Source organism: Antechinus flavipes, chromosome 6 (genome assembly GCF_016432865.1).
Source record: "Antechinus flavipes isolate AdamAnt ecotype Samford, QLD, Australia chromosome 6, AdamAnt_v2, whole genome shotgun sequence".
Taxonomy (NCBI): domain Eukaryota; kingdom Metazoa; phylum Chordata; class Mammalia; order Dasyuromorphia; family Dasyuridae; genus Antechinus; species Antechinus flavipes.
The window spans coordinates 253,892,802-254,135,526 of NC_067403.1; the positions used below are offsets into that span (position 1 = coordinate 253,892,802).

The 242,725-nt window shown below is 56.3% G+C and overlaps 28 protein-coding genes, 4 long non-coding RNA genes and 8 other non-coding genes across 57 annotated transcripts; 13 read left to right on the forward strand and 27 right to left on the reverse strand.

Moving 5' to 3' along the window:
• Window positions 1-4,143: 4,143 nt before the first annotated feature.
• On the reverse strand, window positions 4,144-12,241 carry TUT1 (terminal uridylyl transferase 1, U6 snRNA-specific). The gene is made up of 9 exons (XM_051966529.1): window positions 12,123-12,241; window positions 8,013-8,203; window positions 7,520-7,835; window positions 7,274-7,374; window positions 6,540-6,994; window positions 6,043-6,152; window positions 5,775-5,885; window positions 5,502-5,594; window positions 4,144-5,343 (listed from the first exon to the last, which is right to left on the reverse strand). Exons 1-9 carry the CDS (start codon window positions 12,202-12,204, stop codon window positions 4,178-4,180), a joined length of 2,625 nt encoding a protein of 874 aa, XP_051822489.1. The 5' UTR covers window positions 12,205-12,241; the 3' UTR covers window positions 4,144-4,177.
• Window positions 12,242-13,280: 1,039 nt separating this feature from the next.
• Window positions 13,281-21,972, reverse strand: MTA2 (metastasis associated 1 family member 2). Its single transcript, XM_051966530.1, has 18 exons — window positions 21,867-21,972; window positions 20,486-20,553; window positions 19,814-19,907; window positions 18,261-18,378; window positions 18,060-18,123; window positions 17,116-17,233; window positions 16,825-16,927; window positions 16,573-16,672; window positions 16,291-16,479; window positions 16,102-16,176; window positions 15,930-15,988; window positions 15,670-15,767; window positions 15,426-15,565; window positions 14,999-15,227; window positions 14,819-14,908; window positions 14,605-14,723; window positions 14,085-14,221; window positions 13,281-13,987 (listed from the first exon to the last, which is right to left on the reverse strand). The coding sequence occupies exons 1-18, from the start codon at window positions 21,892-21,894 to the stop codon at window positions 13,822-13,824; spliced, it is 1,995 nt and encodes a 664-aa protein (XP_051822490.1). The 5' UTR covers window positions 21,895-21,972; the 3' UTR covers window positions 13,281-13,821.
• Window positions 21,973-22,628: 656 nt separating this feature from the next.
• On the reverse strand, window positions 22,629-34,401 carry EML3 (EMAP like 3). Its single transcript, XM_051966528.1, has 22 exons — window positions 33,974-34,401; window positions 33,438-33,627; window positions 33,131-33,352; window positions 32,883-32,996; window positions 31,706-31,773; window positions 30,487-30,610; window positions 29,721-29,891; window positions 29,374-29,443; window positions 29,172-29,282; window positions 28,849-28,944; window positions 27,623-27,778; window positions 27,252-27,393; window positions 26,171-26,322; window positions 25,946-26,071; window positions 25,735-25,866; window positions 25,499-25,566; window positions 25,317-25,405; window positions 24,972-25,069; window positions 24,737-24,824; window positions 24,144-24,242; window positions 23,880-24,010; window positions 22,629-23,079 (listed from the first exon to the last, which is right to left on the reverse strand). The coding sequence occupies exons 1-22, from the start codon at window positions 33,993-33,995 to the stop codon at window positions 22,876-22,878; spliced, it is 2,673 nt and encodes an 890-aa protein (XP_051822488.1). The 5' UTR covers window positions 33,996-34,401; the 3' UTR covers window positions 22,629-22,875.
• Window positions 27,785-28,831, reverse strand: LOC127541273 (uncharacterized). Of its 3 annotated transcripts, none has more exons than XR_007948416.1 (3): window positions 28,311-28,831; window positions 28,079-28,223; window positions 27,785-27,991 (listed from the first exon to the last, which is right to left on the reverse strand). It is a non-coding gene; the product is annotated as an uncharacterized LOC127541273 (long non-coding RNA). The 3 variants fall into 3 exon arrangements; XR_007948415.1 differs by having other exon boundaries at window positions 27,785-27,962; window positions 28,050-28,223; XR_007948414.1 differs by having other exon boundaries at window positions 27,785-27,962; window positions 28,021-28,223.
• A 279-nt stretch (window positions 34,402-34,680) lies between the features above and the next one.
• On the forward strand, window positions 34,681-36,437 carry ROM1 (retinal outer segment membrane protein 1). Its single transcript, XM_051965520.1, has 3 exons — window positions 34,681-35,451; window positions 35,603-35,849; window positions 35,949-36,437. The coding sequence occupies exons 1-3, from the start codon at window positions 34,862-34,864 to the stop codon at window positions 36,180-36,182; spliced, it is 1,071 nt and encodes a 356-aa protein (XP_051821480.1). The 5' UTR covers window positions 34,681-34,861; the 3' UTR covers window positions 36,183-36,437.
• Window positions 36,438-36,557: 120 nt separating this feature from the next.
• Window positions 36,558-39,527, reverse strand: B3GAT3 (beta-1,3-glucuronyltransferase 3). The gene is made up of 6 exons (XM_051965521.1): window positions 39,411-39,527; window positions 39,000-39,099; window positions 38,420-38,594; window positions 37,708-38,068; window positions 37,314-37,604; window positions 36,558-37,058 (listed from the first exon to the last, which is right to left on the reverse strand). Exons 2-6 carry the CDS (start codon window positions 39,079-39,081, stop codon window positions 36,960-36,962), a joined length of 1,008 nt encoding a protein of 335 aa, XP_051821481.1. The 5' UTR covers window positions 39,082-39,099; window positions 39,411-39,527; the 3' UTR covers window positions 36,558-36,959.
• On the forward strand, window positions 37,794-60,676 carry CSKMT (citrate synthase lysine methyltransferase). The gene is given in 3 exon segments (XM_051965524.1): window positions 37,794-37,798; window positions 59,794-59,958; window positions 59,961-60,676. Coding segments are annotated over 2 exon segments (813 nt in total). The 5' UTR covers window positions 37,794-37,798; window positions 59,794-59,841; the 3' UTR covers window positions 60,657-60,676.
• GANAB (glucosidase II alpha subunit) lies at window positions 39,947-49,199 on the reverse strand. The gene is given in 26 exon segments (XM_051965518.1): window positions 39,947-40,802; window positions 40,914-40,937; window positions 40,940-41,013; window positions 41,102-41,214; window positions 41,299-41,412; window positions 41,512-41,586; window positions 41,730-41,806; window positions 41,936-42,000; window positions 42,187-42,430; window positions 42,556-42,657; window positions 42,843-42,939; window positions 43,032-43,175; window positions 43,728-43,807; window positions 43,919-44,045; window positions 44,128-44,363; window positions 44,769-44,922; window positions 45,145-45,325; window positions 45,507-45,603; window positions 45,691-45,775; window positions 45,892-45,961; window positions 46,640-46,705; window positions 47,102-47,281; window positions 47,372-47,499; window positions 47,640-47,748; window positions 47,886-47,990; window positions 49,098-49,199. Coding segments are annotated over 26 exon segments (2,886 nt in total). The 5' UTR covers window positions 49,127-49,199; the 3' UTR covers window positions 39,947-40,692.
• Window positions 49,429-54,127, reverse strand: INTS5 (integrator complex subunit 5). 2 transcript variants are annotated; one of them, XM_051965516.1, is made up of 2 exons: window positions 53,971-54,127; window positions 49,429-52,552 (listed from the first exon to the last, which is right to left on the reverse strand). In XM_051965516.1, the coding sequence occupies exons 1-2, from the start codon at window positions 54,120-54,122 to the stop codon at window positions 49,567-49,569; spliced, it is 3,138 nt and encodes a 1,045-aa protein (XP_051821476.1). In that variant the 5' UTR covers window positions 54,123-54,127; the 3' UTR covers window positions 49,429-49,566. The 2 variants fall into 2 exon arrangements, with proteins under 2 accessions (XP_051821476.1, XP_051821477.1); XM_051965517.1 differs by lacking the exon at window positions 53,971-54,127 and adding an exon at window positions 53,613-53,959.
• LOC127540705 (uncharacterized protein C11orf98-like) lies at window positions 57,432-62,461 on the reverse strand. Of its 2 annotated transcripts, XM_051965525.1 has the most exons (6): window positions 61,494-62,461; window positions 61,237-61,396; window positions 60,802-60,921; window positions 58,698-58,822; window positions 58,062-58,159; window positions 57,832-57,948 (listed from the first exon to the last, which is right to left on the reverse strand). In XM_051965525.1, the coding sequence occupies exons 1-6, from the start codon at window positions 61,620-61,622 to the stop codon at window positions 57,915-57,917; spliced, it is 666 nt and encodes a 221-aa protein (XP_051821485.1). In that variant the 5' UTR covers window positions 61,623-62,461; the 3' UTR covers window positions 57,832-57,914. The 2 variants fall into 2 exon arrangements, with proteins under 2 accessions (XP_051821486.1, XP_051821485.1); XM_051965526.1 differs by lacking the exons at window positions 60,802-60,921; window positions 61,237-61,396; window positions 61,494-62,461 and adding an exon at window positions 59,016-59,131 and having other exon boundaries at window positions 57,432-57,948.
• Window positions 59,366-59,514, forward strand: LOC127542226 (small nucleolar RNA SNORA57). Its single transcript, XR_007948610.1, has one exon. It is a non-coding gene; the product is annotated as a small nucleolar RNA SNORA57 (small nucleolar RNA).
• An 824-nt stretch (window positions 62,462-63,285) lies between the features above and the next one.
• LOC127540706 (ubiquinol-cytochrome-c reductase complex assembly factor 3) lies at window positions 63,286-64,001 on the forward strand. The gene is made up of 2 exons (XM_051965527.1): window positions 63,286-63,495; window positions 63,688-64,001. Exons 1-2 carry the CDS (start codon window positions 63,376-63,378, stop codon window positions 63,811-63,813), a joined length of 246 nt encoding a protein of 81 aa, XP_051821487.1. The 5' UTR covers window positions 63,286-63,375; the 3' UTR covers window positions 63,814-64,001.
• A 495-nt stretch (window positions 64,002-64,496) lies between these two features.
• Window positions 64,497-68,054, reverse strand: UBXN1 (UBX domain protein 1). The gene is made up of 10 exons (XM_051965522.1): window positions 67,941-68,054; window positions 67,435-67,519; window positions 67,054-67,107; window positions 66,804-66,910; window positions 66,616-66,685; window positions 66,094-66,285; window positions 65,945-65,996; window positions 65,665-65,778; window positions 64,742-64,934; window positions 64,497-64,640 (listed from the first exon to the last, which is right to left on the reverse strand). Exons 2-10 carry the CDS (start codon window positions 67,491-67,493, stop codon window positions 64,591-64,593), a joined length of 891 nt encoding a protein of 296 aa, XP_051821482.1. The 5' UTR covers window positions 67,494-67,519; window positions 67,941-68,054; the 3' UTR covers window positions 64,497-64,590.
• Window positions 68,055-72,279: 4,225 nt separating this feature from the next.
• Window positions 72,280-78,161, reverse strand: LRRN4CL (LRRN4 C-terminal like). The gene is given in 3 exon segments (XM_051965523.1): window positions 72,280-72,876; window positions 72,879-73,340; window positions 77,835-78,161. Coding segments are annotated over 2 exon segments (852 nt in total). The 5' UTR covers window positions 73,336-73,340; window positions 77,835-78,161; the 3' UTR covers window positions 72,280-72,481.
• A 432-nt stretch (window positions 78,162-78,593) lies between these two features.
• Window positions 78,594-86,814, reverse strand: BSCL2 (BSCL2 lipid droplet biogenesis associated, seipin). 3 transcript variants are annotated; one of them, XM_051964431.1, is made up of 11 exons: window positions 86,724-86,814; window positions 85,081-85,408; window positions 84,201-84,282; window positions 81,522-81,665; window positions 80,623-80,757; window positions 80,323-80,420; window positions 79,811-79,952; window positions 79,658-79,724; window positions 79,127-79,213; window positions 78,941-79,018; window positions 78,594-78,832 (listed from the first exon to the last, which is right to left on the reverse strand). In XM_051964431.1, the coding sequence occupies exons 2-11, from the start codon at window positions 85,287-85,289 to the stop codon at window positions 78,684-78,686; spliced, it is 1,191 nt and encodes a 396-aa protein (XP_051820391.1). In that variant the 5' UTR covers window positions 85,290-85,408; window positions 86,724-86,814; the 3' UTR covers window positions 78,594-78,683. The 3 variants fall into 3 exon arrangements, with proteins under 3 accessions (XP_051820391.1, XP_051820388.1, XP_051820390.1); XM_051964428.1 differs by having other exon boundaries at window positions 86,649-86,754; XM_051964430.1 differs by lacking the exon at window positions 86,724-86,814 and adding an exon at window positions 86,239-86,338.
• On the forward strand, window positions 86,384-87,351 carry LOC127539956 (uncharacterized). Its single transcript, XR_007948063.1, has 2 exons — window positions 86,384-86,481; window positions 87,160-87,351. It is a non-coding gene; the product is annotated as an uncharacterized LOC127539956 (long non-coding RNA).
• Window positions 87,352-89,998: 2,647 nt separating this feature from the next.
• Window positions 89,999-91,685, forward strand: GNG3 (G protein subunit gamma 3). The gene is made up of 3 exons (XM_051964432.1): window positions 89,999-90,254; window positions 90,966-91,071; window positions 91,353-91,685. Exons 2-3 carry the CDS (start codon window positions 90,973-90,975, stop codon window positions 91,479-91,481), a joined length of 228 nt encoding a protein of 75 aa, XP_051820392.1. The 5' UTR covers window positions 89,999-90,254; window positions 90,966-90,972; the 3' UTR covers window positions 91,482-91,685.
• A 2,732-nt stretch (window positions 91,686-94,417) lies between these two features.
• Window positions 94,418-102,818, reverse strand: HNRNPUL2 (heterogeneous nuclear ribonucleoprotein U like 2). The gene is made up of 14 exons (XM_051967004.1): window positions 102,118-102,818; window positions 99,609-99,741; window positions 99,328-99,404; window positions 99,027-99,166; window positions 98,759-98,849; window positions 98,540-98,652; window positions 97,995-98,258; window positions 97,722-97,844; window positions 97,452-97,580; window positions 97,085-97,253; window positions 95,812-96,012; window positions 95,329-95,402; window positions 95,002-95,109; window positions 94,418-94,918 (listed from the first exon to the last, which is right to left on the reverse strand). Exons 1-14 carry the CDS (start codon window positions 102,791-102,793, stop codon window positions 94,847-94,849), a joined length of 2,370 nt encoding a protein of 789 aa, XP_051822964.1. The 5' UTR covers window positions 102,794-102,818; the 3' UTR covers window positions 94,418-94,846.
• Window positions 102,819-102,943: 125 nt separating this feature from the next.
• On the forward strand, window positions 102,944-110,975 carry TTC9C (tetratricopeptide repeat domain 9C). Of its 2 annotated transcripts, none has more exons than XM_051967007.1 (4): window positions 102,944-103,748; window positions 104,289-104,542; window positions 108,111-108,293; window positions 109,443-110,975. In XM_051967007.1, the coding sequence occupies exons 2-4, from the start codon at window positions 104,305-104,307 to the stop codon at window positions 109,535-109,537; spliced, it is 516 nt and encodes a 171-aa protein (XP_051822967.1). In that variant the 5' UTR covers window positions 102,944-103,748; window positions 104,289-104,304; the 3' UTR covers window positions 109,538-110,975. The 2 variants fall into 2 exon arrangements, with proteins under 2 accessions (XP_051822967.1, XP_051822966.1); XM_051967006.1 differs by lacking the exon at window positions 102,944-103,748 and adding an exon at window positions 103,757-103,910.
• A 2,262-nt stretch (window positions 110,976-113,237) lies between these two features.
• On the reverse strand, window positions 113,238-115,565 carry ZBTB3 (zinc finger and BTB domain containing 3). Its single transcript, XM_051967005.1, has 2 exons — window positions 115,541-115,565; window positions 113,238-115,121 (listed from the first exon to the last, which is right to left on the reverse strand). The coding sequence occupies exon 2, from the start codon at window positions 115,092-115,094 to the stop codon at window positions 113,688-113,690; it is 1,407 nt and encodes a 468-aa protein (XP_051822965.1). The 5' UTR covers window positions 115,095-115,121; window positions 115,541-115,565; the 3' UTR covers window positions 113,238-113,687.
• Window positions 115,148-131,080, forward strand: LOC127541699 (5'-3' exonuclease PLD3-like). Its single transcript, XM_051966916.1, has 12 exons — window positions 115,148-115,602; window positions 117,659-117,797; window positions 120,622-120,720; window positions 122,863-123,020; window positions 124,020-124,203; window positions 125,515-125,629; window positions 125,709-125,836; window positions 125,946-126,146; window positions 128,133-128,272; window positions 128,508-128,673; window positions 130,156-130,255; window positions 130,455-131,080. Exons 1-12 carry the CDS (start codon window positions 115,148-115,150, stop codon window positions 130,652-130,654), a joined length of 2,085 nt encoding a protein of 694 aa, XP_051822876.1. The 3' UTR covers window positions 130,655-131,080.
• A 667-nt stretch (window positions 131,081-131,747) lies between these two features.
• Window positions 131,748-134,785, forward strand: POLR2G (RNA polymerase II subunit G). Its single transcript, XM_051964933.1, has 8 exons — window positions 131,748-131,863; window positions 131,968-132,077; window positions 133,297-133,456; window positions 133,581-133,631; window positions 133,724-133,789; window positions 134,107-134,178; window positions 134,371-134,404; window positions 134,541-134,785. The coding sequence occupies exons 1-8, from the start codon at window positions 131,852-131,854 to the stop codon at window positions 134,552-134,554; spliced, it is 519 nt and encodes a 172-aa protein (XP_051820893.1). The 5' UTR covers window positions 131,748-131,851; the 3' UTR covers window positions 134,555-134,785.
• Window positions 134,786-136,087: 1,302 nt separating this feature from the next.
• Window positions 136,088-140,665, reverse strand: LOC127540299 (uncharacterized). Its single transcript, XR_007948117.1, has 2 exons — window positions 139,137-140,665; window positions 136,088-136,555 (listed from the first exon to the last, which is right to left on the reverse strand). It is a non-coding gene; the product is annotated as an uncharacterized LOC127540299 (long non-coding RNA).
• A 1,145-nt stretch (window positions 140,666-141,810) lies between these two features.
• Window positions 141,811-154,812, forward strand: TAF6L (TATA-box binding protein associated factor 6 like). 3 transcript variants are annotated; one of them, XM_051967707.1, is made up of 12 exons: window positions 141,811-142,655; window positions 145,556-145,637; window positions 145,758-145,971; window positions 146,064-146,150; window positions 146,656-146,806; window positions 146,904-146,954; window positions 147,566-147,660; window positions 148,739-148,813; window positions 149,276-149,496; window positions 149,668-149,800; window positions 150,029-150,157; window positions 150,289-151,673. In XM_051967707.1, the coding sequence occupies exons 3-12, from the start codon at window positions 145,825-145,827 to the stop codon at window positions 151,054-151,056; spliced, it is 1,857 nt and encodes a 618-aa protein (XP_051823667.1). In that variant the 5' UTR covers window positions 141,811-142,655; window positions 145,556-145,637; window positions 145,758-145,824; the 3' UTR covers window positions 151,057-151,673. The 3 variants fall into 3 exon arrangements, 2 of the variants coding, with proteins under 2 accessions (XP_051823667.1, XP_051823666.1); XR_007948552.1 differs by lacking the exon at window positions 141,811-142,655 and adding an exon at window positions 154,714-154,812 and having other exon boundaries at window positions 144,823-145,637; window positions 150,289-151,589; XM_051967706.1 differs by lacking the exon at window positions 141,811-142,655 and having other exon boundaries at window positions 144,823-145,637.
• Window positions 151,737-155,856, forward strand: TMEM179B (transmembrane protein 179B). 2 transcript variants are annotated; one of them, XM_051967708.1, is made up of 5 exons: window positions 151,737-151,865; window positions 154,714-154,898; window positions 154,977-155,111; window positions 155,370-155,448; window positions 155,532-155,856. In XM_051967708.1, exons 1-5 carry the CDS (start codon window positions 151,770-151,772, stop codon window positions 155,691-155,693), a joined length of 657 nt encoding a protein of 218 aa, XP_051823668.1. In that variant the 5' UTR covers window positions 151,737-151,769; the 3' UTR covers window positions 155,694-155,856. The 2 variants fall into 2 exon arrangements, with proteins under 2 accessions (XP_051823668.1, XP_051823669.1); XM_051967709.1 differs by lacking the exon at window positions 151,737-151,865 and adding an exon at window positions 152,311-152,470.
• TMEM223 (transmembrane protein 223) lies at window positions 155,852-156,824 on the reverse strand. The gene is made up of 2 exons (XM_051967710.1): window positions 156,482-156,824; window positions 155,852-156,201 (listed from the first exon to the last, which is right to left on the reverse strand). The coding sequence occupies exons 1-2, from the start codon at window positions 156,807-156,809 to the stop codon at window positions 155,909-155,911; spliced, it is 621 nt and encodes a 206-aa protein (XP_051823670.1). The 5' UTR covers window positions 156,810-156,824; the 3' UTR covers window positions 155,852-155,908.
• Window positions 156,825-158,402: 1,578 nt separating this feature from the next.
• Window positions 158,403-171,817, reverse strand: NXF1 (nuclear RNA export factor 1). 4 transcript variants are annotated; one of them, XM_051966123.1, is made up of 21 exons: window positions 171,700-171,817; window positions 164,662-164,854; window positions 164,212-164,371; window positions 163,885-163,968; window positions 163,420-163,524; window positions 163,197-163,277; window positions 162,981-163,050; window positions 162,803-162,891; window positions 162,591-162,698; window positions 162,386-162,495; window positions 160,884-160,920; window positions 160,613-160,681; window positions 160,463-160,518; window positions 160,273-160,380; window positions 160,128-160,186; window positions 159,923-160,038; window positions 159,759-159,801; window positions 159,587-159,662; window positions 159,310-159,492; window positions 159,126-159,186; window positions 158,403-158,986 (listed from the first exon to the last, which is right to left on the reverse strand). In XM_051966123.1, the coding sequence occupies exons 1-21, from the start codon at window positions 171,725-171,727 to the stop codon at window positions 158,948-158,950; spliced, it is 1,875 nt and encodes a 624-aa protein (XP_051822083.1). In that variant the 5' UTR covers window positions 171,728-171,817; the 3' UTR covers window positions 158,403-158,947. The 4 variants fall into 4 exon arrangements, with proteins under 4 accessions (XP_051822083.1, XP_051822082.1, XP_051822080.1 ...); XM_051966122.1 differs by having other exon boundaries at window positions 160,613-160,723; XM_051966120.1 differs by lacking the exon at window positions 171,700-171,817 and adding an exon at window positions 170,860-171,209 and having other exon boundaries at window positions 160,613-160,723.
• A 2,838-nt stretch (window positions 171,818-174,655) lies between these two features.
• On the reverse strand, window positions 174,656-184,841 carry STX5 (syntaxin 5). 3 transcript variants are annotated; one of them, XM_051966126.1, is made up of 12 exons: window positions 184,701-184,841; window positions 183,030-183,126; window positions 182,148-182,391; window positions 181,280-181,353; window positions 181,101-181,156; window positions 179,950-180,020; window positions 179,403-179,519; window positions 179,267-179,323; window positions 179,079-179,160; window positions 178,276-178,382; window positions 177,733-177,854; window positions 174,656-176,256 (listed from the first exon to the last, which is right to left on the reverse strand). In XM_051966126.1, the coding sequence occupies exons 3-12, from the start codon at window positions 182,370-182,372 to the stop codon at window positions 176,097-176,099; spliced, it is 1,071 nt and encodes a 356-aa protein (XP_051822086.1). In that variant the 5' UTR covers window positions 182,373-182,391; window positions 183,030-183,126; window positions 184,701-184,841; the 3' UTR covers window positions 174,656-176,096. The 3 variants fall into 3 exon arrangements, with proteins under 3 accessions (XP_051822086.1, XP_051822088.1, XP_051822085.1); XM_051966128.1 differs by lacking the exon at window positions 183,030-183,126; XM_051966125.1 differs by having other exon boundaries at window positions 182,148-183,126.
• A 345-nt stretch (window positions 184,842-185,186) lies between these two features.
• TEX54 (testis expressed 54) lies at window positions 185,187-186,135 on the reverse strand. The gene is made up of 2 exons (XM_051966129.1): window positions 185,954-186,135; window positions 185,187-185,515 (listed from the first exon to the last, which is right to left on the reverse strand). The coding sequence occupies exons 1-2, from the start codon at window positions 186,015-186,017 to the stop codon at window positions 185,253-185,255; spliced, it is 327 nt and encodes a 108-aa protein (XP_051822089.1). The 5' UTR covers window positions 186,018-186,135; the 3' UTR covers window positions 185,187-185,252.
• A 74-nt stretch (window positions 186,136-186,209) lies between these two features.
• On the reverse strand, window positions 186,210-196,525 carry WDR74 (WD repeat domain 74). The gene is made up of 11 exons (XM_051966124.1): window positions 195,969-196,525; window positions 195,777-195,886; window positions 193,359-193,480; window positions 192,926-192,989; window positions 191,428-191,577; window positions 191,213-191,314; window positions 187,289-187,389; window positions 187,125-187,180; window positions 186,874-187,019; window positions 186,731-186,787; window positions 186,210-186,407 (listed from the first exon to the last, which is right to left on the reverse strand). Exons 1-11 carry the CDS (start codon window positions 196,027-196,029, stop codon window positions 186,231-186,233), a joined length of 1,146 nt encoding a protein of 381 aa, XP_051822084.1. The 5' UTR covers window positions 196,030-196,525; the 3' UTR covers window positions 186,210-186,230.
• A 7,551-nt stretch (window positions 196,526-204,076) lies between these two features.
• On the reverse strand, window positions 204,077-206,077 carry LOC127541819 (uncharacterized). 2 transcript variants are annotated; one of them, XM_051967069.1, is made up of 2 exons: window positions 205,643-206,077; window positions 204,077-204,636 (listed from the first exon to the last, which is right to left on the reverse strand). In XM_051967069.1, exons 1-2 carry the CDS (start codon window positions 205,866-205,868, stop codon window positions 204,200-204,202), a joined length of 663 nt encoding a protein of 220 aa, XP_051823029.1. In that variant the 5' UTR covers window positions 205,869-206,077; the 3' UTR covers window positions 204,077-204,199. The 2 variants fall into 2 exon arrangements, with proteins under 2 accessions (XP_051823029.1, XP_051823030.1); XM_051967070.1 differs by having other exon boundaries at window positions 205,734-206,069.
• Window positions 206,078-206,492: 415 nt separating this feature from the next.
• LOC127542225 (small nucleolar RNA SNORD22) lies at window positions 206,493-206,619 on the reverse strand. The gene has a single exon (XR_007948609.1). It is a non-coding gene; the product is annotated as a small nucleolar RNA SNORD22 (small nucleolar RNA).
• A 172-nt stretch (window positions 206,620-206,791) lies between these two features.
• On the reverse strand, window positions 206,792-206,858 carry LOC127542222 (small nucleolar RNA SNORD31). The gene has a single exon (XR_007948606.1). It is a non-coding gene; the product is annotated as a small nucleolar RNA SNORD31 (small nucleolar RNA).
• A 451-nt stretch (window positions 206,859-207,309) lies between these two features.
• Window positions 207,310-207,378, reverse strand: LOC127542214 (small nucleolar RNA SNORD29). The gene has a single exon (XR_007948599.1). It is a non-coding gene; the product is annotated as a small nucleolar RNA SNORD29 (small nucleolar RNA).
• A 234-nt stretch (window positions 207,379-207,612) lies between these two features.
• Window positions 207,613-207,739, reverse strand: LOC127542224 (small nucleolar RNA SNORD22). The gene has a single exon (XR_007948608.1). It is a non-coding gene; the product is annotated as a small nucleolar RNA SNORD22 (small nucleolar RNA).
• Window positions 207,740-208,158: 419 nt separating this feature from the next.
• LOC127542219 (small nucleolar RNA SNORD28) lies at window positions 208,159-208,235 on the reverse strand. The gene has a single exon (XR_007948603.1). It is a non-coding gene; the product is annotated as a small nucleolar RNA SNORD28 (small nucleolar RNA).
• A 201-nt stretch (window positions 208,236-208,436) lies between these two features.
• On the reverse strand, window positions 208,437-208,506 carry LOC127542220 (small nucleolar RNA SNORD27). Its single transcript, XR_007948604.1, has one exon. It is a non-coding gene; the product is annotated as a small nucleolar RNA SNORD27 (small nucleolar RNA).
• Window positions 208,507-208,712: 206 nt separating this feature from the next.
• LOC127542221 (small nucleolar RNA SNORD26) lies at window positions 208,713-208,786 on the reverse strand. The gene has a single exon (XR_007948605.1). It is a non-coding gene; the product is annotated as a small nucleolar RNA SNORD26 (small nucleolar RNA).
• A 989-nt stretch (window positions 208,787-209,775) lies between these two features.
• On the forward strand, window positions 209,776-213,629 carry LOC127541820 (uncharacterized). The gene is made up of 2 exons (XR_007948477.1): window positions 209,776-209,874; window positions 213,292-213,629. It is a non-coding gene; the product is annotated as an uncharacterized LOC127541820 (long non-coding RNA).
• An 11,804-nt stretch (window positions 213,630-225,433) lies between these two features.
• Window positions 225,434-230,402, forward strand: SLC3A2 (solute carrier family 3 member 2). Of its 2 annotated transcripts, none has more exons than XM_051967067.1 (10): window positions 225,434-225,532; window positions 225,628-226,107; window positions 226,521-226,694; window positions 227,144-227,238; window positions 228,538-228,606; window positions 228,695-228,753; window positions 228,895-229,078; window positions 229,449-229,592; window positions 229,736-229,813; window positions 229,911-230,402. In XM_051967067.1, the coding sequence occupies exons 2-10, from the start codon at window positions 225,672-225,674 to the stop codon at window positions 230,271-230,273; spliced, it is 1,602 nt and encodes a 533-aa protein (XP_051823027.1). In that variant the 5' UTR covers window positions 225,434-225,532; window positions 225,628-225,671; the 3' UTR covers window positions 230,274-230,402. The 2 variants fall into 2 exon arrangements, with proteins under 2 accessions (XP_051823027.1, XP_051823028.1); XM_051967068.1 differs by having other exon boundaries at window positions 225,450-225,532; window positions 225,634-226,107.
• Window positions 230,403-242,725: the final 12,323 nt, after the last annotated feature.

The following is a 242,725-nucleotide window of genomic DNA, read 5'->3' on the forward strand; positions in this document are numbered from 1 at the left end:
TTACAGTATATCCTAGATACAATATATGTGTGCGGAACCAAACAGTTTTCTTGTTGCACAGGGAGAATTGGATTCAGAAGGTAAAAATAACCCGGGAAGAAAAACAAAAATGCAAACTGTTTATATTCATTTCCCAGTGTTCTTTCTTTGGGTGTAGCTGCTTTTGTCCGTCATTTATCAATTGAAACTCAGGTCTCTTTGTCAAAGAAATCCCCTTCCATCAAAATATGTCCTCATACAATATCGTTGTCGAAGTGTATAATGATCTCCTGGTCCTGCTCGTTTCACTCAGCATCAGTTCATGTAAGTCTCTCCAGGCCTCTCTGAAATCATCCTGCTGGTCATTTCTTACAGAACAATAATATTCCATAACATTCATATACCACAATTTACCCAGCCATTCTCCAATGAATGGGCATCCATTCATTTTCCAGCTTCTAGCCACTACAAAAAGTGCTGCCACAAACATTTTGGCACATACAGGTCCCTTTCCCTTCTTTAGTATCTCTTTGGGGTATAAGCCCAGTAGAAACACTGCTGGATCAAAGGGGATGCACATTTTGATAACTTTCTGGGCATAGTTCCAGATTGCTCTCCAGAATGGTTGGATTCGTTCACAACTCCACCAACAATGCATCAGTGTCCCAGTTTTCCCACATCCCCTCCAACATTCGTCATTATTTTTTCCTATCATCTTAGCCAATCTGACAGGTGTGCAATGGTATCTCAGAGTTGATCAATAGTGATTTGGAACACTCTTTCATATGAGCAGTAATAGTTTCAATTTCATCATCTGAAAATTGTCTGTTCGTATCCTTTGACCATTTAACACTAATGCATTGTTAGTGGAGTTGAGAAATGAGCCAATCATTCCACAGAGCCATCTGCAACTATGCCCAAAGGGCTGCCAAATTGAGCCTACCCTTTGACCCAGCAGGGCCATTTCTGGGTCTATATCCCAAGGAATTCATAAAGGAGGGGGAAAGGACCCATATGGCCAAAAATGTTTGTTATGGCCCTTTTGGGGAAGAATTGAAAAATGAACAGATGCCCATCAATTAGGGAATGGCTGAATAAAATATGGTATATGAAAGTAATGAATGTTAATATTCTATTTAAAAAAAAAAAAAAGAATAAGCTGATTTTAGAAAGACCTGGAAAGATTTACACGAACTGATGCTGAGAGAAACGAGCAGAACCAGCATACATGGTAACAGCAAGAATTATAGCAGACTTGGTTCTTCTGAGTGGTTCAGTGAGCCAAAGCAATCCCAATAAACTTTGGACAGAAAACACCATCTGCATCCCCAGAGGAAACTATGGAGACTGAATGTAAACCAGTACATGCTCTATTCCCTTTTTTTTTTCCTCATGGTTTTTCTGTTTTGTTCTGATTTTTCTCTCCCAATGTGATTCATAAAGAAATGTGTCAAAAATAAAGTGAATGGACATGGTTAACTAAGAAAAAAACCTAAAATTTAAAAAAGTTCCAGTCTGTGATCAGAATTTATCAGTTCTTTCTAGAGACGGAGGCATTCTCGTCAGCGATCCTTCTGAGTCGTCTTGGAACACTGTGTTGCCGAGAAGAGCTAAGTCAATGGCGATCAATGCTCAGTGTTGCTCTTAATCTGTATTCTCCAGGTTCTGTTTGTTTCACTTTGCATCAGTTCAAACCCGGCTTTTCTGGATCCATCCCCTCAGTGTCTTATAGACAGCGACTTTCCAACACACTTACGTGTCACAACTGATGGAGGGGCATCCTCTCAGTTTCCAGTTCTCCCCCACCCTTATGGGCCAGAACTTGAAACCTGGTGCTAAGTCAGTGGGATTGATAGAGACAATAATTATCTAATGTAGCCTGGCGCTTAACAGTTCTCCAGTTCAATACATGTACTTAGTACTTACTAAGTACTACAAGATTCACACCTTTGATAAAAGACCATATAAGCTCAAATTCAGTCAGAATCAGAACTGGAAGACAGGCGGTTCTCCTGCCTCCCCCACAGAAACCAAGACACATTCAGGAGGACCCCGAGAAACCGGCAGAGGCAGAGAACACAAAGGACTGGTGGCAGGAGCTCAAACTCTGGGACCCAAGGAGAGAGAGAGGCCTCTAAGAAAGCTAACCAATGAATACAGAGAGGACTGGAGAGACTTACATGAACTGATGCTAAGTGAAATGAGCAGAACCAGATCATTATATACCTCAATAACGATACCGAATGAGGATGGATTCTAATGGAAGTGGATTTCTTCAACAAAGAGATTTAACTCAGTTCCAACTGATCAAAGATGGACAGAAGCAGCTACACCCAGAGAAAGAACACTGGGAAATGAATGTAAACTGCTCACCCTCTGTGCAACAAGAAAACTGTTCGGTTCTGCACACATATATTGTATCTAGGATATACTGTGACCTATTTAACATGTCAAGGACTGCTTGCCATCTGGGGGAAGGGGTGGAGGGAGGGAGGGGAAAAATCAGAACAGAAGCGAGTGCAAGGGATAATGCTGTAAAAAATTACCCTAGCATGGGTTCTGTCGATAAAAAGTTATTATAATAAAAAAAAAAAAAAAAAAAAAAAAGCTAACCAGGCCCAGGAAAGGAGACAAGACTTGGAAAGAGACAGTAAAGGATTTGGACTTTAATACCTGGCTGCATTTGGGGTGAATACTGAACCGAAATGAAGGCTGCCTCCAGAGACCCCAAGGAAACCCCAACAAGAGAATATTACATTTTAGAGAAGAATATCACACGCCACCACAGAAAAGAGCTGCTATAAACATTTTTATCAAATAAATTCCATTCCCTTTTCTGTTTTCTCTGGGATACGGACCTACAGGTACCATGGTTAATTCCAAGGATATGCGTTTTTATAGAAATCATTCTCCAGAAAGGCTGGACCAGTTTACAACTCTAGCGACATAGTATTAAAGTCCCTTCTTTTCCACATCACCTCCAGCATGTCATTTTCCTTTTTTGTCACCTTTGTCAATCGGATAAGTGAGAGGTAGTATCTCAGAATTATTTTAATTTGCATTTTCCTAATTAGTGACTTGACTATAGAAAGCTTTTCTTTCTTTTAAAAATTGCCTGTTCTTATCTTTTGACCATTTATCAAGCAGGGGATGCCTCTTTTATGTATACACTTGGCAAAATTCCCTTCTCTGTTTGAGAAATTGAGGCTTTTAGCAGAGAAACTTGCTGTAAATTCTTTACCCCCCTCCCCCCCATCATCCAGTGGTTTTTTTCTTTTGACTTTTGGCTAATCTATTCATTTGGTCTGTGCAAAATCTCTTTGGTTTCATAGAATCAAAATGATCCATCTCAAGTCCCACGATCCTTTCTCTGGTTTAATCAAAGTCCTTCATCCATATATCTGACAAATCCATTTTTCCATATTGCCGTCATTTATTTATATTACCCTTTATGTCTAAATCATTTATCGATTCTGATCTCGTCTTGGTTTACATCATGAGATATTGGCCTATGCCTAGTTTTTACCAATTCTTTTCCAGTTTTCCCAGCAGTTTTGTCGAATTTTGAGCTCGTCTCAAAAGGCCGGACCTTTAGATTTATCCAAGACCAGATTACTCTAGTCGTGTCCTATTCCCCCAATTCTCCCCCACTCTATTTCTCTCAGCCAGTAGCAGATTCTTTCATCACCATCTTGTAACATAACTGGAAATCTGGTGCGGCGAGGCCGACTTCATCTCGTCTCCCCGGATTTCCCCTTAATATTCTTGGCCTTTTGTTCTAAATTTTTTGAGCTCTACAAACTAATTCTGATAATACTGGTTGTTTTCCTGATATTTCTGCCTTCTGAATCCTACCTAGTCTCAGCCCATGATTTTTGTGATCTTTTGCTCTGTTTGTATTTTAAATGATTTGCCCTGACGACTGAGAGTGGCTGTTAGCTTTATCTGTAGAGTCTTTTAAAGTGGATATAAAGGGTAGGATTATGGAGAAAACCTTGCAAGTAAGTGAAAGTAAAGATGCCATTTTCCCCCAAAGGTCACATCCCTCCATGAAACCCCCAACTACAAATTCCTGGCTCGGCCCCAAAGCTGATAGCTTACTCAGGTTTGGCATTTCTCAGCCTCGCCCCAGGGCAGCGCCCCAAAGAAGGATCGGACACGAAGTTCATACAAAAGCCCTTTATTGTCCCCTCGTCCTTCAGTCACCTTTCTCACACCCGAGGACGGCCCGGACAGTTCGAGGTAGAAAGCCATGTAAAAAATGATGGAGGTCAGGGAACAGACCGTGAGGATCCTGGAGCTGGGTGAGCGTGAGAAAGGGGCCGGAGGGGCTGGTGGCTGCGGCGAAGGTGAGGAGGGGCCGCGGCGGCTCTGGCTCTGGGCGCTGCTTCCTGCTTTCCTGTGCTATCAGCTCCTGGGTCACCAGAGCCTCTGCCTGCAGCCAGCTCATTTCCCCTTTGGCTTGCTGCTGCAACTGCCTCCGGACCCTGCGCCGCCCGAGCCATACCCGGTGCCAGAGCGTACAGAGCCAGGTCCGTGCCGCCCCTGACCCCGTCTCCTCCCCCTGGACTGCTCCTACCTCTTCAGTCCCCGGGTTTTCCAAGGGCTTTACTTCCCTTTCCACCAAAGGCTGTCCAAGCCTGTGCAGCTGCTCCCCTGATGACCCAGGCTGGCCCTTCTCTCCCCCAGCCTCCAGTGCCAGCTCCTTCTCCCTCCCAGCCTCCAGGGCCAGCTCCTTCTCCCCCCCAGCCTCCAATGCCAGCTCCTCCTCCCCCGCAGCCTCCAGGGCTGGCTCTTCCACCCTGGCCTCTCCTTGGCGCCCCTCAGGTGTCTGTCCTTTCTCCCTCTCCAATCGTGGCCTTTTCCTCGGCGTCCCCCGGAGATGTGCATCCCCATCGCCGTCTCCTGGGCTCTGCCTCTTGCTGTTCCGCTCGACCTGGCAGCCCAGGGTTTCCTCTAACACCTGGCTGATAGCAGCGCAGAGCTGGGGGAAGGGGGCCGGGGGAAGGGGGATGGGAGTAACAGACAGCAGAGAGCTGGCAGAGCTGGGCTGCAGGAGAGGAAGCAGACCCCAGTCCCGGCCCCGGGGAGAACGACGCTGGAACTGGAGGCTTCGGCAGTAATTAGCCGATTCCCGACAACAGTTCTGGAGGCGACCGGCTACCCGGCTCGTCACGTTGGCTGCCACATTGTGACTCAGGTCAAAAGGGTCCTGTAGGTTCAGAGGGCCGAGACGCAGGCCCCCCCAGAGACCGGGGGGCAGGCCGTCAGCTACGGGCAGCGGCAGACCTTCCCTCAGAGACAGCAGTGAGCCTCGGAGCTCCCAGCTGGAGACACAGTCAAAGAACTGGGCCAGAAGGGAGGCTGTGAGGAGGCCAGATGAAAGTCACATGAAGGTGGGCTGTCCACCAAGGCCTTCCCAGGGGACAAGCTGGAGAGATGGGCTGCCCAGCCCTCCCGGCCCCTGGGCTCCCACCCGGCCCAGCCCCAACCAATCTCTTGGACTATCTCTGGGCACTTACGCAGGGACTCGGTGTTCGCGCTGGGCTCCAGGTGGGAGGCCTCCCCGGGGAAGCTGCAGTCCCAGCCATCCACCTCAACCCGTTCCTCCTCACCTGGGGACATGGGAGAGAAAGGGCAGCTCTAGCAAAGGTAGGAAAGAGGGAAAAGGGCCAGGAGGCAGATCTCCCCAGAGAAGTCACAATCACTAAAGACAGGACGAAGGCCTGTCCGCTGGGCAGATGGTGATATGGGCAGGGTGCGGGCATCCGAACCTCTGGCCAGGGAGCTCATACCTGCCATATGGGTGAGCCTTGTGAGGGAAGGCAGCACAGGAGGGTCCCGGGTTTGAAGAAAGTAGATCACCAAGAGAGTCAACGCATAATTGTTCAGAAGGGGGCCGCTCCCTGGGCAGAAAACCAAGACTCAGCGGGAGCCACGGAGAGCCTCCGAGGGCCCTCCCAGTCACAGCCCAGCCTGAAGCCCGCGGCCTGCAGCTCTACCAGTCCCTGCCTCTAGCTTGCCACGGAGCGAGGAACCGCTCACTTCCACCACCTTCCTTACCCGTCAGCCCTCGGCCCTGAGCCCAGCAGCGCAGGGTATAGACCAGGGGCCGCACCCGCCTGTCCAGGGCACAGCAGAGATTCAGGAACCGCGAGTTGTACAGTGCCAGCCTGAGACAGAGAGACCATGGAGATTCAGCAGGGGAACCTGGGCCTCCGATCCACACGCTTCTAGGCCTCTGCTGGCTTACAGGCTTCCCAGCCCCCAGAAAACTGCCCCATCCCCATTTCCCTCCCTGGGGCCAAGGCACCTTTGTTTGCATCTGTGCCCCTGGGATCCGGGACCCTGCTTTCAATGCAGTCGATGCCAAATTGACCCCGCAATGGAGCGCGAAGGCTACAAGTGAGGCCCTGGGCAGCAAGATGGCACGGGACGGGTCCAGAAGACCCAGAGCAGTGACAGGAAGGGCAGAAGAGGCCGGGAAAATGAGGGCCCAGAGAGGGTCCACAAGCTCCTGCTCCCCGAGGGACACGCTCTCAGCGAGGCCCCCAACGCACCTGTTACTGAGGGAGATGTCACCGTGAAGACCAGAGGGCCGGTGGCAGAATTTGACCACGGGGCGTCGAGCCGAGGGCACGGTCCAGACGCTGTGCACGCCGGGGACGCAGCCTCGGAGGACGGAGCCCACGAGTTCCAGCATGGCCTCTCCCTCCCCCTCCTCCCTCTTCAGGGATCCTCCAAGTTCCCAGGTCTTCCCCAAGTCCCTTTCTCCCACCTCCTCCTGGACAGGTGACATGGGGGGCAAGGACTGGGGAGAGGCCAGCGCCTCAGAGGCCAGAGCCGAGTCAGGGGTTGGAGGGGCTAGGGAGGAGGCGGGAGTTTCAGAGTCCTGGGGAGAAGCTGGGGCCGGAGAGTCTACAGGGGAAGCTGGGGAGGAGGCCAAGGCTTGAGGATCCAGTGGAGAAGCAAGGGCCGAGTCCAACGCCGGAGAGGCCGGGGCCTTCGGGTCCCGCTGTGGGGGAGAGTCAGGTTGGGCTGACCACCACCTCTCCCTCCACTCCCCCGAGCCCGCGTGCTACAGACCGAGCTACTCAGCAGCCCCGGCAAAGCAGGGACGTCGCCTCCCACCTCCAAAAGACAAGCTGCCTGCCTTAGAACCTACTTATCCTTTCTGTAAAGAGAGCACCGGGCCCAAACCCGAGAGAGCCGGGCTCCCACCCCATGGCTGACACAACCCTTGGGCCGCTCAGCCTCTTCCCCACCCACGGTACCTGGCTCTCAGATGCCTCACCTGGGGCCCCTCCAAATCCCCCAGATCCAGGAAGAGGTCAAGGTCACAGCCATGAACGTCAAAGCCGTTTGTCGAGGAGCCAAAGGGACGGACGACACAGCCTGGGTGGTGAGCAGAGCAGCGAGATCAGGGGACGCTCAGAGAGACGCCGGCTGTACAACTGAAGGGGCAGGACAGGCGCTCACAATGGAGGCACTGGGGAGCGGCTCCAGAGGCGGGGCGGTCCGAGGGCTGGGCAAGCCTTACCGGGGAAGAACTCTGTGAAGACCTCCTGCATCAGCGTCACCACAAGGCCGCGCAGCTGCCGCTCGGCCTCGGAAAGCTCCCGGAGGCCCACCAGCCTCAGCATCTGGGCCTCCACGTCTGGAGCCTCTGCCAGCCCCTGCATCAGCTGCTGGTCATCCGGGGGCGCCCCCCTGGGGGCCTTGGGAGCTGGAGTCTGGAATTCCTTCTGCTGCCGAGGCCGGACACGTAGCCGATGGCCACCGAGAGCGTGCTGGGGCTGGGACAAGACGGCGTCCCGGGCCCCGGTGTCCCCCATTTCAACGATAGCAAACACACCCTGTCGGGCCACAGCAGAGAACGGTCTTCAGCACCTTTTCCAGGCCAGGCCCAGCCGCCTCAGGCTCACCCATCCTGCCCCCCAGAGTCTCTCTTTCCCTGGATCTTACTCCCTTCCCCATCCACCACTGTCCCTAAACTTGGAAGTCCTGAGGCTTTTGCCAGGTCACTTCCCTACCTTGTCCTTGTCCATGACGATGCTGGCCACGGGCCCAAAGGCCTGGAAGTATTCAGAGAGCTGGGCCGGATCCAGGCCGCGGGGAAAGCCGCTGACAAACACACTCCGGAGGCCCTGGGCCCGGCGGGTAGCTCGAAGCTCTTCAAGGCGGCGATGCTTCTTGCCTGCCAGGTGGGCATCCAGGCTGGGCCCTGCAAGGTACACTCATTAAACACAGGTTGCTTCCCATCATGCAAATGAGTTTCAATCTGCATAGGGGAGAGAGCCAAAGTGCTTCAAGGAACAAGTGAACATTCAAACATTTTAACTGGGGAAATCTCAAAGGGACCTAGAACTCCCCCACCCCACCTCAGTCCTTTTACAGTTGAGGAAACTGAGGACTGGAGAACCTAGTGACTTGCAGAGGCTCACTTAGGGAGGAAGTGAGAGGGACACATCTGAAAGCAGGCTGTCTCCCTCCAAACAGAGTAGGCACAATTCTGGCAGTCCTGGCGGCGTGATGGAGGAAGGAGGGAGAGGAGAGACTAGGAGGGGTGAGGAGGAAGAGAAGGGACCCAAAATATTTGTGACTGGGCTGGGAGGCGAGAGCCTGGATGAGGAAAATGGCAGCTTTCCACCAACAGAAAGAGGGAGATTGGGAGATGAGGCCAGTTGGGCCAGGAGAATCATGGACTCTGCCCTGAACATGCTGAGATTGAACAGGAGAGATCCAGGGAAAGGGTCCTGCAGGAAGTCAGACGAGGAAGGAAGGACTAGTGCTCAAGGGACAGAAGCACATCAGAATGGGAATCTGGAACAATCTGCAGAGAGGAAATGATGGAAGCAGAACGTCCCAAAGAGAGCATTTAGAGAGAAGGGGGACATAGCCTCAAGATGTCCCCGCTCAGGGGAAGGGGAGGAGCTGCAAGATTCACACCCAGCCCCAGCTCAGCAGAGCTAACCCAGCAGTGACTGCGAGTGGGGCCCAGCAAGAAAAGGAATCGCCACCAAAATGTTCAAGAGCAGGTTCTAGGCAGACTGGAGTGTCTGTGGTAAACTGCACCCGGACAGGTTTTCAAGAAAGAACAATGAGAAAAGGCCATCGGGGACCCCTGGGAGAGCAACTTTGTAAACTGGTGGCCTCAGAAAGAACATGAACAGACAAATTTCAGATGAAGAAATTAAAGCCATTTCTAGTCATGTGAAAAAATGTTCCAAATCACTGATTAGAGAAATACAAATTATCTTAATAATTAAATCTTAATTAAGATAATTCTGAAGTACCACCTCACACATCAGGTTGGTTAAGATGACAGGAAAACAGGTTATTTTTACCTTCTGAATCCAGTTCTCCCTGTGCAACAAGAGAAGTGTTCGGTTCTGCACACATATATTGGATCTAGAATGTACTTTAGCATATTTAACATGTATAGGACGGCTTGCCATCTAGGGGAGGGGGTGAAGGGAGGGAACGGAAAAGTTGGAACAGAAGTGAGTGCAAGTCATAATGTAAAAAAATTTACCCAGGCATGGGTTCTGTCAATAAAAAGTTACAAAAAAAAAAAAAAAGATGATAGGAAAAGATAATATTTAATGTTGGAGGGGATGTGCGAAAACTGGAACATTAATACATTGTTGGTGGAGTTGTGAAAAGATCCAGTCACTCTGGAGAGCCATTGGAACGATGGCCAAAGGATTACCCTTTGATCCAGCAGTCTGTCTACTGGGTCTGTATCCCAAAGCGATCATAAAAAAGGGAAAAGACCCACATGTACAAAAAATGTTTGTGGCAGCCCTTTTTGTGGTGGCAAAGAGTAGATGGCCACCAATTGGGGAATGGCTGAATAAGCTGAGGTACACGAAGGTGATGGAATATTATTATTATTATTTTTTAAATAACTTTATATTGACAGAATCCATGCCAGGGTAATTTTTTACAGCATTATCCCTTGCACTCACTTCTGTTCTGATTTTTCCCCTCCCTCCCTCTCTCCACCCCCTCCCCAAGATGGCAAGCAGTCCTATACATGTTAAATAGGTGACAGTATATCCTAGATACAATATATGTTTGCAGAACCGAACAGTTGTCTTGTTGCACAGGGAGAATTGGATTCAGAAGGTAGAAATAACCCGGGAAGAAAAACAAAAATGCAAGCAGTTTCTATTCATTTCCCGGTGTTCTTTCTTTGGGTGTAGCTGCTTCTGTCCATCCTTGATCAATTGAAACTGAGTTAGCTCTCTTTAACAAAGAGATCCACTTCCATCAGAATACATCCTCATACAGTATTATTGTTGTATATAATGATCTCCTGGTTCTGCTCGTTTCACTCAGTATCAGTTCATGTCAGTCTCTCCAGTCCTCTCTGTATTCATCCCACTGCTCATTCCTTACAGAACAATAATATGGAATGTTATTGTTTTATAAAAATGATGAGGAGGCCGATTTTAGAAAGGCCCAAACTGATGCTGAAACAAGCAGGACCGGGAATCCATCGCACACAGTAACAGCAAGAACGAGGAATGATCAACTAGAACAACTTAGTTCTTCTCAGCGGTTCAGTGATCCGAGGCAATCCCAAGAGACTGGATGGAAAATACCATCTACCTCCAGAGAGAACCATGGAGACGGAACGTAAATCAACACATGCTGTGGTCACTTTTTTTCCCTTTTTCTCCTAGTTTTTTCTCTCTAGTGGTTTTTTCCTTTTGCTCTGATTTTTCTCTCCCTACATGAAATACATAAAAAATTGAATGAACATGTATAACAAAGGTTTTACCTATAATTGGGGAAAATTAAAAAAAAAAACAAGCTATATCGAGCTGGAATGTGAGGTGAAATGTGAATGAAAGAGAGGAAGACACAGAATGTCAGCTCAGGACAAGTCTTCAGGCTGGGGGAGGGTGAGGGGGGGCTCCCCAAGGAGCCGGGAGGAGGCAGCTGGGGGCACAGGCAGAGCCCCGGCCACAGAGGCCAGAGAAAAGACGAGGCTGCAGAAAGGTCTGGAGATGAGAGAGCTCAGGACAGAGCAGCTCAATGGGAGATCTCAAGCGGGAATCCGCCAGCCATGTCACAGGGTCTGTGAGCGATTCATAGCCGGACTGCCCTGCAGCAGCAAGAGCCCGGCCCAGACCAACTGACATGAAGCCGGGGCTTGCCGCCTGCGTGGGTCTGTGGTTTCTTTGAGCACAGTTCAGGGGCATAAAACAGGAGCGGAGCTGCCTGGGGGGGGGGGGCGGGGCAAGGCCGGGCATGGGCAGGGAGGGACAGGACAAGAGGTCACGTGTTCAAGTTTTATTTTAAGATCCAGGTTTTCTCTGGCTGCCCCTCCCCCCTGAGAAGACACATTCCCTGTTAGACTCGTGGCCACAGCGGGATGGCCGGAGGCGGACGGGCGCCTGTGGGGTATAGATCCAAACGCACTCCTGCAGGAGCCCTTCTGGGCTCAGGCCCTCTTCTTTATGGGGCCGAGGTCAGGGTTTGGGGGCTTGGCCGGGGCCGCCTAACCTGCCAGGGGGTCAGTGAGGTCCCTGGGACATGGGGGAAGGCCTGGGTCGGGGGGCAGACGGCCGGACCAGAACCCGAGCTGGCTGACTTGGATGTGGTCGCCTTGGGGGAAGGGCCGGCTGACCTCGATGCCAACTGACGGACCACCTGGCCCCATTTGCTGATGAGGGCACACCAGTAACTCGGGGATCCAGTGCTTCCCTCCCCAGCCTCGGTTTGCACCTCTGAACTCAGAGGGCTCCGCTGGGAGCTAACCGGCAGGCCACCCTGCACGTGGGGGCCGGAGGGCCCGAGTTCAAATCCAGGCTCGTCACTCTGAATAAGCCTTTTCCCCAAGTGCCTCAGTTCCCCCCTTGTAAAAGGAAGGATCGGGGCCAGCCGAGCCTCCGCACCCCAGCCGGGTCTCCGCCTTGGCCTGGACCCCTGACCTCGCGAGGGAGCGTGGCCCGGGAGCCTGTTAGGTAGGCGCCGCTTCGAATCCTATCTCAGAGCTAACTCCCCCGAGCCCTGGGTTTGCCGGCGGGGGCAATCAGGAGAGGCCCCGGGAGGCCGCGGGCAGGAGGCCCAAGCCCACTCCGCCCAGCCCGGGGGCTCCGTGACCCAGGCCCGCCACTCCGCCCCCTTACGATTAGCTGTGTTCACGTGGCAGAGGCAGCATCTGAAGCCCCCGCGCGGTAAAGCCTCCACATCCGGCTCAGTCGCCGCCATGGTTCCCGCTTCAAAACGGGACTGGACGCGACTTCCGCCACTACCGGAAGTGGGTCCCCGGACACCGCGAAATAAGAAGGCACTTCCGCCACTCTCGGGGAGCGGGAGGCTCGTTCGGCGGCATCCCTGACTGAAGCAGCGCACGCGGGGTCTCAGCCCCACCCCTCCCGGCTCATCTGCATACGGCAACGGGATTGGCTAGTTCTGAGGGGCGCCTGGCGTTGATTGGCCAAGGCCGAATATGAATATTCAAGAGCAACGGCCGAGCGGTCAGGATCTCGAACTGCCCGGGACTCCCGGCTCTGCGGGCCCCCATCCACCCCACCCCTCCATAGGCGACCCCGGCGGTCACCGGCTGGACCCCACGTGAGGGGAGGGCCACACCCCTGTCTCCGAGTCCCCGTGGGACGCCGCCACCGGGCAGCCGAGCCTGTTTGGCAGCTTCCGGCGGATGCCCCACCTCCGGACCCCCGTCCTGCCCGGAGCCCGAGAGGTGCCAGAGTGCCCCTCTGCCCCTCGGGCACTGGCGGTGGAACGGAGCCCCACGGGCCCGTGACCCGCTCGTGGGCTTCCCTTTTTCTCCTCAGCGGGCGGGATCCTAATCCTGCTGGTGAGGCAGCACGCCCACGCGAGACCCCGACCTCCAGGTGAGCGCCTGCTCGAGCCCGGGCCGCTCCCGCGCCAGGGCGTCACGTGGGGGAGTCCAGAAGGCCCCGGCTGCAGCTGCCCTCAATTGTTCACCAGAAAAATGGGCCCACGTGGGGGCAAAGCAGCTGCCGGGAGAGCAGAGCTCTTCCATCCCTCTTGCTCCTGGGCCAGACCTGGAGTCAGAGCCGGGGCATGGGGCCTCCCCAAGGATTCCTCCCCACCTCTAGCAGCCTCAGACTCGGCTTTCTCGGTCCCCCCACCCACCCACCCCCAAGGGTCGCTGGTCCATCCCATAGCGATCTCCAGCCCCAGTCCAGGGCCACGTGATGTGCCAAGGCCATGAGCAGGAAACCTTTCCTGGGGAGAAGCCCCCTGCTCCCCCCCTGCCCCTCCAGTCCCCCTCAGAGAGCAGCAGAGCCGGGAGGGGCTGAAGAAAAACAGCTTTTTATTTCTGTCGCTCTAAGAACGGATTACAGATTCCAAGGTTAAAAAACGGACAAAGGGTCTTTATTTCTGAGTTGGTGTACAAAAGGCGGGGCGTGGGGGAAGGGCAGGGGCGTGGGAGGGCCCGAGCCCACCTCCAAGCCCACCTGCGGGCAGCAAACCCGGAATTGGAAGAGAAACAAGACTGGAGACATGGCAGTGCCTGCCCCGCCCCTGCAGGGACCAGCTGGCACCCTCCTCTCCCCTCCCACACTCCCCAACAAGGAGAGGAAAAATTAAAAAAGTTTTAAAAAACCCTCCCCCCAAAAAACCTGCCCCAGGACTGAGTCCTCTGCACCCCCCAAACTGGCTATACCGTGGATTTCCCCAGGACCCGGAGAAGGTCAAGGAAGAGGCAGACTTGGTGTCTGAAGCTGGGGCGAGCACTGCGATCCCCTCCCAGGGGAGGCGGATGCCCCCGGCCCTGGCACGGCAGGGGGGCCGGGGGCCACCCTCCCATCTGCTCCTCCCTTCCCCCAAGGACGCTTAATCCTCCAGGACAATAGGCTCATTGGTGCTGGCAGGGTGTGGGGGTAAAGGGGGAGGAATCGGGGCCCGGACCGGAGGCAGTGGCGGCTTCACCTTCAAGGGCAAGTTGGGCCTGCGTGCGGCCCGCCGCATTTCCAGGTGAGTCAAGGCCTTCCGTAATGCCCTGGTGGGGGAAGAGGAGGGCAGAGGCTCAGAGACCGCAGGTGCCGTCCCCTCCCCATGGGCCACCCCGCGTCCCACACTGCCCAACTGCCCACTACCTGGTATCTTTTGTGGCCACAAATACCACCGGGTTGGGGGCATCTGCGGGGTTCAGCTTCTGCCGCTTGGCTGCCGGCTGTGTGCTTGATCGAATCCCTGAGGTGAGGGGCCTCCCGTTGGCTGAAAATGGAACCACCTAGAAAAGGGGAAGGGGAGTTTTCCAGAACTCGGCCAGGACCCTCAGCTGGACTCCACACCCGGCCCATGGCCTCCCAACTCCTCTTCTGAGTGAGCCAAGGGTCAGGGAGCACTGCCTTACGAGAGCTGAAAGCCAGGAGGTACAGGGTAAAAACACGGCCTGAAGTCAAGGAGACCCTAGTGCAAATCCAGCCTCTGACATGCGCTGTGTGACCCTGGACAAGTCCCTGAACTGTCTGTCTCAGTTTCCCCTCAGTGGGACTGCTGCTGCTTCCAAGACCTCGGAGGCCCGGCGCACCAAGGAGAAAGACGAGGCTCTGGAAAGCTCCCCCCTCTCCCCACCCCCATCTGTGGGCAGCCTGAGTCTGGGTCCCCACTCACACTCTCATAGGCACGTTTCACCACAATGCCCCCCAAGCTCCGGTTCTGGGTCATTTGGTTCCTATTGATCGGTGTCTTTGTGCCTCGTGGCGTTTTTGGTTTCAGAGGAGCCTGAGCCGCTGCAGGGGAGAGAGAAGGAGGCAGGCCTTCTTGAAGCCCCAGGGCCCTCACCGGTCCCTGCCCCACCTTGTCTTATCGTCCCCCTGCCCCGTACCGAGGTCTTTGACGATGGTGGCCAGGGGCAATCGCACCAGGGGGTGAATCTTGAGAGGTGTCTTGGCTGCCTTGGGGAGCCGGATGGAACCTACAACACAAAAGAGTTTCCCGGTGTGGGTGACCGCCCGCCCCAGCCTGGCAGGGCCCAGCCACCTTAGGGCACCGCCCCCAGGCTCACATTCGGCCTTGATGGCGTTGGCGTTGATGGGGGCATAGGGTCGGCGGGCGGCCCTCCTCGGCTGCAGCAGATCCCTGCACATGCGCCGGGCGAGACGGGTCAGCTTGGTCGTCTGCAGCAGAAACGTCTGCCTGTTCTTGGCCAGCAGCTTGGCCCGGTTGGCGCTGGTTGTGTACGGAGAAAGGCTCTGGGCCTCGGGGCGAGATAAGTGGCCCCGGGAATGCGGCTCCTGGTGGAAGGAGGAAACACAGCATCAACGGTGAGCTCCGCCGCCCCGGCCTTCTGGGCCAGGCCCGCCCCCACCTGCCGTATCCGCCAACCCAGGGGAACAGGCCCAAAGCTGCCGGGCATCCGCGTGGGCCGGCAGCTTGCTCGAGCTCTTGTCTTCTCGGCCCATTCCGTAAAGCCCCAAACCCGAGCTCCTTACGGTAGTACCCCGTGCCGCCCCCTCCAGCTGCGTCGGCGTCTTCAGCCCCCCGTACTTCTTCCAGTAGATCCAACAAGAGGCACAGAGGCGGCACTGCATGTTGGGGGGGCCCCACGCATACCACTGGGCCGACTGGGTGGCTGGAGAACACAAATGGGTCAGCTGGGAGGTGGTGTTCAGAAGGGATGAGCCCGGCTCCCCATGGCTCGGAGGCAGCGCAGCCCCCGCCGGCCCCGACACTCACTGTGGCAGCTCTCGCAGGTCAGCCCCTTCTGGAATCCGGCCCCATTCATGCCAGGCTTGGACCCCACAGAGATGATCTGGTTCGGATTCGGCTTAGTGCTGGGGGCACAGAGGATGGGAGAATGGAGGCACAGGATGCTTCCCGCCACCAGGGGTGGACAGCTTTTCACCCCTCCCAGCCCAAGACGGTTCTGGTCCGCTCCAGATCAGACAAGGAAAGGAAGGTGCCCACTCCCCTGGTGCCCACCCGCCGCCACTTACTAGGTAGGGATGTAGACCTGTTTCAGTTTACTGTCGGCTTCAGCTGCTTTTAACCTTTTCTGTGGGTGAGAGAAGGGAGACACCAGTGTGGGGATGGTCCTAGGCTTGGGGCTCCCCGCCCCCACCAGCGGCTGTGGGCCCCCCTTCCAGGCTCCCCAGCCCAATTCTTCACCTGCTGGATGTAGCGGTCAGTGGTTTTCCACATGTAATAGAACTGGACGATACTGGCGAGAGACTTCCAGGGGAGCTGGGGAGGTGATGCAGAGTGAGCTGGCGCCCTCGCCCGAGGACCCCGAGCCCCTCGCTGCTGCGGCGGCGGCGGCTGCGGCCTAACCTAGCCCGTCTCAGCCTCACTACTCACAAAGTCCTGACGGATATCATTGAAATCCTTGCCATATTTCTCCAGCGCCTCCTCGAAGAGCATGGCCTCTGAGGCCGACCACTCCTCCATCTCGTCCCGACACAGCACGGGGCCGCCCTGGGGCACCAGCGTGGACATGGCTTTGGCCAGGTCGTAGCCATTGCGCTGGAGAGTGTCCATGGCGTGGAACTGCAATGGGGGCAACATCACGTCAGGCCCCTGGGGCACAGCCCGGGCCCCGGCCTCCCCCTGCCCTCACCAACCCAGCCAGCAGCCGCTCACCAGAGTGATGTCTCGGGAGGCAGCTGCTGCACTCATGTGCAGACTCGGCTGCCGAATGGAGCTGCTGCAGTCCAGGGCCCTGGCGAAGGTGCCCACGGCACTAGGGGAGGAACAGCGGGTCACTGAGGCAGGAGGAGGCTTTGAGGAAAGGGGAAGAGAAGGAGGGAAACCGCCCAGCCTCCAGGATGCCAACCGGGACCAAGAGAGGGTCCACCTCCCCCCACCTCGCCCAGTCACCCACCCAGCCCTCACCGGGCCACAACGAGGAACTGGTCGATCTGCCGGTCGGTCAAGGGGTTGTCTGGATCCCAGACTTTCATTTCCATCTTCTGCTGATTTCGATTATCAGACTCGCCTGGAAACAAGAAGAAAGCGGTCAACACAAGAGAGAAAGGGGGAGGGGGCACTCTGGCTTCCCCATCCTTGCTGAGCAGTGCCCCCTTGCCCACATTCTGCTCAACCACTCCGAGATCTCTGGCTTTTCTTCCCCCTCCCCATGGACTGGGCCTCTCTGTCCCTCCGACCTCGACAGTCAGGTCTCACCTTCGGCCAGCCGCTCGGGGATCTCCGCTTGGTACTTGCAGCCCACCCGGATCTCGCCCTGGTCGGCCAGAAGCGTTTTTTGCACGGGGTCAAACACCAAGGAGTAGAAGAAGCAGTCCTGGAGCAGAGGATGGTGGGAAGTGGCTAAAGTGAGCCTTCCCCTCCCTCTCCCCTGCCCAGCTGATCCCCGGGTCAGACTGAAGCACCAGCCACTCCCAGAGTCCTCGAGCTCCCCAACTGCCGCCCCCTCACTCCTATAGCCATTGCCACCTTTCAGCATCTCCTCCCCGCTTCTGTCTCCTCTCCCAGCCACAGGCTGGCTCAGGCCGTCAGCACCCTTCCCTCGACCACTGCACTGGCCTCCTTGTTAACCTCTCTGTCTCTCCAACCCAGCCTCCACAGAGCCATCAAGCTTCTTTTCTTAAGAAAAAAATCCCCAGCTTTTCCATGTCGCCCAAATTCAACTGATTTCCCAACAACTTTAGGATGAAATGTGAACTGTCTATTTGGCGCTTGAGCTCCTAAACTTGCCTTTCCAACTTTACTCTCTCTCCCTTCCCCATCCTGCATTGCCTGGCTCGGCCCAATCTGCTGCCCCGCTGTTCCTTCATGTGTATCTCAGGATGTCTGCCCCCTCAGCACTGGCACTGCCCCAGCCGGGCACTCTCTCGCCTCTCAGAATCCCACGTTTCCTTACGACCCAGCCCAAGTAACAGTTCCTAAATCAAGTATTTCCAGAGCCTCCAATCACCACAAACATAAATCGGCTTTAGCCATTTTGCCTGAATCTCATCATACACGTGTGTGCTTTGATGTCACCCGAGCAGCCCCACCCCGGTGGCCACCTGTCGACCCCTCCACACCTGTCCGCTCTGTGTTGGTTCTCCCCCCACAGTGGTACTCCCCAGGCCCCTCCCTTCTGCCCACACGGCCCTCTCGGTCACCTCCTTCTCCAGGTACTGGCTCAGGATGTCCGTTTCATTCAGTAGCGTCACACTGCATTTCCCACTGCAAGAAGGGAAAGAGGTCCACAATCCCCACATTTTATCCTCCATGAGGCTCCCCGCCCTTGCCTTTTCCCATCTAAAGTGAAGGAGTAGGAGCAGGAAAGAAACCTGGAGAAATCCCTGTGCCCTGTCCCCTACCGTATGTGGGTGGCTGGCAACGATTCAAACTGTCTAGAAAGGAAAAGCTCCCGGTGCTTCAGCTGGTGCCTCTGCTGCTCCGAGACTCCGGGCTGCTTGGACTCCTCCTCAAATTCCCCTGGGAAAGGAAAGAGAATCAAGGGCAGCTGGGGAGGGGAAGCGAGGGGGGGCCCCTTATGTCTGTCTCTCGTTCCTGCCTGCCTCCCTCCTACCTTCCCTCCATTACACGCTTGCCCCAATGCGGCTTCAGCCCCAATGCTCGGGATTCCAAGCTGTTACGGTCCCGGATCTCCCCTCTCCCCCCTAAGGTAACTTCAGAAGCTCCTCCCAGAACCTAGAGTTGATGCTAAGACAGAAGCAACCTCTGTTCTACTTCAGTTGCCAACAGGAATAAAAAGCCAGAGAAGTGATACCGAGCTACCCCTGCCCAGACTCGAGGCAGACTCCCGATGCCCACACCAGCATGGCCACAAGCCTCGCTTGCTCTTTGTCTGGCTCGCAGCCATTGCCTTACAGGGAGAAGCTTCCACCCCAATATCTCACTATCCCTCCCCCACCCAAAGCCCTAGGCTGGCCAAGAAGCCCAGTTGTAAAGGGTTAACACGGATGGGCGCCAAGCAAAGGAGAAAGGGGTAGGATAGCAACAAGCCCAGGCCCATTGGCCATTGTTCCAACTACCAGGGAAAAGGGGGGTGCGGGAGGAGTTCGCAGCTGACTCCTCCCCTTGCCTCCCTGCTCCGGAAACCATGGCTAAGGCAGGGGGACCACACCCCCCAAACCCCTTCTGATTGGACAAAGCCAAGGTCAGCCCCTGCCAGATGGGGCAGTAAACCCCAAGGGGCTATGAAACTTGGAGAGCCTTGTTCCCCATTAACCCTTTAGCGCTAGAACCTTGGTCTAAGAGGTTGAAAATAGAAACATCATCTGTCAATAAAAAGTTATAATTATTAAAAAAAAATAGAAACATCAATGGAGGGGGGGGCAAAGAGCTCAAAAAGGAAAAGGGGGAAGAATGCTAGAGATGAACAGTTAATGGAAAGCGGAGGGAGGAAAAAAGGGAAGCAAGGGATGGAGAAAATGGCAAAGAAAGAGGGAGGAGAACCAACAGAAGGAAGATGAAAAAGGGAAAGAGAAAGTTCTTCCTCTTGCCAAAACTACCCTTATGACCTGCACAGTCAAATGCTTCAGTATTTAAACAAACCACCTCCCTTACTTGCCAAGGCAGGACACATTGGGGGTTTTGATCCTTCCTTTCCTCTTCACTTCCCCAAAACATTCAGTCCATAACTCTACTTCATTCAAAATTTATTTTCAAGTCCCTATTTCTTCATGACTAGGTTCATTGTTTGCGCTCCCCCCACAACCTCTCATAGCTCCCAGCTATTATCTTCCCCACCTCATCTTGGCTCTTATCACATTCCTCTTCTGAGCTACTTTTCTGACACAGGAGACAAAACCCAACCCCCCTCCCCACCTTGGTCACAAAACCCAAGGAAACACCTAGAGACTGGCCAAGGCCCAAGAATATGAAGGGAGGGGGAGAAAAGACTTACTGGCATTGCTGTCAGCCAAGCTATTGAGGCTGCTAGAGATATCCCGTCTCCGGAAAAGGCAGACGACCTTCGCCTCCACATTCCCATTTGCAGTCTAGAAAGAAAAGGCAAAGTGGTGGAAATGTGTTAGAGGAAAATAGAACTGTCTAAGGAAGAAGAGCCCGTCACAGGAAACGTATTTTCTAAGCGCTCACTAGTATAACCTCAAGAAATTGTGAATCTAAGCACGAGGAGGGGTCTCCCAAGTCCCCTCTCACCAAGGACTTCAGCACTAGGCCAGGGTCAAAATAAACCCAGCCAGGACACTACAGGATGCCTGAGACAGCAACACGAGGGGAAGAGGCGCAAGGTCCTCCCTTCCAACCACCAGAGAATGAGCCAATATTGTCTAAAAGGGATCAGCTGGAGGCGCCAGTATGGAGAAAGTGGCTATTTCCTGAGGTGGCCCTTGTTACTCCTGGACAGCTCTAGGAACCAGAGCTGCTTATTAAGAAGCTGGTCCTCACAGTGAGCTCAAATACACCTTTCCCTAATTTCTGTCCTTCCAGGCCAGGCCGAGCACAAAAGAAGCCCATGTGTTCCTAGACTAATGTTCAGCTCGAGGTCTCCTAGGCCCATTGATCCCCCCCTTCCCCCCCCTCCCACTCACTTATTCCACTTATTCTCTCTCACCTTATTGAGCTCCTCAATCCTTCTCACCAGGTAAGGATTGCTCGAAGAGTTCTCAAAATAGACGTAATCTGCAGTGGGGAAGAGCCAAAGCCCTGAGTTGGAGGAAGTTCCTTAAGCTCGAGGGAATTGAATGAGGGAGAGGGGATGCAAGATGAAAAAAGGAAAAGGGGGGGGGGGGTAAAAATCCCTTGAAAAGGAGGGGAAGAAGCGGGAATGATGAAGGAAAAACTTGGAACTGAACTCAAGTAAAAGCAGCAGCCAGGAGAGCCCTCGCATCCCTCCCTGTGACTCAACCAACCAATCAGCACTCGCTGTGTCCTAAACACCGAAGATACAAAGAGAAAACCAGCTAATCCCTACTCTCAGCCCAAAGACCCCAAGTATCTTTGCAAAGACAAGAAGGGACGGTTGACCAAAAATGAGGGGACACCAGTGGGGGTCCACGGGCACCTGAAGCTGTCTCTCAAGCACGGAGGGGCTCCAGCCCTGGCCAGCCCCACTTCTCCATGTTCCCGGAGGACAACCCCCCCCCCCCATCCCCGCTTTCCCTTCCCACAGAGGCCGGGCCTGGGTTAGCGCTTTGGGGACAGGGGCTGGGTGTCCCTGGGACCCCAGCGCGGGGGAGGGCGGGGGGGCGGTGGATAAGGCGAGGGCACGGTTTAGAGCCGGAAATACAGACTTCAAAGAGAACCCCGACACAAACAGAAAGAGACCCGGGGCCCGGAGAAAGTTCTTGGGCTGCGCCAGAGGAAAGGGGCCCCGAGTTCCCTTCGCGGGTAAACTCACAGCTCTGCTCCCCACCCCCACCCCCACCGAAACTCCGCTGGGCCCCACTCCAGCCCGGGGCGGCACTATCGCCACGGAAGATCAGCACGAGCTCCGCCTGGGGCGCTATCTCCAAAGGGGATCTGGGGCAAGGAGTGCCTGGGGGGCGCATCCCTAGCACCATGGAGGGGGTGCTGTTGGGACGTTGTCCAACACTAAAGGTGCTACACCAGTCCAGGCAAAGCGTGCGAGCGCTGATAGTTACTCAGTCGCTGCCCAACATCTCGGAGTCCCGAGCGCGTGGAGGGAAGGGGGCCTTCACCCCGGGCCCCCAGCAGCGGCTCTAGCGGTCAAGTTCATCCCTCGAGGTCTCACCGCCCTGCCCAGTTCCCGCTTGGGACCCCTGAGACCCAACGGGGGGTGGGGGGCGCGCATGCGCCCTCTCCTACCGGGACCCCCAACAAGGCTCCCCATATGCGCATGCGCCCTCTCATGTCGAGTCCCCCCCCACCCGCGGTCTACGAGTCCCCCCCCCCACCTCGATCTCCCATTCCCTCGGCCCGGTCCCGGGAACTCGGTTCCGGTTCCGGCGGGACCGCGGGTGCGCGGTACTCACCCCCCACCCGGTACATGTTGGCCGCCATGGCCGCTCGATGGGGCCCGTGGGCACCCGGCTCGGCCGCAGGGAGGCCCCGGCGCTGCTCGGCCCTGTTCGGCGCCCCGGCCCCGGCCCCGGCCCCGCCGCCTCCTCAGCCCCGGCTCATCCCGCGCCGCCTCTTCCGTCGTCGCCGCCGCCGCCTCCCGCCCAGGACGCGCCGAGGCCGGCGCCGGGCCCCCGCGGCTGCTTCCGGCCACCTGGCTCCGCGTCCCGGGTCCCGCGCGGTTCGGTTCGTCCCGACTGAGCCCTGCCTCAGCGCCGAGCCCTTCCGGAACCCTTCCGGCTGCGCCCGAAGGACGGGCGCCCGCGCTTCGGCCACTTCCGGAGGCGCTTCGGCTTTTTCCGGCCTGGGGCCTCTGGCGCTCGGGCATTTCCGCCAGCCCCGGCCGAGAGGGGCGGGGCCAGGAGGGAGGGGAGGGGCGGGGCCCGGGCTTTAACCCTTTCCTCGCCTTTGCCTCTGCACCCGGCACGTGGCCACGGGAAGGATCTTGGGGCCAGATATTTGCATGGCCTTTGCTTTTCATTTGCATGGGCCGGCTCTCCTCTTCCTCTTAGGTCTAGCCTCGGCCCTGGGACCGCTGCTCCCCGCCCCCGGGTCCGTTAGGGAGGGAGCATGGTGTCCAAGCCCTCTCCTAGGACCCAGGAGGACGAGCCCGAGGACGCATCCGTGCCCCGCCCCCCGCCCCCCACTCGCCGAAGGACGGAGCCAGGCTCCCGAGAGACTTTGCATTGGTTTTATTGCCTCCGCTCTGCTGCGGGGTCTGGGAGGGGGCGGGGCTGCTCGGCTCAGCCTGCGGTTCTGTACAGTGTTGGGGGGTCCCAACGCCCCTCCCCGGCCGGGAGAAGGCACGGAATGTAACGAAGTTGGAAGAGAAGGCTCCTGGTCCTTGGTGGGGGGAGGGGGGCGACGGAGGTGGGGCAAGAAGCGACCTCTACACACCCCCCCCCCCATCTAGTCCCGGTGGGGTCAGGCATCCAGCGAGGAGGCGGGGGACAGGGAAGGGGTGCGGGAGGGCGTGGCGGGGGCTGCTCCAGAGCCCCCGCCCCCCAGCATGCGCCACTGGAAAATGCTCGCATCCTTTCCTCCCAGTGAGATGAGGTGAGAATCGTCATGAGTGAACCGGACACTGGTGACGTGGCTGCCGTGGCCTCCGTACTTTCGGCTGGGAGCCTGGGGGGAGGGCGGCAGGGAAGACATCTCAGAATGGGAATAACTGGGCGGAATCTGAGCCAGCTTACTCAGGACTGGGAAGCCTGGATACCGGCACTTAACAAACAAGGCAACTGAGTCAAAGAGGGAGGAGCCCAACATCCCTCGGCCAGCTACTAAATTCCCCTCCTTCTTTGAACAAACGTTCTTTGTTTTGAGCCGGAATGCGGCGTCGGCAGCTCTACACTGCCTCGTCTCATCCCCTCCTCTCCTCCCCCTCCTGCAGCTCGGACCCGTCTCGCACCCTCTTCCCCTCCCCCTCCTGCAGCTCGGACCCGTCTCGCACCCTCTTCCCCTCCCCCTCCTGCAGCTCGGACCCGCCTTGCACCCTCTTCCCCTCCCCCTCCTGCAGCTCGGACCCCCTCACACCCTCTTCCCCTCCCCCTCCTGCAGCTCGGACCCCGGTCTCGCACCCTCTTCCCCTCCCCCTCCTGCAGCTCGGACCCCGTCTGGCACCCTCTCCCCCTCCCCCTCCTGCAGCTCGGACCCCGTCTCGCACCCTCTCCCCCTCCCCCTCCCCCTCCCCCTCCTGCAGCTCGGACCCGTCTCGCACCCTCTCCCCCTCCCCCTCCCCCTCCTGCAGCTCGGACCCCAGTCTCGCACCCTCTTCCCCTCCCCCTCCTGCAGCTGGGACCCCCTCACACCCTCTTCCCCTCCCCCTCCTGCAGCTCGGACCCCGGTCTCTCACCCTCTCCCCCTCCCCCTCCTGCAGCTCGGACCCGTCTCGCACCCTCTTCCCCTCCCAGCCTCCGGGCCCTCACCTTGGCCCGGGCACAGGGGTACAGAAACAGGTGCACCTTGCAGAAGTCATCGGCCACGGCCACCACCCGCTCGTTGTGGGAGCGGCACAGAGAGTTGATATCGGTCCCGTCGGAGCCGTCCGGCCACACGCCTACCGGGGGAGCCCTCCTCATTCCTGTCTCCTCCACATTCCCGGCCACCCCCGGGCCCAGCGTCCCCTTGTCCCGGACATTCCCGGACCAGCCCCGCCCTCCCCGGGCTGTCTTCCCGGGCCTGGGGCTCACCATACACGTGGAACCCCAGGACACAGGTATAGGTGGCCCACTCTCGGTCCCGGCTCTCATAGCGATTTCTCAGCAGCTTGCAGCCCCCTGCCACGTCCCCTGGGAGGAAGGGAAGGAAGGAAGCCCAGCTTAGGTTCAGCAGAAAGAAAACGAGAAGCCGGACAACTCGGGCCCCCCAAATTCCTGGCCGATGGGCACTTTTTAAGTCTCCCCTTGCCCGATGCCCCTTTTTCCATCAGGGCGTTTGTTTAGCACGTTTTCCATGGGTTGAGTTTGTGAGATTGTAGGATTTGAAGCCAGAAAGAGCTTTAGAAAATAAAAATGTCAAATGGCACAGCAGGAAGGGGCCCTGGGGCCAGCGGTCGGAGGGACCCTAAAAGCCAGGATGTTGGAGGCTGGAGGGAGCGTCCCCTTAGGTCGCCAGAGCCGGGGCAGAGGATGAAGTGGAGGTGACTTGCTGAAGGCCCCCCAGAGCTGGCTCCTCTGCCCCTAAGTCCCCTCCCCCCACCCTAGCTCTGAGCCATGGTGGGGGGGCACAGGGGGTCCCGGCAGCTCTTTCTTTTCTGGACCCACCCCTGTGAACCCCTCCTCACAGTAGAGGATCTCGTAGTCCCCAGAATTGGACATGATGAAGCTCCCATCCTTGGACCAGTCGAGATGGGTGATGAAGCTGGAGTGCCCCTGGGGGAAAGAGAGGGGGGTCAAAATGGGAGCCCCCAGTTCCCCAGCCAGTCCTGGGCCATTCCCTGGAATCCATACGCCCTCACACCCTTCCCGACTGGGTCCCCTCCCCACACATCGGCCCCCTCCCCATCTCGGCCCCCTCACCACACATCGGCCAAAGCGGTTGCACTTGGCCCCGTCGCTGGAGACGCTGTAGATGTAGATCATGTTGTCATGGGAACCGATGGCCAGGTACATCCCATCTGAAGGAAGCAGGCAGTCAGTCAACAAGCACTTGTTTGCTAAGGGCTTCCTCTGGGCCGTCCCGGGCTGAGAGCGGGGGAGAGGGAGCAGCCGGAGCACAAGCGCCCCTGCTCCCGGGCTCACCTTCGGGGACAGGAGACCGGGGGCCGAATAGCTGAAAGGTGACGTCAGCGGAAGGGGGATGGGGGAGGCAGGTCAGAGAGAGAGAGAGGCCTCTGGGTGGGGCAGGGGGGGAGAGGCTCTCACCTGGACTATACCTGACAACTGAGAGCTGCTCATTACCGTCCGTGACATCGGATACGAGCTCTCGAGTCTCTGTGTCCAGAACCAGCCACCTGGGTCAGGGGAGGGGGCGGGGCCGGTCACCAACCCCAGCTCGGCCTTCCCTCCCTCCTGCCCTCCCGGCCCTGGGTCCCCCCCACTCTCACCTCCCAGTGTTTAGTCCCACAGCCACGACCTTCCCACTGGGGTGGAAATCAGCACAGAGACCCGTCTCCTGGGGGGTCAGACATGGAAGGCTGGGGTTGGGATTCAAGGAGACACTTTTCTCACGGGGGGAACCCACGGCTCATCCCGACCCGCTCCCATGGGGGCCTCTGGAAGGGGAGGAGAGTCCGCTCCGGGCGGGGCCCCCAGACAGGGGGGAGGCTCGTGGCGAGAGTACCTTGAGATCAAGGCTCCAGGCCAAGGCGTGGGACTCCCCGTCCCACAGACAGAGCTGCCGGTCGTGGCCACAGGTGAGGAAGCGGTTCAGGGAGGGGTGAGTGCAGAGACCCCAGAGCTCATCGGTGTGACCCTGTGGGACACGGGGCTGGATGCTGCGGCCGGCTCTCCCGGCCGCCCGGCCCCCACCCCTCCGGCCCCCCAAACCTAACCTGGATCACAGGGGAAAAGCCCTGAGTCAGGTCTCCCCTGAGCAGCGCGTTCTTGGTGGTGCCCACCAGCAGCTCCGAGCCGAGCCCTTCGGCGATGGCGCGGACAGCTCCAAACTGTTCTGGGATCTGGAGGGGGCCGGCCACGGGTCAGCCACAAACAGCCCCGGCCCCGCACTCCGGGGTCCCTCCTTCCCTTCGGCCCCTCCCGTCCCCAGCCTCGCTTACCTCGGCCTCCTGGAGGGCCATGAGCCCCGGCCCCCACTGGACCAGCCGGCGATCCCGCCCACCCCCGCTCAGCACAGTCCCGTCCCTCAGCAGACACAGAGCGAAGATGGAGCCCTCGTGGGCTCGGGTCTGGGCTACGATCCCAAAGGTCTCTGTGTGGGGGAAGAGGGTCAGTGTGGGTGGGACGGAGGTCACTGCAAGGGGCTGATGGCCAAGTCAGGGAAGAGGAATCCCCTAGAGCCTAGAACGTCAGCACTGGCAAGGACCTTACAATATGGCAGCTCAGTGCTCGGAGGGGCCTTAGAACCTAGGATGTCGGAGCTGGAAGGGCCTTAGAACCTAGGATGTCGGAGCTGGAAGGGCCTTAGAACCTAGGATGTTGGAGCTGGAGGGGGCCTTAGAACCTAGGATGTCGGAGCTGGAGGGGGCCTTAGAACCTAGGATGTCGGAGCTGGAAGGGCCTTAGAACCTAGGATGTCGGAGCTGGAGGGGGCCTTAGAACCTAAGATGTCGGAGCTGGAAGGGCCTTAGAACCTAGGATGTCGGAGCTGGAGGGGGCCTTAGAACCTAAGATGTCGGAGCTGGAAGGGCCTTAGAACCTAGGATGTCGGAGCTGGAAGGGCCTTAGAACCTAGGATGTCAGAGCTGGAAGGGCCTTAGCAAACACCCAGACCCAAGGGTCTTCGCTTTGCACCCAGTGAGACCTAATATCACAGTGGGTTGTTTGTTGCCTGCATTAATACTCGAAGGAAATGCTAAATTCCTCTTAGCATTTAGCGGACATTGCAAGATGTCACTCACTCTCCCCGCCTGGTTTATGGACCTGCTAGGACCTATCCATCACGCAGGGCAAGGATCCGTGATCGAGACCAGCCCCCTCATTCCACGGATGAGGAACTTGAGGTCCAGACGAGGAAACCACTTTCCTAAGACAGGTTCCGGCCCACCTCCAGGACCGTGGGTACTTCCTTCTAAGGTGCTTCTTCTTCCTCTCAATTCCCTCCCCTCCCCTCCATTGTGGCTCTAATTTCACGTGGTGGTCGGTCCTGACCAGCCTTGGGGGGTGGGGGAGATCATGTACCTTTAGTCCCACCCCTGCCTGGGGTCCTGGAGTCAGGCGGGCTCCGCCCCCAGGTGAGGATGGTCCCTTCTGAGTCCCCAGTGAGGATGTCTCCATCCGGAAGGAACACAAAGCAGGGAACAAATTTGGGCTTCTTGTATTTCTGGGAGGGGGCAGAGGGCAAAGGTTAAAGGCGAGCCATGAGACCATCAGAGCGGTCAAAGGAGAAGTTGGCACTTTTGCAAGTCAGTAGCAAGGAGGTCGCAAAAAAGCTGGGTGTCAGAGGTCAGGGACCAAATCTAGGATCTGTATGAGGGGAAGGCTGGGGGGCCAAAACCCACTTTTCATCCATACCTCCACATTCCCCCCCATCGAGCCCCTTCAGACCTCACCCCAAAGACACCCTGTTTCCGTGTGAGACCCCCATTGCCCTGAGCTCCTCCTCCAATAGACCAGTTCCAGAAGTGGACGTGGGACTTCCCGCTGGTGACGATACAACTGCTGTCTCGGGGATTGAAGCCGACGGCCAGGACGGAGTCGTTGGTGCTCTGGAGGGAAGGAGACCTGGCAGCTAGATGACCAGCCAGCAGCCCCGATGCTCTGAGCCAGAACAGCCCGGGGAGCCCCCTCCCCACCCTGCCCCTTCCGTAGGAATCTATATTTAGGGAGTCCTGGGCCATGGGGACACAGAGCTGAAAGGGACCTAGGAGATCACACAGAGCTGAAAGGGACCTAGGAGATCACACGGAGCTGAAAGGGACCTTGGAGATCACACAGAGCTGAAAGGGACCTAGGAGATCACACGGAGCTGAAAGGGACCTAGGAGATCACACAGAGCTGAAAGGGACCTTGGAGATCACACGGAGCTGAAAGGGACCTAGGAGATCACACGGAGCTGAAAGGGACCTAGGAGATCACACGGAGCTGAAAGGGACCTAGGAGATCACACGGAGCTGAAAGGGACCTTGGAGATCACACGGAGCTGAAAGGGACCTAGGAGATCACAAGGAGCTGAAAGGGACCTAGGAGATCACACGGAGCTGAAAGGGACCTTGGAGATCACACGGAGCTGAAACGGACCTAGGAGATCACACGGAGCTGAAAGGGACCTAGGAGATCACACGGAGCTGAAAGGGACCTAGGAGATCACACGGAGCTGAAAGGGACCTAGGAGATCACACGGAGCTGAAAGGGACCTTGGAGATCACACAGAGCTGAAAGGGATCTAGGAGATCACAGAGCTGAAAGAGACCTAGGAGATCACACAGAGCTGAAAGGGACCTTGGAGACGAAAGGGACCTAGGAGATCACACAGAGCTGAAAGGGACCTAGGAGATCACACAGAGCTGAAAGAGACCTTGGAGACCATTAGTGTTTTTCAGGAGAAACCGAGGTCCAGAAAGAAGGGCCTTGCTCAGTCAGAAAAGGAGGAAGAGGCAATGGCGGGGTGGGAGCCCGGCTGCATTTCCCACTGCCAATTCTTCCCAAGGGGGAGGCACCCCGAGACTCCGAGCCAGCCCCGGCTTCTGTGCCCGGACCACCGGAAGACTTCGCTGTGACCTTGACCAACCCGAAGCCCCGAGAGCTTCCTTCCCATCCCCTCCCCCGGGACCCTCACCTTGATTTCCACCAGCTTGGCGCCTCGGTTCCAGTCCCAGACGGACAGCATGTGCTCATTGGAGTCATCCACCACACACAGGAAGCTGCCCTGATCCTGGGGATGAGGGCACGCCGGGACTCAGGGGGGCCTGGGTCTCGGGTCAGGTCACGGACGGCCCAGGAAGGGCTAAGACGTGCCCCAGTCACGGGGGCTGGGAAGAAGGGGCAGGCGCTGGGCTAAGGCAGGAAGGGCTGGGGGCTGCCTAGTTTCTCTAGGAGCAGAGGCCACAAAGTCCCCGCGAGGATCGGGACCGTTTCAAAGGTGGGGAGGGGCCGGCTCACCGAGACCGAGAAGGCGAGGGCCCCAACTCCTCTCTCAAACACCCCAAGTCCGATCTCCTGTAGCTTGTGGAGCTTCTCTGAATCCCAGATGTGAACTACTGGCTGAAGGGGCTGAGGGGAAAGAGAAGGCCCAGGCCAGGGGAAGTCACAAAACGGGGGTTGGCGGGCTGCCCTTCCCTCCCCGCCACGACTATGACGGTACCTTCCCATCCTTGTCGACCCCGGCCGTCTGCCCAGAAGCTACCCGGACCCCGTCGGGATGGACGGCAAGACTGAAAGGTAGAGAAGGGGACGTGGCACTGGGGGAGGGCTCTCCGGGCCCCCACACCCCAGCACGTGGAGCAGCCGCCCAGCACGCGATCAAAGACCGCCCGGTCCGACAAGAACCCCAAGAGGACTGGCTCGGTCAGCCCAGAGTGACGGGCGACGAGCCCTCCGCCGCCTTCCTCGAGCCACCGCTTCGGCCGTCCCTTGCTGACGCAGCCCGCTCTCGAACCGCTCCTCCTCCTCCCCGGCCTCTCGCCCCGTCCCCCCGCCGGCGGTCCTCACCAGCGGACGCAGTCTGTGTGCCCCAAGTAGTGCCTCTGGCCGCCACCCCCGGGGCCTCCCGGGCCCCCTCCCGGGCGATACAGCACCACCACGCAGGCGATGAAGTAAACGACTTCCCCGGATCGCAGCACAAACAAGTTGGAGCGCGAGTCTCGGCCCCTGTACCCGTAACTGGGGGTGAGGAGGAAGGTCAAGGAAAAGAGCCCTCGGAAATCCGGAACCCTGGCGGCCCCCGGTCCTCCACCGACCAGCTTGCCCGCTCCCTCTGCTCCCCTCCGAGCCATCGGCCCCTTCTGGGCCTCCTCGGCGCCGGAGGGACCCCCAGAGCCCCCCACTTTCCCCTCTCGGATCTCTCGTGGGGGCTGCTGCCAACGGCATCTCAAGGCGCCCCTCTGCCCGGCTCCGGGCACCTTTGACACCACGTGCTGCTCTCAGACTTGCCCTGTCACCTCTGACCTCTGCCTGGGACAATCCCCCTTTCTAGCCTTGGACAGCTTGCTTTGCTCTTCTCCTTCCCTGAATATTCTTGTAGAACTTCATACCCCTGGCCCTCCCACCTCAACTGAAGGCTCCTCGAGGCCGGGTGAAGGGGCAAAGGCTTAATAAAGGCCTCCAGGTCAGAACTGTGAAGCTCCTCTGGGATGGATGGGGGTCAGAAGTCAAGGGTTAATAGAGGGCGGGGCACGGAGGAGAAGGATGAGGATCCTGGGACATCCTGAGGGGAACTCCTGGGGGAGCAGGGGGTAAAGGGACCCAGGGAGGATACACCCAGTCAAGGCTGAGGTTCTCGGGGGGCGGGCCGCTGGGCAGCTCCTCGGGACTTCGGACGCCCGACGGGATGTACATGGTGATGGGCCGGCCTCGAAGGAACATCTTCACAGAGATGCCCTCTGTGGGGGAGATGGGGAGAGCCGTTACCCCGTAGCCTGCCCTGTGCCCCTGCCCCAGAGGGACTCAATGGGGAGGACAAATGGGGGAGGAACTGCGTGCTCGGGGCCCCATCGCCCAAATCCACGCCTGACCCCAGCTGTCCAACAGCTAACAAGCAGTCGCCCGGGCACTGCCGGAGACCACCCGGGAGGAGCAGTCCTTCTCTGGGCACTGCCGGAGACCGCCCAGACACTGCCGGAGACCGCCGGGCGCTGCCGGAGACTGCCCGGACACTGCCAGAGACCGCCAGGGCACTGCCGGAGACTGCCCAGGAGGAGCAGTCCTTCTCTGGGCACTGCTGGAGACCGCTGGACACTGCCAGAGACGGCCCAGGCACTGCCGGAGACCACCGGGCACTGCCGGAGACCACCAGACACTGCCAGAGACAGCCCGGGCACTGCCGGAGACCACTGGACACTGCCAGAGACGGCCCAGGCACTGCCGGAGACCACTGGACACTGCCAGAGACAGCCCGGGCACTGCCAGAGACAGCCCAGACACTGCCGGAGACAGCCCAGACACTGCTGGAGACCGCCCGGGAGGAGCAGTCCTTCTCTGGGCACTGCCGGAGACAGCCCAGGCACTGCCGGAGACAGCCCAGGCACTGCCGGAGACAGCCCAGGCACTGCCGGAGACGGTCCAGGCACTGCCGGAGACTGCCGGGCACTGCCGGAGACCGCCGGGCACTGCCGGAGACCGCCGGGCACTGCCAGAGACAGCCCGGGCACTGCCAGAGACCACCCGGGAGGAGCAGTCCTTCTCTGGGCACTGCCGGAGACCGCCGGACACTGCCAGAGACCGCCGGACACTGCCGGACACTGCCGGGGACCGCCCAGACACTGCCGGAGACCACCGGACACTGCCAGAGACAGCCCGGGCACTGCCGGAGACTGCCAGACACTGCCGGAGACCACCGGACACTGCCGGAGACCACCCGGGAGGAGCAGTCCTTCTCTGGGCACTGCCGGAGACCGCCGGGCACTGCCGGAGACCGCCCGGGAGGAGCAGTCCTCCTCACCTGCCCTGCCTCCCTGTTGCCCCACATCCGCCCTTACCCAGGTTATAATTGCTCCTCCGAGAACCGGGGCCCCCGGGGCTGGAGACTGGATCCTTCCCCCCTCGGCTGTGGAGAGAGGGAAAAAAAACAACAAAAAACCAGAGTGAGGATGCCCCGGAGCGAGCGCGGGGAGGGGAGTCGGGAGCAGCTTTGGTGACGTCCCCTCACAGCCGCTGGTGCTTCAGGGTCCTCGAAGCACTTTTACCACAGGACCTCGTTTAGTGCTAATTACTCCCCATTTCACAGAGGAGGAAACTGAGGCAAACCGGAAGGAAGCCAGAGCCTGAGGCCAATTCAAACTCAGGTCTTCCTGACTCCAAGCTGTGGCACCTCCCAGCCGCCCCTGGGCCCCTCGGGCATGGCTGGGAACAGGCCCCACAACATCAGCGAGAGCCCGAGGCGCCCGAGGGTCCCCAGCCTGTCTCAGACTCTCTCCCCCAGCCACCTGTGGCCCCCGGGGCTGGTGGGTGAGAGAGAATCCCCCCCCAGGCCCCGGCCCCCAGATGGGAACAGCGCCCCCGCCTGGCTACAGCGCCCCCTCGGGGCCTCCATGAGGGCAGAGGCTGAGGGCTCCGGCTGGACGGGCCTCTGCTGCCCAGGCCCCGGCCCCTGGCTGAGCACCCACGGGCCGGGCAGAAGCCACAGCTCGGCCAGAGGCCTCTGGGGGCAGCCCCTGTAGCTGGGGGGGGGGGGGGGAGGGGCAGAGACCCACCTCAAGGCCTCACTGAAACGTGTGGGAGCCGGGCAGGCCCCTGGGGAGCACAGAGGGCGAGGCGCTGGGGAGGAGGGCCGGGGGCACAGTAGGGAGACGGCCGGACAGGGAGGCGGCCCAGGTCGGCTCCCTTTGGGGAATATGGCTCCCAGGGAAGCGCAGGGGGAGCGACCTCTGCCGGCCCTGACTAAGATCCCAGGACAGCTTGGCTGCCTCAGCGTCCAGCCTGGGATGGGGGAGGGGCGGGGCAGCATCTGGACTCAAAACCCCCTCATTTGAAAGCGGCCTCAGCCTTTGGCCTTTTAATCCTTCAGAGCCTCCATTTCTTTATCTGTAAAATGGGCGGATAATGGCGGCGAGGTCAGTAGCGGGAAGGAATACAAGGGATGAGGGAAGGTCCGGGCCGGGGGAGGGGCAGGAGGCCCTAGGGAAGGCTGCTGGGGGGCAGGGAGGCACCGCCCACCTTTCCGAGCTGCCCGAGCGCAGCAGCAGGTTGGCGGAAGAGGCAGCTTTTCGGGAGAGCTTCTGTCGAGGCCGTTCTGCCGGGGAGGCTGACGAGGAGGAATTCCTGCGGGGCCTGAAGCGGGGAAGGGGGGGGGGTAGGGGGGCAGCCGAGGTTACACACGGAGCCTCCTTCCCCCCTCTCCTCCCCAGAAGGGAAAGCCCTCAGGCCGGGGTCCCTCGGACACCCCACACACCCAGGAGACTCACGTGTCCCCCCGCTGAGGGAGCGGCAAGGGCCGAAGCACCCCGGGGGAGCCCCCACCGCCGCCTTCCGGGTGGGCGCCCCCCGGCTCCTCTTCTCCCCGCCCAGGAGGGGCTGGGGGCCCGTTGCTCAAGGCGGCCTTGGCCTCGGTCTCCGAGTCTGTCTGGGTGCCCCGGCTCACCAGCGCAGGGCCTGGAGGCGGCGGCAGTCCCGGAGGGGCCGGAGGGCTGCAGCGGGAGAGGGAGGGAGTGAGCCGGCGGGGGCAGGGAGCCGCGGAGGAAAGAGGAAGGGGGCCCGAGGGCAGCCGGCTACCTGTCACTGAGCGGGGGGGCCGGGCCCGCTGAGCCTCCCGGGGGCCCCTCCTGCAGCCTGAGTCTCCGCAGAACCTCGGCCAAGGCGGCTTTCACCAGCTCCATCTCCTCCTCTTGAACCCGGAGCCTCCGGCTCAAGGAGCCCAGGCTGGGGCAGCCGGGAGACTCCCAGCCTCCAGCCCGTCCCTCACCTACACCGGGAGACGGGAGGATCACGGCCCGCCCCTCGGCCCTCCGCGGGCGGAACAGAGGGTCGGGGGTCCCGAGCTCCCGGCCTCTCCGCAGTCCCCCGGGGGGCCCAGCCTCGGGAGGGAGCCGGGAGCCGCGCACAGGCTGGGGAGGGGGGGAGGAAGAGCGCTCCTTCCCGGACGCCCACTCCTCCCTCCCGGCCCGGGCGCCCTGGCGGGCCCCTTCCTGCCCGATCTCCTCCCGAGCCGAGAGCAACGTGGAGTAGGGCAGAGGGGACGGTGACAGGCGGCTGGCGGGCAGCGCCGGGGACCCCCGCGGAGACTCCCCGCCCCCGGAGCCCGAACTCACCCGGCCCCGCGGCCCCGTCCATTCTGCCCCCCGGGGCGCTGGAGCGGCCGCCGCGTCTAAGGCTGGGGCGATGCCAGGGCCATGGCCCGCCCGCGGAGGGCACTGGGCGAGCGGGCGGGGAGCGGCCGCCCGGGGGAGCCCCCGTCGGGGTGCAGGAGGGATCTGGCCCCGGGAGGGGCAGGGGAGCAGCGCGGGGGCCCCGACTCCGCGGCGCAAACAGCCGCCGGACGCCGAGCAGCCAGGAAGCACTGGGGGGGAGGGCACTGGGGGGGCGGGCCGCCTGGTAACCCCTCCCTGCCCGGGCCCGGCTCTACTCCCACGGGGGCGGAAGGGAGGGCGGGGCAAAGGGCCCGAGACCTCCCGTGACCCGCGGGCCCCCTCCCGGCCCCCGGGCCTCCCCCCGCCCCCCCACTAGCCCCCAGTTCTCCGTGCTCGCCCCCACGCATTTCCCCCTCTATTCCCAGGGGACCAGAGAGGGGGGAGCTCCGACGCCCCAAAGGCTCCCTAGCTCAGCGCCCTCCCGCCCCCTCGGATGGACTTGGGCCAAGTGTGTGTTGGGGGTACAGAGAGGCCAGACTGGGCAGGTGGGGGGCGGGGGTGGGGGTAGAACAGGAGCAGGGGGCGTGGCCACACGACTGTCTGTCTTCTCAGTAGGGGAGGGGCAGGCAGAGCAGGGGGCGGAGCTAGGAAAATCAGTGTCGGGACTGGGGCTGGCTCGGGGAGAGGGCAGGGCAGAAGGTTCTTAGGGCTTAGGGGTGGGACCCCGGGGTATTGGGGTCAGGTTGGCATTAGCCCAGCGCTGAGCCGAGCCGGGCTGAGTCAGCGCCCCCGACCCCACCTGGATCCCCTGCAGGCCCTTGGGCACTCCCCCCCGGGCAGAGATGGGAGATGGCTGCCATCCTGCCCCTTCCCCTGGCTCTCCAGGCCCGCGTCCGCCTGGCCCAGGGGCTCTGGCTCCTCTCCTGGCTGCTGGCACTGGTAGGCGGGCTCACCCTCCTCTCTAGCGGCCACCTCCTGGTCCAGCTCCGGCTCCTCAGCCCTTTCTTGGACCCCGCCTGCTCGCTTCCCGCCCTCCCCAAGGCGGCTTTGGCTGCGGGGGCAGCCGCCCTGGGCCTGGGGGTCCTAGGGGCCGGAGCCACCAGAGCGGCCTTGGACGCCGCCCGCTACCCGCCCTGGCGAGGGGTGCTGGGGCCCATCCTGTTGGCCGGGACCGTGGGGGGTGGGGGCCTCCTGGCCTTGGCGGCTGGGCTGGCCCTGGCGTTGCCGCAGGGCCTGGATGCGGCTCTAGAGAAGGGTCTGGGGGCGGCCTTGGATCACTACAAGGACACGGAGGTGCCCGGGCACTGCAACGCCAAGCGGCAGGTGGACGAGCTGCAGCTGGGCTACCAGTGCTGTGGGCGGCACGGCCCCAGGGACTGGTTCGCCGTCCAGTGGATCAGCAGCCGCTATCTGGACCCCACTGACCAGGACGTGATGGAGTAAGTCACTGAGGCTTCTTGGGTGGGCCTGCTGCAGCCCCGCCCCCTTCCCCTCCCCGCCTCCAGCAGGATCCATCAGTGCCCTTCTCAGGGCCTCCCCCAGGAGCTGTCGGGGGTCCCCCTGCTGACAGCTCCTGTGCTTCTTTGGCAGCCAGATCCAGAGCAACGTGGAAGGCCGCTACCTAATCGACGGGGTGCCCTTCTCCTGCTGTAACCCCCACTCCCCTTGGCCCTGTCTGCAGAGGCAGCTCTCCAGCGCGCAGGCCCGGCCCCTGTCTGACCCTCGGCAGCTCGGCCTCAACCTCTGGGAACGGGGCTGCCACGGGGTGCTGCTGGGGCACCTGCGGGCGCTGGCCGGCACTCTGGGCACCCTGCTGGGCGTGACCTTCTTCCTGCAGGTAACCTGCCGCTGGGGGGCTCCGCCACTGGGGGGCGGAGGTCAGAGGCCCCGACCCTCCGCAAGCCTCTTCCCGACCTCTCCTCCTTTGCCCTCACAGGTGCTGCTGCTCCTGGGACTCCGGTACCTGCAGACGGCTCTGGAGGGCCTGGGGGGGGCCATCGATGGGGAGGGAGAGACGCAAGGCTACCTGTTCCCTGGGGGGCTCAAAGAGATGCTGAAAAGCATTTCCCAGCAGGGTCTGTGCGCCCAGAGGCCCCGGCCTGAGGAGGCCCCGGCCGAGGAGGCCCCGGATGAGGAGGCCCCGGCCGAGGAGGCCGCCGCAGAAGCCTAACGCCCCCGAGGAGGGCAGCGCTGCAGAGGGCCACGAAGGGGCATCAGCGGTGCCCGGGGAGGAAAGGAAGGGAACTAGATTAGGGGCCACAGCCAGAAGACATGGCGGAGGACGTTAGCTAGAAGGATAGGCCCAGGATCCCGCCCCCCCCCCCCATGGGCAGCCACAAGGTGCCCGTCCCCCAGCAGATGGCAAAATTCTCCACATGCACAAAATCAATAAAGTCAGTCTCCGGATGCTGTCTTTCCTTTGTGTGGGGAAGGGGAGGGGGCCGCTTCTCGGCCTGGGTCTATCCCTGGCTCAGGAGGGGCTCTGGGGTCTGGGGGGTGAAGAGGCTCCCCCATAGGCACCACGGCGCCGAGCAAAGAGCAGGAGTCAGAGGCTTGACGTACTTTATTCTGGAGGTAGGAATGGGGGAACATGCTTACTGTGGGGAGGGACCCCGCAGCCCCCCGATCGGGCCCCTGCGATGCATGCCCATGCCCACGAGTAACTGGACAGCACCCCCCATCCAGCAGTCACGGCTGCACTTCCAGTCGGGGCCACCGGCCCGGGGCTGACCCGGCTCGACACCACTGTCCACTTGATCTCTCTGGCGAGCTCCACGTGGCAATCGGGGGGAGGAGCAGCCCTGGAAATGGTCCCGGCATCCCCTAGGCCCAGGGGGCAGACCCGGCATCTGGAGGGTCGCGACCTTGGGAGCCTGCGCGGTCCTTGGAAGGTGAGGGAACGAGGTCCTCTAGCACGGCTACGTCCCATGGACTGGGCGGCGCGGGCTCACACCTCGACGCTGGGGTCCGAGCCGCGGCCCTGCCGCTGCAGCTGCTCCTCCTGCTTCATCTTGGGCTTCTCCGTCCTCGTGTGCCACACCAGCACCTGCAGGCGGCACCAGCCCCCGGTCGGAGAAGGGCCCTGGGGGACGAGGGGGCAAACCCTGCGCCGCCTGGGGCTCCCGTCCCGAAGTGCGGATCCCTCTGGGGTCCCCCACCCCGGCATCGGCGCCTCCATTTAACGGGCAGTTCTCTACGATGCCTAAAGGATGAGCTCGCCGGGACGGGCGCAGGCTCGTGCCCCCGAAAGCGCCCCCGACTCCACCCTCCCTGCTGCCCACCCTGGGGCGCGAGCCTTTACCCGCGTGCAGTTCGCAGCTCGGGGCTCCAGATCCTTGGGGTCGACGAGATGGCTGAGGAGGCTGCTCTCCAGGTGGCCGCGGGGGGCCGTGGGGTCAAACTGGGCGCCAGGCCGGGACAGGAGGAGGGGCAGCGAGACGGCAAAGCCGGCCATGTCCAGAGGGAAGGGCCGCTCGGGCTCCCAGGCTGTGTGAAAGCCAACCACCTGGCCCCCCTGCACCTGGGGGCCCTCGAAGCGCAGACCACCGACCAGCCCGACCGGCCACACGGAGACGCCGCGGGTTCCCCTCATCTTGGGGACGGGACAGATGGAGAAAGGCGAGACGGAGTTCCCGAGACACACGGGTGACCCCCCGCAGCCCCCAGACCCCCCGCGTCCTCCCGCCCCCTCTCACCTCCTCAAAGAGCTCCCGGCTGTAGGTGTTGTCGTCATCAGCAAAGTAGACGACCCCCCGCGCCCCCGGAGGCGGCGGCTCCCTGTCCCCGCCGACCGCGGCCTCCTTCCCCCGCAGCCAAGCCAGGGCCCGGTTCCTCTGCTCCACGCCCCGGGGCCGGACCCAGCCGGGCTCCCCTTCCCGAAGCCTCTGCGCCTTCGGGGTCAGGGCCACCAGGTGAGTGAAGTGGAGGCCGGAGGCGGCCAGCAGCCCCGAGACCAGCGGGGTGGGGCCCTCGGAGTCCTCCACCAGCAGCCAGTGCAGCCTGGGCACCAAGGACAGCGTCTGGGACAGGCGGACCAGCTCCGCCTTCTGCACCAGCCTGAGGGGGGAGACCGGGTCACGGGAGAAAGGACCAGCAGCTCTGGCCCACCCAGGATCGGCCGCCCCCTCCTGCTGGGACGGGCAAGTCCCGAACCCTTCAAGGCCGGTCACGGTGGGAACCAAACGGACAAAATAAGGAAGGAGGCCGGCCTCTGTCTGCGTCGCCCCTGGCCAAGGGCCCGCGGGGTCCCAGGGAGCCACCCTGCTCTACGGAGACCTCGTCGTCCCCCGCCCGGTCAAAGAAGCCCCCGGGGGCCTCTGCAGCCCCAGGCCCCACCCCGGCCAATCACATGCCCTCAATCCCGCTGCTCGTGTTTTTAAAAAACCGGGCGCCCGACGGGGCGCGTACCTGGCATAGGTCGGGGTCACGACGTAGATGATGGGCAGAGCCTCGGGTTCGGGGGGCTGGGCAGGAGCAGGGGGCGGCCGGCCGAGCTCGGCCTGCAGCTGGGAGATCTTCAGGTCTTTCCTGCGCAGGTGCTCGGCCGCAGCTCGGAGGTGTGGGGAGCAGTCGCAGGGCTGGCCTGGGGGGCACGAAAGGGGGGAGAAGCGGGTGGAGGAGAGAAGCGGGCCCAGGAGAGCAGGCAGGGAAGGGGCGGAGAGGAGAGGGCAGAGGAGAGGAGCGGGCAACGTTTCTGCTTGACATCCACAGGGAATGACCTCCATCTTCCAGACCAAGGCAGCCTCTAGCCCCTCTAGGAAAAATTGAGGTGGGGGGGATCCCAAGGGGCAGCCCTCCTCCCCTGAACCAGGGACTCGGCCCCCCATCCTTAGGCACTGTGGGCACCGTGGGCATTCTCGCTCCAGCTCCTCCCTCGGGGAGCTGCAGGGATAAGAGCAGCCCCCGGCCCCCTAGAGACTCTAACCCCCGTCCCGGGGCAGAGAGCCAGGACCCCCGCCGCCGGCCCTCCCCGCCCCCGGGGCCTCACCCAGCTGCAGGAGCGCATAGAGGAGGCCGGAGAGGGACACCAGGAAATAGACCAGGAAGACGTTCTTCAGCTTCAGTTTCATGGCTGGACCTGGGGGACCCTGCGGAAGCCGAGCCGGGGCTAAGGCGGGCAGAGAGGCCGGAGCTGCTCGGGCCACCGAACGAGGAGGGAGGCCATGGGCCAGCCGGGGAGGGGCTGGGTTGACAACTCCAGCAGTGGGGAGTCACCTGGGAGGGGTCAGCGTCTGGGAGACTTCAGGGCCAGGGCAAGGGGATGACAGGTTGGGGATGGAGGCTGTGGAGGCGGAGCAACAGAGAGAAGGGGCGGAGACGAGATTGTGCAGCGAGGACAGGAGGGTCCGGGATGGGGCGGGGCGGTAAAGGGGGAAATCAGAGGCGACCCCAGCCTCACCCTCTACGGGTCCGGGATGAGAAGCTCCCGCCTCCTCCCCCTTCTCCCTTTCCTTCCGGGCCGGTTGGCAAAGGTTCGCTTCCGGTCACTTATCCTAGTCCCATCCCCAACTTCCGGGGCAAATCTCTTCTTGGTCCCACCCCTCAGATTTCCCGCGCCGTTCACTTCCGGGAGCGCCGGGAGCAGTGACGTCACGCCCAGGCCACGCACCTGACGCGGTGCGGAGCCACACGGGTCGAAGGCGCCTGGGAGTCACATGGGCCCAGTCCTTACATGATTTTCCGCGCAGCGCCCGAAGCCGAGAGAAGGCTAAAGGCCAGGCCAGAGGCAGGAGGAGCCGGCCAGCGCCACACCGTGGAGGCTTCCCAAAATATTTAAGCCCTGGAGGAGGGTCATCCGGTTCTCAAGGACCGGCCCCACTCTTCAGGCTCCCACTCGAGGAGAGGGGAGCTTGCTTGCCAGCAACGGAGAACGCATGGCGCGTGCGCAGGGCGCCGTTTCTGGCCCTTCCCCCGCCCCCTATTCATGGACGCGTCTTCCAAGAGTTTCGGTTCTTTTATTGTTTTTCCGTTTATCAAAACCTATCCCTGCTCGGCCGTGGGGAAGTAGAAAACGTCCACCAAGATGCCCCTTCCCCGTTCCTCAGGCCTCAGAGCCCCCAACCCTGGGCACACATGATCCATTGCCCCCTCGGCCAGCAATAAATACGCGGGGCGTGATGGGATGGGACGAGCCCCGGGCTCATGCGTGGGCACGCAACCCGGGGGGGAAGAGGCCCGCGCGGGCTGCTTTCTGCTAAGGGGAGGGGGGGGCTGCCTTCCCCAAGGGCGGGAGAGATGAATGGCCCCCACAACCTTCTTTCTCTCCACGCGGCCCCCCCACTAGGTGGGGGGTGGTCCCAGTGTATCCGTGGGATAGGAAAAGGTTGGGGGGGGAGTCTCCGCGAGACTCCTTCCCTCCGCTTTTGGAAAGGAGAGGGAGGGGAGGGGTCACAGTAGGGACTAGTGACCGTGGCTCACGGGATCCAGGGCCTGAAATCGAGGCTTGAATGGGAAGTCTCGGGAAAGAGTGGGGCTGGGGTGCCGTGGTGGGTGTGTGCGGGACTTCCCGCACCCCGAGGGGGGAAGGTATCTGGGAAGCAGAGGGGGAGGGGGGGTCCCAGCCCCTGCCCAGCCCATGGCCAGCAAATCCTGGGGCCACCAACAGAGCTCTGAAAAGGGATGTGACCTCCGGGCGGAGGGATGGGTCACTCTGGGTCACGTGGGAGGGGCCGACCCTCGGGCTATCGCAAATGAATACTCCAGTCCACAGACACAGGCACACCAGGCTTGCGCAGGGTGAGCACGGAGGTCTCCGCATTATGATGGAAGGTCAGCACGCTTTCCGGCAGGCCTACAGGCATCCCACCGAGTCAGGAGTGGGCAGCACGGGCCTCTCCCCCCTCCCCCCGGCCCCGCCCTCCCTCCAGATCCACCTCCCTCCGTCAGGTTCCAGCCCACTCACCCTCCGACCGCAGCAGCACCGAGGCGGCTTCCCGGCCCCCAGGATCACCACCCGCTCAATCCAGATGGGCGTCTCCAAGTGGCCTCGAGGATCAGCTGAGCTGAAGGGGCACAGAGGAACTCCCAGTAAGAGGAATGGCAAGAAAACCGTGGGAGGGAGAGAGGGGGGCGCCACGGCGCTGCACTCACCTGGAGGTCAGAGTGTTTCCCGAGAAGGTGAATTTCCTCAGCAGGTACTCGTTCTGGGTCTGATAGTTGAAGGTGTGACCGTCATCCAAATAAAGCTCCCCTTCGGCCGTGCCCTGTGTGGAAGGGATCAGAGTTGAACGTTAGCAACTGGACTTACAGGGTCTGGGGAGGAAACTGGGCTGGGGGGGCAGGCTCACCTGGGGGCTGATTGCCACGTAGAGAGTGATTGGGTCGTCCTTCATGCAGTCTGAGGAGCGCCGCACCCGCTCCCACCGAGGGATTATGGTCCCCCCACGCTGGAACACTGGGATCTAGGGACAGAACAACCTGGATCAAGGCCTCCCTGCTCACCGCGCGCCCCGGCCCACCCCGCGAGGTCACAACCTTCTGTCCTCCCAAGGAGCACTCACGCTGCTAAGAGTGACCGGGAGGTATAAAGTCTGGGGGCCATGATGCTTCTGGTAGCTCTGCACGTCGTACCACACCTGAGGAGGAGCAGGAATGGGAGCAGTTTCCTTTTTCTGTCCACACGACTCCCCCCAACTCTAAACATTCACAGTCACACTCACTCTCTCCCTCGCTCTCTCTTTGGTCCCTTCTCAGACCCCCCTGCCCTCCATGACCTCACCTCTCCTTGGCCAGGCAGGTACACCTGGACTCCCCGGGCCCCAGGCTCTGCCACAGGATGAACCAAAAGAGAGTCTCCTGAAACAGAGAAACAGGGTGCGGTCACCCCCAGAGCAGGAGGGCCCGGCTTCCCACCCGCGTGCCAGGGTCTCCATTTCTGCTGGCTCCTCCAGACCACAGATGTTAGTCCCTTCCCAGTGTTCTCACCTAGCATGAACTGATCATCTTGGCTAAAGGTGGTCACATCCTTGGGATACTGCACCCACAGGGGCCTAAGGAAGAAGAGAAAGGGGGATTCAAGTCCTGAGTAGGGTCTGTTGCTTTTGTTTTGTTGTCATTTACCCCAGCCTCCCTCACCCCAACACCCACCATGAGTAAGGATTGAGCTGCCCCTGCATCCCCATCATTCTGCCAACCCCAATTGTATTCCCCTTCCCCATTGGCACTGCCCTTCTCACCTCATGACAGGATGCCCATCCCGGTGAGCACGGTAGAAAAGGGTGTACCAGAAGGGGAGCAGGGCATAACGCTGGCGCAAGGCGTCTCGGACAGGCCCCAGATACTCGGGGGGCAGCAGCCAGGGCTCTCGCCGGCCTGTATCCATGTGGGAGTGGGCCCTGTAGAACGGCTGGTACGCGCCCATCTGGTACCAACGCAGAAGCAGTTCTGGATCAGGATTCTTGAAGAAGCCGCCCACGTCGGCTAGGAGGCAGAAGAGGAGATGGAGGGAAAGGTTCCAGAAGGTACACCCTCCCTCCGGTCCCAGGTGATTCCCTGCCAGTGACCCTCCCTGGAGCTCCTCTTCCATCCAGGCCCACACTGCTCACCCCCACAGAAAGAGAGTCCCACCAGCCCCAGGCTGAGGCACATGGGGATGGTGATTTTCAGATGATCCCATTCTGCTGTGTTGTCCCCTGTCCAGACAGCTCCTGGGAGAAGGGAGAGGACACCATGAATGGCAGAGAAGCCCCCCAGCTCCCTCTGCAGTCTGTCTTAGCAGTCCCCCTTCCCCTGCCAGCAGGCTCTCCTACCCATCAAAGCTTTGGATTGCCATGGGGTGGGTGGGGTCCCTGCCAGTGCCCACCCTCCCCCCCCAACCTTCTGCAGATCTCACCAAAACGCTGTGAGCCAGCAAAGAAGGCCCTAGAGAGCACAAAGGGACGCTCCACCCCTCCAGAGCGCTGGATGAGTCCCTGGGCTGTGGCCATGTGCTGGGGAGCAAAGAGAAAGCTGGGGTCAGGGGCGGGGATTCCACAGGCCCGGACCAACCCTCTCCACGGCTCGAGGCCGTCAGGGCCCTCACCACATAGAGGCCGTAAATGTTGTGGACGTCCCGGTGCTCCCAGCCCCCGTGGTGCCGGGCATCCTTGAGCATGGTGACCTCCGGACCGTTGAACACTGATGGTTCGTTCATATCGTTCCAGACGTAGAGGTTTGACGCTGAACCCTAGAAAGAAAAGGTAGAAAACCAAAGTTCGAGGAAGCCAGGGAAGGAAGGAATGATGCATCTAAGAAACAAGAGCCCTGAGACCCAGAGAAAGCAAGCCGCACGGCTACGGACTGATGCAGAGGGAACTTTCTAAAAAAGCCAAGTACACCCTGAGCACAGACTTCAGAGCGCCCCGCGGCGGCTGACGATCGTGCCCTGGTCATCACTCGGTAGAGTTGAGACACATTCGCTTTCCAACATGGTCAAGCAAGGTCTGATAGAAGGAAATAAGGGAAGGAAAAGGAATACAAATAGCCAGCAGACACCCCAAAAAGATCGCAAGCCAAGTCCCGTATGTTACTGATGCGAAGTGAGCACCCTCCCCCCACCCCCTCCACTGGCTCGGGAGCCGGACTCGCCAAGCCGGCGTGTTCAATCAGCTGTGAGAAGGCCCGAGCTTGGAACTTTGCCCAGGGGCTCAACCAGACCCATACAGGTTAAGGCAAAGGGAGGGAGTCACTGCTTGGGCCTGGAGGATCAGGGGGAGAGGGCACCCCATCCTTGCCCTACCTCATACTTGTCAAAGTTGAACATGTTTGCCCACCAGTCTCTCATCTTGACGTTTGTGAAGTCGGGATAGCCAACGGAGCCTGGGGGAGTTTGAAATCAAAGGTCACCCATAGGGCCAGTGGCCAGCGCCACACCCACGTCCTTCTGCCTCCGGTCAGCTCTCTCATCCCAGCTGGGCCTTCCCACCTGACCTGGCCAACACCATCCCTCGTAGTCAGAACCATCTCGGGTCTTGACGTACAATCCCAGCGATCGTAATTCCTCGTGTACCCGGTATCCTGAGTCCACCTTGATGTGGGGGTCCACAATGGCCACCAGCTGGGAAAAGGGAACACCAAACGGTCAGCGGCTCCCCAGGCACTCCGAACCCCTTTCCCTCGCGGCTGGCCGGCTCTCTCACCTTCCGTCTTTTGCCAGCCAGGTGTCCTAGCATGGCAAGGGGCTGGGGAAAACGGCTCGAGTCCCAGGTGAAGTAGCGTTTGCCATCAGCATGTTCAATGTCCAGCCAGATGACATCACAGGGAAGGTCATGGTTATCAAAACCCTGGTCGACGTCAATCACATCGGCCTCATCTCGATAATTCCAGCGGCTCTGGTGGTAGCCGAGGGAGAAGAGTGGAGGAAGAGCCTGGGTCCCTGTGGGAGCAGGGACGGGTTGGGGAGCCACAAATCAGGCCAAACCCAAAGAGTGGCTGGGGCCAAGAGCCAAGGGGTCAAGCCGGAGATCGGCCCTGGCTCAGCGATTCAAAACCCAGACACTTGGCCAGGGAGGGGCCCGCCTTCCCCCTTCCCTCTTGGCAGGACCAGACCAAGAACAGACGTGAAACGAGGCTCAGGGGCTGCCCGGACACAGGAACAGCCAGTGGGACTAACAGCCGGTCACTATTCCTTGTCATAAGGGACGGCTCGTAGTCAGGAAAGAGAGGGATCCCATGGGTGGCAAGTATCAAAAAAGCAAAAGATGCCAAGCCAAAACTCAACTGACATCAAAGAACAAGCCGAGGGGCTGGGTACGGGTGCCAAAGCCCAGCAGGAGCCCACCTGTGAGACTGGCATACTGGCGGAAGACGTCTGAGGCTGTGGGCCCAAGGAGCAAGAACACATCGATGATCCCGCTCTCGGACATCCAGCGCACATCGGTCTGAGGGGTCTCCCCGCCACCTTGCAGGTAATCCAGCATCTTCCCAAACAGGGTCTGTTTCAAGAGGACCAGAAATTAGAGACTCCCTAACAATTCCCACCAGGGGAATGGCCCCCCTCAGGGTCTCTGGACCAGACAGTGGACTTCCTCTTCCCATCAGGAATCACAAGGCTCGGTTGCTTTCCTTGGAGCCAAACGGGTCATCCCCTTTTTATGGGCATATTCATCCCGAGCTCCTTCAGATCACACGGCCCCCCGGCCTCGTCTCCCCCTCACCTTTCCTGCGGTATTTGAAGAGATGTCAACCCAAGTCTCGGCCGCATTGAGCCAGAAGATGCCGAGGTCTCGGTGGACATTGTGCGCCAAGAGCACAGGCACCGAGCCGTACAAGGCCATGGGGTTATACAGCTCGTACTGGAACACGTCGAGGTTGTACAGGCGGTACGGCTCCCCACCCCTGCAAAGGCCTCGGTGTCAGGGCTGCCCCAGAGCAAGCTGGCAGGCAAGGCCCCGGGGGCCATTCCGCTGAGCCCCCCTGGGGAGAAGCCAACCAGGACGAAGCCCCTTGGGAAAGCCCTTCCGGCCATGCAACCCTCCTCCCCAGCCGGCCCTGCTCCCCTTTCTCGGGCGTGACTCACTCAGTGACCTTCAGTCTCAAGCTGTCCGCGTGTTCTGGGATTCCATACACGTGCTCCATCCCAGGCAAAGAAAAATCCAGACCCACCGATGTGGGGCCTGTGGGAGGCAGGGGGGTCAGGAGTTGAGGGGAGCCCATCCATTTAATGCCTCCCTCTCCCTCCAAAAATCCCTTTGTGTCCTCACCAAAAGGTTTGCTGTCTGAGTGGGTTTTGAACATCTCTTCCCAGGCCCCTGGTTCATCGTTGTCCTTTTCGCTGTTCTCCTCTGGCTGCAGGAGGAAGAAAGGGGATTGCACCCCCAATCTGGCAGCCCCAACACTGGCCAGGCCCCTCAGTCTAGGCTGGCCCTCCCCCTGGCCTCCTTTCCCTCCATTCTCCCCCTCACCTTGTCTGCTTTCCCAGCAGCCTCCTCTTCTGGGGTTCCATCCCCCTCAGCCGGCTCCTTTGTTCCCTCCCTGGAAGGTAGGAGAGCGGTCTGATCCAGTCCAAGGAGAAGGGATGAAGGGTTCTGCTTTGGATGATTTTTGCTTGGGGGGTGGGGAGAGCATGGGGACGAGGAGGATAAAGCCTGAGCTCCAGCCAATCGTGGAGTGCATCCCCAGGGAAGAGATCCTCCTCCCAAGGCCGGGCTGGGAGTGTGCCGAGAAGTGAAAATGAGGGAAGGAGGGAGGGAGGAAGGAGGGAGGGAGGAAGGTAATGATCAAGGGAACCAAGTCGTATGTTTTTGACATGTCCACACACGCCACCGAAGAGCATCGGGAAGGAGGGAGTCAGAGCAACTCAGGGGATCTGGCGCGAGTCTGGCTGTCGTGGACGCCCCTCCCAGTCGAGCCCCCTCCCCAGGCCTCACTCTAGGACTGACCAACTCCTGCTCCACCTGGCCGGGAGCAGAGAGAACGAGATTCCTGGCATCCACCTTCCTAGCCCCACGGAGGAGCAAGCAGGCTCCCCGTGCTGCCCAGCCCTCCTGGGACAGCAGCCTTTTAGCTGAGGGGGCAGAGATGGGGAGTGTGAGGGTGAGCGTGAGTGTGAGCGTGTGTGCCAGTGTGCCTACGTGGGCCGCAGGGCAGAGAAGGCAGGGACGGAGGAGCAGGGGGCGAGGAACAGATACAGTACCAGTGGCGTGGATTTACCTAGAGAAAAGGTTCTTGATCTTATCCCAAATGCTACCGAACGTGAGACTAACTTTATCCGAGAAACTGGGGCAGGAGGAGAGGGGAAAGGAAGGGGAGGGCAAAGGGGCAGGGGAAGGAGGCACAAAACCAACACAAAAACAGAAACACAAAAGTGAGTTTCAGTCGACGAACATCCAGAGACGGAAAAACCAACCAAACAAAAATTTATTTAAAAAAAAGGGGGGGGGATAAATCTGGGAAACAAGACGGCTCCAAGAGAAGGTGAAGTGGCGGCCGAGGAGGGAGGCCCAGGAAGGGCTCCCCGCCCCAGGGCAGGGGCACGGTCTCCCGGCCAGCACACACTGACCACCCCCTCCCGGTCTCCCTGTCTCCTCCACCCCTCCCCAGAAAGCCCAGGGACCCAGACTCTGAGAGGCCTCCTCGAAGCCCTTCCTGGCAGCTTCCCATCCCTTTACTCACGAATTCCTGGGGAGTCTCTGGTGCTCAAAGACCATGAGTCCCCGAGCATTCACACTGAGCACAAGGCTGCGGTTCTCCAGCAGGTCCAGCCGGAAGGGCCTTCCCGTCAGGATGATCTTGTAAGGCCCCTCGGCCATGGTCAGCTCCACGCTGTTCTCGTCACGGCCAGAGATGGACAACCTAACAACAGCACGAGGAGGGAGGAATTAGGGAGGACCAATGAGAAGGGGAGGCCCCGGAGGCCCCGGGGAGGCAGAGCAGCGGATTTACCGGGCTGTGGGGGGGTCGGCCACCAGGACATCTGGCACCCGGTAGCGTGGCCGGAGGGGCTTGAGTTCATCGATCCGAATCCGCGTCATGTTCCCCTGGAGTCCTTGCAGTTCCAACAGTAACACCACCTGCACGGGACAGAAGTGAGCCCAGTCCCACCCATGTTCCCTCCCGGGTCTCTTTGCCCGTCCCCCCACAAGTGCCCAGCACACTCAAGGTCTCCATCCCGCTCCCCCGCCCTGACCCCTCCCTTCACACCACCGCGGACCTTGGTGACCTCGTTGACAAGGTGGACGGTGAGGGCGTCGGGGCCCAGTTCCACAGAGTCCAGGAGGGCCCGGTAGGGGGAAGAGCCGGGCTGAACGCTGCGCTGTCGCCTGGGTGGAAACGGCAGGCTCAGTGTGGGAGAAGCCGCACTTCCCCGGGCTTCCACATCTCCTCGGCCCCGGGGGACAGAACCCGCCCAAGGGCCCTCGGCCGTATGTCCCCGCCCAGCCCCCCCAGAGCTCCGTACTTGCAGAAGGAACTCTGGTCGCAGGTCTTGAAGTTGCTTCTGTCCACGGCCCAGGCTGTGGAGAGGCAGAGGCCCAGCCAAGCCAGGACCAAGTCTGCCCAGGCCCTGGGAAAGGAAGGCGGGCGCTCAGGTCCCCGGCAGGGGCCTGCCACTTTGTACCAGGGCTGCAGTAGCCGCCGATCCCTCTCTACTTCCTGCTTAGCGCCTGGGGGACGGACTCCCCGAGCACCCCAGGAGGGGGCAGCCCAAGGGGTTCTGGCGCTGGCTCAGCTCGCATCGGTCTCTGGGGGATGGAGCCCGGCGGCGTGCCCCAGGGGCGCCCCAGGGAGAAGTGCGGCTCTGCAGCCTGAAGGGCCCGGGCCGGGTCTCTGGCCCCCCCACTTCTGGCTGCTGGATTCAAAGCCAGGCTGTTCCACCTCCCCAAACACCAACCTCCTCCCCTCTTAAACTGCATGGAAGGAGCAGCCTCGCAGCTCGGCAGCAGGAGCACAACGGGGTCCTCGGGCCTGAGGTGAGGCCCCCGGACCCCGACGGCCTGCGACACCAGGCAGCAGGTGCACAAAGGCTCCTGGGACACGGGGTCGGGTCCGGGCAGCACCCCCGGGGGGCGCCACAGCCCGGCTCCCCGCACCCCCTTTCACCAAACCCAGGGGGACGTTAGCTCCGTGCCTTGGGCTCCCTGCCGCCCGTTCTACAGATTAGGCGGCTGAGGGCCCCAAGGAGAACCGCGGAACCTGCAGGCAGAAAACCTGGGTTCAAATCTAGCCGCGGACACGTCCTAACAGGGCTGGCCTGGCGAGTCTTCAGGTTCCGTGACTGAACCTAGCTGTGCCTCAGTTTCTCATCTGCAACTGCTCCGGGAGGCGGGGAGAACAAGGGGAAGGGGTGTCTGCGCTAGCCGGTTCTTGCCGATGCTCTCGGGCCGGCCGAGAAAGCGCAGGATGCTCCCAGATCCGTACCCCCCCCAAGCGGGCATCGGCCCTGAGGTTCCCCGGCTCGGGGGTCTCAAACCCGTCCCCCGGCCCCGGCCCCACCCCCACCCCTGGATCGGCCTGGGGCCGACTCTCTTCCTCTTCCCCCCGCCCGGGGCCATTCCTGGCGGGGGGAGCAATTCCCCGAAGTGTTAAGCGGGGAGCTGGGGGCCGCCGGGACAGCCCAGGCGCCGGGGAGGGGCCGCCGGGACGCGATAGCACTCTTCCCCTGTCTCCTCACCGCCTCCGAGGCGCCGCCGCCGCCGCCATCTTGTGCCGGGTTCGATCCTTGACCCCGGCTCTCCCCTCCTCTCGTCGCCAGTCACGCTGGAACACGTGGCCCCGCGCGCCCTCCCATCCCGGAAGGCGATTGGCCACCCGAGAGCAGGGAGCCAGGCCGGCCTATGAGAGAAACACAGGCCCTGACGGACGTGGACCCGGAGGCGGGAAGGAGCAGCAAGCGGCCTTTGATAGGAGGGTTCCCAACTTGCTGCGCTACCATTGGCCCATTTCTTCTGCCCCGGCCCGCCCTCTCTTTCCCCACCCCTGCAGGATAGCCACACAAGTCCGGCTCATTGCAAACTGGGCAACCTTTATTTAGCGGGGAAGAAAGAACCGGTGGAGGGGAGAGCACAGGCTCAGAGGCGGAGGCGGGGCGCCCAGGCTTCGGGCCAGGCCTCCCCAAGGCCCAGGCCAGGGGCAGGGGCAGCTCAAGGGGCCGGCCTCTGCGGGGGGGCCGAGGCGGAGGGGGGCCAGGCCTGGAAGCGGCCCGAGAAGAGGCCGAGGCGGTCAATGTTCCTGTGCAGGACGCTGTGCAGCACGGCCAGGTGGGGGCCCCCGGCGCCCCCCCCCTCCCGAGAGAAGTCCCGGGCGAAGCGGCCCTTCTCCGGCTGGAAAGCAAACTTCTGGGGCAGGGGCCCGTGCTCCCGAAGGAAGCCCCAGACGCTGAGCAGCAGCAGCCGCACCTCGAAGGGCGCCAGCTGGCTGAACACCTCGTGCATGTTGCCTAGGGTGGGGGGCAGCAGGCTCCCCTCGGCCATGACGGCCACCAGAGTACAGGAGGCCTCCAGCTGCCAGGGGGACTGCGAGGTGTCCAGGTGGCGGGAGGCCTCCCAGTGCCCCAGGAGGGCCGCCAGGAGCCCCCGGAGCAGCACCGAGCAGTAGCACAGGGCCGGGGGCGCCGCGGCCACCAGCTTCAGCAGCTCGAAGAGCAGCGGGTGCTCCCGGAACCGGCGACCGATGCGGAGATCCCGCTCGACCGTGGTTCTGGCGTGGTCCTCGGGGGGCCAGGTCAGCTCTGCCCCGGCGGCGTCCGGGCACACGCTCTCCACCAAGGTCACGGCCACGGCTTTGGCCGCCTCGGGGCTCAGCGCCGGGGCCGCCCAGCAGTCGCCGACCGCGTTCCCGCTCGAGACGCTACAGCAGTGCACCAGCAGGCGGAGCAGGCTCTGGGTGTTGTAGATCACTTCCTGGGCGCTCCGGGACTGGGCCGACCTGGGAGGTTTCAGGCCCCGGCCAATCACTCCGGCGTGAAACACTGACCAGACGCCCCCGGGGCCCGGCACGGCCGCCGTGTGCCGCCTGTTGGTCTCCAGCAGGTAAGCGGAGGCCGAGCTGGAGGCCGTAGCCGACGCGTTCTCGTTTCCCGCCTCCCCTTCCCCCCCGAACAGCTCGGCGTTGCCCCGATGCAAAGCTCCCTCTACCAGAAGCTGGAGGACGGCTTTGAGGCCGGCCGAGGAGGCCTGGGAGAGCCGTATGAGCAGCTGGGAAGCCGAGGAGACCCCCGGGGGCCCGTGGAGCCTCAGGGAGGCGAAGAACCGGGACACCCCAGCCCTCACCAGGCTCAGGAGCTGGGCAGGGAGCAGGGCTCCCTGAGGGAAGGGGCAGATGGCCAGCAGGGACGAAGCCGCTTCGGCGACCTCCTCTTCCGGGTGCAGCAGGAGGGGAGCCAGGTCTGGAAGTTGGGCAGAGACAGCCTCGCCAACACGGGCCCCCAGGGCGGTGGGCCCCTCCCCACCCTGCTGCTCCCACCCCACCAGCAGAGTCAGGTTGCGGAGAAGCCTGGCCGTGAAGGGGGGGAGCAGCGTCCCCGCGTGGACCCGCGCCAGACAACTGCATAAGGTCAAGGGCAGCAAGCCAGAGAGACTGACCACCAGCCCAGCAAAAAGCTGCGTGGCCAGGCTCAACTCTTCTGGCGTTCGGGCCCGGCTCAAGAGATGGCCCAAGGCTTCCGGTCCGCAGCTGGGCCGGGTGTAGACGGACAGCAGGCCCAGGAGCTGGTGCTGCCAAAGGAAGCGCTTCCGCTCCAGCCTCAAGGTCTCCCCACACAGCTCTCCAACGTGGCTCCGCAGGGCATCGAGGAAGGGCACCGGGCGGGGCGGGGGAGGAGGACCCAGTAGCCCGTCCCCGGGGGACCCTCCCCGATTGTGCACGAGCTTCTGTAAGTGCAGCAGCAGCAACTGGATGAGCCGGTCACAGGCCTCGCGGACGGCATCGGGGACGGCCAGGCCGGGGGGCGTGATGACGGAAGCCGGCATGGCCGTGTCCACCAAGAACTGGAGGAGGCGGTAAGCCCCAGCCCCGGACGCCTGGCTGACCAGGTGGACCGCGAGGCTCAGCATGTTGTCCAGCTCCTCTCGGCTAAAGACCTGCAGGTGCTGCTGAAGCTGGCTCAGGACCGACGGGGGCTTTAGGCAGTCCACCAGCTCCCCGGAGACGGTGCCCAGCAGGGCCGGCGACATGACTGCCAGCTGCAGCAAGAAGGGCACTGTAGCCTGAAGGGAGGGGTCGCTTCCACGCACCCCAGAGCCTGCGGCCAAGCTCTCGTGGAACATCCGGAGGAGCTCGCGGCGGATGCTGTCCCCGTGGCGAGAGGCCAGATGCCCCAGGATCCCCACCACGGAAGCAATCTTGGGCACACGCTTCTCTCCGGGGACGGCAGGGACTGAGGGGAAGGCATCTGCCGAAGGGGTCGGAGGGGGACCGCCCGCTCCTCCGCTTCCCCCTCCGGCCCCACCATGGACGCAGAAGTCCTTGAGTCCACAAGACAGCACCCGAGAGATGATGGTGCCGGGGAAGGAGGAGCCGATGTGGGCCACGACCCAGTCGAAATGCGGCGAATGCTGGACCGACGTGTCCAAGAGGGCGTCCACGCAGGCGTCGGGACAGCTCCCGATGAGGGCCGACAGGCACTGCACGTAAATGTCCATCAGGGTGCGGGTGGCGCGGCAGCCCATCCACAGCTGCAGCAGCTCGTTCAGGGAGCCGGCGGCGTGAGGCACCCGCTGGTGCCGCCCAGAGTACTTGCTGCTGAGCTGTCCCATCAGGTCAATGGACCAGGCGCTGACCACCGGGGCCCAGGCCTTGGGATTGGCCCGGATGAACTCCGAGAGCACCTGCTGCACCTCCTGGATGACGTCCTCCAGGCCAGGGCCCCCCGAAGGGACGTGGGAAGGGAGCGGTGGGCGCAGGTGCTGTGGGCCCGGGCTGGCAACGTCATCCAGAGTGGCCAGGTGCGTGCGCACGCTCTCGTCAAAGACGCCTCTCAGGTGGTCCAGGACGGCGGCCCGGGCAGGGGGCAGGGAGCGGAGCAGCAGGAGGCCGCAGCGTGCGTGGTCCCGCGTCGAGAGCTGGTGGCCCAGGACGGGGTCGACCCCGGTTAGAAAGGCCTTGATCTCCTGAGCCAGCTCCTGGGCACTGGGAAGAAGGGAGAGAAAGGGCAATCAGGCAGAACTGAGAGGCTCCCGGCGGGCACGACGCCCACAGCTGAACGGCAGCCAGGCCTCCCGCTAGAGCGTGCCCAGCAACGGCCAGCCCTCCCCGGCCTGAGGAACCCTCCCCTGCCCTCCCCTCCCGGCCGCCCTCTGCCGCTGGCGGGCTCTCGGGGCCACTTCCTTGTACCCAGCTGACTCCCCTCCCTGCTCCTGGCTCTTAAGATTACTTGGAGGGGGCGGTGGGGATCCTCCCTCCTGGCACCAAGCCACACGTGGCCTCCTCCCCCAATCATGTGCACTCCTCCTAACCCGGGACTCCCAGAACCAAACGGGGGCTGCAGACAGAACCGCCGCAGGGCCCTCGCGGGCCGGGGGAAGCTGAGGCCCATAAACGAGAGGAGCTGAAGCCCACGGAGCCGCCCCCGTCACCAACACCAGAGTCAAGCTGAGAGCCCGACACCCCCTTGTTCCATTTTACAAATGAGGACGGGCCTGGAAAGGGAACAAAGGCCTTGGCGCAGGCCCTCAATCCTCTGGCAGCGTCGGGGGGAGGCTCCCTCCGCAGCCCCTCTGGAGCCTGCCTCGGTTTCCTCCAAGCCTGGCACAAGATGGGGGCCGTAACCCCCGGGGGTCCTGCCTTCCTCCGCAGCCCCCGTCTCTGGACCTGTGACTCGGAGCCACTGAAACTTCTTCCAGGACACCTCCCCTCCCAGACCTGGGGAGGCCCCGGGCTGCTGCTCCTCCCCCACCCATGCTCTCAGGTGCAGCCCCTCTCCTCCCGCTGGGGGGGGGGGGGCAGGCCTCACCCAGGGGCTCCCAGCCTTGCTAACCACGCCTGTGCCGGGCCCCGGGGACTACGAACCGCGCCCCCTCCCCCGGCGATCGCCGGGTCTCTCCCCTAGTCCGGACTCGGCTCCTCTCTGTTGGACAACTGCCGCTTCCCCAGCGGCCTGGCCACGACACGCCCCCCACTCAAAGCCGCTCCGGGGCTCCCTAGTGCCGCTCCCCCTCCACCTCTGCCACCTTCCCCCACTACCCTTTACCCAAGGGGCAACACAGCTCCAGCGGCCGGGCCCTCGGGCCTCGGAGCCTGGGCCCAGACCATCCCGAGTTCTGCTGCACCTTCCAGGCAGGAGCATCTGCTGGGGAAAGGGTGGGAGGAGGAGTTCGGGGGAGGAGTACGGGGGAGGTGCCCCAGGGCCCAGACCTAGGCTCCACCCTCCCCTTCTTCTTCCCTCCAGGGACCTCAGTTTCGCCGGCGATAAAACGAGGAGGCCGAACAGGCCGCCCCCGGGCTTCCGCCCAGACCCTTGGCCTCAGTTTCCTCATCTGTACAATGGGGAGGGATGGACGATTTCTAAGAGCTGACCCCGGGATGGAGCGATGCCGGCGCCCACGCACCTGAGCGGGGACGCGGGCCCGTGGGCGGCGGGCGCGGGTGGGGCCGGAGGCCCGGAGGGATCACACAGAGCCGACATCCCGGGCCCGGAGCCGGCAGCGGCAGCGGCTGGAGGGGCGGCGGGGGCGGGAGCGGCGGAGCGCGGCTGGCGCATGCGCGCTGGGAGGACAGCGAGCGGCGGAACCTGCCAGGGAGAGTGGCACGCAAGAAAGTCCGGCGCCGTCTGGAACCGCTGAAAGAGCGTTCCGCGCCCATCCGGGGCCCAGCAAGGGGCGGGGAAGAGGCGGGGCCCAGGAGGGGAGGGTCCGATCCGTGAATGTCCCAGCCGGAAGTCCAACGCCTTCATTGCACAGGTGGGGAAACTGAGACGCCGACCCCCTACTGCGGACGAGTTCTACCGGCGTCTCCACACTGCTAGAGCCGGCCCTAGTTCCCCAGCAGTGCAGCCCCGGGAAAGGAGGCTCCCGTTGGCATAGCGAAGTCCTGTAAAATGGGCTGATGACAAGCGCCTAGCTCCGAGGAGGAAGGGGGTGGGGCACAAGGAGAGACACCGAGGGAGAGAGAGAGGGAGTGTGCGTGTGTGTTTTAGGGGAGAGATGAATTTATTGGGGGGAGCCATGGCGCCTCCCCAAACTGAAGGGAGGGGTCGCTTCCACGCACCCCAGAGCCTGCGGCCCTCCAAGATCCACCCAAAGATCCTCCGCTTCTTTTAACATGTTTTGCTTTTGACAACTTAGCAAATAGAGAACTACAACCCAATCGGCTCGATTGCTTTTCAAATGCACATGAAACAAAACTTGTTCAATCTGTAACATCAGCTTCAGGAGCAGGTACCACAAAGAGGTGAAAATATGAATCAATTCGCTGTTAAGGAGGGAAGGAGAAGGAAGAAAAGAACTGAGAACAAGGTCAAGACCGAGTCTGACATTTAGACACCAAGTCACCTGATCGATCTCTCGGTCTCAACATCTTCATCTGTAAAATGAGTGGAAAACAGCACCTATCTCAGAAGATATTAAGTGGCCTGAGGGTAGGAGCTGAAGACTGAGGCTGGTAAACCGCCCCTTTTCACTGCTTCTTTTCTTGGGACTCCAGTCTTCTGGATCAATTGTCCAGGGTGACAAATACTGGATTAACTCCTCACTCTTTACTCTCCTGGAGCTTTTAGAAATCCAATCACTTAACAAAAGCATCTGGAAACAAGCTGAGAAAGTACCCTTTTGTTGAAGAGATGAGGCTGATTACACACTCAGAACAAGTGAAAATAGAATGGGATGGGATAGGGAGGGTGAGATAAAAGAATGGGGATGTATTAAGAACCTACTAAGTACTTGCCTTGTGCTAACTACTCAGCAAATTCATCTCATTTGATTTTCCTAGGGACCCATCGGATATGTATAATAGGTATCGGATTGCTTGCTGTCTTGGGGAGTTAAGGGAGGGAGGAGGAAAAATGTTGGAACTCCAAATCTTGCAAAAACGAACACTGAAAACTATCTTTACATATAATTGGAAAAATAAAATACAATCAATTTCATTAGTGATATGTGGGGCAAATTATAAGCAAGCAGAGCAAAGGTTCATGAGGAGTAACTAGTGGTGCAGTGGTAGAGCACAGACACTGGAGTCGGGAAGACTTGAGTAGTTTGACCTCAGACACTTAACTAGCTATGAAACCTTGGACAATTTACTAGCTGTGTGACCCTGGACAAGTCACTTAACCTCAACTGCCTCACCCCACCCCACCCCCCCAAAAATTAATTTTTTGGTTCATGAGGTTTAGAAGTAGTGGGGCTGTGAGGTTGGGTATAATATGTAATCCTGAGTTAGAATGATTTACCCTGAGTGATAGAACTTTGTCTTTTACTTCCCAAAGCATTCCGTTTAATAGTACTTAGCATCCATACATCTGTTTAAGGAACCACACGATAGATATTATCTCAATTTATTCTTATAATAACCTCATGAGATCGAGGCTATTATTATCCAGGTAATTGGAAGGAGATGAGTAAATGACTTGCCCCGTGTTACTACAAATATTAGGGAAATTTTCACCTTGGGTCTTCCTGACTCCAGATTACCTGACTTTTTTTACTCCTACTACTTTGAATGGAGCAACTGCAATGAGGAAGCAGAGAGTTTACAGATAAGAACACTGGGAAAGGACAAACCGACACGTTTTTGCACTTCTTGTTAGACAGCACAGTAAGCAAATTGACCCACATGTGCAAAAATGCCCCTTTTTGTAGGGGCAAGGAACTGGAAATTAAGTGGATGCCCATCCGTTGGAGAATGGCTGAGTTACAGTAGAATGAATGTAATGAAATATTGTTGTTTTACAAGAAATGATCATTTACATGAACAGATGCTGAGCGAAACAAACGGAACCAGAATATTGTACACAATAACAGCAAGAATGTTCGATGATCAACTAAGAAAGACTTGGTTCTTCTCATTGGTTTCAGTGATTCAAAGCAATCCCCACAGACTTGGACAGAAAATGCCATCTGCATCCAGAAAAAGAACTAAGAAGATCATAAATCAACACATACTTTTTTTTTCTAATCTATCCCTTGGTTTTTGTCCTTTGCTCCGATCTCTCCCCCAACATAATGCATAAAGCAATGTGTGTTAAAATAAACAAATAAAAAGAAATGGGTGATAAAAAACAAAGTATTATCAATAATTTTTTAAAAATAAAATCAAGTTTTACTACTATAAAGGCTCTATTGCATCGCTTCAGGCTTTTAATTCTGTGAAATGAGCCATTCTACATATTTTGCCTCTTTGGCCTTTAGCCATTTCATAAAGTACATTTGTAAGAAATGCTAAAAATTCTGTTTATATTAACCAAAAAAATGTTATCTATAAGGGTTAAAAAAAATGCTGGAAAGACTTATATGAACTGATGCTAAGTGAAGTGAGGAGAGCCAAGAGGACATTGTACACAAGACTATGTGATGATCAGCTATGATGGATATGGCTCTTTTTCAACAATGAGGTGATTCAGACCAGTTCCGTAAGACGTGTGATGGAGAAAGTCGTGGGCATCCAGACAGAGAACTATGGGGACTGAATGTGAATCACAACATAGTATTTTCACCTTTTTTGTTGTTTGCTTGATTTTTTTTTTCTTTTTTTCTCCTTTTGACCCGATTTTTCTTGTGCAGCACAATAAATGTGGAAACTAGAGAAGAATTGCACATTTAACATGTATTGGATTACTTGCTATCTAGGAGAGGGAGAAAAATGTGAAACACAAAGGTTGCGCAAAGGTGAATGTTGAAAATTATCTTTGCATATAGTTGGAAAATAAAAGGTTATTATTAAATAGAATCCTCAGTCTTGGGGGCAGGATTATCTCCCCAGAGCCTGCTCACTATCAATATTCAGCTCATGCCCCTGGCTTGGCTCCCCAGCCTTTTTACTCTATCCTCATCCTTCCACAGAGACTCACAAATGCTCCAACCAGAACTCAAACAACTTTATTAAACTGTTATCACTAGTGAGTCACGGACCTCCCTTCTTTCCTCCCCAGGAAGCAAAGCAAACGGTATCTGAAGCTCCCCTCTCAAAGCAGAGGGACTTGAATGAGACATAGGAGGGGAGGGGAGGGAAAGGTCAGGGCCATGTCCTTTTAGAAGCCTATGGTGGGAGGGGGACACCTGGGAGGCAAAATGGATAGTGTCTCGGCCCCAGAGTTTGACTCCAGCTTCAGATACCTACTAGCTGTGTGACCCTGGCCAAATCACACAATCTTGACTGCTTCCAAAAATTAAAAGAATGAGCAGCAGCTGCCTATGGGTGGGGGGCTCTGCCTCCTTGTCCTAACTGAAGGAATGGCCTCTTGGAGATCATGGGGGCTCAGCTGCCAGCTTCCAGGTCTTCCATCTCCACATCCTGGATAACTCCAGCTTTCCTTTTCTTCTGCCGTCTGGGCTGCGCCTCAGTGGTCCTGCCTGGCTTCGGGGGAGCTTCCACTGGGAGGAGTGGGGGGAAGGAGTAAAGTGAATTAGCAGAATGCCCTCTTGACTTAACCTTTGCCCTCCAACCTGTTTCCTTTCTCTGCTGGAACCCTCCCAAGCCTCCTCACCCTCCATGGCAGCCTTCTCCTTCTGGGCATGCCTGATCTGTTGCAAAAGTTTCCTCCGCTTCTTCCCAGACAGGGTGATGTTGGCTCGGGTACTCGACCTAAAGGAAAGGGGCAGAGGTCCAGTCTGGGCAGCTCCCGAGTGCCGGGGGAAACCACGGGCCGTTCCCCAAGGGTTTGAATTTCCTCGGATGTACACACATTACCCGCCACCCTCCCAGACGGGAAGCTCCTCGAGGGCAGGGCTCTTTCCTATTTGCCTGTGTCTCCTGGCACCTGGCACACAGGAGGCAATAAGAGCTACTTCCTGATTATTGCTTGAATTCTCATAGAGCTTCCAGGTTTCTGGAAGGAGGGAGAATGGGGGGGAGGATAAGAATGTGACTCTCTAGTAGAAAGTGCAGCAAAGTCCAAGCGGGAAAATGTGCTTGATTTCACAGGACAGCTCGCTTCCGAGGGGCGGGAGGTGACGGCAGCATCCGGGCACTTACGCTGCCGGAGACCCCGTCAGCGAAACCCCTTCTAGAGCTTATACACATGCCCCCCCCCCACCTGCCCTCGCTTTCGGCCCCCGCCGCCCCTTCTGCCTCTGGTGAGCGGGTCACGGGAGGCCGTCTAAGGAGCCCAGGGAGGACTCACGCGCGCTTCTTGAGATGATGGCGAGTGATGAGCCCCTCGTCCACCACCGCCCCGACCACCTGGTGCCGCCGCCGCCGCTCCCGTCTCAGCAGCCGGCGCCGCTTGAACAGCTTCTTTTTCAGCTCCTGGCAAGGGAAGGACCAGGCGGCAGAGTTAGGGGGCGGAGGTGCGCCCGGCTATCTCCGCCCCCCCACCCCGGGAGGAACCCGCGTGGACGGCCCTGGGTGGGCAGCAGGGCCAGGAGGCCGCCTCGGGCTGGGGGCAGAGGGCAGGGAAGGAGGCCGGGAAAGGGGCATCGGCGGGGTCGCACGCAGTCACCGTCCGCGGCCGGTTGATCTTCCCCCCGGGAGCCCCCATGGTCCAGGCGCCGAGGTCAGCGTCGCAGCGGCGGCGACGCGGCGGCTTCCGACGTTCCTAGTGCCGCTCTCGGCGCGCCGCGCCCCGCCCCTTCGGGAGGGAGGCACCTCCCCTTCAGAGAGCGACCAATCAGGGGGAAGGGGCGGTGCGACACGCCTGCCTATAAAGGAGCGCCGGGCGCAAGCGCAGTCCCTTTCCTGCCGGAGAGCCGGTAAGTTCCCCCGCTTCCCCTCCTGCGGAGGGTGCTATGGAGGGCGTCAGAGCGGGCTCGGGGCTTTCGGAGGCTCTGCCGTGTGCTTGTCCACGTCCCGCCTCCATTTCTTGGCGGGGGCCGGGTGCTCGGTCCCGGCCCCCGTTATGTACGGAGGCAGAGCAAGGGGACCCTGGTTCCCCCGGCGTCATGTCTTCGGTGCCGGCGGCTCCCCATCCGCCGGTTCTATCCTCACTCGCCGGGACATCGTCCTTTTTGCAGGGCTGAGAAAGGGCCACGGGATCCCGCCGATTGCCCCCCGCTTTTTTCGTTGCTCATCCGTTGTGCTTCTATTTCAGGGCCTTGATCGTCGCCGCCACTGGACATGGAACGACCGGATCCCTTCTCTCGCCCCTTTTCTAACTCGTTCAATAAAGTCCACTCCCTGAGAACAGTCTGGCTCTGACCTTTGCTCCTCATTCTTTCGGCGCAGGGGGAGGGGGAAGGGGAGCGGGGCGTGCAGTTTGGCTCCGTTGGCCGTCCCCTGTCCCACGCGGGGCCTCCTTCCACCGAGACCTGACCCTGGAGACCTTCCCCATGGCGCTACTGCACAGACTTCTCCAGGAGGTGACCAGGGCGAAGCGCTCCTGGGCCGGTAGGGATTTGGGGGTAGGGAATGCGGGGGGGCCAGGGGGGGTGCCCAGTGCACACCCTTAACGACTGCCCTGTCCCGACCCTGTGCAGGCTCCCTGGCCGGCAGCTGCCTGTCGGATCCCAGGCTCTGGGACCGGCTCCACGCCCAGGCGTTGCCCGGAAGGCCCCCTAACTTCGACTGGTTTTTTGGCTACGAAGAGGTTCAGGGGCTTCTCTTGCCGCTGCTGCAGAAAGGGGCTCCCCAGGGGCCAGCGGTGGCCCCCCTCAGGGTGCTGGACGTGGGCTGTGGAACCTCGGATTTGTGCCCTGGACTCTACACCAAGTGCCCCCTGCCCTTGACCGTGCTAGGGGTGGACTTTTCTCCAGTGGCTGTGCACCGCATGAAGCGCTTGCTGGAAGGGCACGGAGACCACCCTGGGCTGCGCCCGGCGCACCCCGATTCCCAGCTGCGGTTCCTGCAGGCTGACGCCCGAGACCTGGGCTCTGTCTGCCCTTCTGGGTCCTTCCAACTGGTGCTAGACAAGGGCACCTGGGATGCTGTGGCCAGGGGTGGCCAAGAGGGGGCAGAGCAGCTGCTGTCCGAGTGTCTGCGGGTGCTTGCCCCCCAGGGCACCCTGGTGCAGTTCTCCGATGAGGACCCCGATGTCCGTTTGCCCTGCTTGGAGCGGGGAGCTGGCAGCAGACTGGTGAAAATACATGAACTGGGGCCCTTCAAGGGGCTCACTTACTTTGCTTACTTGGTCCAGGCCGCTCAATAAAAGCAATCTTCCCCGTTTTATTTGTGTGTCAAGTTTGGGGATGGGTGATAACCCTTCTGGCTGGGGATGGGAAACATACGTTCTTGTGGGGGAGGGGGGAGGAGCATGATTCAGGAAACAAGGGAAGAATCTTAATCTCACTCACCAGAAATCCAGGAAGTTTCACTCTCCTCCCAGGTTTCTTCCTCTTCCTCCTGCTCCCAGTCAGATCCAGGATTGAGGGTTCTTAGAGACGACCTGGGATCTAGGGGGCACCAAGCCCAGCCTGGGGTAGGAAAATAATGTTGCCACCACTAGGATAGTTCCCCAAAAAAGCCCTTTACGCTCTGACTCAATTGATCTCATTTTACAGTTGGGGAAACTGGCTCACATTAAGCCAAGAATCGGGGTATAAGTTTTTGAGGCAAGATTTGAATCATGTCTTGCTCTACTCTGCCCCTGGGTCAGTTAAAAGGAAATCCATCCATCTTCCTCGTTACCCTTAGGATTTTCCTCTTCCCCCTAAACAACGGCTTCCTGCCTATTTCCACTTCTTCCCCCTTTTCCATCTCTAGGACTCTGAGACCAAGACTTTCCTCACCTGACTCTTCATCCTGGTCCTGGAAAAAGGCTTCCTCTTCCTCTTCACTGTCGGATAAGAGCAAATCCTCAGGAGGCCACCTGAGCTCCCCACTTTCCACCTCATTTGTATCGGTGGCTTCCACGGTGATGGAGGGCGGCCGGGGCTTTTGAGAAGAAACCTGAGGCAGAGCACAAACTGACTGAGAATCCGACAAGCCGAGGCAGGGACGTGGAGGAGCTTCTGCACTGGGTGGGAAGAGGGCTGGGAGCACGTACCTGAACGTCCTGCTCATCCCACAAGTTCTTGACCTGATTTGGAGACTCTGGTTTCCAGGGAGAACCTGGACTGTTGCTGGGCCAAGAAACTTCCTCCTCCTCCTCGCTGCTTCTAGGCAGGAAGGCCATTGTAACAGGGTGAGCAGCCGCACTTGCTCCACTTATCTTCCCCGATGCTGGTGTCTGCTCTGTCCCCAGACCCTTTATGGCCAGACTCCCACAGAAGGGGAGACTGATCTTGCCCCTGTAATCTCCTTTGGAAACTGGCCCCTTAATCGCATCTGAGGAAAGGAGGCTGACAAGCAGCAGGGAGATTATAAGAGTCCCCGAGGGGGGAGGAAAAATGGTGGAAGAGGTTTGGCCCTGGGAGGGGAAGAGAAAAAGCTGAAAGCTTTTTTTCCCTTTACCCCCTCGAACACGTTGCTCAGGATCCTGCTTGTGAGACCTTTTACCACAAAATGGGCCAGCTCCTTGGGTCTTGTTCCACAGGGTATGGGGGGAGGGCCGGGATCTGAGGTCATGTTTTTATACTTAAGCCCAATCAGACCCTTGCAGAGACGAGATAGAGCTGCCCTAGACATGATTAGGCGGGAGGATTTGGCCAAATCCCTCTACCTTTGTAAGCCAGTGTCCTTACACACAGACTGGTTGTGGGAATACTTCATACTTCACAGGGTGGCTCGGAGGCCAAATATCCCGCAAATTTACAGAGCTGGAAGGACCTTAAGGACTACTCCAATCCGTTTAATTAGTAGACAAGAGAATCACAGGAACAGCCCCAAGCGGATCCCAGATCTGCCAATTCCCGTCCGGGGATATTTGGAATCATGTTTGACAGCTGAAAAAGGGCCTTGAGCGCAAACCGCTCCTTAGAAACCAGTCGGCTGCCTTCCGGGAGGCAACAAGGATTCGGGAGAACCAAAGCCACCATCCCCTCCTTGCAGACTCGGATAAAGTCCAGAATCCTGAACCCAGAGCCTGGAAAACAGCCGCGCTTTCCAGCCAGAGGCGACTCCTGAGCCCAAAGGAAGTTTTTACCACCGAATTATTCCAACATCAAAAATGGTTCTGTCAGTAGTTGGTGGGCCCTCCCTGTCCCTTGTTTCTCACCCACTAGAATAGGAGTTTTGAGAGCAAGAACTGGGACTTTCTATTTGTAACCACCACGATGCGGGGCTTTGCACCCACCAAGCGTTTAACAGCTTTTCCCCTAAAAGGCCTTTATACAGTCCTGTTTGCAAAGTGCTGCCGGCCCCTTCAGCCTCATTACAGCGCCGAGCCGCAGGTGCTATTGTTCCTCCCATTTCTAAGAGGAGACTTGGAGGGATGCGTGAGAATGGGAAAGTGCGGCACCTCCGGAGTGGGCGCGGACCACCGACGCGTGTTACTGGGCGCCCAAGCGCTTTACACACATAATCTCCTCTCACAGCGCCCTACGTGGGCATCGGAGGGACGTCCGCATGACAGGCTGGATCCTCCCAGGCCTGACGAGTTTTTCAAGCGAAGCTAAGCGCATGTGCACGGCCGGCTCCGCGGGCGAGCGCTCTGCAGACCCCAGACCCGCAGGCACATCGGGGAGGATTCTGGGACCTCCGCTTGGGGGCGCCGTAGCCACGAGCACTTTTCCTGCTCGATCCCGCCCCAGCTCTGAGCAGTCGGAGGAGGAAGAGAAAAACTCTCTAATGCATTTCACCCCCTCCCGCTCCGCCCCCTTTAAAGTCCTCGACTTCCGGCCTCGCTCCATCCCGTCTCTATGGCCCCGCGTCGGCCTCTCTAGGCCGGTGTCCCCGCCCGCGGAGGACTGCGTTTCTCATCTCTATGGCGCGGCCTCTCTAAGCGGCCAAGGGGGCGGGGCTCCGTTCTTCGGTGGGCGGTCGACGACATGGGGTCGCTGCGCAAGGCGCTGAAGGTGGCGGTGGCGCTGGGCTCGGGCGGAGGCTTAGGACTCTTTCTCTTCTTGCTGGTGACTCCGGGGGAGCAGCGGACACGGGAGTTGCTCAAGGTGGGTCGTACGCCGCCCGGAGAGCATGGAGGAGGTGCGGCTGATTGCCCCGAGCGCACGGCCGGCCCTACCCTCCGGTAGCTTCCATTTGTCCTCGGGTGCTGGCTAGGAGAGGCGGCGGGGAGGGTTGGGGGAGGCCGCAGGGACCTGGCTCCCGGGCCCTGATCTGTCTCCCTCCTTGGTCCCGCGCAGGAAATCCCGGAGGGGACCAAGACTAAGATGCTGTTGCTGGACACGCTGCGGGAGGCCACCGAGACGCACGAGAACGTGGCCTGGAGGAAGGACTGGAACCGACGGGAGAGCGGCCGGGCGGCCTGACGCCTGCCCGGGCTCCCATCGGAACTCGGGATCCCTCCCCACCCCCACGCCGCGGGCCTCGCAAATCCCTGATAACCTGCGGGGCCCTAGGAGGCCGCTGCCTCCTCTCGTTCCCTAGTGCGTTATAAACTCTGGTTTAATAAACGGGACTCGTGGCTGAATGAAATAGCCATTTTATCCTCCCACAACGGCCTCCGGCTGCCCTCCTCTTTGTCCAATCTGAAAATGAACGAGCCCCTTATCTCCACCTCCAGCCCGTGGCAAAGATGCCCCTGCCTGGCACTCAAGGCTCTGGTCCCGGCCTGGAAGTGTTTGTGGCTTGGGCCACATCATCTTCAGCATGGGGGTCATGTATTTGCATGCTGGAGGGGAAAGAAAGAAGGCTCCGGGACGTTCAGGTGATGGGACCTGTGCTTCCCTCCAAGTACTGGGGGAGGATACCTCCATGGTGGGCCCGGCCTTGGGTTGTAGAGGAGGGTCCTCTGCTACTGGGGGGTAGGATATGAAGGCCTCGGTGGCTTTTCCACCATCGTTGTAGGGCAGAGCTCAAGGGTCAGGCCCAAACTGCAGGGCTCTGCCATTTGACCCTTCTCAACAGCCAAGTAAATGACAGCACCAGACCTCTGGGAGGCCTTAGCCCCCTCCTCCACCCTCCCCTACCTCAGGAAGGAGCCTGACACACATGACTCAGGACGTGTTTATTAGGGAGGGATGTCAGTGCTCTGTCAGAGGTGGGGGGAGTTTTGAGGGGGAAAAGTAAGGAGGCTGGAGAGCCCTTCAGCTGGCACACTTCTTGGCTACAATGAGGACAGCAGAAGGCACAAGTCCTGTAGGAAGAGAGGAAATTCAGCTCAGTTTCTGCTGCTTCCTAACAGCCCCCCTCCTACTTCAGGCAGTCTCCACACCCACCACCTTGTTAGTCCCATACCCAGCTCCTGCAGTGGTCTCTCCATATCGGCTTCAGAAAAGGCCCGCCGGGGGAAGCCACTGAGCAGCTGTACAGGGTCCTGCCCACCCCCCAGTTCCTCCCCTCGATGTAGCTCCACGTAGAGTCTCACTGCCGCCAGCTGCTCTCTGGCCTTGAATGTCTGTGTCAGGGAGGTGCCGTCAGGCAGCCGAACCTGGAAGGACAGAGTCAGGTATCAGGGGAAAAGTGGGGTAAAGGCCTGATAACATCGCTAACAGTTCTATAGTGCTCATTAAGTGCTTTACAACTGACTGATTTGATCCTCAGGACCCCAGGAAGGGGATTCTATATGAGTCCCCTTTTTACAGTGAAAAAACTGAGGCAAACAAGTTAAGTGACTTGCCCAGCCGAGCCTTTCCATTCTGCCACTGGGCTGCCTCTGCTTGCTTAAGTAAAAATAGAAGACAAGAACATGAGGCTATTACTGGGAGCTAATTACAACCATGATAAGAAATTTTTATGAAGCACCTTTCTTTGATGGCGCCGGCTGCTGTACATATTTGTTAAAAAGGCCCATTCCCTGTTGTCTGGGAGTTTACAATACAGCAAGAGACACAAATCTTGAAGGATGTAAGAGACTGAACCCAGGAGGGCCAGGATGCTAAAATCATAAACAAGTAGTCAGCACGTGTCGCAGGACCACAAGCAGAAGTCATATTATGGGGATTTGGCGTTCATACAGGATAAGGGTCAGTCAGCTGATTTCATCAATAAGTTGTTAAAAGTCACGCTGGGAAAATAAGGATTTCATTTGGGAAGGAAGAATATAGATAGCCAAGGGGAGGGATCCCTGAATGTGGGACAGTGGGAGCAGCAGCACCTCAACATGGCTCTTGATTTGGAGGAAAGCCCATAGCCTCCAAGGGACCATCACACCCCCATACCTGTATTCGGCACTGATCGTACTCTCGCTTGGTGGGAGGCTCCTGACTGGGAGAAGAAGGAACGGGGCCTGGCTCTGTTGCAGGGGAGGTCACTTGTGATCCAGTGCCACCAAACTAGGAGTCAAGAGAAAATAGCTAAGGAGCCGCCCTAAACCCCGTGGCCCCCTTCCACACTTATTCTCATGCCCCCCAGACACCATTTACCATCCTCTACAATGGAGATGTCCCGTGACTGACCATACCCTGTATTTCCTAATTTGGTCCTGTGACTGACACCCACCTTCTTGGCTCTCTCTACTTTATCCCTCTCAATCTTCTCCCGGACTCGCTGTCTGGAAGGGAGTGCAAGAGATGGAGAATCTACGGTGAGTGACACCGGCCCCCCGCCAACCTTTCCTCCTGCCCTGCCCCCTCCCTAAGGCCTCCCACCTGGCTGCTGTCTCTTCGGCCTTCTCCCGCCTCCGCTCCTCGGCTGCCCGGCGCATCTCATCCTCCTGTAGCCGCTGCCGGGCGGCCGACAGCTCCTGGCCCTGCCGTCTACGCTGCCTCTCGCGCTCCACCGCCTCCCGCTGCTCTCTTTCTCCCCGTTCCTTTTGTTTCTGGGCTACCAACTCCAACATCCTGGATCAGAGACAGGGAATTCCTCAACAACGAGGAAGAGGAGGGTAATAACTGAAACTTGAAGGGGAACCCTTGGAAAAGAGAATGTGATGGTAATTCAGAAAAACAAAAAAAGTATCCGGCTATTTCTGATGCTTAGTAAGCAATTACTGTGTGCACAACATTGTTTCTTCTGGAAGAGATCAGAAGACATTTCGGATGCCTTCCCGGAGTGGGCTTCAGACAAGAGGGAGCAGAAGGGGCTTGGGCCACAAAGCAGCGGTTCGGTCGGGGGGTCCCTGAGAAAAGCTCCCCGTCCCGGGGAGAGGATCAAGACCCAGGGCCCGGTACCTCTTGGTCTGCTCCCGCTTCTCCTCTTCACTCAGAGGTGGCTTCTCCTCCACCTGGGCTGACCCAGGCCCTGTGAAGAGGTAACCCCAATCATGTCCCCGGTGCTGTGGCCGGGGGAATCCTCCCCAGTCCCCATCCCTTCCCTAATTGGAAGGTGCCACTCCTCCACCTATTCCTTTGGCTCTGACCTTCAGGGCTGCCTCCCCCATAGGACGGGGGTTCATGCCCCAAGGAGTGTCCCAGGGGGGAAGCTGGGGGCTCATCCACATCCGGGTCATCTTCATGTTCCATCAACCTAGATGAGTGGGGCAACCCAGTGAGCCGGGAATCCTGCGCCTGCCCTACAACTCTTCTCTCCCAGGACCCCTCCCAGCCCCCAGCCCCCCAGTCTCCCCGTGATTCCCAAGCACCCAGCCGCGGGCCGCCCTCTGCTCTCACCAGTCCATCGCAGCCTCGATGCCCTGGTTCCCCGTGAGAGCCAGAGCCTTCTCCCTGGGGACAGAAACCAGGGGCGGGTTCAATGCACATAATACAGGCAGGACAGGCCATGGGGGAGGAGGGGCTCCCAAGTTTTGCACAGGGCGCCGGGGTCACCTCCACCTGGGACGCTGGCCTCGGAAGGCCTGGGCAGAGGGGCTTGGGGGCGAGTCCAGGGTCCGGGATGGGCGGCCCGCCCCTGAGGACCCGAAAGGCAGGGTCTATACGGAGGGGGAGGGGCGGGGGAGGGGCATGGACACTCCTTGGGGACCCAAAGCTGGGGGAGGGGCGGAAAGAGCGGGGACGTTCCGCAAAGCTGGGGGCGGGGACGGGTTTCCTTACGCGCGCCCCCGCGGGAAGCCCATCTCGATGAGGCTCTCCAGAGCCGTCCGCTCCGCCATGGCGCCGCCTCCGCCTCCACCGGGACCTGGGGAGGAAGGCGGGGGCGGGGGCGGGGTCAGGGCGGCGGCCACGCGCACCTCCTCTCCTTTCCCGGAAGGGGGCGGAGCAAGGAGCGAGCCGCCCACGTGCCGCCTTGGCTCCTCCCCCTTACGCTTCTCCGCCAGGGCCTCGGGGCCGCGCGCGCATCCAGGAAGATAGGAGGCGGGGACAGAGTGCGCCCCACCTCCCCCGCCCAGCGCCAAGCTGACCTGCACGCGCCTCCGAGTCCATGGAGGAGGCGGGGCCAGCCCGCGCACCTCCTCTCCCTAAACCCCAGGCCACGGGCCCCGTCAGAGCACGCGCGCCTCCTCCCTTCCCCAACCTCAGGGCGCGAGCCCGCTGAGCTGTGCGCGCCTCCTCGAGCCTTCTCCCGCCTCCGCCCCGGCCTGCGGGCCACGCGCCCTCACCCTGACTCGGTGGCTCCGGACAAACTGGGCGCTGGTGGGGGCCGAGGGTGGTCCAGGAGTAAGCGTGAAGCTGGAGGAAGCTGAGGAAATCGGAAGTGCCGGTGTTTTTATCACGTGGGTGCTCTGGGACGGAGGCGGGGCGGTCTACGAGAGCTGCTGAGGGACAAGGCAGTGAGGCTACTTCGCTTTTTAAGGGCACGTGGTCGCGCTGCTGGGAGGGAGCGGAATTTCCTCTGGTTTCCTAGACAACGCTTTCCGCCTCTCTACTCCAGCGCGGGGAGTGACTCCCTTAGAGGTGGAAAAGCCGGGAGAGACCTTTCGATGAGCCACTCTCGCGCGCGACCGAGGAAGAAGCTACGGACACGGCTGAGGCCGCTTCCTCCTCCGTGTTCAGGAGCTCTCCAGTTCCCGTATCCGATCACGGTGTGACGTCATTCCGACCGCGCTGTGACGTCATTCCTCCTGCTGTGCCGACCCAAACGCTGAGTCAGTCTAGGAATGTAAGCACCTACTGTGTGCAAGGCCCTGTGTTGGTGCTACAAAAAGGAAAAAAAGACAGTCCCTGCCCTCAGAGAGCTTACAGTCTAATGGTAAAGGCAATACGGAATTAAACATATATATAAAGCAAACTGTACAAGACAGTAAGAGGAGTTGAGTTAGTTTAAGGCATGGAGGAAGACTTCCTATAGGAGGTAGGATCGGGGTTGGGATTTAAAGGCAGCCAGGGAGGTCAGTGGTTGAGAATGTTCTTCGCTAGGACCCTCAGTGGCCCAGTGCAATTCTAGCCCGCCCTTTTCAGCCCTTTGCCCCGTTGTCTCATCCAATCCTTGCCCTGCCTGGGCTCCTGCTCACCGGCGGGGCAACGAGGTGGGAGCAAACCCCCAAGTCATTCCCGCTGGATCCACTTACCTCAAGTGGACCCAGTCAGTCCATTTACGTGGCCCTGATTGGCTCTGAATGCCCATCCACACCTTTTAGCCCTCCTCTAGTTTCCCTCCTCCCCACCTTGGGACAGCCTCTCCACCCTCTCCTCCTTCACCCATTTCAGTTGAGAACTGGCCCTTCAGCTTGCCAAGGCAGCCTCATTATGGGCACGAGTGGGCCCATTCTATCATCTTCTCCTTCATTATCTCCTTCTCTCTTGGCTGTTTCCCCCTTCCTGGCTTGAAGGTCTGTCTGCCCGTGTCAACTTTCCTCCCCTATCTCTTCCTGGCTAGTGCCTTCTTCCTTCTTAGTCTCTTCTGTTTTCTGAGTTCTTCAACTGAAATCTCCCTCCCCAAAGTGACCAGTGGGGTCTTCTTGCCAACTCCAAGAGCTCCCTTACCTCTTGTCCCTGAGCCTGCCCTTCCTGGTCCTCCTGCCCTTTTCATTCCTTTGGGCACACTCCCTCAGCATGATTAGCCCCAGCCCCACTCTGGGCTTTCCCCTTTTCCTGTCTTAGCTCATTTGGTGATCTCATCAGCCCCCTGGAGTCAGTGGTCATCTCTTTATAGACAGGTTCTTAGATAAAGGTCTCATCTGAAATCTATAAGGTACAGCCAGCTTAAATCTTAAACTCAGCACATAACAATTGAAATCGGGGTCTTTCCTCCCAAACCTTTCCTGTTTTGTCCATCAGTGCCCGGGGTATCATCATCCCCCAAGCTCCCTTCCTAGACGTCATTTTATTTTTATTTTATAACTTTTTATTGACAGAACCCATGCCAGGGTAATTTTTTACAACGTTATCCCTTGCACTCGCTTCTGTTCCGATTTTTCCCCTCCCTCCCTCCTCCCCCTCCCCCAGATGGCAAGCAATCCTATACATGTTAAATAAGTTACAGTATATCCTAGATACAATATATGTGTGCAGAACCGAACAGTTCTCTTGTTGCACAGGGAGAATTGGATTCAGAAGGTAAAAATAATCTGGGAAGAAAAACAAAAATGCAAGCAGTTTATATGCATTTCCCAGTGTTGTTTCTTTGGGTGTAGCTGCTTCTGTCCATCTTTGATCAATTAAAGCTCTCTTTATCGAAGAGATCCACTTCCATCAGAATACATCCTCAAACAGTATCATTGTTGAGGTATATAATGATCTCCTGGTTCTGCTCATTTCACTTAGCATCAGTTCATGTAAGTCTCGCCAGTCCTCTCTGTATTCATCCTGCTGGTCATTCCTTACAGAACAATAATATTCCATAACGTTCATATACCACAATTTACTCAACCATTCTCCAATCATCCTTTCATTTTCCAGCTTCTAGCCTCTACAAACAGGGCTGCCACAAACATTTTGGCACATCCAGGTCCCTTTCCCTTCTTTAGTATCTCTTTGGGATATAAGCCCAGTAGAAACACTGCTGGATCAAAGGGTATGCACAATGTGATAACTTTTTGGGCATAATTCCAGATTTCTCTCCAGAATGGCTGGATTCGTTCACAACTCCACCAACAATGCATCAGTGTCCCCGTTTTCCCGCATCCCCTCCAACATTCATCATTATTTTTTCCTGTCATCTTAGCCAATCTGAGAGGTGTGTAGTGCTATCTCAGAGTTGCTAGATGTCATTCTCAACTCCTCAATCCTCACCTCCCGTATCCAATCAATTTCGGGGAAGCGTGGCTTCCACCTTCACACACCTTTCCTAAAGCCCCCCATGTCCTGTGACCCGGTTCCCACCCTGATCACCTCATGGCTGGATTATTGCCACGGTGATGGGAGGCTGCGCCCGCTTCAGTCCATCCTCCACTCAGCTGCCAAACTGAGGCGAATCTGAAGGGCGAGGCTGACCGTAACTCTCTCTATCTCTGTCTATTCCACACACACACACACACACACACACACACACTCTCCCATTCACTAAACTCACTCCCTCTCACCTCCAGAATGAAATCTGAAAGTCCCTATTTCTCTCTCAAAGCTCTCCACAATATGACTCTCTTCAGCAATGAGCTGACGGTCCTGTTCCAATGATCCTGTGATGCAGAGAGCCGTCCACCCCCAGAGAGGCCTGTGGGAACTGAGTGTGGACCACAACATAACATTCTCACTCTTTTTGTGGTTGTTTGTACTTTATTTTCTTTCTCATTTTTCCCTATTTGATTTTTTTTGTGCAGCAAAATAATTGCATAACTATATATGTGTATATTGGATTTAACATATTTCTACCATATTTAACAGCAAAAGAAAAGCTCTCCATAGCTTGGCAAGGTTTCCAAACCTCTTGAACCTCACAGGGCCCCTCTTGCAGCTTCCCCGTTTTCTCTGAGCTGGTAGAGCTGGCCTTTGTGCACAGGACACTCCCAGGAGCTCTCTTCCTCCTCATGTCCACTTCCAAGGCTCAGCTAAAGTTCCCAAAAGCCTTTTTCAGTCTGCTTTAATCTCAGTACCTTCCCTTGTTGGTTTTGTCCAATCTAGACTGTTGCCATCTGGTTAGTACAAAGCTGTGTGTGCGCTGTCTCCCTCATTAGACTGCGAGCTCCCTGTTTTTGCCCCTTCCCCCCCCCCAGTATCCCCAGTGCCCGAACCTTGTGCCCCTTGTGCTTGTTGACTTGTACCTCTCACCTTCAGCGGGATGAGGAGCACGAGTTTGGGCCTGGCCCGGTGGCTCTTGGGCTCAGTCCAGGGCCCCTGGGGCCCTGCCTAGGCAACATCCGCTCTCTCCCCAGCTTCCAGTGGCTTGAGTCAGAGGCTAAGGGCACTTCACCCATGTACACATCTCCTGAGAGCTGACAGCTAGAATTGCAGCAAAGTCAGGGCTAAAAAGGGAGATCAGAGGCCTTCTGAACCAATCCCTCATTTTCCAGATGGGAAAGAGAGGCCCAGAGAAAGTCCTCCCCAGTACGCAGCCTGGGCCTTAAAGCTCGGAGCGGAGGAGCAAGGAACCGAAGCGGAAGAAGGGTGGGCACGGCGAGCTAAAAGGGGGAGCAGAAGGCCGGGTCCAGTAGCTGAACCCATTCTTATCTGATCTTTTTGAAAATAATGGGAGCAGAAAGTTACAGCAAAGAACATGGCAGGTGAGCTCAGGAGAATGAGTTCATTTCCTCGTTCCAAGTACTTTGCAAGTCTCCCAAATGGTTACCTGCCTCAGGCCTGTTTGTCCATCTGTGAAATGGGGAGAAGTGTCTTTGTCCCTCAGAGCCCACACAGCTGGGTGCAGTGACGGCCACCCGGAGCCCACAGAGCTGTTCTCAGTGCAGTGACAGCTACCCCAGAGCCCACAGAGCTGTTCTCAGTGCAGTGACGGCCATGACCCGTCAGCTCTCTGGATGCCCCTGCCCTGGCCCAGGTCCCAGGAGCAGTTTCTTTCCCTCTTGGCCGTGGCCATGCTCACACAGAAGCCTACTGACAAGGACCTGGCTTCATTACAGCATCTTTATTGATCAGCAAGCAGCAGACTAATGGAGAAAAGCAGCCTTCTCCTTCCAGAAGGGTTCATCTAAAGCCCAGAGCCCAGACCTATGAAGTGACCTCTCTGATGCAGCTTTTAGCCACTACTGGGAGACGGTGGAAGCCTCCCTCCCGCAGGCCGGGGTGCGGAGCCCCGTCACCTTGCTTTCTAAGGAGAGCTCCCGCCTTCCACGAAACTAGGGCCATCTTCTTGGCAGCTCTCTGCAGGAGAAACTCCCTCTCCCCCATCTCTGTCTTCCTGATGCCTGGGGCTGGGACACAAGAATTCCTCCCCGACTCTGGAAGCAGCTGGGCCTTTGGGCCGGCGGGGGCAGCCCCAGCGGTCCCTGAGACAGAAATGCCACAGCAAGGCAGCAAAGCTTATGCAGACCAGCACTATCCCCATCCCCACTGCGACATGGACCAGGGTTTGGGGGTTAGGGGGAATGGAAAGATGGCGACAGGGCCCAAAAAGTGGGAAGGTGGTGGGCAGGGGAACCCCCTCTGCCCCAGCCCCCCGCGGAACATAACTTGTCCCGGCATCGTTTGAGGCAATCACGCAGAGGTGTAAGTTCCTCCAGGCTTCAGTCCTTCCAGTTCCGCCCTCCGCACGCTGGTGTTGTACAGAACCGGGGGGCCCGTTCGAACGAGGGCCCCTCCTTCCCAGAGCTCAAGCCAGTATTTGTCCACGGGGGAAGAAGGAGCACACCAGTGGACCGCTGCCCGGCCCTGGTCTATCCAGACGTGCACTTCTCCCAGCCGGGGAGGATCTGGAGGTTGGTGGGCGCTGGAGAGAGCCAGGCAGAGGCAATCGGTGCCACTGGGACCCTGGAGTTCTCTACAGGGCACCTGCAGATGTCTGCATCGGTCATAATCACAGAGATTACTATTAGGAGGGGGGATCTTCTTTTCCTCCTCCTCCTCCTCCTCTTCTTCATACTCCTTTGAAGAGAAAGACCAAGCCAGGTGTAATAAAAAGAAAACAACAGTCAAAAACTGCAGGAAAGAGGCTGAACTCAGCATGGTACCTGAAAGAAAAAAGGTACTTAATTAATCCTTCAAGAAGAGAGAGTGAGATACCTCACATAAATAACTGTAGACAGTATAAGATACCTGGGTGTAGATCTCTCAAAAACCCAGGAATGACACGAACAAAATTATGAAAAACGTTTTATATTAAAAAAAATCAGATTTAAATGACTGAAGAAATATTGTTCGTGAGTAGGTAGGGCTAATGTAATAAAAATAAGAATCAACCTAAATTCTGTCAATAAAGAATTATTAAAAAAAAAAAAGAATCAACCTAAATTAATCTATTCAGTCAATGCCATCCGATTCAATTACCAAAAACTTTATTTTACTGAGTTAAATAACAAAATTCATTTGGAAGGACAAAACGAGCATATCAAAGGAATAAATTAAAAAAAAAAAACAAGTAAAGAAAGGGTAGCAGTACCAGATTTAAACTATATTATAAGGCAGTAATTATCAAAATTATCTGATTCTGGCTAAGAAATAGAAAGGTGGATCGATGGAATAGAGCTACAATTTGCAGCATAAATGTTCATAATAATCTTGTATTTGACAAGGGTAAAGACAAATTTGGGGGATAAGAACTCAGCATTTGGTAAATTTTATTTTATTTTGCTTTATTTTTAAATAGCTTTTTAATTTACAAATTATATGCATGGGTAATTTTACAGCATTGACAATTGCCAAACCTTTTGTTCCATTTTTTTTCCCTCTTTCCCCCCACCCCTTCCCCTAGGTGGCAGGATGACCAATACATGTTAAATATGTTAAAGTATAAATTAAATACAAAATAAGTAGACATGTATTTGATAAACTTAAAAAAAAAAAAAAAAAAGCTAGAAACAGTCTAGTAGAAATTGGGTATAGATCAATATTTTATACCGTTTACCAAGATAAGGTCAAATGGATATGGGACCTAAATATAAAGAGAGCTATTAGGAGAAAATTGGAAGAATGTTAACTTTCAGATTTATGGTCCGAAGAAGAATTTATGAATAAGAGATAGAAAGCATTGTGAAGTGTAAAATGGATAATTTTACTTTTTTTTTTTTTTTTTTTTTTTTTTTTGCTGAGGCAATTAATATTAAGTGACTTGCCCAGGGTCACACAGCTAGGAAGTGTTAAAATGTCTGAGATAAAATTCGAACTCAGGTCCTTCTGTCTTCAGGGCTGGTGCTCTACCCATTGCGCCATCTAACTGCCCCAAATGGATAATTTTAATTAAGTTAAAAAAGGTTTTGTACAAATAAAATCAATGTAACCAAAATCAGAAGGAAAGCAGAAAACTGGGAGAAAAAAATTTTATAGACAGGTTCTTAGATAAAAGTCTCATCTAAAATATATAAGGAACTTTGTTGAAGCTATAATATGCATGCTTCCCCAATTGATAAATATTCAAAGGATATGAACAGGAAGTTTTCCAATGAAGAAATCAAAACAATTTATAGTCATATGAAAAAATGTTCCAAATCATTATTGATTAGAGAAACTGCAAATTAAAACAATCTTGGGATATCATTTTATATCTACCAAATTGGCTAAAAAGATAGAAGGGCAAACAGACAAATATTGGAGGGAACGTGGAAAAATTGGGTCATTAATTAATTCATAATTGTTCATGGAACAGTGAACAGATCCAAATCTTTTGGAGAACAATCTAGAATTATGGCCAAAGAGTTATTCAATTTCCTCTACCCCTTGGCCCAGCAACTTTGGGTCTGTTTCCCAAGGTGATCAAGGGAGAAAAAATTGGGTTCTCTTTGTTGTGGGCAAAGAACTTGATGTGGGAAAGATTCCTTTCTTTAAGATTCCCACCCCCTCCTAGTGAATGTAATTACCCTTTGACTCACAAATCCTGGTCCCTTTGTATTCCAATAGAAGATCCGGGCCTGTCCCAGCCCCATCCAGATCTGAGCCAACTTTGGGGCTACACCCAAAAGCCCCTCGAGCTAAATCTCCCATTATAAAAGGGAGCCGCTGGTACCCTCTCTTTGCAGAGGTCCTGAACATGCTAGCCATGTCAGGACTTTCTGTCCACTGGACCCTCTGTCCAGTGTCCTCCTTATCTCTCTGTTCCCCTATGCTTTAACCTTGCTTCCAAACCCAATAATAAACCTCTTTTATCACTAGCTTCTCGGGCCCATAAATGCCTTTATTGGGGACTCTCGCTGCTATTAGACCTCATTTACTGTCATATCCTTGCGCTGAATCCAAGGAGGGTTGCAGGGGAGCTCCATTTGACTTCCCTATACCCCAAACCTGCCACTAGACCTCAACTAAACCCTAATTTCACTTAGGTACCCCAAATCTAGACCTCATCAAACTGAAAATTGTGTGGATTCCCATCAATTGAGGAGGAACAAACTGGCCCGGATGATTTTGATGGAATATTACTGTGCTGTTAAAGAGAATAAGCTGGTTCATTTTAGAAAAAGGGAAAAACTTACATGAAATAATGGAAAATGAAATGAGCAGAACCAAAAGAACACTGAATAAAGAAAGTAACAGCATTAAAAAAAAAAAATAAATAACGGAACAACGAAGGCATTTTGAGTATTGTAAATACCCAAATGAAATACTGAGGACTTAGCAAGGAAGGTGTAGTACAGGATCAATGGAAATGTACTTAGTGTGATTTTACACACGTACACGTATAAACACACATAGCCTTCTCTAAGGGAGAGGGGGAGAGAAGGGAAATATTAAAAAGTGGGAATGAGAGAAGAAAATGCAGGACCAGTATGATGTGGGTGTGGTCCCTTTAAGAATGGATTATTCCTTTCTTTCTGACTCCCAAACCCTCCTAGTTGATCAATCCAGGACCTTTTGATTCACAGATCCTGGTCCCTTTGAATTCCAGTAGAAGATCCAGCCTGTTCCATCCCAGCTTGGGACTCCACCCACAGGCCCCTTTAGCTAAATCTCTTAAGAGCCAAGCTGGGACCCTCCCTTGGCAGAGGTTCCAAACATGGCAGCCTTACGCCCGGCATGCCAGGACCCTCTGCCCACTGGAACTCTGTTTCCGGGGTCCTTCTTATCTCTACCTTTACCTAGTTCCTTAACTATAATTTAACCTCACTTCCAAACCCCATAATAAACCTCTTTTATCAATCTAGCTTTTCGAGCCAATAAATTCTGTTATTGGGAACCCTTGCGCCGCCACTAGACTTATTTAACTCCATATCCTTGCGCCGAATCCAAGGGGGTTGCAGGGAGCTCTGTTTGACTCCCTATACCCCGAACCTGCCACTAGGCCTCGACTAAACCCTAATTTCATGTAGGTGCCCCATAGCTAGACCTCATCAGTACTATTTCCAAGTCTGATTCTTTTTGTACAGCAAAATAACTGTATGGACATGTATACATATATTGGATTTAACTTATACTTTAATATATTTAACGTGTATCGGTCAACCTGCCATCTGGGGGCAGGGGTGGGGGGAAGGAAGGAAAAAGTTGGAACACAAAGTTTAGCAATTGTCAATGCTGAAAAATTACCCAGCATACATCTTTTTTTTTTTTTTTTAAATTATAGCTTTTTATTTATAAAAGAAAGAAGATGACTAGCACTTGTCGTTTGGTTTTTTAAAGTAAACTGAAATGTCCATTCATGGTTTTATAGTGAAACTTCGTTTCAGGCTGTGCCGTGTACATGGAAATGGTCTTTTTTTGTCTTTATATATTTCAGTTCAGAATGAATAAAAGCAAAAGAGAGTCAAGGAGAGCTGTCCCTTTTACAGGAGGGGCGTTGGTGAATAGAGGAAAACTGCCAGTTCCAATATGAGAAAGCAAAAGCTGAGCTGAACAAGAGTCTCCTACGCCACCCCTCACACACACATACACACACACACACACACACACACATTTACACACTCACACACACACACTCACATTCACACACACATACACAGGCACTCATACACACACACACACTTACACACTCACATTCACACACACACATACACAGGCACTCATACACACACACACACACACACACACACACACACACACCCTCTCTTAGCCTGGTACCTGTACATCAATTGACTTGGACAGAATCTCTCAGGACTTGGAGCTGGCTCACAGTCAGTGTCAACATTTAAGCCCAGAACCTGAAGCCACATCCAGAGTTTTTTCACTCTGGTACAACACAAAGGTTCAGGTGGCGAGGGACCTTCCGGGTCCTGGCCAATACAGTGGGTAGTGTGTGCAGTCAGTGTGGAGTTAGAAAAGACTCGAGTTCAAATGCAGTCTCGGACACTGACTAGCTGGGTGAGCCAGAGTGAGTCACTTCACCCGGCCTGCCTCAGTTTCCTTCTCTGTCAAACGAGCTGGAGAACAGCCACCCCCTCCTGTACCTCTGCCAAGAAAACCCCCAGTGGGGTCTCGGCGAGCCAGCCGTGACCATGAGGCAAGTGCTAGGACCCCCACTTGCTGCCTGGTCTTCACCCAAGCCCAGCCATCAGCTCTCAGCTCCACCCAGCCTCACTCACCAGCTTGCGCTTCTGGACAAGGTGTTCGGGATCAGGTGATCAGCTGGTGGGAGTCCTCATGGCAGCACTGGGGGGGATCTGTGGCCTTCGAGCTCCGCCGCCCGATTTGGTCAGGAGCCTCCAATTTTATAAGCTGGGGCAGTGATGTCATGAGCTGCTCCCCCCCACCCTCATCCACGGTCCTGTGTCTGCAGAAGGGCTGGTCCCATTTCAGGGTCTGAGTCACGGGACGAGGGATGGGGAAACCACATGCATCTGGCTCAGCTGGAGGCCAGGCTTCCAGGGTCCTGGAAAGGGAGGGGAACGTGGCCAGCGGCCAGCAGCTCGAGCGTGGAATGTCAGGCCTGTGAGCACTCAGTGGGGTTCTGGGTGGACAGCACATCTGTGACGGTAACGGGGGGCCTAGAACCCAGGCCAGGATGCCCGGACCACACCCCCCCCATCAGCTCATTTCCTGTTTTACTTCTCCCAGTGGTAGAGGGAGGGGTGGGACAGAAGCCATCATCAGCCCCCGGCCACTCCAGGCCCAGGGCCACATGAGGCCCCACGTGAGATGGAAAGATTAATAGCTTCCAGAAGAGTCAGGCTCAGAGGCCACAACAGGCTGCACCCGCAGGACTGTCCTGGTCCCCCAGCCCCCAGCACGTGAGCAGCTCTGACCCCGCGAGGCTGAGAGGGGAAGGCCCCAAGGACAGCCACTTTTCCATTCCTTGCTTGGTGACCCTCTCCCAGACTGACCCAAAAAGGGAGGAAACCAGATGGTGTGAAAAAAGTTTATTGTGGGGAAAAGCATTAAGGATGGAGAGCAAAGGAAAAGTGCTGGACATCTGAGGACCAGGGCCCCCACCCTCAAGAACTAGAGCAGGCTGAGCGGAGGCGGGGGGTGCCTGACGGGCTCTCGGCGCTGCCTGCAGGGTCTGCGCTGCCCAGGGTTTCCGGGCAGGGGGAGGGCAGGTTGGCTTCCGTCAGCAGGGCCGCATCCTCCCAGGAGCCAGAACCTGAGTGGGGGAGAAGGGGGAGACAAGGAGTATGAAATAGCATCACCTCCGCCCCTGCCCCCCACCCCTCCCCACCCCCCGGGCGGCCAGCAGGGACATGACCCTCACCGTCACTGGTCTCCTGATCCAGGCCCTCCTCATTAAGCGGCTGCAGTTCTGGCCCTTTCTCTTCTGGCAGCTGACTCCCTGCAGAGAACCAAGCGGGCCATCACACTTGGCTGGGTGTGTCTCAGGAGGGAATGAGAAAGGCGGGGGGTGGGGGACAGGGGCCTGTCCCTCTGCCCTGGCACGTACCTGGCCCAAGGGGAGCTGCGTGGTCCCCATCATCCTGAGATTTCTCGGGAAGCCTGGTTAGCTCTGCTCGGCTTCTGGGCCCCAGCCCTGCGGAGAGGGAGGGGCTGCAGGAGCTGTTCCCACAGACATGCGTGCTCCTTCCCACCCCCTCTGAGCTGAACCCGAAAGCTGGACTCAGAAGGCCTGGCTCCACTGGTAACAAGCCCTAAGCCTGGGACCCCCACCCGAGTCACTGCGGCCCCTGGGGGAGCACGCTCTGCACAGAGACACCCCCCGCCCTGGGCCTTAGCAGAGGCCTCGACGTCCAGGCATCCGTCAGCACCCCGGGAACCTCCCCTGCCGGGCTCACGCCAGGACTCTGCCACGACAAACGGGCTCAGTCATGGCGAGGACGTGTGTGAGCGGAAAGGCAACGAGCCAGCCAACAAGGAGGGCAGCAGGATGCCCGGCAAGGAGCCCCCCATTCAGGGCACAGGGAGAGGAGCCCCCCGGAGATCACTGAACCCCCCACCGCTCTGCTGTCCGACAAACCTGGCCGCCTGGAAGCGACCCTTCTCTGGCCTTCTGATTGCGTGCTGTCCTTATCTCGACCGGGCCCCTAGGAAGGGAGAAGAGGAGGAACCTCAAAGCACTCCTTGGAGGCCCCGGCCCCGGTCCCCTCCGGCCCTCGACGCCCCCCAATACCTGCAAGGTGAGGCGGTGCCTGGGCCAGATGCCGCCCCACACCCACTGCAAGTAGCTGAAGAGCACAATGACGCTGAGGAAGGTAAAGTTGCTGGCGATGCCGATGACGGCGGAGGTGACGGGGAAATTGTACAGCAGATACCTGAGGCCGGGGACACTCCGCGTCACGGGGGGCAGGGACATGGGCTTGCCCTGCAGCCCCAGGCTTCCGAGGCCTCCAACCCCCCAGTGACCAGCACCTGGGCTTAGTCTGAGAGGCGGATCTCATTACATCTCGGGAGCCCCGAGGGATTGGGGGCGGGGGGGATGGCGCAGACCTGGCAAGCGCCATGACCGGTGACTTCTCTGTAGCTGATGCCTCATCCTCACATCCCACCCAGACTGAAAGCTGGTCCTGCCCGCCCCCCAGAGGAGTGCCCCCTCCCCACAGGAGACCCCTCAGCAAAGGCCCAAGGTGCTGTGTTCCCTTCCTGGGAAGGCTTCCCAACTCTGCTCCGGCCGGGCCCCTCTACCTGAGCCCTGTGAAATGGGCGTGGATCCGCAGCTGAGCCCCATAGAGCTGAATGCGGGTGCTGTGGATCTCAATCACTGCGCCGGTGGTGGGCATGTACTGGGGAGGAGGGAGGTGGTCAGCACCGGGAGCCCCTCGGCGCTCCCACTCTCTCCCTCCTCTCCCCTCCTCCACCAGCTGCCCCCAGCCCTTCCCCTTTCCTCAGCAGCTCTGGCTAACAAACAGGGCTTCCTTTCGGGAGAAGGGGCCAGGGCCCCCCAGTTTCCCACTCATGCACCCTGACCCCAGGGGCTCCTCTCACCGAGTCCTCCCTGTAGTCTGAATACAATTCCACCTCGAGGAGCTGCTTTTGCTCGGCGAAGCCCGATAAGAAGAGGCCGGAGAAGACAAGCGTGTCCAGCAGTCGCAGCAGGGTTGAGCGATAGTGCAACATGGCCTGGAGAGCCAGAGGAAGCAGACCCTGGCTCGGGGCTCAGCCCCCCACTCCCGGTCCCGCCCCTCTTCAGAAGCCTGTGCTCCTCCACAGCCAGGCCCTGCTCCCAGTCCCTTCACCCATGTTCCAGTGTTCACACCTCAAGGGCCCTCCTGCCTTTTGTTTGCTCACATTTTCCTTTTTACTGAAAGCTCAGAGGTTCAGGATAATCCATTATGTTAGCCCATTAAACCTGTCCTAACCCACCCCCCTTCTAACATTATAATCTGGCCAGTCCTTGTTTGGGGGTTCTTAACCTGAGATCTCACAGTCCATTTCAGAGGATCCATGGAAGTGGATGGAGAAAAATCATTGCACCCTTCAAATGCATTCAAAATAATGCAATTACAACTTGATTCTGAGGAGGGGGTGCAGAGGCACACTCCTCAGACTGTCTAAGGGATCCAGGACACAAAATGGGGAAGAACCTCGGATCTGAGGCAGGTGGGGGCTCGAGATCACCCAGTATTTCTGTACAAGTGGAAGAGACACTAAGGACCTAACCTGTTCCAAGTCCCTGTTGCTAGATGCTGGGGAGACCATCTGGGTCAGGAGAGAGCGCTCCTTAAGGTCAGGCCCAGTCCCCAAGTTAGTGCTTCAGTGTGGACGGGCGCCCCACGCCAGGCCCACCAAGAAGCCCTGAACTTTGCAGCTCTCTCCCAAGGCTCCTAGGGTTGTCGTGCCCGCCGTGTGCCCCTCTCCCTCCCCACCTAATCTCCAAGACTCACAGAACGGGCAGAAGAGGAAATGACTCGGCCTCCTCGGGTGTAGCAAGCAATGGTGACCATGAACATGCCCAATTCCTGGTTCACCGGGGACTCGGGCATCTCCAACTCCAGAGAAATTCGGTAGGGTTGTCCGTACATCAGCACCTGCACACATGGGCGGGGGAGGGGGGTTAACATCAGCCTCCTTCCTAGCCCCACGCTCTGTGATGATGCTTCTTCTCTTTTGTTTCCAAATCCATCTCCCCCCACCTACTAGGGAGCCAATGCTTGTAAAAGAATTTAAAAAGAAAAAACCAGCAGTTGAGTAAATCTAACAGCCTAAGAATCACTCCAAGCCCAGGCACCCCCTGACCCCCATTGGCCCTCCTTTCCCGGCCCCCGCTGCAGCAGCCCCAGCTCCCAGGCCGAACCGCACTCCCTGGTTCAGGGAAACATCTGCCCCATGTCACTGACTCTCCCTTCTCGGAAAGCGAGCTCACAGGTGCCAAATGGGTCATCCGTGACTAAGGCTAAAGAGTGTGCTAAAGAGACCATCCCCCTGGACCAGCTTGACACCATTTCTGTCGTTAATTAACCAACAGCCAGCAGTCCCTAATTCAGGAGGCACTCAAAAGCTCTTCATCACCCTTCCTCACGTCCCATTTAGAAGAATGATGGCCCCAGACTCATTCCGCCTTCTCGGGGTGTCTCCTGCTCTAGGAGATCACGGCTCACTTTAGCTCTGAAGACTAGATTCCTACCCTGACCACCCGGGGTGTCCGTGGTACCTCATTTGATAAAAACTCTTAGCCCAAATTTGGCCTACGCTATTCACTCTCGGGATGATCAATTCCACAAGAATTCTGCCCATTGTGCAAACTCTTCAGTGCGTCATTCTCCTTTTTGATGCTTCCAAGAGTTTATTAGAAATGGTAAGACGTTAGCACCTCGTGAGGACATCTGGCCTTTGTCATTGGCAGAAATCCACACACTACTTCACCCCTGCAACAGGCCTTAGTCATCCAGCCTGTCCCGAGACTCCCCCCTTTTCCCCAACCTTCTCCCTGGCCCACAGTGACCTTCCCAGCGCTCCCAGGGCTGGGACACACAGGCTTCTCACAGCCAGGCTGCAGGCCTCAGGGGCCTATCTCCCACCCGATCAAGGCTGACTGAATTGAATGCCATTGGCTCCCAGCTAAGCGGCATCGTTCCCGATTCTGTCATCTCTGCCCTGAGTTTGTCCCATGAGGACTGCCCCGCAAGCTCTCGGGAGCCAGGGACCCTAGGAAAGGACTCAGCTTCAGCTTTTCACACTCGGGCCAAATCTCCCCTTCGGGGTTACTTTCTCATCTCAACTGCTCTTCTCCGAGACAGGCACCTGTCAGAAAGGCCAACCCCCCCCCCCCATCCCCAAAGGTCACAACCACGACTCGGGCATCTCCCCTAGTTTGGGTACAGAGGTACTGCGGCTGGAGGGGAGCACCTGTTATCTGAAGTATATCGCACAAGAAACAAATCCACCTGTCTACTGTCGCCTCACCTGGGGAAATCAAAATGTATCTTTATCATCTTGGCATTTCACTATCCACAAGAAACGGGTGGTCCCTAAGGATGTGAATACTTCACTACATATGCTTCTACCAAGCCTCATTATTTAGGCAGAGGGAAGAAATAAATATGTATTAGCATCCACTATGTGATGACATTGTGCTAAACATTTGACAAACATCTATCTCATTGATCTTCAACAAGCACATTGGAAGGTAAGTGCTATTGTTACCTCCATTTTACAGTTGAGAAAACTGAGGAAATTTTAAGGAAGTGACTTGCCCAGTGTCACATAGCTATTGCCTAAAACTGAACTAAACAGATCCTCCTGACTCAGGTCAGGCTGACTAAGTCACTGTTGCCTCTAACCCTCTCATTTAAATAATGAGTTAAGATGGCTCCTTGCAGAAAAGTCCTGGGAGGATCCCATGGCTTTTAACTTTTATCCTTTGGCTGAAATGTTCTCTGAGCTCTACTAGTCTTGTCTTTCACCCATTCCTGATAAAATATTCACATTCCTCCATTTTTTAACTTTTTGGGATAAAAATTTGCAAAAGGCTTTTTGAAGTTCTAATAAATCCCTGATCAGCTGGAAGGCCCCAGGAGGCCAGCTACCTTTCTGAGAAAGCAGCAGAGCTGGGGTGAAAAGCTCACAAGGTAACAGGAGGCCGAAGCAGGCCTCAATCCCAAGCTCTCAGACACTGTCCAAGACGAGGGCCCGCCTCTGCACAGAATACGACTCGTGGACAACTTGCTGCCTTTCTGTGAGTCGGCTTCTTTGCTTAGGTGTTCGCCAGCCCCCCTCCCCCCCAGCTAGCCCAGCTCTGGAGGCGGACAGGCTGGTCTGCACGTTCTAGCCATCCTCTGCAGCCATGGAGACACCGACAGGCCCTTTGGTCCAGCAGCTGTTCGTTTCTGATGCGCTTCCACAGCGTTTGACCCTTCAATCCCATCGACATGGGTGGATGCCACCTCAGCCCATGATTTCTCTCACTACTCATAAAACCGCCTGCCCGTTCAACAGCGTCACACACGGGCGTTGAGGCCTTCGAGAACAAGGCTCCTCACCCGCGTTACTCACCCTCTCACCTGCCCAGCACCTTTTGCTGGAGCTCCCAGTGCAAGCTTTCCCACCTTCTCTTCCCTACTCACCCGATCACGTCCACCTTTAACCAGGGAGACGTTGGCCACAGGAAAGGAGCAGAGAACAGGTCCAGCAGAACCGCAGTCTGTCCTAGAGAGGGAATGAAGTCACACCATTTACCTTAAGTCCCCTCACACCCTGGGGGGGTGGCACAAGATGATCTCACTCACTCCCTTTTCCTGCTACCTTATCATCTGTATCAGAGAAGGAAAATGGTGTCACTCCTGCCATCGTATCTTTGACATGTAATAAGAGCCAAGTCCCTAGAATTGAGAGTGAACAGGGAAAGGGGGGAGACAGGAAAAAGGGTCCCCAAAGAGGGAAGAACTTATCCCCAAGGGGAAGAAGACTCATGGGAGGTTTCCATGATCCTAAGTTGGGTTCCTTTGGTTGTCAATTATATTCACTCAATTGGGGATGAGTAAGGGTTTGATGGCAAGGGTGCGAATGGAAAGGGATGTTGTAAAACACAGTAGAACAGATAACAAAATGTCTCTCTCCTTTCTTGGCAAAGGACTGTCAGAGCACGAGGTCACTTAATATTCCATCGCTGAATTGGGTATTTGTGCTTAAATGTTTTTGTTCCAGGGGAAGGTTTAACTCCACGAAATATAAGGAGGAGAATTCCCAGAAATGACTATGATGGAAAAATAAAAAACCAACATCAACCAAGTTAAAAATATATATATATGATTTAAAATTTAAAAAAGTACACGGAGGCAGTGGTTGGCTGTCAGGGGCCGGGACAGACAGCGGTTCCAAAGGGGACAATTAGGGTCCTGTGCTAGTCTGAAAGAGCCTTCCCTCACCAGCCGAGCCCAGACTGGCAGCAGCCCCTCAGGAAAAGACCACGACTTCAGGAGCGGGTCGTTGGCGGAAGCCTCTCACCTGTAGGAAACATGGACTGGGCTGAGGTGGCTGACTGTCGGCATGTAGGAATAGTAGAAGGAGGCATAAAGGAAGACGGACACCCAGAGGAGGAGGAGGATGGTGCAGAATGCCACTCCAAACCGAAGCAGGAGCTTGCGGGCTCGACCCACCACCATCTGGCCCACTTCCTGGGCCCAGAGCAGGGCCGGCACTGGGTCACTGGCCATAGCGGGAGCCGTGGGGGGCAGCCAGGACCTGGCTAGGCCCAGGTGTCAGGCCGCCTTGTCCAATCTGCTCCGTCACCTGGACGCTACCCCTGGCCATGAGACAGCATAGGCGGCAGTTCCTAGAACGAGACCGAAAGGGAAGAGTGGTGGCAAGGCAACTGGACCAGTTTCAGGGCCCCAGGGAAGCAGATTCACCCTCTTCAGGTCCCCTCACCACTCCCAAGGGCCCCAGCCTCCTTCCCTCTCCCCAAACACATCCAACTACACCGTTGGGGCTCAGCTTCCCCCTAACTGGCTGAGCCCCCCAGGGCAGGGCTGCCTTGGGAATCCTGTCTCCCTCCTCCCTCACAGCCCCTGACCTGCACATCCCACCTGTCTCTCCAGAAAGATCCGGTCCCCGGGCTCCTTGCCCACCTGCTCTAAGGGTCATGTACCATTTTTCTACCTCCACGAGGCCCATAAGCTCCCCTCTCCCCAATTCAGAGAGACCTGAATTAGAGGGGGAGGGTGGACTACACAATCTCTGGGACCCCTCCTAGGTGACCCCTCCAGAGAGGTGGTCTTGGCCCAAGGCAGTGCTCTTGTGTCCTTACCTGAAGGGCAATCCTTGGGCTCCTTACCTGGCAGGGGTTATCATGGGCAAAGTGCTTTACCAACTCCCCAACTGGAGAAACGTTACCATCCATTACTTCGAAACTGCCAGAGCCCAAGTGCCTGCCCTCCCCTCAATCCCGGCAGCTCCTGGGGCGACCTCGGGGGTCTCCTGCAGGCCACCTTTCACCTTTGACACCTCTACCTAGGGGGAGGGCCGGGACAGATGCCTCGGCCCAAACCCGACTTTCTTCCCTCTCCAGGGGGGCTGGACTGCTACTCGCTCGGACTTCCCGGGGCTACCTGTGCCTCCCCCCTCCCCAAAAGCTTAGGGGCTGCCGGGGCCGCCCGTGCCCACCTTTGTCACGAGCCCAGAGGCTCTGCCTAGCAGGAGAGGGGGGTGCCCAAGACCCCTGCGGTAACGGCCCCGGGGCCCCTTCCAAGCTCGAGCTCTGCCTCAGCGGCTCTACCTGGGAGATGACCCGGGCCAGGGGATGGGGGTAGCACTGCTCCCCCGCGTCCCCGCGGCCCGAAGAGCCGGAGCCCGGCCAAGCCCAACGACGCCACCCCCCCTGCCCCCGCCTCACAAAGGCCCCGTGAGGTAAGCGCTACGGGGGTGGGGGTGGACGCCCAGGCCGCAGGGGAGGGCCCAAGGCCGGGGGGGGGGGGGGGGGGCCTGCGGCTTCCCTCTGGCCCCCGCCTCCCGACACCGCTTGGGGCCGCCCGTCCGCTCCCCACGCCTAGGCCTCTGCGGACGGCCAGCCCTACCTAACCGGGTCACCATGGAAACCATGCCCGCCAGCGGGGCCCCGCCGCCTCGCCGCCGCCGCCTCCTTCACTCACCGGCCTCTGCCGCTGCCCCGGCAACGCCGACAGAAGACTTCCGCCTCGCGCGGAAGCCCCGCCCCCTGCGCGGGCCCGCCTTTGTACTGCCGCTGAGAGGCGGTGCCGAGCCGCAGGGCCCGAGAATGAGGCCCGGCGATTGGAGGAGACGCCGCGAGAGGGGCGGGGCCCGAGAGGCTAAGGGGTGCAACGAGGCCCGGCCCCACCCCTTGGCGTCTAGCGGCACGTGCATAGACCAACGGCTGTGGTTCCGTTGCCGTGGTAACGGGAATTGTGGCGAGACCTCCCAGCTTTCCCCGCCCCACCCCCACTCCAGAGACACCCCCTCCCCCCCCCTTCTCGTGGCTTCCTTCCCTTTCCCTCCTTCCGACCCTAGGCTCCCTGGGAGGTGTGGAATAAAATCTCTTTGAGCCTCCCTCTGGTTCCCCCTCTGAAGGTGGGAACGACATCGCCAGCCCCGCCTCCCTCGGTGAAAGTGACTTGAAGAGAAAGTGTCAAAATGCCAGCTGCGTCACTGTTTCCTCCCTTTTCCGCGGGCCTCAGTTTCCCCATCAGCGAATTTGGGCCCGTAACACTGCGCGGCCTGCTTGATTACAATGTGGGAAATAAATAGTGTGGTTCACCGCAAGCGTGCCTCGGTGCAGTGCCTGGAAGCGTGTCCCTGCCTCCAAGAAGCTTAATTGTGTTCTGGGAACGGCCCCATCATCGATACACAACATGGACAAAGCAAAGGAGGAGCGCTCGGACTCTATAACCCCTCCCCCTCTGAGATCGGGCCGATCTTGGGTGAATCGGAGGCTTGTAAAGGGGGGGGGTCTCTGTCCCCCACCCCGGGCGCGTCGGGTCCCGGCAGGCTGGCTCAGGCAGCCCATTGTACAGAGTTGGCAGACCTCCCGCGGCCTGGGATTGCCCCAGCCTTTCAGGGCCTTGCACCACGTTCAACGATGCCCTACATTTGAGCCAAGTGCTCTCATGCCTGTAATCCTCTGATGCCGATTGAGCAAACGGAGGTCACCATCACCTTCCTGATCCTGCTCGTGGCCCCGCCTCTCCCAGACCGCTCTCCCCTTTCTCCGCCATCCCCCCCCCCCCCATGGGACCCTCCGCCCAGCTCCTGATTCTCTTCAGCCGTGACTTGGGGCTCTCCTGGGTATCCGGTACACAAAAATAGGTTTACAAATCAAACACTTGCCAATCAATCATCATTTTGAGACTCCCGGTTCTTTCTGTGACCCCATATGAGGTCACAACCCAGTTTAACAAGCTTTGCCGTAGGTCTTCCCGCCCTCTAGGATTTTAGGAAGCCCCCTGTCTGTCTGTCTGTCTCTCCCTCCCATCTCTCCCTCCTCCTGCCTCTCTGACAGCCCCCTGGATTCTGGATTTGCTGGACTGTCCTCCAGAGTTCACCCCCTCACCATAAGGGCATTCTCTGTCCTAGGCCCTCTTCTCCTCCCTCTGTACTACTTCCCTGGGGGCTCTCATCAGCTCCCATGAGTTTAATGAGCCTCTCTCAATGCGAATGATGCTCACATCCATCTCACCTGCCCCAATTTTTCTGCTGACTTCCACTCTCCCATTGCCAACAGCCTTTCAGACATCTCCAGTTGGGTGTCAAGGGACACCTTAAATTTACCCTGTCCAAGCCAAGTTTCGTCCTTTGCCCCTAACTGCCTGCCCCATGTTCCCGCTCTTACTGCAAAGGTCACACTATCCCCCAAGCCCCTCAGGCTCACAGGCCGGGAGTCACCCTTGACCCCCACTCCCTCACCGCCCTCCAGCCAATCATTTGTCAAGTCCCGTTTCTATCTTGCTGACATCTCTCACCCACCACACCCCAGCTGTTGCCAAGACCTGCCGACTTCACCTTTGCAACATTTCTCACATCCCGGTGTGGGCCCATCTCACCTCATACCTGGATTACTGCACCCTCTTACTTAATAAACTCTGCTGGCCCCCCATTGCTTCTAGGAACAAACGCTAAATTCTCTGGCATTCGAAGCTCTTCAGAAGCTGGTCATTCCCTCCCTTTCCAGCTTTCTGAGACTTCCCTCCGCACAGAGTAGCCTTTGGCCCAGTGAAACTGACCTCCTGGCTGTTCTCCCAACAAGACTCTCCATCCCTCAGCTCTGGGCTCTCCAGCTGTCCCCTAAGCCTGAAATGCTCTCCCTGCTCTATTCTGACTACTGACCTTCCTGCCTTCTTCCACGTCCCAACCAAAGTCCCACTTCTTGTAGGAAGCCCCTCCTAATTACAGTGTTTTCTTCTTTTAACTATTTCCTATTTGTCTTCAATGTACCACGCTTTGTGTGTATTTATATGTCTCTCCCATTAGATTGTAAGTTTCTTGAGATCAGGGACTGTCTTTTGCCTCTTTTTATATTCCCAGCACTTATCAAAGCCCCTGGCACATAGTAGGTGCTTAATATGCATTTATTGAATTCAAATCTTGGCTTTTATTAATTCAGTCACTAAGGTCACATGAGCAGCCAGGGAACCAAGTTCCCTCCTCTACAAATCGGGAATGAGACTTGCAGCCCCCCCACCCCTCACTTACCTCTCCCTCATACACTAGGGATCCTTGAAAGGGGGGACAGTGGAATTTCTGGAGCATGCTAGCCTCTTGATTCCAGTTTGACTATGGGTGATTGAGGATTGAGGAGCTTAATAAACCTCGAGGGTGTTTTTGACTAACCTCTCTGGGCCCCCACTTTGCCCCATATAAAGCAATCTCTACGGTGGAATAGACTCTCCATGAGAAAAGGGGCTGTTTTTGACCTTGTGTTCCAAGCTCCTAAGGCAGAGCCCCGTTTGTGCTCCAAAAATAATTGTTAAATTGAATTGATGTAAAACCTGTAACCTCACCCAGCGTAGAGGGTTGGAAGCCTAGGTTTGGAAGGAACAGAGGCCTGGACATAAGAATAAGGGGATGACAATGCTGAGGCAGAATGAAGAGGAGAGGACGAGGGAGGGGGGAGTAAACGCCCAGCTGATGTCAGATTTCCAAATGAGCAGGGTCCCCTGCAGCCCAGCACAGACTCCACTGCAGCAGATGCCATGGGCCCAGACCACCACAGGGTGATAGGGGAGGTCGGTTTGGCCTTGGTTCCTCCAAGGCCCTCTGGGAAACATTCTGACTCTCATCTCACGGTGCCGGTGACAGGGGAGGGCAGGGAGTTAGTCATTAGCTGGTGCAAGGTGCCCACCCAGGGCAGGAGCTGACTGTCAGCCTCCCCCACTGGCTGCACGATTGGTACATTCCGGGATGGGAGCAACTCCTTCTAGCATCCTTCATCCTTCAGGTAGTAGTGGTCCAGACAGGCAGTGGTAACACTGTATCACTTGGGACCAGCCCTCGAAGGACCGAGCCCAGTCTCCGCTCCCGTGTCGAGGATTGCGGTTATTCTCCTCTGAGCCTGCTGTTTCTATCATCTGTATCAGAAAGCACCAGGCAACAGGGTGAGACACCCACCCCGGCCAGAAGGTCTCCGTTTCCCTCAAAACCCCTGGATCTGCAGGCACCTAAAGCTTGAGGTCAGTAATTCAATGGTGTGTGTGTGTGTGTGTGTGTGTGTGTGTGAGTGCTGGGGGGACAGGTTTCACCCACTGGGTGGGGGCTAATGTGCACTTAGGGTACACTCTCCATGTCCCTCATAATATCCTCCAGTTCAAGAGAATTCCAGGATGCTGGGGGGGGGGGGGCAGGATTACAATTTATCTTGACTGAAATGACCCATCCTTCATTTGCTGAATTTTAACAGGTCTGGATCAGGGCAGCTGTGGGCAGCCAGTCAATTCATACCCTTCACATTCCCTTCTCACAACCATTCCCACTATGGAGGACAGGGCGATGGAAAAGCTCCTGGGGAAGGATGGGGATTATCTGGCAATCTTTCTTAACTAGGGTCCCACCCTAACACCAAGCCCCCCAGTGATAGAAGGAGGGTTCAGAAAGGCACCAGGGATCAGGACAAATGTGCTCAGTTTCCTTCACAGCGGCTTTTATGCAGAAGCCAGAGGGTCACTTGTCCAAAAGCTGTCGGGGTGATTGATTCCCGGGCAGGTCTGGTTTGCACTAGATGCCTTGGAGGACCCACCTAGTCCAGAGACCCTGTGGTTTTGCAAGACACAGGAGAGGGTCTGTCTGGCAATGGGGGTGCTGTTGATCTCGGGCTTTGCGGCGGCCGCGGAGTCCAGCTCCCCACCTCCCCGCCCTGCTCTGAGCCGTCCTTCTGCTCTCCTCAGAGGCAGGATGAAAGGAGAGACCCCCGTGAATAGCACCATGAGCATCGGGCAAGCCCGAAAGCTGGTGGAGCAGCTCAAGATAGAAGCCAGCATGTGCCGGATCAAGGTGGGTGCGACCCTCCACCTCCCTCCTGCGTGGAGTCTCTGCCGGCCTGGGGGTGGAGGTCCCTCTGCCTCGAGATCCTTTCTTCGCTCGGGGGAGAGTGCCGTCGGCTCTCGCGGTTGGGTCGGGGAGGGGGTCGCTACGCCCAGAAAGCTGGGGAAGGGGTCGGCTGGCATTCAGGGGCCCGGGGAGCAGCCCTGGGGGAGTTTGCTTTGGGAGCAGCGGGGGCTTTCGCGCCCTGGGGACCCCTAGCTCAGTCCCCACCCTGCCGTGCCGGTGCCCAGGTGTCCAAGGCAGCTGCGGACCTGATGACATACTGTGATGCTCACGCCTGTGAGGACCCCCTCATCACTCCTGTGCCCACCTCGGAGAATCCCTTCCGGGAGAAGAAATTCTTCTGTGCCCTCCTCTGAACGCGCCCCCGCCCCGGAGCCCCCTTGGAACCCCGCCCCCCCCCGAGGCTCTCAGAAGCACAAGGCAGCCCCAGCCCCCACCGCCAGCCCCGTCTCTGCTCCCACCCTGGACAGCTCCGAGGAGGGCCGCGCGCGCCTGATGGAGGCTCGAGCCCGGTGGGGGGTTATTGGGAGGCGGAATAAAAGCACTCGCTCTCGGAGGGAGCTCTGGCGTCGCCTTTATTCAACCCAACCAGATGAGCGGGTGCCCAAGCCGCGGGAGGGGCCGGGGCAGGATGGGAGCCACTGCACAGAACCCCCCCCGCCTCCCCGCGGAGAGAGGGCGTGGAGGAGGCGGGGCAGGGGAGTACGAGGGCGGGGCGAGCCACCGAGAAGGGAGGAGCAGGGAGCCCCCCCCCCCCCCTGCGGAACTCTGAAGGAGGCGGGGCAGGGAGAGGGAGGGGCGAAGCACTGACGGGAAGGGGCGGGCGCAACATGGCCGCCCCCATAGCGTGCCTTCTCCCAAAATGGCCGCCGCCACGGACCACCGTGACATGGCCCCGCCCGAGCGTGCAGAGCGCGTTCCCGGACGACTCCATTCTTAAAATGGCAGCGCCCAAGCTAGTTTCCCGTCCCCGACAAAGTCCAGCCGCGTCAGTGCTCAAAATGGCGGCCCTCCGCCCCCACCCCCGCGGACTGCGGCAAGGCCATGGGCGGGGCCGCTCACGGGGAGTGGCCCCGCCCCTTCTGCGGAAAACTGCGGCGAGGCTGCGCGTGCGCATTACGCAGTCTGCGCTGGCAGTCTGCCGCCGGTGGTCCTTGGGTTTCCTTAGAAACGGAGATGGGGCCCTGAAGGAGGGAAGCGGCATCCAAACGGCATCCAAGGGGATCATAGAATACGAGCCCCGAAAAGGAAATACTTTGCATGGGGGTTTTAGTCTGGGCTCAAGTCCTCCCCCTGCCCCTCCCTTTCTTCCCCCCCTTTCCCCGCCCGGGCCCAGAGGCAAGCACCAGGTTGACCTCACCATACCAAGGACTCCCAAGGTCTCTGCCTGGAGTCTGGGGGGCACCGAACCCCAAACGATGCTGCCCATCTCTGGGGTGACCGGTGGCATAGTCCACCTGACAGCAGTCACAAGGGCCTGCAGGGGATCTGATTTAAAAACCTAGCCCCCCAGACTGCAGATCCCCAAGAAGGGGAGCAGGGAGGGGGGCTCACCCCCGTTCCCCTGGACGCAGCCCCTCGGCCCTGATGATCTGGCAGGGTCTGTCCCCGGGGGCTGGTTAGGGGGGGCTCAGAACCTCTGGTGGGGGGGAGGGGCTGGGGGCTGGGACTGGAGCAATCCAGTGAAGAGCAAGTCGGGGCGGCCAAGAGGTGGTGAATTCATTCCAATGATTTATTCTAAAACCGGAAGCTGCTGTTGCCTGCGTTTGTCAAAACACCGTAAAGAATGGAGGGAAAGTTAACAGCTGTAAACAATGACACAAATGGCACTTTTTCCTTCGTTTACTGGCCATGTCCAATAACATTTTACAGGTTTTGTAAAAGAATTCACAGGCTTTGTTATTTTTCTCACAAGCTTTTCCTTCTACAGCAACTAAGACACACATTCAGGACAAAGCACAAACGTTCTAGGATGAACAAGGCCAAAGATGCCTTCTGTTACCATTGTCTGTGGGGGTTTGTTTCCCTTCAAATTAGGTTTTTTGTTTTTTTTTTAACATCAGTAAACAGTTTAACAGTAAAAATTACTGTTTTGCCAAAGGATCTGAACTAGCATGGGTGCAGTGGTTATTTCCCTCCATAAATCCAAGCTTTTTCACAAACAGCCTTTTTTCTGGCTTTCCCTTGAATCCCCTCAGTGGTGGTGGAGCCGCCCACCAGCCCTCAGATCCCATTACTTCCCACAGCGCTTCACAAAGGACACCGACTAAGGAAAAGCAAGGTGGGGACCAGAACTTAGGGTTAGTGCAGCCCAAAGCCCAGGCTGTAATGTCTGTCTCCAGGCACTGTCACCAACCCTTACATAGCATCTAGGGACCAGGCGCCCCTTCAGCTCCTGACTGGTGCCAGTTTGGGGGCACAGGGTCTGTCAAGGACAAATGCAAAGAACTGAATCAGCTTCACGCCAGCAGTCTGAGTGCAACAGGAGGAGATGGGAAGACAAAGCCTTTCTCCTATAACAATTCAGACAGGGCAGTGCAGGGGGAGTGGTGGGGACCCATGGCCCTCACGCCAGCCTAGGCAGTGGAACAGGAAGGGAGCCTCAGGCTACCCCTCCACAATCTCCAACAGCTTTATCCCTTTTTATAGAGTCAACTGAAAACAGGAAAATCAACAATAAGTTGCTGCCCACTGAAATCTCCCACATGCACACTCTAGTTATCTCTGCCTGGCAGCCCACTTCCTGCACTGAGCCTTCCTCCCCGAGGCCATTTCCTGGGTCCGTTGGCCTCTCAATGGGAGAGAATGACCTTTTCCACAGAGCATCGAATGGCCCTCCTTGACTCTAGGAACTGGCTGCTCACGCAAGATTCCCTCTGGACACCTCACGCTCCAACAGACTGGAGAACCCCCCCTACATTTGCTTGTGAAACCCTGAGAAAAGTCTTTGCCTCCAGAAGGTGGATGCTGCCCAGGAGCGACTTCTAAGGGCACCCCGGCATAACCTTGGAAGACAGGGATGGGCACGGGCAATCTGGATCTTCCATGCTAGCCCAGCATCCCCACTCACCAAGCTTTCAGGAAAATTCAGGGACAGACATCAAGAACCAAACACCTCTGCTCCGGACCCAAGCAGGCCTTGCCCACCGAGCCCGGGCAGCCTCTCTTAAGTCACCTAACGGACCCTTTCTATGCCATGGCCAACGGCACAAAGACAAGGGATGGAGAGGACGTGCTGGCCACCGGCCCAGACATCCCAAGAGGGCAAGGTCGGAAAAGAAAATACAAGCGGTTAGTGGTGCGAATGATTGATAAGATCCAATCGTTTATTTTCACTGCCCCCGTCCCAACCTCTCCCTCCGTCCCCAGTGCCAGCCCTCAGGACCTCTCCCCTGCCTCACTGCCAGCCCAGCTGCCTCAGGATGTCAGGAGTCAGGGGAACCCATCACCTGTCCAGTCCCAATCCTTACAAGGGCAAGACAGGCATCCCTAGGGCTGTATTATGCGCAAAGGTTTTTGATTACAAATGTCTAACTAAGTCTGAAATGTTTTATAGAATAAGACAATATTCTTTTCAACAAACTTTTTTTAAAAAAATGTACAGTTTTTCTTGGTTTGCCTTCTCCCCCTTCCTTCCCCCCCAGCCCATTTCTCATTGGTTGTGTCTTGGGGGGGCCCGAGGCTGTGTTCCTTGTGGCCAGTGGCGCCTGGGGCTGGGACTTCACCGATACCCTTGGTAGCCATAGTAGTTCCTGTAGTATCGGTCTCGGTCCTGGTAGTAGTAGCTCTGCCACTGGAAGAGAGGGAAAGCCCAGTCAGCCGGGGCCGGCCGCCGAGCCTCTCCCCTCCTGGATCTAGGCTCCCTCGCCCACTCACCTCCCGGTTGTACTGCCTGTAGTAATCCCTGTATCGGTTGTAGTCGTAGTCCCGGCCGTAGAATCGATCGTAATCTCCTCGGTATCGGTCATAGAAGTTACGGTAACCCTGAGGGAGTGGAGAGGGCGGAAGGGTAAGGCGCGCTCGGGGCCGCCCGGCACTCGGCCGGAGCAGAGATGGCCGTTTCCCAGCTAGCCCCCCCAAAGCAGCAGCAATCCCCTCGGCACACGCAGCCAGCAGGCGGATACAGATGCGCGGGGCTCGCCCTCGAGGAGCTTAGCCCGCGGTCCTGCCAGGAGGGAGCAGCTGGAGGAGAGCTACACTCACCCCTCTGCTTCCAGACTGCCCCCAGTACTGCTGCCCATAGGCCCGGTTGTCGTAGCCCCGGCGCTGCCCGCCGACTGGAAGAGAAACGGACAACAGCTCTCAGACAGGCGCCCGGGGCTCTTGGCTGGGGTCAGCCCCCCTGAAGGACCCCCCGGCCCTGCGGGAGGACAGAGCAATGGCCTGGGGGGCCGAGGGATCAACTCCTCCACTTAGAGAGAAATGAGTCAAGAGGCAGCCGGGCAGGGCGTCCATTCCAGTCCGGCCTCTGAACGCTCAAACCGTTCTTCCCCAACCTTGGTTTTCTCCGAGAGCAGAGGGACCCTTCCTGCCCCCCGGGGGCAGGTGAGACCAGCAGAGAGCCCCTCTCCCTGGAGCCTCCACACGCAAGGAGCGGCAGAGGAGCACTCCCCGGACTGGGCCCGCGCCCCTCCCTCCCTGCCCCGTGGCCCAGCCCTCCGGCTGCCGGCAGCGGCCCCTGCTCACCGTATCCTTGGCCGCGACTGCGGCTCTGCCGGTTGCGCTTGTTGCGGTTGTTGCGGCGGTTTGTCCGCTTCTCAGAAGGGGGCAGCAGCTTCCTCGCCTCCTCTTTGTATCTGGTGACCAGCGGCTGGGCCTCCTCCTTCTCCAGTTCCCCAAAGGTCACCTCCTCCATATAGTCACATTTTTCAGGCAGAGAGAAGTTGGCTGCGAGTGTTTACAAAAGGGGGTGGGAAGCTGAGAACATGATCCGGGCCTTTTTTCTTCCCCTTGGAAATCCCAGAACAGAGTGGGCTCCCCCCCCCCCACAAGCCTGGCACCTACAAAACTCCCCCCAACTCAACACAGATAAACGTCATCCACGGCTGGCCCTCGATTCGAGTTAGCCAGGAGGCCCTCAAACCTCGGCCCCCCGCCTCCTGCCCATCTGGGACTCCCCCTCTAGCTCCCACTGCAACGAAGCTGGGACTTCTGCGCTTTTAGGAATAGAGTGACCTAAACTGCCACGCAGCCAGAAGCAGCAATGGCTCTGCTGGAAAGCCAACCCTTCCAAGAAGAGCCCTTGGCTCTAGCCAGTCGGCCCCAGGGCGGGCAGGGAGCTGGGATCCTTTCTGGCCCCCTCTTCGGGGGGGAGAGGAGGGGTGTGCAGCCATTGTTTTTAGGCCAACTCCTTTTCATGCCTCTTCCTCGACATCTTGACAGAGACGAGGAATCCCACTGAGAAGATAAGCCGACCGAGGCCTCGGCCACGGCCTTGCTCCGGGAACAAAGACCAAGGTCCTTTAGGGAGCGTGCCGTTAGAGGGAAGCCCTAGAGCGACCACCCGAACGTGCTTAGTGGCCCATCTCAGTTTAACGTAACCTAACCTCCCCATCCTTCCATGTCCTGCTGACGGTTTTCTTCAGAACCACAACTGAATTCCAGGGGCTCAGAAAGACGCCTGAGCCCAGGGCTCTCTGGACCCGAGCGGCAGAAACACTCACCGCGGCTGCAGTTTCCTGAGACCATCCTGCCGGCCTGTCTGGAGGCTCCCACTAAGGGCTGGGGCTGTTTCAGCCAAACAGCAGAAGCACTAATGGGCAGCTACGCGGACGGGACTCGCCCTCCAGGCCGGAGCTCCCCCTCATTTCAATTACTGCCACCTACTAAGCTCATTCCCACAAAGCCCGGCCCGGGCCGGGGCCTGCCTGCAGCCTGACCCTTCGGCTCCAATCTGGGGTTCCGGAGCCACCACTAAGGAGGTGGGAGCCCACAGGGAGGACGGAACCCCAAAGCGCACCTTTCATCTCCAGCATTACAGTGTCCGGCACGTCGTCTCCCTCCGCCTCCTTCCTCAGCTCCAGCCTCTTTTTCCAGTCCTCCTCGTTGGGGACGATCACCACCACTTTCCGGGAGAAGGTCTTAAAGAGGAGCAGCTTCCGCCGCTGGCCGGAGTTGTACACGTTACACTGGGGACACGAGCACAAGGCACGCCTGCTCACTCGGGCTTGGCGGCAGCGGCTGCCCAGAAGCAGACCGGCCTGAAGCTCAGGAGCCCTCCTTGCCAGGCGGCTCAGGGACGGGGGCGGGCACACTGGATGAGGGACTCGGAGCCCTGCCCCGCAGGCCGGGCCCGGGAAGGCCGAAAAGTGCTCGCGGAGGAATACCTGATCCAGGATGATGTTTCTCTTTGTCCTTGAGGCCACCTGGACCAGCTTGCTAAGGCACTGGGAGGCTTGCTGCACTAAAAGGTCCCGGCTCTTGGGGTCCATCTCTGGCTCCTCAGGCCCCTTCATCTGACAAGGAAACAAACAACAGGCCTTCCTCTCCACCACGGCCCTTCGGACCTGCTCCCAGCTCCCGGGAACAGGAGCAGCCTGGGCTTCTCGAGGCTGTGGGGCGCCGCTGCCCAAGCCCCGAGGGGGCTCCCCGCTTACCCGCATCTGATTGAGCACAGTCTCAGCTCCCAGGACGTTGTATCTTTTCTCAGGATTATCTTGTGCGTACTTCAGTGCCCACTGGGTCTTTCCAGATCCAGGCAGTCCCACCATCAGTAACACCTGCGAGGTTACAGCACCGGGTTTGTAGCGGGGAAGACGAGCCCAGAAGGGGAAGTGTTCCCTGGGTGCGGGTGGGCCCCATCCCTCCTCCTGCCCCGCCCCCACGTAGCTGAGCTCTCGGTGCCAGCCCCGGGCCCCCGCTGCTCCCACCTCGCACTCCTGCGTGGTCTTGGGCGGCAGCACCGTCCGAACGCGCTCCTCCACGGGCACAGCATGGATGAACACAAACTCCTCAGGAGGGGGGAAGAAGGGCTCCTCCTTCTGGCCAAAGTTGAGCTCCACCACACAGTTTTTGCAGAGGACGTGAGGCAGGAGGGCCCGCTCGCTCAGGGACTCCTTGCTGACCCGGAAAGCCACACCCAAGTCATCTCCGTTTTTAGAGAAAGAGAGCTCCACTTCCTCGCTCCCGAAATTCTGTGATGGACAAGGACAAGCAACAGAGCACGGCTTGAGCTGCCTGCTCAGCGTCCCAGGACAAGGAGGAAAAATGCTTCTGCAGCTGCGCTCTCCCTTCGTCAACTCGTGGCACAAAGCCCCTCATCAGCAGCGCAGGGGCCGGCAGGGAGCAAGCCCCCTGGCAGCGGGAGGGCGGGCACCTCGCGGAGAGGGAGCGCACTGCCCGGCGTCCTTCCCCCGGCGCCATGCCCTTGCGGCCTACAGCCTTCAATCAATGGACTGCTCTCACAAAGACTTACAGCAAAGCAGCCAATGACATCATTTTCCCCAAAGGCCTGGCCATATTCCTCAAACTGCCCATTTTCTGCCTTTAGCCCCCGGCCATCGAAGCCATAAGAAAATTCATCTTCACCTAGAACAGAGGAGCAGAGTTACCTCCCCGGAAGATGCCCTCCCCCTCCAACGTCCCACACGGGAGACTTGCTCCAGTTACGAGGGGAAGGGAAAAGGGATTTTACCAAGTTGTGGACGGGAGAAGTCAACAGACCATCCGACTCGAAGAAGAGACGCCTCGGTGCAGCCTTCCTTCAGGGGCAGGTTCTGGGTCACCTGTGCGGGCCAGAAAGGGAAGCCTCAGCCACCTGGAGCCCCAGCCCCCAGGGCCGGCCTCCCTCAGGGGGCCCGCCCTGCCAGCTGCTGCCCAACAGCTCTGGCACAGAGAGGAGCCGGCGGGCACACGGGGAAGGAGGGAGGAGGAGGAACGATCCTCACGAGCTGCTGCCCCACCTTGGCTTCAAAACAGACTTTGCCCTTCGTGACTCCGTAGGTGCTCCTGGCTCCCGACCAGAGGGTGGGAAATTTCTCGGAGAAAAGCGGCTGGCCCCCGTACCGGTCCTTGCTGACTTGGAAATGGAGGTCCGAGGTATCTGTGGGGAAGGAGGAGACACGTCACTCCAGCAGCACAGGCCGCCCCCGATCCCGCCACCCCTCCAAGGCCCAGCCTCCTGAGCCCTTCGGGGCCCGGACGACAAATGCACTCCTGAAGCCAGAGAGGAGACGGGAGGTTCCCGGGCCGCCTCCTACGTACACGTGTCTAGGTTCACAAGGGTCGGGTCCTCTTCCTCATCTCTGACCTCTTCTTCAGGGGGCGGGGGAGACTTTGAACTACACGAGAGAAAAACAGCACCCTGTGACCCAGCACGTCCCCGTCTCTGATGGGTGTTTGCTTGAGCTCAAGTCTACTTCAAGAGGAGCACATGAAACCTGCGCCTGTGAAGCCCCTCAGATCCAGCTCGTTCAGCAGCAGCCCCTCTGGGTCTCGTGGCCAAGGCAGAAATGCCAGGGACTCAAAGGGGAGCTCCCTCTTACCGACTGTGATAAGCCTCTTCTCGAAACTCATAGTAAGCCCTGCCGTGCTCTTCCTTCTCGTCCCGCTGTCTCTTTACCCCACGACGCTCTCCATCTGAACCCGTGGGTTTTGACTTCTCACTACGCTCGTCTCCTACAGAAAGGATGGAAAATGAACAATTTTCACTGAAAAAAAAAAAAAAGAAGAAAAACAAAGTCTCCTAAATCTAACCCCCACATCCCCTGGAAGTAGCCACAGTGCCTCCACAACAAAAGGAAACCTTGTCACAACTGTCTAGAACACGATGACTTTATCTGCTAGAGACTGATGATAAAATTAAAAAGAAAATTGAGAATTCTTGGGGGCTTTTTTTTAACCCATCTGTCCAAATTAACTCAGACAGAAATGCATGCTTTAAACTTGGGACAGTGCAAACTGTCCAGAGCAGCGTAGCGAAGGTCAAGGGCTCAGACAACTGAATGGGTTCAACTCTATTTGGGATTCTAGCTGGACAGGTTAGTTCTAACAGCTTTCCTGACAATCCAGCCTCAATTAAATAGAAAATCCCTTCCCCCAATTTCAAAATGTGTGGCCACAGCTTCCCTACAAATAGCAGGTGGATCCAGGTGCACGAGACAAGGCTGTATTTTTAACATAGTTCTTTAGTCAATGTTGTGAGGGCAAAGCATAAGTCACAAGAAACCCATAAATAATTCTGCAGATTTGGTGCACACAATCTGGGACAGGAAGATGCTTTTTCAACTTTAACACCCAATTGTTATTTTTTTAAATGATAAAACTAGATTTTTTACAAGGTACATCCACGATGATACGTTAGTTGGCTAGAACCCCATTTACGCTCTATTAACTGGAGTGCAGGTATCTGAGCCTTCCTATGACTGACAGAAGCTAAATAATTTATATTCTGGCCACTGAATGTTAACCAAGCGTGCTATGATGTTTTTTCTTTATTTGTATTATCTCTAATGCCAAGAACAGAATACGACAAATAGTAGGTGCTTAATTAATCCATCCACTGGACCCTGTTTTTATTTAGAAAGGCTCCATATCAGGATAATCACCTAGAGATCGGCCTTATCAAAGAGCTGGCCCAGGCTCAGAGGCATTATCGAACCCACAAGTCCACCTTCCAAAGGCCCACTTGGAGTTAGCTCCCCAGATCCTGCCTGGACTCTGACATGTTTACAGAGCCAGCCAATCACTTCGAACACTAAAAGGTCATTATCTCCCTGGGAAAAGCTGCCTGCTCCTCAAGTCGGCCACCTCGGGGCACCTCAATCAGCTACATTTCAAGGAGCTTTCAGAAACCCCACTTATTTAAAAGAAAAACTCACTGACGTAAACCCACCATAAACACGCTCATCTGCTATCTCGATACAAAGGTTGGCATTTGAACAGGAAGGGAGGTAAAGCTCAAAGTCAGTAACAGTAACTATCCTGCCCCAGAGCAATCAATCGTGTTGTCTCTTAACTAGTAAACCCGATACCCCCACTGGAAGGCGCAAGGCAGAGGAGCTGCTGCTGCCCCAGTTGCCATGGGTTTCCTGACTGCCCAGATGCCAGGCTCCGCCGGGACCTGAGGGATAAGCGAGTCAGGGAAACCCCGTTTTCCCCATAAACCTCCCCCCCAGGAACTCCAGAAGGCTGGGGGCTCCACAGGTAGTCCAGGCAGTTCCATCCCAGGGTGGGAGGAGGGCCCACAGAGGCCAAGCTGGGCCCTGCAATGGCCATCCTTGGGAGATCAGGCCTTAGAGACTGTCTCTCCAGCACCTGGCAGCTCAGAGACCTCATGGGAGGAGGACTGCTCTGGTCCAGCCCACTGACTGACTTACAGGAGATCCAGAGGGGGCCGAGCTTGCCCATCAAACTGCAGGATGCAGCAGGGAGGGAAGGGAAATTGAGATCAGAGACCGAGAGACTCGCTGGTACAATCACAAATTACTAAACTGACACCTTCACCTCCCAGAAAATCTAGTCCCTCCTTACCCTGGGGGAAATCAAGGCTGACAGAAAGACGGCCCCCCAAATAGACCAAAAACCACCTTTCCACCAACTGTTGGATGAGGACATCATAAAAAGGAGGGGGGGCTTAATGACCACCCGAGTTTGCCGACACTCCCCCCCTGCCCAGCACCCTCCCCGTATTCTAAAACAAGGAAGAGAGAGGCTCGACCTTGTGAATCCCCCCAGCCCAGAGCCCCTTTTTGCAACAAGGTAACCAGATGCATGTTCGGGGTCAACCTTACAAAACCAGTACAGCGCCCTCTTTTACAACAAGAGAAACTGAGGTTCGAAAAGGCACGACCTTGCAAAGCCCACCCCCCTTTACAGCCAAGGAAACGGGTGCGACCTTGCAAGCCCCCCAGTCCAGCGCCCCCCTTTTACAGCAAGGTAACCAGATCCACGTTCGGGGTCGACCTTGCGAGCCTCCCCCCCAGCCCAGCCCAGCCCAGGGTGACAGCAGGGGACCCCGAGGCCCGCACGCTAACCGCTGCAGGCCATGCTCACCCGGCTCCTCGTTGCCGCCGGCCTTGGGGGCGGGCGCTGGGTCGCGCTGGCCGTCCGGGGCCAAGGCCGCGTCGGGCTCGGGCTCGGCTTCGGCATCCGCGTCGCCCTGATCGTGGCCTGGCGCGGGCTGCGGCGGTGCCGGGGACTCGGGGGGCTGCGGGTCGGGCGCTGCCATGGCCGGCGAGGCGGCTGCGGGCGGCCGGGGCTGCGCCGAGGCCCGGCCCGAGGGCTGGGGCTGGGACGCGGCGGCGGCGGCGGCGGGGGGCGGATCCTCGGCCTCGTCCTCGTCCTCCAGCAGCAGCAGCGCCGCCGCCGCGTCCTCCTCGGCCGCCCCCGCCCCCCGCTCCCCCTCCTCCCGCCACTCGGCCCCCTCCTCCCCCTCCGCGGCCGCCGCCGCCGCGTCCTCGTCCGCGTCCTCGTCCTCGTCCGCGTCCGCGTCCTCGTCCTCGTTCGCCTCGTCGCCGCCCGGGCTCCGCACGGCCGCCGCCTCTCCCGCCGCCCCCGGCCGCCCGGGCCGCGCCGCCGCCGCCGCCCCGCCCGCGTCGTCCTCCAGCATCTCGGCGTCCAGCGCCTCCTGCAGCCGCTGCGCCAGGTCCACCTTGAGGCCGCGCGAGTCCAGGCCCCGCCGCTGCAGCTCCGACCGCAGCTCGGTCACTTTCAGCCGCTTCACCTCCATCGCCGCCGCCGCCGCCTCCGCCTCCCTCCCTCCTCCCGCCGCCTCCTCCCTCCTCCTCCTCCCCCCTTTTCGCCCCCCCGCGAACCGTCGGCCCTGTCCCAGCGCGCAGGCGCAGGGCCTGCCGCCGCCGGGGCCGGCCGCCTCTCGCGCGCCGGGGCCGGGGCCCGCTGGGGCACGCGCTCCCGGGAAACAGGGGGCCGGCGGCTCGACGCCGGGGACTCCCGGCCGGCGACCATCACGGCCGTGCCCCCGACCCCCTCCTTTCTCTCTCCGGGCCTAGTCTTGGACCTCCGAGGGGATTCTTTTTCCACCCCTCCCTTCACGCCCCCCGAACCGCGCGCCTCCCAGGATAGGCTGGCTTTCCTCGCTCTTCCCGCCCCCTTTTCCGTCTCCACCAATCACTGCAACAAGGTCTATCCCGATTTGTTTGGGTCTTGTTTTTATTGCGGCCCCCAGGAGCGGGGTTAAGCCGGTTTCTACTACGGGGCTGCGGTCCTTCCTCTCCTCCACCTCCTAGCTTCTTACGCTGAGGGGAGACCTCGGCAGCCCCTACCCCCTGCCGCAAGGAGGAGCGGGGCGGAGAAAACGTCATTTTTTAGTTACAAAACTAGGGTGCGGGCCTAGGGGCCGCTGGTCCCTTCTCACCCACAGTCTCCAGGCCGGCGACACGCCCTCTGGGTTTCCCCTTTCTCCCGCCCCAAGCCCCTCTTATTGGGTGGCTCGAATCGCTCAGTCTTCATTCCCATTGGTCGATCCGCACCGCCGGGGTTTCTTTTTTTCTCTGATTGGGCTACTCAGCCGGAGACGGTTTGTGGATTGGTCCGCGCGGGGCGCCGACCCAGAGGGACAGGCAGGAGGAAGGCGGCGATGCTCGAGGTTTTTAGCCCTTGGCGCGCGTGCATCGGCTCGCGGCCGTGAGGTGATTGGACGGCGGGAGCGCGCGCGGAGGCGCTCGGTAATCTGGCCCTCTCTGGGATCCCTGCGGGCTGAGTGGCGGGCGGCAGTGTAGGGCCGGGCCCGGTTTTCGCGTGTGGGGTCCCACGGGAGCCCGGCCATCGCGTCCCGGCCACGTTCAGGACTTGGACGCCAGTGCCCAGGCCGCCTCTCTGGACGGACGGTGGGGCCCAGTGGGGTCGCGGTGGGAGGGGAGGTGCGGTCTGTGGGGGCAGGGGCTCTGTAAGGTAGGTGCGAGGCCAGCCCACGCGTGCGGCCGCCGTCGCACTCCGGGCTTCCAGGGCCGCTTGCTTGGCCTGAAACCCATTTAAAGTAAAGAGGGAACCACCCGCCCCCATCTCGGTAGTCTGTCAGCCCGCTTAAAGGGGGGGAGGGACTGTGGGTGCAGAACCAGTCCCGTGTGTTCCGTGTCTCTCAGGAGTTTCTGGGAGGAAGCCCCGCCCCCTCGGTCGGGTAGCCGAGGGCTAGCCCCGGGTGTCCCAGGGTCTCCTCCCGGCCGCAGCATCTGCAGCATCACCCTCACCACCAGTCCCGGTTGCAGCTCCAGACTCTGAGCCATGGAGAGACGGCTTCGGGAGGCGCAGCAATACAAAGAGGAGGGGAACCAGCGCTACCGGGAGGGGCGCTACCGGGATGCGGTGAGCCGCTACCACCGGGCGCTGCTTCAGCTGCGGGGCCTCGATCCAAGCCTGCCGTCCCCGCTGCCCCCCCTGGGAGCCCGAGGCCCCGTGCTCACGGCGGAGCAGCAGAAGGTGCTGGAGAGCACGCAGACTGACTGCTACAACAACCTCGCCGGTAAGAGCTTTCCATCCTGAACGGAGGTTCTCGATCACGACGTTAAAACCATCCGGTGCTTTTGTTGATTTCGTTTTCTAATGGGAAGAGAGGGAGCCCGAATCTGTTGGGTTTGGGGGTGGGAGATTTTCTTTCCCTTCCTCTGACTACCTGGAGGAGCATCTTAAGTCCCTCATTTTCAAGCTGGAGAACAGATGGCTCAGTTAATATCTTTAGAATCATTTTGCTGGAAGTAAAAGATTTTTTAGGCCAGTTAATTTTAGACTGGCTGAAACAGATCCATTGTTAATCAGAGCAGTGCACTAACCTTACAGCTAAAACCACAGTGCGGAGTGATGCCATAGAGACGGTGAAACAATTTTCACATTCTTAGTGGGGGGAAATAGGAGCTGCTGAAGCAACTGAACTAACCCAAGTAACTTCCAGGACCCAAGAAGAGAAGGGGTGCTCAGATCTCTAATCCTTGTGGAACCCCAGTCCTGCTGGGGGGGGGGAGGGTTGGTCTGGTTCCCCAGCTGCACTAGTAGGACCAGGCAAGCAGGAAGTTAATGATTAAGTGAAGACCTTTGGGATTCCTGAAGATACCAAGTGGTCAGAGATAGTGTTAGAACAATTAGAACAGGATGGACGGTCAGATGAAGGGTTCCTGAGCAAACTGCAGGATCTAGAGTAGAGTAGGGAACACTCCTGCCCTGCCAAAGTATCTGTGCAGTTAGAAGTGAGGCAATTGTGGTAACTTTACGATAGGACCGTGATCTGCTTCTGATCTGGGAGCATTAGCACGCTACAGCTGCCTGTACGGTCCACGCCTGTCATGTCATCCGGCTGATGGTCTGAAGAGAAGGCAGATCCTGAGCACCTTGGGCCCCTGGGAGCTCGAGGGACTTGGCCAGCCGTAGCTGGAAGGACCTGACCCTAGGATTCCTGAGGCCAATTTCCTGACCATCACACCATCATGCTCCTTCAGCCCTGCGTGCCTAACAATTATGTGCAGTGCGCCTTCCTTGAGGAGCACTCTGGTCAGAGTTCTGAATCAAAGGCACAAAAATTGTTAAAAACTCAGGATATGAGACGTATAAGCAGAGAAAAAAAAAAAAACCTAGAGGACGTTTAGCTGAAAGGATCCTGCCCAGCCTCCAAATATATGAACTATTCCATAGCATATCCAAATCTGTTCTCCTCTTATTTGCCATATTTATCAAGCTGTGGCCACTACTGTGCTAGAAGCCCTGGGCACTTCATAGTCCCAGCCTTCAGGACTCAGCCTTAAAGATCCAACTGGGCAGGTAAATATCCCAAGAAATGCCTGTGGAATCATATATAGCAAAGCTAGGGGCCATGAAATTATGATTTGTTATCAATCAGTGTTTGATTTGCATCCCTCGTTTATATATCTGGGGTCATAGAAATTCCTTGAGTAAAAAGAGGTCGTAATTGGGCAGCCAAGCCCTTCCTTCTGTAGATCAGTCTGACTGGCTGGGGAGGCTTCCTGACTCCAGGGGGAGGGAATCACTACACCGTGGTCCTTGAAACTAAGTGAGAGGAGCAGGATTGGCTCAGAAGAGGGAGAGATGGTTGGGGTGGTCAGGGAAGACTTTATTGAGCAGGATCTCGAGTAATCGGTCATTTGGATTGGCCAAGGAGAAGGCTGGAGGCTGCTGAGCCAGCAGAAGCCAGGCCTCTGTGGAGGGACTTGTGGGAGAGAGTTACAGGTTGGCATACTGCCTGAGCCTTGAGAAGAATGGACAGTTTGTGCAGGACAGGGCTATTGTCAGATTATGCTAGAAAGATAGGGGGCAGAGATCGTAATTGTAACTAAACTGAACTCTAAAAACAAAAAAAGGAGCTTAAATTGCATCCCAGAAAATGGAGATTCGGTGTCAAGAAACCTGGAAGCACCAGCTACTTCACGGGAAAGTCAGGAGATAGTGAAATCTCGTTTTCCAGCAGGGTAAGGGGCGCCATCTTGTTCAAGGAGGGTTTATGGATTTTAAGGTTTTTTTTGAAGACTAGGTCCCCTCTTTTCAGAGGCCAGGAGGTAAACAGGCACTTGTGGGTCTGACCCCATGCTGATGTCACTCATGGGCCTGATCCCGTGCTGCTGCCAAGCTCCACCTTCCCGAAACTCCCCAGCCCGCGCTTCTTGGGGCGCCTGCATCCTCCACCCCGAGAGCTGGCCGGAAGTGGGATTCCAGCTTTAGCTCTACTACCGCCACTACCATTTACAAAGCACCTACTATGTGCCAGGCTCTGGGCTTAGGAGATAAAGACAAAAGATAGCTCCCGCCCTCAAGGAGCTCCCAGTCCCGTAGGGGAGGCTACAAGCAATGACTCTGTGCAAACAATAGAAAAATAGACAGGATCGATTGGGGAGAGTCTCCAAAGGAAGGCTCTCGGATTAAGGAGATCTGGGGAAAGCTTCTTGCCGACAGTAGGACTTTGGCTGGGACTTCAAGGAGGATTGGGGAGGTAAGAAGAGGGCCAGGTTATTGAGGGACTTTAAAAGCCAAACAAGATTTTATATTTGATTCTTGAGGTAATAGGGAGCCACTGCAGTTGATTGGATGGGAGGAGAGAGATCATTTTGGCAGGTGTAAGTGCAGGACACACTAGAGTAGAGAGAGGCAGAGGGGAAGAGACTTGAGGCTGAGGCCTTCTACCAGGTTAGAGTCTTACATGACATGATAAGGGCCTACACCAGGGTGGGGACCGTGTCCCAGAAGAAAGGGAAAGCATATGGGAGAGCACATTTGGCAAATGATTGGCTCTGGAGGCTGAGTCAAGGATGACTGGTTTGTGAGCCTCGGGGACTGGAACAGTGGGGGTGTCCTCAACAGTAAAGGGGGAGTTAGGAAGAGGAAGGTTTGGGAGAAAGATAATGAGTTATGTGGAGTCAGCAGAGAAGTTAGGGCAGAAAAGGTAGGTTTGGGAATTGTTTGCAACAAGGTTGTCATTAAGTCCATGGCAGCTAATGAGTTCCCCAAGGGAGAGAGTATGGAGGAAGAAGAGCAGAGGGCCCAGGAGCTCCCCACTGAAGCCACTGACCTGCCCCGGGACAACACAAGAGACATACGTTGGTATGGCCCTTGGTACTTTTCTGGGGCTTCTGTGATTCATTTTAAACCAACAACCCGTCAGGGAGATGGAGCACGTGCCTGATACCTTCGAGACAGGGATTATATAACTTGGCCAGCGCCACCCGATGATTCCAGAGCTGGGTCCGTAGCCCACGGTCTGTCCTTTGTTAGGATACGTTAGAAACAGTCCCCAACATGAGACACCCTGGCCCCAAGAGTCCGGGGTAAGCGGGAACCCGAGGAGTGTTAGCGCAGGGGAGGCCCCAGGACACATCCTTCTCCAGCTCCTTTTACAGAGAAGGGAACTGAGGCAGGCGGAGGCTGAGTGCCTTTCCCAGGCTCGCCAGCCCCCGAGCCATCCAGCCCCCTCTGCTGTTTCTGAGGAAACCCTTCTTGTTGTTGGATGGGGGTTGGGCATCAAAGCCTTGGCGCTCAGCGTTGTCCGGGAATTCACCAGGTGGCCCTCGCGCCTCTTTTCTCGGCCCCTTCAGCCTGCCTGCTTCAGATGGAGCCCGTGAACTATGAGCGAGTGAGAGAGTACAGTCAGAAGGTCTTGGAGCGCCAGCCTTCCAACGCCAAGGCCCTCTACCGGGCAGGGGTGGCCTCCTTCCACCTGCAGGACTATGACCAGGCCCGACGCTACCTTCAGGCCGCCACTGACCGGCAGCCAAAAGGTGAGCCGGAGGAGCTGGGGTGTGGGGGGAGAGTGCAGTCGTGGGGCTCAAACGCATCTGCCCAAAGGGAACGGGAAGAGGGTTCGAGGTCCTTGAGGCCCTGATGGGGGGAGACCTGCATTCTCAAGGGTGGATCAGTTTATCCTTTGTGCTTTCCTGTCCCTTTCCCATCTGCCTTTGGGCCTCTTGGTGACCGTAGGAATGACCTCAAAAGAGGGCAGCCTTCCCAACAGCCAGCTTCTGTCTCTGGCATCCAAGAGGGACCTCGGTACCGGCGCCAGACTTTGGGCTCCGGTCCCGAGGGCTTTTCTCGGCTTGGACCTCAGAGTTCGTCGGTGTAGGGAGTGCCACTCCTCAGGGAACAGATTTTTTCTTTCACCTATGATCTGCGATCCAAAGCCTGAGTCTTGCAGGGAAAGTAAAGTGACTTGACCAGGGTCACCCAACCAGACAGGGCCAAAGGCTCAAAGCAGGGCTTCTGGAACCCAGGTTTGTCCTTTACTACCCCGGTCTTCCTCTTTCTCTGAGAAACCTAGCGAAAGGATAGAACTCTCTAACAGCTCATTTGGAAGAGCTAGTCTCAATTAATAAAAAAAGCAAACTGGAGGACGTTCTTCTGATGAAGAGTTACTGGTTTCAAAGGGAGGCCCCTAAATCTCCCAGACAAGCTCCCTACGAAGGTCTGTTTCCATGAAGAGTGAATGGCTCATAATTAACATCTCACCCTGACATAAAGGAAGCATCGAAGGTGGTTTAAAAGCTATTTGCCCTCATAAAGGACGAAAACATTTAGATGTTCTTGCTTCCAAAACAAAGATCCAGCCTTCACTCCTTAAAAAATAAATAAATAAGCAAGCCTCCAGATTAATGAACTTGAATCCGAATCTGATTTTTCTGGGCCCTGTATAGTCAGGATGTTCTTATCTCTTAGAGCAGGGATGGGGAACCTTTTTCCTGCCAGGGGCCAGCTAGTTACCTCAAGCAGTGGTGGGGTTTATACCAGCTTCAGCTCATCTTCTAGGTTTGTCTCAGGCCTTGCAAGTTCCCTAGCCATCTTAGAGGGCTGTAGGAAGGTTTGGGATTATTCACATCTGCTTCCTCCTCCCCGGAGACTCGAATTACTTCATTTCTTTTTTTTTTCTTCCCAAGATGCCAATGTCCGGCGATACCTGCAGCGGACAGAATCGGAACTAAGCAGCTACCACCAAAAGGAAAAACAGCTTTACATGGGCATGTTTGGTTAGCCCAGAGCCAGAGCCTTCTTCGGCCCTCCTTGGAGTCCCCATGCCCTCCTCCCCAGCCTCCCCGACCCGGAAGCGGGGGCTTCAAGCAGTCACCTGTGGCGTACCTCGGCTGGCCTTTGGTTCCCAGCCCTGCACAAACCCGTCCTTTTACACAACCCGGATCTTCCTTTTCCTCGCCGTCTCTGTTTCCGTCCGGCATCACTGTTGTAGCCTTGCGGACGTTTACTATGGGGAACCCCAGAACAAGCCTCCCGGATGAAGGTGGGATAAATGATCTCAACCAACCACACATTCCAGGAAATGGATGGGGGAGACTCATCCGTCCGCAGGCTTTCACAGGGCTGGCAAAAGGTGGTATAGGAAGGCCGGCCCGGAACCAGGCTTCTGCTCTGCTTCCCTAAAGATCCAAGGCAGTGGAATCCCCTTGGGGATTATGGGTATTTGGATGGCATCAAGGGACGCCTGATAGGCTGTAATGCTCTTTCTGGGCCACAAATTGGAATCGGAGATTAGACCCAACTGTATTAAAACTTAACGTTAGGACGATCATTTTTCCCCCCTGGGTCACACTGATGCAACTCTCTGATGCCCCAGGAATAATGACTGTTTACCCGACTGTGACATCTGAGCCCTGCTTTTCCCTTCTGGTCTCTGCTTCTGTTTTCTACACAATAAGCATTTCTTGCCGAAGTCTATGTGAGCCTCATAAATGAACCCCATTCATTCGACTACAGTAGCAAAGTGACCACACAAAGCTGGCCTCTAGGGAAATGGCTGAAGCAGTCTCAGTCCATCCCCAGCCTTCCAGAACATTGTTCTCTGTCCCCTAGTAGTCCCTGTATTTTTTTCAAGTGCCTCTCTCCCTCCAAGGACTTGAATGGCAGAAAAAGGGGATGAGAAGCCCCCAGGATACTGGCGCTGCACAAAGGGCGGGCTGCTGGGCCTCAGACAGTGCTTCTCTGATCAGCTTGTCAGCCTTTTTTTTTTTTTTTTTCATAATTGACTGAATACAATTGGTATCCTTTGTAATCCTGTGTATTTTGTGTATTTAAAAACATTATTTTGAGTTGGTGTGGTTGCTCTGTGGTTGGGGGTGGGGGTGGGGTCTTTATCAGACCCCTATACTGTTCATTGGGTCCTGTGCCAAGCCAAAACACACGGCTGTTTGTAGCAAGGCTCTTAGGGGCCAGGGGATGTCATCTCTCACATCACACAATCTATACTCATCCTCGTGCTTGAAAAGGCTCGCGCTCCTGATGCTAATGTGGGTGACCGCCTTTACACACCTGCTGAAAGCATTTGGTCCAAAGATTCACCCACTGGCAGCTAGACTCGTGATGGAAGCGTGGCTGGGCCCAAGCTCGGTCTACACTCATCGGCCGAGGGACGCTTCCATACTACGGCCCAGTCAAAAAATAAATCCTGGGAAATCTGCCCAGTCTGTGTCAGTTCGTCGTGTCCTTTGTCAGTAATGCCCCTTTCTCCCAGCCCTTCCTCTTATTCATGAGAACACTAGCTCACACTGGCCACGAAAATGTGTTTCTGCCCAAAGGAGCTTTGGGGGAAATTTAGAAAGGGAAGTAAGTCCAGATATTTCCTTTTAAATTGATAGCATTTAATTTCTCTTCCTATTTTTTAAATTCTATAGATAATGACAAACTCTTATTTGATTTATAAAGAAATTCACGTATAATGAAAATGTTCCTTTTATTTGAGACTCCTCACAGAACTGAGGGCAAAAAAGAGCCTTAGAAATCACCTAGTCTCACATCCCCCCTTCAACAGAAAGGAAATGGGCCCGGAAGGCAGATGTTTGCCCAGATCCAAATAGGATTGCCGCTAAGACCTGAATGTGAGTATCTGGACCTCCTCTTCACATCACCTTTCCTTCCAGGCTGCCAAGAAGTAACATGGGGATATGGGTGGTATTGCCATGGCACAAAGGCATGTGGAGAAGGAAAAATCCAGGCGTCATGAAGCACGCGGCCTGACCGGGACGACCCAGAAGTGGGGCCGAGGGGCCAGAAAGCCAAGCCCTGGAATCTGCACAGCCGGGCTCCTTATCAGCTGACTGAGCTGTGGGGGGAATTAAGAAAGAGAAGTAACTTGGGGTTGCTGGGCCAAAGACCCTAATGAATGATGTGGAGCATCTGAAAAGAGATTGTGAGAAAAAAGGAAAGGGAGCAAGAGGTTTCCTAAGCAGGAATGGAAAAGGGACATGGGAAAACCCTCAGCGAGAAAAATGCCTCCAACATTACAGTTCCATCACAGCTAGAACTAATCTGAGCTAAAGGGGAAAGGAAAGGAAGGTCTAAGGGCAGTTCTGAGCTTTTTCCTTTGTTGAGACCTGGGAAGCTGCTTAATGCCAATGAACTTCCATTCCAGTCCCACTGTATTCTGGGTTAGAACAGGAATTGAAACTTGTTAGCAATTTCCAAGCTGGAAATAATCAAGTTATTAAAGGGACGTAATGTAATGTTTCAATTCAATAAAGCGGGAAGATTTTTGACTCAACCCAAGTCCCTTTTTAGCCATCGGGACAGTCCAAAAATAGAATGGTATACCTTGTAATTACGAGTGGCTCGTTAGTGGTCATCAGGTGATAACTAGAAAATCTTCAGTCTCACCCCCATGAAAACTAGAGATGAGGAAACAGGTACAGATTGGAAGTGACTTGTCCAGGCCAAGGAGCAGATGGAAATTGAAATCCAAAACCCGGGACTCTAGATCTTTTACTTGCCCATCCCTCCTCCCACTGTTTAAGCAGAGGCTTAATGCCTCCCTTTCGGCAATGGGACAGACAGAGAGGACTCCTTCAGAGGACAGAAGATTGGACTGGAAAACCAAGTCCCAAGAGTCTAGGACTTCGGAGTCTGAATGGGGATGTTTCAGATGCGCAGGAAGCTCTCCACCGCCGTGATGTAAACTGGCCCCTGCTTCGTGACTGCCACCCTCACCCACACAGGCCCAGATTTCATTCATTTCCCTCCCTGCCTCCTCCCAAGTGTCCTGGCAGCCTCGGCAAGAACCTCTTCAGGTCACCCGAGGTGGACAATTGGTGGGTACTTTGAAATAAGTCAGCCACTGGTCATGGAGAACTTTAGAATTTAAGCTCTCTAAATATAAGGTTCCCCAGGGCTGCCTCCCAACATTCCAGCCCCTCCCCAGGGACAGAAAGCCAAAGGAGCTGGCTTTGAGAAGGGGACGTTGTGAGACAAAACTCAAGATGCTCCAGGGAGAAGTCAGAGTCTCTTCCACCTGCTGGGGATCTCTCAGGCAGACAGGAAAGGAGACTAGGTCTAGACTAAGATCTTGGCGTCCTCTCTCCCTTGCAAGTCATCGGTCACAGGACACGTCCCTCCCTCTTTGTCCCCCATTTCCACAGATTCTTCACTCACGGTGTGGCCAGCTCATCGAGGCCTTCGACCTCAGCCCCAAGCGTCACCTAGGAGCTGTCTGCTGCACAAACTGACCGGCTAGCTGCAGCCCAGACACTCATGGGATTCAATCCCCTGCCCTAATTAGGCTGTATTTTTTCTAGCTAAAACTCACTTTGCAGCTGTTGTCCCTTGTTGGCCACCTGACTCCCCCCCCCCAGCCACCCCTCCTCCCCCAGGCCAGATGCTTGGAAGGTCTTAGGAGCCATCAACATTAGGCCCATTTGTCCAGGGTGGGGAAAAAACCAGCCAAGACCACTTCATAGAAAGGGTTTCACTTTCACATTTATGGCCCAGGCAATAAGACAATACGTGGAGTGGCAAGTAACAGCTTCTAGGGAACTTTCTGAAGGCCACGGTGCTCTCTGATTGCTAATGAAATGGGCCTCTGTGCCTCCAAAACCCAGGGAGGGAATAGGGAGCCGGTTCGGAGAAATGGGAGAGCAAGGCCCAGCCCAAGCTAGCTTCTAGGCTCTCCCACCCACAGGGCAGGATGAGATTAATGCTGCCCTTTCACCTGTGGCTGAGCATGGACACCACAGCAGCCCAACCCCCACACCCACCTTCCCCCCGCAGCACGGGGATGACCTCCCTGCCTTCCCTTCTCTCAAAGGGGACTCCGCTCCCCAGACAGTCCCAGGGGCTGAGTCCCGGGCTCTTGGGGTGCCCCCTCCCACTCCCCAGGCTGCAGTCAGAGAGCCAGGGGCGCACACCTAGGAGGGGGCAGCTTCGGGGTCGGGCTTGCTGCGTTTGGCCAAGTCCTCGTTGTGGGCCTTGCGGATGTGGCGGTACAGGTCTCCCGACTGCGTGTAGCTCCGCAGGCAGTAGCGGCACTCATAGGGCCGCTCCCTGGTGTGCACGGTCGCGTGGCGCCTCAGGGTGTAGGAACAGGAGAAGGTCTTCCCACACATCTTGCACGTGGGGACATCCTCCATGAAAACCCCGAAGCCCCCTGAGGCCACTTCGTACTCCGGAGGCAAGTAGAGAGACTCGTGCAGGCCGCTGGGTGCGGGTGGAGGTGGGGTCACCAGCCCGGGGTGATAGTGCCCAGGGCCAGCTAACAGGTGGTAGGGAAGGTGAGCATCGGGGGCCACAAAGTGGTCGGCCAGCCCTCCCTCCTCGGGCCCAGGGCCCCCCGCAGCCGGAGCCTCTTCAAGTGCTTCAGGTGGGGCATAGCGGTTCCGACTGGCTACTCCCAGCAAGAAAAATCCCTCGGATGCCCGCGGCCTCTCCTCTGGCCCCTCGGCCTCCTCGTCCGAGATCACGATGGCCTCCACCTTCACCTGCACGGGCTCGGCCTCTCCCGGGGCTGGGGCTGGCGGAGGGGGGTAGAACGCCTCTACTGGCCCACTAGGTTCTCGTGGGCCCCCGATCCCTGTGTTCTCCGGATCCACCTCCAGGGACCCTGGGGGCTCCCCCGGGGCAGCCCCGAGACTGAGGGAAAAGTAGGAGGCGGGCACTGCTTCCGTGGAGCTGGTAGGGCTGGAAAGGGAGCCTTCCACCACGGGAGCCTCTATGCCGGGCTGGGTGGTGTCTGCGACGTCGGGCCCTGGGGGTTCTTCGGCGTGGGGGGCGGCGGGCGGGGCAGGGGCCGGGGCGGGCCCTTTCCATTGGTCCTGGTCCCTCCAGCTGGGCGTCTCGGGGGGCGGGGGCATGGGCGCGAGGCCGCGGGAGGTGCTGGGCAGTGGCTCCGGAGTGGCCGGCTGCACCCAGGGCTCCTCCTCCTTCTTGGTGCTGTCGGCCTCGGCCAGGGCCCGGGCCTGCAGCCGCCGCTTGCAGACCTTGACGATGTCATTCATGTGCAGGTAGCTGGCGGCGGCCAGCACGTCCTCCACGGGCGTGTCCCCGCGCAGGGCCAGCTGGCCGGCGTACATGAAGTCCAGCAGCAGCCCGAAGGCGGGCGCCGTGACGATCTCGTTGTGGATGCACACCAGGTCCCACTTGTCCAGGTCCCGCTCCTTGTAGAAGAGCTGGAAGAAGGGGCTGCACGAGGCCAGCACGGCCCGGTGCGCCTGGAACGGCGTGCTGCCCACGAGCACCGTGCAGTCGCACAGGAAGCCCTGGGAGCGCTGCTCCCGGAGGCTCTGCAACAGCTGCTCGCTGTGCCCGGGGAACTCCATGGAACCTGGCCGGGGGACCCCGGGGCCCTGGGGAGAGAGGGAAGCCACAGGACATGAGCACGGGGACGGCCCATCGGAGCCCTAGCTCTAGTCAGCCCAAGGCGGCCCACCTAGCGGTCCAGGGATCAGCTCACACGCTCCCCAAAGCCCCGCCCACCCGCCCACCAGGACAGCCTCGGAGCCCCGCCCCCTGCCGGGGACCACCACGCCCCGGAAAAACCGGCCCCCCGGAAGTCCCGCCCCCCGCAGGGCCCCTCACTCCTCGGCAGTGCCCAACCCGTAGCCCCCCCGCCTCCCCGCCCGGGAGTTCTCTGTGCTCCCAGACCCTTTCCCCGAGGCGCTCCTCCAACCCAGACCAGGAACTCCCCAAGACCCCTTCCTCTCGCATCCCGGTGGGAATGGGGAGTCCCGGGGGTGGGAACGAGCAGAAGAAACTGATCCCTCACCCACCACCGAGCAGCGGCCTGGAGAACCCCGCCCCTTTCCCCACCCCCCTTCGTTATTATTGGCCGAGGGTCGCCGTTCTTCGATTCTGATTGGTCGGCACGCCCCCGCCCTCGAGGCGGCAGCGGCCTCCAGATGGGCGCGAGGCGACATCGCTCACGCTTACCCGTCACCTGATTGCCCCCACCCGCTGTCATTTCTCTGCTTCCTCATCCCGCCCCGTTTCATCAATGCCTTCGTTGATTAGCGGAGGGAGCAGGGGCGGGGTTGGGGGGGAGGAGGGCTCGGAGCCGTAGGGCGGGACCTGCGTGGGACTAATTTACACTCCCCCAGCTCCTCCCCGCTGCTTACAGCTTATTGGCCCCTCAACCTCCCCACAAGCTCCTAAAAACAGGACCCCCTTTGCTTTCTGCGGGGTCGGCGTTCTCCCCTCCCCCCGCTGCAATCTCCGTTTGTGATGCAAAGGCCGCTTCCCCCAGTATCTCGTCCCTCTTCCTCCGAGGGCAGCTTTGCTTTGAAAGGTAGTGAGGTCCCCAGCCCCAGAAGTATCCAAACATGGGCAGGGAAATGCTAGATTTGGGTTCGAATCTCTGCTCTTGCACTTAGGCAGGCAAGTCACTTCATCTCTGCCTCAGTTCCCTCATCTGTTAAATGAGGGTGAGACAGAAATTGACCAGAGCCTTAAGAGCTTGGGCTGCCTGCTCAGGGACTGGATGCCCTGCCCCCTTGCTGAGCCTGACCAAAGTCCTCTGACCCAGCGAGGCTTGCCCCCGAGGCAGCCCCTGCTTCAGCCTGGGATCGATGCCCTTCGACCAGGGCTCTGTGGGAGACAATAAAGTGGCTCCCCCTCCCTTCTCCCCCCTCCCTCTTCTCACCTCCTTGGGGGGTCCACTCAAAATAGGCTCCACCCTTTAAAAAAAACTAGTGCTTTTCATAACTTCATTTGTGGTTTTTTAACGGGAATTGGGGATGGGGACAAGGGAGAGAATCTGGAACTCAAAAGTTTAAAAAACAAATGGGAAAAAATTGTTTTAAATGAGACTGAGGAAAAGATTAAATTAATTAAAACGCAAACAAAAGTTAATTTCTTGAAGAAAAAAATAATACTTATTATTCCCCAGTTACGTGGGAAACCAGTTTTTAACACTTGTTTTTAAAACTTTTGAGCACCGGATTCTTTCTTTTTCTCCCCCCCATTGAGACAACGAGAAATAGAAATTCTCCGCGTGTGTTTACCTCCAACTTTTTCATTACACTGGGGTTGCGAAAGAACGCTCCACCCTTTCTGATCAGGAAGCAAACAGCTGAGTTACAATCCCTTGATTAATTCGAGTCAATTGATGCTTGACAACCAGGCTTGAGTAAGCAGCAACAGCTGAGGAAGAGGACCTCATCCTCGCAATTAGCGGCTCCTGGGCCAGCCGGGAAAGCGCTCAGGTCCTGCCCTGATATTATCCTGGGACAGGATTTCCTCACCGACCCACTTGCAGAAGAAACTGTGAGACTGAGTTTCATTTTTGTATTTTGGCGTCTAATGATTGTTCTAGAATATCGGAGGAAAGGGCCAGATCCGGTAATAGAAATCGGAATAATGGGAAGAATCGGGGTTTGTCTCCTCCCCCTCCCTCCGACCCCCGCAACTCCGGCAGAAAGCAACCCCCTTTTAGAGATGTCCTGGACCAAATCCAAGAAAAAATCTCATTTGTGCAGCCCGAGTCTGCGGAGGGACACAGAGGGCTTTGTGGATACTGGGGAAGGCTTTGGCCGGGAGCGGGGTGAGCCAGAGCCGGGTGAGAGTGGAGTCCATGTCTCCTGGGGAGAGGAAACGGGACTCCCAGCAACCCTATGGGCACCAAGGAAGTCTAATTAGGCAGAAGACCCAGTCCAGAAAGTAGCCAGAGGGCTGGGCCTGGAATGGAACAAGCAGCACTTGATGGCTGTGTGACCCTGGGCCAGGTACTTTCTGTCCACCTCAGTTTCCCTAGCTGTAAAATGAGGGCAACGAGAGCCCCTGACTCGAAGGTTGCTTTGGTTTTTCAAATCGGATAATATTTGTAAAATGCTTTGCAAAGCAGGAAAGGACTATGGAAATGTTACCCGTTCTTACCTTGCCTAACCAGCTCCTTCCTCATCACCAGGGTCTGCTGCCCCTGTGCACTAGGAGGAGCCTCGCAGACGGTCCTTGTTATGGCCGGGGGACCACCACTGCAAGACTCAGAGGAGCTTCCATCTGAGGACCCGACCCAAGGGGAGCTAAGCGTAAGAGTTGTCTCCCACCATCCACAGGGGCTGCAGAGAGTGAGGTCCCAGAACTGAAAAGGGGCTTGGGACTTTTTAAAGCAAACATCTGTATTTTACAGATCAAGTAACAGACCAAGACACTTCCTAGCTGCATGACTCTGCTTGCCTCAGTTTCCTTTATTCAGTAGAATAAAGGGCTTGGACCTCCAGTTCTAAATCCATGCCCTCTTGAGGCATTCATGCCCCACAACCCACAGGGCAGCCCCCAGATCCCCTGCTGACTGACTAAACAATTAGCGCCAAAACAAAGACGTCCAATGCAAAGACAGAATTCAGGTCCTACGTTCAAGCCAGATCAAGTCAACAGGTCTTTAAAGGTCTGCTGCCCTACTGTGTGCCAGGACCTGGGGATGCAAAAAAAAGAAAAAAAGATCTGTCCTCAGAAAATTCAGACAGAGACAACAAGCAAACAATTCTAGACAAACCAGTGATCTCCCCAATAAACTGGGAAGCCTCAGTGGAGAGAGAGGGTCCTAAGACGAAAGCGCCTTTCCCAAGGGCAATGCTCTTACACTTCCAAATTCAGCACCATTCCTTCATTACTGAGCCTTATTTTAAAATTCCAACCGAATATTTTGCAATTGAAATTGTTCCTCTTTCTCCCATCTTTCTTCCTCCATGGGGAAAAAAGAAAAGAAAAATATTACTGATGACAGTCTATAGAGGGCCACAGAGAGTGGGGGGGGGAACTCTGGGTAAGGTATAAGAAAGACTCTTTAGCCTAGAAGAAACCCACTAACAATATCTGAACTTAGTGCTACCCCCTTGGGATGGAAATTTGAAGATAAAACAGGAGTTTTTACTCCTTTTATAGTTTAAAAAAATCCCCATCAATCTGTGGGGAAGAGAATCTTACAACAGTTAGGATTATAATTGAGTATGTCGGCTTTGTTGAAGGTCTGCCTGTACTTTCACCTGTTCTCATTTAATGGAAATCTGTGTGAGTGGAACAGTGGCCCTTAGCGAGTGATAGAATTCAGGCCTTATTAGATACAGTGCAAGAGCAACTAGACCAAGGACAACCTTCTCTAAGTCCTTGGGATTCCCTTGTATTTGCTATAAAAAAGAGACCAGAGGGAAATGGGGAGCCACACCGGACATTGTCAGCGGGTTTCCTCTAAAGGGTCTTATACCTTACCCAGCGTTCCCCCACTCTCTGCAGCGACCAAACGGTCTACAACAGTCGACCAAAACAAACTGTCATACTGGCCGTAGACCAGGTGTGTCCTTCTGCCCCCGAGTTCATCACCTGTTGGGCAGTAGGGAGGGAGCATGTTTGTAGAGCTGTGGTTGGTCCCTGTTGTGATCAGAATTCTTTCAGAATTGTTTTTCTTTATAATATTATATAAATGTTCTGCCATGGTTGAGGCAGAAGGTGATCAGGGCCTGCCCTTGGGTAAGGGCTGTGAAGGCAGAGGGATAGAACAGCAAGACCTGGTGGCAGGTTGACCCTGGGTGTGGGGTTGGGGATGAAGGAAATCTGGGAGGAGTCCAGGACGAGCCTGGGAGTCCCACCATGCCCTGACCCAACAGAAGAGCTCGAACTGGGGGGAAAGAGCAGGAGGAGCTCTCCTCTGCTCAAATCCTGCTTTTCTAGTCTTCAGACCCCAAGCTTTAAGAGTCCTTGTGAAGAAGGTCCTTTGTAAGATCCCTCTCCTTTGGCCAGGCTTTTCCCTTTCAGCTTAAATATCCACCAGGAGGGAGCTGGCTAACCCAACGGGGGTCCATTCAGAGAGCAATGAAGATGGACCAGGGCGTGGATGGCCACCCTTTGATCTTTGAGGCCTTCCCTCACTGCTCTCCTCATACCTTCCCTCCCAATTATTTTGCTTTCCATGCATCATTTCCCAGTGATCTTTGTAGATGGTTGTTCCACCACAATGTAAACTCCTTGAGGGCAGGGGCTGTGCATGTCGGAGGACCTGGCCCACCAAAGCTGTCTGCTAAATGTCTGCTCCTTTGGATTGGCTGCATGGGAATTGTTGCAGGGTTTAGTTTCCACAGAGTTATAAAAATTAAATTAGAGAAATGCAGGGAAATGAAAACTAAATGAGAAAAATGAAACGGAAACTTAAGAAATGGAGACTGAGGATGGAAACAAAACTACTAAAGAGACTGAACTAAGTCCAAACAAGCTGAAGGCCAAGGAAGAGGTAATGCTGTATTAGAAGGAAGAGACTTTAGACTCACATGGTAGAATTAGTCTCTCCAGACAGGTTGTAACCTTTTTGGTCCTCCGCCAAAGGGGAATCGGGGGAGGGACTTGCATTTTGGATGGAAAAAAGACATGTCTATTGGTTCCAAGTGTTCCTATTCTATAGGATCACCACCTCTGCAGTTGTGTAAAGACTTTTAACTTCACCCTTCCTAAACCCAATGGACTTATTTCTCACCAGCATAGTTGGGGTAAAGAAAACCTTCCTGACAATAGGAGCCACCAGAAAATAAGAAGCTGGCCTTTGCTTGAGAAGTAGCTGATTTCTCTTGACTTGAAATCTTTAAGCAAAGACTTCTTGTTCATGGTGGGCGGAGATGGGCCGGATGAGCCATCTCGGAGGTCCCTTGGGATTCTGGGGTCCCAGGAATCTTGAGGGATGACGAGGGCGGACTCCACTGCTCTTCTTCGCGGTTTCCTCCGGGATGCTCTTCAGAACACAGGGATGGAGCTTTGCTCAGTCAAACAGACCCCTCTGGAGCCTCTTCTGTAACAGGGACCCATGTCCATCCTTCCCCGATATCCTTTTAAAATATTTTCCCACCTCTTTTTCCACTTCTTTCCTAGTCCAAATATCCGTCCATGTATCTGCGTAGGCCGAAGGGATCGGGGTCTGGAAAGAGAAAGCTACACTCGCCCTATGACCGCGGTGCTCGGGAGAAGAGGGTAAGAAAGCCCCTGCGAACTCCCCCTCGCCTTCCCGCCATGGCTCCAGTAAAGTTTTCTCCAGCTCCAGGAACCCGGACTGGGGAAGGCTCTACCCAAACCCTAGCAGAACCTAGCAGCCTCCGAGGTCAAGAAGCTTGCAGTCTAATGGGGAAGGCAGCAGATATACAGAACAGGCTGGACACAGGACAAATAGGACATTATTAAGGCTTAAAGGGTTTAAAAGGGACCAGGGAAGGCCTCCTGTGCAAGGGAAGAGCTTAACTGCGCTTAAAGGAGGCTGAGGAGGCCAGCAATTGGGAGCAGAGAAGGGAGAGCCTTCTAGACCCGGGGGTAGGAGACAGGTGGAGGGTCATGTTGCTGGAACAGCCAGGAGTCCTGGTCATTGTACCCAGTCCTCAGTGGGACTGAGAGCTAAGGGGGCCTGGGTTACTCTGGGGTACTTTGAATGCCAACAGAACATTTTCTATTTGATCCTGGAGACAGTAGAGAGCCCCTGGGGTTTGAGGGGGCGAGGAGATGGAGTGATCATCCCGTGCTTTAAGAGTCTCACTCTGATGGCAGTGAGGAATGGACTTTCTGGGGAGAGACTGGAGGCAGGCAACCCGCCACAGCTCCTGCCATAGTCCAGGGGTGGGGTCCTGAGGGCCTGGGCCAGGGAGGGGTCGGTGCCCGAGGAGGGGAGGGGGCTTCCTCGAGAGATGCTGCAGGGGTGGAATTGTCGGGCCCACCGCCATATTGGATCTGGGAGATGAGCCATGGTGAGGAGGACTGGGAAGAGAGAGATGCTCTCTATGGTCGCAGGGAAAGTAGGAGGGTGGGAAGGTTTCGGGGAGAAGGGGAATGAGCTCAGTCCTGGGCGGTTTAAGAAGTCGGGGGGAGTCCAGAGTGAGGAGTACTGGAAGTGCAAGGTTGGGGGTCAGCAGAGAGGTCAAAGGTAGATTGAGAAGATAATTGAGAGGGAGCAGTGTTGCTGGAATGGTAAGGTCAGAAGCCAATGGTAGGGGGTGAGGAAGGGAAAGTGAAGGCCCCGTGGTAGGAAGGCCAGGTCTCATAAGGGCTAATAGATGGAAGGAGGGGTAAAGGAAAAGCCTGGAGATCCAGGGAAGCTGGTTGCCCGTGGAACGGGCATCCCAGAGGGCACCGGGGATGGGCTGGGAGGAGTTGGGAGGGGGAAGGCTGGGGAAAATGGGAATGAGGAATCGAGTCGGGCGGGGGATGAGGGTTGGAGGACGGCGATCAGTAACTGGGGTGTGAAGAACATGCCAGTGAGAATGCTCGTTGGTGAGGAGATGGGAGGCCGCTCTTCTGAGCTCTGGCTGCTCCCCACATCCTGGGGGGGCCTGGGCGGGCAGCAGGAGGCCCTCGTGCAGGTACTTTGGGGCCGGCGTTCCTCGGGGAGCGTGCTGGGCCCCTGCTGGGGAGAGATAGGACTCGGGGCAGCAGGGCGCCCTGGAGAAGCCGTGGGGGCAGTGGCCAGGACCCTAATCTCCACTTCTGCCCCGACACTGGCCGTGATGGCCCAATGACGTGGTGGTGGAAGGGCTGCTGAGATGCTCCTTGGAGGAAGGTTCTCCAGTTAGATGAAATCACAGACCCCGACCCTTCCTCCTCCTCTGGAAAACATTCCAGCCCTCTTGTCCGGCGCTGGGGACACTCTGTCGGATAAAACGGCCCTGACCTCGGGGAGCACGTGTTTAAGTAAAAATCTAATTTTTTCACATTCCCACCCATGAGAGCCAGAGAAAGGTCAGGAGGCATCCCAGCCCATTGGCCGCGGCCTCTCCCCTCTGTCCTCCTCGGCCCTCTGGGCCCTGCCCGGCTCTGACTTGCAGCTCTCCAGGGCTTCCTCTCGCCGCCTTGTCGCCCTTGTCATGTGCCCTCCTGCTTGGGTTTCTCTGCTTCGGGGCCCACGAGTTTCCCAGACTTCCGAGTTGTTCCCTGGCCCCCACATTTGTGTCTGGGCTTTGTCCGTCTGTCCCCTGGGTTTCCAGCTCTTTGCCGCCATGAGCGCTTTTGTACAGATTGCCCTTCTCTTCCTTGTGCGCCCTCTCTGGGGCTCGGGCCTGGGGGGCCGCAGGAGGATCTTTCCGGCTCCCAAGGGGAGCCCCTCAGTCCCGGCTGCTCCTCTGTGGCCCACAGCCCTTCCGGGGCCCCTGCGCGGGCCGGCTCCTGCTCCCTGCCCTCTTCCTGCTGCTCCTGGGATTGGCCATCGTGGGATTCTGGACGTCCGTGTTGCCGTGGCCCCCTTGGGAGGCCGAGGCCGAGCCAGCGGCCGGGGACAGCCCTGCGGACTGCAGGTGAGAAGCCCCTTGGGGAGGGGGGATTTACTTCAAAAGCCTCACTGGAGTACCTGCTAAAGGGGCCGCTTCCTGCCTCTGGGGACTCACAGACGATTGGGGGAGCGGAGGGAGCCATCCATGGGGGCTGATTTTTTAAAGTAGAACGTGATGGGAACCAGGGAAAGTTCCAGAGAAGATGATCTAGGAGAAGGAAGGGAACAAGCATTTATTAAGCACCTGCTGTGTGGCAGGCATTGTGCCGAGCACTTTACAAATATTGCCTCACTGGATCCTTCCAACAGCCCAGAGGCAGGTGCCGGAATTATTCCCATTTTATAGCCGGGGACACTGAGGCAAAGCTTGAGTGGCCCATCACTATTGCGCCCAGCGCAGCACAAACGGGCTGGGGGCGGTTGGAGAGGAGGAGACGGGGCTCACCGAGAGGAGTCCTGCGGCTTCCGGGGATTGCCGCCGGGTGTTGCTCTGGGAGCATCCACTGGGACGCTCCCAGGGACGCCATCGTGCCCCAGTAATTGTGGGGACCTCCCGGCCTCCTGACTTCCAGCTTAAATGCGCCTCTATTAGTCTTGGGAGGAGGGAGCATCCCGTTACCGGAGCCTCCAGGCGCCAGGAAGGGTCTGAGGCTGATTTTGAACCTGGCGCTTCCTGCTTCCAGGCTCTCTCTGTCCCCAAGTAGCGGAATGAATCCCGCCTGGGACACAAACCCTCTCCTCTGGGACCGTTTCCTCGCCCGTAAAACGAAGGGGCTGTGGTCAGGTGGCGGACGGCCCCCGGGTGCGAAGGGCTGTGGGGGGCGATGGTCCCTCCGGGCAGAGGGTGACAAGCAGCCCACTGTGGCCGTCACACGGGGGCATGAGGCCGTCGGCGGGAGAGAGGGCCAGCTGCCGGGGAAGAAGGAAGACTCGGCCAGGCAGTGCAGGGGGGAAGGCAGAGTGGGGGCGGGGAGAGGGGGAGCCTTCTCTTGTCCCCCTCCCCATCCTGGCCCTCCCCCCGCAGCCTGGTGCTGGCTGAGAGCATCCCAGAGGGCATGAGCTTCGGGCCCGGAGGCCCCCGGCATCTCTCCACCCACCGGGCCTGGCTGCAGCTGATCCACAGAGCCCAGAGCCGAGTTGACATCGCGGCCTACAACTTCACTCTGCGGTCCAGAGCCACCGGCAGCGCCCACCCCTCGGGCTGGCAGGTGAGGAGTCGTCCGAAGAGAGCGGGGGCAGAAGGGCTGTGTCCGAGTGGGCCGGGAGGGAGGCCGGGCTGGGAGAGCGGCTCTGGAGGGCACCGCCTCCTCCTGCCAGCTCGGGCTTTGCTGCCAGCCGCCTGCCCCGGCCCTGCCCGCTCTGCTTGCCCAGCGCTCCTTCCCAGCTCGCTCTTCCCCCCTTCCGGGGTTCGGGTCCCCTCGCGCTCCCCCCTCCAGGATGCAGCCCCCCCGCCTCCTGCTCCGCGGCTGGTCCCTGCCCGTTCTCCCTCCTCCTCCCCTGGAAGACACTCGGTTTTTTTCTGAACTCGCCCTCCCCCTGCCCACTCCTTCCCCACTGAGACCTTTCCTCTAGGCTGGCTCAGGGGAGAGCCTGGTCAGGGAGGCTTCCCGTCCTCCCCCTTAGGAGGCGAGTGTCAGACAGAGACACCGGGCACACGGTAGCCACTTAATAAATGCTTTTCCCTTCTCTTTTCTCTTGTCAAAGGTTGAAGGTCTAATAGGTGGCAGCCAGTACCAGAACTCACACCACTGACTGAAGGAAAGGAGCAAGGGGGAGAGGGGAAGGAGGGGAGGGGAAAGGGAGGGACTTTGCCTCTGCCCGACTTAACACAGTAATAGCCCCCCTCCCTGAGAGTTGTTGCGGGCACTAAATGAAGCATTTGCGCCTGGCACATAGTGGGTACTACATAAGTTCTTGTTTCTTTTCTCCCCCCCTCCCCCTCTCCCCCTTCCTCCCTTTCTCTCCAATGCGACAGGACGGGAGTGTGGGGCTGCCCTCCCCTCCCCACCATTTTGGGCCCCTCCTTCCTGAGCACTGAGGGTGCTCCCTCTGACTCTTGCCCCCTGCCCTCAGGAGGACCAGGGGCTGCCCGCTGTCTCCATTCCTCATCGCCTTCGCCTTCTCCCCTACCAGAGCTGCCCGTCGCGCGCCCCGGTTTCTCCCTTTCCACCGCAGGCTCTGAGGGAGGCCGTGCTCCCCCTGGCAGCCCCCCTTCTCCCTGGGGCCCCCTCGCCCATGACTTGCTGTGGCATAAAACCACCAAGTGGCGGCTCCCGGGGCAGCCTGTGTGGCTCCGAGTCCGGCCTGGCCAGGAACTGCTCTGGCCCCTGCGGCGGCGGCTGCCTCGCTCTCTGAGCCGTTGCCTAAGGCCGGGGGGCGGCCGTCCCGGTGGGAGGAGGGCCCTGGGACTCTTGGAGGGGCTGCGGCCCAGCAGGCGTGAGATGAGGCCGCGCAGGAGCCCCGGCACGCTCCGGGAGGCCCGGCTCTCTGAACCCCGCTTTCTCTGTCCCGGGCCGCAGGGCCACGAGATCCTGGACCGCCTGCTGTCCCTGCCCGGCCGAGGGGTTCGGTTACACGTCGCCATGAACAGTCCCCAGCCCTCGGACATGGACGCGGATGAGCTGGGCAGGCGCGGTGAGCCGGGGGGAGGGGCCGGCCCTGGAGAAGGGGGCAGAGAGACCGCGGGAGCTGAGCGCCCCCTCCCTTTGTGCAGGAGCCACGGTGACCCCAGTGCACATGGAGCAGCTGACCGGAGGCATCGTCCACTCCAAGTTCTGGGTGGTGGACGGCCGGGATGTCTACGTGGGCAGCGCCAATTTGGATTGGCGGGCTCTCACCCAGGTAGGGGGCGGCGAGAAGGGGCCAGGAGATTGGAAGGGGACAGCGAGAAGGGGAGGGGGCGGCAGCCAGTCTGGAGGCCTCGGGCACAGTGCCCCCATCTCCCATTCAGATCAAGGAGCTAGGAGCCGTCCTGTACAACTGCAGCCCTGTAGCCCGGGACCTGCTCTCCATCTTCAACATGTACCAGGCCCTGGGAGGGCCCGGGGCCATCCTGCCCACCGCCTGGCCCCCTCGCTTCTCTGCCGGCTCCAGCCTCCAGAAGCCCATCCGCCTGCACCTCGATGGTCACCCAGCTGACGTGTACCTCTCGGTGAGACCCCCCCCAGCCATACTGGGAGGCCGGTCCTGTCCTGCAGTCACTGGCGGAGGGCCCCAGGGAGCTCTGGAAACCCCTCCCGCACTTAACCCCCCGGGGCCTCCTGGGCAGGTCGTTGCCTCTGCGCAGGCCTCAGGGTTTTCATCTGCAGAAGGAGGGGTTGGACCCCAAGGCCTCAGGGTCCCCGGGGCTGAGGCAACGAAAGGGATATGGCGAGGTCGCAGCGGGGATTCCTGGTCTGAAGTACTGGACACGAAGGGCAAAGCACACGTGGAGAAGCCGCCGGGACAAGAGGCTTTAGACCAAATGAAGCCGTAGAATAGGCCCCAGCGTGGGGGAGATGAAACGGGTTTGGGAGAGCACAAAAGGGGCCGGGAAGGGGGTTTTAACAGTTAACAAGGGAGAGGCGAGTCCCTTCGTGGCGCTCCCACCGTAGCCATTAAGGGAATGGGCCACGAGGCAGGCTCTGATTGGCTGCATCCATAGAGGAGCTTAATCCCCTCCCCAAAAGTTACCCATAACAAGGAGAGACTCAGGCAGAGCAGCACGATGGGCGAACCCACCAGGGAGTCTGCTGAGACGGTGAGGCCGGGGGCAGACCCATAGGCCCAAAATGGGCGTCGGACACAGGCAGGCGGGCTTCCCGGGGTGGGCCTGCGGCTGAGCTGACCCCACCCGGGCCCTGCCTCTTGCCTCAGGAAGTGGGGTCAGCACAGCAGGATCCCCTCAGGCAGTCGTCCCCCCTTCCTCCATCCGGCCCCGCCCCTTCTCATGCTCCTTCCCTCTTGCCAACATCTGTGGGTTCTCAGGGGCCTCAGTCATTCCCATTTCTGCCAGAGGAAGGAGCAAAAGGCCTCTGAGAGGGGCGGAGAGGCAGGGGAGGAGGGGGAGCACCCAGGCGGCTGGAACAGCCAGAACAAATGCCTGGAGGCTGGACTTTGAGTCTCCTGCAGCTTGGCCCCTGGGCTGGAGCACAGAGTTGTGGGGGATCCCCCGCTAATCAGCCTGAGCAGGGACCAGCAGAGCAGCCAGCTTCTCCCCCAGACAGCCATGGGGGACCAGCAGTGAGCGAGTGGTCAGTGTGGCAGCCGTAGGGAGGGAGGGATGGAGAGGGGAGAGCTGGGAGAATAGTTAGGAGGGCGATGGGGACCAGGGCTACCTTGGGCCAGCCAGCGGTGGAGCGGGGAAGAATTAGCAACAGCCTCCAGAGAACCTTCAGGGTTTACAAAACACTTCTATAACAGGCCCTCAGAACAAGCCTGTGGGGCAGGCAATTTTACAGATGGGGAAACTGAAGCTGGGAGGGTCAATGACTTATCCAGGATCACACAGCTAACAAGTGTCCCAGGCAGAATGTGACAAGCCAGTGTGGGCAGGGCATTGGCCAGCCGGGGTCGTTGGGCATCACCAGGAGCCTCTGCCCCAAGCCCTTCCTCCGCCTCGGCCCTTCCTCAGCCTCGGCCCGGGCCCTGCCTCCGCCTCAGCCCGGGCTCTGCCTCCGCCTCGGCCTGCAGCTTCAGGGGGAAAGTGGGAAGCGGGGTGGCTGCCCTTGTCCAAGGTTGGGGGCTGGAAAGGGATCAGCAGGGAGAGGTCCCGGCAAGGATCCCTGGAGGGGTGAGGCCGGGGAAGGGAGCCAGAGAACCCAGGTAGGAGGGGCTGGGGGCCCCTGGCAGGGCAAAGGGGAAGATGGGAGTTTTGCCTGTGGACCATCTGGCATGTCTGAGGGAGAGCAGTATATATGGGAATCCTTTACTATGAGGGCAAGCATGGGGGGGGGGGCAGGGAATGACCCGGGGGCTGGTGACAAACAGTTTGCAGGCACCTGAGGCTGGTCCCTCACGGAGGAGGTGTCCCTGAGTGAAGGCGAAGCCAGAGCATGCTGGCTCCTAGTGCCGCCTCCCTTGCCCTTGCTTTCTCTTCTCCCCAGTCCTTTCGGCATCCCCTGAGCTCACGGGCTGTACCCAACCTTTGTGGCTACAGAGCTCCCCGCCAGCCCTGTGTGCCCCCGGCCGCACGTCGGACCTCCAGGCCATCCTCAGCACCCTAAGCCAGGCTCGCAAGTTCGTCAAGGTCTCCGTCATGGATCTGATGCCTCAGTGCATGTTCTGCCAGCCCAAGAGGTGAGGAGACCCGGCCTGGAGCCGCCCTTTTCACATGGGCCTCCCTGGCCTGAGATCTTAGTCCGTCCTGAGCCCGCTGCTCCCGCAGCTGCTGGGGCCTCTGCCCTGTCATTGCTCCTCTGCCACCCCCAGAAAGCACGCCTCTGTGCTTTGTCCTTGGACCGGTGGGGTCTGGGAACTCCCGGTCTCGAGGCTTCTCCTGAGACCTGCAGCGACGACCCCGTGTCCCTCCCAGATTCTGGCCGGAGCTGGACTCGGCCCTGCGGGCCGCGGCCTGTGACCGGCGGCTTCCTATCCAGCTGCTGATCAGCTGCTGGCGTCACTCGGATCCTAATATGTTCATCTTCCTGGAGGCCCTGAGCATCCTGGCCCAGCCGCCTCTGTCCTGCCCTCTCCACGTGGTGAGTTTCCTTTGCAGAAGCGCTTTGCGGACTTGTCAGCCCCCCAAACTCCGGGAGGAAGGGGCCCACTTGGCCAGTAAGTGAGTTTCAAGGCCGGGCAGTCCCATAAAAGCCTTTAAGTGCCCACTGTGTCCCAGCTGGGAAGCTCCGGGGCTCCGCAGTGGGCAAAGGGCCAGGCCTGGAGTCGGGAAGACTCTCCTTCAGAATTCAAATGCAGCCTCAGACACTTCCTGGCTGTGTGACCCTGGGCGAGTCCCTTCACCCTGTTTGTCTTAGTTTCCCCATCTGTCAAATGAGCTGGAAAAGGAAAGGGCAGAATCTCTGCCAAGGAAACCCCACAGGGGGTCACAGGGAGAGTTGGGCCAGACTGAAAACAACTGAAGAAAAAAAAAAGCACTGGGGATGCAAAAGGAGGCAAAGGCAGCCCCTGCCTCGGGGAGGTTCAGTGGGACTGGGGAAGAGAACCGGTGAAAGGCGACTGAGGCACAGAGCGGGAGTAAACCCTCTGACTGCACAGCAGTCCAGCCAAAGGAATTCCTGCGTTGTCCATGGACGGGCAGGTCTCCTTCTGCATGTTCGGTCCATAGTCTCCTTCATCTTTAGACTTTTGGTTTATCTCAGCACTGCTCACAGCTCTAAAGCTACTCCAAGTTTCAACCAGCATCTATTAAGTACCTACTATTTGTGGCATAGGAACCCAGAACATAAATCTCTGGGAGAGGGGCCTGGGTTTTTGGGGGGGGGCGGGGGAGCAAGAACGGGTGATGTCACCTCTCCCGGCCCCAGGGAGCCCTCGTGCTTGGTGAAGGAGCCGCTCTGATCTGAATCGGGAACGGATTTTCACAAGGGGTGGGCCCGGCACTGAAGATCTTCCCCCCAAGATGGAAAGCTCTCGCTTGGCTCCTTCAGGCTGGTTTAATAGGGAGGGCTCAGAGGCGCTTTGGAGCTCCCTTTGTAACAACGGGGTCTCCAGAAACAGCGTCAGTTATATCGGCCGAAAACCCCGGGCTGTGTGCCTGGGCACGATCGAGAAGCAGTGCCAGCGGGCAGCTAGTGGTGCGGGGGTTAGAGCACCAGCCCCAAAGCCAGGAGGACCCGAGCTCAAATCTGCCCTCAGAACTTACCCGTCCTAGCTGTGTGACCCTGGGCAAGTCACGTAACCCCACTGCCTAAGGGAAAAAAGAGCCAGCCCGGAGGGAGTTTCCTTTCTATTAGAGGAAAGCCACAGAGCAAAGGCCAGGTGATTTCATGGTGGAGGCACAAGCACTGAGGGGAGGGGTGATGGAACAGCCGGTCCGGAAGCATTGATTAAGCGCTTGCTGTGTGCCAGACTTTGTGAAAGGGCTGCCGGGCCGGTGCGTGGGGGAGAGCCTGGAACACCTGACTTGAGCCCCCCGCGTCAGATGATGGTCCGTGGGTCCCCCAGAAAGCCGGGCATCCCCACACTATTCCCACTCGCCCCGCGTTCCCCCTTTCCTGCAGAAGCTGTTTTCGGTGCCCGTGAGTGGGGACCAGTGGCAGATCCCTTATGCCCGGATGAATCACAACAAGTACATGGTCACTGACCAGGCCGCCTACATCGGTGAGTGGGGGAGGGCGCGCCCCGCGTGCCGGGATCCTCGGGGACACTTGCCGCGCTGCGCCCTCCTGGGATCCGGCTGGAGCCAGGCAGAGCCTGGGCGCGGGAGCCCGCGGCCGGCTCAGCCAGCGCAGGTGTGGGGAGCCCTGCCGGGACCCTCCGCGGAAGCGCCTCGGCCTCAGCCCGCTCTCTTCCCCTGCAGGTACCTCCAACTGGTCCCACGATTACTTCCTCCGCACCACGGGCGTGGCGCTGGTGATCACGCGGCCCCGAGGGGCCCAGATGCTCCCGGTGCAGAGAGAGCTTGGGGCGGTCTTTGAGCGAGACTGGACCTCTCCCTACGCCCTGCCCCTGAGCCCCCACCCCCCCTGCGCTGCCCGGGGCCCAGAAGGGACCGGCTAGCTGGGGCTTGGCCAGCCTGCTTTTAGCCTGGAGCTGGGGGGAGGGAAGTGCCGGACATACAGCCCCAGCAGGACGGCTCCGGTCCTCAGGACGCTCCCCTTCCAAGCTGGGAAAGCGACAGTTACGTTTCGGTCAATAAAGATGACGTTCGGCGGGCTGGATGCAGAGGAATGGGGGCGCCCCCAGCTGGCTCTGGGGTGGGAGAGGGGATGGGGGGGGAGAAGGAAGGGGGAGAGGGGAGGGGAGCTGCAGCGCCGGGCTGAAGTTTGCAGGGATAGCACGGACCCAAGCCCTTCGGGTACAGCCTCCCCCGGGGGTTAACTCGGCCGAGAGCCGTGTAGAACCCTGGGAAGACGGGCTGACAGAGCGAGGGGGAAATGGAAAGACTTGGGCTTGGCCAATAATGAAAACTCTTGCTTGACCGCGTATTTGTGATGGAAGTTTTGTTTTTTCTTCTTCTGTGGGTGGGACATAGAGAAAACACAAAACGAGTCCTGGAAGACTAGCGGGCTGAGAAGTTTTTAGATTTAATCCCAAAAGTAAGAGGGAGGTGCGGAAGTTTTCAGAACGGGCATCTAGCCCTGGGCCTGGGGATTGGACGACTGGCCTAACGGGCGGCTCAAGGCACACGCCCCGCCCATCGGTCCGGTTTCTTTAGACAGACTTCTCCCACCGAAGTCCCCATAATCACCCAAACAATCCAGCACGTGCACGGTTGGGGGGCTGGGGCTAGGGGCTAAGGCTGAGGCTGTGGGGAATTGGGTCTAAGATGAACCAATCATCAGCCTCAAAGGGAAGCCGAGGCCAGTCCAGATTGGCTAAACTCTGCGCCGTGGCCCCGCCTTATGAGGGGGCCCGATTTGCACAGTAGCCAATGAGCTGCGGCAGAGTGGGCGGGAGGCGCGGGAGGCGAGGACAGAGGGGGCGGGGTCACCCTGAGGACCCCTTATAGAGACCCTCGATTGCGTGGGGGTGGGTTAGAGGCCCGGAGAAAGGGTGGAACCAAGATGTCCTTTAGCCAATCAGGTGACCCAAGAGTAAGAAAAGTAGTGAGGTAGTTGTGGGCGGAGCCAGGAGGGGCGGGCACGCTGTGGGAGGCGGGTCTCGTTACACCGGAAGCTCGGGTGCTTCCGGTCGGTCCCACGGATTCTGGGCTGTGGAGTTAATTCAAACTCCCGCCCTCCGGTCCCAGAGACGATGTTTTACCACGTGAGCGCCGCGGAGTGGGGGAGGGGGCGAGGTGGGGATTCGGGGGCCGGGAAATTGGGGGGCGTGGGGGCCACGAGCCCGGGCCTAGCGCACGGTCCCCGCAGATCTCCCTGGAGCACGAGATCCTGTTACACCCGCGGTACTTCGGTCCGAACCTGCTCAACACGGTCAAGCAGAAACTGTTCACCGAGGTGGAGGGCACATGCACGGGCAAGTGAGTGAGGGGCCGCCAGGGGGTTGGGGCCTGGAAGGCCTCGGAATGGGGGATAATGAGGAAACCCTCCCTGAAAGGGAGAGGAAACCCCTGCGAGGTGGGAGACTCCCGAGAGGGGTCCTTGAGGGCCCAGGCTAGGTGGGCGCCTTCTGCGTGAGGGCCAGGGGCTTTGACCGACATCATTATTCCCCTTGGACGGACAGACAGGGAAACCGAGGCTCAGGGTGGCTCAAGGTGGGGGGGTGGGGGTGGAGGGGAGATTGTCTTTTGGTCCTGTCGCCCCTGATGGGATCCTGGCCCTCTGAGCAGTAGGAGAATGGCCGAGAACCGGGAAGAGACCTGGGCCAGGCACCTGACTGACTGTCTGCCTTAGTTTCCCGTTCTGTCAGTGGAGCCAATCATAAGCGTTAGGCCTCTCCCCCTTTTCTGGAACCTTCTGGCCAGGGTGGGCTCTTCTGCCAGCAGGAAGAAGGAATGGGGGGGGGAGGCTGCCCTCAGGGAACTTACGGCCTGGGGCCAGTGACCGCCTCTGATCTTAAAGGTTGCCTATAGTGTAGTATGGGGGGGGGTGTGAGTGGGGGGAGCCTGGTGCTGCCTCTGGGGTTCTTGGTGAGGACATGGGAGGGGGAGGGGTCACCATTTTCTTCTCCACTGAACCAAGGCAGAAGGGGGCACACAACCAAGGAGATGCTAGGCCAAGTGCTCCCCGCTTTGCCCCCCCACCCCGCTTTCACCTCACTGAGAAGGAGCTGGAGTCCTGGAGGGGAACCCCCCTGCCCCCCAGTACCCTAATCTGGATCCACAGCCTGCCCCCCCCCCCCCATGTCCCCGGGCCTGGGCTTGCAGCCTGGCAGGAGCTGGGACGTTACCTGTTGGGTCCAGGTCATGCTTGTGGCTTGTCCTTGTCATTCGTGGCCTCCGTGGTTACCCGGGCTGTCTCTCTCCTTGTCCCCTTTCTGTGTTTGAATTCGCACCAGAGAGTTCACTGCTTTATGGGGTCCCGTGAGCCCTGAGGAGGATTTGCAGCGTCACGGCTCAGGCCAGGCTGGCCCGCTCTGAGTCCGGTCGTCTCCGGGCTCTAAGAGCAGCAGAAAGCGGCCTCGGGCCTCGGAGTCCCGGCTCTGCAGCCGCCAGCCTCCCCAGCTTTGTTTCCCCGTCATTACACTTTAGACAGTCCCCTGCCTCCGTCCCCAACCTTGTCCTCGCTCCCTCCCTCCAGATACGGTTTTGTGATCGCCGTCACAACCATCGACAACATCGGGGCCGGGGTGATCCAGCCTGGGCGAGGGTTTGTGCTGTATCCTGTCAAATACAAAGCTATTGTCTTCCGCCCCTTCAAGGGGGAGGTTGTGGATGCTGTGGTCACCCAGGTCAACAAGGTGAGCCCTCCAGACGAGCCAGGGAGGGAGCTGCCGGGGGCGGTGGGGCGGCGGGTTTGGGGCGGGCCAGACCGCACGAGGGGCGCCGCTTGGGACCCTTCATTTTGGCCATTCCTCGCTGTAGGTGGGGCTCTTCACCGAGATTGGACCCATGTCTTGCTTCATCTCTCGGCATGTGAGTGTGAAGGCCTGGGGGAGGCTGAGGAGAAGGGATGGGCACGGGGCACGGCTGGGACCAATGTCTGCCCGCTCTCGTTTCCTTTCCAGTCCATCCCCTCCGAGATGGAATTTGATCCCAACTCTAACCCTCCGTGCTACAAAACAGTGGATGAGGTGAGTGGGGGAAGAGAGAGGAGGAGCGCCCGCCCCCCCCCCCCAGGGGAGGCTGCTGGGATATAGCCCATGTGAGGGGCTCTGATGGGGGGGCTTGGAGGTAAAGCATGTGCACACCTCCCCCACAACCCTACACAAGCACACGTGACCCCTACACACACACACACACACACACACACACACACACACACACTCCCCTACACACATGCACACCTCTCTCACAATCTATAGATTACGTGAGCCCTCCCCCCCTCCCCCACGACCCCTTCCCCCCTATGATATGATTCAGACTCCTGTCTGTGCCTTTCCCTCCCCAGGACATCGTGATTCAGCAGGACGACGAAATCCGCCTGAAGATTGTGGGAACCCGGGTGGATAAGAACGACATTGTGAGTTGTTTCCCGGCCGGGCCTGGTCTGTGTCCCCAGGGAGTTCCCGGTCACCCGCAGTGGCCCAGGCCGTAGCTTGGCCCAACATCCTGGAGGAAGGGGCTGAGGTTCCCGGAGCCCCGGGGTGGGGGTGCGTGGGGGGAGGGAGGGCCGAGCTTTAGTCGTTCTCATCTCCTTCCTTTTCTCCTGTAGTTCGCGATCGGCTCCCTGATGGACGACTACCTGGGTAAGGCCTCCCCGGGGCCTTTCTCCTGCTACGGTTGGGTTGGGGATGGGCAGGAGGCGGGCGGCTGCCGTCAGCGGGGGCTTCCCTGCCGCTCCAGGGCGGTTCTCATTTTCTGTGTGTGCTTTACTCGTCCCAGGTCTCGTGAGCTGAACGGACACGTGCTCTTCCTTGTTTATTTGTGGTCTTCGGCAAGACGTGAAGGCTGGCTCTCGGCGCCCCCGGCTGGGCCCTGCCGCTCTCTGGAGGCCTCGGGGAACAAGGTTCCTTTCTCTGGTAGTCCCCCGGCCTTTCCTGACTTAGATAAGGGCTCTTGGTTCTTAGAGCAGCCCAGCGCCCGTCACCCTGGGTGGTAACGGGCACTTAATAAACGTTGTCAGATTCTGTGGACTCTCTCAGTCATTGTCTCTCGTGCTGTCCCCCCGCCCCCTCCCGTGGGGAATTCTCTGGGGCTGTGACCCCCAGTGATCGGGGACACTAGGGAGGCTGGGGATACTTGGACTCCGGGGAAATCTGCAGGTGACAGAGCCAGGAGAGGCAGCCAAGTGCTGACGGCAGAGTCGGGATCCCAGGCTATCTTGGCGGGCTTGACTCTTGGACTGAATCAGATCACGTTTAGTCGTGATAAATGCACATCCCCTTTCCAGTACAAGCTGGGGGAGGCACGGACAGGCAGTTCTGGAGATGGTCTGGCGGCCTTAGCGGACTACAAGTTCAGGGTAAGTCAGGCAGATGCCCTGATTCCGCCTTATTATCAGCCTTCCTCATGTGAGGAGCCAGAGCTCGGGGTCCCAGCACTGCAGGCCTTCCATCTCTGGCTGAGTGTAGCATGTCGCTGTAGAAGGGCAACACGGGGCCTGGCCAGGCATCTTCTACCTTCCCCAGGGCGGTGTTCACACCAGCACATCCTGCCTGCCCAGAATCCCAGATGGGCCACAGAGAGGGCCCAGGCAAAGAAGGGCCACCCTCCCTCCCACCTTTGACCTCCTGTCTCTTGCTCTGCCCGTCCTGTGAAGGAACAGGAGTGGTGTCCTCCATACACCTGATTACACTGGTCACATCAACCCTCCGACCCCAGTCTGCACCATCTCCCCTGACCCGATTCCTCCTCCCCCCATTTCCCTCGATCCTTTCATGTCAAAGGCTTATCCTACTGCTAGCAGCCCATCCAGGTGCCTTCTGGAATGCTCAAAGGCAACAAACTTCCCCCTTTTGTTTCTGTCTTTTCCTCCCTCCTTCCATCTTCTAGTTCTTTGTCTACCTTGCCTTTCACAGTCTCGGTACTGGTGGTACCTTTGCTCATTTTACTTGGCTCACGGTCAAGATGTCCCTTAAGTTCTTCTAAATTGCTGTTGTGTTAATTATTCGCTTGGGTCTGTTCACAGCATTGCACACGTCCGTACAAATAAATGTTCCTGAGTTTCTCTTATAGATTCCCTCCATCACCTCTGCCCATTCAGCATCCCTCTTGGCGATTCAGCCACGCCCTTTCATTTGCCTTACCCGGTTTAGCTCCCATCCAGTGGAAGGCGTTTCCTCAATTCCCCAGTTTTTGCCACTACAAAAAGAGCTGTAGTTGATAAGTTTGTGTAACAACAGTGGGTCCTTTTTGTTTTTTTGGATATCTTGGGGGCTGTTGGCCTCCAAAAGACTTAGCATCTTTCAAAGGATTCTGTGAGAATTCGGTAAGAAAGACGAATCTTAGCTTTTTATTTTTAAAACATATGCATAGTTTTCAACGTTCCCTTGCAAAAGCTTGCATTTCAAATTTTTTTTCTCCCTCTCTTCCCCCCCCCCCTTCCTTAGATAGCAAGTAATTCAATATAGGCTAAATGTGCAGTTTTTCTATACTTATTTCCACAATTACCATGCTGCACAAGAAAAATCAGATCTAAAAAAAAAAAAAATGAGCGAAAACAAAATGCAAGCCAACGACAGCAAAAAAAGTGAAAATGCTCTGCTCTGATCCACACTCAGTCCCCATAGTCCTCTGTCTGGAAGTCCATGGCTCTCTCCATTGGGACTGGCCCAAGTTACCTCACTGATTAAAAGAACCCCGTCTGTCAGAATTGATCGTTGTATAATTTTTTGCCACGTACGATGTTCTCTTGGTTCTGCTCACTTCATTCAGTTACATTTACACAGGTTCGTGGCCTAAGAAAGACAAATCTTGAGTCAAGAATGGTTTTATTCTAAGGGTCTGAAGAGAGAAAAGAAAGGGAGAGTAAAGGAAGGGATTCACTCAGAAGATTCACTGCTTTAGTTGGGGGGCAGTGAGAAGACATAACAGTGAGTGGGTATCAGATGAACCTCTACAGTGTGTTTGTTCTGTGAGCTACATTTTGTTACTTGGAAAGATTTAAAATGCAACCAGCAAGAGAAAAAACAAACAAAAAAACCCCTTCTATGCTGGAGTTAGAATGCTGGGAAAATTTCTTAAAAAGCCTAACTTTTTTTCCTGTGGACTTCAGCTCTGGCCAAGCTGGGGCTACACCAAAAAATTAGCTAATTACAATTAAAATCACATCTTTCTAGATTCTCCAGAGTTTTAAGAGCAAAACATCTTAGCAAATTCTCAAAACTGGAGAAGTTTGGCAAGTAATAAGATGGACAAAAAAAAAAAAAATCCTGAAACATTGGGACTAGTTTCCGTTCTGAAAGGGAAAAAACCCAAACCAGGTAATTAGCAACTTTGCACTAACTCTTCCTTGATTTCCGTCTTGTCTGAAGCCCCCCTCTCTCCCCCCTCCCCCCCGTCTGCTTTGTTGGGAAAGCATCCCAGAAGGTCCTAAGGGACCCTCTCTGCTGCACTCCCCGAAGTGGCCCTGAGTGTATCTCAGTTGTGGGGATTGCTAGCCAAGGCCCTCTGTTTGCTAAGCCCCCTTATCTCAGAGATTAAAATTCAAATTCTGCTCACCCGGAGAAATAGGGTGTTACCCAAATAACTCCCCCCGCCAGCTAGGGGGGATGGGATGGAGTCGGGGTCAGGGTCCACAGTCAGCATTCCCTGAGCCCTGGCACCTGAAACTACCATCAGCATCCGGGCACCCTAGCTGCTTCCGTCCAGGAAGATTTGGGTACCCCGGCAGCACCCAGAGAGCCGGTCCGCCTCTGCATTTGGTAAGAGCCCTGTTCTGTCTCAATGATATTAGCTATGAAGTTTGTGGCTCTCTTTTTTTCTCTCTGCCAATTTTCTGATTTGTCAAGAGAAATAATAGGTGTTGTGAGGATCACGGGACTGCAAGAGTACTTAGCACAGAACATGCTGTACGAATGTTAACTGCTTTACTGGATATCGTTGCTTCATAGTTGAAAACTTTATAGGTTGTTTTGTTTTGTTTATTGCTGAGGCAGTTGGGGTTAAGTGACTTGCCCAGGGTCACACAGCCAGCAAGTGCTAAATGTCTGAGGTCAAATTCGAACTCAGGTCCTCCTGACTTCAGGTGCTCTAGCCACTGCGCCCCCTAGCTGCCCCCTCAGAGTTTTACAATTGGGGAAAGGAATGAGAGAGAACATCTACACCGACTCCAAATATGCTTTCACATTTGCATGCTCAGGGGCTATAGGGAAAGAAAGGGGCCTCTGACAGCAAAACATACGTGGGGGGGGGAGGGGAGGGGAAAGAACAGGTTTGTGGGTCCGGCTGCCTGAGCTGCTGCCTGTTTACCCCTGACCATGGCACCTTTACTTCCCCAGATGAGGGGAAAAGGGGCTGCATCTGTTCTCTTTCTGGCTGGTTTCTAATCCCAGAGACAAGCCAGCAGGAACTTCTTCCAGCCCCCAGCTCTTGGCAGAGCCCGGCCTTCACTCCCCAAATAACTCAAAAGGTAGCTGAGACCCTTAAGATTAAATCTCTCTGTCTTTCTCTCCCCCTCCCTTCCTGCCTCCCTCCCTCCCTCCTTCCTTCCCTCCCTCCCTCCTTTTCTTCCTTCTTTCCCTCCTTTCCCTCCCTCCCTTTCTTCCTTCCTTCCCTCCCTCTTTCCCTTGCTCCCTTTCTTCCTTCTTCCCTCCTTCCTTCCTTCCCTCCCTCCTTCCTTTCTTTCTTCCTTCTCTCCTTCCCTCCCTTCTTCCTTCCCTCCCTCCTTTCTTTCTCCCTTCCTCCCTTCCTCCCTCCCTCCGTTCTTCCTTCCTTCCCTCCTCTCCCTTCCTCCTCCCTCCCTCCGTTCTTCCTTCCTTCCCTCCTCTCCCTTCCTCCCTCCCTCCCTCCCTTTCTCCTTCCCTCCTTCCTTCCTCCTTTCTTTCTCCCTCCCTCCCTCCCTCCGTTCTTCCTTCCTTCCCTCCTTCTCTCCCTTCCTCCCTCCCTCCGTTCTTCCTTCCTTCCCTCCTTCTCTCCCTTCCTTCCTTCCCTCCCTCCCTCCCTCCCTCCGTTCCTCCCTCCTTCCTCTCCCCTGCTTTCTTTCTTTCTTGTTATTTCCCACTTTTCCCGGCTGGAACCACACTCCAAGGATGAGAGCTCGCTCCCGGTACTTTCTTTCCGGCTCTGTGGGTGTCGCTCCGTGGCCCTGCCAGGGAGGCGCTAACTCCTTGTCTTTAGTCTGGCCGGGGAGCCCCGTGGGCAGTGGGGCCTTCAGGATTGCCGGCTGTGCCTCCGGCGCCCCCACGTGGGACAGCATCGGCGAAGGCCCCATTCTGAACGTCACCATCCCCGCCCAGGCTGCCCCCCGTTTGTACTAGCCCCGCCCCCGGGAACAGCTGTCACCTCCCTCCTGTTCTCTTGCCAGAAGGGGCCTCTTACCCACATAATCACTGGAGGACAAACACTCCAGGATTCACTCCTAACGCTCCCCCACCACCTGCCCCAGAGCTTCTTCATAACCTGAGGAGCCAAAGTGCAGAGCGCAGAATGCAACTTTATACAGACCCTAACCAGACGCCCCGCCCCCCTTCCCTATTGGCTGGGGAGTTCTAATTTACCAGAGCCCAGAAACGAGCACACTCTTTACTGTCTTAAATACTTAAGTGCTGATGAAAAGGAGTGGGGGGGAGGGGCCGCTAGGTGGCGCAGTGGATGGATGGGGCACCAGCCCTGGACTCAGGAGGACCTGAATTCAAATCCGACCTAAACACTGAACACTTAACACTTCCTGGCTGTGTGACCCTGGGCAAGTCACTTAACCCCCATTATCTCAGGGGGAAAAAAAAAGGGTGTGTGTGGAGACTGGAGGAAATGTTTACCTAAGATAATGGAACACCCGCAGCTTTTAACCAGGACTCAACTTGTTACTGCAAAGTCTCAAGTCCCAACCAGGGCCTGGGGGAGGCCGTGTCCTTGTGAGAGGTCTTCACTCAGTTTATCCCGTTTAGGAAAGACCCCATGAGGGGCGGGGCGCCAGGGGGCGGGACCCAGAGGTGCTCAGCGTCAATGGCCAGAGCCACATGCTGATTTATAGGGAAAACTGAGCCTGAGAGACTTGCCATGACTGGGATCCCGGACTGGATTAACCCCCTCCTCCCCCTCCCCCAGGCTGGGACCGACGCACTAAACTGATCCGTCAGCGCCTTCTTGCCCCTGCCCCAGGGAACACTTTTGTCAATGCCCAGGTTGTCTCCGGGCACCTTTCTGGGCCCCATCCGTGCCACCGCCTTGCTTAGCTGTGTTTGCTCGAGCCCCTGAGGTTATTTTCAAGTAAAATCAAATCAAAGCTCTCTGTAAGCTGTGGTGGATGCTTCAGGTCGAATGAATTAGAACCAAATCTTACTCTATTTAAAAAAAATAGAACGTTCTTGACAATTAGGCTGATGTTCCCTGTCCTGGTCGCCTTTTCCCACTTGGCAGCCTCCGCTGACCAAATGTTAGTTCTTCTCTGCTGGATTCTTATCCCACTGCCCTGCGAGAGCGCCATGCTGGGAGAATCCTGCTTCCAACGGGATTCCCACATGTTCCACCCAAGGATGAAGACTTAGAGAAAGGCCTGACCCGGTGACTTGTACAGAGCAAGATACGGAGCCACTGATCCAAGCACCAGGTCGAGAACAGGGTGAAAGGGACTAATGAGTTAGTTAATATGAACTCCCCAAAGGAGGGATTTTCCGCCATTTTTTGTCCGGGGGGGGGGGAAGGGGGGGACGAGGAACATGTGATAGGCGGACCACAAAGTCTGTGCCCTTTGTTGTCATCAGTGCGTGTTATCCATGGGGGTGAAACTGCTTGTCGTGATTCCCTGGGGTGGGTTTTTTGCAGATGGAAGGATTCAAGGACACTTTCTTCTTCAAGGAGTTTCTACTCATGGCCCTCCTCAAGTCAGAGACAGAGTTTCGGGGAAGTCCCACCCCAGGGGCAGACCCTCAGCCCCCCGACTCCTAGACTGCCGCAGTAGTCATGCAGGTGGAGGTGTGTGTGGGGGTGCTCCAGCCTTCAAAGGAATCTTCCTAAACCCCAGGGGTGCTCACTCCCCTGCTCAATAAACTCCAGTGGCTCCCTAGTCCCTCCGGGAAGGTGCCTCATGCATTAGCTGCAACCCAGGGCTCAGACCTTGTTAGGATTCTTACAAGGCTCTGAGTAAGTGGAATCGAGACAATGGCTAAATCTGGTTTAGCAGTGATTGAATCCGACAACAAATAATGGTTCCCTAGTGATAGAATGATTGGTTTGGACTCAGCGCGGGACACATAAGGAGGAGCTCTCAGGGCCAGAAGAGACAGATGCACTAGAAGCTCTCGGAGCCTCAGCCAGGATTCAGTCGAGGACATTCAGAAGCCAAAAAAGGCAGCTTAAGCTCTGGGAACCAAGGCTACAGAAGGCCGCTAAGAAAAAGGAGCTGAGCCCCAAGTGAAGGAGGCAATAAAGGATTTGGACTTTAACTCCTGGCTGCCTTGGGGGTGATTACACTGAACTGAACCGAAGGCTGCCTCCAGAAGCCCCCAAGAAACCTGCTCCCAGAGATTACATTTTAGAGAATAGACCTCATCTTGGGGCAGCTAGGGGGCGCAGTGGACAGAGCACCAGCCGTGAAGTCAGGAGGACCCGAGTTCAAATCGGGCCTCAGACACTTAACACTTCCTGGCTGTGTGACTCTGGGCAAGTCACTTAAAAAAAGACTTCTTTTCCGGCTCTGGGAATACGTGCCTTAGTGTCAAACTGAGAAAACATCCCATCAGTCCCATTCACGGGGGTTTGGCATAACTTGGATTTTTGATTGGAGACCTCCCCGGGGGATGGAGGGGAGGGGGCATGGGGTGTGGAGGTGGGGGTGGGGCCACGAAGTTAAACTCATCTGCCCTGGGCGGGGGGAGGGGGGAGTCCATTCTTTAGTTTCTCGGTCCCCCGCCCCATTCAGGACCTCATCAACCCCACCTCCAAGCTGGAGCCAAGGATTTCACAATCATTGGAAGTACCCCTGCTCTCCTGTTCCCACCCCAGGGGCAGACCCTCAGCCCCCACTCCTAGACTGCCGCAGTAGTCATGCAGGCGGAGGTGTGTGGGGTGCTCCAGCCTTCAAAGAAATCTTCCTAAAACCCAGGGGTGATCACTCCCCTGCTCAATAAACTCCAGTGGCTCCCTAGTCCCTCCAGGAGCACATACAAGATGCGGTGTGACCCAGAGCCCTTCATAGCTGCCCTTTCCGAAGACTTACACCGGACCCCGCGGCCCCCTCCCATTCAGTCGGCCCATTCTCTTGGAAGCAATGATCACGCTCTGCTTCCTTACTTTCCACTGACCTTGGCTCCCTCGAGTCCCAACCAAACCCCCACTTCCTACAAGAAGCCTCCGGTGCTTAATCGGGGCTAATGATCCCGTGTCCCGCCTACAGCCAGAGCGCTTTGCATTTGTGCGCATGCGGTCTTCCCTCATCGAGGACGCGCGTCCCGAGCGCTGAGCGGGGCCGGGCACACAATAGGAACTTAATAAACGTCCTACTGCATTGCATGGGATCGAAGGGGCAGCTCCCAGGATGGGGAAGGCGCGCAAAGACAAGCGATAGGAACAGCATCCCAAAAAGTGCTCCTAAATGCGGGCGGGTGGAGGATGGGGGAGCTGGAGGAACACCGGGGGGACAAAAGGAGGTCCGAGGGGAGAGGCGGGAGGAAAACCCCGGGGCTCCTTTAAGGGGCTGGCGTCACGTGACGCCTCCCGACATCATGGCTCCCCCAGTGTCTGTCCACGTGACCCACGGTCTGGGCGGGGTTTCGAGCTACGTTCGCGGATTGGTCGGGAGTCGGGAGAAGGCGGGGTCAGCCTCAGTGAGAGGGAATTGAGACCGGGCAAGGCAGCCGGAGCTGGAGTTGCCGCCGCCGTCGCCGCCGCCAACCTCGGGTAAGTCCCGCTGCGGACCGCGCCGCGCTCCACGCGTGGTCTCCGAACTTCGTCGGGCCAGGGGTCTCACCATTTCCCCCTCCCCATCGCCGGGGACCCCCGGGCCGTGGGCATCCTGACTTCGCCTGGCCCCGCCTCCTCGCCCTGGGGTCAGAGGCCGATGCCTTTCATAGGCTCAAGCTTGAGCGTTGGGCGGGATCTCAGAGGTCATCATCTTCTCGCCTCTTATTTTACTGGTCGGGAAACTGAGGTCCTCGCAGTTGAAGAGACTCCCCAGTGGCCGCCAGGGGGCACCACTATCACCGAGCTCCTTACCGGGAGTTTGCAAGAACTGAGTTCGAACTCAGCCTCGGACTCTGGCAAAACCCTTCATTCACCCCTGCCTCAGTTTCTTCGCTTGTGAAATGGGGATTCTGGGAGCTGCCGCTGGGAGCAACGGATAGAGTCTAACCCAGGCCTTTGCAGCCCGAGGGTGGGTCGGGGTGCCCCGGGGGACCCCACGCTTTCTAGGAGTTTGGTCCGGTGGGAGGGGTCCCAGCCTGAGTCAGATCCCAGGCGGGGCGGGAGAGAAGGGAAAGGGTGGCAGGTCCTGCGTGGGCGGGAGCCTCCTTTCCCGCTTCCTGTGGGGTCCCAGCCTTGAAGGGAGGGGCGGACGTGTCCAGAGCCTCTCCTGGAAAGGTTTTCCCGCGTGCGTGGGGGCGCTCCGTGGGGGCGGGGCCTTCTGTGGAGCCCAAGAAATGAAGCCACTTCCTGAGGCTGCCAGGCGGTGTGCACTTATTAAGCGCCTCCTGAATGCCAAGCTGTGCTGAGCGCGGGAGGAAAAAAGGAACAGGCCCCGCCCTCCAGGTAAATACCCGGCCGGCCTCAGCCGTCACACGACCCTAGTGCGGCCAGGAAGGTCAGAAGCGGCAGCGCCCAGGAGGAGACTGCGCAGAAAGGAGAGCCTCGGGGGCTTGGGGGCCAGTGGTCACTGGAGCAGAGGAGTGTGGGGGATGGGGGGCAGGTCACAGGCTGGAGCCCCACCCCCTCAGGTACCCCCGGCGATGTCCGAGTAGACAAGGGGCGTCTTGGAGAGAGGCTGCAGAAGCGCGCCGGGAGGAGGCGGGTTGGGGGGCAAGCTGACGATCTCCACTGCGGACCCCGTGTGAGATGCCTTCGTCCGCTGCGGGCGTTGTGGTCTGGGGGAGAATGGGTGGGGTTCTGCTCCCCCAGAGAAGAGTGGGTCTGGGAGCGGAGGGCAGTCCGCAGTGGCCGCGAGGCCTCCGAGAAGCCTCTGGTACTTGGATCTCCCCTTCCTCGGGTGCTCCCGGCCCCCTCCCCCGCAGCCGGGGCCTGGGACAAGGCTCCTGTGTCTCACAGGCCTCCCCAGGGGCCGAACCAGATGAAAATGTAATTGGGAAATATTTTCACAAAATGGGCCCCAGTTCCCCAAAGATGCAGCGGGCCGAGCCCCTTCCTCCCGGGGTGATTGGCAGGTGCGACTTTCTGCTGGTCGTTCCATCCAGACTGAGGAGTTACTCCAGGCACTGTGACCCCCAGGGGCTTCCCAAAAGGTCAGTGACGCAGCAGGTCCACCGAAGGACTCTTACTCGCGTGGGGACCGTAACGATATGGCTGAGGCAGGACTCGCACCCAGGGCTCTCAGATTAAGTCCGGACTCCTTCCCTCTGCGAAGATGGCATTTGTAGAAATTGAATCTCTTGGGGGCCATATCTGAGGGTAAAACCCAAGTCCGGCGGGGTCCTCGCTGTCGGGGTGCCCGGAATGTTCTTCTGGGGACCAGGAGGGACCTCAGCTCCTGCCTAAATGCAGAATGAAGGAAGGAAGGAGCAGCGTCAGGGTCTCACTCGGCACGGCTGCCAGTGTGCCAGGGCCAGGGGTCTGGAGGGGGATGAGGTGCCCGTGGCCATTCCCGGGGGAAGGGCACCTCGCTTTCCCCCTGCTTCCCCCAGTGAGAACTAGAATGTGAGTGGGGGGCGGGAGCTGTCACAGCATCCCCAGGCCCACTGCTGCGGATGGGGCCCGGCACCTGGCACTCGGAGCCTCCCGGGGCTGGTCAATCCTGGCACGTGGCCCTTCGTGGGGCTTGAGGGGTGTCGATGCCCCCAGCAGAGGTCATGCCCCAGCAGCCAGAGGCAGGGGAGGGGGGGAGAGGGGGAGGGTCAGCAGTGCTCTTTGTCCTTCCTGCTCCTTTGAAGGCAGATTTGTAGCCCTGTGGAAGGCCTATAGTCGGCTGGCCTTGAAGCTGCAGAGAGTGGGGTTGTGGGAAATGGGGCCGGACTTGGAGCTTGGGGGGCTCTGGAGCAAGGCCAGTGGCTTTGATTTGACTGGTCTCTTAGTGGTTTTTATTTGATGCATCAGAGTTTCTGGACATCCTCCCACCCCGAGTGATCCCATATAACCAGAAAGAAAAACCAGAGGAAAAATCAGCTTGACTGGTCAAGGCCCTGAATAAGGCTTCTACTGAAAACTCAAAAACAAGAGCCTCTGCTCTGATGAGGTGGGCTCAGTCTGGTCTGGCTCTCCGGGACCGATGGGGGTTTCTTGGCAGAGGTCACAGGGCGGGAAACCGAGGCAGACGGTGGGAAGTGACTTGCGCAGGATCACGCAGCTAGTACGCTCGCGCTGCTCTGAACTCAATGCTCTCGACCCCAGGCCTGACGTTCGCCCGGCTGCCCTCATGGGCCTCGCCCCTTTGCAGGCTCCCCTGGGTTTGTGGGTGATGCGATCTGGACCCGGGCTTGGTGACCCCCGATCCCGGAGAGTGAGGACGGCAAGGGGCCTGCTCTCTCGGAGCCCGCTGTGCGACCTGGGCGGCTGTCACAGGCAGACCGCTTGGTCAATAGTAGTAGCACACAGTAGGCCCTTTGTAAGTGTTTGTTCTCCCTTCTCCATCCTAGGGTTGCTGTGGGCGGCTCTGGCAAGTTGCAGAGAAAAGGCCACTGACCCTGCTTTGAAATCTGGCTCTCCCCTGCAGTCTCGGTATGGGCTTTGTCCTTCTCCCCTAAAACGAAGGGCCCCCTCAGCTCGGAGCTGCCACGCAGGGCCCGGGGGCTGTGCTTCTGGAGCCCCCCGCCCAGTGTGGATGTTGTGTCATTCCAGACCGGAGGCAGAGGAGCGCTTGGGAGCCCCGGGGAGGCCCTCGTGGCCGTCCCAGCCTCCCGAAGCCATGTCCGAGCGAGAGGAGCGGCGCTTCGTGGAGATCCCCCGGGAGTCGGTCCGGCTCATGGCCGAAAGTGCCGGGCTGGAGCTGAGCGACGAGGTGGCCGCGCTCCTGGCCGAGGACGTCTGCTACCGGCTCAGGGAGGCCACCCAGGTGGGTCCCACGGGGCCGGGGAGGAGCCTGGCTGCCCGCAGCCCTTTCTGGGGTCCCCGGTCTGACGCTTCCTTTGTTCTAACTAACCGCAGAACAGCTCCCAGTTCATGAAGCACACCAAAAGGCGGAAGCTGACAGTCGAGGACTTCAACCGGGCCCTGAGGTGGAGCAATGTGGAGGTGAGGTCAGAACCGGGTCGGGCCAGGGGCCAGGTCTGCCATTGGAGATCTCCTTTTCTTCCTCCTCCTCCTCCTCCTCTTCTTCTTCCTCCTCCTTCTACTTCTTCCTTCTCCTCCTCCTACTACTTCTTCTTTTTCTTCTTCCTCCTCCTCCTCCTCCTCTCAAGCTTGTAAGGAACCTTATTGTGACACAGAATCAGGAATTCCTATAATCGTGGACTCCCACTTATGGTGCAGTCAGGGAAAACTCCATGGAAAATCTAGGCCTTAGCTTTGTATACAGTAGGTGCTCCTTAAGTACCCAGTGGGGTAGAGGACACTTTGGGACTGGTTAAGGAGTAAGTGTGAGGGGAATCGTGAGAAGTGTAGGTGATGCATCGGGGGGCCCCAGGAGCCCCTGCAATCTGAGCTCCCCTGCCCAAAGCCAGTTTCTTCCTGGGACTCCCGGCCCCTGGGATCAGCTTTCGGGATGGGCTTGACGCAGACCCGGCCCTCTCCCTCCCAGGCGGTGTGTGGCTATGGCTCCCAGGAGACGCTGCCCCTGCGCCCCGCCAGGGAGGGCGACCTCTACTTCCCCGAGGACCGAGAGGTGAACCTGGTGGAGCTGGCGCTGGCCACCAACATTCCCAAGGGCTGCCCTGAGACGGCTGTGAGAGGTGGGAGCCCCGGGGCCGGCCCAGGGGAGAGGGGGACCCCGGGGGGGCAGGGGCGCGAGTGGGGCCTGCGCTGACTGCTGCCCTGGTCTTTCTCCAGTTCACGTCTCCTATCTGGACGGCAAAGGAAACGTGGAGCCTCAGGGATCGGGTAAGGGGGAGAACGCTTTGGGTTTTTGAAGATTCCTAAATACTGCGTTTGTCTTAATCAGCCACAATCCACCTCCTCGTGTCTCCAGGCCAGCCTCCCTCCCAGCAGAGGGCTCAAGAAACACAAAACCCAGGACAGAAATCCCGAGTCAGTGGGAGCTGTTTCTGCCTGGCTGGGGACCCCCCTCCCCCCAAGCTACTATGGTCAAACACTTCGTTCTTAAGCACTTCCTCTCCTCTGACCCGGGCTCTGCCCATCATTCCCCTCCTTCTCTGGCACAGACTCGAGGGGCCTTTCTGCTCAGCCTCAGTCCAGTTGGCAGGAATTCGAGCCAGAATAGAATGTCCCCCTCTCTTAAAAGATGAAGTTCTTATTAAGGAAGGTCAGGAAGTCGTCAGCCAAGAGAGAACAGTCGGCAGTACCAGGCTCTGTGATGGCACAAGACCCCTCTGGTGGGACTAGGCCCCCCAGGCCCGACTTCTGGTCAGCTCCTGCTTTCCTCATCTGTCCCCACTTTCTGGGCCTTGTAGGAAATCCCCTCCCTAGGAGGTCTGCCAACTCAGATGGGCCTTTGCTCCTCATTCTTATCGTTCCTGTTGATTCCCCTGCAGTGCCCAGTGCCGTCTCCTCACTGACCGATGACCTGCTCAAGTACTACCAGCAAGTGACCCGAGCCGTGCTGGGGGATGACCCGCAGCTCATGAAGGTCAGGCCTGCTAGGTTTCCTTTAAGGCACTCCTCCTCCCCCCTCACAGCCCAATGTGAGGCCTGCTCAGCAGCAACCCCTCCCCCACAGCAACCCCCATTTCCCAGACTCTTTTGGACAGTGGGCATCCTCCCTGCCCCCTACAGACCTCCCCCTGTTCTGGGATGGGAACAGAGCCCCCATGCCTTCCAGCCTCCTCGGCCTCCACTACTTTATTTGGGCTCCTCTCAGTTCCCAGCTTCCTTTTGTTTTTCCTGCTTTCCTTCCCGACGCCTGCCCTTGGCCTGAGCTGCAGTAACGGGGTGTGATGTGTTCTGCCCCCTGCACCTTGAGTCCTAGGGTGTGGAGGTGGGGAGCCTGGGATGGACATGACCCAGAGTGGTCCCTTTTCTTACTGGCCTGTACCCAGGTGGGGGTGACACCTTCCCTGGCTCCCTTCATCGAGCTTGCATCTGTCCCTGTTGCATCTCTATGGGCCTTCAGGATTGACAAGTTACTGTTGAGTCGGGTACTGGGTACTACAAGTATTATGGTACCCACTTAACTGAGGGGAAAACGGAAACTTGCCCAGTTACACAACTAGTGTAGCTGAACTGATGCTCGGCTAAGGGGACTTTTTTTTTTTTTAAATAACTTGACAGAACCCACGCCTGGGTAATTTTTTACATTATCCCTTATACTCACTTCGGTTCCGATTTTTCCCCTCCCTCCCTCCACCCCCTCCCCCAGATGGCAAGCAGTTAAGACTTTCCTAGTCATCCCCAGGGGGCTGTGATGGAACAGGGTGTTGCTACCAGTCCAGGCCGCTAGGCGTGTTCCTCAGTTCTTAAAGGGTTTCCTCACGACCCCCTAACAGGGCCCCTCTCTCCTGAAAAAGTCGAGGCTTGGGGTTTTGCTTAACCTCTGTAGGGGCCTGGGCTGAGGGATGCTGTTGCTGGACCAAGGGGTGTGCTGGGGGAGGGGCAGCGGATCTAGACAGCTCTGGGGCCTTGGGCAAGGGGCCTCTGCCGCCTCCATTTTACCAGGGGAGGGGGAGCTTTGGCCATAGAAGGCTCACCTTTACCTCCTGTGCCTCCAGGTGGCCCTTCAGGACCTGCAGACAAACTCCAAGATTGCAGCCCTGTTGCCCTATTTTGTGTATGTGGTCAGTGGGGTGAGTGATGAAGGAGGGAAGGGGGGGGCGGTACAGAATGGGGGGAGGAGCCTGGAGAGGGGAGAAAGTTGTTGGATCAGGGCAGAAACGTTTATTTCAGTCCATCTCTCAGCCTTCCTACCTACCCCATTACCAAGATTTGGTGTTCAGCTTCCAAGAGACCAGGCTGGCCCTCCAACACTGGCTTCCCCGGCCTTTCGGCCCGCCTGGGGTCCTTCAGGGTGGGGGCGAGCCTTTGGGTGCAGACGCTTTCCTCGTTGCCCCACCCTTCCCCTCTGAGCTTGAGATCCCGTGGCACCCTCTTGTGTACAAGTCATCCCTGTTTCTTGGTCGTCGGCCCATCTTCTCCTAGGTCTCGGCATTGGCTGGAATGGGCACCAGGGCCTGGGAGAGCTGGGCAGGGAACTGACCTCTGCTTTCCCATGGCTGCAGCCTCCCTTTCTCCGCTTCCTCTCCTCCCAGGTGAAGTCGGTGAGCCACGATCTTGAGCAGCTGCATCGGCTGCTGCAGGTGGCCCGCAGCCTCCTGCGCAACCCTCACCTGTGCCTGGGGCCCTACGTCCGCTCCCTGGTGGGCAGCGTTCTGTACTGTGTCCTGGAGCCACTGGCCGCCTCCATCAACCCCCTGAACGACCACTGGACGTTGCGTGATGGAGCCGCCCTCCTGCTCAGCCACATCTTTTGGTAGGGGCCCTGGAGGCTGGCTGGGTTGGGGCTGCACTGCTCCCCCCTCCCCCATTGTTGGGGGGAGGGAATCTGTGGCCAGTCTCCTCCCAATTAAGCACATTTGAGAAATGGGGGGGGCGTGTCATATTCTGGCTAATTGCACTTTCCCTTCTGTCCCGACTCTGACAGGACTCATGGGGACCTGGTGAATGGTTTGTCCCAGCAGATCCTACTGTCCTTGCAGAAGGTGCTGGCTGACCCCGTGCGGCCTCTGTGCTCCCACTACGGGGCAGTGGTGGGGCTGCACGCTCTGGGCTGGAAGGTGAGGTCATCGAGCCCCACCCCCAGCTCCCCTCCCTGCTGGGACTAGAGGTCTGAGCATCTGGGTGCTGCCCTCGAGGCGCTTCTCTGCGGGGAAGGAGACCCCAGTGCAGGGGCCGGACCCTTTCCCAGGGGGCTCCCTGTAACTGGGCTGAGGGCCAGCAGGGGCCGGGGGGGCACTGGGAGGGTCCTCCTAGGCTGGAGGCCTGACCAGGACTCCCTCCCTCAGGCCGTGGAGCGAGTCCTGTACCCCCACCTCTCCACCTATTGGGCCAACCTGCAGGCCGTGCTGGACGATTACTCTGTGTCCAATGCCCAGGTGAAGGCAGATGGACACAAGGTGTACGGAGCCATCCTGGTGAGTGACCGGAGGCTGGGGGAGTGAAGGTTAGGCAGAGCAGCTCGTAGTGGGGTGGGGTTAGCTCAGCCAGGGGAAGGGATCCCTCCTGAGGCCCCCCCCCACATTCTGCCTTCCCCACCCCCCTGCAGGTGGCCGTGGAGCGGCTTCTCAAGATGAAGGCGCAGGCTGCAGAGCCTGGCCGAGGCCGGAGCTGCCGGCGCCCTGAGGACCTGCCCTGGACGGGCCTCCTCCTGCACGAAGCGCCTGCCGGGGAGCCGGGCTTCGGGCCAGGGGCACCGCTGGCTCCGGGAACCCCGGGGCTGGGAAGCCCGGCCCCTCCCGTGCCCCTCGGGGACACGTATCGGGAGCTCTACGCCTTCTTCGGGGACAGCCTGGCCACCCGCTTTGGCACCGGGCAGCCTGCGCCCGCGGCGGCCCGGCCCCCCGGCGCCAAGAAGGAGCCCGCGGCCGTGGCCGATGCCGTTCGCAAGATGCCCCAGCTCACAGCCAGCGCCACCGTCAGTCCCCGGGACGAAGAGAGCCCGCGCGGGGCGACCCCGGGAGGCCCTGCCAGCGCCCCCGCCTCAGCCCCTGCCGCCTCCGCCGAGAGTCGGCCTCTGCCCCGCGTGCACCGGCCCCGGGGAGCGCCCCGGCAGCAGGGGCTGGGAGCGGCCGCCCGCGAAGTCTTCCAAAAGAGCCGCTTCGCCCCCCGGGGCGCCCCGCACTTCCGCTTCATCATCGCCGGTCGGCAGGCAGGCCGTCGCTGCCGCGGCCGCCTCTTCCAGACGGCCTTCCCGCCGCCACAGGGGCCCAGCCCGGCCTCGCGCTACGCCCAGAAGCTGCCCATGATCGGGCGCACGGGGCGGCCGGCGCGCCGCTGGCTGCTGTCGGATTACTCGCTCTACCTCCCGCTGTGAGGAGGCGGGGCCGGACGAAAATGAACCAATGAGCGTCTGCTGCAGGCTCCGCCCCTGTCCAGCCTTTTCGTCGATTCCCGAACTCGCTCTACCTCGCGCGGGGAGGGGGCGGGGCTAGGCAGCGAACCAATGAGCGCCTGCTGCAGGCTCCGCCCCCAGATCGGCTTTCTTTCAGGCTGTGGTACTTGCTCTACCTCTCGCTGTGAGGGGGCGGGGCGAAGAAACGAACTAATGCTGCAGACTCCGGGCTAGCTTTACCTTCCGCCGTGAGGTGGCGGAGAGCCAGTGGGCTGAAGTCGGAGGCTTGGCCCCCCTCAGGCCCTTCTGAGGTTCCTTCCTGTAATTTCCATTGCCAGGCCCCGCCTAGGCCTGACTAATGAAAGGCCAGGTCAGGCGCCCCCCTGCGGTTCTGGGCGTCCGGTCTCTTGCAGTGGACGTGCTCCCCGGAGCTCCGGGGTACATGAAACCTCGGCTGAGCCACTGACCGGATGTGGGTCTGGACTCAGTTTCCTCACCTACAGTAAGCTGAAAAGGTGCGGGAGTTTGGAGCGGAACCTCTTTGATTGCCCCACCCTCTCCAGAAGGGCGGGGCGTGTGCAAATAAATCTTTGCCGGAAGCCGACGGCGTGACCGGTGTGGTATCGTAATGTGCGTGAAAGGCGGTTGGCCTACAAAAGCGCGGGTGGGTGGGGCCTGAGCCGAGCGGGGTGGCCATGGCGCTCCCCAGGCTGCACCGCGCCGAGCTCGTGCTCTTCGCCGCCGCCTTCCTGGCTGGGGCCGTGGTAGCCGCCGCTGTCTTCCGGACGCAGGTGCGGGCCCTGAGGCCGGGGGCCTCAGTTTCTCCCTCTGGACAGTGAGAGGGATAGGCTCCCTGGTCTCCGGGTCACTTCTCTTTCGTGGGCCTGTTTCCCCTTCTGGACAGTGAGGGGGCTGGGTTCCCTGGACTCGGGGGACACTTTCTTGTTGTGGGCCTCAGTTTCCTCCTCTGGATATCGAGAGGTGTGGGCTCCCTGGTCTCCAGGCTCTCTTCCCATCTGTGAGCCTCAGTTTCCTTCTCTGGTCAGTGAGAGGGATGGACTCCATGGTCTCCGGGGTCATTTCCCATCTGTGGGCCTCAGTTTCCTCCTCTGGACATCGAGAAGTGTGGGCTCCCTGGTCTCCAGGTTCTCTTTCTTCTCGTGGGCCTCTCACTTTCCACCTCTGAACAGTAAAGGTATAGACTGTAGGATCTCACTCCCTGAGGTCATTCTCAGGACTCCCCTTCCCCCCATTCTTAGCTGTCTGAGTGCACGTCTCCTGGCCTCAGTTTCCCCTTCTGGACAGGGAGAGGTGGATTATGACTAGGTCCCCAGTCACGGGGCACACGTGTTACAGCCATACTTATGTCCGGTCATTGATTCCAGCCTGTGGACAGGTACAGTTTGAAGATGACCATTGTGGGGGGTGGCTCTGATGAGCCCCTTTCCCGGCCTGGTTTCCCCTCTCTGGAGAGTCCAGGAGTGGACAGGCCGGGCTCTGCACCAAGGCTCGCCTGGGAAGAGGCTGCATCTGAACTGGTGCAGTTCTTCCTGAGGATGGGGGGGAGTTTGAGCAAAAGCAACTCAGCGCCCAAGTCTGTGTCTCTCTCTCTGCTCCCTGCAAGGGGGGCCTCCCTCTGGGGGCCAAGCTCCTCACTGCTGACTTCACTTTGCAGGGAAGCCCTTGGTCCTCATCTGTGTCTTTCTCCTTGCGCATTAGCCTGTTACGCGCGGGCTCCGTGGCCGTCAGGGGACACCGGCCTCCACGACAGGTCCTCTGACTATTCACGTCCGGAGGACTGGGCTGTGGGATCCTGGAGCCACGGGGAGGGGCTGCAGAGATCCGTGGGCCCCGTGGGGAGTGGGGCAATGGTTCCTATAGAGGATGGTCCCCAAGCTAAGCTGGAGAACCACACGGGGCGAAGATTTCGATTGCAGACCTTGATTTGCTGAAGGCCGGGTCGCTTGCCACAGTGGTCACTTTTAACTTGATTTCTGCCTGGGTTTAGGGCAAGAAGGAAATGAAACAGGTCGGAGGGGAAGGAAGGGGTTGCGCCAGTGAAGGAACAAACAGTTCCCCATCTCCCGCTGGGGGAAGGAGCTCCCCGCCCTGCCCTGGCTCTCCTGGCTCCAGAAGCCTGGACTTGGATGCCCCAAAAGGCAGCTTCCTTGTTTCAGATCCCAGCCACCCCACAGGCCAGGCTTAGACAATGGTCGGGGGTGCATTTGGGCAGAGCAGACCCCTGCCCAACCACTACCAGCACCTCCAAAAAGCCGCTTTCCCCGGTGTGTGCAGCACTGCCCGAGGAGGGGTATGGGCTGGAGTTTATTGGGGGGGCCCTTGGTGGCTCTGGGGTGGTGGAGAGAATGGAGTCTGCCCTGGGAGCCAGCACTGGGCTGGAGGCTCCCTTATGAACAGGCACCTCCCCCATGGCCCGCTAGCAAAGGAAGCCTTCAGGGGAGCTGGGGTTCTTCCCTGGGTCCCATTTGTCCAGAATCTTGGGGCCTTGTCCCATTGTCCTGACCACTGCGGACCTTTCCTTATCTGGGCTCACGCATCCATTAGGTGCTTCCTATTTGCCCCCCTCTCCCCCAGGAGTTCAGTCTAATGGGTGAGACGACCTGCAACTTTCCAAACTCGATGTCCACAGAATAAACGGAGTCTCTTCCTAGAAACAGAGATTCAGACTCCCTTTAGGAAAATCCCTTTAACCCAGAGTGTGGAGGAGCTTGGGGGAGGGAGAAACCAGAGCTGCTTTCAGTGGTTCAGGTGTGCGATGAAGGGCCTGAGCTAGGGGCCGACGGTGCTGGAGGGAGAGAGGTCTCCCAAGTGGAAAGGACAGGTTGTGAAAAGGGACTGGCCTGGCAAGGGGGGGGGAGGGATCCGAGATGACCCCTCGGTTTCAAGCGTGGGGGACTGGTGGTGCCCTGGACCGTCAATGGGGAGAGGTGGCGTGGGAAAGACAGGACAGTGAGGCCGCCTAGGAGCCTCGGGAGCCAGAGGAGGGCCCATGGCGGCCTCGGTGAGGAGGCTGCTTGGAGCCGGGTTTCTCATTCTGCAGGTCTCCAGCCCATCCCCTTGCAGCTCGCTGCTAGCTTAAGGTCCTGAAGGGGCAGGGGGCGGCCAGGTCCTGCCACGGAGGGCTGGGGCTCTCGTTCCCAGCGTGGTTACTGCCTGGCTGCCGGGCCCCGGCTTGTCTGCGGCCATTCACTGGCCAGGATCTCCTGGTCTCACTAGCAGGGAAGAGTTCCTACTTTTGAGATGTTGGAGATCTTGGCTCCTTGGATGCCTCTAGGTGGCAGACTTCTGGGAATATCGCCTACGGCCTGGGCTGGGTCCTTGGGCCGCTCCCTGGCCAGTGCACACTGGCTTGTGTTCCAGTCTTGGGTCCTGGCAGCAGAGACAAGGCCAGGGATTTGCCCGGGGTGCCCTGCTCAGGAGGTGGCACGAGTGGGATCTGGGGGCAGCTCTTTGCCTGCTCTGCCATTTTCCCTTAAGTGACCATAAAAAATGAGGTGCTTCACCTCCCTTCTGAGTGTTCACGTCCGTCCCTACAGGCCAGCGCCTGACTGGCCCGAAGGGGCCGTGGCCGCAGGTCTGTGCTCTGGCCAGCCCCGCTGAGTCGGCCTCTCTTCCCAGGCCTCCTTCAGTGGCCACTGCCCCATCTATGGCGTCGCCAGCTGGAATGACTCCCTCGCCCTGACGAGCGTCTCTGCCCCGTCCCTCTGCTACTTTGTGGCTGGCGTGGCCGGCCTCCTGGCCCTCTACTGCCTCCTGCTCTTGTTCTACTGGACATACAGCAGCTTCCTGGAAGATGCCCACAGGTGATTGTGGCAGGGGTCGAGGGGCGTCTTGGCTGGGGAATGCGGACCGTTACATTCCTCGGGCTTCTTCCATTGCAGAAGTCCCCTCGGCCTGCGCGTCTCTCTGGGCTTGTCGGCCGTGGGCACCTTCCTGGTGCTGGTGTCCTCGTGCATCCTCCGGTTTGGCACCAGTTCCCTCTGTGCCTCCATCATGAGCCTTAAAATCGTGAACTGGTAATGGGCATCGAGGGGGAGGGAAATGGGCACTGCCCTGGGGAAAGACCTGGGGGAGTACCTTGGGAAGGGCCTCCTCTGGGAAACTGGGGGGCAGAAAGCTGCTCCCCAAGTAGCTGACCCCCACTGCCTTCCTGGAGGTCCACCTCAAGGGCCCAGGCAATCTTGGGACCCAAGGGCAGCCCTGGGGCTAGAGCTGTATCAGCGCCCAGTGCCCAGGAGCCCCAGCCTGGCTCATCCAGCCTCTTGCCTATGCAGCTGCTCTGATGCTCAGAAACTTCCCTGGGTGCCTCCCGGATCCGGCCTCCACTTCTACTCCTCCCTGTACAACGCAGAAGTAAGGAGGAGCCGGGGAGGCCTGGAGGGGGGCGGTGGGGTCTGCCCAGAGTCTGCCATCCTCCCCTCTGCCCTCTCCTGCAGGCTTCCTCCTGGGTGAGCCTGGTCTTGTGGTGCCTGCTGTTGGCGTTGCAGCTGCTGCAGTGGAAGTGGGAAGCCCCCCCATACCGGCCACTGGAGCGCGGGGACCCGGAGTGGAGCTCGGAAACCGACGCCCTGTTTGGGGCCCGCCCGGCCCGGCCCTGAAGGAGCCTGGCGTGGGAGCCTGCTAGCCAAAGAACCGATGCCCGGGTGCCCTGAGCCTGGCTCTGCCGCCACTGGGGAGAGATGCCAGCCGTCCTTGTAGTGGAAGTGGGCAGCCTTTCGTCTTAGGGGACCCTTCCCCCAATGAAAACAGGGATCGCTGGGCTTTCCTGTCTCTTTATTTATACGTCTCCACGTGGGGAACGAGGGTAGGGGGTTCATAGGCCCCGGTAGGCCCCCACGGTGAGGTCGAACAGCCGCATGTTGGGGAAGTGGCCGGCCTTGTCCAAGAGGAAGTAGAAGCGGTGGCCTTTGACCTTGATGGGGAGCACGGCGGGCACCTCCCCGCGGTGGGCCATGCAGGACACCTGGTGCAGGGGCACGGTCAGCTGGGCCCCCAGGCCGAAGGGGGCGTGCGTGGTCAGCGTCACTTGCTGCCCCCCTTTGCGCAGCAGCACGGAGCTCACGGAGCGCCGGGAGAAGAGCAGCCCAGCGGCCAGCACCAGCAAGCCTGCAGAGGGAGGGACGGGAGGGCGCTCAGCCCGTGGGGGGGGAGGGGAGGGCGGGGGGCGGTGCAGGAGCACTTCGGAGGCGTGGTCCGCCACTGCCCCCCTCCCCCCCATGTGCCGCAGAGGGATGCAGACCCCGAACCTCGCCCCTTCCCAGCTCCCCCACGTGGCCGGGGCATCGGGCGCCCCGCCAAGCCCTCCCGCTGGTCGTGGCCCTGAGAACAGCTGCCTGGCGCCTCAGTTTCCCCACACATGCGACCCACCCCGGGCTTCGGCTCTCACCCACAGAGGCGCAGCCTGCGGCCAGTCCGTAGCGCCAGAGTGTCGAGCCCGGGCTGGGCCGGCGCCCTGAGCCTTGAACGCCGCCCTCGGCCTCTGGGCCCTGAACGCCACCCCTGGGCCCGGCCAAGGCAGCCGCGGCCAGCGACGTCCAGAAGACGCCCTGACCGGCGCAGAAGAAGCCCAGGAAGGCGAAGAAACGGCCGCGCTTATGCTCGAAGAGCAGCACGTCCCGCTGCGGGGCCGCCTCGTGCAGCGCAGCCCGGGCCCAGGGAGCCCGAGGCGGCCCGAGGCGGTTCAGGTGCACAGCCAGCCTCGGCAGCCCCGCCATGGCGTGCGCCGCTTCTGGGGCGGGACTTCTGGAGGCAGGAGCACGGTTATAGGCTTTCCCGGAGCGGGACTTCCGGCCTCTGATGAGCCAGAGGGGATAAAGGGAAGTGGGCGGGGCTTGATGGGGCGGGGCTTCTGGTCAAGGTCTGCTTTGGTCCTCGGGCAGCGGCCCCGCGGTCCCTTCCCCTTTGAGTTGCTTCCTGTTCTCGGGGGTGGGAGGCTTCCCCTCTAGTGTGGTGGAGTGATCCTGGAGGGTGGGCAGAGTAAAGCGAGAGCCCCGGCTGTCCCGGGGCGGGGAGTCAATCACGGTCGTTGACGGCTCAGAGGGCTGCTCCGAGCGTCCCGATTTCGCCCTGGCCCCTCGAGGAGCCCGGACCTCAGGCTCTGCCGTGACTCAGGGGAGTCCCTGGGTTGTATAAAGCCTCCAAAGAGATGTCTCTGTGATACAACCATTAAGTGCCAACTGTATACCAAGCACTGGGCCAGGCTGGGGTTACACAGGGGCAAAGACAGTCTGACACTGGGAACAAGCTGGCCGGCCCCAGAGCGGGGCGGGGGTGGGTCTTGTTTCACTTCTCACTTGGGGATGGGAGGTCAGAGGTCAGCAGGGAGGCTGGACAAAGAAGGGAAGAAACGGAGCTTCAGAATGGGAGAGCGCATCCACGGTTGGTCTTTGTTCCTAGCCAAGCACTTCCAGTGAAGAGCCGTATTCCAGCTTAGAAGGGTCCAGGGTCTTCATGGTGGGCCTGCTCTTGCCCCAGAGGAAGACGTTGGGGCAGATGACCCTCCGCTCTGGAGAAGACTCTGGCTCAGAAGCTTCGGGCAGAGTTCCCGTCCCTGGGGCCCTTGGGCAGCTGCTCCCAAGCCAATGGGAGACCAAACCACCAGCAGCATCGGCACAGCCAGAATAGCGGTTACCGCTTCTGGTTTAGGCGGCCGCAGTCCCAGGCAGAGGCTGGGAATTGTTCCCTCCCCTCCATTTCCCAGCTCAGACCAATTCCCCACCTAATCAAGCCTCACCCGGAGTATTCCCTGGGGGGCAGGGGTAGGGGAACAGAACTGCTCCGGAACTGTTCTGGAAGTCAGTCCGGAACCCGGCCATCAGAAAGCAGGCAAAGGATTTCTATACACGGTCTACGCCAGCTTGTGCCCATCCAGGGGCCATGGCGTGGAACACCCAAGAAGATGGTTTCATCGGGCAAACGCAGACCCAGAACACCGGGTTCTCCTGCCACTGACTTGTTTGTTCCCGGCCTTTTTTGGGGACGGGGTCAACGGGCCAGTTTTTTTACTGCCTTGATGGGTTGTTATTCAGAAGCATGAATGAAACCGGCCCCAGTCCCTCCTGAAATGAGGAAGTGGGCCAAGGGGGACAGTGCGGCGATGGAGGCAGGGCCTTCTCCAGCCCGCCATCCCAGAAGGAAATCTGGTCCCCGGGCTTCTCATCGTAAGAGTGGGGTGGGGCGGGGCGGACGTATGTGTGTACACGTGTGCCAGGCCCACTTTCCTCAGCAGACAGTTGAGCTGTCTCTGGAGGCCCCCCCTCCCACCGTCCCCCCTTACGCCCCCCCCGCCCACCTGGGAAAAAGTCTCATTTTGTAGCTCTTATCAATATTTATTGACAAACAAACTGGAGAATTAAAAAGGGGAGACCTAGCAGTGACACAGGAATAGGGGCAAGCGAGATGAGGGAAAGAAAAGAACAGCTGAGAACAGAATAAGCTAGACCACAGGAACACTCGTGGGGCTGGGCTGGCCCAGCCGGGACCAGGAGACAGACAGGTGAGCTGGCTCCCCCACAGCAGCAGGCATCAACGGGGGGCTCCAGGAACAGGAATAAGTAACACTTCTGGCTACAGACAACACAAAATAAAACTTCACTCTTTATCATAAAAAGGAGAACAAAGAACAAGGATCCCAAATGGCGAGAACTCGGCATCCCAGCCGGTGACAGTTAAGTGTCAGTCCTACAAAGCTTTGGCTTCCGAGAGGGCGATGGCGCCGGCGGCCCCGGCGCGGTCAAGGTGGAGACTTCCCGGACAAGGGAGACCAGGACTTTCTCAGCCCTTGTTCACAGTCTAACGCTGGCCCCAGGCCAGAGGAGGAGGAAGCAAGGGAGAGGGGCGGGGAGCGCGGGAGTCACTTGAGGAAGGCCACCTCGGGGATCTTGCCGCCAGCCTGCAGAGACAGGAGGGAGCAGGGGCCTGCTGAGACGCTCTGCAGAGACCCAAAGCCTCCGAGCCCACCCCCCAACCTGCCACTTGGGGCTCCCTCTGCGATGCCCGTTCTGGGGCCAGCGCAGGCGCCTCCGGCCTACCTTGAGCTGCGTGAAGACCTGCGCCGCTCTAGCGAAGTCCCAGTCGTTGTCCTGAAGGCACCTGCCGGAGGAGAAGAGCGATGCAGCGAGCCCCGGACACTGACCCAGGGCCCGCGCCCCCTGGCCCGAGCACCCACGTGACACACTCGGACCCCGCGATCGCCTCCCGGCCCATCGCACTCACTTCTGTGACCATTCCAGGTTCATGCCAGACTGAGTCGAGAAGGTTTGTAACATCTCTTGCTGTTCTGGGGAGAGAGTGGGCACGGGGCTGGAGGAGGGGGTGGGGGCCGGCATGGCGAAGGCTCGGCGGATTTCATCGGTGGTGGCGTTGCGGATGAAGAGCTTATCGTTCACGATACAGAGCCTGAAAGACGACAGGGCGTCGGATCCCGAGCCCTGAAGCCCCGGCCCCGGCCCCACCCCAGAGCCAGGACAGCCCGGGCCACGGCGGCCCTTACCTGGCAGCATTGTTCGAGGGGACAGCGATGAACACCCGGGAGAACGCTCGCACAGAGTCACGAGATTTCCCGTCCACTGTAGGGGAAAAAGCCAGGTTCCAATCAAGACTCTTGGAGGCCAAGGTTCAAAGGAGAAAGGTTGGGAGGGGTAAAAGCACAAAGGGCAGCTCACCTTCCTTAAAGACCCCGTGCACAGCAAAGCACAGCAGCGTTTCCTGAAAGACAGAGGGGGATGGGTGTGCAGAAAGCTGGGCTGGGGGCTCCAGTCCCTCCCTGACCACGGGGCTCAGAGGCTGCTCCCTCCTGGCACTCCCACCTCTGGGCCCGGGGGCTCACCGTCTGGGCGCAGATGTCCACCACGAAGGAGTTCACGTCATGCAGGGTCTTGGGAAGCTCGTTGAGGAAGGCCACGACATTGAGGCGCGTGTGTTTTAGGAGCCGGAACCGCAGCGCTGAGGGCCACAGAGAGGGTGCTGCTGGAGGCCCGCCCCGCCGAACCCCGCCCCCTGCCCTCCCCACCCAGCCCCCCTCCCCCACTCACTGGGGTCCTTGAGCTTCTTCACGTTCCTACTGTCTTTGAAGTACTCGCTCATGTTGCCCCTAGGACAGGCAAGCGGAGGGGGGCTGTGACGCAGGCGGGAGCCGCACCTCCCATCCCCGCAAAGCCGCCCCGACGGGGCACTCACCGAGAGGGGTTCTGGCTGGTGAAGGGGATGCTGAGGGAGCAGCAAGCCTGGTCGTGGTAGGCGTCCAGCAGCCCCTGCCTGTCCCCAGAGTCATACACAGAGTAATACCTGCAGAGGCAGGAAGGGCGTCAGAGCGCCCCAGCCCCCCCTCCGCTCCCCCCCGCCCCCCTGCTCCCGCCCCGACACTCACTGCTGCAGGAAGTACAGGACCATGGCCTTCAGGTTTTCTGATCCAAAGTAGCTGCCCTGCGAGGCGCCCAGAGAGAGAATGCGTGGGTGGGGCCCTGGACCCCCCATTGTCCCTCCCCGTCCCTCTCTGGCCCCTCCCCCCATCCCGTACCTTGCAGGGTGGGAGAGTAGTGGGAGCTTCCACGTCAAAGGCAATTGGGGGGGGCAACTCATGGCCGTCCTGGGGGAGGCAAGGCAAGAGTGAGGGTCTGAACTCTGGATTCTGTGGGAACGAACAGGACACAGGAGGGGAGCTGAGGGCCGGACGGAGAGTGGGGGGCTGGGGGACAGAGAGAAAGCGGGGACCAGAAGGAAGAGGAGAAGGTTCCCAGGCCCGGGGTTAGCGAGCGCAAGCGGGGAGCCCCGAAGCCGGCCCAACTCACCAGCCGCAGCAGCTTGGGGAAGTGTTCCCGGATGGCGCTGTCAAGAACGGGACAGGAGTGAGCGACACCTCAGAGCCGCCATGTCGCCAGGGCCGCTCTAGGAGCAAACACACCGAGACCCCAGGCACGGCCCGCCCTGTCCTGGGCCCTGCGGGCGGGGGACCCCGCTGCTCACGTCCCTAGCGTACGCTCGACTACCTAGCCCTGAAGCCCAGCCTCCTTGCTGACTGTCCCCCTTGCTGAGTGCGTGGGAAGCCATCGCTACTCCCAGACGAGGGGCTCCCTTCTCTTACCTTCCTCATACTCACCTGTGCAGCCCGGGGGAGGGGGAAAGGGGGTGGGAGCCCAGGGACCCAGCTGCCTCAGATGATGTCCAGCACGGCCGTGAGGCCCAGCCTGGGCCAAGACATACCAGGGGGTGGGACAGATGTCGAGGAACACAGCGAGAGGCTGGGGAGGGGGGAGGAGCAGAGCGAAGGGGGCGCGGCGGGACAGCAGGGGGGGGAGGAGGGGGAGGGGGGTCTGGTTGCCTAACACAGGCCTCTGCCGGGGCTGCCCTCTGCCCTACGGTCCAGGGGAAAGGAAGACTAAAGCTTCCGCCGCGCCTCGGCGCTGCCACCGGGCTGGGTCTCTGCCCTCTGCCTGGGTCCGAATCTGAGCCGGGCACGGGGAGTGGAGCGGCCACGGGGGTGGGAGACGCCCAAAGTCAGGCCCTGCAAAGCTGGGGGGGTGGGGGTCTCTGCCCCACCTCTGTTGGCCCCCAAATTCTCTCCTGCCGGCCCCTGTGCGACTGTGCCTGTCTTAGGTTGTTCCTCCCTTGAGGAATCTTACCCGTCTCTGGCTAACCAGCCATCTTCCGGGGCCGAGCAAGGGGTGGGACGTGTGCAAGTGAGGGAGGGTCTGCGCCCCCGAGGGGGGGGTCATCTCCCCAGTGGCCTGTGCCCCCATAGCTTCCACCCCTGGCTCCTGTCCTGGGCTCCAGGCAGCCCGCGGGCTGTGGGCCCAGCAAAGGTGACAGACTGCGTGAGGGAACGGGGCCGCGTCGCGCCTCCGCGCGGGCCCGAAGGACGGGCGCGCCCAGCTAGGGAAAGTCGGCCTGTCGGAGCAGGCAGGCGTCGGCGGTACGAGCCCCAGCCCCGCCACGGGGCTCTGCTCTCGGCACCGGGTGCGTTAAGGGGACCGGGGGGCCGAGGGTCCCCAGGGCACTACAGGAAGGGGTCCCCGCTCCCTCCCCGGAGCAGAGGATGCAGAGGGAAGACACTGGAAGAGGCCATGTGCTAAAGGGGAGAAGCAACAGACGGGGGAGGGGCAGGAAACCTTCAAGCCAACCAGACAGACACAGACGAGTACCACAGGGAGTGAGTGGGGTGGGCTCCTCGCTCAGAGGGCAGCTGAATCCGGGTCCGGGCTCCACTCTCGCAGGCTGGGCCTCCTCGGGACAAACTATCTCATCCCCCCGGGGGGGCCGGTCCCCAGGAGGGGAATCAGGGGCTGGCACTGACCTAATGTAGGAGGACTGGTCCCGGAAAGCGTCACAGAGCGGGTTCCCTACGAGCCACAGCTCGTCCAGCTTCAGCCTCTTCACCTTGTCCAGCTCTCGCTCAGTCTTCAGCTGCAGGAGAAGCAGACGGGGGACCCTGGGGCTCTCCCAAGCCGGGCCCCAAGGCGCACCCCCCCCCCCCACCCCCCCAACTCTCCGGCTCTCACCTCATTCCCAGAAAGGTTCAGGATCTTGAGATTTGGCGCCTTCTGCACAATCTCTGAAAAATCGTCCAGCCGGTACAGCCGGTTGTTGCTCAGATTCAACGACAGCAGCTGGTGGGGGGGGAACGAGACAATCAGTGAGGGGAAGGGGGGGAGCACGGGGAGCAGGGGCCTGGCCCAGCCTCCCCCCTCCCCCCAGGGGCTGCAGGGCCCACCTCGGGGATGTTTTCCTCGATGATCCGGAGGGCAGCAGACATGCAGTTTCTTCTATTTAGGATGACGTCGATGTTCTGGGCAACCAAGTCTGTAGGTGTGGAGGACAAAGGAACAGGCATTCAAACAAGGGTTGGCCCGGAGACCCCCCAGCCACCGTGCGCCTGCCAGGGGCCATACCTGGGTCTGTGCGCAGGCCCTTCAGGTCCAGGGCCTGCTGGGAACCATCATAGCGCTTGCTCATGACAAACTGCAGGAAAGGAAAAGATGGCAGAGTCAGAGCCATAAGAAGCAAGTCTCAGACTTGGGGAGGGAGAGACTGGCACCAGGGCCGCGAAGGCGGCAGCAAGGGCAAGAGACGGGCAGGAGGAGGGGCACGATGCCTCCGGACCTCACCTTGAGCTGCTCCACCTGCTCAGGCTTGAGATCATTCTGCACCCACTGGGGAGGAGCGGATGGGTTGATTATGACTGATATCTGCAGGGAGGGCACAAAAGGGGCAGTCAGCACTCCTCTACCCTCAGTGCTCCAGGGTCCTATGGCTGGCACCCCGAAAGCCCTTCCTACCCTTCCCAGTGCTCCAGGGTCCTATGGCTGGCACCCCAAAAGCCCTTCCTACCCTTCTGTTTTCTCGGTCCAGAATCTTGTGGTTCACGGCCTTGATGGCGGACGCTGTGCTGGCATCCTCCACAAAGAACTGGGCCCGGGTGTTCTCATAGTGAAACTGGGGAGGGGACAGGCAGAGACCAGAGTCTGACATCACTGATTCCTTCTCCAAAGTCTCTTCTCATGGCCCCCCCAACAAGACATCGGACAGAACCTCAGAATGGAGAATTCTCCAAACCCACCGAGGAAGGCGCCCTCCCACCCCAGCCCGCGGCCATTATGAATCAGCTCTAATAGCCCCGATTGTGCCCTCTATGCCCCGACATTCCCGTCATCTGAGGCCAGAATGACTTAAGCCTCTTCCACAACTGTCATCCGGGCTGGAAGGCAGCTGCCTAGGGGTACAGGGGCGGTGTTTAATGGCTGCTCGTGCCCAAGCCCGCAGCCCGGCAGAGAGGATCCAGCGGCAGGCCCGTACCTCCACAGGATTGAAGGGGACATTGCATTTGCTCTGGATTGAGTTCAGCAGCCACGTCTTGTCATACTTCCGGCCATAAGGGATCTGGGGAGGTTTGAAGGAGAAAGAGGAATTAGGGGAGCAGAACGGGCCACTTCTGCAGGGCTCCAGGACTCTGATAAGACTTAAACAGCCAATTTAACAGCATTGCTCTTTTTATGCCCAAAGGCGCGCTCTTCCAAACTCAAGGGCCCTGGAGATCCCCCCAAGCCCAGGGGACCTTCCTGGTCGGGGAGCACAGAGACCTCGCTGGGCGGACCCCGCTCTGCACCCAGGAATGGCACTCACTGTGATCCTGAACCAGTTTTTGGAGGCTGCGTCCAGGCTGGAGCCAGGGGTGCTTCCTCTGTCCTGGCCGGGCCTGTCTCGGCGCACGGTGACATGAATCCTGTCTCGATCGTGCCAGTTGTCTCCTCCCCTCCGGTTAGGTCGTGAGTTGTAAGGTGCGCTGCGGAAAAAGGAAGGAACGAGCGGCTTAGGTGGCCCCTTTCCAGGGGCTCAGACTCTCTGCACAGCCACTGGTCGGGGACCAAGCACTGCGCAAGTGGCGGATGCTTAATCAACACCTGTTGGATGGTCAGAAGGAGCGTCACTAACTGGGGGAGGGTCAGGGCACATTCAGCAGCCTAGGACTAATTTCAGAAAGAAATGGCAACTAACCTCTCGCCCCTGGGGGAGGGGGTCAGCTAGGGGAGGAGATCTGCTTCCTCCTTCCTTCTGCTGGGAGTGGGTACTTACTACCGGGATCGGGGGCCATCCTGGGCGTCACTCATGGCCACATCGCCGTCATCCTCCTCCAGGCGTGGGGCTCGGGGACCAGGGCCGCCACGGTTCCGGGGCCGGGAATTAGTCTCACCATATTTCCATCGGAAGGGGCCCCGGCCTTTCTTCCGTCTTTGGGGGAAACTACCCCCAACGCGGTCATCGTGCTCTGGAGGGAGGAACAGAGATACAAATCAGAAACCAAAAGAAGAACTCCTCAACAAAGCACTTACTGGTTGCAAACGCACTCTCTGAAGGCAGCTGAACACGCTGGAGACCAGAGGATCCACGACAATGCCATTTCTAACAGGTGTTCCACCATGAGGGGCAAAATGCTCTGACTCAAATGGAGGCTGAATTAAGGAGGAAAGACTAGAGGAGCAGGGACCGAATCCTTGGGAGGACAACACAAGATTATGTGTTGTATCAACTGTGATGAACTCGTGTCTTCTCAGCAATGAATTCAGGATAATTCCAATAGATTTGGGATGGGAAAATGCCATCTGCAGCCAGAGAGAATGGTGGAGACTGAATGGGGATTGAAGCACAGTCTTTTCACCAATTTTTTTTGGGGGGTCCTTTTTTTGTCTACCCCTCGCCCCCCCCATCGGTCTAATTTTTCTTGCAGAACAAAACAAACACGGAAATGTGCTTAAAAGGCTTGGACGTGTATAACCTATAGCAGATTGTTTGCCGTCTTGGGGAGGAAGAAAAAAGTCGGAAGACAAAATCATCCGAAAGAACAACAGAGTAGGGCGAGAACAGAGGACAAGCTCCAGTTCTGATGAAGCGGCTGGGCCAAAGGCTAAGGAAGCTCAGCCGGAAATCCTTCTAGAGCTGAAAGTCCGATGCTGTGAGGGTCTGCAATGTAAAATCTATGAACTAAGGAAAGCTGGATGGGTCACATAGGAGGTGCCAACGATGACATCTTGGGTGTCAGAAACTTCAATGGACGGCAACGGGTGAATCTAATTCTGGTGATCAGTACGTAGATTATTGGGGGCGTGAATCCCTTAGAAGAAATGGAACAGCCCTCACATCAACAAAAGGGTGACTCCTGGGATATAATCTCCAAAACAATCTCAAACTATCTGTTTGAATCCAAGGCAAACTGTTCAACATCATAGTATTACAAATCTATGCTCCAAACACCGATGCTGAAAGAGTCAAAAGTGATCAGTTCTATGAAGACTTTACTATCTTCTAGAAATAACGCCCCCCCCCCCCGCCCCCATTCATGTCACATTTATCACCGGGGAATTGAATGCTAAAGTAGGGAATCAAAAAATAATTGGAATAAGAGGCAAGTGTGGCCTTGGAATACAAAATGAAGCAGGGCAGAAACTAACAGTTTTATCGTGATAACTTGCTGGTCATAGCAAACATTCTTTTTCAACAACTCAAGCGCTAACTCTACACATGGACATTGCCAGATGGTCAAAACTAAAATTAAATAAGACCTGGAGCTGACTGTGGCTCATATCATAAGCGTTTTACTGAAGAATAACATTAAAGCCTTTGACTGCATGGATCACAATAAAATGTGGCAAGTCCAAAAAGATGGGAGCTTGTCTCCTGAGGAAAAGAAGCAACACTTAAAACCTGAACTTGGAACAACAAACTGGTTTAAGATTAGGAAAAGAGTAGAGGCAAGACTACTATGGGCCAGAACTTGAAACAAGGTAGCTAAGTCACTGGAATTGATAGACACAATGCTTATGTACTTAGTACCTATTAGAGTTCACACCTTTAAGAGAGCATATATAAGGAGGAGGAGTTCCCACAAGCCCACTCTCTCGGAAGCAGAGTCAGATTCATTCCATTTTCCACCGTTGTGCTGGCTGGAGGCTTTGGATTCAGAGGGAGCTAGAGGCTAAAGCTGGAAGAGACAAAAGGACTAGTGGCAAGAGCTCTTGGAACCAAGGAGAGAGACAGGCCTCTAAGAAAGCTAACTGAGCCCAAGGAAGGACACGACTTGGATGGAGAAAATAAAGGATTTGGACTTTAACTCCTGGCTGCATTTGAGGCGATTATTACTCTGAACTAAAACAAAGGCTGCCTCCAGAAACTCCCCAAGAAACCTGTTCCCGGAGAACATTATATTTTAGAGAAGAAAATATTACACAAGACTATATAATATCTACTTTACTTAACTTATATGTAGAGTACATCATGCAAAACGCCAGGCTAGATGAATCAAAAGCTGGAATTAAGCTTGCTGGGAGATGTACCACTGTGATTGCAGAAAGTGAAAGGGAATTAAGAAGCCTCTTGATGAGGGGGAAAGAGGAGCGCATAAAAGCTGGCTTGAAGCCATTCTCCAATTGATAAATGGTCAAAGGATAAGAATAGACAATTTTCAGATGAAGAAATTGAAACTATTTCTAGTCATATGAAAAGATGCTTTAAATCACTATTGATCAGAGAAATGCAAATTAAGACACCTCTGAGATACCACTACACACCTCTAAGATTGGCTAGAATGACAGGAAAAGATAATGACGAATGTTGCAGGGGATGTGGGAAAACTGGGACACTGATACATTGTTGATGGGAGTTGTGAACGTATCCAACCATTCTGGAGAACAATTTGGAACTATGCTCAAAAAGCTATCAAACTGTGCATCCTCTTTTACCCAGTAGTGTTTCTACTGGGTTTGTATCCCAAAGAGATCTTAAAGAAGGGAAAGAGACCTGTATGTGCAAGAATGTTTGTAGCAGAAACTGGAAACTAAGTAGATGCCCATCAGTTGGAGAATGGCTGAATAAATTGTGGTATATGAATGTTATGGAATATTATTGTTCTGTAAGGAATGACCAGCAGGATGAATACAGAGAGGCTTGGAGAGACTTACATGAACTGATGCTGGGTGAAATGAGCAGAACCAGGAGATCATTATATACTTCAACATGATACTATATGAGGATGTATTCTGATGGAAGTGGATTTCTTTGACAAAGAGAAGATCTAACTCAGTTCCAACTGATCAAGGATGGACAGAAGCAGCTACACCCAAAGAAAGAACACTGGGATATGAATGTAAACTATTTGCATTTTTGTTTTGCTTCCCGGGTTATTTTTACCTTCTGAATCCAATTCTCCCTGGGCAACAAGAGAACTGTTCGGTTCTGCAAACATATATTGTATCTAGGATATACTGCAACATATTTAACATATATAGGACTGCTTGCCATCTAGGGGAGGGGGTGGAGGGAGGGGAAAAATCGGAACAGAAGCGAGTGCAAGGGATAATGTTGTAAAAAAAAAAAAATTACCCTGGCATGGGTTCTGTCAATAAAAAAGGTTATTATAAAAAAAAAATAACTTTTTTTAAAAAAAAGATTATACGATGATCAATTCTGATGGACGTGGCTCTCAAACCAGTTCCATTTGTTCAGTGATGAAGAGAGAGTCAGCTACACCCAGAGAGAGGATCGTGGGGGCTGAATGTGGAACACAACATAGCATTTTCACTCTTTCTGTTGATGTCTGCTTCCATTTTGTTTTCCTTCTCAGGTTTTTTTTCTTTCTAGATCTGATTTTTCTTGTACAACAGGATAACTGTTTAAATATGCATACATATGTTGGATTTAATATATATTTTAACATATTTAACATGTATTGGACTACCTGCCATCTGGGGGAGGGGGTGGAGGGAAGGAGGGGAAAATTTGGAACAGAAAGTTTTGCAAGGGTCAATGTTGAAAAATTACCCATGCGTGTTTTGTAAATAAAAAGCTTTAATTAAAAAAAAAAAACTCATCAAGTTTAACATTAAAGAAAAAATAGGATCTTGACAACTGGCCCCATAACTTCCTGGCAAATAGAAGAAAAGGAAGCAACATCCGATTTTATATTCTGGGGCTCAAGGATCACTGCAGACAGTGATTGCAGCCATGAAATTGAGAGATGCTCGCTCCTTGGAAGGAAAGCAGACTAAAGAGCAGAGACAGCACCTTATTGACAGAGGGCTGTGGAATCAAAGCTTTGGCTTTTCCAGTAGCAATGTCTGGCTGTGAGAAATGGATTAGAAGGAAAGCTGAATGCTGCAGAGAGGCCTTTGGACAAGCAGATCCGAATCGGTCGATACTTAGATTAATTCAAGCAACTCGCCGGAAGATCAAATAGTGAAGCTTTGGCCACAGAAGATGGGAGCCAATGAGCTCGGACAGACTTCTGGAGAGAGTGGAGGACAGAAGTCTGGCGAGCTGTGGCTCGTGGGTCACAAAAAGTAGGACCAAATGACTGCACGACCAAGAACTATTTCCCAAAAGATAAATGGTACAAGAACAGGCACTTTTCAAAGGAAGAGATCCAAGCTCTTCGAAGGGATAAAACTGTCTCTTGTGCTTCTCTGTTCCCCATCATGTAGCAGAGAGTGAGGGACACAGAGCTAGGCGCTTCATAAACGCTTGCCTGACTCTCAACAAGGAACTTCTCCTGGGAGAGCACCCCCAGGGGCTTGCCACCCTAGGGGTGTGTGCTTTACCAGAACCCCAGCGGGTGAGCGCCAGCCTGGGTCTCTGCAGGGGCAGGGCACCGGTGCCCCACACCACAGTGTTCAGCCTCCCTTCCTCATCTGCCCCCAAGCAGGACTTTCCCCGCAAGGGCCTCCCAGCCAGGCTGATCCCCCTGCTTCCCAAGCATCCCGCTTTATTTTTTCCGTAGATGAGTCCCCACTCCTCACATTTCTAAAAATGCGACCTTTGCCATCCCCTAAGAAGATGCTCCCCCGACTCGGGGAAGCCAAGCACACAAACACTCTGGTGGCAGAACCGGGAAGGAGCCCGAGCGCTCCGGACAGCGTTGGGAATCACGCTGGAAAACCGTCTTTTACACTCCAAAGGTCAGACAGAAAGGCCCTATCCTCCAAATACTCCCAGCGGCCCTGTGAGTGCTGGAAACAGAAAGAGCTGGAACAAAGACTCTGCCCATCAATGCAGGGGTGACTAAACAAACTATGGGGAGGAAGAGAATGGAACATCATGGCACCGGGCGCAACAATGACCAGGAAGAAGCCGGAGAGGCCTGACCCACGCGCAGCAGGTTAGAGGAGGCCCTCGGGCACCCACACCACTGCACCCAGTGTAATTACAAGGACTTCAGGACCGGGGAGGAGGCGTGTCCTGCCACAATAGTGGGGAGCCACAGGGGCCAGACTCTGCCAGCACGAGCAGGAGGGAAGGCTCTGCGGGGAGCAGAGCAGAGTGTGATGGAAAAACAAGTGTCAATTAACTTGACAAACTTGGAAAACCAATCTGCCCCTCTCACCTCCCCCCCAATCCAAAGCCAAAGCCAGACCCATCCCCCTCTCCTTCCTTGGGCCTTGTCTCAGGTGCTGCTCATCTCCTGACAGGCTTCCCAGCCCTTCTCTCTGTGCTACCCCCCCCCAAGGCCTCTGGAAGCTAACTCCCATTATAGTCACCTGGGTCCACGCTTTACCTGCACAGGTAGGCAGGGATCACTGCATCACAGACCCAGAGCTGGAAGGAAGCTCAAAAGCTATTTTACAGAAGAGGAAACAAAGACTCAGAGAAAGAATCTCAACTCAGACCCTTGACTCCAGGGGGTCGCCTTGCCAATGTACTTTGACCAGCTCCTGGGGAGCGCCCCCGGGGCCTTCTCTTTCACCCAGTCACCAGCCTCCGGTGGTCGCCGCCGTGCAGTCTCTGGGGTCCCTGATTCTCCTCTCAAATCCAAGCCCAACCAGGATGGCGGCAATAGGAGCTGCCCTTCCTAGCTGTGAGACCCTGACCAAGTCCCTTACTTCTGACTGGAGACAACAGCGGCCCCAACTTCCTCCTTCCCCAAGCCCCGCCAGCAGCCTTTCTCTCCAGGCCCCTCTGGGGGGTCTGGGCCTTCCCTGCACAAGGGCTGCCCTTCCTCACACCTGGAGCTCTAGGGACTCCCAGGTCCTTTCCTGGCCCCTCCCCCAATACCGAGTCCCTCTGCTGCGGGCTGCTCCCCCAGACACAGAGACGACTCCTTTGGATCTCCTCTGACCGACTGGAGCAGCAGCAGTGCAGTGCCCAGCGCCCAGGGCCGGGATTCCCCGGGACAAGTGTTCTTTGACCACAGGCCCCAGACCTCAGCCCTCTCATGGGGGCCCAGCCGGGGAAGCCCTCGATCCCCCCCTTCACCCCAACCCCCTTAGCCCTTGGCTCTTTCCGCACCTGCAATTCTCAGGACCCTTTCCCTACGGACCCCCTGCCAAGAACTGCCGTGGGAGTCCCATCTCCCGGTGTCTGCCATCGCGGACCCCCGAGGGAGTCGTGGGGGCACCGGCCTAGGTCCGAGGGCCCTCCGCAAGACCAGCTTCTACGCCAGCTCCTCGCGGCGCTTAGCCTCCATCTCCCACAGGCGGTTTAGGCGGGTTGGGCCGCGCCGGGCCCCCTCCCCTTCCAAGCCAAGCCGCGGTCTTCTCCCCGCTGGCTGGATGCTGTGCCCCCGGACTCGGGCCCCTCGCGGAGATTCAGACCGCACCAAAGATGCGACAAGAAAACACGCACAAGAGGCCACGCGTGGCCGCCCTTCGGTGCCTTCCTGGAGGCTGGCACGCGTGCTCTCGTTTCCCTGGGGAAACTGAGTTACCGGTTTCAAGGTCACTAAGGGTGGGGTGAGCCTTAGGACACCCCCCCTTTGGGGGGCTCCCCCCCGCGGCCGCCCCTCCCCCGCCTCCCGTTCCGGGGAGAAGCGAAAAGCACCCGCGCCAGGGCCGCCCCTCCCCCAGCCCGGACGCTCCCGGTGGGAGGCACGCGGTCCCGGGGGTGGGGAGCTCGAGTCCCACGGTTATGGCGCGCCCCTGGCCTCGAGCCTGCGCGCGCGCCCCCACCCGCCGCGCGCGTCCCCGCAGCCTCAGGGGCGCCATTCGCGTCTCGAGGCGCGCCCCCGCCGCCCGCCCCCGAGCGCTCCACCGAGCTCTTGGGCCGGGGGCCTCGGCTTCATCCCTCCCAGGCCCTGACCTCCGCCCACGGCTCGCGGCTCCCGCCTGAGGCCCGAGCCCTGGCACTCACCGATGTACGACTTGCCCTCGTCCGCCATGACGAGCCGGGGGGGGAATCCGGACACCGGCTCCGCCAAACGACGAAGCCCCTCGGCCGCTCCGGAGTGCACTGCGCCTGCGCCTCAGAGCGAGCCGCCACCGCTTCCCCCCCCCTTTCCCGACGCGCCTGCGCACGCCCCCGCCCCGTAGCCGGCCCCCCAGCTCCGTCAGACTGGCTCGGAGCCGCGACGCCAAGCGGACGCAACAATGGAGCTGGGGGACGCCACGCCTGCGCACTCGGTACAGGAGGAGCGGCATGCGCATGCGCCCGCGCGTCCCGCCGGGAAAAGGGCTGGGCCGGCGTCGCAGCCGGCTCCTCCTCCCAGGCCCCGCCCCTCCCCCGACCGCCGGGAACCGGGATATCTCGCCCCAAGCCGGCGAGTTAAGGCTGCGGGGGAACCAGGACAGCCGGGACAGCCTCCGGAGGCCTCTCTACCCTTTTCCTTCCTATCTTTGCCTAGGAGGGTAACCCGAACCTGTCAGTCACCTCCTGTGTGGCGAACACCCGGCTAAACGCCGGGGTTACAAAGATAAGCGTGACCCAGTGCCAGCTGTCAAGCGGCTCGCCTCGGAGGCGGCTGGGGGCGCGCTGAAGTCGGAAAGCCTTGTTCAAATCCGGGCCGCGCCAGCCTGGGCGAGCCGATTCCCTGTCTGCCTCAGTTTCCCCATCTGTGAAGCAGGGCTCGTGATTGTGAAAATCGAGTGATATTTGTGGAGCCCGCTTTCACCCTCCCACGGGGCCGGGCCGGGACTGAGAGGTGGCAAGGGGGACCCGGAGGAGAGTCTGCGCTGGCGCTCGGGGCTCTGCCGGGGCCCCCGTTCCCCTCCGATCCCCGCGGGTCCAGCGCAGACCCCGCAGTGGGAGGCCGGGCCTTGCCAGGCTAAGGTCGCCTCCGCATCTGTGGGATTGAGGCCACGCCCATTCAGGGAATCGCGTGTCTCGTCAAAAACACAACAATCAACCTGGGAAGGGAGACCCTCGGGGTTTCTGGCCAAAACAAACAATCCTGATTTGGCTCACACTGAGCCAATCAGGACCCAGGCCGGGAGCAGCCGGGGCTTGGGCCGGACCTATTGTTGGCCAATCCAGGCCGGTGATTGAGGGCTGAGGCGCGGTCCTAGAGAAAGCCGAGCCGCCTGTTGAGTTTCCCGCGGCATAAGTGCGCGCCTTTGGGCAGCCAGGGTGTGGGCCCCTCCCGGGAAGGGACGGAAGACGGGGCTGTGTGGCCAGTTCCACTTGGGTCCCCTGGGGGGCAGCTGCTCCTGGAGGGTGTTTCTCGAGTTGACTCGAGGCACAGGAGAGGGGGAGGCTCTGGTAGCCAACTTGGCCACACGGGAGCAGAAGGCAGGGAGGACGCGGCCGGCATCCGGCAAGGTAAGTTTGAAGCCGGATTGTGGAAGGCCGTGGGCTCCTCTTGGATCCTCCAGACAAAGGGGAGCAGCCAGGCTGGTCGGGGAGGTGACATGGTGGGATCTGCACTGGAGGAAAGTCACCGGGCCAGCCGTGGGGAGCGGGGTGGGAGAGGGCGACAGGACACCCGACCAGGAGGCTGGCAACAGCCTCGACTGGAGTCGGCCTGGCAGAATTGGCGGGATCTGGCAACTAACGGCTCTGTGGGAAGTTGGGGGGCAGTGAGGAGGTGAGGGGGACTTGGAATCTTGAGACTCTGCTTTCAAGGCTGCAGAACACGCCGTCCTCCCAGCATCTCCTGAAGGCATCACTTGCTGCCGGCCCAAGCCGAGAGCCTCAGCTCCTTGGGCCTGCCCCGAGCGGAGGGCAGGCCCTGCACTCCCTACTTCCAGTCTCCCTGTATGTTCTTTCCCTTTGGATTGGGACCTCTGCGGGTGGGGCCCAGCTTTGTTTCCTCTGTTACCCCCCCTCCCCCAGTTTAGGCCTGGCACGCAGGCATTTAATAAATAAATAATGGCTTTGATTGACCAGGAATGTTGATAGGACATAAAAACAGGACATTTTGGAAGAGGGGCAAGTTGGGGGTGGGGCCGGGCTTCGGAATTGCTCGGAACATTTGCTGATGCTTATTAAGCAGCTGGTGGCTGGCATCGAAGCTCTGGAGAGAAACTGTGCCCTCAAATTGAGATGGACCCCTGAATAACTTCTTGTCCCCTACTTTAAGGCTAAGGAAACAGACCGACGGAGGCGGTCGTCCATCGGGTACTCGAGGCCGCTTTGATCCGTATTTCTAGGCCTGTAGCTCTATCCTTATCCCTGATGAATTACCATCAGATTAGGGAATTTCCAAGCTTCCAATCAGAGAAGTGGGGCACTTGGGAGGGGGGAGAGGGGGAGGAGTCGCTTGAATGCTGAGGGCCCCTGGCCTAAGGGCAGGAGCTGGAAGCAGAGCTGGACAGTGTCAGGTGCTGAAAGTCCTGGCAAAGGAAGAATGGGCCGAAGTGGGAACTGCAATGGGCGACAGCCACAGGGATGGGGCTGGGGCCATGGATCGGGATCCAGCTGAGGAGTCACCCAGGGGAAAGTGGGCAAAGCTAAATGTGCAACAAGGGCAATTCCAACTCCCCCCCTGCCCCAGAGAGAAGCTCAAGAGGTGGGACGAATACCACCAAGGTGGTCAAGCATGTGGGGTCCTAACGGGGAGCTCCATTTCAGCAACAAAATGGGAGGAAGTTGAAAAGGGAGGTCCATGCAAAAGGGAAGATTAACCCTTAGAAATTGCAGCGGGCACCATGGCTGGGGATGGGGACATGGCCCAGGGCCTGGCTGCGAACCAAGGTTGGTTGGTTGGAGAGAACTGGAGCGGGCAAAGGGGCAAGAGGCTGGCCCAAGGCAGCACCCATCCAGCATCATTAGGACTGCAGAGTGGCAGTTGGGGCGGGCGCAGGAAGTGGCGGCAACCTTATGGATGGTTGGAATTATGGTCAAACGAGGAAATGGGCCTGCAGACTTGAAGCACTGGAGAAACGTCTACTTTATTGGCTTGGTTGAGGGCACATCAGGAGCAAGTGGAGACTCAAATGCAGGTGGTCTTGTCTCTTGCCAGGACCAGTGCTCCTTCCATGATGCCTCGCTGCCTCATCCTCCCCCCACCACATCCCAGCCCTCTGAGTTCCCCCAGAACTGGTTCTGTCTTGTTGAGGTCCAAAGCCTCGGAGAGGACAGGAAGCCACTGGCCTACAGGGCTCTGCCTTCAGAGCCTGGGAACAAGATGTTGATGGTGGTCTCAAGGGTCTCCCAAGGCTGTCCAGGCAGGAAGCATTCCCCATATGCTTCCCCAGAAATCTCAACCTTTACAAAGACCAGGAGCCTTGACAAATTCTTCCTGAGGACTGGACTCCAGGATCTGCCTCCCCAGGACGCCTGTGTGCCTGGGACACTGGAAGGAACTGAGAAATGGGGGCCTTCACAAGGACGCCTACAGCTGCCGCCAGGACACCAGCTAGATAACCACGGGGCTCACTGGCCATGGGGGTAAGGCAAGAGAAGGCCTTGGGAGGTCTGCTGAGGAGAGGGGCCTGACTGGGGAGGGGCGGCTGCTGCGGGCCCACTGCCATCCTGGTCTGATCCAGGGGCAGAAAGCCCCAGGAGTGTCCGCAGGCCACTGAAGACAGCGGGATCCCAGCAGGGAAGGATCATGAGCCCCTTGACCTTGGCCCCCTCAAAAGCTCAAGGAGGAGCACAGCCAATGGGCAAGGGGGCTGAGACAACCCCTTCCAAGTCCACTGAGAACATCCTTGGCTCAGATTCTCTCCCTCCTCTTCCTCCCTCCGGGGAAGCGGCTCGGGGTCTCAGACTAGCTTCCCTGGCTGCTGCTGGGACGGGACCAGCAGCCTCAGCTAGGCCAGCCCCAGCCTCTCACTAGCCCAGGAGGCGCCCCGGCCAACCCCGCGACGCGCGCTCTCCCTGAAATGAGGACAAGGCCGACAGGGCTGACCGTCTGCTGTAATTCCGGCAAAATGGGGATGACAGTGCCTTTGGCAAACTGACGCAGTCCTTGGGAGCCGCCCGCCGGCGGTGCTGGGGCTCTGCCCGACACAGTGAAGACTTGGGGAAGGAGGGGAGAAGCCGCAGGGGCGCCCGCCTTCCCTTCTCCCCGTCCTTTGTGCACCTCCGCAATGGAGCCTCAGCCAGGCGCCAGGGCAGGCGCAGAGAAACTCCCCGCTGGGGCCCGGGGCCCCCTCCCCTTCCACCCTTTCACGGCAGTCCAAACTCTGGTGAGTTTGGGTGGAAAAAAGGAAGGGCAGAGGTGGGCCCGGGGTCACAGGGCAGGGGCCGTCCTTCAGTCCCAGGAAACAGAGATGGCCTCCTGCCCTTCCCCCACCACCCCAGACAGGCGGGGCTGCAGGGCCCCTGAAGGAATGATTTCCACCGGGGGGCCTCCACACCAGGAAGCCTCAGGCCAGGAAGACCACGAAGATGATGAAGAAAACAATGAGGATGAGGAAGATCTTGACCATGAGCCAGCGGTTGGAGGTGACGGACTGGAAGTACTTGAGGATCTCCGAGTGCGCGGCCTCCACGTCCAGCTGTGCCCCCAGCACGTTCTCGTCAATCCTGGGAGAGGAAGGAGACAGAACCGGGCCAGGTGAAGAACTGTGAGGCAAAAGCCTCTGCCCGGGTGCAGCCACAGGAAGCCGAGGCCACTGGGGGGCACTTGGGAGTGGGGGAGGAGAGGCCCTCGAGACTCATGGCCCAGAAGGTCCCCGAGGGGTGGCCTAGGGCGCTGATGGGGGGATAAGTGGCTGTGGGAAAAGCATCTTGGCAAAGCAAGTGTCATCGGGCAGCGTCTGCTCGGAGCCTGACCCTGACCCTCCCCAGCAGCCCCGGGTTGCTGCCCCCTCGCCCCATCACACTCGGCATTTATGCAGAGTGTGGTTTTGGGGTTCACCCAGGGATCCTCCAGGAAAGCAGGACTCATGGCACTGCCCCGCTCACAGAGAGGGAAAGCAGGGAGCTTTGGAGGCCAAAGGAGCTGGCTCCGGCCTCCCGGCCTCAGCCCAGGGGTGCCATGTGAAGGGACCGCTCCCGAGGAGGCCGCAAAGGCTTGCATCATGGCCCTTGGAGAGCACAGACCTGAACTCCTCCCCCTTTACAAACATGAGCCCCTGGAAGGCAGGGTGACCCTGGCACCCAACCCAGAATCTGGCATCCAGAAGGGTACAACCGGGGCCCCAGACTGACTCCAGGATTTGCCCCCCTGCTGCAGAGGGCAGCCCCCCAATCTCCACCAGCACCCAGCCTCTCCCCGCCTCTAGCACCCCCAGCCTCTTATGAATCAGCCTTCCTTCGAGGGAAGGAAGGTCTCGCATCACCAGACGCTCTCCCCTGGAACTGACCGATACCCCTCTCGGCAAAGCCCCCAGAACCAAGGCAAAGCACCTCCCTTATTCTGGGACACCATTTCCTCGAAGGCCCTTTGAGAGACCAGCTCAGACTGGAGCAGGCCTGTCAGATGTGTTGGCGACAGACCAAGAGCTCTTAAATTGGGGTCCAAGGGGGAGAAAATACATCTTTATTTTGACTAACTTCAAACTGTGTATGGTTCTCGGGGTTGGCAGCACGGTGCCGCCACAATCTGGAAAATCCGTGTGAAAGTTTGGGGCGCTCCCTTTGTACCAGAAGAGGAGTCTGGATTTCCTCTTTTCCTTTTCTGGGGTGCTTAGGATACCTCACTGTAAATTCTGGGGTGATCTTGCACAATCCCATATGTCTGTTTTATGCATTTCTGAGATTCTCAACTTTTCCTGTGCCATCTTCTGGCCTTCACAGGTCGCCCGTGGCTTCCTTAACATTCCCCCCAAATTCCCATTTAAATTACCTGAGCCACCCTACGACCCATCCAAACCGACTTGGGGGGTAGGAGAGGAAGCCTCGACAGCTGAATCTCCTTCACTTACTTAAAAACCCTGCTCTGGGCTCCCCCTCGGACGGCTGGGGGTCCAAGCCATAAAATGGGGCCAGTGCTTCGTCTCAATTGAGGGGCCCTGAGCCCGCCCTCTCTCGTGATGGCCCCCGGACTGGGCATCTTACCGCTGGATGGTCTCTTCCTGTTCCTTGACCATGTGTGCCAGTTGCTGGAAGATGGAGCCCAGCTCCACAATGGTGGACTCAATGTTCTGCATGGTGTCCGCCCTGCTCTGGATGTAGGAATCCTGCCGGGGAGAAGCAGAAGGATGCAGGTGTGAGCAGGCTTCCTGGGGGGGAGAGGGTTCTGGGGGGTGGGGGGGTGGCAGAGGCTCCCAGCTCTTTTCTTCAGGTCCCATGGGGTTTCATTGGCATGGGGGCCCTGCCCAGCTTGCCATGAGCTCCGTGCTCCCCCAGAGTCTGACCGCCTGGACCAAAGCGCCGGGCTGTTCCGATTCTGTCTCCTTCCTTTCCCGCCCCCGCCGCGGCCCAGGACCCATGAGAACGTGCTGGGAGCACAGCTGGACGTGGAAGGCTGCACGCTCAGAAACCCCTGTCCGGGGCCTACATGCCCAGGCCTGGCCCAGAGCAGGTTCCCCAGGGTCTGGACTGACCGAGATGCTTGTTGACCGCAGGCCCCGCTCCCTGGGCTCCGGCCCGGGTACCCACCCGCTCATCAATGAGCTGCAGCTGCTGGCTGGTCCGGGAGTCCATCATGTCAATGGCCACGTCCCCTGCGGCCCTCGGCTCGGCTCCCAACACCACAGCCCCACCCCCTGCGGGAAGAGAAGGAAGGTTGAGCCCCGGTCAACAAACTGTGACTCCCAGAGAGTCACTTCATGGTTGCCTTGATTTCTTCATCTGTAAAATGGGGATAACCCCAGCAGCTACTTTAAAGGGTTGTTGGGAGAAAGCCCTCAGCCCAGGACCTGGCGTCTTGCCTTCCCTTCTCCAGGCTGCACATGCCCTCAGAGGGCCCACGGTCTACTCTGGGGACCCTGAGGTCCTCCATGATGCAAGGACATGGAACGCCCTCTGACGGCCTGGGGTTCCAGGAACGAGGGCAGTCATGGAGTCTGCACGAGCGTGTCACCGGCTAGGCACCAGGACCCCCAGGATTAGGGACTTATACTAAGCACGAGAAAATGGGGACACAGTCAGGGAGCTCACCCCGGGGCTCGAGCCACATCTGGGCCTCTAAGCCAAGGCTCCTGCCTGCCTGGGATGCCCCCTTTCCCATCCCCCCTGCCCTCCAGGGGCCCCATCCCTCAGGGCTCTGCCTGTTCTTTCCCTCCCCGGGAAGGCACCGTGCCTTCGGCTGCTTCCTCCGGCCGCTCTAAGTGGCCCTGACACGCTTACTACACGTAAGGACCCCACGAGGCCGAGGGCTCGGGGGCAGCCACCTTGGTGCACACAAAGCCGGGCTGATTCTCAGAGAGGAAGGGGCGAGGAGCCCCAGGGTTCCGCCTTACCCAGGTGGTTGGGGGCGAGGGGCAGAGCTGCCACAGACGGACGGGAAAACTGCTCCCGGCGGCTCCTCTGCTGCTTCAGGTTCTGGGGCGGAGGGGGATGGGGAGGAAGGGAGGTTATTTCCTGGCCCATGGCGCGCCCCAGGTCTCCCAGCCCCTCCTCCCCCCAGCCCCATGCAGAAAGGTCTCACCTCCGTCCTCACTTCCAGAACAGACTTGAAGTCGTTGGACATGGAGGCCAGCTTCGACTGGGAAAAGAGCAGGGGCCGGGTCATTCCCGCGCCGCGCCCGCCGCGCCCTCCTCTCCCCGCCCTCCCTCGGCCTCACCTGCAGGGACACCACGATGGTGTTGGAGTGGGTCTGCAGGTGCCGCCCGCTCTGGCTCCCCTTGGCCCGGACAAAGTCCTGCAGCTGGGCGATCTGCTTGTTGAGACTGTTGATGTCCTAGAGGAGGAAGCGGCGAGAGGCCGCGTGAGCGCCCGCTGCCCCGGAGGAACCAGGGAAAGGAGGAGGCCGGGCCCAGCGGGCCGGGCTCTGGGACCCACGGCCTCCGCGCCCGGGCCAAGCTTCCCCATCGGAGCCCTGAGCGAGCTGGGCCCGAGCGTGGTCACAGAGCCAGGGTCTGGACGTGACAGCGGAGACACCGACATCAAAAGGGAAGCGACCCCGCCAGGGGGCAGACACGGGGCCGGGACTCCCCCAAAAGGGACAGGAGGAGGCTGGGGAAGCGGAGCAAGCCCCAAGGGGGAAAGGGGAAGAGGAGGAGGAGGTGGGGGAGGGGAGGAAGGAGGAAAAGGAAAGAGGAGGAAAGAAGGGAGAAAAGGGGAGAGAAGGAGGAGAAAGGGAGGAAGTGCCGCTCGCACCCACAGCGCACCTGTTTGATGATGTAAGTCAGCTCCTCAATCTCCACAGCCTTGTCATCAAACAGGGACTTCCTCTTGGCCACTGGAGAAAAGAGACCCAATGGGAGGGAGGACGGGGAGGCGGGAGCCACACCCAGAGAAAGCCCAAATGCTCTGCGGGGCTTGGCTTATTTCGGGGCCCCTGGATCCCCCAGAGCGCAGCCCCATCCCACGGCTGCCGCCCAGATCTCCCTTTCCGTCCCACCGCCTCCCTCATCTGGGCTGGGCTGCTGTGCTTAGCCTCCCTGGGGCCCGGGGTCCCCCTCTTCACTGAGGGCCGTCACCACCAAGGCCACGCTCCGCCACCTTTCTGGGCTGAGCAGCCGTTCCTCTGGGCCTCTCTGGGCCCCATCCCTTCTCCCTTCCCCTGTGGGCTCCTTCTGCCAGGGCTCTGCCCAGTACCCCCGTGTCCGGAGCTCACTTCTAGACTGCTCCCAACCTCTTGGCACAGAATGGGTCTCTTAGCACGTACGTCCTGCGTCCACTCCCCTCCCCCCACACCCACGTGTGCAGCAGCACGTGCACTGATACACACGCTCACACGTGCACGGGGACGTACCTGAACGTATATACCCCCCCCCCATGCTGGGGTCCCCCTATTTCCTCAGGGCAGGAGTCGCTCCTGGGTCTGGCCCGTTACTTCCCGGCAGAGAACCTGGGAAGCTCACTCCCTTTCGTACCGGACCTCGCCCCTGCCCCAGCCCAGCTCGTCCCATTAACGTCAGAAGGCACGTGGACCCCGACGCGAGCCTGGGCGGCTGTGGCTGACTGTTCACCGCCAGCCGAGGCCTTCAAGGCCAAGGATGCTTTGTAGCCTAAGCACTGACCTCTTCCTGCCCTGCAGCATCTGCACCCCTGCCTCCCCGAGAGCTCTTCCCCCCATCTCTGGAGGTCCAGCCTGCCCTGCGTGATCCCCACCTGGGGACTGTCTCGCCCCCCCACCAAGCCCTCAGCCTGGCTCAGTTCCACGGGCCTTTTCGTCAATCCCATCAGGACCGGGGACCATCACTGTTCGTCCAGGTAACCTCAGCCCCCCACCCGGCAGATGCCCAATAACTCCATGTGCCAGACTGAGAGGAGGGGGCTCCCGCAGTCCCCCCGAGCTAACTCTGTGCCCACTCACAGATGGTCAGTTTCTCCAGCTTGGCAAAAGTGTTGCTCAGGTCCTTCCCGATGCGCCTACGACAGAGGAGGGGGGGGTTAACCCAAAGAAAGGGGCTGGAGGCTGGGCCCCCCCCATCTTCAAAACTCTCTACACACAAGGCCCCAACATCCCACAGCATCTGGACTCCCCCAACTTACTTGGCCATGAGGGTGAACTCACTGCGCTGCCGGACAGCACTGAGAGCCGTTGTCCGGTTTGTCTGGAGTCCATTCTGGAAGACACATCAGGAAGTGGGCTTCTGGAGTCTCCCCATTCCCGACCTCAGGAAGTGGGCTTCTGGAACCCCCCCTCCAATTCTAAACCTCAGGAAGCGGGCTTCTGGAGCCCCCCATTCCTGACCTCAGGAAGTGGGCTTCTGGAGCCCTCTCCCAATTCTAGACCCCAGGAAGTGGGCTTCTGGAGCCCCCTCCCAATTCTAGACCCCAGGAAGTGGGCTTCTGGAGGCCCCTCCCAATTCTAGACCTCAGGAAGTGGGCTTCTGGAGCCCCCTCCCAATTCTAGACCTCAGGAAGTGGGCTTCTGGAGCCCCCTCCCAATTCTAGACCTCAGGAAGTGGGCTTCTGGAGCCCCCTCCCAATTCTAGACCCCAGGAAGTGGGCTTCTGGAGCCCCCCCATTCCTGACCTCAGGAAGCAGGCTTCTGGAGCTCCCCTCCCAATAATAGATCTCACTGTTTGCTGCTCCAGCTCCCTAGTAAACCACTGCTCTAATGTGGGGAACAGGGGAAGTATTCTCCTCCCCATAATCTGCAGATCTCAAAGTCTAACGCTGGCTGAGATCCAGAGGCGGCTTTATAACTTGGGCCTCGGCCCCCTCTCAGGGGCAGCGGGCACTGCAGTTGGCATGTATGCCCGCAGGACCTGACCTTTACCTCAGATGGTGACAACTGCTCCCCGTCTGTGGGCCATCCGAGGGGTTCCGGGTGACCCCCTCTGAGACCCTGATTTCCAGCTCCTCCCAAGGCCCGGCGCCCACCCTTGCGAGCCCCTCCTTCCGTCGCCCTCACCTGGCGGCTCTGCAGGGACTTGCAGGCGGACAGGAACTCCTGAGTTCGGTCTCGACAGGACATGGTGTCAGGAGGGGGGCCCGGCGAAGGGGAGGAGGTGGTGGTGGGGATGCTGCCGCTGAGGCCGCTGCCAGCCGCTGCAGGGGGCAGCACCTGTGTCTTTGAGAGACCCAGGTAGACTCCCTGATCTGTGTTCTTAGACCCGTAGCGTTTCCTCGTGTTCATTTAGACGCATAACCTCGGACTGTTGTGGGGGGCAAGCCATCATTCTCTGTTCTCCATCGTCCCCCATTTCCCCAGACTCCTGGCTCCTTCCTTCTCCGCTAGCCCACGATATCCCCCTCTTCCCCCTACTTTTCATGCTGATCTGGCCGGACATTTAACTCCGGCATCACGGGGGACTGAGCAGAAGGGCCAACACTTCGAATCAATGTGGGGGAAAGCAGAGCAGTCACGAGGGGCAGGAGGGGGAAGAGTTCCCATTCTAGACTGAGAGCATTGGGAGGGAATCTCTGTACGAGGAGCAGTAGTCTTGTTTTACAGACAGGGAAACAGAGGCTGAGACTTGACTCAGAGCAGATCACGGAGTCACAGAGGAGCCAGGACGGGAACCCATTAAATCACACGGACTCCTGAAGGGAGGAAACACTACCTACTTTTCCCTCCCCACATTCCCCTCCAACTGGCCCAAGAAAAGGGAGGAAATCATAAGATGATGAGAAAGAACAAGATGGGGAAAAGAACAGGGAGAGTGGGCGAGGATGGAGAAGGTGGGATTAAGGAAAGGCTCAGGAAGAGGAAGCATGGATCCAGGCAGTGCAAGATCAAATCCCTTCCTTTTACAGATGAGGCAGCTGAGGCCGAAGGGGGTAAGTAACTTGCCCGGGTCACAGAGACGGCCCCTGGGAATGCCGGAGCTGTCACTCCAAGCTCAAGGTTTTTGTGCTGGACATGCCAAAAGGAGAGTAGGAGAAAAAATCTGAGGAGAGAAGAAAACAAAGATAAGGAAGTGAGGAAACAGAAATAAGAAGATAAAAGTGAAGAAGAAAATGCAGAGGGGAGAAGACTAGGGGAGGAAAATCAAAATGGCAGAGAAAAGGAAAAAAGAGAATAGGAAAAAGGGAAAGGAAGGAGATGATTTTAAAAAATAAGGGGACAGAGGTAAGCGTAGGAAGGAGAGAATGGGGACAAGGGAAAAAGGAAATAAACCTTGATTAAGAGCCTATTATGTGTCTGACATGCGCTAAGTGCTTTTGAGATATCTCCTCACAACAACCCTAGAATGTAGCCAATGCTGTTTTTATCTTTGTTTACAGATCAGGGAACTGAGGCAAACAACAGTCATGTCACTTGCCCACAGTTAAGTAGGGTCTAAAGCCAAATTTTAACTCTCCATATCCCTGAACCCCCAGCTTCCTCATTGAGGGCGGGCAAAAAGGGAAGAAGGAGGAGCAATCAGGGAGAAGAAGGGAAAGGAGGGTAGAGGAGAGAAGCAAGAGAGGAGCAGAGGGCAGAAAGAGGAGACAGGAAAGAAAAGCAATGGAGGAATGAAGTAGAGAAAACAAGAAGGAAAAGAGAAAGGAAGAAGGGAACGGGGGACAGGGGAGAGAAAGAATGAGGGAAAGAAGTTAGAATGAAGAAAAAAATGGGGAGGGCAAAAATGGAGGGGGAGAGACGGAAAGGAATAAGGGCGGAAGGAGGAGCAACAAAAGAGGAGAAGGAATGGGGGGCAGAGAAGAAGGGAGGGAACGGGAAGGAGAAGAGGGAGAGAGGAGAAGGCGTGAGGCTGGAAGAGGAAGAGATGAGAGGAGAAAAGGGAGGCTGGAAGAGACAGGAAGCGAAAAAGAGGCTGGAAGAGGGGGAGATGACAGAAAAGGGACTGGAGGAGGGGGCGACGAGAAGAAAAGGGGGCTAGAGGAGGGAGAGAAAAGGGGCTGGAGGAGGGGGAAGATGAGAGGAGGAAGGGGGGCTGGAGGGAGAAGATGAGAGGAGGAAGGGGGGCTGGAGGGAGTAGATGAGAGGAAAAGGGAGGCTGAAAGGTGGGGAGAAATGAGGAGAAAGGAGGGCTGGAGGAGGGGGAGATGAGAGGAGAAAGGGGAAAGGAGAAGGGAGGGAAATGGGGAGAATGGAGGGCTAGGGAAAAGACCGAGGGGGAGATCCAATGTGGAGCTAGAGGGAGATTGAGGAAAAGGCTTCATAAGGGCTGGAGGAAAGCTGGGGTGGAGAGAGCAGTGGGAACTTAGTATGGGGGCTCCCGGGAGACCAGGACGTTGTTCAGGGGTACCCTCCAAAATGTTTATCCGACATCGGAAGTCCCGCCCTATAATAAACCCCGCCCTCTCCGCGGCTTCGAACAACAATTGGTTGCCGGCGCTATCCTTCACCTCATGCGGCGTTCTGATTGGGCAGGGACGGCATCGCTCACCAGCGGCTGGACCGGCAGAAGTCTCCGGTCTCTCGGAGTCGGTCGTCTTCCCCCCCATCCCCGCCCCACCGAGAGACGGCCGCCCTCGGCCCCAGCGTTTTCCCAGCCTCATCCGGGTCGTCTCCTACCTCCGCGTCGCTGTCTGCTGCCGCCGCCTCCGCCGCGCGGGCTGATACCGCTTCTTCCCCGGGGACCGAGTAAGGGAAACGCGACCAGAGACCAGAGGCTGACACGTCACCTAGGCGTGGCCCCGCCCCCAAATGACGGCAGTGCGCCGTCACGCCCACTCGCCGACGCCGGTGGCCACACCCCCGCAACAGTGAGGGCCTCGCCCACTCGCCCGAAAGGATCCTTGGCCACGCCCCCTCACATCACCAGGCCACGCCTACTCGCCGACTTAATCCCACCCATAAGCCACGCCTCCCCGTAAGGAAATCCACGGCGCCACGCCCCCTTGAGTTACATCACCGCCTCCGGAGGACCCTTAAAGGGCTCGCGGAGGCTTCGGGAGTCCGTCGAACCAGAAATCCTCCCATTTTACCCAGGGGAAACTGAAGCCCCGGCCCTCTTTCCTCCTCCCCAACCCCAGCCAAGAGTGAGGCAGGCACCATCTCTAGGCTCTAGGTCGCTACTTTTATTCTCTTCTCCGGGGGGCGGGGCAGGGCAAGGGTCCGCCTGGGTCATCGGTTTTCCTTCTCTTCCCTTCGTTTGGACAATTTTAGTTCTTCCAGCCGCTGCAGCTGCTCCTGCTCTGACTTCGACGGCTGCTCCACCACTTGGCTGCTGCGGGACTCCTGAGACTTCTGAACCGACACAATCTTCACCGTGGACGACTGTTTGCGCGTGGAGCCCCGACGGCTGAACATGGACAGGCGCCGCCACAGCACCGTGATGATCAAGCTCTCGTTGGACTTCCGCGACGAGGGGTGGTGACCGGAGCGTCCTGCAGGCAGGGAGGGGGCCGGGAAAGCCAGGTTGCGGGGCCCCCCGCAGGATGCCCTCCTCCGAGCACATACCCACCTCCCCAGCACATCCCCCACGCCCCTTTCCTAGGGCCTCCCCAGCACATCTCCCCCCCCGCCGAAGGCGTACCCGCCTCCCCAGCACATCCCCCACGCCCCTTTCCTAGGGTCTCCCCACCCCGACGGTGCACCTGCCTTAACCTGCGCCCTCCTCCCTATACCCAGATTGGGGTGCACTCACTACCCCAGCAAGCCGGACTGGGGTGCAGTCCCAGACCGTCCTTTCTGCGAATTGGCCTGCAGCGTCTCCACCCCGCCCCTTTCACCGGTACACCACGCCCCGCCCCGGGGCAGCCGTGCAGCCCCTTCGCCGGCCTGCCATAATGATTTGGCTCTCCCCTGGGCTCTACCGACCCTACCTTCCATTTCTTTCTTGGAGTATATTTCATCCTTACTCTTGTTCTTGGACCTGACACAGCCCATCACCCCATCACAGGCCTGGCGTCCAGGCAGCCATAGCCTCGCCCCACTACTGAGGCTTTTGTGACGTCAGAGTCCTCCCCCTCCCCCCTCTCCCAGCCGGGAGCTGTCCCAGGACCCCTGGCAGGGACTCTCCCAGGGACCAGGCAGCTGGCTTCCCATCTACTCCCTCCCAGAGGAAGAGGCAGGGTCACAGAAGGTTGGAGACATCTTTATTTATAAAGGGGGGACAGGTGAGGGGCCACTCAGTAGCTGTTGCTTCTTCCCTGCAGGTTGGGCTCCCAGGGGCTTCTGCTTCCTCTTAGCCCCAGCAACCACTGGTTGCAGCGAATCCCACAACTCATCGCTCTCTGTTTCTTCAGGGATGACTGGGGCAGGATCTTTGGGCTCATCCTGGTGAGTGGAAGGCAAAGCTTTAGGGCTGATGAGAGGCCCTCTCCCTCCCCACTGCCGGTCCAGTTGGGCCACTTTTAGTACTGAGGGGGACCCACTGATCACATAAGTTGACAGCTTAAAGCTACAAGGGAACAGTGTCTGGTTCCTGATTCCAAGAGATCCAGGAGTAGGCACTATGGGGGCTGCCCCTCCACCCCAGCAGCTTTGGCTCCCTTGTCCCCGCTCAGCAAGCCCTCCAGCCGCCTTGGCTGTTGCCCATTCGCCCATTCCCACCAGACACTAATAAACAACCGAGGTTGGGTGATAGTGTGTGTGCTCACCTCCCAGCTGTCCCTGCCTGACAAGAGGAGACAGTTCAGCCGTGACTTGAGATAGACCTGAAGGAGACAATTGGGCGACGTGAGTGAAAATGGGAGTACGGCAAGAGCTGGAGCAGAATGGGGCAGAAGGGGAGGGGCATCACCTTATGCTCTAGCCCTCGAGGTTCCCGAAGTCGGTGTACCCGAAGAACTCTGTCCAGGCCGCAGGAGGCAAGAAGAGGCTGAGTGGGGTGGCACTGCAGCCCCCGGACGCTGCCCGCCAGACCTTTTAAGCAGCAGACCAGGCGCCCTGCGGGGGAGGGAGGGAGAAGGGGCATTTCAAGGAAAGTGATCAGAGCGGGTGCTTTCCTCTGCCCCACCTCCCAGCTCCTGTAAGCTCCTCCAGCCAACTCACCCTGCCGGAGGTCAATTTCTGCTAGCTGCCCATGGGTGTTCCCCACGACCACGGAGCTGTGGAAAGGAGCCCAAAGGGCAATCAGGGATTGATCCACATGAGCTGGCTCTGACTTGTCCTTCCCCCCCCCAGAGCCCACCCAGATCCCTGCTCCCATCACTCACTTGCCCCCTGGAGTGAGAGTCATTGCCATCAGAGGATACTCTCCATAGGTGGTTTCCAGCACAGGCCGCCGCTGTGGGGAGGCTGGGTCATACACTCGAACCTGGAAGGAAACTGAGACATTAATATGATATGCAGTGGAAAGAGTGCTGGCCTTGGAGGCAGGAGGGCACGGCTGTCCCCCATCTTGGAGTAGGTGCCTGCCCCTTCTCTGGCATCAGTTTTCTCATCTGTGAACTGGGCCGAGAAGGGAAAAGTCAGATCTGTTCTGATATCTCCAGGATCCTCTGGGGATCCAGAATCTGGCCATACAGCCACACACTTACAACACTTTCCATCACCAGTCACAAAGTGGTCAGTGAGACCGGTCTTTGGAACCTGCCAAATGCCAGCCAGAAAGCTAGAGGTTTTGGGGAAAGAGCCGGGGCCATTCCATGGTGGATCTAATCAGGAAACAGGAGAAGGTGAGGAGTGGGGCAACCCAAGTCATAAAAGCACAACACAGCCCTCTCTGCAAGAGCCTCAGGCCTCAAGAGAAGGTCAGAGCCAAGGCAAAACGGAGGCAAGCTTGTGTTCTCCTAGCACAGAGCCTTTAGCTCAGGCTGGGGGAACTAGAAGCCGGGAGGCACCAACAGGTCCAGGGGGGCTGGATCCAGGCCGCTCCGCTCATTCAGAAGGGGAGGAAACAGCAGTAGGGACTGGTCGAGAAACTCAGTCTTCATCCTGTTTGTCATGAACCCCACAGAGGCCACACTGTACTGGAAAGATCGTAAACTGTGGCCAGGTGGGGATTATACCAAATATGTAAATCCATTGTGGTGGTTCAAGATATGGAAGATTACCAGTGGAATAAATCATGTTAATAATATAAAAAAGTGTTCAGCAATAGCAGATGTCAAACTATATAATAAAACAGTGGTAGATCAGTAGAATAACTTAGGTCAAGGGTCCTCAAACTACGGCCCACGGGCCAGATGAGGCAGCTGAGGACGATTATCCCCCTCACCCAGGGTTATGAAGTTTATTTAAAGGCCCACCAAACAAAGTTTTTGTTTTTATGATCGTCCGGCCCTCCAACAGTCTGAGGGACAGTGAACTGTCCCCCTATTTAAAAAGTTTGAGGACTCCTGGGTTAGGTACACGAGACAGTAGTAAATGACCATAATATCTAACATTTGATAAATCCAAAGATCCAAACTTTGGGGATAAAGATCCATTCTTTGACAAAAACTGCTAGAAAATCTGGAAAATTGTAAAGCAGAAACTTAGGTATAGACCAACATCTCACATTATATACCAAAATAAGGTGATATACCAGAGGCAAATACGGGTAGTATGGGATAATTTTCCTCTAAGATCTATGCATAAGATTTAATGACCAAAGAGACACAGGTGTCACAAAATATAATTCTGATTACATTAAATTAAAAAGCTTTTGCACAAACAAAACCAATGCAGCTAGGATTACAAAGAAAACTGAAATAGAGAGAGGCAAATTGAAACAACTCTGAGGTACCACCTCACATCTATCAGATGGACTATGGCAGAAAAGAAAAATGATAAATACCAGAGAGGATATGGGAAAATTGGAACACATAATGTACTGTTGATGATGCACGCTGTAAACTCATCCAACCATTCTGGAGAATCACTTGGAACTAATCCTTAAGAGCTATAAAAATTACGGATGCCCTTTGAATAAGCAACGCTACCTACTAGGTCTGTGTCCCAGAGAGAGCATAAAAAAAGGATCCATATATACAATCTTATCAGCCCTTTTTATAGTATCAATGAATTAGAAATTGAGAGGATGCTCAGCATTTGGGGAGTGGCTGAACAAGTTATGAGTGTGACGGATTATTATTGTGCCACATGAAATAATGAGCAGGATGCTCTCCGAAAAACCTGAACTTTCACAAACCGATGCAGAGCGAAATCGGCAGAACCAGGAGACCAATTTACATAGCAACAACACTACTGTATGATGACCAACTGAGAATTAGTTGTTCTCAGCAATACAATGATCCTTTAAAACAATTCTGAAGAAATCATGATGAAAAACACTATCCTCCTCTTGAAACTTTTTCTTTTTTGGAAGGATAGTGGTGATAGTCTGTCCAACCTGTGTTTTCTTTCACAACATAACTACTATGGAAATATGTTTTGATTGCATAAGTGTAATCTATATAAAATTGCTTGACATCCTAGGAAGGGACTAAATGAAGGGAAAGAATTTAGAATTCAAAATTTTAGAAAATGTTAAAAATGACTGTACGTGGAACCAGAAAAAAAATTAAAAATATAACAAATACGATATGATTATATCCATAAATGCCCAAATCCAAAACTCATTTCTACTAAAGACTGTAAAAACTATAGAAATAAGTGGACCTTTACCTTAAAATAGTATTTAAATCCAAGAAGAAAAACAGAGGTCTTTCCAGTAAGATCAGAAGTAAGGCAAGGATTTGTTGTCCAGTCTGACCCTTTGTAATCCCATTTGAGGTTTTCTTGACAAAGACAATGGAATGGTTTGCCATTTCTCCAGCTCATTTTAGAGATGAGGAAAACTAGGGCAAATGGGCTAAGTGTCTTATCCAGGGCCATACAACTACAACTGTCTATGGACAAATGGGAATTCAGGTCCTCCAGCACTCCAGGTCTGGTACTCTTATTAACTGCACCACTTAACAGCCCTAAGCAAGGCTGCCACTTCCCTCTCCCCCAGTACTATAGCTCTAACTTCAACCCTCAAAAAGAAGCCTTGGATTCTCTCAATGCTGGTATCCTCTCCTCCTCCCTCCCTAATGGGTATGTTTTGGGTACTTGTATCCCTAACTTTGCAGAGTTACTGGCAAACAGGAGTTTAACAAATATGTGTCCCTCACTGATACAATGTTGGTGGAACTGTAAACAAATCCAACTATTCTGGAGAGCAATCTGGAACTCTGCATAACCTTTGACCCAGCAGGGTTTCTTCTGGGCTTCTATCCCAAAGTTATCTTAAAGGAGGGAAAGGGACCTGTATGTACAAAAATGTGTGTGGCAGCCTTCTTTGTAGTGACTAGAAACTGGAAATTGAGTGGATGCCCATCAATTGGAGAATGGCTAAGTAAGTTATGGTATAGGAATGTTATGGAATATTATTGTTCCATAAAAAAAGGATCAGCAGGAGGATTTCAAAAAGGCCTGGAGAGACTGACAGGAACTGATGCTGAGGGAAACGAGCAGGACCAGGAGATCGTTGTACATGGCAACAAGACAACTATGCGATGATCAATTCTGATGGACGTGGCTCTCTTCAACAATGAGATGATTCAAACCAGTTCTAATTATTCAGTGATGAAGAGAGCCATCTACACCTCAAGAGAGAGAACTTATGGGAATAGAGTATGGAATACAACATAGCATTCTCACTCTGTTGTTCACTTGCATGTTGTTTTCTCAGGTTTTTTTTCTTCTTGATCATGATTTTTTGTGTAGCAAGATAAATGTATAACTATGTATACATATATTGGATTTAATATATATCTTAACATATTTAACATGTATTGGACAATCTGCCAGCTAGAGGAGGGGAAAATTTGGAATAAACGGTTTTGCAAGGGTCAATGTTGAAAAATTACCCATGCACATGTTTTATAAATAAAAAGCTGTAATAAAAATAAAACCAAATATAGATCACTTGATTGGGAGATGAAGGGCCAGACCATGTTAATAATACAACAAAATGTTTCACAATATCAAATGTTGAACTATACTATAAAACAGAGTTGTAGATCAGTAGACTAGGGTAAGTACACAAGACAGTAATAAATGACCATCGTAACTGCTAGACAAGCAACTGTGCCAGACAGTGCAACTGGTCATTGGACTTAGCTCCTGCATGTAGGTGATTCCCATAGTTTGTATATCCACTCTCTTACCTGGTGATGTCCAGTGCATGTCACAATTTTCTGTGACCCAGGAAGGAATTGGATGTCCTGGTCCCAGATGGGAACCCGGAGATTCAACCAGTCATTTCGGACCTAGGAAGAAGACCCGTGGGTTAGACCCATCCCAGCTTGTCCAGCAGACAGTTCTATGGCCCCCATCCCGAGCATGCAGTTTTGACATCCCCTGCCTGGAAGCCATCACTCACATTCTTAGCCTTGAATATGGGCTCCTGGGATGATGTCTCCAGGTCCCACACTTTGAGGGAATTCTCCTTTCCACCAGTGGCCACTATGTGAGGTCTGTCAGGATCCTGGCGCATCCTGCACACTCCAGGACCCACACTGAGCTCTTTGACCTGGGGTAGAAGGGAACACAGAGAAAGGTAAGAGCCGATTCCTCCTGGTATCCCAGTATTTCCCAAGGGAAGCCAGAGAATCATAGAAGACAGGGCAGGATACCTGCCAGTCAAGAGAAAAGGGCCCAGATGTACAAAAATGTCTAAAGCAGCTGTTTTTATGGTGGCAAAAAATGGAAATGTGGCTTAACAAATTACAGTATGTGGATATAAGGGAATACTACTGTGCCTTTACAAAGGATGAAGTGAACAGTTTCAGAGAAGCCTGGGAAGATTTCTAAGACTGAGACGTGGAATGAAATAAGGAGAATGGGGGACAATATAATAACTGGGTTGTAAAGAAAATTGCTATGAAAGACTTTAAAATCGCTGATCGATGCCATGGCTAAGCAACCAAACTCCCTGAGGACCAATGAGAGATGCAAACTGTGCATCTTCTGACAGAGAGGAAGCAGGAGAAAGCAGGGGTTTCTGTGCCCATCTATGACGAGCGTTTTTAGCCTTACCCTTGGGGAAAGAGATTTTTGTTCATAAAAAAAAAAGTTCTATTTTAAAAAAGAAACAAGGCAACTATTATGAGGCTGATGGAATTATCACCAGTTGGACTCTTCTGGGTCCAAGTCCCAAAAGGACTTGGAGGAGGCAGCTTCTGGGGCCTCCAAAAGAAACATGGCTTTATCCCAAGAAACCCCTTTCTTTATTATAGGCAAAATAGGACCTATCATAGCAACATTATCCACAACAGTAAAAAGCAGAGAAGATCCACATGTCCGAACAAGTGGGGAATGACTGAGGAAACTTTTGTGCACTATAACTGCATTTTAAGAAGTGAACTGTGAAGAACAGGAAGCAATACAGGAAGACAAATGAGAGAGCCCAGATTGAATAAAGAAAAGAAAAAGGCACTGAGAATAATGATGATGTTGATAATGAGAAATAGCAGCAAAATCCTGAAAGATGCACTAAAGAAAAACACGTTCAGAAAGGGAAACAGAATCCCCAGAATGATTGTGTAGCACTGCTTGTTAAAGTTAAGCCCCAAAATATGTTTCAAAAGAATTGTATGTGTTTCCCTATACCGGATTACTTGCTGTTTAAGGGTGGGAAGTGGGAGAAAAAATCTGGAACACAAGATTTTGCAAGGGTGAACGTCGAATAGGTATTTTGGAAAATCAGAAGCTATTATGAACAAAATTAGCCACATAACTGAAAAGTCACATAAGTTCACAAATTAATTTCACATTTTATGTGACCTTTTTGTTTATCTTCATATCTGCTTCTAATAAATGCTGAGCCCAACAACCAAAACGACTTTATTAAATGAGTCAAGGCAAAGAAAAGCACTCACATGTTCAGAGGAGTCCTCGGGCCACAGGCGGAGAATTCCAGACTCCACGCAAGTGATGAGGCAGCTGTAGAATTGGGGGAGTCAAAGAGATTAAAGGTAAAACAGGTGGCAGCTGAGTCCCAGCAGGAAGGGAGCTGCTCTGTGCCCTGCCTCTTTTGAGCAGCTCAGCTCTCCATCCTAAGTCACAAGCCTCAATCCCCTGCTTCTTCTTCCTGCCCAGTTCTAAGAAAGTTTCCCAGTGCACCCCTACATCCCAAAATAGCCACATGTAGGGCCAATCAAGAACCCGGTGCTAAGCAACAAAGCCCAGGATTAGGATCATCTGGGAGAGAGGGGGGTTGAATTCAAAGCTGCCAGAAGAGAGACAGCCCAAACTGGAGATAGATTTAGAGGTAAAGAGGGGAAGAAAAGGTGGTGATCTGGGGGCTCTTACCCATCATGCTTTGCAAGCCCCCGAAAAGCTCCTTCTCCTCCTGGACAGCTCCTGCTCCTGAGGAACTTGCCCTCCTCTGTGCTGAAGGATTTCACAGTGCCATTGGCACAGCCGATCAGAATCTGGAGGGAGGGGGACCAGGCTGGATTCAATTCACCCAGACAAAGATTTTTCCCATGTTTCCTTCTCTGGAGAAAAAGGACTTGGAGGGGCAGCTAGATGGTGCAGCAGGGAGAGCACCGGCCCTGAGCCAGGAGGATGTGAAGTCAAATCTCAGACACTTAACATTTACCAGCTGTGTGACCCTGGACAGGTTGCTTAACCCCAACTGTCTTGCAAAAGGAGTTGGGACTCCCTTTGAATCCTGGGAATTTTTATTTAAGCCCCCTACTGAACGCAGAATTGCCATGCATAAAGCCACAATAATGGCAGACAGGATTCCTGACTTCACAAAATCCCCTGTTAAGATACAAGACAACCCGAACATATCATATGCCTGATTTTGTAAACGGAGACCCAGTGCAGGCTGAGGCTTCTCTGCGGCGTTACTGCTGGCAACAAAACCACTTCTCATCTTAGGTCAGTTTGGGGACTGATTCACCCGATTGTCCTGATTCCCCCAAATCACTAATGCTTATGCTCTCCCAGACAACCTGATACCATAACGGCTTCCCGTAAAGTACTTTGCAAACCTCAAACCTCAACGGCCGCTATCATTCCTGATGTAGTTATGAGCACGTAAAATCCAAATTGCTACCATTGCGGCTTTTATGTGCACGTGTATCCTCAGCACCTCGCACGGGCCAGCACAGCAGGTGAGCAACAAATATGTGCTCGGGAAACTTAACCAAAAGGCAAACCAAGGCCCGTGGTTTCGTAGCAGGGGTGCCAACAGCCACTAAAGCAGGTCACAGCTTGCCTCAGGTTCGAGTCAAAGATCCAGAACTGAAGACAGTATTTATTTTATAAGAGCAAAAATCATAATTATCCAACATCACGGGGATGATGAGCGAGGGATCAAGCCTGGTTGAATTAAAGAAAACGGACCTAGCCCCCCCCCCCCCCCCACACACACACGGGATGAAGCCGCCCGCTGTTTCTAACAAAAGCTTCTGTGAATATATGGGTCCCAGCTGCACCCCAAGGTCACCAACACAGAGGGATATCAACTCACTGGAGCCTGGGATTGGATAAAACCACCTTCTGAATGAGGTTAAAGAAGGGACAAAATCCTCTGCCTCCTCAAGGCTGACGGGAAGCTCGAGATAAGTTATGGGAAAATCTGAAACCTGGTTATCTAACTGGAGAGGAGGAGCTTGAACTTTTCAACTCCTGAGCTTGGACCCTCAGAGGAAAAGGCTTGGACTGGTTACAGTCGCAGAATAAAAGGACCTGCAGAGTAACATCAAAGCTACAAAGTCTCTTTGTTCTTTCCCCACTCGAGGCCCGGCCCGGAAGCGGGCAGCCGCCTTTCCAGCCTGGTAGCATGAGCTTTCTTCCAGACCCGAAGGGGGGGCTCGGCAGCAGCTGCCATCAGATCGCGGCTGTGGCGACCCCAGGGAGAACCTCCGAGAGGAGGCAGGATGGGAGCATCTCTTCCCTCTCCTGGCTCTCGCTGCTCCTTAGTCTCTCCTATCTGGACCCTCCTCACAACTGTCAATCTATTGAGAACCCCAAAGGATTCGGCCCAAGCTTTCATTTTACAGACGGGAACCAGACCCAAGAGACCAGAAGGGAGGAGGTGCCGGAGGCCTGGCAGGTCGGGTCCCCTCTAGGTGCTTTGTCAGAAACAGGCGCTGCACAGCCCCTCCCCCCATATCCTCCCCACCCCCAAACACTTGGAGCCTTCCAGGGCTCAGGCGCTCCCGGGGGAGAAACAGCTGCCCAGAGGCTGCGGTCTGACAGTGGGGAAGGTACTTGTCACCCTGCCCAGGACTCAGTTTCCTCCCCTGTAACACAAGGTGGGAGAAGCGGACCTAGACAATCTAAACCCCAGGATCCCCCACCGCTCATGTCCCCCTCGTTCTCGCAAATTAAAACGGAGCCAACGCGCCCGACGCCCCACTTCCCTTCGGCCGGATCTCGGCAGGACAAACTTCCCACGGAATGCCTCCTGCTACCCTCCCACCCCAGGGGCGCGGCAGGGACCGGAGGGGGCTTCCTCGGGGGGCCTGGCCAAAAGCAGGCCTTTAAAGGCACAAATAACAGCGTGAGGCCGGCCGGAGCCCGAAAGGGGGGGGGGGTTTCGTAGTACCGGTGCCTTTTCCTTTAAAGCCGAGGAAGAGAGAACGAATCCCGGTGGACTTCGAGGAGGCGTCCTGTCAGACTCTGAGAAGGCGGTGGTCCCCCTAGCCCCGCCCCTCGTTACCTCTCCAGCCCCGCCCCCTCCGTTAATCACCACCCCCGCCCCGGCCTCACCTGGCTCTCGGCCGCGTCCGCCCAGCACAGGACGTTCACCTCCTCCTCCCGCCGCGGCCTGCCCTCGGCCTCCGTGAAGTTCACCGCCTGCTTCCGGACCAAGTTCACGCCTGCGTCGGGACAGCGGGGGGATGAGTACCGCACCCCGACCCGGTCCCCGTTTTCCCCACACCCCTGCCCAGCTCCGCTAACCCTTTAAGATTCCGGTCTCCGAACCGACCCACACGTGATTCCAGCGTGCCGACGCCGCCATGATACTTCCGCCAGACGACTTCCGGGGAGGAGGGGGCGGGTCTCCCGACCATAACTTCCGGTCCCGCCTCCCTTAGCAACCGGATGTGACTTCAAATAGGTCCGGCTAGGAAGCGGCGGGTCTTCTAAGGAACGTTCCGTGAGGGGGACCATAAGATGCTGAGGAAGCGGCGCCGCGGCGGCTTCGACTCCTGTGAGTCCGGGCCGCGAGGCCGTTCGGGGTGCTCGCTGCCTCTGTGTCTCCTATCCCAATCCTAGTCTCGTGGCTGAGACCCCATGAGGTCTTATCCTTATCCTTGAGGTCTCCAGGGGGAGCGCAGATTCCTGTTACCTTTTTTAAAAAATAGATTCAAATAGTTCCTTGGTCCGTAGTTGTTGGGGTGACACGTTAGAACCGGGGTTACGTCATGTCCCGACAGATGAATCTTCCGAAGGCAGCCTCCGCCCCTCATTAGCCCTGGGACCGTGCGGCCCGTCCCGTTCTTGGGTTGGAGCGCCCACGGCTTCCATGGGGAGGGCATGTGGGGGTGGGGAGGACTTCCGCACGATTAGGACACCTCGTGGCGTCTGTGGGATGCGTCCCTCATTTCCTCTCTGGAAAGGCGAGGCCGACTCCTCAGCGTGGCCTTTGCACCAAGGGAACTTGTGCATGATTCAAGGCTTTGGATTTAGGGTTGATTCAGTCACTTTTAATGAAATCTGGCACTAAAGCTGGGCCTGAAGGCCACGAGGACTGATGCCGACAGACAGGTGGCCGGTGCACCGCGTCCTCCTCTGCACGAGGCCGGCTCGCGCCGCTGGGCCACACCCACCTCGGCCTGCCCGCCCTCCGGCCACCTGTAAATGCCAGGACGCTCCAGCTCAGCCCAGACCCTTCTTCCTTGCCCTGACAGGTCTGCCCGGCCCTGGACTCATTTAGAGCCATCTGCCTCCTGCCCAGAGCCCCACCCCCCGGCCCACACCCTTGTTTAGGTCCCCAGTCCCTCTCTCTCTGACTCAGCCAGTCAAGCAGCAGGCACCTGTTTATTTATTTTTTTATTTATTTAGCGCACACTCTGAGCCCTGGGCCAGCTTCTCGGGGAGTTCTCTTGATGGGGGTTGGGGCAGATGGCATCCAAGACCTGGACTGGCAATGTGGGAGATGAGCAGCAGAAGGAAGAGCCTGGCACTAATTACGGACTCGGAAAGACTTTTTTCCGCCAGAAGGGATTCGAGATGGGCCGAGAGAAAATTCCAAGCAGGTTCCCAGGGCCAGGAAGGTGTAAAAAGACTGGGAAGGGATGGGCTGGGGAGGGGGAGGTGGGGGGGCAGCTTAGGAAAGGTTTTGAACAATAGAAATTATACAAAAGAGAGGGGAAGTGGTCAGATGTGCAACTAGGAAGATGAATTAAAGGGAGGGAATGTAGTGGGGAGAGACCTGAGGCAGGATGAGGTGATGAAGACCTTACTATGGGGAGTTGGGCACCAGGGTGAGCAAGTGAGAAGTCCAGGTTGTCCATCTGATAGTGACAGGGCTCTTGACAGGAACAGAGAGGTTAGGATGAGGGGAGAGTTCGGCAGAGCAAAAGAGTGAGTTTAGTTTATGCATCTTTCTTTTCTCTTCCTGGCATCTCGTGCCCTGATCTCTTTGTGCAGGCTCAAGGTTTCATAGACATCATCTTCTCGTGTCTAAAAGAATCCATTGCCTAGAGAGAATTCCTTGTCATTTCTGTGGTTTTCCTCATGGGTTTAGTTAACTTGTACTAACATGGACTAATGCTTAAAAAAGCAATAGCTGCTTATTCAAAAGTCTGTAAGTTTCTGGCTCTTTTATCCTGTATTTTAAGTATCTATCCATCTTCTATTTCTTTTATTATTATTATTATTATAGCCTTTTATTTACAAGTTATATGCATGGGTAATTTTTCAGCATTGACAATTGCCAAACCTTTTGTTCCAATTTTTCCCCTCCTTCCCTCCCCACCCCCTCCCCAACATGGCAGGTAGACCAATACATGTTAAATATGTTAGAGTATAAATTAGATACACAATTAGCATACATGACCAAACTGTTATTTTGTTGTACAAAAAGAATCGGACTCTGAAATAGTGGACAATTAGCCTGTGGAGGAAACTAAAAAATGCAGGCAGGCAAAATTAGAGGGATTGGGAATTCAATGTAATGGTTCTTAGTTATCTCCCAGAGTTCTTTCGCTGGGCGTAACTGGTTCAGTTCATTATTGTTCCCTTGGAACTGATTTGGTTCATCTCATTGTTGAAGATGGCCAGGTCCATCAGAATGGATCATCATATAGTATTGTTGTTGAAGTATATGATGATTTCCTGGCCCTGCTCACTTCCCTCAGCATCAGTTCGTGTAAGTCTCTCCAGGCCTCTCTGAAATCATCCTGTTGATCATTTCTTACCGAACAATAATATTCCATAACATTCATATACCACAATTTATTCAGCCATTCTCTGATTGATGGGCACCCACTCAGTTTCCAGTTTCTGGCCACTATAAAGAGGGCTGCCACCATCTTCTATTTCTTTAGGGAGTATATGTGTGTGTGTGTGTGCGCGCGCGTGTGCACGTGTGCACGTTTTATTTTGTTCGTATCATGTGGATGTTTGTGGGGCTTTTCTTCAAATGTTTTGATCCATTTTATGGTACCAAGAGCCTCCCCCAATTGGCGTTGCTTAGATGTCCTTGTTTTAATTATCTTTTTATCCTGTAGATTTAAATTTGGGTTGTCAAGAAACTCCCTTAACATATTTAGCCCCAGCCTGCAAGTTGACAGCTTCATTTGTGTTCAGCCAGTCTCGCCCTAAGGACGCCTGTTTGTTAGTAAGCCTTGAATTCGTTGGTTCAAAGTGACTTCCGAGTCAATCTCAAAACTTCGGACTTTGTTTGGTGCACATTGAGAGCTTTGCAGCTGACATTTTGATATCATTGAATAATAATTCCGTAAGATGAAGGAACTGCTTAATGTGGGGAGGGGGCTTGGGGACGGGAGCTACTAAATGGCACAATGGGTAGGATATGCAGGCGAGTTCAAATCTAGTCTCATTGACTAGCTGTGTGATCCTGGGCAAGTCACTCCACCCTGGTTACCTCAGTTTCCTCATCTGTAAAATGAACCGGAGAAGGAACGACAAACTGTTCCATTATCTCTGCTACAAAAACCCTAAGTGAGTTCACAAAGAGTCAGACATGACTAAACAACAACAAAATGATCCAGTGCCCATCCAGAGTTCATCAATTCTTTTAGTGTGGTGTTTTTCTTCTTTAAAATAATAATGGTTCTCTGGGGGAGCAGGTTTCTTGGTGAGGTTTTCTGGAGGCAGCCTTAGTTTCAGTTAAGAGTAATAATCACCCAAAATGCATCCAGTTGGTAAAAATGCAAACGTTTATTTTCTTCTTCCAAGATAGCCCGATTAGTTGAGGCCTATCTCTCTGCTTGGTTCTAAGAGCTCTTGCAGCTTTGTCTTTTGCTTCTACCTCTGCTTTCTTCAGCCTCCAGCCGGCACCAAGTTGAATCTGTCTTGCCTCCGAGAGAGGGCTTCTGGCTCTCAATCTCCCAGAGTGCTCTGTGTCTGTCCCAGAGTGCTCCTCTCCAATCTAATTCCACTGAATTCCCTTGATTGGGCTTATATATGATCTCTTCTGAGAGAATGGGATTATGGGTTTTCTCCCAGAGTGCTCTCTGGCCCTGAGTTTCAAGGGAGGTGTGAATTCACAAAGTTACAAAGTTTACTTTGTGACACTCTCATACTTGTGAACTCCAATGAGTACTTAAATAGTTCTTGCTTATATGAGCTCTCTAAAGGTGTGAACACAAGCATTATATCAATTAGTTCTACTTAGTACCTTGTTTCAGGTTCTGGCCCAAAACATCTCCTTGTAAGATCAGATCAGTGATACTGAAGGAAGCTAAATTAGATAATTATTGTTTTTATCAACCACAGTTTGTAAAGATTCCAACAGTTTTGGTTCCAATCCCTGCTTAATTTGGAAGCCCCAGATAGACAGGAGCCTAGCTCAGCGAGAGATGAGCTTGCCCCTGGTCACCCCAGCAGAATGTGTCCGAGGTGGGAGCCCGTCTGGTTCTTTCAGGATGTTAATGGGATTGAGCTGAACCAGGCCCAGGTGAGGAACTGGCAGGCTTAGGGACCAGCGAGACAGGGTTCTGGTGAGATCTTCACGGGGCAGGCCCAAGAGCCCTGGTATCTCCTTGTTGGTCTTTCCACCTCCATCCTCTAGCCCAATGGGGAGGGTTTGGGGGAAGAATTATTATTACTACTACAGCTACTAGTATTGTAATTTTAGCTGGACCCCTGATCCCTTAGTTTCAAGCTGGCACAAAAAATCTCCATCTGTGCCCCTTGGCACCTGCCCAGCAATTTATCAAGCCCTAGAAAGCTGCCCGGGGCATCCACCAAAACTCCCCGGGTGCTTCTGGGTGGCTGGCGGGGGATGGGCAGGTGCGATGCTGCATTAGCCCACCCAGTGGCTAACTCAGACACTGCAGTCTGAGGTCCTTGACATCCCCTGGGGTTTTGTTGGGTAAGTTCTTTGTGGCAGATGCTCTGGGGTCCGGAACAGGAGGGATGGGTGCATCTCCCCGCCCCTCCCTCTCCCCTCCGCCAGAGATGTCCACATGTGCCCAGAATACACAATGGAATCGTTTCTATGCACATGGCTCTCAGATCGCTTATTCCCCCTTCTGAGGTCCAGTTGGTCCCGTACTCCCAAATGCCAGGTTTTTTGTTTGGTTGGTTTCTTTGCTGAGGCAGTTGGGGTTAAGTGACAGGCAAAGGGTCACACAGTCAGGAAGAGTTAAGTGTCTGAGGCCAGATTTGAACCCGGGTCCTCCTGACTTCAGGGCTGGCGCTCTATTCAACTGCCTATTTTTAAAATATTCTTTTTAATGGCTTCTTCTTGCTTCTTGACCTCTCCAGTGTGTTAAGCTTTGGCATGGCAAACTCTCTCGCCTATCCAAATCAGAACTCGTTTTCCTTACCACGCCCATCCCTCCTCCCCACTTTTCCTTGGTTCATCTTTAAGACTTCACTGTCGAACACAAGCTATGATCAGGTGCAACGGCCCACCTTTACCACGTCCGATGGACACTACCAGAAGCCGGCCAGAGTAGCTCAGCTTAAATTTTCAGTGTAAGCATTTATACCCCAGAAATCCATAAATGCTCCAAGTCAGTACTCAATTTATTAAGGTCTTGTTGATTGCCTGAAATTAAGAAAGTGATGTAGAAAATGTTAACAAATCCAGATCAAACTTAAAAGTTTGTCATATTTACAATTCTGCTTCTTCTCCCCCCTCTCCCCTCCCCCCTCCTGAAAAAGCCAGTTATTAAACACTTGCCCTTGGGAACTGCCCTAATTCATTCTCATTCTCTTTCCCCTAGAGGAGAGTGCTGTAATAGTTTCTAGTGCTGACTTTGCTAGGTCCAGTTTTTCTCCCTGGCTCTCTGTCCTCCACATTGTGGCTCCAATAATCTTGTCACGGTACAGGTCTGTGACTGTGTTCAAAGATCTTCCATAAACCAGATCATCGTACACAGCAACAACGAGACTATACGATGATCAATTCTGAAGGATGTGGCTCTCTTCAACAATGAGGTGATTCAGGCCAGTACCAATTGTTCAGTGATGAAGAATCATCTCACCCAGAGAGAGAACCATGGGAACAGAGTGTGGACCACAGCATAGAATTCTCACTCTTTTTGTTGTTTGCTTACATTTTATTTTGTTTCTTTTTTTTTTTCTTGTGGAGCACAATAATTATATAAATATGTCCACATATATTGAATTTAACATTTCTTTCTACATGTTAAACATATATTGGATTACTTGCCATCTAGGGGACGGCGTGGGGGAAGGGGGAGAAAATTGGAAAACAGGGTTTTTTTTTGCAAGGGCTGATGTTGAAGAATTGTCACTGTTTTGAAAAATAAAAAGCTTTAATAAAAAAATTAAAAAACAACAAGAACAACAACAACAAAAAAAACAAATATCTTCTGTAAGTAGCCAAATGGCACAGGGAATAGAATGCTAGAGTTGGAGTGAGGAAGACCCGAGTGCAAATATGGTCTCAGACACCAGCCACGTGAACAAAGCAAGGCACTTAACTTCTTTACCCCAGTTTTTTCATCATTAAAAATGGGGATACTAATAGCACTTACTCCCCAGGAAGGATTGCGGTGAGGATCAAATGAGGTAACAGTGCTTCAAGTTGGGCTCATATTCCATCAGTTCTTTCCCTAGGGAGGAGGGGGCCATGGAGGGGAGAATGTTTTTCATCCTGAGTCCTTCAGAATTGTCTTGGCCAAGACAATGGCTCCCTGTATTGATCAGAATAGCAAAGCCATTTACAGGTGATCCCCTTACAATGTGGCTGTTCCTGAATACAAGGTTCTCTTGGTTCTGCCTGCTTCACTTTGCATCAGTTCATATGAATCTCCCCAGATTTGTTCTCTTTGTCATTTCTTCTAGCTCTATAGTGGAAGTTGTGTGTGTGTGTGTGTGTGTGTGTGTGTGTGTGTGTGTGCGCGTGTGTGTGTGTGCGCGCGTGCGCGCTTGTATTTGTATCACCAGAGTTTGAGAGCCTTCCTCCTTTGCACTGTCTCAAAGGGGCCCTCTCACTCCGGATCCTAGGGCAGAACCAGGTTGGGACCTATACCCTGGGTTGCAAGTCCAGCCTTGACTACTGTGCTGGGTTTGGACACACTGTCCTACCTCCAACAGTCAGTGTGCAAGACAGAGAAGAACCCAGGCAGTAATCAAGCAAGGTTTCTGTTTCTTCCCTGAAGCCTTTCCTCATGAGGTTCTTCCTCTCGGCCTTGACCAATAAGAATGAAGACTCCCCATTCCAGAAATCTTGCCCCATCCCTTTATGTTGGCTGCCTCATCCCCACCTCAGACATGAAGACCCCAGGATCTTTGTCCCCTCCTTCCCCTTCCCATGACTTTGGAGCCCTGAGCTGGGGCAGCTAAGGGACGGATGTTTGACTCTCTCCCCCACCCCCCCCCATCTCTTCTTCCTCACATATAGAGCTAGAAAAGGCCCCCTCCTGCCCTCTTTTGTGGCTCTAGGTCCCATTTAGCCCAGAGCGGGCCAGCTAACCCAGGCTCTTTTTCTCTGGAGACAGGGATGGTGCAGACAGCAACAGCTGAAGTGATCCATCCTGTCCAATACCAGGCTTCTACCAACCCCCGTGTTCTGTCTTGTCTGCCCCATCGGTGACTGGAACATCTAAAGGAGATGGATGCTCGCCCTAGATCCAGCTCCTTTTCTGTTCCTTCAAGTCCCCGACTTCTGAGGACCATCTTGGAGCTGGGTTATTGAGAGCTGCTCTATGGTCAGTGAGGTCTTGCCCCTGGGCCAGAGATCCATTGTGAGCCTTTGTGTTTCTTAATCCAGTCCAAGGGAAACCAAAAGTCCTCTTTCTGACCCAGAATCCACTAGCTAGGAAGGGCGAGGTGGCAGGATTGGAATCCTCACCTCTTCTGAGCCCGCTTCCTTCCAGGAACAGTTGCAACATCTGTCTCTTTCCCAGCCCCACCCCCCCTGCTGCTAGTGCCTTCCCTAGACCACCTTGCGTCCGTTTTATATGTGGCTACAGCTATAAGCTGCCACCTCCAACTAGGGCGAGCTCCCCCAGCAAAGTCCTACCCTGTGCCAGGCCCGGCGCTAACACTTGGCAGTTACTGACCCTCCTGACAATCCTGGGAGGAGCAGGAGGGTGTTATCTGGTCCTCGATACACAGACGAGGAAACCGAGGCAGGTAAGGGACTAGCCCAGGATGACTCGGCTGGCAAGTGTCTGGGGTTGTGTTGGCCCTCGGGTTTCTTGTGTCCGGCCCAAGCTCTAGTCACTGGGACGCCCGCCCGCCCAGAGGGACTGCTTCCTCTTTGCCTTGGTAGCCCAGGGCAGCCTGCACTGCCCGAGGCTCATCCCTCTCCCTTCCCCTTCCATCGGGCTGACCGACCTCCCTCCACCATCATCCCCGGAGCTTAACGGGCCTTCACAGAGGGAAAGGAGGCGGTGCAGAGGAGCCAGGTGGCCATATTTATTGAGGTCAGTCACTAGCCCCCAAACCCAGAGGCGGAGCTTCAGCCCAGTTCTGCCAGCCCGGAGTCTCTGAACCAGAGTCCATGACCAGCGGCCCGATCAGACCTGTCCCGGGAGCAGTGGGTTGGGCTGCATGGAGAAGGAATCCCTGGAGCTGGGGCGGCTGCCCCAGAGAGTGGCTAGGAAGGGCGGGCAGCTCAGGGCCCCCTCCAGGGGCTGGCAGGAAGGCTGGCTGGCAGGGCATACGGCTTTCACGCAGAACTCAGCTTCCTTGGACTGGGCCTCTCTCCTGGCACTCCGGAAGGGCCTGGTGACGTCGTAGAGGAGCCCACAGCCCGCCAGATTGAGCAGGGCCCCCTCGTTCTTTCGGGGCCGCAGGCGTCTGGTTGGTAGGGACGGGGCCGGCGTGGCGGGAAGGAGCTCGTAGGGAGTAGCCGAGGGCTCCTTCAGGTCCAGGAGCACGAAGACCCTGGTGAGGCGCTCCCTGGTCCGGCAATCTCGCCGTCTCTGCAGCCAACAGTATTTCTGCTCTTCCTCTGCAGGGGAAGCAGGGCTGGTCACTCCCTCAGGCATCTGCCCCCCGTCCTTCCTCACCCCGGCCCCCTCAATCCCAAGGGGCTAACGGCTGACCCTCAATACTGCAGTCACCCCACTTTCCGGTACTCCAGAGAACCTCACATACAGTACAGCCTTGGGATTATCCCAATATGCCCAGGCCTCCATTTCTGTGAATGGACTCCCGGGAAGGCTGGGAAAACAGGCGAACTCTTCAGAAAACTTTTCTGCATCAAAGACAATTATATTCAAGTAGTTTTTGTTTTCCAATCCCAATTCATAAAGCCCAGTTGGAGAGCTTGCTGACCCTACCATTTTACCTATAGAACAAAACAAATTGGACTATATGGTGACTATAAGCCCAGAGATCAGTTTGAGATCCCTGACCTTGAACTTTGGTCTATTAAGGTGGGCTAATGGCCTGGAAGGTTCAAGACCTGCCTTTGCTCTAGACTGGTCCCAAGCCCTGATTCAGCAGGCAGTAGTAGCCAGGCTTGTTGTGAGCCCCCGATTCCCGACCGTGAGTCTGGACATTTACAGAACCTCTCGGTAGCCAGGCTACTTCAAACCCCTGATTCACTGGGCAGCAGCCAGGCTGGTCCCAAGCCCCGATTCCCTGGTCGGGAGTTTACAGAGCCTCTCGGTAGCCAAGCTGGTCCCAAGCCCTGATCCACTGGGCAGTAGCCAGTCTGCTCCTTAGCTCTGATCCACTGGGCAGGAATCTGGACATTTACAGAACCTCTGGGTAGCTCCAAAAGCCCTGATTCACCGGGCAGTAGCCAAGCTGGTCCGGAGCCCTGATTCTCTGGGCGGGAATCTGGATATTTACGGAGCCTCTCGGTAGCTTCCCAGCTTATTCAGGGCTCTGGGCTGCTCCGAAGGCAACAGTAAGCCAGTAGTGGAGCTGGTCTGGCAAGCTGCCCCCCGGGCCACTCTGGGCAGTGCCAGGCTGCTGGTGCCGCCCCTTCTCCCTGTGCCCCGCCTTACCTGCCCTAGCCTCGTTAAAGAGGACTGAGACCACTCCAGCTCCCAAACTGGGCAGGACCTGCGTAGCACAGCGCACCATGCAGGCACTGACCTTGGGCAGGGGGGGCTGCGTCGCCCCCTCCTCCGGAGGCAGAAAGGGGCTGCCGGGCTCCCCACATGGTGGTATCCCGTGGCTCCCGGCGGGCAGCAGCAGCAGCAGCAGCAGCCACAGGCAGTCCCTGGCCATGGCAAGCGCACAGGCTGTTTAAGGGAGCCCAGGCTTTGGGGTCACGGGAGGAGAAGGCAGCGAGGCCATTACTAGTGGAATGTTGGGGCCAGCAGGGGGAGGAGGCGCCTCAATCTCCAAAGCTCAGGCAGCCAGTGTCCAGCCAAGCGTCCTTCCACAAGGCCTTAGTGGCCCCCCAATCACCACGCCCCCAACTCCTCCCCTGGCCCCGGCCCAGCCAGCTCCAGCGTAGGGAGCACTAGCTTGGCGGGCAGCTCTGCAGTTGATCTCTGTGGAGAGGGACACCTCGGAGGCATAGTGTTGCCAGGGCTATTTATACAATGGGACTGAGCCAGAATATATGGTGCAGGGCTCCTCAAAAACAGATCCAGGGATCACACCCACCTGTCCCACCCCAGGTCACCACACAGAATTGATGGAACAAAGTCAAAGAGAATTCAAAAGTTTATTTGCAAACAATGTAATGGGGGGAGGGGTCCAGAAAGAGTGAATGCCATCTGTCTGCAGGGCTCCCACATTCATCTTCTCATATAGCAGTTCCTTCAAAGAAAAAAAAAAAAAAAAAAAAAAGGCCCATGAGGACAGGCACTCTCCCAAATGGACCCTTAGAGGATCAAACCAGAGGCCCCTCAGTCAGTTCCCTCTGGAACGCAGTCTCCTCCTGCCTCCCAGCCTGCCCCAGTGGGTTCAACCTTTGCAGGTTCTGGGGCAAGGTCAAGGAGTAAGACAGGTGATGTCTTCTTCATTGGGATCCTCATTGATCTATCACTCCCCCCCAGGATCCCATGGCAAACACTTACCTGCAGAAGTTTCCTGCCCACTGCCAGCATCAGAGGTTTCACCTGTGGAAAAGAAAAAAACTTGAAACCTCCTGAAGCCCTGTCTTTAGGTACCCAAGGATGCCAGGTCCCAGGGGCGAGCTTGCCACTCAGAACAACCTATCAGTCACAGTCATCAGACTGGGGCGGTATTAATCTCATCACTAGTGGGAGCAGGCCTTTGGGCAGGAGGCAGACTGCAGCCTACTGCTGGAAGGGGAAGCTCACCTGCTGCCAAGGATGAGGATCCTGTACTTGTGTCCTGCTCCATGACAAGCGGCCAGAACCTGAAACGAGTTGGTTTGTTATTGTTCCCCCAGCCTCGCAAGGCCAGTTTTGCCCCCAGTGGCCCTCCATTTCCTGGTCAGATAGGTACATCTCAACAAGGGGGTTCAGCCGAACGAGATTCTAGGAACACATCATATCAGGAGACTTTTAGCATAGAGCTTCCCATCGCCATTCCCATCAATTTATTTAGGGCCCCATCAAACACTTACATTGGACCAAGTGGCTTCACACTACGTGCCAGGAATCTCCTTTAGGCAGCTCTTCAAAGCACCTATAGAAAAACAAGGTCAGTCAGGCCCTGCCCTTACCCACAGGCCACATTTCCCCTGGGTACAGTTTCTCAGATGTTCAAGCCTTTTCATTTTATATGAATCATAGTGAGCTAGTTAGATTCATCACTGAAACTGAACCCCAAGATGTTCCCCAAAGACCAAAATGAATCAACCACTTGGGGAACCTTCTAACCCTGGTTAGAAGGGAACCTAACCCTTCTTGGGGTTAAGAAATAACCAACTAACCTTTTCTTGAGAAACTGCCAGTTAAGGGGAGGGAGTCATGGTCGAGCCTAAAAGAGAAATGTCCAGTTTAACCAAGCTGCCTCCTTCCAAATCAACTGAGCTTTGTATTGTCTTAAGGGTGTACCTCAGACTGTTCCTTCTGGAACAAAGCATCCTCCTCTCCCCCAGCCAGCCCCAGTGGGTTCACCATTGCTGGCTCTGGGGCCAGGTCTGGGGTTAAGACATGTGATTGCTTTCCTCATCGGTACCAGGGGGATCCCAAAGCCTATGAGTCTCAGAGACTACTTACCATGGTGATCTCATCCCGAGGCAGCCATAATCAGCATTCCCCTGACAGATAAAACAGTAATTGGGTTAGGAAATGCCTTAAGCAAGGACGGCTAAGGGGGCGCTGTAGTCCCCTATGGTTGATCAGGGCTTTGGTGACTCAAAAGAATGCCATAAGACACATGTCGTCCATTAGATAATGGGCTCATACCCACATCATCAACTCAAACCAAGGGTTCACAGATAGGCAAGGCAAATGGCGCGGGACTCCGAAGGAGAACTTACTTAGTAAGGAGAAAGGTGAAGGTAGCACGATCTGGGAGATCTGGGAGAGAGGGAGGGAAATGGGTGGGTCAGAGGGCCCAAGGCTGAGGCAGAAACTGTTGGACCAACAGGAGCTGCCATCAGAACTCTAACATGCTTTAAGAATGCTGGTCCTCACAGAGCCTCAGGAGGTAGGATTCAAATCATCTGACAGGGCTTCAGTAATTGAGAGGCTCCCTCCCCATGGCTTGGCCCTCCAGGCCACCCTTGTCCATCCATCCTCAGTCTGCCTTAATTACCTGTGGCACTTTCAGGTCCTGTCCCTGGAGAAACCTAAAAAAAAAAAAAGGAAATAAGGTGTTACCCTCTGTAGTCGCTGGGGTTCCCCCTTCAGCGCCAGCAGAGGCCGCCCACCTCTCAGAAAAAAAGATGACATCAACAATACTCAGCCATATGCTTGTCATTAAAAATTCATCATTGTGGACATTCATTAGGTGGCCCAGACCGTTCCCTAAGTGCTACTCACCAGAAGTGGACGCCAGTCGCCTCCATCCCGGCTCTAGGGCCCGCGACACCTGAGGAGAGAGCAGCTCCTAGTCTTCCTGGCCCAGCCCTGCGCACACCCCTGGCCCTCCCCACCCCAGGCCCCCCTGGGGTGACTCCATTAGGCCACTGGGACCCTGGGTGAGGCTGCTCAGGACGTAAGGCTTTCTCCACTGATGCATCAGAAAGAGAGAATTCAAAGTCCAGATCATCCTCGCAGCTCACCCACGGAGATACCCCTCCCCTAGCCCCGAGCAGTGGCTCCCCCCACTCACCCGAGGCATGGGAACATCCGGGCACCCCGCACCTTGCTCAGCCATGGCGCCCTGCAGAAGAAACAGCCAGTTAAGAAGGGACTGGGAACCCCCGGAGGGAAGGGGCAGGGGGCGCAGGCTCCTTCTCAGAAGGTTTTCTTTTCCTCACAGAGTCTCAGCACAGGTCTGTGAAAGGGATCATCACCGAGGGGCCTCGCCCCCACCCCTCCCGGGAACCATCCGTTACTAGCGTGGGTGCGCCTAAGGGCAGCTCCGGCGCCTAACCTAGCAGATGCGCCCGGCACAGGGGGAGCCCCAATTAAGGGCTGTCTGCACAGCGCTCGGCCCCCATGCCCTGGCACCGGCCTTCCCGGAGATTGGGTGGTGCGCATGCGCGCCAGGTTAGAAGGGGGGGCGGCTGCGGCGTCCTCAGAGACCCCGGGGAGGGCCCGCTTATTTAGAGAAAGAAGTAGTTAAGAGAAAGAAACCCATAGAAGCCGAACGAAACTAAGTTCAAAATGTGTCCTCCCTCACCTACCCGCCAAAAAGCCACAAGTAACTCACTCACCGCTGGCGACAAAAGAGGACGAACGAGTGGCGGCGAGGGGCTTAAATAACGGCTCGCAAGGGCTCATGGGATGGTGGAGGCGAGGGAGGGAGCGGGAAGACGGGGCGCATGCGCATTAGCCCTTTCTCGGCGTGAGCGCACGAGATCTCGAGAGGAAGAACAAAGAAGAGATCGCCGGAGGCTCACGCCGAAGGCTTCTAGGCAGTTGGGGGTCCGGTGAGGAGGGGCTCACGCGGCCCCTCTATCACACGAGCAGCGCGTGGGCATGCGCGCAAATACGTACATGCGCGCATGCGCATAGGTTGGCGGCCCCGAGTGCCCGCCTGACATGCGCAGTTGTTTTCTTCTGTGGCGGGTACTCTAGGAGGACAGACACTATGGATCGCCTGACTCAATCCCCCCAGCTCAAGTTCAGCTTCCCCCGGCCGCGGGCGGTAGTGCGCTTCCTGGGCCTCAGGGACCGGGGCTCCAGAGCCCGTGGCTCAGGTACTTGGGCCCCTGCGGGGGACGCGAAGCAGCCGCGATGGGAACGGAGCGGTCGGGAGCTTGCCCCGCCCCTCCTGAGCCCGGCCCTCGGCGTGCAGGCCTCCCCGCCCTCGTGCCCTTCCTCCGCAGTTCTGTCCACCAGCCCTTTGCCCAGGTCGTGGCCCCTTCCGGGTCCCTGCCTCGGGGAACCCCGCGCAGTAGCACCCACAAGCATTCCCAAAAGCCCGGGGGCCCACCCTTGCCAAGGCAGCCTAGTATTTCCCTCCCTCTGGGGTCTGCAGCATGGGGCCACCTTGGGCTTCCGGAGCCAGCTCCACCGCCAGACCCCCGCCCTGCATCTCCCCCCTGCCGTTCTTCTCTATCTCCTCTCTCTCTCTCTTTGTGACTCTGTCTCTCTGTAACTCTCCCTGTCTTTGTTTCTCTCTCTCCTGTGTCTCTCTTGCCTCTCTCAACCTCTGTCTCTATCTCCCTGTTTCTCTCCTCTATCTCTCTCTTACTCCCTGTTTCTCTCCCTTTGTCTCTTTCCTCTGTATCTCTCCTTTTGTGTCTCCGTTTCTCCCCTTTCTGTGTGTTTTCCTCCTCTATCTGCCTTTCTTCTGTATCATCTCCCCCTGTTTCTCTCTTCTCTTTGTCTCTCCTCTGTATCTCTCCCTCTCTGTCTCTTATTACTCCCCTTTATCTCTGTATTTCTCTGTTTCCCTATCTCTGTCTCTGTCTCTGTCCGTTTCTCTGTCTCTCCATCTGTCTGTTTCTATCCCTTTGTCTGTGAATCTCTCCCTCTGTGTCTGTTTGTCTAGATCTCTCCCTCTACTTTTTCTCTCTGTCTCCTCTCTATCTCTCCCTATTTCTTTCTCCTTGTCTCTCTCCTCTCTCTCCCTGTCTCTGTCTCTTGTTAGCAGTGATCTCCTAATCAGATGGATAACGGCCTTTTCTTTCCTGGCTTCTCTTCAGCGCTGATGGCTCTTCTCCTGGACACTCCTTTTTTCTCCTGATTTTTGCCTCAGCTCCTCTCCTCTTCCCCCCTCCTTTACTTTCCCTCCCCGCAGTCTCCCTCGGGGCTCCTTGTCTCCTCCTCTTCCCTTTCCCTTGCTCAGCCAGATCATTCCCAGGGCTTCCATTGCCATCTCTGAGCAGGTGATTTGGAAGCTCGGCCAGGCCTCCTCCTGGCTTCCAGTCTCACCTCCTCAGCAGCCTATTGAACTGGAGACATCTTAAACGCAACGTGTCCAAAACTCGATATTTTCCACCAAATCTCCGGGAGGAGCTTCTCTTTAGTGCCAAAGGCACTGCATCTTCCCAGGCTTGAGAGCAGCCGGTCCTCAGGGCTTCACCATCTCCCATCCCCCACATCCCAAGTCTCCCAGCACTGGCCCTCACTCTGTTACACAGTGGCTCCCAGCTGCCTCCAGGGTCTAGGAGAAAGAAAGCCCCTGTTGGACTTTTAAAGCCCATTGTGATCTGGCTCTTCCTCACCAGCGACAGTGACACCCGCCTCTGGGCTATTCCCCAGACAAGGCACCCGTCCTCCTGGCTCCAGTTTTCACTGGTGGTCCCCTCAGAACGCTTTCCTTCCTCGTCTCCTCCTGGCTCCCTTCAGATCCCATCAAAAATCACACCTCCAGAAAACCTCTTAAATCTTTTCCCGTGGAACCATCCTTTCTATAAGACATCTGCGCATTAGCAGGAGTGTCATTTGCCATTTTTTTTGTCTCTAGCCCTTCGAACAATCCCTGGCACATAGGAGGTGCTTCATAAATTGTTTATTTGAATTCACTTCATCTCTTCAGATGAAATTCAAAAAGCTACAAATCCCAGACCTTTCTTTCCTCCCTCTTTTGAGTCCTCTGCAGTCTGGCTTCCAGGCTCATTACTAAACTGAAGCTATTTTCTCCATCATCCTTGATGATCTGTGGTCTTTAGAACTGCCTGAGACACAATTTCTGGGTAATTTAATCATCTTATTAATAATGTCCACTTTTTTTTGAGCGTAGGAAAAGTTTTATTTTTATTATTATTATTATTAAAGCTTTTTATTTACAAAACATGCATAGGTAGTTTTTTCAACATTAACCTTTGCAAAACCTTTTGTTCCAAATTTTCCCCTCCTTCCCCCCATCCCCTAGCTGGTAGGTAGTCCAATGCATGTTAAATGTGTTAAAATACATGTTAAATCCAATATAGGTATACATATTTATACAGTTATCTTGCTGCACAAGAAAAATCAGATCAAGAAGAAAGGAAAAGAAAAACTGAGAAATAAAAGAAAATTCAAGCAAATAATAACAGAGTGAGAACACTATGTTGTGGTCCATACTCTATTCCCAAGGTTCTCTCTCTGGCTGTAGATGGCTCTCTTCACCGAACAAGTGGGACTGCTCTGAATCTTCTCATTGTTGAAGAGAGCCACATCCATCAGAATTGATCCTCCTACAATCTTGCTGTTGCCATGTACAACGATCTCCTGGTCCTGCTCATTTCTCTCAGCATCAGTTCCTGTCAGTCTCTCCAGGCCTTTCTGAAATCTTCCTGCTGGTCATTTCTTACAGAACAATAATATTCCTAACTTTCATATACCATAACTTAGCCATTCTCCAATCGATGGGCATCTACTCGGTTTCCAGTTTCATCTCTTTGGAATATAGGCTCAATAGAAACACTGCTGGATCGAAGGGTTTGCACAGTTTGATAACTTTTTGAACAGAGTTCCAAATTGCTCTCCAGAATGCCTGGATCTGTTCACAGTTGCACCAACAATGTATCCCAGTTTTCCCACATCCCTAGCATTCGTCATTATTTTTTCCCGTCATCTTAGCCAATCTGAGCGCTTTATGAAGTTGCCTTAATTTGCATTTCTCTGATCAATAGTGATTTGGAGCACCTTTTCATATGACTACAGATAGTTTCAATTTCTTCTGAAAATTGTTCATATCCTTTGACTGGTCTCAATTAGAGAATGAATTGAATACCCACATTTTAATAAAAGCATAGTCATTTGATCTCTTAGATCAAAGACAAGTTGGTGGACTCCTGGCTCATGGTGCCCTTCCCCCTTCCCCTTCCCCGCCCAAATCAAAACTGATTGTTAACAATTAATGAGAGAGTAATTTAACTCATTTAAATGAACTTTGATTACATCTAGTACTTCTAAATCAGCCAGACTGGGCAATCTATTCAAAGAATTTCATCTTCATCCAAACCAGATCAGAGTACAAGGAGGGGGAGGGGGTGCTGAATAAGACCCTTAAGAAAGTCCAATCTCCTTAAGAGTAATATCCTTCAAAAGACTGAACTTTTGAGATCAGGACTTTAGAAAGAGGGAGAAATTCTTGATCTCCCCAAATCATTAGCTATTAATAGTCATTTCTCTTAGATCTCGTTGCCAAATTCAATGCTCTTTTTCCATTTCTCACCTTTTAGACTGAAATGGACAAATAGCCCTCCTCTCCCCTCCTTTCCGCCTCGAGCCAGCAGAAGAAAGTGAGGTCTGCTAGATTGGGGGATTTCTTCTGCACTCCAAAAGGCCGGCTCAACAATATCCTTAAGGATATCTGTTCCGAGAGGGTGGTACCTGAAACCATCTATCTATGTTAATGCCCTGGTGGGATGTCTCCTCTTATCCTATAAAACCCCCTATCTTCCTGTTGTAAAATGTGAATCACAGATTAAAATGTAACAAGCTCTAACAAAAAATGTTTATAAGGCTGTCTTTAGGTCTGTCCCGAGCTCGGTACCAAATAAATTCTAAATCTTCCTCATTGGCTGTCTTGAATTTTATTGCCTGGGCTATTTCAAGACCTCCAAGGTTCTTATTCCACCTTTCTCTAAGACTGTCTGCCTTCGATCCCCCTTCTGGGTCTCCTCTGGCTACTATTTGGTCTCCTCTGACTGAAACTTCAGCCTCCTCATGCATGTCACCCCGGAGTTTTCTTCCTATAGCTCGGATGGGCTCCTATCTGCTGATGACTCCCCAGTCAATGTTTCCCACCCCCATTTCTCTTTGCAGTCCTCTTCTCTCACTGGCAGCTGCTTTCTGGGCACCTCAAACTCAACCATATCTAAAATAAAATTCTTTTTCTTTCCTGCCCTCCTCTTCCTCAAATGTCCTAATACCAGCATCCTCTCAGTTACCCACATTCCCGACCTCTGTGTCTTTTCCCTCCCATCTTGTTTTTTACCTTAATACTTCCCATTTATGTCCCTGTCTCTTGCCACATCTCTCTCTGCCTTCCTAGTTCGGGCCGGGCTCACCTGCACTGCTCCAATAGTCGGGCTTTGGTGGGCTTGTGTTCCCCATTCCAATCCATCCTTTGATCAAAAAGTATATTTTCTACACTTTCTTCTCAGGTCAGCCCTTTCTCCTCCCCCACTTAATATATACTCTAGTGCCTCAAACATAAAACCTTCTTTTTGGCCTTTAAAGCCCTTGGCGGAGGTTTTAGTCTTTGTTTTGGCCTTTCTTCCCTTCCCTTCCCTTCCCTCTGGATATTCTTTGATGGAACAATGGGCTCCCGATGTTTCTTCCTCTTCCCACTCCTAGTATTTGCATTGGCCAGCCTTCATGTCCTGGCCTACAGTGTCTCCCTCAGCCTCTGAGCTTTTCCAGTCTTCTCCCACCCAGATTATGCTCCCTTTGTAGTATGTGGTCTCCTAGGAGCCTTTTGTCCCTTATTGGAAGGAGAATAAAAAGTGGCTGTGTTTGTCTCCCCAACTCAGATCTCACCAAGGTTGATGCCATGTCTTGTCTCTGTCCCCCACGATCTCAGCAGCTCCCTTGGGTTTGATTATCATCTCTGGGCAGTCGATTCCCACAACCGTCTGTTCAGCCCCAGTTCAGGGCCCTCATCTCCAAACTCTCGGGCAGCTGATGGTAAGTGCCATGCTGAGAGCATCAGGCCTGGACTCAGGAAGACTTGAGGCCTCAGATAATTACTAATTGTGTGACTCTGGGCAAGTCATTTCACTCCTGATTGGCTCAGTTTCCTCAACTATAAAATAGAGATCTAAAGTCACCTAGCTCTCAGGATTGTTGTGAGGGTCAAATTAAATATATTTATAAAGCACTTATCACTGTCTGGTAGGGAGTAGGTGCTTTCTAAATGTTTCTTCCTTTATCTAGATGTCCTGTAAGCTTCTCACCCAAATCTATCCCTCTAACTCTCCTGTAGAAGACATGCCCTCCCTTTCAGCCTCCCAGCATCCTTCACTCCTTCTCCCTCTCACTCCATCCCCATTATTCTACTCAGTTCCCAAAACTCACTGGTGCTGCCTGGGGAACAGTTGTCACATTTGTCCCCTTTTCCACAACTCCAAAGTCACCACCGCTCTCTGAGCTACTGCCCTCACTCCTGGGGTGGTCTCCCTGCCTTTCCCTCTTCACTCTGTCCTCCATCCAGCTGCCTCCAAGTTTCTGGTGTTATCAAGCTATTTGAAACCTTGACTTTGTCCTTCCCTGTCCCTCTCAAAAGGAATCCTTGATTATTTAAATTTTTTTTTATTAACACAACTTTTAACGATTGGGTTTGTTAAGTCATTTATGTCCTCTCCGCTGATTTGTATCCCAGCCTTTAATTCCAGTTTCAGATTATTGTTATGTGCTTGTTATATACTTCTCTGGTCACTGGGGCGTGGATAGTACTGGGTTGGAGTTTGCTTCACTCTGTGACATTTCAATAATACCTCCAATAATACCTTCAATAATATACCCTTGTATATTAATTCTCATACAACTTTATAAAGAAATCTTTACCCCTACCTCTTCCAGAAGGAGTCAGGAGAGTATATTAGCCTTGTTTTATTTTTTAAATATTTTTGTGTTAAAAGGCATTTATTTTCTCTCCTCACATTCTTCCCATTGGAAAAATAAAAAATAATAACAAAAAAATATTGTAACAAATATGCTTAATCAAACAAAACAAATTCCCCCAAATGGCTGTTTTCTTCTGCTTCTTGAGGCCCTCTTGTGAGGCGGTGGAGAGCGGATTTCTTCTCTGGTCCCTTGAAATTGTGGTTGATAATTGCATTAATCAGAGTTCTGAAGTCTCTCAAAGCCGTTTGTCTTTATGATATTGTTGTTACTGTAATAAATTGCTCTCTTGGTTCTTCTAACTTCACTCTATATCACTTCGTACAAGTCTTTCCAGAATTCTCTGAAGTCTTTTTTAAAAATCATTTCTTATGGTATAATTTCAGTTCATGAGAATTTGTTCAGTTGTTTGTTCATTAATTCCTGGCTACCCCATTAATTTCCAGTTCTTTGCCACTACAAAAAGAGCTATTTTACATAATTATATGTATACATATGTATACATATATAAAATGTGTTTATATACACATCTCTATCAATATTCTTTGTCCTCTTTTTTTTTAATCTTTAGATCAGTGGTATAGTTGGGGTAAAGAAAATACACAACTCAATAATGTTAATTTGGGGCAGAGCTCCAAAGTGACTAGACTCTTTTCAGTTCCACCAACAATGCAGGAGTGCACCTGGTTTCCCACAGCTCCTCCAACCTTTAACTGCAACTATTTTCTTCATTAACTTTGTCATTAAGTGTGAGATGAAACTTCAATACAACTACTTTCTCAAGATTATAGCCCAGTAATTTTTTTAAAACAAATGTATCAAGTAAATCAGCACAGAACATTTTTTCTTTCAAGCATGTGACACACCCCATCAGTCAATAAATATTTATTAATCACCTACTGTTTATCAGATCCAAGAAAACTAAAATTTTCTACCAGCCAGCACTTACTGTCATGTGTGAACCCACAAATGGAGTGGATAAGTTCACCTTGGCAATATATACTTTTCAAGGATGTACACATATGGGATGAAGTGAACATACATATTGACAGAGCTAGCTCAGTGTTTGGGAGGCTCCAAAGAAAAGTGTGAGAAAGAAGTATTAAGGTGCTTACCAAGCTGAAGGTGGTGACCTCATGTGGTATACCTGTGAAACCTAGACAGTCTTACCAGTGCTGTTTCAGGAGACTCGCTGAATTGCTTGCATTTGAATTGTCTTAGGAAAATTCTGACAATCATCTGGCAACATAAGGTACTGGACCCCGAGGTCCTTTCTCTGTTATTCCTCATAGCATTCAAACCGCTACAGAGAAGGCAACTCCGATGGCCTGGCCATGTTTTCCAATGCCAAACTCATGCTTGCCCAAAAGATCATTTTATGGAGAAGTCATACACGGCAAGTTCTCACGAGGAGGTCGGAAGAAGTAATAAAAGGACCCTCTCAATGTGTCTCTGAAGGTCTTTGGACGTGGGAGACAGATACAAGACTGCCCAGCATGGCAAGCTTGCATGGCGCTGTGCTCAGTGAGCAAAGCAGAATTCGAGTAGCCTAAAAGAAATGTGAGCTGCATAAATTTCGAGAAGTCTCCCAAATGGTTTTGTGGACAGATGTTTGTATTTGGGCCCAATTTGTGGCAGAGCTTCCTGAGCTCACATTGGTCGGAGCAGCCCTAGTTAGACACACTGTAGCTTGACCCCAACCATAGTGACATGATTTTGGTCCTCAAAAAACAATAGCCAGCCAACCAGCTATCTCAGGCACTGTGTTAGGCTCTGAGAATAGAAAGAGAGTCTCTTCCAGGTGCTTGCAATCTAACGGGGGAGACAACATGCAAACAGAAGTATCCAAAGAAAGCCATAGACAGGAGAAAAAGGAAATAATTAACAGAGGGAAGCTGCTAGAAGTCGTCCATCATCTTTCTTCTGGGAGCCATTCTGTTCTTTAAAATGACTCTATTTCCTTCTCTAAAAGCCCGCTGGCCATCCCTTTATATATCACCTTTGGAAATATATTTGACAATTTTGTCAGAAATTGAAGTCACTGTTAATGCTTTATGATTTGGCAGAAGACATTTTCAGTTTTGGAAAATCAAGACATCTGCCCATCTTTGTTTCTTTGGTATATATCTCATCTTTCATAATCATTTATTTTTAAAACTGAAATTAAACACCAAAAAAAGAGCATTGCACACAGCAAAATACAAAAAGAAGCTTCCACATAAAACTGCCCATCTCCCTTTGGCACACATTTTTTTTTTTTTTTTTAGGCACATAATACATTTTACACATTACTTCACAAAAGGTTTTAACTTTCTTTGGTTCTCTGTGTATTTTAAAGCATGTCACAGTGGTCTTCTTGTTAAGGGTTTCACCACTGCTAACACCTCCCTTCCTGAACCCCTACCTCAGTTACCAAACCAAAACAAAGGGGGAGAAAGCCTTTATAGAACCCAGAAGCCTCCACCGCCTGGAGACCAGAGTCCAACAGTGTCCGCAGATGCGGGTGTCCATCTTTCTGTCAGTGGCAGTCTTTATAGCTGGTGCTCTGGAGCCATGGTGGGGGAGGGCATTGCCCTGATCTCAGCGCTGATGACCTTCAGAGCTGCTTATCTCGCTTTGTTGCTTGGAGAACTTGTTCTCCTGGTTCTGCTCACTTAACTGTGCATCAGTTTAGAGCAGTCTCTGAGGTGATAAAGAATTTCTCCCCCCACAATGCTGTTTGATTGTAGAGGGGACACAGAGACCCGGTCAAAGGGCACCTGATAGAGGCCTTGGAACCTCCTGCAGGGAGAGACCATATGCTATTTAATGGAAGTGCATGAATTCCTGTGAATCCTGCAAGTGGTGTGTCTGCAAGAAGCCTTTTGGATTGGAGGATGGAGCTGGGGACACCTTTCAAAGGCCCGAATCAACTTCCACCTTGTCTCCTGTTTGGATTGTACGGAGAAAATCCAGACTTCCTTTCCTCTGAGACCAAGGCCTCTGGCCCAAGTAAATAATAAAGGGGCGGCTCCTGGCCCTTCAGGGTCACATGTAGTGCGTGCTGCTGCCCTCCTTCTAGTAGCTCTTCTTGAGGGGGAATGTTTAAGAAGGGAATCCCCCTTTTAAATTCAAAGCCAAATAGAGAAGAAAGCAACAAATGGCAGCTGTCCCACAGGGACCCCCTACTAGGGGACTCCCTACAGCAGAAATTTAGGGGTATAAGTGTGGTGGATGTGGACGTGTGCTGCATATGGGGGATGTGTGTGATGATTGCTCCTGTAATGCCGGAGAAACTGAGGCAGGAGAGAGATTAGAGAGTTTTAATATTAATGAGAGAGTAAGATTGACTGGACAGGACTCTCGTCTCAGATTATCCAGTCAGACAGAGATAAAGATATACTGGGACCAAGGAATTCATGTTGGTCCCAGGTCTGGAGGAGACTGTCGTCTCAAAGAATCCAGCGGCCAGCTGCCAGCCGCCATCCTCCAGCAATGAATGGAAGAACCTCTAACCTTTAAGTACTTTTTTGGAGACAAAGAAGAGAAAGGGAGGGAAAGTTTTTATCAGGGAGGGGAAGCCATAAAACCCTAAAAAATCCAGAGACAAAGAAGTAAAGATATCTGGGTTATCTTGGAATATTTTAAGGGATATTGTAAATCCATAAAAGAGTCAGGAGATCTACTCTTTTATCTTGCTAATTTATAAGAGATTGAGACAGAACAGTTAAGGAAACTGGGACAAGGGAAACGTACAGGGAAACTGAGTCAGGACAGTTAAAGAGAACTGTGGCATAACATTCCTTCACTTGGCAAGCAAGGTATGAAAACTCGGGCACAAAAAAACCGATGGGGGAACTTGGGACTTGAGGCTCTGTCCTAGCAGCAGTGAGGGGGTGGGGAGGAGGGAGAGAGAGAGAGAGCTGGTCTAGACCACTGCCTTAAGGATTTGCTTTTGCATAATATCTTTGAAAGAGTAAAACTGGCAAGGACTGAGAAACCTCAAAAGATTAAGATTCTTGGGTAATGGGGCCCAGAGGCCTTTGAATGGTCAAGGATTACCTGAGGGATTAGTGTCTCTCAGGCGGGGAAGAGCCCAAGGGCTGGGACTGAGAAGGCCGGCTGCCAGGGCCCTCCCAATTCCTCAGTCTGATAATTTTCTTCCCACTTCCCAAGTCTTCTCTCCCAATTATCCCATGTTTGCTTTAGGCACATGCTACACAGGAAATTAAAAAAAAAATGGTATGATGATGTCAAAGATGGTGGCCAAATAACTTTGGAACACCACCTCTTGGCCAGCAAAGGTACTGCAACCCACATAACTATCAGCCATATAAAATATGAGAGAGAGAGAGAGAGAGAGAGAGAGAGTGAGTGTGTGTGTGTGTGTGTGTGTGTGTGTGTGTGTGTTAGAGAAAGGATAATTTACATGTGCAGGAGAGTGTGTATGTGACAGAGACAGGAAAAGACAAGACAGATAAGTTGGTGGGGGCGACCTCTTTAAACCCATATGCCAAATAAATACAAAGTAAGTTCAAGAGAGGATGAATATCCATCCAGGAGGATCAAGAAGTCAGGTAGAAAGTAGCCCCTGAGCTGGGGGCAGACAGCAAGGCTAACAACTGGGATGTGATGGAGCAGAGCAGTCCATGAAATAGAAAGTAGATCCAGAAAGTCGATTTGCCAGGCTGAGATGATTCTGCATTTTATATTAGAAGAGCCTTGGAATATACTTAAGCAGAGCAAGAGAAGCTCAGATGTTTCTTGGAGGCACTTTATTTAGGCAGTTTGTGGAGGATGGCTCGAGGCACGGACAAGAGAGCCTGGAGGGCCAATTAGAGTATGGCTGGACTCCCAGGGAGAGAGAACTAGGGCCTGAGTCAGGAGGATGATTAGTTGGATATACAGGGACGGTTGTGAGATCTTTTGGAGGTTAATGTCTGATGGGCAATGTTGGATGGGAAGAATCAAGGATAACTCAAAAGTTGTGTGGTAGGGTGGTTGCTATGGTGGGATGCCTCGGAAATAAGAAAGGAAAGCCAAGTTTTTTGGGGAAATAGTGAATTCTATTTTGGACACATTGAACTTCTTGGAGATCCTGAAATTTAACTCTCATCTTACAGCAGAGAAGGAAACCAAAGACTATAGAAGCCCAGATTCTAAGGCAGGATCAGAACAATGCCCCACTGACAATATGTAATGATCCAAAAGAGGAAACTGAACAAGATTCTAGGCATTAGGAGAACTAGGAATTAGGAGGACACTGTCCCCCAAAGCCAAAGGGAAAATGAATGGCAGTGTTATAGGCCCAGAAGGAGGAAGAGCAATGATTGATATGATCTAATGGGGGCTTGACATCTTCCAATTGTATTATACTTGTTACCATGGTTCCAGAGGCACAGAAACTGTCAGGGACACTGGGTAGAAGTTGTAAAGACCACCATGTAGGACTGAAACTAGGAAAAAGCTTCCTACTGGAGCTGTGGCTCCTGGCCCAGCGTTTTAATGGGTGAGCAATCCTGGCATTTCTACAAGAAAATAAGTCTTCTCGAATGTCTGCTTCCCCTTCCACAGGAGCACTCTGGCTTTGTTGAGCTCCTGTGGAGTCAAGCTCTGATGGATTTTAAGGTTAGTGTGTCCTTGAAATGGGTTTTGTATTTATCTTATAACTCCGAGTTTGCGCTGTCCATCACTGCCTGCCTGGGGCTGGATGATAACCACCCAATCTCAACTCCTTGACTAACTCATTTCTTAGCAATCAATCGCTTATGTATTTCAGACACTTTGTAAAGTGTTGCTCTGTAAGCCTGACTTCTTATTGGTCAGCAAATACCTGCTCATTCCCATGTTACCTTCTAAAAGGTAACCTGAAGCTAAAGAACGATTCTTTCCATGAAAAAGTGACCTTAGTACTTTTCCTGTAAGAATGCCTCCATGAAGAAGTGATCTTAGTACCTTTCCTGGGGACTTAGCTGTTTTTGTTCTGTAACAGTGAAGAAAAAATCTTAATGTTTTAGCCACATGTCTGCCTGGAAAAATAGTTTTTTTTTTTTATTATGTGCTAGAGAGAAATGAACAGCCAGCAGAGCCCCCTCAAGGCCTCAGACACAAAACATGAGGGAAAGCGAAGGGCCTTAAGCCTGGCAGCGAGTTAGGCCTTTCTCTACCCTAAGCACGTAAACACTGTCCTCCGTGGAACGGGTGGCCGAAAACACCAGGAAGGTCGCGGCAGTAGGTGCTGTGGCGGGCTTCCAGCTTGGGCAGCTGCCGGAGACATCCATCTGCGGAGGTCATCCTGAGCCACCACTGTTTGCCCTGCCTTTTGTCCTGCCATGAGACTTGGATGACTCTGGGGGAGCAAGGCTAATGGCTTTGTTCAACTCACATCACAGTCATTCACAAATGACTTAAAACAATTACCCGGTGACGTCATTGGTAGTCTTTGACAAAAGACAAAAAGCCATAAAACAAAAACAAAAACAAAAAGGACTACAAACAACAACCTTAGGTACACTATCTTTGTGTGGGGCTGGAATCTCTTCAAAGTATGGGCCCCAAGTAATGATCTTGGAAGGGTTTCTTCTAGATTTCGTGACCATCTTGATCCTCTTGGGGTGGAAGGCTGACCTTCCTCACACTCTCCTGAGAGCTTCCCCCTGAGAAGGGGGAAGGTCTAGACAGGACTTTAGAGTGTCACTGATTTCTTAATTTCAGGATTCCTAAAAAGGAGGTCTTTAGGACGCTTCTGCTTTATTACAGTTACTTGTAGTGGTGTCACATCCCCTTAGTGGAGGGTAAATTCCATGAGGAGAAGAACTGTATGTTCTTGATCTTTGATCCAATTTTGTAACTAAAAAGGCAGAGGACAAAATCTGCCCTGAAGTCCCAGGCTGGCGCCTCTATCTTGGGTTCACAGATTGGCCACGGTGCCTTATCAGCACCAGGCAGTGCCTTGGAAATGGACGCCCTGGCATTACTTTGCTTCCACGTTGGGCACCCTTGGAGTCTCTAGCACTGGGTGAGGTGGGCACTAAGTTTGAGGGGCTGGGGAGCTCTTCCTCCTGTGGAGAGAAATGTGGGCCTTCATCTCATCCCATCCCATCCCTTCCCATCCTCTCTGGTTTGCTATTCAGGCTTCCTCTCCTGGAGTGCTTCCTTCTCTCAGCCCTTACTCCTTTCATGCTTGACCTTTGGCTTCTTTCTAGTAAACAGCCGTGCTGGCACTGTGCCTCAGAAGGGAGGCAGAGAGAGTATAGGGGAGGTGAAGCTTGGTCAGCTGTTTCCTAAGAGCCGGGCCATCTGGCAGTACAAAGGGTTCTCAAGGTACTTGGCGCCTTCCACTGGGTGTCCTGTGCTCAGCCTGTGGTCCCAGGTGCCTCCTCCTTTCCCCTCACCCTGGGAGGGAGTACCTGGAGCACCATCCCCCCTCCAGCTTCCTGCCTTTGGGAAGGGAGTCATAGGAGAGAGGGCCGGCAATCCGGCTGCTTTTCCAGACTCAGCCTTGACAACAAGAGGGTGGGAACCGAGTACTTTTCAGACAGATACTTGGCAGACCCACTCAAATACAAAAAACCTCTCTGAAGTTCCCAGGCTCTCGGCCCAGTTGTTTCTATCTGGCTAGTTCCAAGAAAAAGAGCTGGGCTTTCCCCCCTTTTCTTTTTATTGGTAAGTAGTTTTTTTCTCCTATTACATATAAAGATGGTTTTCAACATTCATTTTTTATAAGATTTTTATTTTCAAAATCTCTCTCTTCCTCCTTCCCCTTTTCCCCCGATGAGAAGGCAAACAATTTATCTTAGGTTGTACATGTACGGTCACGTCAACAGCTTTCTACATCAGTCATGTTATGAAAGAAGAAACAGAACAAAAAGGAAAAGCTGCCAAAAAACAGTGAAATTAGTCTGCTCTGATCTGCATTCAGATTCTATTCTTTGTCTGGATGTGGATAACATTTTCCATCACGAGTCTTTTGTCCTAGATCCTTGTTTTGCTGAGAAGGACAAGACTTATCAAAGTTGATCATCGCACAGTGTCGCTGTTATTGTGTACAACGTTCTCCAGTTTCTGGTCACGTCACTTAGCAGCAGTTCATGGAAGTCTTTCCAGGTTTTTCTGAAATGGCTCTGCTCATCATTTCTCATAGCACAGAATTCTCTTACATGCAAATAGCACAACTTGTTTAGCCATTCCCCAGGTGATGGGGCTCCTCTCCGTTTCTAATTCTTTGCCACCACAAAAGGAGCTGCTATAAATATTTTTGTTTGTGTGGATCTTTTTCCTTTTTTTTCCTTTAGAATACAGACCTTACTAGCAGGGTATGCACAGTTTGATTGCCTTTTGAGCATCCTTTCAAACTGCTTTCCCAGAATGGGTGGATCAGTTCCCGACTCCAACACCACCACATTAACATTTCAATTTTCCCACACCACCTCAACATGGGTCATTAGGAAAGATATTGGTTGCCCCTGTTTGTTTTGCATTCTGGTGAGAGAAGCAGATTCACCTTAAAATACCAACTTCGTCAAGTGCTTTCTGTTTGAGAAGCTCATGATGCTGCCCTTGTTCTTAGGCTGGCAGTCAAGGCCGGACCCACTTTGCCAGCTTGAGGGCACCTCTCCCCCTCACCAGGCTGGCCTCCTTTGAGTCAGCCTGGGCTCCCACTCTTCCCCCACCTCGGAGATGTCCTTGTCACTCTTCTTCACCTGCTGCAACTGAAAAAGAGCCTGCGGTCTGCCCCTCGTTCCCCGAGTGACCTGGTGCAGGTGGCCGGCTCCTCAAAGAGAGGCAGCCCAGGGGCCTCTGGAGCGCTTACTCTTCCGTTGGCAGCCCTAGTCTTCTTGCTGCTGCTCAGCTCTCAGCGGCCCACAGAACCTTTGGAAGGCCCATCTTTGAGCCTGTTTCTCTCTCCCCTGCTACAAAACTTTCGAGGGGTCTCCTGTGGCGTAGAGGATGACACGGGACGTTTGGAGCCCGTCAGCCCTCCCGGAGCCCGGCTTTCCAGGCCTCCCAGGGACAAAACTCTCCCTCAGAAACCTGCCTTTGAGAATCTCCCTCTGCGCTGCAGACCCGTTTACGTGGCGCCTTCCTCGGGAAGCCTGACTTGGTCAGTTTTAGCCTGGGCCAGACTGTGAGCTCCATGAAGAGGGCGGGAATGTGGTTTTATCAGAGCTGGGCTTCCTCCCCAAGCCATGGCCTGGGCCTCCTGCAGCCCACACCGGCCCAGGAATGAGATGGTGGTGACTGAGGGGATGGAGTAATGGCTTCCTCATAGCCCGGACCTGGTTCACGTCCTCTAAGAAGCTGGCCTGGGACTGGGAAAGTGACTTTACCACTGGCTGTTTAAAATGGTACATTTCAGAGATGGTGCCCCCTTCTTTAACGAAGGGAGGCATCTCTTCCGGGGGTTCCCCAGGGAAACCGAGGGCCCAAGAACGAACGAATGGTAAGTCTCTCTGGCTGCGGGAACTCTGAAAGGTTCCCAGGGCCCCCTTTGGAGCAGAGTCGCTTGTCACCCCGAGTCCTGGCCAAAGCTAAATGTCGCAGCGATCGAGCGCCCGGCACGGAGCAGGTGCTTAATTATTGCTGACGGAGAATGGAACGGCCCCGGGAGGTTCGGGCTAGTTCGCGTCGGAGACTGCATTGTTCTAGCCAGACCCGAGCGGCCTGGGGGGAGTGACTGGGGAAAGGGGACATGGGAAGGGAGCCGAGCCCGACCCAGTAGGGAGGGCCCGGCCTCTGGGCGGCTGCTCGGCGTCTCGGGGAGTGGTGGCTCCTCCCCAAGGGGGCGGGCGGGGGCGGAGCTCCCAGCTTGGGGTCCGGATGCAGCCCCGGAGCTGGGGCAGACGCACGAGCGGAGCGGACCCACAGAAGCACTAGGTAAGCGCTCCCCGTATTCCGGGCCGGGCCTGGGTAGAGCTTCTCCGGGCTCCGGCCCTCGCCCCCTCGGTCTCTTAATGCTCTTTTGCCCGCAGGCGAAGCCGAAGCCGAAGCCGAAGCCTTCGCCATCCACGTCGCCATGAGCCAAGAAGCCGAGGTGGACATGAAGGAAGTGGAGCTCAACGAGCTGGAGCCCGAGAAGCAACCCATGAACGCGGCCGCCCCGCTGCCCGCCGCCTCGGGGGGAGAGAAGAACGGCGTGGTCAAGGTCAAGGTGGCCGACGACGAGACCGAGGCCGTGGCCGGCTCGGCCAGCGCCAAATTCACGGGGCTGTCCAAGGAGGAGCTGCTCAAGGTGGCCGGGAGCCCCGGCTGGGTGCGCACCCGCTGGGCCCTGCTGCTGCTCTTCTGGCTGGGCTGGCTGGGCATGCTGGCCGGCGCCGTGGTCATCATCGTGCAGGCGCCCCGCTGCCGCGAGCTGCCGGCCCAGCGCTGGTGGCAACAGGGCGCCCTGTACCGCATCAGCTCCCCGAAGGCCTTCCGGGGCCAGGCCGGGAACACCAGCGCTCTGGCCGGTGAGTGAGGGGAGGGGGTCGCCCACACTGCCCCGCCGTCACGCGCGCCCGCGCCCTGCCCGCTCCCCTCCCCCACGCGGGGCATTTCGGTGCTGGGGCGGACTTCCACTGCCCGGAATCCCGAGGCGGGCCTCGGTCCGAGCGCAAAGGCTTGGCTGAGTCAGCATTTCCCCCTCCCCCTCCCCACCCACGGCGAGCCGGAGGCTGCAGTAAGACTTCGGACTCCTTGCATCAGCGCATTCCGACCGGCCCGAGCCTTAAGACGGCCCCGCCCCCACTTTTCCCCGGAAGTTGCGAGAGGGGGTGGGGCGAGGGCGAAAATGAATGGGAATGATGGGGGTGGGGTGGGGTGGGAGAATTCCCCGGGGCCCTCGGGACCCCTACGGTCTAAAGCCGCCGCCTTCTCCACGCAGGGGTGAGTGAGCATCTGGATTACCTGAGCAGCCTCAAGGTGAAGGCGCTGATCCTGGGACCCATCCACAAGAACCCCCAAAATGACCTTGCCGGCACCAACCTGCTGCAGATCGACCCCACCGTCGGCTCCCAGGAAGAGTTCACCCATCTCTTGGAAGCAGCCAAGAAAAAGAGTGGGTGGTCCCGAAGCTCCCGGGGTGGGGGGTGGGAGGGAGAGAAGCAACTTCCTTCTTGGCTGAGAGGAGGGAGAGCCCTAGGGTTGAGTCCCAGCTCTTCCCTAGATAATTATATATATATTTTTCTTGCTGAGGCAATTGGGGTTAAGTGCCCAGGGCCACCACATCTAGAAGGGTTAAGTGTTTGAAGCCAGATTTGATTTCAAGTCCTCCTGACTTCAGGGCTGCTACTCTATGCACTGGGCCGCCTAGCTGCCCCTTGACTCTGTTTCCTTCTCTGTAAAACACTAGGGACCCGTGGGCCCCTGAGGATGGGGAGCCCCTTGGGGGGGGACACTGGCAAATGTGAATGGTTGGGGGTTAGAGTAAATAGGAGCCAGAGAGGAGTTCCCTCCCGGCCCATCCCCCATCCCTGACTGACCACCACTGTCCACCTCCATTTGCAGACATCCGCATCATCCTCGATCTCACCCCCAACTACCAAAGTGAGAACAGCTGGTTTCTGCCCAATCAGAGTGAAGAAGTGAACGGGAAGATGAAGGTGAGGCCTGAGGACGGCCAGGGATTGTGGGGAAAGACCCATTTCTGAGATAAGGAAGCAGAGACCCTGGTCTTCCCCTCCCTTCTCTTTCTTGAGAAGATCTTTGTCATCTGATTTGTTTGAGTGAAAGGGGTTTCTTGGGTGTTCTTTGCCTCGTTTTGAGGGGCTTTTCTCCCCAAATTTGGAGCAAATAGAAAAATAGATTCAACAAAGAGGCCCAAGAAGGGCTTTGGATTTGACCATTGCAGTTGAGAAGGGAAGGGGCGGGAAAGGAGCAGAGCTGGGCAGGATGAAACCTGTCGGGGCTAACGAGGCTGCCTGATGGACGCCACTGATTCTTGCCCAGATGCACACAGGCCTGGGCCTGTCAGCCCCAGGGTCTGGTTGGAGCTGTTGGCCTTGGGCCGCGCCCTCCCCAAATATGCAGAATGGCCTTCTGGGCTGGGAAGGGCTTCCCCATGCTGGGACTCCCTATACAGGCCCCGGGAATTTTGTGTGGTTTTAAAAATTGGTCATGAAAGTTAGAGAATCGGAAGACCCAAGTTTGGGCCCCAGATGAGAAAAATGGACCTCTTTGTCATTACATCAGGAAGGAAGGAGGCCATGTGAGTGGGAGAGAGCTGCCTCCCCCCTGAAGTAACCCACGTGGGGGCTTTGTACTGTGCACGGCTTTGCCTCCCCGGCGCCGAGAGAGCACGGGCTGGTCAGACCTCTCGAGCTCGGTTTTGCCCCTTTTCCTTTTCTACTACGAGGAGGTGCAGTGGCTCAGGGGGGAGAGTTAAAGTCTAGTTCAAAGTCTGCCTCTGGCTGTGAGACTGAGCAGCTCCTTCCATTGCTGGTGCATCAAACTCGAATGGAAACTGGGCCTGCATCGACTTTGAAAACCCTACCAGCATTATTTGTGTTGGTTATAATTTCATTTATTCCTTAAACGTTTCCCAGTTAGATTTTAATCGGGTTGGGGCCGAGGGCCTGAGTCTTGATGTCTCTAAGAATAGGAGAGGGACGTTCTGCCTTAGCAGACTGTTTTCTCTCTCTTTTCTCTCTCTTAGCTCGAGACCAAGAGATATTAGGCAATGGAGGTGATTAAAAAAAAAAAAGTCATTCCTACAAATTAGGAGAAGTAGAAATGGGCTCCGTGGGCTGGTTTCCAGTTGGGAAGAACAATGAGGCGGGGGAGGGAAGGCCATCTTGCCTTTCTCTGGTCCCAGAAGATAAGCTGTGCTCCAGGTCGCCGGGATTGGCCGGTCTGACCCCGCTGCATTTCTGACATTGTTGCCTCCTTCCTCTGCCCCACAGGAAGCCCTGAGCTTTTGGCTGAAGGCCGGGGTGAATGGTATCCAGGTCCACGATGTCCAGAACCTCACGGTAAGTTCCCTCCTTCGCTCCCTGGGGGGCAGAGGGGCTCTTTAGTGGTGCCCCCTGTTTGACCCGACCCTCTCCTTGCTGTCCCCAGGACGCTGCTTCATTCCTGCCTCTGTGGAGTAACTTCACTCATGGCGTCAGTGAGGACAGGTGAGTCCCAGAAACGTCAGGGGAGAAAGTCTGGGTTCCCTGGTGGCCCCATCTGGGCAGGGGTCCTTGTCTCTGAGAGAAGCGGGCCCCTCCCCCTAACTCGCTCTTCGTTTCTGCCTCTGCCCACCCCCGTCCGCGCAGGGTCTTCATCGCGGGAACAGAAGCCTCGGATCTCTCGGTGATCGGGAGCCTGCTGAACGATACTGACCTGCTGAGCAGCTCGTACCTGGGGGCCTTTGGGAACAGGATTTCCTCGGGGAAAGAGCTGAAGGAGCTGGTCACCGACTACCTGGACGCTGCCGGGAGCAAATGGAGCACCTGGACGGTGAGTGACGGAGGCCCCGGGCCGGACCCTGCCTCAGGGACTCCCGACTAGCACCCGTGGGCCTCCTGGCCATGGAGATGTGGAGGGAGAGCTCGCGGGGTCAGAACTTGGAGCAGATGGAGGGTAGGGTAATTCAGTACGGGGGCCGCCCCACTTACAGGCATTGGGGACCCCCCAGTGGGCTTGGTGGGGCCTGAAGGGGAGAACAAGGGAGGGCGGCAAAGGGCTCTTGCCCCCAGTTTACAGATGGAGAAACTGACTCAAGCAGGTCACACAGCCCCTCCGGGATGCTGGAGGGGGAGGTGCATGGGGGGAGGGAGGGGGCTGTCCTCTGGGTGGCTGACCTGGGAATCTCCTTGCTGCCCCACAGGCCTCTCAGGTCGGCCACTTGACCTCCTACGTGCCTGCCCAGCTCCTGGGCCTTTACCACCTCTTGCTGTTCACGCTGCCCGGAACCCCCATCTTCAATTACGGGGACGAAATTGGCTTGGCGGTGGCCTTGCTCCCAGGACAGGTAAGGACTCCAGAGGCCTCAGGGGGTCTGGGAGGGGAAGGGGAGGCTGCAGAGGCCGTAGAAGGGCAGGGAGGGGGCCGAGCACAGCTGCTCTGGCTGGCCTTGTCCCCTGTCCCCCACATCATATTTCCTCCCACTTTCAGCCTGCTGAAGCCCCCATGCTTTGGGATGAAAAGACTCTTGGGCCGTACTCATCCATATCCCCCAACATGACTGTTCAGGTAACCTTGGGGTTCATGTGGGGGCTGGGAGGAGAGTGAAGGGGGGGCTGGGCTGTGTGAGGGGTGTCCCACCGGGCTCCTCTTCCTCTCCCGCCAGGGCCAGGACACCCAGCCCGGCTCCCTCCTCTCCCTGTTCCGAGAGCTGAGCGACAAGCGCGGGAAGGAGCGGTCCTTGCTGCACGGGGACTTCCTGATCCTGCCCACCCCGAACGAGCTCTTCGCCTACGTGCGGCACTGGGACCAGAACGAGCGCTTCCTCGTCGTGCTCAACCTGGGCCCCGTGAACCAGCAGGCCCAGCTGACGGTTTCGGGCGGCAGCCAGAAGCTGGAGCTCCCCGAGAAGGCCGCCCTGGTGCTGAGCACCCAGCGGGGCCCCCAGGAGGGCACCATGGTGCCCCTGAGCCAGCTGCCCGTGCTCCCGGGGGAGGGGCTGCTGCTCAGATTCCCCTACGAGGCGTGAGCCGCGCCCTGTCTGTGTGTCTGACTGTGTGTGTGTCCGCAGGGCTGAGGTTTGGGGGTTTTTTATTGTGCAAGGTTTTGTGGGAAGAAGTTAGAAGCCTTTAGCTGTGTATTAAAGTGATAGCCATGAGCATTTTCTACAGAGCCTCCCTTTTCTTCTGGGGGTCCCTCTTCTGAACGCCAGGAGGCAAGACTGGTTCCCCCCATTTCCCATCCAGGGGCCTCGTGGTGCTCTGGGTGGGCGTTGTACCCCAAAGGACGCCCGTGTTGGGGGCACGTGGGAAGGATCCTCGTTCCTTCGAGGCTCGGCCCAGGTCCCGATTCCCTCTGGCCATCTCTGGTAGACAGCCCCGTCCCCTGACCCTGGAACCAAACCTTCCTTCCCTCCAAACCTACCTCCCTTTGCTTCCGGAGTCATCCAGAGATCCCGCACGGTTCGACTCCCGCGACCCTGTTTTGGTATCTCACCAAGCCCAGCTGCCTCTCCTCGGGCTTTCCTTATGGCACTATCCGGAAGCATTTAAGGCCCTATGGAGAAATGGGATGGAGTACAAGTACAGGGGCAATGGGGCCCTGGGCCAAAGGCAGCCCTGTGCCCCTTTGTCCAGTTTAACCCTGCCTCGGGCTGCTCAGCTGTAAAATGGGGACAACAAATCTCCTAGGATTTGAGGAGGAACTGAAAAATGCAGAAACTATGTACACGTACCAGCCCTGAAGGCAGGAGTTCCTCAGAGTCATTTCAGGGCAGGTGGAGACACCAGCGGCCTGTGGGGCTCCTGAGGAACTTCCCCGGGGAGGAGGGGATGCCCTCCAGGGGAGGAGGGGATGCCCTCCAGGGGAGGAGGGGATGCCCTCCAGGGGGTGGGAGCCGGAATGCTGTAGGAGGGAGATCACCTTCCCAGAAGGCCCAGCGGGGAACCGCCCCTCCAGCTCCCAGCTCCTAGCTCCAGGAGCCTGCCCTTTATTCCCCTCCCCTGCCCTGTGCAGACACGGGATCTTCCTGGGCTTCCGGCCCCTTCCCAAGGGACGAGGGCGCTCTCAGGAACTGTCCATTCCTTCCTTGTTAGGGATCCTCCTGCTTCGGCCCCTTCACTCGCTCCAGTTTCTGTACCGAGGATTAAGCTAATGTGTGTTATACACGTCATGTACTAATATAATAATGTTATATACAATTATAAACATTGTGCTATATGGGATCCCGTTATAAGTAGAAGAAAACGATCAATGATTAGTCTGACGCGGGCTTTGTATCTTAATGTTTGCGGGGCTGGGAAGGAAAGGATGGGAGAGGGGAGGTATTGGCGGCTGCCAAACGGAGTCCCCAGAGCCGTTGTCTCCCAGCGTGCACTAGGAGGCCCAGTGGCCTCCACTGGGGTTGCCTTGGGAAGATTCTGAAGCTCCCCCGGCAGGGTGAGGAAGCACCTCGAACTCAGCTCCCAGGCACCCAAATTCCCGCAGAGAGCTCCGCTCTGGTGCTCCGGTACCCCGGCCACATCGCCCCTGCCTCGGCCACGTTGTTCAGATTACACTTAGGGACCGGGCACCCACGAGGTGTCAGAAAAGCCTCACGGGGACGCTCTCCAGGACTTCAGCATCGTCTCTGTGACGAGGGGATGTTGCCCAGGACTGCCCAGTGGGCCCCATCACGGGCAGAGCCGGGCCGAGTTAGCTCCGAGGCAATGGGGGATGCCCAGAGTTAGAGAATCCGCTGCGGGCGTTCACGGGGACTGTGGGTGCCCCAGCCGCGGTCCCGGAGCGTCGCCGCCTTGTATCTGATCAGCCACAGTCAGACCCGCTGTCGCTGGGCTCCAAGGCAGCCGAGCCATTTTGGGAGGAGAGCCCCCGTCTAAGCTAATGGGAGCCAGGCCTGGGGCTGAGCGCTTCCCTGAGGTCTTCTCCCCTCATGCGGAAGGGAACCCCGGGAGGCGGGGCCGTCTTCATCCCATTTTTACAGGTAGGAGACATTTAAGTGACTTGTCCAAGATCACACAGCCAGGAAGTGCCCGATTTGAACAGTGGATAAAATGCTGGGTCTGCAGGCAGGAAAATTCATCCTCATGAGTTTAAATCTGGACTCCGTTAACTGAGTGTTACTTAACCCAGATCACTTAACCCTGTTTGCCTCAGTTTCCTCAGCTGTCGAATGAGCTAGAGGAGAAAATGTCAAATCTAATATCTCGGCTGAGAAAACCCAAATGAAATGCATAGACCCAACTGAACAGCAACAGCAACAAGAGGAATCCTCCTGAGTCCAGGCCCAGCATTCTACTCATCTACCACTAAAAACGCTGATGTCCCATGTCCTCCACAAGATGACTCCAAGCTCCTTTTCTTATCTCAAAATCTCCCCCCTCACGGAGCCCTCAGCTGCATGACTCTCCAGCCATCCCGGCTTCCCCCTCTCCCCTTGTTCCCCAAACTCTTCCTAAGGTTTTGCGCACATTTCCCTAGTTTTGGCAAAGAACGCCATCGTGAACTCCTCACCCCGCCTCGGCCTTGTATTTCAAACTAGGAGCTCCTACCTGTAAAAATGGGCATGACGACAGCCCCGCCTCCCAGGGTTCCCTTCCTCATGAGGGGAGAGGACCTAGGGAAGCGCTCAGCCCCAGGCCTGGCTCATTAGCTTAGACGCGAGCAAATTCCAGGCAGTGACTTTCTGTCCCCTTGCCCAGAGCACACTGAGCAAATCTTTACCCAGAGGTTCCGTCCTAATTTAGCTAAATGTGAGAGGAGAAGATCCTCGGGGTTTCTGACCAAAACAGAAAAAAAAAAAATCACTATTTACATTTTTAGATTTTTGATTTTTGACTAGAGGAAAGAGATCGTTCTTCGCCTCAGTTGTTCCCTAGCCTTCATCACTGAACGGACGCGGCCTCAAATTGAGATCTCTCAAAGACCTTAGCTTAAAAGACCAAGGTTTCCCACTGCCTCCAGTAGTCCGGATCTATATCTGGCCACTGGCTCTAGATGACTCCAGAGGAAAGAGTGAGGCTGGTGACTTTGCCCAGCCGGCCTCCATTTAAGTCCTATCACCTCCCTGCCATCATGGTCCTCTTCAGAGGACAAACCTAAATAACCCTCTTCAGACCGAAGGGAGAAAAGTGGAAAAAAGCTCAGCTATAATCTCCGGCACAGCCTGATCCCGACGTTATTTCAAGGGTTCTCAAGTTCTGTGGGCCCCTTCTCGGAACAATTGTTTTTAATACATAAAATATAAAGGAGAACAGAGGTAACCAATTATACTGAAATGCAGCTGTCCAAATATTTTTCCAAAGCAAACAAACAGCCCCTGGGTTGTGAACGTCTGCTCATTGGAGAGTTTCTTCGCTTTTATGTGACTTGTTATTCCTATTTTCTATTACTAATGATGGGGTTTAAGCCTTGAAGTGGGTGGCTTGAGATGGGGAGCAGAAAACTGGCCCGTGGAGGAGATTTTCCTGATTCTGCTCCGAGGGGTTGATGAAAGAGGTCGTTTTCATATTGGGTGGTTCTAAAAAATCCCTGCTCACTTTCACCGAGTGGGTGACCCAGGAAGGGGACCTCACGGGAGCAGGAAGTGGGGAGAATGGGTCCGGTTGTCCGGGCGATTATCTCCCAAAGGACCGGCTAATTCCCCTCATAGGTAGAAATGAAGTACTCGGGCTGGTTGCTTCCAGTTCAAAATTGGGGAACCCAAAGCCTTCCTTTCTTTCAAAAGCCATCTGAAGGCATCTCCTCCTTCCTCAGACTCCCCCCAACGTCTTTATCTGAGTATCTTTGCCCCTTTCACATTCTGGGTCACATGTTGATTGGGTTCTTATGCTGTAGCAAGGATCCGGGACACCCAGAACATTAGAATTAGAGAGAACCAAAGTGATGTAATAGGACTCTGTGTTCCCTTGATCTTTGAGGGGATAGGCTTAGGTTAGAAAAAGCCCGGATCTCAACCCCTCCTGGCCTCTGGGAAAATTCCTAACATGATCCCCACCCTCCTACCAGGTTCCCATGGGAAACTCCCACTTCCAATTGATCTGGGAATCAGATTGACCTGGGAAACAATTACCATCCTTTATGGATTTGGAAATCATTCCCTCCAATCGCTCCCTATCCCCAAGCAAAAGAAAGCTAAATAAAATCAAAATTCTGTGCCCCAATCTTGGCCATCTTCCTCATCAGGAAGGAGCCTACGGACAGAAAGTGAAAATAAACTCATTTTTGTCAAACCTCGCTGGAGACTGGGATTGCGAATTCTCACTCCTATCTATCTATATATATCCTATAGATTTAGGGACTTGCCTCCCACCCTGCGATGTTAAGGGACTTGTCCATGGTCATATAGTTAGAATGTATCCAAGGTGAGACTCAAATCCAGACCTTCTAGACTCCCGTGCTGGGCTGCTGCTCTGCTGAACGGCCATCCTCTGTTTACTATCCAGACCATGACGGACGACCGTCCATCTTGCCCTTGGACCGAGAGGGAAGAGGGGGAAGAGCTCCCACTGGGGAGGCGACCCTTGAATGTTTGAGCTCCCCCGCCCAAAGACGCATCCTTTTAATGCCGGAGTTCTCTGTACAGAGACACATGCTGTGAATCTCCGGACATCTCAGTCTCTGAGGAATCTATTTCGGTGACTCAAAGGGCATGGAGAGGTGCATGACTGGGTGCAGAGGCTCTCCAAGGATGAATGTTATTCAAGAAATCCTATCGGGGATACCATTAGGGAACCACGTGATCAGAAAACGGAGGCTGCCCTTAGGCAATCACTAAGGGACATTTATTAAGCACCTACTATTTACCGGACACTGTGCTAGCTACTGGGGATGCAAAGAAAAATGAAGCAGCTCCTGGCTTCCTTATGTTTTAACCGGGGAGGCAGTTTTTATACTTGTGATCACACGGTGCCCCAAAAGTCATAGAGGTGTTTAAAGCTTTGACTTATGGGACCTCCCGTGTACACTAGAAAACTTTGTCTGGAACGTGCGGGCGCTGGAGCGAGACTAAGAAAGACCTCGTTTAGGAAGCATCATGGGAGCTGAGCTTTGATTCTGAGAAGCAGAGGCAGGAGGGAGAGCGTGTCGGGCCAGTTGGACGGCCCAGGGAGGAAGGCCCCGAAGCTGGTTTGGTTGGACTACAGGGCGTGGCGGTGAACGGTGGCAAATACGTCTGGAAAGGTAGGTTGCAAAAGACTCTCAATTCTGGTTTCTATTTAGTGCCAGCCGGGAGAGGGGGCTCCTGGAGTCTGTGCAGTGGGCCGGGAGGGAGAGAGGAAAACACCACTGAGGAAACTCGTGTTGGCTGCCGAGTGGAGAACAGATTAGAGGGAATGGATGGAGACAGGGAGGCCGTAGAGGAGGTGGGGGCGATAATCCTGGAGAAAGGTGGAAAGGACCTGGCTAGGAGCGGGGAGGGTTGTTCTGGTGGAGAGAAGGTCGTCATGCAAGAATCGAAAAGGTTTGCCAACTGACTGGGTACATGAAGGGAGGAGAGTACGGTGCCAGGGATGGCAATGAGGTCGTGAACCGGGAAGGGAGTGTCGGTGGGGGGCAAGGGAGGGGAACGGGAGGGATGGGAAGCATGGAGTGACCTGAACAGAAACAGGTTACATCAGCCCGGCAGAAAGCCACGGTGAGGAGGCTCATGACCAGCAGAGGGCACCCACAGCCTGGTGAACGTCAGGAGTGAGTGGCAGGCGGTGGCCGGGCCAGGGCTGCTCCGTCCCATGGGAAGGATGGCCAGCAGCTCGGCCTGGCAGTGTTGTGAGGCTGTGTTGGCGCACCCGTGGGAGGGGGCACTTGGGGAAGGGAGGGGTCAGCCCATGACCTTTGGGAAGGAGGAATGGGAACTCTGAGCTTCTCCCTAAAGGGATGGGGAAGTCAGGGCAGCACCCAGTCGGGAAAGGCAAAAGGAGAGAAAAACTTGGGGCCGGGACGTCCCGGAGCATCTGCTCCTGCTGGGCCCATGGTCATTCTACGGAAGGTAACGCATCCGGCTGAATTAGGTCACCTGACTGCTCTCAGGTTTGTTTCTCGTCTCGAATCACACTACTGTTTGTGGTATTGTTAGGCTTCTCCATTTTTTATGTTATGAACATTGGCAAACTTGTATTAGCGATTTCAAACAACTTTTTATATGAAAGATGAATTTTTAAAAATTAAAAGAAGGAGGGGCAGCTAGGTGGTGCAGTGGGTAGAGCACCAGCCCCGAAGTCAGGAGGACCCAAGTTCAAAGGTGACCTCAGACACTTAACACTTCCTAGCTCTGTGACCCTGCACAAGTCACCTAACCCCAACTGCCTCAAAACAAAATGAAAAAAAACCTTTATTTTATTTGGAAAAAAAAACAGAAAAGGAATTAAAAAAAAAAAAAGCACAACAAACTAGAACATTGTCATGTGCCCTGCAGAACATTGGGGAGGATTCAAAAGCTATAACAACAAATTACCAGATCAAGAAAGTATATATGTTAATAGAAAGCGTTACATTAATGAATATCCATTTTGAGGTTGTTAACTAGGTTATTTGGGATTATTATCATAATGTTAAAACCTAAAATTGGTCATTAATTACTTGTGTGAGAAAAGATACAAAGAAAAGACCTTGTAGATTCTCTGTATTTTGTAAATTTGCCACTTCCCTGGAAATCATCAGTGTGGACAAGGCCACCAGCTCTGGGGAAAAGAGCTTGTTTGGGTTAGATGTTTCTAAACAACTGGCTTACCGAGTGTTTACAAGTGTTTGAACAATATAGAAGTGTTTCTAATGATTGATTTTTACGCCAGGATGTGTGGGTTTAAACTTAAGAAGAAAAGAAAAGCAAGTGAAGAACGCTAAGTGAAATCTCTTGTTACGTTTGCATCCTGCTAAACATTTATTTCTCGTTGCAACTCCATGAGAGGAAAAATAACTATCGTAGGGTCCTAAAAGTTGAGACTGGTGAAACTTGCCATTTGGGGTAAAAGTTCTTCAAACTCTAATTGATATTGTTTTGAGTTTTGAATTCAGGTATCGTTAATGGATGGATCATTAAGTTAGTAATCCACCATTAGAAAGACATGTCATAAAAAGGGGAAAAGGCCCCACATGTGCAAAAATGTTTTTTTTTTTATTTTTTTAATATTTTATTTTATTTTATAATAACTTTATATTGACAGAATCCGTGCCAGGGTAATTTTTTTTTACAACATTATCCCTTGCACTCGCTTCTGTTCTGATTTTTCCCCTCCCTCCCTCCACCCCCTCCCCCAGATGGCAAGCAGTCCTATATATGGTAGATATGTTGTGCAAAAATGTTGATGGCAGCCATTTTTGTAGTGTCAAGACAATGGAAACTGAGTGGCTGCCCATCAGTTGGGGAATGGCTGAATAAATTGTGGTATATGAATGTTACGGAATATTATTGTTCGGCAAGAAATGACCAGCAGGAGGATTTCAGAGAGGCCTGGAGAGACGGACAGGAACTGATGCTGAGGGAAGTGAGTAAAACCAACAGATCACTGTATACAGCAACGGCAAGATTGTATAGATGATCAATTCTGATGGACATGGCTCTTTGCAACATTGAGATGATTCAGGCCATTTCTTGTTGTGTTCTGGTTGGTTTTTTGGAGGTTTCTGGACCAGCCTTTGTTTCAGCAGAGTAATTACCACGAGAATATCCAGGGATAAAGTCCAAATTCTTTATTGTCTCCTTGCCTGGGGCTGGGCCTGCTTTCTGGAGGTCCTCCTGAATGTGTCTTGGTTTCTGTGGGGGAGGCAGGAGGGCTACCATGACGGTCTCTGTCTTGAAGTCTGTCTCAGCTTGTGCTCCAGCCTCCAGTTGTGGGAGATGGGATGGAATGTCTCTCCTTGGCTCTGAGAGCTTGATCTCCCGCCTCCGGTCCTCTGTCTTCCCCGAGTTTGTCTCTGAGCCCTTCTCTGTCTCTCTATTTCTGTCTCTGTCTCTGTCTCTGTCTCTGTCTCTCTCTCTCTTTCTCTCTCTGGCTGAGTTTGTCCCAGTTTATAAGCAATATACTGAGTATAAGCCAATCATTATACCACTAGGGAACCATTATTTGTTGTAAGATTAAATGAATCATACTGAACTAGAGAACTACTAAGCACCATGCTAAATGAGATAACCATTGTCTCATCATTTCCACTGACTTAACACCTTGTAAGAATCCTTGTTTCAGAGTTCTGGCCCATAACAATTTCTAATACACTTATGCCGGAGAGAGCCATCTGCACCCAGAGAGAGAATATGGGGAATAAACGTGAATCACAACATAGCATTTTCACCATTTTTGTTGTTTGCTCATTTTTTGTTTTGTTTTCTTTCTCATTTTTTTCCCTTTTTGATCTGATTTTTCTTATGCAACAAGATAATTGTGGAAACGTGGAGAATTGCACATGTAATTGGGTTATTTGATGTCTAAGGGAGGGATGGGGGAAATAAGGGAGAAAAAAGTTTAGAACACAAGGTTTTACAAGGGTGAATGTTGAAAACTGTCTATGTATATGTTTTGAAAATAAAAAGCTAAAAAAAAGAGAAGATTCTCACAAAGTGAAAACAACTGGTAAATGTAGATAACATGAAAACAAAACCTAAAAATTAAAAATTAAAAAAAGAAAAAAAAGAAAGACTTGCCATAAGCTTCTCAGCGGGCCGGTGATACTGAATGTCACAGGTGGAAGTCTGTATCTGAGCAAAAGCCGAGAAGACAATCCTGGTACGGCTAAAGGTAAGATTCTCTTCTTTCCCCCACTGTGTTACTTCCTTTTGAAAGGGAATGGTTCCCACCTGGCTATTCCTGAGTCTGGCTATGAGGTGGAATTTATGGTGTCGACTCAGACTTGGAGTTGAATGGAATTATATATATGCTATATATGAGCCAGTTTGAAGAAGTCAGTAGATTAGGATACCCAGAAGATTAGAGAGAGAGGGGAATGAATGATGCAGGGGCAGTCGGCCAAAGGGGATAGGAGGAGGGCAAGAATGAAGTGGTAGAAATGGGTTTTAGTCCATTCTGATGCATCCTGCCTGTGGGTCCTTGGACAGGTCAGTAACCTGCTCTGTGCCTCGGTTTCCATTTCTGTGAAATGAGAGATTCTGAAGTCTATGATGAGATCATATTGAAAGAGCAGAATATCGTATCTGTATATATTATGTATAATAATAAATTTATATTAAGCTTCTAAGGATAAATATGTATGCATATATATATGTATGTATATATAAATATAAAATACACATACGTACTTACATATATATCTACATATATATATATATATATATTCCCTGGAAGCTTAATCTGTCTGTTGAATGGGAGCTCTCCAATTGTCCAATTGTGAAGATGAGTCCTTTGCGTGACTAGTGTCCGGCAGAGGGCCTTCCTTGCAGGTCAGCGGGCCCCCACAAATGCTTGGTGGTTAGCTAACAATCACCCTTTTTAGGCCTCCTGCTCCTGGGATCCCTTTCCCTGGGTCTTTTGCCCAAGGAAGCAGAGGACCCAAAGGTCTTCTCCTTCTGCCCAGCTCTGGAGCCTCAGGGAGTTCAGGGTGGCAGGTTCTAGAGCAGGAAGAGACCCTGGACAGGTTTCTAGATAGACGGTATCCCGGGCCCCTGGGTGGAGACTGTGGCCATCAAGGTGGCCCATTCCTCCTGGCGGAGACTCCTCCCAGAAGGCCTTTCATCCTGCCATTCTCCAGACTGAGGAGGTCCTGATGTTTCAGGAGGTTTCAGCTTAATCTGCTCTAACTGAGCCCCTCCAACTTTTATTTGAAGTCCCTGCAAACTTTGTAAGGCCATTCAGCAGAGGTTTGCCTGCTGATTCTGCCCAGAGCCAGCAGATGGGAGTAGTGAGTCAGCAACACCTTTACGCAGGTGTGAGTGAGTGTGTGTGTGTGTGTGTGAGTGTGTTTGGTGTAAAGGGGAGGAGCTCCGCCCCATCCCCCACTGCTCCCAGGGGGCAGCCGTCACCATCAAGGATTTGCCCCATGTCTCCAAGACGTCAAGACAATGTTCCTTGTTTTCCCTCGCTTCCTGCTCAGCCATGAAGAGACCTGTTGTTTCTCTGGCCAAGAATGTTCTCCCCCAGGCCTCCTGCTCCAGCCCAGGAGGGAGGGATGTTTTGGGTGGGCTGATGCCATCTTTCCCATTGGCTTTGCCTTCCTCGCTTCTCCCGGCCGCCCGGATGCTCCTTCCTCCGTCCCTGCCCCCATCCCTGCCCACGGCCGCTGGCCCCAGGAGAGCCTGTACCTCAGTTTCCCTGTTGGCCAGAGTAACCAGATCTCCATTCTCACCTCCTTGGCGAAGCATTGTGGGAGTTCTCCGACCTCTCCCTTTTCCGAAAGCATTCAGGACGGGCAGGGAGAAATCACGGGTTCCAGTCTGTGCCTCGGTTGGTATACCCACTCCGGACTTCCACACCTGCTTTTCCCAGGGCCTCCAAGTGATCTGCCTTAATCGGCGCCTTTATGGAGGAAGGGGCTGTCGAGGTCATGGGGGGTGGGCTCAGGGCGGGGCGTGGGCTCAGGAGGAGCCCCGGTGGGTCCCATTTGCCCCTTCTCACATTTACTAGTTGGGAGGCGATGGCGTGATGAACCACCTGGCTTCTGGGGCCTTAGTTTTCTCCTCTGTAAAGTTGGGCTCACAGAATTAGGGCCGGGAACCCCACCCTCCCAGGGGTGTTCTGAGGCTCAGACGAGCCGGGACCTGATCATCCTCTGATTCTCTTGTCCAGCCCTCGCTCTTTCTCATTGCCCTTGACTGTGAGCATCGAGGGGGAGAAGCCAGAGTCCAGGTGCCCACATGGTGGGCTTTGGGCCTTGGAATTACAGACGGGCAGGCTGGGGCATAGTTTTATCTCATATAGGCTATGTTAAGCGGCCTAGACCCCACTTGGAGTCAGAAGGCTCGAGTTCAAATCCAGCTTCTGATACTTACTAGCTGTATACTCCTTAGTTATATCTGCCTCAGTTTCTTCATCTGTAAAATGAGATTAAAAAATAGCACCCCCTTCAGGATCAAATGAGACCATATTTGTAAAGTTTTTTTTTTTTTTTTTTTTGCTGAGACAATTGGGGTTAAATGACTTGCCCGGGGTCACACAGGTAAAGTGTTTTTGAAATCTAAAAAAGGCTACATCTGATTATGATTAGGACGGAGCCCCCTCCCCCCACACACTTCTTGCCTTCTCTCTCCCTTGTGCCAAGAACTCAGTGCCTTCCCCTCTTCCACTTTCTTCTGCATCCTTTAAAATCCCACTTAAATGTCACCCCAAACAGGAAGCTGGGCCTGCTCTTCTCAGGACAGATTGCCAGTCTTCCTCCTTAACCCTCTCAGCACCGCCTACTACAATCACGGGAAAGAGCTGGCTGGCTGACTGACTGAGGGGCAGGCCAGTGACATTTTTGTGTCTGTATCTTTTGGTTTGCCAGACCGGGAGTCCCGGAGGGTCCATCTGCATCTTGTGTTTGGCCCCGCCCTCCCCATCATCCTGTGTATACATTAGGTGGTTAATGTGTGCTCTATGTGCTGGGGTTTCTGAGCCCGGTGCTCCGGGTGCTCACTGTAGGCCCTAAGCTTGGGAGCTGTTACCGGGTCTCTGAAAACCCGTCGTGAAGCACGAGAGCCGGGTGTCGGGCAGCACAACACTGGGCCCTTGTGTGTGCTGGCAAGGGGGCCCCGGGCCGGCTCCTCCCCGCGCCACATCTCCGGAGCGCCCAAGGCTGAGAACCACAGCTCCGGAGAAAGGCTCTCAAGCGCTGTCATTCCCAGGGCCCCTCCCTCCATTCTCCCCAAGGCCCCGGAGCGCTGGCAGGGGCACCCGGGGCGGGGGAGCCCGGGTCCGCTTTCCCGGGCCCCGCACTTGGGCACCAGGGTCCCCGGCCCCGCCGCGGGCTGAGAAAGGACAGCCGTTAGCCGCTGCTGTTTGTCTCTTTATTTACACGTCTCTCTCACCAAGGACCGGAGAACACAAACATTCGGGGCGCGGGGGTCCGGGCGGGGAAGCGGGGGGGGGGGGCCGGGCGCCATGCAGGGAACACTGGGTCTGCGGGCACGCGCGCGGGGGGCTGAGTGTGTGTTACTGGGGGGAGGGGAGGCAGAGCAGAAAGCGCTTCGCGGGACACGTGGCAAGGACAGCATGCGAGAGATTTTGTCCTCGGACATCTGTGCAGTGACGGCCGCCCCTCGAAGCCCGTGGGGGGAGGGGGGCGCAGGGGTCAGCCAAGGACTCGTCTCTGTCCCGGCCGGGACTCCAAAGCGATTCTCCTCCGGGCGCTCGGGACCCCTCGCTCCCCTTTCCTTCGCTGAGCCAGGCCGGCTCTGTCCTGTGGCGGGGGTCCCACTGCCGTCACGGGGGGCCCATCCCAACGTCAGAGGCCAGTTCCGAGCCGTCCCGGGAGCCGCCCGAGAGCTCCTTCTCCACGGGCTCAGTTCTCCCCCGTGGCCACCAGGGGGCAGGCTCTCCCAAAGCTACCTTGGCCAGGTGC

Coding starts and splice junctions, on each gene's coding strand:
- TUT1 (XM_051966529.1), bottom strand. CDS start 12,204: ATGGCGGCGACTGAGCCGGATGTGGAGGCTTTACCGCGCGGGGGCTTC. Junction 7,836..8,012: donor TCGTCATGGACAAGGACAAG/GTAGGGAAGTGA, acceptor GTGGCCCGACAG/GGTGTGTTTGCTATCGTTGA. Junction 6,153..6,539: donor GACATCTCCCTCAGTAACAG/GTGCGTTGGGGG, acceptor TCTCTGTCTCAG/GCTGGCACTGTACAACTCGC.
- MTA2 (XM_051966530.1), bottom strand. CDS start 21,894: ATGGCGGCCAACATGTACCGGGTGGGGG. Junction 15,989..16,101: donor CTGACCGCTACATCCAGCAG/GTGAAGAATTGG, acceptor TCTCACCCACAG/AAAAGGTTAAAAGCAGCTGA. Junction 15,228..15,425: donor GGGCGGCACGGGGTACTACC/GTAAGGAGCTCG, acceptor TCCTTCCACCAG/GAGCCGCATTCCCGGGGCCA.
- EML3 (XM_051966528.1), bottom strand. CDS start 33,995: ATGGACGGGGCCGCGGGGCCGG. Junction 29,892..30,486: donor AACCTCAGCCTTGACTGGGT/GTATCCTCCCTG, acceptor CCTCACCCCCAG/TTACGGGTACAGGGGCCGAG. Junction 24,011..24,143: donor CCTGGGGTTCCACGTGTATG/GTGAGCCCCAGG, acceptor CTCCCCCGGTAG/GCGTGTGGCCGGACGGCTCC.
- ROM1 (XM_051965520.1), top strand. CDS start 34,862: ATGGCTGCCATCCTGCCCCTTCCCCTGGCTCTCCAGGCCCGCGTCCGC. Junction 35,452..35,602: donor ACTGACCAGGACGTGATGGA/GTAAGTCACTGA, acceptor CTTCTTTGGCAG/CCAGATCCAGAGCAACGTGG. Junction 35,850..35,948: donor GCGTGACCTTCTTCCTGCAG/GTAACCTGCCGC, acceptor TTGCCCTCACAG/GTGCTGCTGCTCCTGGGACT.
- B3GAT3 (XM_051965521.1), bottom strand. CDS start 39,081: ATGAAACTGAAGCTGAAGAACGTCTTCCTGGTCTATTTCCTGGTGTCC. Junction 38,069..38,419: donor GTGACCCCGACCTATGCCAG/GTACGCGCCCCG, acceptor CTCCCCCCTCAG/GCTGGTGCAGAAGGCGGAGC. Junction 37,605..37,707: donor GCCGGGAGCTCTTTGAGGAG/GTGAGAGGGGGC, acceptor CCCGTCCCCAAG/ATGAGGGGAACCCGCGGCGT.
- INTS5 (XM_051965516.1), bottom strand. CDS start 54,122: ATGCGCCAGCCGCGCTCCGCCGCTCCCGCCCCCGCCGCCCCTCCAGCC. Junction 52,553..53,970: donor GGGCCCGCGTCCCCGCTCAG/GTGCGTGGGCGC, acceptor CCTTCTTCCCAG/TGCCCAGGAGCTGGCTCAGG.
- LOC127540705 (XM_051965525.1), bottom strand. CDS start 61,622: ATGGCCTTCCTGCCTAGAAGCAGCGAGGAGGAGGAGGAAGTTTCTTGG. Junction 61,397..61,493: donor GGGATGAGCAGGACGTTCAG/GTACGTGCTCCC, acceptor GCTCTGCCTCAG/GTTTCTTCTCAAAAGCCCCG. Junction 57,949..58,061: donor GGAGAAGGCTGCCATGGAGG/GTGAGGAGGCTT, acceptor CACTCCTCCCAG/TGGAAGCTCCCCCGAAGCCA.
- LOC127540706 (XM_051965527.1), top strand. CDS start 63,376: ATGGGGTCGCTGCGCAAGGCGCTGAAGGTGGCGGTGGCGCTGGGCTCG. Junction 63,496..63,687: donor GGACACGGGAGTTGCTCAAG/GTGGGTCGTACG, acceptor GGTCCCGCGCAG/GAAATCCCGGAGGGGACCAA.
- UBXN1 (XM_051965522.1), bottom strand. CDS start 67,493: ATGGCGGAGCGGACGGCTCTGGAGAGCCTCATCGAGATGGGCTTCCCG. Junction 66,911..67,053: donor ATCGAGGCTGCGATGGACTG/GTGAGAGCAGAG, acceptor CCACTCATCTAG/GTTGATGGAACATGAAGATG. Junction 64,935..65,664: donor ACGATCAGTGCCGAATACAG/GTATGGGGGTGT, acceptor CTGTCCTTCCAG/GTTCGGCTGCCTGACGGCAC.
- BSCL2 (XM_051964431.1), bottom strand. CDS start 85,289: ATGGCCAGTGACCCAGTGCCGGCCCTGCTCTGGGCCCAGGAAGTGGGC. Junction 79,953..80,322: donor GCCCATTTCACAGGGCTCAG/GTAGAGGGGCCC, acceptor CCCCGGCCTCAG/GTATCTGCTGTACAATTTCC. Junction 79,019..79,126: donor CGCAGCTCCCCTTGGGCCAG/GTACGTGCCAGG, acceptor GGTTCTCTGCAG/GGAGTCAGCTGCCAGAAGAG.
- GNG3 (XM_051964432.1), top strand. CDS start 90,973: ATGAAAGGAGAGACCCCCGTGAATAGCACCATGAGCATCGGGCAAGCC. Junction 91,072..91,352: donor CCAGCATGTGCCGGATCAAG/GTGGGTGCGACC, acceptor GCCGGTGCCCAG/GTGTCCAAGGCAGCTGCGGA.
- HNRNPUL2 (XM_051967004.1), bottom strand. CDS start 102,793: ATGGAGGTGAAGCGGCTGAAAGTGACCGAGCTGCGGTCGGAGCTGCAG. Junction 99,405..99,608: donor GAAGAGGCTTATCACAGTCG/GTAAGAGGGAGC, acceptor TCTCTCGTGTAG/TTCAAAGTCTCCCCCGCCCC. Junction 98,259..98,539: donor ATGTCATTGGCTGCTTTGCT/GTAAGTCTTTGT, acceptor TGTCCATCACAG/AATTTCGGGAGCGAGGAAGT.
- TTC9C (XM_051967007.1), top strand. CDS start 104,305: ATGGAGAGACGGCTTCGGGAGGCGCAGCAATACAAAGAGGAGGGGAAC. Junction 104,543..108,110: donor CTGCTACAACAACCTCGCCG/GTAAGAGCTTTC, acceptor CGGCCCCTTCAG/CCTGCCTGCTTCAGATGGAG. Junction 108,294..109,442: donor CACTGACCGGCAGCCAAAAG/GTGAGCCGGAGG, acceptor TTTCTTCCCAAG/ATGCCAATGTCCGGCGATAC.
- ZBTB3 (XM_051967005.1), bottom strand. CDS start 115,094: ATGGAGTTCCCCGGGCACAGCGAGCAGCTGTTGCAGAGCCTCCGGGAG.
- LOC127541699 (XM_051966916.1), top strand. CDS start 115,148: ATGAGCACGGGGACGGCCCATCGGAGCCCTAGCTCTAGTCAGCCCAAG. Junction 117,798..120,621: donor CGACCCAAGGGGAGCTAAGC/GTAAGAGTTGTC, acceptor CTTCTTTCCTAG/TCCAAATATCCGTCCATGTA. Junction 120,721..122,862: donor GCGGTGCTCGGGAGAAGAGG/GTAAGAAAGCCC, acceptor TGTGGCCCACAG/CCCTTCCGGGGCCCCTGCGC.
- POLR2G (XM_051964933.1), top strand. Junction 133,790..134,106: donor GCTACAAAACAGTGGATGAG/GTGAGTGGGGGA, acceptor TTCCCTCCCCAG/GACATCGTGATTCAGCAGGA. Junction 134,179..134,370: donor GGGTGGATAAGAACGACATT/GTGAGTTGTTTC, acceptor TTTCTCCTGTAG/TTCGCGATCGGCTCCCTGAT.
- TAF6L (XM_051967706.1), top strand. CDS start 145,189: ATGGGGGTTTCTTGGCAGAGGTCACAGGGCGGGAAACCGAGGCAGACG. Junction 147,661..148,738: donor ATGACCCGCAGCTCATGAAG/GTCAGGCCTGCT, acceptor CTGTGCCTCCAG/GTGGCCCTTCAGGACCTGCA. Junction 148,814..149,275: donor TTGTGTATGTGGTCAGTGGG/GTGAGTGATGAA, acceptor CTCTCCTCCCAG/GTGAAGTCGGTGAGCCACGA.
- TMEM179B (XM_051967708.1), top strand. CDS start 151,770: ATGGCGCTCCCCAGGCTGCACCGCGCCGAGCTCGTGCTCTTCGCCGCC. Junction 155,112..155,369: donor AGCCTTAAAATCGTGAACTG/GTAATGGGCATC, acceptor TTGCCTATGCAG/CTGCTCTGATGCTCAGAAAC. Junction 155,449..155,531: donor CCTCCCTGTACAACGCAGAA/GTAAGGAGGAGC, acceptor CCTCTCCTGCAG/GCTTCCTCCTGGGTGAGCCT.
- TMEM223 (XM_051967710.1), bottom strand. CDS start 156,809: ATGGCGGGGCTGCCGAGGCTGGCTGTGCACCTGAACCGCCTCGGGCCG. Junction 156,202..156,481: donor CGCAGGCTGCGCCTCTGTGG/GTGAGAGCCGAA, acceptor CTCCCTCTGCAG/GCTTGCTGGTGCTGGCCGCT.
- NXF1 (XM_051966120.1), bottom strand. CDS start 170,938: ATGGCAGACACCGGGAGATGGGACTCCCACGGCAGTTCTTGGCAGGGG. Junction 164,372..164,661: donor GATGGCCCCCGATCCCGGTA/GTAAGTACCCAC, acceptor CTTTTTCCGCAG/CGCACCTTACAACTCACGAC. Junction 160,724..160,883: donor TCCCCAAGCTGCTGCGGCTG/GTGAGTTGGGCC, acceptor TCGTTCCCACAG/AATCCAGAGTTCAGACCCTC.
- STX5 (XM_051966128.1), bottom strand. CDS start 182,372: ATGAACACGAGGAAACGCTACGGGTCTAAGAACACAGATCAGGGAGTC. Junction 180,021..181,100: donor GCTGGAGAAACTGACCATCT/GTGAGTGGGCAC, acceptor TCTTTTCTCCAG/TGGCCAAGAGGAAGTCCCTG. Junction 179,324..179,402: donor CCATCGTGGTGTCCCTGCAG/GTGAGGCCGAGG, acceptor CTCTTTTCCCAG/TCGAAGCTGGCCTCCATGTC.
- TEX54 (XM_051966129.1), bottom strand. CDS start 186,017: ATGGGCTGTGTCAGGTCCAAGAACAAGAGTAAGGATGAAATATACTCC. Junction 185,516..185,953: donor CTCCAAGAAAGAAATGGAAG/GTAGGGTCGGTA, acceptor CCCTGCCTGCAG/GACGCTCCGGTCACCACCCC.
- WDR74 (XM_051966124.1), bottom strand. CDS start 196,029: ATGGCGGCGTCGGCACGCTGGAATCACGTGTGGGTCGGTTCGGAGACC. Junction 191,315..191,427: donor CCATATTCAAGGCTAAGAAT/GTGAGTGATGGC, acceptor TCTTCTTCCTAG/GTCCGAAATGACTGGTTGAA. Junction 186,788..186,873: donor CTCGAGGGCTAGAGCATAAG/GTGATGCCCCTC, acceptor TGTCTCCTTCAG/GTCTATCTCAAGTCACGGCT.
- LOC127541819 (XM_051967069.1), bottom strand. CDS start 205,868: ATGGCCAGGGACTGCCTGTGGCTGCTGCTGCTGCTGCTGCTGCCCGCC. Junction 204,637..205,642: donor CTTTAACGAGGCTAGGGCAG/GTAAGGCGGGGC, acceptor CTTCCCCTGCAG/AGGAAGAGCAGAAATACTGT.
- SLC3A2 (XM_051967067.1), top strand. CDS start 225,672: ATGAGCCAAGAAGCCGAGGTGGACATGAAGGAAGTGGAGCTCAACGAG. Junction 229,079..229,448: donor GCAAATGGAGCACCTGGACG/GTGAGTGACGGA, acceptor GCTGCCCCACAG/GCCTCTCAGGTCGGCCACTT. Junction 229,593..229,735: donor TGGCCTTGCTCCCAGGACAG/GTAAGGACTCCA, acceptor TCCCACTTTCAG/CCTGCTGAAGCCCCCATGCT.